At 39.5% G+C, this 288358-nt stretch overlaps 2 protein-coding genes and 1 long non-coding RNA gene across 4 annotated transcripts; all 3 read left to right on the top strand.

Moving 5' to 3' along the window:
- Window positions 1-12849: 12849 nt before the first annotated feature.
- Window positions 12850-105184, top strand: TMEFF1 (transmembrane protein with EGF like and two follistatin like domains 1). Of its 2 annotated transcripts, XM_004271486.3 has the most exons (10): window positions 12850-13432; window positions 38891-39000; window positions 55606-55735; window positions 59344-59370; window positions 61549-61645; window positions 76620-76768; window positions 78951-79016; window positions 91041-91164; window positions 101933-102091; window positions 104080-105184. In XM_004271486.3, exons 1-10 carry the CDS (start codon window positions 13237-13239, stop codon window positions 104162-104164), a joined length of 1143 nt encoding a protein of 380 aa, XP_004271534.1. In that variant the 5' UTR covers window positions 12850-13236; the 3' UTR covers window positions 104165-105184. The 2 variants fall into 2 exon arrangements, with proteins under 2 accessions (XP_004271534.1, XP_049566940.1); XM_049710983.1 differs by lacking the exons at window positions 101933-102091; window positions 104080-105184 and adding an exon at window positions 100952-101906 and having other exon boundaries at window positions 13099-13432.
- A 137-nt stretch (window positions 105185-105321) lies between these two features.
- Window positions 105322-116084, top strand: CAVIN4 (caveolae associated protein 4). Its single transcript, XM_033431205.2, has 2 exons — window positions 105322-106098; window positions 113658-116084. The coding sequence occupies exons 1-2, from the start codon at window positions 105694-105696 to the stop codon at window positions 114336-114338; spliced, it is 1086 nt and encodes a 361-aa protein (XP_033287096.1). The 5' UTR covers window positions 105322-105693; the 3' UTR covers window positions 114339-116084.
- A 9950-nt stretch (window positions 116085-126034) lies between these two features.
- Window positions 126035-140426, top strand: LOC125964657 (uncharacterized). The gene is made up of 3 exons (XR_007477892.1): window positions 126035-126847; window positions 133049-133265; window positions 139391-140426. It is a non-coding gene; the product is annotated as an uncharacterized LOC125964657 (long non-coding RNA).
- Window positions 140427-288358: the final 147932 nt, after the last annotated feature.

The following is a 288358-nucleotide window of genomic DNA, read 5'->3' on the forward strand; positions in this document are numbered from 1 at the left end:
GATTTTTGTATTTGTTTTTAAAACTTTATCAGTTGATTTCAGTAGATGGTATCTGTTGTAAACATCCAGGGCTGCCTGAAAACCTACTTCAAATGGAAGGAAGTTAGCATTTATTGAATATTTTCTATGGGTGCTAAGAACATTCATATATTATTTCATTTTATTCTTAAAATACTCTGTAGGAGTAGGTAATATTATCCATATTTTAAAGATAATGGAATGAAGCTTGGAGAGGTTAAGTGTCTTATTCAAAATCACATACCCAAAGTTTTGGAGGTGGTTGTACAACAATGTGGATAAACTTAATGTCACTGAACTTTACACTTAAAAACAGTTAGAAGGGTAAATTTTATGGTATTTCACCACAGTAAGAAAAAATCACATACCTAGCTTAACTGGATTTAGATCCCGAGTTAGTATGCTTTGATTAGTCTGCTTATGGCTGGTTATGATTACCAACATCTGCTAGGACTGATGAGAACAGTCCTAGCAGAGAGAAACAGAGAGAAGAGCTAAGTGAGGTTAAAGGTATCAGCAACGGCAAAGGTGGTACCCAATTCTGTCTGACAGCAAGCTGAGAATCAGTGACCAAGGCAAAAAAGAGAGGTCGCCCATCAGTCTTGCCATTTAGTGCTTCTCAAACGTTAACGTGGATAAGAATCACCTGGGCATCTTGTTAAAAATGCAGATTCTGATTCAGTAAGTCTGGGCTAGGGCCAAATTTTACATTCCTAACAAGCTTCCAGGTACCAGTGATATTGATGATCCATGGACCAAACATTGAGTAGCAAGGATTTTAGATCACAGGAACTTCCAGGGCTGCTCTCTAAGTGTTTCAGATCCCTTGCGTCAGAGAATCTGGGGTGCTTTCCCAAAGCAAGTTCTGCGCCCTTGCCCAGACCTGCTGAAATCAGAATCTCTGAGGGCAAGACTGGGAATCTAAACTTCTAACAAGCTTCCCTGTTGCTTGTTAGGTGTAATAAAGTTGAAGAACCACTGCTAATAGGACATCACCATAGTATGATAACAAAAATCACTTTATTTCCATTCCCATTTCCAGTTTATAAAGTCTTTTTAGATCCTGTTTCTCCTGTGCCTGTACAGCAGGATAATGAAGGCGATACAATTAGCCCCGCTTTGCTGATGAGGAAACGGACACCTCTGGTGGTTAAGTGCTAGACCCAAAGGTCTTCAACTCCCAGAAAGGTTTCTTTTTATTATTTCATGGCTCTCTCTCCTACTTTACCATATCTTCACTTATAGTCCTACACAAATTAGAAGTTCTTTTATGTCTAAAAAGCTTTGCAGAGCAATTTTCTTTCTATGACGCTTTTAAAGATTTCAATCTAATTTAGCATATTAAGAAGCACAGTTTATGCTTAGAAGCATGAAGCTATCCAAGGTCATGGCAAAAAAAATGTTTGAAGTAATGAAATAGATTGCATGGAATTTTTAAAAAATCCTTTTTTTACCCCTCACCTAGATTCACCAATTGTTAACAGTTTGCTTTTCCCTCTCTTTGAACCACTTGAAAGTTGCAGACTTTGACACTTCACCCCTAAATTCTTCAGCGTGCATGTACTAAGAATAAGAACATTTTCCTACATCCACAATCCCATTATCCCACGTTTCTCCATTATCACACTGGAGAAAATTAATATTAACTCAGTAATATCTTCTATATGTAGTCTGCATTCAAATTTATCCAGTTGTCTTAAGAATGTCTTTTATTGCTCTTTATTTTCTCAGATCCAATCAAGGTTTATTGCGTTTGGTTGTTTTGTGTCTTTAGTCTAATTTAATCTAGAAGAAATCTCTCTCCTTTGTTTTTCATGACATTAAATTTCTTTTAAAGTCCAGGCCTCATCAATGTGCCCCACATTCTGGATTTATTTGATTACTTCCTCGTGATTAGGTTCAGGTTAAACTTCTTTGGCAAGACTGTCTTATAGATAACTTCACGTACCTCTGTTTACATAGTTTCAGGAGCCACATGGTCGAAAGCTGCCCCACCATTGGTGAGGCTAAATTTGATCACCTGGAGAAGGCAGCATCTGCTAGATCTCTCCATTATAAAGTTACTTCCTTTCACTCATAGTTAATTAGTTATATGTGGGGTGATAGTTTAAGTCTCTCTGAATATCCTGTCCCCAGCCACATTTCACCCCATGGTTTTAGCATCCATCGATGATCATTACTCAAATCAATTATTTCATGGGGATTTCAATGGTGATTAAACCAATCTTGGCCATTTGCCAGCATTTATACAGAAAGAAGGTATGCCAGATTGGAGAAAATCTGAATTTAGGTCACCTCAAGTCACGCCTGGCTACTCGGAAAGCACAGGGTCCACTTTGCTCCAACTTTCATAAGAGGCCATCTTCCTTAGAACTCCCGAGCCAGAGGTGAGTAATAAGAGGTGTTGTTTTCTTTTCCCAATGCTAATAAATGCCCACCTGAAAGGAAAGGCTCCCGATTTCCTTCTAAGCACGCCTACTCCAGGGTCCCTCTCGTGTCTGCCTCTGGTGCTGTCGATCTCTCCTGAGCGCTACTGGGGAAAATCATGTGCTTTCTCTTCCTCTATCATCAATGACCACTTCACAATTTTCTCTTCCTTCTCAAATCTGACCTCAAATTGCTGTGTAGTAGGGACTTGGGGCAGTAATCCAATTGAAAGGGAGGGGTCAGGGTACTTGATCTGAAGTGGTATCTGTTGTATATATTGCATGTCAGAAGTCAGTTTAAAGAGAAAGTAACTTTTTACATAAGATTGAGAGGCTGCAACTGCTCACAGCAAAGATGGTAATGAAGATTGGGGTGGAAAGGCTAAGAGGGAGTTGATGGAGATTACAGGGGGCCAAAGCTGCCTTCAGCTACCTTTTGATGCAGCCACTCCCACACCCACTATCCCCACTCCACGCTGCCCCCCTTGCTCTTTGGAGAAAGAGACCCTGAAGCCAAGATCCAGGATGTTCCTCAGTGTCTCAATACCGTACCTACAACCCCCAACCCTACCCCCATATCAGCCTCCACTCTTCCCTCTTGTTTCAAAGAAGAAAGTGTCTTCCCTCAAAAGTCAGTCCCTCCATCCATGCTTTGAATTCCACGCCTCCTTGTCTCCTCAAGAATCTTACACATCTGATTATCCTTTTTCCTGTGTTGTGTAGTCAATTCCCCCATCCCAGGATCTTTTCCATCATTGTTTAAATATTTTACAGTCTCATCTCAAAAAGTCCCTCCTCCACCCAGTCACCTCTAGCTTTGTTTCTCTTCTTCTCTTCACAGCCAAGCTGTCCAAACGTTCTGTCTCCACTTCCTACTTCCTACTCATGTCTCGGGAGGCTCCAATCTGGATCCTGCCTCTACCACTTTACCAAATGGCTCTTGCTAAGATCAACGATGACTTCAAGTGACTCTGTCCATTGGACACTATTCAGTACTCGTCTTGATTGACCTTTTAGCAGCATTTGACCAGTTAGCCATGTCCTCCTTCTTGAAACATTTTTGTTCCTTGGTCTCTGTGACCCTGTTCTTTCCCTGGTTTTCCTCCTAATTTTCTGGCAGTTCTTTCACATTTCCCTCCATTGGAATTCCTCAGGGATTCAGGCTAGACCCTCTTCTAATTTTATAGGACAGTTGACCTTTGAACAACACGGGGGTTAGGGGGACCAACCCTCCTCACAGTTGAAAATCCGAGTATAACTTTACGGTTGGCCCTCTGAATCCACAGCTCTGCGTTGGAGGAGTCAACCAACCTCATAGGGTGTAGTACTGTAGTACCTATTTATTGAAAAAATTGAGTGGACCCTTGCAGTTCAAATCCATGTTGTTCAAGGGCCAACTGTATCTCATATACTTTTAAGTTGTCATACCCACTTCTATGACTTCAATTAATTTTTTCTCTGATGACTCCCACACTTACATGTCCATTGTAAATCTCTTATGAGCACCAGACTTATACATCCAACTGCTACTGGATGTCTTGTTACAGATGCCTCAGTGGCCCCTCAAACTCAGTGTGCCTACAACTGAGCTTCTCATCCTCTCTCCAAACTGGCTTTTTCTCCAGAGGTGGCTATTTTAGTAAACACCCTTGAACCTAGGGATAACCATGGCTTGATACGTTCTCTCCCTCAGCTCCCACATCTAGTTCGTCATCAAATTCTGTTGATTTTACCTCTTTAACCTGTCTAATTCATTTACTTATCCCCATCTTCCCTAGTTCAAGCCACCATCATCACTTACCCAGACCACTAATAGCTCTCCCATGGTTTTCTTGGGTACATTTTGGCTTTCCAATCCATTCTGCACACTACAGCCCAAGCTATTTTTCAACAGTGTCATTGAGATAAAATTAACATACCTTACAGGTCATGCATATAACAAAGTAATCTTTTTTTTAATTGAAGTATAGTTGACTTACAGTGTTTCATAACCAAGTAATCTTCTAAAAACATAAATCTGAGCAGGTTATTCCCTATTCATAATCTTTGGATCAAATCTGAATCCTTACTCTGGCTTAAAAGGCCCTGTGTGGTCTGGTCTCTAACTTCATCCTTTGTGTCATCTGACTCCTCACTCTCCAGGCTTCAACCACAGCTGCTGCCGGGGGCCTCTCACTGTTGTGGCCTCGAGCCCTGCTGCTCCGCGGCATGTGGGATCTTCCCGGACCGGGGCACAAAGCCATGTCCCCTGCATCGGCAGGCGGACTCCCAAGCACTGCGCCACCAGGGAAGCCCTTCCCTGTTTCTTAAACTTGCCCTATTCTTTATCATTCTTACATGTTGAACTTTCCTCATAGAATACTGTTCCCTCTCTACCCGCCTCTAACTCTTCACCAGTCTCCCAGGTTTGGCTTAATATCACGTCTTAGGGGAAGCTTTCCTTGATACTAGTACCCAACCCCTAGGAGGTAGGGGTCCCTGTCTGTTGCTTTTACACCTCCTTTGCAAAACCCTTCATAACTGTAATTGATTGTTTAAAGTCTGACTTCCTGTTAGACAACAGGACAGGGACTGTGTCTATCTGATTCACATCTGCATCCTCACTGCCTAACATGGTTGCCTGGCACATAATGGGCAATCTCTACATATTGTTGGATGAATGCGGCTACTGTCACTGCTCTCCCTGCCCTGCCCTGACCCCTGCTCCCATTGTTGTTGAAGTCACCACTATCAGAGCTGCCCAAAGTCTCATCACTATTGTTCTGCTTTGAGAGAAACAGCTTTAGAATGTGGTCTTGCTGTTTCACCTTTACAACTCTCTTAATTAGGAACCCAGATTAAGTGCCAGGTCTAACTATGTTGACCCTGATGCTGAGTCCCAAGGCCATCAGACTGTAGGGAATGATTTTCAACTGTTTGCCAAGGGAGAAGAGTTAGAAAACCACCGACTCAATTCAAGTTCACATGTACATGTACTGATGAGTTGCTGTATACAGTAATGTGTGCATGGATACACACATTTAAATGTGCTGCATGTACAAATACAGGGTCCAGCTGTCACACTCAAATATGCAGACATACACACTCTCCCAGAGGCAACCTCATATATACTCATTCCCTACATATGCACACAGAGAGTAAAAGGACATATGCTTGGCACTTATGCATATGTACAGAGGCAAGCTGATATACTCATTACATATATATATACACATAGGCAAATGACATATGCTCAGTACATATGTGTACATACAGAGTCAAGCTGACATACTTAAACATACACAGTGGTAAAATAGAATTATTTAGCTCCATTTGACTCACTCTAATTCCTGCGTGTACTTAACTCCTTGCTTTATCTCTCCTTCCTTATTCTTAGCCCAATGGATGCCATTCTCAAGTTCCCAGGCCCTTGCCTGTAACCTCATGTCCCTTCCCTTTGACCTACCTGGCTAACTGTCACAGCTTGCCCCTCCAGTAGCTTGGCTGCCCCTGCTAGGCACCAGGCTGCCCTCCTGCAGGTCTCTCTAGTAGCCAGCCTGGTCAGATGAGCTCCTTTGACTGCTGACTTTAACTCTTAAGGTGACCATAGGCTTTGGAGTCAGACAGACCTCGATTTGAGTCCCAGTCCTACTGCCCACTAGCTGTGTAACCTTGGACAAATAATTAAATGCTCCAAACCTCAGTTTTCTCATCTACAGAATGAGGATAATATTATCATAGCACCCTCCCCATTAGGTTTCTGGGTGCATTACATTAGATAATACAAGTGGCGCTCTTAGCCTAGTATATAAATGCAGTTAATGGCTATTGCCACTCATAACAGCTTACATTTATTTGCTTATTATGCCACTACTACCTCTAGCCAATTACTTATTGAATACTTACAATGTACTAAGCATTGTTCAAAGCACTTTACCTGTGCAAACCCATTTTATCCTTACAACAACCCTATGAAGTAAGTAAAAATTCTGTTTCCATGTTACAGATTATGAAACTGAGGTCCAGAGAATTGAAGTAACTTATCCAAGGTCATTAAACTAGCAAGTGGCAGAGTCAAGATGCAAAACCAGATGCTTTGGTTCCGAGCTTACACTCTTAATTACTAAGCTATACCTCTTACAACAATTTATGTGTGATTGTCTTTGTCAGAGAAGCTATTTCTTTGGTACAATCCTTTATGAGTTAAACCCTTGGAGAAATTTTTGAATTGCATCTGAAAATTTCCATTTGCTGAAAGATGGAGAAAATCTTCATTCTGTATTCAGCGCAATACTGAACAACTGAATGACAAGAAGACCTGCAGGCAAAACCCAGAGATACCTCTTCAGTCTCTCTACCCACTCACAGGGACTGTTTGGGTGAGAAGCCTTTCATATTGACAGAATTATAGTGCTGAAGTCTCTTCTCCTCAGGCAGAGTAAGGCTACTCTTTGAATTCCTACAGCACTTTTTTGTTCAGATGTCTGTAACCCTGGCCTCCTTGGCTTCTGCCCATCTACAGAATTGAGGACCAGTAAGGCCATGTGGGTAACAAGAACGGTGCCTTCAACTGGAGTTGTAATTACAAGCAATGTAATCACAATAATCCCTGCATGTAATCACAAGAAGCCCCAACAAAAGTCTCCTGATGCGCTGGCAGGGGGCTCAGGATGACTTGTGCACACCCCTTGGTGGGTGTACTATTAGTGGTGCCGATCTTTGCTCCATCTTGTATCGGGTGATGATGCCTCTCCACCTGCTCCTGCTTGTGATGTGGTGGGGCTTTGGAGTCAGATGGGGCCAGGTGACTCCAACTTCCTAGCTTTGTTGTTTAGGTAGGTTACTTAACCTCATGAGCCTCGGTTTCCTCATCTATAAAATGCAACTAATACCCACCAGCAGGGTAGGTGGGAAAATCAGTGACAACAAATAGGAAGTGCCTGGCAGTACCTGGGATGTAGCCAGTCTTCAGTGAATTATAGTTACTATTGTCATGGCTCAACCCAACAATTATTCTCTTCCACCAATATTATTATGGGGTCTCTCCGACTAGACTATAAGTTCTGTGAGAAGCAGAGACTTTGTTTTGTTCAGTGTTGTTTCTCAGCGTCTAGAACAGTGCCTAGGCCATAGTAGGTGCTCAGTAAGTATTTGTTGAATGAAGTTTAAAGCCGGTTGATCTTGTTCTCTGTCCCCACTATGCTGGCCAGCATTCAGACCCTCTTGTTCACAGGCCCTTTGCTCTGATGTTCCCTCTGCCTGGAACAATCCTTCTTCACCTAGTTAACTCCTACTCATCCTCCTGATCTTAGCACAAGTATCACTCTTTCAGATTTTGACCTTCCCTTTCATAGCCTCTGTCAACATTGTTGCAATTTTTTTTTTTTTTTTTTTTTTGCGGTACGCGGGCCTCTCACTGTTGTGGCCTCTCCTGTTGCGGAGCACAGGCTCCGGAAGCACAGGCTCAGTGGCCATGGCTCACGGGCCCAGCCGCTCCGCGGCATGTGGGATCCTTCCGGACCGGGGCACGAACCCGTGTCCCCTGCATCAGCAGGCAGACTCTCAACCACTACGCCACCAGGGAAGCCCCGCAATTTTCCTTTTATTCGTATAACTGTTTGATTAATATTTGACAGTAAACTTCATAAGGACAGGGACCAGATCTGTTGTACCCATCACTGTATTTTCAGGGACTAGAAGTAGACTTTCGGTATAAATTTGCTGAATGAATGAATGACTTTATCCACTCTTTCCTTTTTTTTTTTTTTTTGTTTTTTGTTTTTGGTTGTTACTGTTGTTTTTGAGGCTTGTGGGATCTCAGTTCCCCCACCAGGGACTGAACCCAGGCCACGGCAGTAAAAGCCCAAAATCCTAACCACTAGGCCACTAGGGAACTTCCCACTTTTTTCATTTTTTAAAAAGACCCCCCCCTTCTCTAGGAAGTGGGATCCAATTTCTTGAGTTGGGTCAGAGGTCAGTCCCAGGCTTGCACTGGGGCTGCACCATAAATCATTCCAGTGTTTCTGGACTGAACTCAAGTACTGTGATCCTCTCCTACCAGGGCCAATTTGTCAGTCCCAGAGTTCTCATTACTGCTTATCAGGGCTTCATTATGCAGCTAGACCCTCCAGCAGGAGATCCAGCAAGGCCAGAATTTTGGCTGGGTTGGGAGTGTGAAGTAGGATTTGCCACTTACTCCTCCTCTCCGCCCCCACTCTATGTCTGTTTAGTGTTTATCACACTGAGTTGCAATGATTAATTTTTAGATGTACGCCCTCCCCCTCCCCCAGCAAGGAAGGACTATCTCTTTCTCCCAGAGGCTATTGTGATGCCTAGCGTGCAGCTGATGCTCACAAAGATTTCCTGAAGGCATGCAATGTTTTCCATGAATGAAGCTTTACTGGGGACAAAAACCAACTCACAGGAGAGGGCACTACCTCTGGCTTTTTTTTTTTTAAACCTGAGCCAATAAATCTCTTTTAGTTTAAGTTAATTTGGGTAGTGTTTGTTTTCTATTACTTGGAACTGAAAACATGCTGATAGAGCATAACTAATGGTGTTCAAGTATGGGATCTCTGATAGATTATTGTTGAAAAATATTCATTACATAGTCACTCCTTCTTACCTCCATAAAAAGAATAGACTTCTCTACCCCTTTGTCTTTGGGCTCAGCTACGAGACTTGCTTTAGCCAGTGGGATGTTAGCAGACATGTACAAACAGGGGTGTGAAAAGTGCTTGCACAATTGGGCATGCCCCTTGTACCACTACCACCTCCATAAAAAGAGGTTCCCCCAGGTAGCTTCTGCCCTTTCAGCTGGGACCCCAAAGTGAATATTCCTGGAGAAGATCAGAACTCAACCTGTACACAGGAGCCAAGACAAGCTGAACCTGTAGTTTAGAGCAGAGCCATCCAGCCAAGCCTATAGTCAACCCCCAGCCCTATGAGCAATGAGTGTTTACTACAGTACATTGCTGACATTTTGTGGTTGTTTGTTATGGAGCAATAACTAACTAATAAGGTTAGCCCAGGGGGTTCCAAACTGGCAGTGTACGTGAATTACTTAGAGAACTTTAAAATAAATAAGGGATACTTGAGCTTCCCCCAGAATGTCTGGAGTGGTATTCAGAAATCTATATTCTTTTAAAATTCTCTGGGTGGTTTTTATGTAGTGAGTCCCCCACTCTTTTGTTATCTGACATTTTGGGGTCACCAATATTAAAGCATGTGATGGGGGTTCTATTAAACAACCACTAAGATTTTTTTAATTTGGGAGGTTGGGATTGACATATATACACTAATATGTATAAAACAGATAACTAAGAACCTGCTTATAAAAAAATAAAATAAAATTCAAATAAAAAAAGCAATAAAAAAAGAATTTTATTGAGTTATAGTTGATTTACAATATGAGTTTCAGGTGTACCACATATGGATTCAAAATTTTTATAGATTATACTCCATTTAAAGTTGTTATAAAATGTTGGCTATACTCCCTGTGCTGTACAATATATCCTTGTAGCTTATTTATTTTATACATGGTAGTTTGTACCTCTTAAGATCTTTTTTTGTCTCTGAGACTGGATGATTGAAGTCAGAGAACTCCTGTTTCTGAAGTACAATCCTTTCCAGTTTGAAAACTTTTGAGAAATCTGTGTTGAATTTTTCTTAGCTGATTTGGAGAAAGATGCAGAAGTAAATTAGCTGTGATTTATGGCCATAGGAGTTTTGTTTTTTATTTAAGGATTGTCTCCTCTTAGTATTTCTGCCTGGGCTATGGTTAGCAGTCAAATGAAAATTAAAAGCAGAAGACTGGGGCTGGGTGAGTCAAAACACATGGCAGGAAAAAAATCACTGGTGAGGTCAAGTTTAGGGGAGAAGCTGCTGAAGGAGTGGTCTGAGAGGAGCCTTCAGCTGTGGCTTAGCAATTAGGAACCTGAGATCACACCTGATGCAGAAGCCAGTTGAAGTTTAGCTGAATAATTGCCATGCCACTGCCCAGTTTAGAGGTTCGAGGCAATCTTAATAAAATGTTACAAATGTGAATTTATATAAAAAGCATGAAAAAAGTATGATTTAAAAGAAAATAGCTTTTTAAAGTTATAACAATAAAAATTTTCATTGACAAAAATTCGAAAAATATAGAAAAGTATAAAGAACAGGAATCATTTTTTTATAGTTTTTGTTTGTTTGTTTGTTTTTTAAATTTTATTTATTTATTTATTTATTTTTGGCTGTGTTGGGTCTTCATTTCTCTGCGAGGGCTTCTCTAGTTGCGGCAAGTGGGGGCCACTCTAAATCGCTGTGCGCGGGCCTCTCACTACTGCAGCCTCTCTTGTTGCGGAGCACAGGCTCCAGACGCACAGGCTCAGTAATTGTGGCTCACGGGCCTAGTTGCTCCATGGCATGTGAGATCTTCCCAAACCAGGGCTTGAACCCGTGTCCCCTGCATTGGCAGGCAGATTCTCAACCACTGCACCAGCAGGGAAGCCCCCAGAACAGGAATCTTTTATTCATAAGCCCACCTTTCAGAGATAACCACTGCTAATATATTGCTGTGTATTCTTCTGAACTTTTTTCCTATGGATGTGTACACACACATGCCTATTTCAGAAAAATAGGATTTTCTTATACATACTCATTAGTATCATTTTTTTCCATGTCAGTAAACACTAACCAGTCATCACTGTTAAAACTGCATAATACTCCATTGTACAAAGAAATACCATACTGGGACTTACCTGGTGGCACAGTGGTTAAGAATCTACCTGCCAATGCAGGGGACATGAGTTCGATCCCTGGTCCGGGAAGATCCCACATGCTGCGGAGCAACTAAGCCTGTGCGCCACAACTACTGAGCCTGCGCTCTGGAGCCCACGAGCCACAGCCATTGAGCCCGCGCGCCTAGAGCCCATGCTCTGCCACAAGAGAAGCCACCGCAATGAGAAGCCCGTGCACCGCAATGAAGAGTAGCCCTCGCGTAGCAACGAAGACCCAACGCAGCCAAAAATAAAGAAAGAAATAATTAAAAAAAAAAAAAAGAGGTACCATACTTTAGTTCCCACAGATGGATATTTAGAGTACATTTACTATTATAAAAAGGCTGTGGTGGATATCCACACAGACATTTTGTGTACTTGTCCAGTTATTTCTTTAGGCAAAATTCCAATATGCGTAATTGCTAGATTAAAGGATAAGCATTTTAAAGGTTTTGATACATAGTCGAATTGCCCTCCTCAAACATATAAATTAATAATGTTAGGTTTTGTCATTTCTTTTAACTCGTTAGTCATCAACAGGAAAAAAAAGTTTTGTAAGTTTAATCTGCCTTTTACTAGTAGTGGGTTTAAGTATCTTTTCATATACTTATTGTCTGTATTTCATGTGAATAAGACATTAGCTTCCCATTTTTCTACTGTATCAACTTTTTCCTTCTGATTTATATTAAGCATATTGTCTCCTATTTATATTGAAGACATTACCCCTAATGTGGCTTTGCTTGTAGTGGCTTTCCACACATTAAAAAATTTTATGAGTCAAATTTATCAGTTTTTCAATGAGATTTTAAAATTCCTTCTGAGGTGAGAGGCAGCATAATAGAATGAAAAAAGTAGAGGAATTTCAAACAATTCAGTCCATACTCTTACTGCCTGTGGCTGGGTCTCATTTTGCACAATGTGGTAGGAAGAGCACTGGATTGGGAGTCATCACTTTACCTCTCTGGGTCTCAACTTCCTCCTTTGTAGAATGGGGATGAGAATGAAAACTCCCTTGCAGGCTGTAAAAAAGAACTGGAGGGGATTCATGTAAAGTACGTTGCCCAGGTCTTGTATGTAGCAAATCCTATCTAAATATTAGCTATTATTAGGGGGAGAGGGCAGTATAGAATTTAAAAAACTATTTTAAATTCATTTGGTGTTTGTGGGAATAGGGTAGGGATGAGGATCCGAGTACTTTAGCCATTTATCCCCATCTCTAAGAACTACAAAGCTGGAGTCAGAACTTGAATTCCAATTCTGGGGTCCTGCCCATTTCCTCGTAGGTGACCTTGTACAAGTCACCTTCACTTCTCCGCGGCTCAGTTTCTTCACCTAGAAAATAGCTATATCATAGACCACCTGCCCTTTTGCTGGGCCAAAGAAACGCTTCAAAAATGCTCACAAAGGGCGGCAAAAACGTCTGTTAGGGTAATGCTTTCGGAGCCTCCACGGCGCCCGCCAGCCCCCCGTGGCCGGACCGAAGGGCGACAGCACCTCCCACCCCCCTCGCTCCCGCCCCGCCGCAGGAACAATAGCTCCCCCGGAGGCGGCGCCGGCCGCGGGCGGGGGCGGAGCTGCCGGCGCGAGCGCTGGGGGTGTGCGCGGGGCGGGGTCGTAGCCACCCCTGCCGCCGGCGGCTCTGTCACGCTCCCCTCACCGGGCGGGCCGGGGTCTTTGTGACGCGGCGGCGACGGCTGCGGACACAAAGGGAAGGCAAGCAGGCGAGCGAGGGGCTGGGCCTGCCCCCGCCCCGCGACCCCCGCCCCACGACCCCCTCCCGCCGCGCGCGCGCCCGCTCGTCCCCCGGCCTCGGTCTCCCCGGCGCGGGCTCGAACCCTCGCGCGCACCCGTCCCGACCCTCCGACTCCGTCCCGAGCGCGGCGGGCCAGGGCCTGGCGGGCGCTGCGGGTGGGGCGGGGATGCTGGGGGACTGCTACCGGGCGCAGCGGCGCGGCTGGTAGTTGGCGCCGAGGCAGCGGCGGGGCTCCCGGCGCGCGGCTGGATGCCCGGGGCCTGCGCTTCTCTGCGCTTCCCGCCGTCCAGGGGCGCCAGTCATGGGCGCCGCGGCCGCTGAGGCGCCGCTCCGGCTGCCGGCCGCGCCCCCGCTCGCCTTCTGCTGCTACACGTCGGTGCTTCTGCTTTTCGCTTTCTCTCTGCCCGGGAGCCGCGCGTCCAACCAGCCCCCGGGTGGCGGAGGCGGCGGCGGCGGGGACTGTCCCGGCGGCAAAGGCAAGAGCATCAACTGCTCAGGTAGGACTGGCCGGAGCGCGCCCCTGCGGCCCCTCCCTCCCTCCGCTCCCGCTGCCGCCTCCCTGCAGGTCCCCGCGACCCGGCTGGGCCGGGCCCGGGCGTGGGGGTCCCGGGAGCTGGGCCGAGGGTGAGCGAGGGCGCGGGGCAGGGCGCAAGCGCGCGGTGCGGGCTTGGGGACCGGCGTGGGGCCGGGGAGTGGCTGTGCGTGAGTCCGTGTGTGCAGGGTGGCTGGGCGCGGGCGGCCGGGAGTGTTGGGAGGAGGTGAGGCCCGGCCGGCGAAGGGGAGGCAGCGGCCGGGGCCCCCGGTGTGATCGTGGGTGTACACGCGGGAGCGCGTGTTTGTGTTGTGAAGGCTCAGGGGAGGGAGGGCGGCCCCAGGCAGGGATTTTCTGTGTGTATGTGTGACGGTGAGGGGCCAGGGGAGTGAACGTGAGCTGGGGAGATTCCTTCTTCGGGCACTCGGGTCTCAGAGGGGTCGTGTGGGTAAAGGGAACGGGTGGCCCAGAGGACGCAGATTGACCAAGTAGAGTGATAGTGGGTGTGTGTGTCTTTTGGGTTGAGAGGTGGGCGCTCGGAGCTTGTAGTGACCCCGGGTCTATGGATATGAGCAGGGAAGGTCCTGGGGCCCGGGAAGTGACCCTCTGCTTTTGTGTGTTGCGCTGGGTGAAGCCAGGAGCTCAGAGATGTGCCGGGGGTATGCACTGAAGAGGAAGGGTGCGGGTCCTGGGGTGAACCTCGTTTGTGTCGATTCAGAGGGAGGGTAGCTAGGGAATCATCCTGTGTAGGATTTGGCTAACAGAAAGAGGCAGTTAGGTCTCAGGGAGTGCCTCTGTGTAGCAAGGTGTGAGCCTGGTTAAGGTGGTGTGGAAAGAGGGAAGCGGTTCCGAGGGAGTGATCGTGTGCGTGCGTTTGTCTGCTTTGCGGGAGGGCCTGGAGGTTGGCAGCCACGGGAGCACGGGAGTGACCTCTCCCCTCTCTCCAAGGCTGTCTGCACCCCCGCAGCTGCTGGAAACAAAGAGCCTGCTGGGGACGAGACTGTGGAGGAGGGTATCCTGGCCGTGAAGTTCCCTTTTCCTTTCACAATGGGTCCCAGAGGAGCCCTGGGGCAAGGAGAGGCTTCCAGGTCTCATTTAGGGGTGGGTAGGTCCTCCTGGAGCTGGCCTGGCAGATGCTAGTGATCTTAAGCCACAGCCTTGCTAACTTGCCCTTTTATCAGTTCTCATTCTCCACTTGTCTTCTTTGAACCAAGGGTGGAAGAAGCAGCATGGGGGGTGGGGGAGAGGGGGAAAGAGAGGGGGGACAGGCCACAGGGAATCCGGGTAGTCTGCCTGCCAGACAACCTTTGTACCCAAAGGGCTCTTGAAGGGGCATTTTTTTGGGGGGAGTGAGGAGGGAGCCAGAGGGCCTCAGCACAGATGCTTATGCTACCCTGCATGAAGAAAACCTTTGGCCTGCTGTTAAGGTTTGAAGGTCTAAAATTCTTTTAATAATTTTCATAATGACATGTTTTATGATCGGGGAGGGGTTAGCATAGTAAACAACAGTGTGTCCATTAAAACTTTTCCACCCATGAAATAACTTTTACTTTATTTTTCTAATTAAAAAAAAACTTTATTTTTGGCTGTGTTGGGTCTTCGTTGCTGCGTGTGGGCTTTCTCTAGTTGGGGCGCACGGGCTTCTCTTGTTGCAGAGCACCGGCTCTAGGTGGACAGGTTTCAGTAATAGTGGCACGCGGGCTCAGTAGTTGTGGCTCGCAGGCTCTAGAGCGCAGGCTCAGTAGTTGTGGCGCACAGGCTTAGTTGCTCCACAGCATCTGGGATCTTCCCCGACCAGGGCTCGAACCCATGTCCCCTGCACTGGCAGGCAGATTCTTAACCACTGCGCCACCAGGGAAGTCCCTATTTTTCTAATGTTAAGTGGAATATGGGATAATATTTTAACCATTAATCACACTTTAATGGTTAAAAATAAAAGTCATTTGTATATTAGAGTGCCTTTTTGTAACAAATACTGGTTATCAAACTAGTAAGTGATCACACCATGTCAAAATATTTTATGGGCTAATGTGCTGTGGTTATTTGTTCTTGCTGAGATAATTTGTCCTTAGCAAAATAAAGTGTGTATTGACGGATGTTTTTGTGTATGCATTCTAACTCTTTATGGATAGTACAAGTTTTAAGAAAGGACATACAGGGCTGGAAACCCACAGGGTGTGGAAAAAAGGGACTGATTTGGGGATTTTGGCCCTTGCTAAGCAACTGTGTGATTCGGAGCAAGTTACTTAATTCTTCTTAGTTTCCTCTTTTATTAAAAGAGGGATTTGGATTTAATAATATCTGAGTCTTCTTTCAAGGGTATATTGATATTTTGATATATATAACAGTAAATTAGGCTCATCAAATAAAATGTTTCCTAATGCTAAGATATACTTGAATAACTGGGTCTAAAGCTAGAGTTTTAACTAAATGATATTTGTAGATTCTTGTCATAACTCTTTCTAGGATGAAGATCTGGGAATGATTCATATGAAAAATAAAATTTTAAAAAATAAATTTATTTATTTTTGGCTGCGTTGGGTCTTCAGTGCTGTGTGTGGGCTTTCTCTAGTTGCGGCGAGAGGGGGCTGCTCTTTTTTTTTTTCAATAAATTTATTTTATTTATTTATTTTTGGCTGCATTGGGTCTTCGTTGCTGCATGCGGGCTTTCTCTAGTTGCAGCGAGTGGGGGCTACTCTTCGTTGCGGTGAGCAGGCTTCTCATTGCAGTGGCTTCTCTTGCTGCAGAGCAGGGGCTCTAGGCACATGGGCTTCAGTAGTTGTAGCACGCGGGCTTAGTAGTTGTGGCTTGCAGGCTCTAGAGTGCAGGCTCAGTAGTTGTGGCGCACGGGCTTAGTTGCTCCATGGCATGTGGGATCTTCCTGGACCAAGGCTTGAACCCGTGTCCCCTGCATTGGCAGGCGGATTCTTAACCACTGCGCCACCAGGGAAGCCCCGGGGCTGCTCTTCATTGCGGTGTGCGGGCTTCTCATTGCAGTGGCTTCTCTTGTTGCGGAGCACGGGCTCTAGGCGCATGGGCTTCGGTAGTTGTGACATGTGGGCTCAGTAGTTGTGGCTCGCGGGTTCTAGAGCACAGGCTCAGTGGTTGTGGTGCACGGGCTTGGTTGCTCTGTGGCACGTGGGATCTTCCCGGACCAGGGCTCGAACCCGTGTTCCCTGCACTGGCAGGTGGATTATTAACCACTGTGCCACCAGGGAAGCCCCGGAAAATAAATTTTTTTAAGTTGATTAATTAGAGAGCTATAATACTCCAGTCTGAACATAGGCATCTATTAATGCAGGTTGAGATTGTGCATAGATTTTTTTAGTAGCTTTTATTACCTAGGTATTTTCCACAAAGTTTACTCCTTTACATGTTTGAGTTTTAAAATCTAAATGCTGGCCTTGACTCCCTGTTGATTTTCATTTTGGGTTTTGGACCGTCATTTCAGCCTACTCTGACCTTTCTGAAGCCTGATTCTGTCTGGCTGTGTAAGTTGGGTCACTCACAGCTTTGTGGCCCTTGTAAATGTGAAGAGCAGATCTGTGGCTTTATTAAATTAATAGAAGTTGTCTAGATTGTGGAAAAGAATGGAACTATGTGATATTTTACTGCTGACTTGCTTCTAAATCGGTTGATGTTGATACATTAATCAACCAGATGTTCAGCCAGCTATGCATCCTCCTAGTTGCATTTGACAGATTTTTGAGCTTCTGCTGTTCAACATTTTCCCGTTTTGTTCGCCAGCCTATCATTAAAAGATTCTGTCAGATTGTCTTGTTTGAATCAGTATATATATATGTCTGTATCATCCATTTTCCATTTTAGTAATCATATCAAAAAGCAAATGTCATATAGTCTGCCTTAATCAAGAGCACATGGTGGCCTTTTCTTTTTATTGTGTTCAAAAACTTATTTACCCATTCTAGAGTTTTTCAGTGGATATGTGGCAACTTCACTTATGGATTTTTTTTCTGGATTTCCATTTCTCCTTTTTTGAAAATTGAGAATGCATTCTCTCATTTCTGGTCTTCTGGCGCCTTGTCAAGACAGCTTAGATAATCAGCAGTCAGATCTTAAAGTTTTTTCAGTACCATGGAGTATGATTTGTTTGGATCAGAAAGCAAATTCTTTTGAACTAGCTCTCTATTCCATTACTGTCCACTTTCCATGCCACTTACCTTAGATGTTAGCTTTGTTTTATCAGAGTTCTACCTTTCCTAGTTTGAAGATCATGCTCTTTGGAGAAGATTACATAAACAAAGAAGAAACTGAAAGGATCTGTATTATCCCTGTTATTTCTAGATATTACAACATCTTTCCTAAGCAGTGGGCCCTTTGTTTATCTCTTCTTGTTCTAAACAAGACTTAAAAAAAAAATTGTCCTCTGTCTCAGTTCTCCACTCATTGTGGACTTTATACTTATTGTTTTGATTTTATCTTTTTATTTGTACTTATTCTTTTAAAAATCTAACTTATCAGAAAGCTCCATGTTCATCCAAAGAGAAAAAAGTCTGGAAATACAGGATTTATGTGAAGAAAAATGAACCTTGAACCCAGGAGACCAGGTAACCTTAGACATGCCCCCCCCTTTTTCATTTATAATGTGGAGATAATGATAATAGTCTTTTTTGGCTCTAGGGTGTTAGAGAAGAAAAAATGAGGCTAAACATGTGAGACATAGATGTCTTAGGGAATGGGGTTAAAGAGAAAGAAAAACATTCAGAGAGACCAACAAGCTGCACTGGTGAGAGACGTAAGGTGGAGAATTTGAAGTAGGTTTTTAAAATGTCACGGGAATTAGAAGTGGATCCTCTGGATTGCGGTGGTGGTAAGGATGATATAAATGGATGATATAAACTTCAGATTAAGAGAAGTGCCTCGTTGAGAAATTAAGGAAACACTCCCATTTACCATCACATCAAAAGGAATAAAATACCTAGGAATAAACCTACCTAAGGAGGCAAAACACCTGTATTCCAAAAACTGTAAGACGCTGATGAAAGAGATTGAAATGACACAACAGATGGAAAGATATACCGTGTTCTTGGACTGGAAGAATCAATGTTGTTAAAATGACCATACTGGGACTTCCCTGGTGGCACAGTGATTAAGAATCCGCCTGCCAATGCAGGAGACATGGGTTCGATCCCTGGTCCGGGAAGATCCCACATGCTGTGGAGCAGCTAAGCTCGTACGCCACAGCTACTGAGCCTGCACTCTAGAGCCCGTGAACCACAACTACTGAAGCCCACGTGCCTAGAGCACGTGCTCTGCAGCAAGAGAAGCCACCGCAATGAGAAGCACATGCACCACAACGAAGAGTAGCCCCCACTTGCCACAATTAGAGAAAGCCTGCACACAGCAACGAAGACCCAATGCAGCCAAAAATAAATAAATTAAAAAATAAATAAATAAAATGACCATACTGTCCAAGGCAATCTACAGATTCAGTGCAATCCCTATCAAGTTACCAATGGCATTTTTCATAGAAATAGAACAAAAAATTTTAAAATCTGTATGGAAACACAAAAGACCCTAAATAGCCAAAGCAATGTTGAGAAAGAAGAGCGGTGCTGGAGGAATTATGCTCCCTGACTTCAGGCTATACTACAAAGCTACGATAATCAAAACAGTGTGTTACTGGCACAAAAACAGACATATAGATCAATGGAACAGGATACAAAGCCCAGAAATAAACCTATGCACTTATGGTCAAATAATCTATGACAAAGGCAAGAATATACAATGGAGAAAAGACAATCTCTTCAATAAGTGGTGCTGGGAAAACTGCACAGCTATGTGTAAAAGAATGAAATTGGAGGGAATTCCCTGGTGGTCATAGTTAGGACTTGGCACTTTCACTGCCGGGGCCCAAGTTTGATACCTGGTCAGGGAACTAAGATCCTGCAAGCTGTGTGGCATGGCAAAAAATAAACAAACAAACAAACAAATAAGAGAATGAAATTAGAACATTCTCTAACCCCATGTACAAAAGTAAACTAAAAATGGATTAAAGACCTAAATGTAAGACCAGATACTATAAAACTCAAAGAGAAAAACATAGGCAGGACACTCTTTGACATAAATTTGAAGCAATATTTTTTTGGATCCATCTCCTAGAGTAATGGAAATAAAAACAAAAATAAACAAATGGGACCTAACAGAAGTGCCTTGTTAGTGGCAATTCAGGATTTTGGGGAATAAAAAGTGAATTTTTCCTAATTAGTATAAAATCTTGATCAGGACCCTTCTAGATCCCTGGTATGTAATATGTGGGTGTTTATTAACTTATTTAGTGAAACTTGATTGAATACCTGCCTAGTATAACCTAATATACTAGATATTAAGGGAATATATGAGAGGTCATCTCTGCCTTCAAGGGCCTTATGTTCCAACAGAGGTGGTTAGTTAGCCTCTTATAAATATACACAGGAAATTTCTATTTACTAGACCTGGGCTTTCTCCCTCTTCCCTCCACCCCACTCAAAAGTAAGCATTTATTGAACACTGGCAGCATTGGAATTTTTAAAAGGTGTACAGTTAAGTGATTTTTAGTATAGTCACAAAGTTGTACAATCATCACCACTATCTAATTCCAAGACATTTCACCCCAAAAAGAAATCCCACACCTATTAACAGTGATTCCATGTTCCTCTTTCCCCCCAGCCCTTAGCAACTACTAATCTTATTTCTGACATTATGGATCTGCCTATTTTGGACGTTGCATATAGATGGAATCATACAGTATGTGGCCTTTTGTGATTGGCTTCTTTCACTTAGCCTGACATTTTCAGGAGTCATCCATGTTGTAGCATGTATCAGAACTTTATTCATTTTTATGGTTGAGTAATATTCCACAGTATGGATGTATATGGCACATTTTGTTTTTCTGTCAGTTGATGGACATTTGGGTTGTTTACACTTTTTGGCTTTATGAAAAATGCTGCTGTGACCATTCATGTACAAGTCTTTGTGTGGACATATGTTTTCAATTTTCTTGTTTAACTCTAACATTTTGAGGAACTAGCAAACTTTCCTAAAGGAGCTGCAACCATTTTAGATTTTCCCCAGCACTGTATGAGGGTTCCAATTTCTCCACATCCTCTCCAACACTTGTTACTGTCTTTTTGATTATAGTCATCCTAGTTGGAGTCCTAGTTGAAGTTGTGGATCAATGTGGTTTCGATTTGCATTTCCCTAATGATGTTGAGCACATTTTTATATGCGTAACAGCCATTTATATATCTTGTTTGAAAGAATGTCTATTCAGATCCTTTGCTGGGCTTGATTTTAACTTTCTGTATTAAACATTCCCTTAGTAAACCATACTGTCCAAATCCCACAGCATACAGATGCTCCAGGGGAAGGTTAACTCTGGTTTGTCTGTGTATCATTTGATTTCGCTGCTTACCAAGAATCAGTTGTGTTTGTTCTCAGATTTACTTATACCACTGGTAGTTGTGAGTATAAATTAGTAAATATTACTCAAATAGATGAAATGTGAATGCACGAGGAATTGTTTTTATGCATTGCTTTGGAAAGACTTGATAAAGGCATGAAGCTGAAAGAATTGCCTTTCAATGAATTACATTGTGGTAAAGACAGCTGAAACAGATTGGGGAAACCTTATAAATCTCTGGAAGGACTCTGCTCCTAGCAAACTTTGCAAGTATTTTTAAGTCCCGTTCTACTGTAAAAGAGAGGAAAACGGACATTGTAGATAATGGACTATGAGTGTGGTTTATCCAAGGAAGGGGGGGGCTGCATTTGGCAGACCCGGAGGTCTTGATGGCACATGGGGAAATGAATGTACATTTATATGTTTAAAGTTAAAAATGGTTATAATATGTATGTGTCATTTTAAAAAATGATTCCTTGCTCTACCTGACTTTTATGATTAATTCATCTGTGAGAGTTTCCACTATGCAAGGTGCCCTAAGGAAGATACAGATACAGTGTTGAGGGAATGAATAATTCTGATTTCTAGGCATCAAAACAACACTTTCTCTGAATAAGTGGCACTCTAGCTGGGTTTTACAGGCAGAATGTGAGCCTGAAACACCAGCCCCACTTTTGCCTGAGGCCTTTGCTGTTGATGTTCCTTTTGCTTGGAACCTTCTTGTCCCAGTTGTTTATCCCCTCATCTCCTTCACGTCTTTAATATCACTTGCAAAATGATGCCCTAAAGTTGCACACTTTTCCACCTTCCACCCCTTCTGCCCCTCTTCCACTCTAATCCTCATTTATGTTTTCTTCCTGCTCCAAAGCACTGTTTCCTGTGTGACCTGTTATACATGTTACTTATTCTCTGACTCTTCTGTGTAGATCCATGAGGGCAGGGATTTTTGTCTGTTTCTTTCACTGCTGTGTTATCTGTGCCTAGAACTGTGTCTGGCACAAAATTAGATGCCCATCTCATACATTTTTTAAAATTAATTAATTAATTTTATTTATTTATTTTTGGCTGTGTTGGGTCTTTGCTTCTGCGCGCGGACTTTCTCTAGTTGAGGCGAGCGGGGTCTACTCTTTGTTGCAGTGCGCGGGTTTCTCATTGCGGTGGCTTCTCTTGTTGCGGAGCATGGGCTCTAGGGCGTGCAGGCTTCAGTGGTTGTGGCATGCGGGCTCAGTAGTTGTGGCTCACGGGCTCTAGAGCACAGGCTCAGTAGTTGTGGCCGCACGGGCTTAGCTGCTCTGCGGCATGTGGGATCTTCCTGGACCAGGACTCAAACCCGTGTCCCCTGCATTGGCAGGCGGATTCTAAACCACTGTGCCACCAGGGAAGCCCCCCATCTCATATTTATTTGTGGAATTAATGACTGAATGAACGTAGAAACTGAGAAGAGTTGGAAGGGGTATTCTCTGGGCCATGGGAATGCTGTTGGAAAAGGTACAAAGATGTGACAGTGAGGGGAATATTTGGGGATACTGGGATGTGGGGATTAAGGCAGGAGGTGAGTCGCACAACTGCCACCATATTAGAGGAAGGCCTTGAAGGCTGAGCTGAAGGTTTGGCACTTGTTCTGAAGACAAAGGGAAACTTAAAGGATTCGAGAGACATTGTGGTTTTAGAAAACAAAGTCTGGAATTGTTGAAGATGAAAGGGAGAAGGGAAGAGACTGGGAGCATGGTGAAAGATAACAGTAGTGGAAATGGGGAGAACTCAGAGGACTTGTTTGGCCTGCACTGTATTTTTAAAAATTGCATTGGTTGTTAACCATTAAAAATCTTGAGGTGTCACTTAAAAATCTGGATTGTGGTCTGCCCTTCTAAACTTGGAGGTATTGGTAACATTAGGCTCCTGCCACGTGGCAAAAATCCTCCAGAGTTGTCTACTGGGGCATCAGCTGTTCACTTTGTTAGTCCCTACCCAGCCATCCTTTCATTGACCTTTTTCTCCCTTAGCTTCTGGATCACCTGCCATAGCAGGCGGGATGAACTGTGATGCTCTTGATTTGGGATGGAGAGCCTGTTTGGAGGAAGGTCAAATTGGTGTGTATTCCTTCCCTCATTCCTGTTACTCACCATCACCAACTTAAATGCAAATCCTTATTTCTGCAGTTTCAAACCCTTACCATCTGAGCACCTCTCCTGCCTGTACTCCTTGCAACTTCTGCTGCACTGTTCTTTTTTTTTTTTAACATCTTTGTTGGAGTATAATTGCTTTACAATGGTGTGTTAGTTTCTGCTTTATAACAAAGTGAATCAGCTATACGTATACATACATCCCCACATCTCCTCCCTCTTGCGTCTCCCTCCCACCCTCCCTATCCCACCCCTCTAGGTGGTCACAAAGCACCAAACTGATCTCCCTGTGCTATGCGGCTGCTTCCCGCTAGCTATCTATTTTACATTTGGTAGTATATATATGTCCATGCCACTCTCACTTCGTCCCAGCTTACCCTTCCCCTTCCCCGTGTCCTCAAGTCCATTCTCTACGTCTGCGTCTTTATTCCTGTCCTGCCCCTAGGTTCTTCAGAACCATTTTTTTTTGTTAGATTCCATATATATGTTTTAGCGTATGGTATTTGTTTTTTTCTTTCTGACTTACTTCACTCTGTATGACAGACTCTGGGTCCATCCACCTCACTACAAATAGCTCAAATTTGTTTCTTTTTATGGCTGAGTAATATTCCATTGTATATATGTACCACATCTTCTTTATCCATTGATCTGTCGATGGACACTTAGGTTGCTTCCATGTCCTGGCTATTGTAAATAGTGCTGCAATGAACATTGTGGTACATACTCTTGTTGAATTATGGTTTTCTCAGGGTATATGCCCAGTAGTGGGATTGCTGGGTCATAATGGTAGTTCTATTTTTAGTTTTTTAAGGAACCTCCATACTGTTCTCCATAGTGGCTGTATCAATTTACATTTCCACCCACAGTGCTGCACTCTGTTCTTTTCCTTCTCAACCTTTGCCTTGAATCCACCTCCGACCTCTTCGTGTTTGAAAGCTACCCTGCTATCTCTGACTATACGATTTTCCTTGAAACACTCTCTAACGATATTTTTATCATATTTAGTTTTCCTTTATTAATTTTATATCTTAGTTTTAGTACTTCCTCTTTTTCAACTTTCCCTTTTTTTTCTTTCTAAATTCTTGAGGTGGAAACAGATCATTGTTTTTCTTTTCCCTTAAGACCACAGGCATTTTTGATAACATTCCTTTCATCATTGTTGTAAAATTTATGAATTTAGATATGTTACAGATAGATTGTTTTTTGGTTTTGCATTATGGTCTAAGAATGTGTCATAGAATTTCTAGGTTTTCACATTAAAACTGGCTGTGTCTCTGCGTTCTAGTATGAGAACACATTTTATGAAATATACCTCAGAAAATAAAGTGTTATTTCCTTGGCTTCTTAGTCTCCTATTATATAACTTTTTTAAAAAAATTAATTAATTTATGTAGTTATTTTTGGCTGCGTTGGGTCTTCGTTGCTGCACGTGGGCTTTCTTTTTTCTAGTTGTGGCGAGCGGGGGCCACTCTTCCCCGCAGTGCATGGGCCTCTCACTGCGGTGGCCTCTCCCGTTGTGGAGCACGGGCTCTAGGCGCCCGCGCTTCATTAGTTGTGGCACGTGGGCTCAGCAGTCGTGGCTCACGGACTCTAGAGCGCAGGCTCAGTAGTTGTGGTGCATGGGCTTAGTTGCTCCGTGGCATGTGGGATCCTCCCGGACCAGGGCTTGAACCCGTGTCCCCTGCATTGGCAGGCGGACTGTTAACCACTGCGCCACCAGGGAAGTCCTCCTATTATATAACTATTAATTTTACTTAAACTTAAAATTTTTTTTTGAATTTTAAACTTTGAGGTAAGTTGATGTAGTATACCCAGGTTTCCCAATTAAGGTTTCACCACATTTGCTCTATCATAGTCTCTTTCTGTATCTAAGTCTTACCTATCTCTATCTATATGTATGTATATCTCTATCTACCTTACATCTATATCTATATTGTATCTATATCTATGTATCTAAATCTTTCTTTTCTGAACCTGACTCTGCCAAGTTGGCTCCTACCAAGGGAAATGGTTTAATTTATGCTTTATATCAGTTCTGTACTTTTAATTCTTTGTGTAGTCGTCTATTGTTAATGAAACATTGAAGCCTCCAGTTATGATACGGGTTTATTTTTCACAATTTTTCTTATATTTTTGTTATTCTGTTAGGGACATATACATTGAATAGTTTTTGTTTCATTTTTTGTTGTACTTTTTATTTTTGTGCAAGGCAGATTTAAAGAATCTCCTGAAGTCATAATGTTGCCCATTCCTTTTTGGATTTGTGTTTGTTTTTTAGTTTTTAAGTGTTGGGATTTGTTTCCCAATGTATATGTAGACCATTCTGCTTTCATAGGTATTCAGCCCGTTTACATTAAGTGAAGTAATTATGATATTTGTGCTACCCTCCATGATCATGATTATCTTTTAAAATGTAAAATCCAGTTGTTTTTAGTATAGCCACAAGGTTGTGCAACCATCACCACAATCAATTTTGGAACTTTTTTGTCCTCCCCAAAAGAGACCTCATATTCTTTAGCAGTCACTCCCCAAACCCCACTCCCACAGCCCTAGGCAACCACTAATCTATCTTTTGCTGTAGGTTTGCCAAGTTTAGACATTGCATATAAGTGGAATCATACAATATGTGGCCTTTGGTGATTGGCTTCTTTCACTTAGCATAATGTTTTCAGGGTTCATCCATGTCATAGCATGTTTCAGAATTTCATTCCTCTTTATGACCAAATAATAGTTCATTGTATGGATAATACCACATTCTGTTTATCCATTCATCACCTGATGGACATTTGGTTTGTTTCTACTTTTGAGCTATTATGAATAATGCCGCTATGAACATTCATGCACACGTTTTTGTGTGCACATATGTTTTCAGTTTTCTTGGGTACATACCTAGGAGTAGAATTGCTGGGTCACATGGTAAGTCTATGTTTAACATTTTGAGGAACTGCCAAACTGTTTTCCTAAGTGGCTGCACCGTTTTACATTTTCACCAGCAATGTCTGAGGGTTCTAATTTCTCCATATTCTGGCCAATACTTGTTATTGTCTTTTTTATTATAACCAACCATCTTTCAAGTTCATATATGTTATGCCTCATTTCTCCTATATATGTGATTTCTCTAATGGCGTGTAAATTTTCAATTAAAAAATTAATTAATTTTTGGCTGTGTTGGGTCTTCGTTTCTGTGCAAGGGCTTTCTCTAGTTGCGGCAAGTGGGGGCCACTCTTCATCGCGGTGCATGGACTTCTCACTATCGCGGCCTCTCTTGTTGGGAGCACAGGCTTCAGACGCGCAGGATCAGTAGTTGTGGCTCACACGCCTAGTTGTTCAATGGCATGTGGGATCCTCCCAGACCAGGGCTCGAACCCGTGTCCCCTGCATTAGCAGGCAGATTCTCAACCACTGTGCCACCAGGGAAGCCCTCAATTTTGTAAAAGCTGAATTGGGAGATAATGTCAACCCATTTACCTCCTCCTTCCCTCTCCCCCCTTTTTTACATTATTAGAAACATTGTTTTAGCAGAACTATTTTCATTATTCTTACTATTAATTCCATCATTAGCTTCTCTCATGGAAGAAACGAAGCATTTAGGATTTTGCATATTTTTCTTCTCATGCACTTTGAAATTCTATGTTTAAATCTTAAAACTCCCTCAGTATTTGCTTTTAGTTTATTAGATGATTTACTGTTAATCTTTTGTTACTATTTGAATCTATTTCCTTTTTACAAGTGTCATGTATTTTTCATGGCTCAGTAGTTTCATCAGTCTTTGAATTCTAAAGTTCTTAACATATTCTTCTGCCTTCAGAAACTTTTCAGCCATGGCGCCATTTTTCTCATTTTTGTGCAAATATTCTGAGTCTTTCTTTTCCATGGTTTAAAAAAAAAAAGCAAAGAAAAGGGAAAAAAAACTCCACACCTTTTTTCTTTGTTATAAAGGCAGTATTTGTTTGATATAAGAAATTTGAGGAATATGGAAAAATGTAAAGAAGAAGTCTGTGATGATTGCCATTCTCCTCTGCAGTATCGTAATGTTTATGCTGAAACGATTTCAATTTATACCAGAAAAAGTTTGAACTTTTTCCTTGATATGGGTGTTTGCTTTGGCATATGCTGTTTAACCTGGAGCCACTATTGTTCACAGGACAGATCTTTTGGAATTTTTCAGTTTACCTTATTTTGCCTTGTCAGCTTTCGTATAATACTGTTTTACAAGTGAATCTAAACTGCTGTTATTTCTATTTCAATTCTGTTGTTTCTAGCCTTATTGTATATTTAGATCCTCTATTGTTCACAAGTCAGCTCAGTCTTTGTTTAGTGTCTTGTGTTCATTTTTTCATAGTTTTTTTCACTTTAAAGTAGTTTGAGATATTTTTTAGGTGGTGCCATTATGTTTACCATTGTTTCCTTCTCCATGTTCAGACCATAAGTGCTTCCTAATTACCATTTAATTAAACTTAGTTTTAAAAAAATTATTCACTATTTTATAACAGTTTGCCATGGTTTAAGGTTGTGGTTGTATCAGAGTTTCTGTCCCAGAGGGGAGAAGTAACCTTTACAGTTTCCAGTGGTCTTTTGTAAAGATGTCATTTAATCTTTGCAACCCTCAGAGGAGTGATTACTATACCCATTTTTACTCTAGGGAACTGGGATTTCTCAGAGAGATTTAGTGTTGGCCAAGATTATATAGTTACTTAATCAAATAATCAAAACTCTGAATCTGGAACTCTTTCTAATGCACCAGAGTTTGTGAAGTCCTTTTAAAGTTCTCTTTTAGAATAGTTAATATCAGTTTCTTCCGTGCCAACTTGCAGGTTGTTTTGTAGATTTCTGTCCTTGTGGGTGACTTCTGGTTTCTGGCTACCTCCCATTCCATTTGGTATTGCAGACACTAAGGAATAATGGTTTGAAATAGAGCCAGAGATGGGAATTCCCTGGCGGTCCAGTAGTTAGGACTCAGTACTTTCACTGCTGTGGGCCCAGGTTCGATCCCTGGTCAGGGAACTAAGATTCCACAAGCCATGTGGAGCGGCCAAAAAAAGAAAAAGGAAATAGAACCAGAGAGTGTTTTTTTGTATTTAGATTTATTTATTGATATTTTAAATTTTTTGATGGAGGAAATACACTGAATATACATGCAGAATTTTAAAATACTTATGTAAACATGTATATGTTGCAAAATATAAATTGCATTATAACTATATAGTTTCTTTATTTTTCTTTATTTTTTTGGCTGCATTGGGTCTTAGCTGTGGCATGCAGGATCTTCGTTGAAGCATGTGGGATCTTTCATTGCAGCGAGGGCTCTTCGTTGTGGTGCGTGGGCTTCCTTCTAGTTGCGGTGTGTGGGTTTTCTCTCTCTAGTTGTAGTGCGCGGGCTCCAGAGCTCACGGGCTCTGTAGTTTGCGGCGTGCAGGCTCTAGTTGAGGCGTGAGGGCTCAGCAGTTCTGGCGTGCTGGCTTAGTTGCCCTGCGGCATGTGGGATGATGTTAGTTCCCCGACCAGGGATCCAATCCGCCTCCCCTGAATTGGAAGGCGGATTCTTTACCACTGGACCACCAGGGAAGTCCCTATATAATTTTATAACCTGCTTTTTTTCACTTCATAATGGATTTTGGTCTTTCCATATCAGTGTATGTGTTTCTGCTGCATACTTTTATGGCTGCATAATATTTCATCAATAACTTATTTAATTAATTCCCAACATATGGACACTTAGGTTTTTTTCCACTTTGCTGCTATAAAAAAAAAAGCTGATGTTACCAATCTTGTACCTTCGTTTTTATATGTTTTGTCTTCTATCCCTATCATAATTTCCTAGGAATAGAATTGTGGGGTTAAGGCATAGAGACAATTAAAATTTCCATGTATACAGCCATATTATCCTGTGAGATGTTCTGCCAATTTATACTGGTATAGTTGGTTTGAGTGCTCATTTTCCACACCTTCTCCAGAGCTGGTGTTAATAAAAAAATAATAGCAAACACTTAACATAGCACTTATGACGTGTCATGCACTGCTCTCAGTGCTTTCCCTATCTTTATTTAATCCTTCATCAACATTGTGAGATGGGTACTGTTATTGTCCCTAGTGTTATTGTCAGATAACAGATTTTTTATTTTTTATTTTTATTTTTATTATCCCTCATTTTACAGATGAGGGAACGGAGGCACAGAGTGGTAAATTACTAAGGTGTCACATAGCTGATAAGTGATAGAGCCAGGATACTGATCTAGGAGGTCTGATTCTAGGGTCTGCCTCTTAAACACTGAATTATAATGCCTGTTCATTTTTTTTTTAATTTAGGTAACGTGATTATTTTTTCTGATTCTTAAACTTTTTAATTTTTTATTGAGATATAAATTCACATAACATAAAACTCACCATTTTATACAATTCAGTGTTTTTTTAATATATTCAGTTATGCAACCATCACCACTATTTACTATTTAATTACAAAGCATTTCCATTGCCCCCCAAAAGAATTTCCATACCTATTAACAGTCCCAATACTCTTCTGTCCCTGTCCCCTGGCAACCATATAGGACTTCAGTTTATATATCTGTGAGAGTGAAGCACACAGGTTTGCCAAGCTAGTGAGAAATAGTAAGGGAGAGAGTGTTGAAGTTCGAGATCTTTGAAAGGGCTAGAAAGACCCTGGGTACCATTAATACCCAGCTCAAGATCTAGGTATTTCTTTCTGATCCTGCAATAGACTGTCCTTCCCATCACCTTGCCTGAAGCATACTGACATAGAGGAATTTAGAATTGAAGTAGGCAGCAGGGAATGATTGTAGGTGTTGGGGTAGAGGATTGACATGATCAAAGTGGTGTTTAACAAAGGGTGGTTTGGCAGTAGTGTGCAGAATGGGATGAAAAGTATTGGAGTCAGATAATTATGTGGCACATGTGAATTTCCTTCGTTAAATATAGCTTAGAGAACTTTTAGTCATCTCTGCTGCGGATGCTGTTTAATATTAATGTAAACTGCTTTTGGTTTTATATCATGAAGTATGAGTGCAGTTTATTTTCCCCCTCATATCTTTATAGCAGAAAATCAGTAATGTAATATGGTTAATTTAGTAAACAAGTTGAAGAGAATTTAATTCCTAATTCATCTCATTTGCTGAGACTGAAGTCAACATTTTTTTAAAAAATAAATTTATTTATTTATGGCTGCATTGATGTTCGTTGCTGCACACGGGCTTTCTCTAGTTGTGGTGCACGGGCTTCTCTTTGCGGTGGCCTCCCCTGCTACAGAGCACAGGCTCTAAGGCTCTAGGGCACCCAGGCTTCAATAGCTGTGGCACGTGGGCTCAGTAGCTGTGACGCATGGGCCCAGTCGCTCCGTGGCATGTGGGATCTTCCCGGACCAGGGCTCGAACCCGAGTCCCCTACATTGGCAGGCGGGCTCCCAACCACTGCACCACCAGGGAAGTCCCTGAAGTCAACATTTCCTAGATAGATCTGTTGTTTGATTTTCAATGATTTGTGTCATTAAAGGTATCTCTCAAACTGGTCTGGGGAAAGAGAAGAAGTGAATCTTTGTTGTATACCTACTTGTTCTAGGTACTGTTGCTTTTTAATACATTATCTCATCTAATCATTACAATACCTAGGGAAGGTGGTATACTCTACAATGTGAAGCACCAACATGTGAACCTGGCCCGTATTGACCCCCAAACTCACACTTTGTCCATTTTATGGCAAGCTGTCTCTGGGGTTGTTTGAAATCACATTGAGTCTTTTCCCCCATTAAATATAACTGGTATAGAAACTTCTAAAGAGAAAAAATCATCCATGTTCAACTGGTGCAAACACAGCCCCTGTTAACCAACTTTTGTTTTCTCCTGGCTGGATTTTCCTATATGTGTTTTATTATTATTTTTTTTTTCTTGTACGTGGGCCTCTCACTGCTGTGGCCTCTCCCGTTGCGGAGCACAGGCTCTGGACGCGCAGGCTCAGCGGCCATGGCTCACGGGCCCAGGCACTCTGCGGCATGTGGGATCTTCTCGGACCAGGGCACGAACCCGTGTCCCCTGCATCGACAGGTGGACTCTCAACCACTGCGCCACGAGGGAAGCCCCTTATATGTGTTTTTTATACATTAGCTTGGTGTATGTGTATAGCTTTGTCTTCTGCCTTTTCACTTGACATTCATCAGCTATTTCCACATTGCTATATAATATATACAACCTTTTAAACAGCTGTTTAATGTTCCATGGCTGTGTCACACCATTTCCTGGTGATATTTTAATGTTTAAATATTTAAACATTAAATATTCTTAATATTTCCACTGTTTTCAGTGTAGAGATCATGGAACTGTCTTGTAGGCAGTTGGATATGGGGTCGTGAACAAGCTGGGGTGTTTTTGGGAGTGAAAGCATCCTACAGGGGTCCTGTAAGACTGGATTGGTATGCAGGTTTTCCCAAATACTATAAACATCTAGAGAATGAGAATAAACCCATTGACATTTTCTTAAGAACGACGTACAGAGTTTGAACATGTCCTGGAGGGGAGTCAATAAGGAATCAACTGGCGATGAACTGAAAATTTCCACGTGTTGATAAGTACTTAAAGAATACTTATTGTTAAGTATTATTTATTCATTTATAGGACTTTGCCCAACAATGCTCTGAAGGCTGGAAATAGCATTGGCAAAAGCAGATGGAAGTGGCTTAATAAGGTTGGGGAAAAGCAACTGGAGACTTGAGTGGTAGGAGTGCATGAGAATGCTGAGAGAGAAGAAGTAAAATGAGATATCACAATGGGCTGGCTGAGGGCAGAATATTTTTATATATAGTAGGAGCCGTCTTGTCTCAGTGCTTTAAGATTCTGGTAGTTGGTTAATCAAAGTTTTTTAAGTGTGGAGTGACAAAATAATTCATAAATGCATGTAGCGTTTTAACTTAAAAATATATATTTATTAAACAGTATTTTGAAAGAGGTCCCAGAATTTTTCTTTGAGAAGAGCTGGAATTTCCCCTTTCTTGAATAAACTAGATTCATAATGCATTGAGTACACATTCCAGTTCTAACGTCTTTAAAAAGGAACTTAAAGACTTGTGGATACAAAAATCTAGGTTTTTATCTTGCCTACACCTAAGGCAATAGCTATTTGTAAAAAGCAACTCATCTTAAGTCTTTCTGTAGAATTCAATTTTGCTTTCATAGAAACAATTTATTTTTACTCTTATGAAGAGTTGAAACCACAGAATTACAATAACAAATACAGTTGGCATACACAAGCTGTATAACATACATAACTGACTCTTGAAGCACAAGAGCTGCTCTCCTGGTTGGAGCTAAAGTACTCGTGAATGTTCTAGAGAGTGACCTAGTAGCCTTGAGGATTCATTGAGCCATGGGCATTGGTTTGTATGTTTTACAGAGAAAAGCACACTTTGGTTAATCTGGAGAGTTGATTAAATTGGGAATAAATTCTAAGAGTGACATGGACTGAGCAGTAGGAGAAGGGAAAAGAAGTGATTAAAAGGGAAGTGGTCAGAGAGTTGGGGGGATAATCAAGATGATTCGTTTGGAAGGGGAGGCCAGGTGTGTCAATTGCTGTAGAAAGGTCAAGAAAAGAGTTGTAAGACTAAGAAAAAAGGTATGGATCTTTAGAGTAGAGGTCATGTTGACCTTTGATAGAGTTTTGATATGAAGGGGGAAGAAGCCAGGCTTTCTAGAGGTTAAGACGTTATTAAAGGAGGGGCACCCACTCTGAGCCAGGACTTGACATAAACTTGGAGGCAGTATATTTAGGTCCTCCTATTGAAATGAAAAACAGCCGTAGTAATGTGCAGAGATCTTGCAGATTGCTGCTTATTTGACTTACTTTCTTTGTAATGATTGTGTTAGAGAATTAAATGTAAAGCCTTTCATTTTATCTTTTATAGTGGATCTAACCCGGGGGTGATTTTGTTCCCTAGGGGACGTTTTGTAATGTTGAGACATTTTTGGTTGTTACAGCTGATCCTACTGGCGTCTAGTGAGTGGAGGTCAGGGATGTTGCTGAACATCCTGCAGTGAACAGGATGGCCCCCGCCCCCAACAAAGAAGTAGCTAACCCAAAATGTCAGTAGTGCCGAGACTGAGAAGCCCTCAATTCTGTCGTAACATTTCCAAAGTGAATTCACTTTTGGCTCCTGTAATTTCTAGCTAACTCATAAGATCCTCCAACTACCTTCTGTTTAATTGGAACGGTGGTAGGAAAGTCACATCATTCTGGAGTGCTAATAGGTCTCATTTTGAACTGCAGCCTGAACCTAGTTAGTGCTGCCAAAAGTTGGGGATTCTGGCAGTTCAGGTTCACAGTAAGTAGGGTTCCTTCGCTTACTGTGTATTGTTCCCCAGCTTTGAAATGTTAATGAAAATTGAGACAAGTTTTACATTTAGAGAATTATATGTCTGGCACATTTGTAACCAGAGCAAAGTGTTTCTGTTTTGAGCCACTCTGCTGAGTGATTCCTTGTGTAAAATATTTCTATTTGGAGAACTGAGTTTTGAGGGCCTTAGAAATGGCTCATCCTTTTTGCTGAATTTCCATTTTGGGCTCAGGAAGGCAGGTATGTAATTATCATCATCACTGACAGGTAGTAGAGTGCCCTCTTGATGCCTGGTACTGAACAGAATACTTGAAAAGAAGTAACATTCAGAAGATGATCCCAATATAGAATTCCTACTATACTGAGTTTGAGCTAAGGCAGTAGTTCTCAAATTTGGGAGGGGTCAGAGCACCAGAAAGTCGTGATGCTCTTGATAATGTAATTTTATCATGTAAACTGTGATGTAGCACCAGATTATTTAAGACTTTCCTTAGAAATGTTTATCTTAAATTTACATGCAATCATTATGTCAGGATTGTCTTTAACTTACATGTATCAGTGACCTGACCAATAGTGGCTTAAATGATAAGGACTTTATGTGTTCATTTCCCGTAACAGTAAGTCTGGAGGGATGAAATCCAGGGTGGGTGTGGTGATTCCATAATTCTCTCCACACTCTTGCTCCGTCTGTCTGGTCTACCATCTTTAGCTCGTAGCTTTCACCTTCACGCATGTAAGATGGTTTCCACAACCTTAGGCAAGAGGTTTACTTTCCAAGCAGAACAAAGAATGGAATAAGGAAGGAAGAATGGACAGTGCTTATATATCAACTGTGGTACACAACAAGGGATCTGGGGAAATAGATTACTTAGCTGAGTACCTTGTTTCCCAGAACAAAATTGGGGTTCCCTTACTAAGTAAGAAGGAGAGAATAGATCCAAAGTAGGCAATTAGCCACGACGGCCACAATGACAAAACAATTTAAAGTGTATGTTTGTGAGCTTGTGACATTCATGATCTTGTGTTCTCATAAAACACTGTTGGAGGACTTCCCTGGTGGTGCAGTGGTTAAAAATCTGCCTGCCAATGCAGGGAACACGGGTTCGAGCCCTGGTGTGGGAAGATCCCACGTGCCGCGGAGCAGCTAAGCCCGTGTGCCACAACTCCTGAGCCTGTGGTCTAGATGCCGTGCTCTGCAACAAGAGAAGCCACCACAATGAGAAGCCCACGCACCGCAACAAAGGGTAACCCCCGCTCGCCGCAACTAGAGAAAGCCTGTGTGCAGCAACAAAGACCCAACGCAGCCAAAAAAAAAAAAAAGATACATTAAGAAAAATAAAACACTGTTGGAATTTTTCTATTAATATTCTTTACTTATTTGTTGAACATTGGTTTTGTTGACAGCTAGCAAGGAAGTATCTCAGATAGTGAGGGTTTAAGAAATCTAAGTGAAAAAAAAACTCACTTAAAATGAGAAAATTCTCTCCATTGAAGCTTTTCCCTTTCAAATGAGAAACTGAAATTCTACTTGATTTTAATGAAGGTACATTATAGTCTAGGACACGAGTTTTCCTAAGGAACATGGTTTGGGAACCACTGATAATTAATATTTATGCATACTATTAAATTATTTGTGTCTCTGCTTTCACTTACATTGTTCATAGATAAGAACATTCTTTTCTCTCTCTTTTAATATTACCACATGTTGTGGGCAATTAAAACAATGCCATTTCTAAATTTTGTGTAATGATACTATCTATATTAGTTTTATAATCAGAAAAAGTGTTACTAATTTTTCAAGGTCAGTGCAAGTCTTGCCATCTTTGACACTGCACCCTATACTTCAAATCTATTTTTATTTCCTACTTCTTGAAACTCCTAGAGCAAACATAGTCTGTACAACACAATTTCCCCCTTATTATAGACTATATTTATATTGAATTAATCACTTATTGGTCCATATGTTAGCAAGATCATAAGCTCCCTGTTACGTTCTTTCCAGTGTATCCCAAATTCTTAGCATAATATTAGATACATAGGAGATACATAATTGCTTCCTGATCAGCTAACTACATAATCACATTTACCACATTAACACACATGAAAATAGCATGGATTTGATAGCAAGATAGGTGTAAAATAAAACATGACAAGTAACCAGTATAATCAGAATTTCATGACTTTTCACCCTTACCTGTTAACGTAGGACCTCTAGCTCCCACAGAACGCCTCCTTGCCAAGTTTATTTTTGGAGTTACCCAGGGGTGTACCATGTAGGCTCACTAATGTATTCTGGCCGCTGCCACACAGCATGTCTTGTTTTTCTTGTGATGTTAGCTGCCCCTGAAGTTGCGCCTTGGTACCTGCCCCTAGATATCAGAGGTGCACCTTGGAGCCTGACGCCACTATCTCCTTGGCTTTGTGCTGGCCTGCCCAGGTGTGCTGCGCCAGGGATGGTGAGGTGTCCTAGCCCCTTTTCTACCCCTCTTATGTCTTGTCATGTGGGTATCGAAGTGGAGCTCTTTGTGTCTTGTTGCCTCAGAGCTTTGTTTGGTTTGTTTTTGTTTTTAACTTTTATTGAAGTATAGTTGATTTACAATGTTGTGTTAGTTTCAGGTGTACAGCAAAGTGAATCAGTTATACATGTATCCACTTTTTTTTTTTTACATTCTTTTCCCATATAGGCCCTTACGAGAGTACTGAGTAGAGTTCCCTGTGCTATATACAACAGGTTCTTATTAGTTGTCTATTTTATATATAGTAGTGTGTATATGTCAATCCCAATCTCCCAATTTATCCCTCCCCCCCATCCCCTGGTAACCATGTTTGTTTTCTACATTCGTGACTCTACTTCTTTTTTGTAAATAAGTTCATTTGTACCCTTTTGTTTTTAGATTCCACATATAAGCGATATCATATATTTGTCTTTCTGTGTCTGACTTACTTCACTCAGTGTGACAATCTCTAGGTCCACCCATGTTGCTGCAAATGGCATTATTTCTGTTCTTTTTTATGGCTGAGTAATATTCCATTGTATATATATACCACATCTTCTTTTTCCATTCCTCTGTTGATGGACATTTAGGTTGCTTCCATGTCCTGGCTATTGTAAATAGTGCTGCAGTGAACATTGGGGTGCATGTATCTTTTTGAATTATGGTTTTCTCCAGCTATGTGCCCAGGAGTGGGATTGTTTGGGTGCTTCAGAGTTTTTAGTGAAAGGCATTCTTTAGTTTCTCATTGTTAGCCTCTCTGTCTCGTCATGATGACCCTTTGGGGTAGTCTGGATGAGATACCACCCTGTGCTTGGGATCACTCCTCCTTTCCAACCAAGGCTTTGTTTATCAGGCTGAGCTTTTCTGCCTCACTTTAGTAAGGATGATTATTCTCTAAAAATGTTCCTTCGTCCCTCATGCAAACAGATGCTTGAACAACTCTCACAGAGATGTGAGAATCTTACTGGCAGGGAGGGTTTAGGCTCTAGATTGCAATCTTGTTGCGCTTTTAAAATGCAACAGGTAAAACATTGCAACTCAAAAGAATCTCAAGCCAGGATAGCAAGTCTTAATTCAGAGCATGATCTTGACCCATGGACAGAATAAAAACTTTGTTCTTGTTTGGTATGTGTGATTGTATTGGAACCCAGTGTGAACTTTAAGGCTACAAAGAAAAGAAATAAGAGAAATACACTAAATTTTATTTCTCAAATTGTGCAATTGTTTTTATTTCTATGGTCCCTTAAATTGATGAAGCCTGTGGTTGAGCAAAGATATTATGCATTCTTATCTTCTTTTCCAGAGCAGTTCTTTATTAATGTATAGTTATCTTCCTTGGGTTTTAAAATGTACATTAGACAGTAATTGGAACCCGGACCTTGTGCAGGTTCCCAGTAGGAATGTAGGCAGATTGAAAAAAGCAACACCCACACTTAAGATTGAGCTTCAGGAGCTAATGCAAGAGGTTAAGCGGGGAAGAGAAGAACAAGCAAAAAGTGGGAGTTGAGGAAAAGCAAGAACATAAAGCCTCCAGAGCCAGGATGAAAGAATAGAAAGATGGTCATTTGTGCCTTGAATAGTGAGAGAAACAGAGAGAGCAACAAAACAGCTGCATTAGTTTCCTGTAGTTTTCATTTCTACTCATCTTTTTTTTTTTTTTTAAATTTTACACATATGCTTGAACTTTAGAGCAATCCAATTTTGTGCACCTGATATCCACTTAAGGAAAAGAAGAAAAAATTTTTGTAACCAATAGTTACATAGACATATGCTTACTTTAGTGCAGTGCTTGGTGCAGAGTGGCTTCTCAAATAAGTACTGTGACTATCAACTCCTTGTGTATTTAGGTACTTGACTGCCAGCTCGTTGGAGGGTCAGCTAGGAGGAGGAGACCTGAGACACATTGCAGAGCACTGAGGACAAGTGGGGCAGAGAGAGGAAATGATGGTCAACCAGGACAGATGTCACTAGATAGAGAAGTAGAACGTCCTTGACTCAGTCCACCGAGTCCTGATTTGAAGTCTAGAAGTAGAAAACAACCAGGGAGGAAGAATTGCTGGAGAAAAGCTCGCTGAGATCTGTTTGCCAAGACCTTGTCTCCATCTAGAGCTTCATGAGATCTTGTGCTCTTTCCAGAGTCTCTCAGCTATTGAGCCACAGGGTCAGAAGCTAACTTAGGCCTCTCTGCTCCCAGACTCATGAGTTCACCTCTACACTGGGATGAATTTTTAAGCAACCATTTGTTTACTGTTTGTATAAGTGCATTTGTTGTTACAGCTCTCATTCCCAGTAGGGAGGATATGAAAATTGTCTTTGTAGTGGTTTTCACCCAATTCCATGTGATTGGCTGCTTTACTTAGCATTAACCTGGAAGCAGTTTATTACGTTTCCTAGAGAGATTATTTTGATAGTTCCAGAATAAGACTGACAGTTTTGGAACAGGCACAGAATGACCACAGAATACTAGTATTATTGATAGGCTCTGCTTCCTGTGGTAGTAAAATTAAATCAGTCATTTAAAAAATTTAAGTTGAGAAAGATTTTGAATCTTTCTTTGCATGTAAATGCTCCATATGTTCCTGTTGTATGAGATTCAAGCTTACTTCATAATTCTTTTGTAATTAAAACTGTTTATTTGTTCTAGAGTGAATAATGATCATCCAAAACTTATTTTGGGTACCAGAAGAATCAAGATTCTTTTTAGTTATTATTTTTTATCCTTAAAAGTAACTTAAACACTAGAAAAATAATCTAAAATGTTAAGACAGTAGTAAGAAGACTGTCTTAAGCTCTTGGCAGGAAAAATATAAAGATTCTTTGGATTTATCTTTGGGAATTATATGAAATCCTGAGTTTTATTTTTCTTTGCTTTTATATACTTTTAGGCATATTATTATGTAGGACTCTCTTTGCAGAATCTTGAACATTTTGTGTCCAGTAGAACTTGTTTTTTGTATGTTGTGTCTTATTGTTATACTTGTGAATGAGGTGTAAAGATTTTTTCTTTTATCTATATATGTACCTTTGGATAAAAAAGACAAATATATATGAAACAATGTTTCCTCTTTTACAGAATTAAATGTGAGGGAATCTGATATAAGAGTTTGTGATGAATCATCGTGTAAATATGGAGGAGTCTGTAAAGAAGATGGAGATGGTTTGAAATGTGCATGTCAATTTCAGGTAAGGAAATCAAATCTCTTTTCAAAATTTTACATTTGTCATGTTTTGTAATTCCACATTTTTCAAATTAAAAAGCTTATTAAAACACCTTGAACCCCATAAGAAATTTGGGTTGACAGCCCACTGATTCTTTTTTGTCAGATGAAGCGCTCTTATTTGTACCTTCCATGCTTCTTTTCTTGAATTACGGGGGCAGACTGGCTCTAATAGAATGTGAAAATGCCTTGAAAAATATATTACAGTTCTATTCAAATGTAAGGTATAATTGTCACTGAAAGGAAATAAAGTACAGATTGCAGTAGTCACTTATTTAAAATGTTGGCCTTTTTTTCCCATTTCCTTCTCTTTCTAGTCTATCTCCCTTCCATTCTTATTTGTTGCTGTCTTATCTTTTTAGGCCAAAGAACATGACTGATTTGGTACCTCAGGGTAGATCAGGGTTAGTGATGGACTAGAAAGGGGAACCTCAAACCAAGTGTGAATATCTTTGCTTTTCAAATGCTGTTTTAGTTGTGATTTTGTTGTTTAAAAACACAAAAGGAATGGAAATGAAATGTGTTACATTCAATTCTTCTTCTTCTTTTTTTTTTTTTGGCTGCACCACCTGGCTTAAGGGATCTTAGTTCCCTGACCAGGGATTGAACCTGCACCCTAGGCAGTGAAAGCGCACAGTCCTAACCACTGGACCACCAGGGAATTCCCTCAAATTTTTTTTTTGTTTATTTTCCGTGATTAAGTTATAATCTGGCTTCAGAATATTGTTCACAAGATGGTCCCTTATTAAGGATTTGAGATGAGACAAAGAAGGAACTAGAATTTTTTAAACTCATAATCTTATTCTAACTGTACCCACCATTTTGGATTTTAAAGGTAGGAAAGGGAACAGATCAGGAATAAAAGCATAGGATAGTCAGTTACTTCTAGTAACCCTATAACTTCAGGCATGTTTTTGTATGATCCATCTGAAAAGAGAAGGCGTATTTCCCACCCTTTCTTATGATATTGTAATGAGAATTAAAATCAGAAAGGGAGCTTGAATATGAAGCCTTTTTGAAAACTATTAACTATCATGTTTATTTTCATTAAAAGAAGTAGAAAGTTTAAGTAAAGGAGGAAGTGTTGGGGAGTGTACTGTTGACCAGCCAAAAAGGTTGTTCTTGGTCAAAAGGGACTTTACAATCCACTATTTATTCACACTAGCCACCTTTGAAGTCGCTTAGCTAATAACCTTGTGCCCACCCCTCCATGGTTGCTCATGTAACAATAGTCAGGCCAGTGTAACTACTATATATAAAATAGATAATCAACATGGACCTACTGTATAGCACAGGGAACTCTATTCGATAATAACCTACATGGGAGAAGAATCTGAAAAAGAATGGATATATGTATACGTATAACTGAATCACTTTGCTGTACACCTGAAACTGACACAAAATTGTACATCAACTATATTCTAATATAAAATAAAAATTAAGTTAAAAAATAGGTGGTGATGTGTCTGACTGCCCTCCTTCTCCCTAAACCTTCTTAAAAATGATAGTAACTAATGTGGGCTTCTTTCCTTAAAAGAAGGTGTTGGTGTACATGGTGTATACCAAGCCCTCGTGAACTTCTACTTCTTCCTATTCTTCACGTTATACAGGTTTTATTGACCTATCTCAAGGGTCACTAATCCTTTCTTCTGTCATCTCCATTCTGCCCATCCAGTGAGTCTTTAATTTCAGATATTTTATTAAGAATTTATAGTTTCTATTTATCTGAGATTTCCTGTCTTTTCATTCATTACAAGAATATTTTCCTTGAGCATAGATATTGCTGCTTTAAAAATCTTTGCCAATTTCAATGTCTAGGACATCTTAGGGATCATCTCTGTTGATTGCCTTTTCATTTGAGAATGCATTATATTTTCTTGTGTTTTTTTCATATTTATTTTGAATATATCCTACACATTGTGAATGATATGTTTTTGAGTGTTTGAATTATGTTCCTCTGAGTATTGTCATTTTTGAAACAGTTAAATTGGCTGAACTTACACTGCAGACTCTGTTTTTCCCGTTGCAGGTAGAAACACAAATATCATTTCTTTTAGTCTTAGCTGGGCTACTTGGAGTGTGCCTCATGAGTGCTTGGTTCAGAGGTCAGCCACAGAATCTGGGACTCTGTGCTCCCTCTCTCCTTTCTGGGATTTTCTCTCTCACTTTCCAGTGGCTTTGGTTCTTCATGCCACAAAGATTGCAGGTTTTTGTTGGTGTTTCAGGCATCCTGTCTGGGGAAAACTGGGGCTGTTCCCTTCTTCCAACTGTCTTATATTTCCTTAGGTTAAATTCTTTGACATGGAATTGTTGGGCCAATGAGATGTTCATGTACAGATTAACATTCTCACTAAGAGCAGTGTATCAGGCTGCTTGTCTCCTTTCAACCTCTTGGTAGTGGATTTTGTCAGTCCTTTAAAATTATATAAATCTGAAAGGGAAAAAGCTTTTTTATTTGCATTTGATTACTAGGGAAATTGGAAATGTGCCATAAACTTATTGACCATTTTTTGTGAATTAATATTTCATATTCTTTGTTCATTTTTAGTATTTTCTTTTTCCCTTGTGTTGATTTGGGAAGACATGTGTATATACTATATATAATATACTATTTGTGTACTTAAAATATTGCTTACTGTGCTGAGCATTTTATATCCATTGACTATTCTAAATATTTTATATATATATATATATATATATATATAAAAGTTTACATAACTCATAAACTCTCATGAGAACCTGTGATGTAGGTACCATTTTGATACATTTTTTAGAAGAGTGATATATGCCCATAGTAAGCAACTGAAACATTTTATAAGATATATAATATAATGAAAAAATGTCTTCCTTCCATTCTAGAATACCAGTTGCAACATCTGTTAATTCTTAAACTTCCTTCTAGAAATATTCTGTTATACAAACGCATAGGTGTTTTAATTTCTCTTTTAAGTACTAAATCACTTAATAGTATTTACCTTAGAGATGGTTACTTTTAGTTTATACAGATTAATAAAAAGAGTTCTGTATTTTAAAAAAGTTATCCTAGTGTCATTTTAATTTTCATTTTGTTTATATTTTCTGATATAAAGAAGTTTAAAATTTTCATTTCATATTTATATTTGTCTTTATGATTCTGCTGTTCATTCTTTGAAAGTCTTTCTCTGCAACTCTAAGATTATGAAGCCTTTTTGACCTTTTGACCAGCTAGAGAATCTTCTCATGATCTGTCTGGAATCCCTTGTATTCTTACCTTGCGGCAAAGCAAGAAAGGAAAATAAAAGTTAGGAGTTTAGATCGGTAGACATTTATCCAGTGCTTACTTTGTGCTAGGCACTAGGCTAGGTGCTAGGGATATAAGGATGTTTAAAGACAAGTTGCTTGCCTTGTAGGAGCAAACTGCCTAAGGGCTTATAGTGTGATTTGATCCTGCTGCTGAGCGAACCTTCCTTTGACTCCTCTGCCTTCTTACAAGCTTATAAATCTGTTCAAGTTAGACTTAGATTTGTGCCAGTTTAAGAACAATGACCTCACATGCCCATTAAACACTACTCTGCTGAATGCTTTAGCAGTATCTTTCGATTCATTTAAAAACCTTGCTTATGAGGAGATTGGTTCAAGATGTCGGAGTAGAAGGACGTGTGCTCACTCCCTCCTGCGAGAACACATGAATCACAGCTAACTGCTGGACAGTCATCGACAGGAAGACACTGGAACTCACCAAAAAAGATACCCCATGTCCAAAGACAAAGGAGAAGCCACAATGAGATGGTAGGAGGGGCACAATCACAATAAAATCAAATCCCATAACTGCTGGGTGGGTGACTCACAAACTGGAGAACAGTTATACCACAGAAGTCCACCCACTGGAGTGAAGGTTCTGAGCCCCACGTCAGGCTTCCCAACCTGGGGGTCTAGCAACGGGAGGAGGAATTCCCAGAGAATCAGACTTTGAAGACTAGTGGGATTTGATTGCAGGACTTCTACAGGACTGGGAGAAACAGACTCCACTCTTGGAGGGCACACACAAAGTAGTGTGTGTATCAGGACCCAGGGAGAAGGAGCAGTTACCCACAGGAGACTGAACCAGACCTACATGCTAGTGTTGGAACGTCTCCTGCAGAGGCGGGGGGTGGCTGTGGCTCACTGTGAGGACAAGGACACTGGCAGCAGAAGTTCTGGGAAGTACTCCTTGGCATGAGCCCTCCCAAAGTCTGCCATTTGCCCCACCAAAGAGCCTGTAGCCTCCAGTGCTGGGTCACCTCAGGCCAAACAACCAACAGGGAGGGAACTCAGCCCCGCCCATCAGCAGACAATCAGATTAAAGTTTTACTGAGCTTTGCCCACCAGAGCAACACCCAGCTCTACCCACCACCAGTCCCTCCCATCAGGAAGCTTGCACAAGCCTCTTAGATAGCCTCATCCACCAGAGGGCAGACAGCAGAAGCAAGAACTACAATCCTGCCTGTGGATGAAAACCACATTCACAGAAAGACAGACAAAATGAAAGGCAGAGGACTATGTACCAGATGAAGGAACAAGATAAAACCCCAGAAAAACAACTAAATGAACTGGAGCTAGGCAACCTTCCAGAAAAAGAATTCAGAATAATGATAGTGAAGATGATCCAGGACCTCGGAAAAAGAATAGAGGCAAAGATCGAGAAGATGCAATAAATGTTTAACAAAGAGCTAGAAGAATTAAAGAACAAACACCTAGAAGAATTAAAGAACAAACAAACAAACGAGATGAACAATACAATAACTGAAATGAAAAATAAAATAGAAGGAATCAGTGGCAGAATAACTGAAGCAGAAGAATGGATAAATGACCTGGAAGACAGAATGGTGGAATTCAATGCCATGGAACAGAATAAAGAGAAAAGAATGAAAAGAAATGAATACAGCCTAAGAGATCTCTGGGACAACATGAAATGCACCAACATTCACATTATAGTGGTCTCAGAAGGAGAAGAGAGAGAGAAAGGACCTGAGAAAATATTTGAAGAGATTACAGTGGAAAACTTCCCTAACACGGAAATAGCCACCCAAGTCCAGGAAACGCAGAGAGTCCCAGGCAGGATAAACCCAAGGAGAAACATGCCGAGACACATAGTAATCAAACTGACAAAAATTAAAGACAAAGAAAAATTATTAAAAGCAACAAGGGAAAAATGACAAATAACACACAAGCGGACTCCCATAAGGTTAACAGGTGATTTCTTAGCAGAAACTCTACAAGCCAGAAGGGAGTGGCACAATATATTTAATGTGTTGAAAGGGAAGAATCTACAACCAAGATTACTCTACCTAGCAAGGATCTCATTCAGATTTGATGGAGAAATCAAAAGCTTTACAGACAAGCAAAAGCTAAGAGAATTCAGCACCACCAAACCAGCTCTACACCAAATGCTAAAGGAACTTCTCTAAGTGGGAAACACAAGAGAAGAGAAGGACCTACAAAAACAAACCCATAACAATTAAGAAAATAGTAATAGGAACATACGTATCGATAATTACCTTAAACACAAATGGATTAAATGCTCCAACCAAAAGACACAGGCTTGCTGAATGGCTACCAAAACAAGAGCCATATATATGCTGTCTACAAGAGACCCACTTCAGACCTAGGGACATATACAGACTGAAAGTGAGGGGATGGAAAAAGATGTTCCATGCAAATGGAAATCAAAAGAAAGCTGGAGTAGCAATATTCATATCAGATAAAATAGACTTTAAAATAAAGAATTTTATAAGAGACAAGGAAGGACACTACATAATTGTAGTAGGGGTCAATCCAAGAAGAAGATATAACAGTTATAAATCTCAGTACATAAGGCAACTGCTAACAGCTATAAAAGAGGAAATCGACAGTAACACAGTCATAGTGGGGGAGTTTAACACCTCACTTACACCACTGGACAGATCATCCAGACAGAGAACTAATAAGGAAACACAAGCTTTAAATGACACAATAGACCAGATAGATTTAATTGATATTTATAGGCCATTCCATCCAAAAACAGCAGATTACACTTTCTTCTCAAGTGCACACTGAACATTCTCTAGGATAGATCACATCTTGGGTCACAGATCAAGCCTCGGTAAATTTAAGAAAATTGAAATCATATTGAGCATATTTTAGGACCACAATGCTTTGAGATTAGAAATCAGTTACAGGGAAAAAAGCATAAAAATACAAACACATAGTGGCTAAACAATACATTACTAAATAACCAAGAAATCACTGAAGAAATCAAAGAGGAAATAAAAACATACCTAAAGAAAAATGACAACAAAAATACGACGATCCAAAACCTATGGGATGCAGCAAAAGCAGTTCTAAGCGGGAAGTTTATAGCAATACAATCCTACCTCAAGAAACAAGAAAAATCTCAAATAAACGATCTAACCTTACACCTAAAGGAACTAGAGAAAGAACAAACAAAACCCAAAGTTAGTAGAAGAAAGAAATCATAAAGACCAGAGCAGAAATAAATGAAACAGAAACAAAGAAAACAATAGCAAAGATCAATAAAACTAAAAGTTGGTTCTTTGAGAAGATAAACAAATTTGATGAACCTTTAGCCAGACTCATCAAGAAAAAGAGGGAGAGGACTCAAATCAATAAAATTAGAAATGAAAAAGGAGAAGTTACAACGGACACCGCAGAAATACAAAGCATCATAAGAGACTACTACAGGCAACTCTATGCCAATAAAATGGACAACCTGGAAGAAATGGGCAAATTCTTAGAAAGGTATAACCTTCCAAGACTGAACCAGCAAGAAATAGAAAACATGAACAGACCAATCACAAGTAATGAAATTGAAACTGTGATTAAAAATCTTCCAACAAACAAAAGTCCAGGACCAGAAGGCTTCACAGGTGAATTCTATCCAACATTTAGAGAAGAGCTAACACCCATCCTTCTCAAACTCTTCCAAAAAATTTCAGAGGAAGGAACACTCCCAAACCCATTCTATGAGGCCATGATCACCCTGATACCAAAACCAGACAAAGATACTACAAGAAAAGAAAATTACAGACCACTATCACTGATGAATATAGATGCAAAAATCCTCAACAAAATAATAGCAAACAGAATCCAACAACACATTAAAAGGATCATACACCATAAGATTGCAGGATGCAAAATTAATGCACAGAAATCTCTGGCATTCCTATACACCAACAATGAAAAATCAGAAAGAGAAATTAAGGAAACACTCCCATTTACCGTTGCAACAAAAGGAATAAAATACCTAGGAATAAACCTGTCTAAAGCGGTGGAAGACTTGTACTTAGAAAACTATAAAACACTAATGAAAGAAATTAAAGATGACATAAACAGTTGGTGAAATATACCATGTTCTTGGATTGGAAGAATCAATATTGTGAAAATGACTATATTACTCAAAGCAATCTACAGATTCAGTGCAATCCCTATCAAACTACCAGTGGCATGCTTCACAGAATTAGAACAAAAAACCTTACAGTTCGTATGCAAACACAAAAGACCCCGAATAGCCAAAGCAATCTTGAGAAAGAAAAATGGAGGTGGAGGAATCAGGCTCCCTGACTTCAAACTATACTACAAAGCTACAGTAATTAAGACAGTATGGTACCGGCACAAAAACAGAAATATAGATCAATGGTACAGGATAGAATGCCCAGAGATAAACCCATGCACCTGTGGTCAACTAATCCATGACAAAGGAGGCAAGGATATACAATGGAGAAAAGGTAGTCTCTTCAATAAGTGGTGTTCTGGGGAAACTGGACAGCTACATGTAAAAGAATGAAATTAGAACACTCCCTAACACCATGCAGAAAAATAAACTGAAAATGGATTAAAGACTGAAATGTAAGATGAGTACTTTAAAACTTTTAGAGGAAAACATAGGAAAAGCACTCTTTGACATAAACCACAGCAAGATCTTTTTTGACCCACCTCCTAGAGTAATGGAAATAAAAACAAAATAAACAAATGGGACCAAATGAAACTTAAAAGCTTTTGCACAGCAAAGGAAGCTATAAACAAAATGAAAAGACAACCATCAGAATGGGAGAAAATATTTGCAAATGAAACAACAGACAAAGGATTAATGAAACAACAGACAAAGGAGGTCAATATCAAAAAAAAAAATCAACAATCCAGCAAAAAAATGGGCGGAAGACCTAAATAGACATTTCACCAAGGAAGACATACAGATGGCCAAGAGGCACATGAAAAGATGCACAACATCACTAATTAATAGAGACATGCAAATCAAAACTATGATGAGGTATCACCTCACGCCAGTTAGAATGGCCAGTATCAAAAAGCTAGAAATAATAAATGCTGGAAAGGGTGTGGTGAAAAGGGGACCCTCCTACATTATTGGTGGGAATGTAAATTGATACAACCACTATGGAAAACAGTATGGAGGTTCCTTAAAAATCTAAAAATAGAGCTACCATACGACCCAGCAATCCCACTACTGGGCATATACCCTGAGAAAATCTTAATTCAAAAAGAGACATGTACCCCAATGTTCATTGCAGCACTATTTCTAATAGCCAGGGCATGGAACCAACCTAAATGTCCATCAGCAGATGAATGGATAAAGAAGATGTGGCACATATATACAATGGAATATTACTCAGCCATATAAACAAATGAAATTGAGTTATTTGTAGTGAGGTGGATAGACCTAGAATCTGTCATACAGAATGAAGTAAGTCAGAAAGAGAAAAACAAATACCATATGCAAACATATATATATGGAATCTAAAAAAAAAAAAAGGTACTGGTGAACCTAGTTGCAGGGCAGGAATAAAGAGGTAGACATAGAGAATGAATTTGATGACATGGGGTGGGAGGGTGAAGCTGGGGTGAAGTGAGAGTAGCATCGACATATATACCCTACTGAATGTAAAATAGACAGCTAGTGGGAAGCAGCAGCACAGCACAGGGCGATCATCTGGGTGCTTTGCGATGACCTAGAGGGGTGGGATAGGGAGGATGGGAGGGAGGCTCAAGAGGGAGGGGATATGGGGACATGTGTATGTATATGGCTGATTTGCTTTGCTGTGCAACAGAAACTAACATGGTACTGTGAAGCAATTATACTCCAATAAAGATCTATTTTTAAAAAAAAGGATCATACGCCCTGATCAAGTGGGATTGATCCCAGGGATGCAAGGATTCTTCAATGTATGCAAATTAATCAATGTGATACACCATATTAACAAATTGAAAAATAAAAACCATATGATCATCTCAATAAATGCAGGAAAAGCTTTTGACAAAATTCAACATCCATTTATGATAAAAACTCTCCAGAATGTGGGCATAGAGGGAATCTACATCAACATAATAAAGGCTGGGCTTCCCTGGTGGCTCATTGTTTAAGAATCTGCCTGCCAATGCAGGGGACATGGGTTTGAGCCGTGCTCTGGGAAGGTCCCACATGCCGTGGAGCAACTAAGCCCATGTATCACAACTACTGAGCCTGCGCTCTAGAGCCCGTGAGCCACAACTACTGAGCCTGAGTGCCACAACTACTGAAGCCCGCACGCCTAGAGCCTGTGCTCTGTGAGAAGAGAATCCACCCGATGAGAAGCCTGGGCACCTCAATGAAGAATAGCTCCTGCTCGTCGCTTAGCCTGTGCGCAGCAACAAAGACCCAACGCGGCCAAAAATTAAAATAAATAAATAAAATTAAAAACAAAACAAGACAGAAAAACATAATAAAGCCCATATACAACAAATCCACAGCCAACATCATTCTCAATGGTGAAAAGCTGAAAGCATTTCCTTTAAGATCAGGAACAAGACAAGGATGTCCACTCTCGCCACTATTATTCAACATAGTTTTGGAAGTCCTAGCCAGGGCAATCAGAGAAGAAAAAGAAATAAAAGGAATACAAATGGAAAAGAAGAAGTAAAACTGTCATTGTTTGCAGATGACGTGATTCTATACGTAGATAATCCTAAAAATGCCACCAAAAAAACTACTAGAGCTAATCAATGCATTTGGTAAAGTTGCAGGATACAAAATTAATGCACAGAAATCTCTTGAATTCCTATACACTAACAATGAAAGATCAGAAAGAGAAATTAGGGAAGCAGTCATATTCACCATTGCAACAAAAAGAATAAAATCCCTAGGAATAAACCTACCTAGGGAGACAAAAGACCTGTATGTAGAAAACTATAAGACACTGATGAAAGAAATGAAAGATGATACAAACAGATGGAGAGATATACCATGTTCTTAGATGGGAAGAATCAACATTGTGAAAATGACTATACTACCCAAAGTAATCTACAGATTCAGTGCAATCCCTATCAAATTAACAATGGCATTTTTTATAGAACTAGAACAAAAAAATCTTAAAATTTATATGGAGACACAAAAGACCCCTAATAGCCAGAGCAATCTTGAGGGACAAAAATGGAGCTGGAGGAATCAGACTCCATGACTTCAGACTACAGAGCTACGGTAATCAAGACAATATGGTACTGGTATAACAACAGAAATATAGATCAATGGAACAGGATAGAAAGCCCAGAGATAAACCCATGCACCTGTGGTCAACTAATCTATGGCAAAGGAGGCAAGGATATACAATGGAGAAAAGGTAGTCTCTTCAATAAGTGGTGCTGGGAAAACTGGACAGCTACATGTAAAAGAATGAAATTAGAACATTCCCTAATACCATACACAAAAATCAAATCAAAGTGGATTAAAAACCTAAATGTAAGACCAGACACTATAAAACTCTTAGAGGAAAACATAGGAAGAACACTCTTTGACATAAATTGTGGCAAGATATTTTTTGACCCACCTCCCAGAGTAATGGAAATAAAAACAAAAATAAACAGATGGGACCTAATGAAACTTAGAAGCTTTTGCGCAGCAAAGGAAAGTATAAACAAGACAAAAAGACAACCCTCAGAATGGGAGAAAATATTTGCAAACGAATCAATGGACAAAGGATTAATCTCCAAAATATATAAACAGCTCATACAGCTCAATATTGAAAAAACAAACAACACAATCAAAAAATGGGCAGAAGACCTAAATAGACATTTCTCCAAAGAAGACATACAGATGGCCAAGAGAAATATGAAAAGCTGCTCAACATCAGTAATTATTAGAGAAATGCAAATCAAAACTACAATGAGGTATCACCTCATACCAGTTAGAATGGGCCTCATCAGAAAATCTACAAACAACAAATGCTGAGGAAGGTGTGGAGAAAAGAGAAACCTTTTGTACTGTTGGTGGGAATGTAAATTGATCCAGCCACTATGGAGAACGGTATGGAGGTTCCTTAAAAAACTAAAAATAGAATTACCATATGATCCAGCAATCCCACTACTGGGCATATACCCAGAGAAAACCGTAATTCAAAAAGACACATGCACTCCAATGTTCATTGCAGCACTATTTACAGTAGCCAGGTCATGGAAACAACCTAAATGCCCATCAACAGACGAATGGATAAAGAAGATGTATATATACCGTGGAATATTACTCAGCCATAAAAGGGAATGAAATTGTGCCATTTGCAGATATGTGGATGGACCTAGAGACTGTCATACAGAATGAAGTAAGTCAGAAAGAGAAAATCAAATATTGTATATTAACTCATGTGTGTGGAATCTAGAAAAATGGTACAGATGAACCAGTTTGCAAGGCAGAAATAGAGACACAGATGTAGAGAACAAAAGTATGGACAGCAAGGGGGGAAAGTGGGGGGAGGGTGGTGGTGGTGGTATGAATTGGGAGATTGGGGTTGATATGTATACAGTAATACATATAAAAGAGATATTAATAAGAATCTGCTGTATAAAATATAAAATTCAAAAAAAAAAACCCTTATGATTCCTCATGCTTTCAGTGTTAATATAAGCTTTCTGGGACATAATTTAAACACATTTTAACAGATAATAACAGGATTTAAAATTCTAAAATCGTTTTGTTCAGCCTGTTGATAAGAGCTATTGTATCTTGCCACATATATAAACAAAGCTGCTTTTATTAATGTTGAACAAAGAAAAATGATCAGTATTGCATCTTTTCATTAAAACCTGGGTAATATACAAAGAGGAGTGCATATGACTTTTTCCCTGTTTTCTTTCTTCTTTCTTTCTCTTTGTTCTTCTGACTGGAGTTCTTGGGCCTATGTCTTTTTTCCTGAGTTTTTTAGTGTCTGCTCTTGCTAGGTACTGTGTCCACTTATTAGACCTTTGTATTAGTCAGAGTTCTCCAGAGAAACAGAACCAACAGGATATATAGAGGGAGAGAGAGAGGAGAGAAAGAGATTATAAGGAATTGGCTCACTCAATTATGGACACTGAGAAGTTCCACAATCTGCAGTCAGCAAGCTGGAGGCCCAGAAAGGCTGGTGGTGTGGTTCCAATCTAAGGCTGAAGGCCTGAGAATCAGGGGAGCTGATATATAAGTCCCCATCTGAGTCCAAAGGCCTGAGAACCAGGAGAAGACCAAGGTCCCAGCTCACCAGTAAGGCAGAGAGTTAATTCTCCCTTCGTTCACCTCTTGGTCTATTTAGACCCTCAGTGGATTGGATGATGCCACCCACATTGGAGAGGGCATTTATTCAGTCCACTGATTTAATGCTAATGTCATCCAGAGACACCCTCACAGATACATCCAGAAATAATATTTAATCTAGGCACCCTGGGGCCCAGTCAAGTTGACACATAAAATTAATCCATCACAACTTTGTTAATATTATTTATTGTATTCAGCACAGTTCCTGACACACAGTAGGTATACAATAAATGCTTGAATGGATGTGGCTGCAGAGTTGTACACTGCTGCACCTTTGTAAACTACCTCAAATCACTCTTGCAGCTAAAGAGAAGGTGTAGGGGAGAGTTCTTTCCCCCAGCAAGAGTGGCAGTATAGAGGAGGCAGACCCTAGGTTAGAGTCAGTGCCCAAGTCAGAAGTTGTATGTTGTTAAAATTGCCGAAATCCCTTAATTTTTCCATAGCATAATGAGAGGCTTTTAAAAGAGACTTCTGGAAACAGGCTGGCCTAAGAACCGTAGGTCTGCTTTTCCCATCTCATGCTCACTCCTTGGTATGTGCTCGTTAGGTTGCATTTCAGGGACATTGCCTACACTGTTTTAAGCCCCCTACTCGCTACCACCAAGTGACATATAGTGAGATCCTGCTGAAAAACTGGTGTGTAGTGGTTAGAGAACATCACTTGTCAGGAGTTGTGGGTCTTCCATTTGTTAGCTGTGACCTTGGGCAAGACTTAAGACTCAGAAATGATAATAGCAGTAGCAGAACCAGCTGATGTTTGTTGAGAATTTACTATGGCTAGATGTAAATGCTAAAGATGGATTTCTCTTATTTAATCCTCACAACAATTTTATTAGGTAGATACTATTATAATTACCATTTTATAGATAGGGGAAATGGCACTGGTGCTAGCCCATAGTCATACGGATGGTCGACCCAGGATTTGAAATCAGCATTTTGCTTCAGAGCCCCAGCTCTAAGCACTAAGTCATGTGCTTTGCAGGATTGTTATATTTAAGTTAGTTTAGGACATTTAAAGTTGTAGCCAGTGTTTACTAGATAGAAACTCCTCAATAAATCTTAGCTATTACCATATAGATTCTCAGCCCTATCAGACTTAATAACCCTTTTTATAACCAATAATTTATATTCCATTTCTTTTCTATTCTTAAATGAAATTTGTATATAATGTAGCCTACATAAACACATAATTAAAGAAATCACTATAATATACACTTGCAATATAAAGGAGAAATGAAAGTAATTTATAGTAAAATAAGTATTTCAAAATGTAAATGTTTGGGCATGATTACACTAGAAGACAATATAGTAGATGCTTATATTTACTTATAATGAACATTTGGATTTTTAAAAAGATCAGCAGCAGCAATTTCATACTAGTAGTATTTGAAAACAAAAAAGTAGAGGTATGGTGGATGCTAGAATAAAAGCTATTAGGAGAAGCTAGAACAGTCTTATTTGTATATGGCCTTACCATAGTTCCTACATGAATGGCTAGAGATGCATTCAGAAATTGTATGGTATGTATGTTGTGTGGAACTATCCTTTCCTTTGCAGTACATCGAGCACCATTGGAATCCATCTGCTAAATGACAGTAATGTCCCTTTCTCATTATGACAACCAAAAATGCCTCCATAGGGGCACCCACCCCTAGGGGGCGATATTAGCACCTTTGCAAGCACTACGTTAGAAAGTTATTAAATGTTTGTTGAGTGAAGAGTTGGCTTGAGAAGTCCATAGACTTAGCATTTGACATCTTGGAGCTTATGGTCTTTTTTGCTAATTATACATTGTATAATTACAGAGTAACATTGATTCCTGCAGACATCATACAAGTTATTGTGTACATTTTAGGGGAGAGAATAAAGCAAGGGATCCTTGAAGAATTAGAGGAGTATAGGAAGGCATCCTAAAGTAAAATTTTAATTTTAACTAAAGTTGATGTAGGAGTCTGCTGATATTGTATAGCAAATCAACTTGGTTACAAAATATTTTATTAGAAATTGTTTTTACCAGTGTTTGACCTGGGGTAGCATGCCATATTTATGATTCATAAAGTAAGTTGACCACTTTTTAAAAAGTAAATAAATGATAAAAATAAGCCTTGTTCATTGCAGAAAAATTGAGAAATACAGAAACTATATACATGGAAATAAAAAACTCTGGTGACAAGTAATGTGAAAAATTTATTGGTGTTTTCTTCCAGGATTTACTCTATGAATATTTATTTTTTCTAAATAATTGAGATATATATGTGTATATATATGTAATTTATTTTCTTGCTATATTTTTATTTTATATTATCGAATTATTTAAGAAATTTGCATTCAGTTTTGTGGACTAGATAATACATTTAAAAATGGCAGGGACTTCCCAGGTGGCACAGTGGTTAAGAATCCGCCTGCCAATGCAGGGGATACGGCTTCAATCCCTGGTCTGGGAAGATCCCACATGCCGCGGAGCAACTAAGCCCGTGCGCCACAACTACTGAGCCTGCGCTCTAGAGCGTGTGAGCCACAACTACTGAGCCTGCGCTCTAGAGCATGTGAGCCACAACTACTGAGCCTGTGCTCTAGATCCCATGCTCCGCAACAAGAGAAGCCACCAAAGTGAGAAGCCTGTGCACTGCAATGAAGAGTACCCCCCCTGCTCGCTGCAACTAGAGAAAGCCCGCACGCAGCAACAAAGACCCAACGCATCCAAAAAAAGAAAAAGGGCACAAAATTCTCAGAAGTTACGTATATGGTATTATCACCTACTTTTCACCTAACGTTATCTTTTTCTGTCACACAGTATTCTTATAAAGGGTAATGCTCAGTGACTCCTTGAACAGATATAGCATGGTTTAAATAAATATTGCCTTGTTGGATATTTAGGTTGTTTTTATGTTTTAGATATGAATACATTTCTATTTGAAATGACTGTAATAAATTTTCATCTACAATAGTTTCCTTCAGATATATCCTTAAATGTGTAATTCTAGATAAAAAAATCACATTTCTTTTTTAGAACTCTTGAAACGTATTGTTAAATTATGTTCTCAAAAGATTGAGCCAGTTTAAATTAGCACAACAGGTATATTGGTATGTCCACCAAATTGAATTTTTTGTTTGTCTAATGACCAGCTTTATAAGCTAAAAACAGCATCACGTTTTCATGTACCACTCTGATTGCTAGTGAAACTCAGCATTTTTTATATATTAATTGACCATTTGTTATTTTTTGTAAATTTATCTTTTGTATTAATTTGTACTGTCTCTCTTTTAGTAATAAGTTATGTCATATTATACTATTTTCCCCAGATTTTAAAACTTTAGTTCTTTATGATATTTTTGACATTTAGAAGTGTTAAAGTTTTTTAAACATACCAATTCAGTGTCATTTCTCAAACATGAATCATCTTTTTTCTTTTCATCTACTAATCCTTCAAGGCCCAGTTCACATTTCACTTTCTCTGAGGAGGCTTTTCTTGAATACTTCAGTTTACAGTAATAGGTATTAGATATTACACTTATTGTCTACACTTTTGATTTAGTACATGATCATATATATGTATTTCCTATTTATATGGTTCGCTAACAAGATCGTAAGGTCTCTGAGAACAGAGTTCATTTTTCTTCTATAGCATTTACCTTGAGACTTTGTGTCCTAGACGTATTGAATAAGTGAATTTTGATAATAATGAAATGACATTACATCATTAGTGCTCATGACAAACATTGACAAGCATTTCCTTTTATATTATCTCCCTGGATCACAAGCAAATGATATAGATAGGATAGGGATTTTCATTCTCATTTTTATGGATAGTTGATAGTTTTCATTATGAATGTGAAAAAAGGTATGAGAAAGAAGCATAACTCTTCTTTTTAAAAACCAAATAAAAGAACAAACTCTTTTGTAGTAGAAGTATGTCATAATACTATGGTATTGCATTCATGAATATGAAATGAACTATTAATATTCATGCCTACTCTGAGAATTTATTTTTGTTTCTTTTGCAGTGCCATACAAATTATATTCCTGTCTGTGGATCAAATGGGGACACGTACCAAAATGAATGCTTCCTCAGAAGGGCTGCTTGTAAGCACCAGAAAGAGATAACAGTAGTAGCAAGGGGACCATGCTACTCTGGTATGTGTGATATTCTTCTGACAAAATGTTAGAAATGGTTCTCCCATACTTTTAAGAGGAAGTTTCCAGTCAGAGCTTTATTCCCAAAACTGCTGTATGGATTTGGTGATGATTATGTGGGGAATGGGGGAGCTCTTTTTTGCCTCCATTTCACGTTGCTTTTTTTTTTGGGGGGGGGTACGCGGGCCTCTCCCTGTTGTGGCCTCTCCCGTTGCGGAGCACAGGCTCCGGACGCGCAGGATCAGCGGCCATGGCTCACGGGCCCAGCTGCTCCGCGGCACGTGGGATCTTTCCAGACCAGGGCACGAACCCGTGTCCCCTGCATCGGCGGGTGGACTCTCAACCACTGCGCCACCAGGGAAGCCCTCACGTTGCTTTTTAACCCCTGGTAGTCTTGTACTGACTGTTACTTCTCAGGACGTTTTTAATGCTTAATGCTTTTTTTTGGTGGGGACTTTGCATATCTTTTGCCTTATGGTTTGAATATAAGACAGGATAAGATTTGGGGTGGGAAATGCTATGGGATCCATTTTGTTGATTTTTATCTTGGGGGATGGGGAAGGAGTGGGGAGTATCCATAGGAAGTCATTAGTGGCATCCCAGGATGTGTCTCTGTCCAATCTCTTTTCTTTTTATATCTTCTCATTTCTGTTTGCTAGCCCTAGTCCTCCACCTCCCCCAATTGTTTGTATTTACTTCCTTGTCTTTTCCTTCCTGAATTGGTAATGGTTAATTTTGGAAGACATTAATATTAGTATCTTACTTGCGTTTGGGGGCAGGGATGCAGAGTGAGGTATTGTAATAGAATTATTGTAGGAAGGTTAGCAGTAAAGGTGGAGACTATTCTTACACGATTACTCCATTTCCTTTCTCTCCTTGTATATTACAGTGCCTATGTTTTTATTGGGGCTCCATTACATAAGTGTAATTGATTGATGGTCCATGTGGTTGATCTCAAACTCTGGGTACACTAATACCACATGACTCAAAGCCCCCACTCTGAACTGTGTGGTTGGTATTTCTGGTGTGGCCAGCCCCTGCCCTAAGAGTACTGAGTGTGGCTTGTCCCACCCTAAGGTCTGATGTGGTCAACTCCCTTCTTAAACATCGATTGCCTTCCAGAAGCTGAGGGCGAAGGCCAAAACTCTCTTTGGGCAAGGCCAAATTCTTTTCCATACACTAAATAATTAGATGCTCTTAGGCCAATAGACTATCATTTGATATGGTTCTTATACACTTCTCTAAGTGCATTATGTTTCACAGACTTAATTTAGTAATTAAAAAGGAATATGGAGTTCTTTATAATCCCCAATTAATTATGCATCCTTTATGAGAAGTTTAAGACACCAACTGCTTTGATAAGCAGTGAATATTAAGCATTGGGAGGCAGAGTGGAAAGAGCTGGAAAGAGCACTGCACTAGGGTTACAAGACTTGGCTTTAAAGTAACTCCAGCTCTTGTTTACTGTATGACCTTACACAAGTCACTTAGCTGCTTTGAGCCCCAGTTACATACCTAAATTGTGATGGATGTCATCTCCTGGGGTTAAGTGAGAATTGAATGAGCTAAGCTATAAGGTGCTGTATTGATTTTGTTATCTTCTGGCTGGGGCCAGAGTTGTTCATGTCATTTGGTCTGGTGTTGGTCCTATTCCCTGTGCTAGGAACAACATTCTCCTTTGTTTATTTGAGAACTTTTTTATGCTTTAAGATTGAGCTTAAGCCTTTTCTACTCTGTGAAATCTTTCTTCTCTGGTATCTCCTGGCAGAGTTTATTCACACTTTGTGCATATCTCTATGTAAATATCGTACTGTTTTTCATTTATCCAACACATCTGCCTTTGGCCAGATCCTGTTTCTCAACAGGAAAGTACTATATCCTGCCTAGGGAGGTATATCATAATGCCAGGGTTGGGGCAGGGGAAGGCGTGTGTCCAGTGAAAATATGATTGACAAGAAGAACTCAACCTCATTATCAGAATAGTCACAGTATATTTAATTTATTTCAGAATTTTAAATGACCCTTAAGGAAGGTGTGAGATATTATATTTATTAAAATTGGACATTAGTTGGAAAAAAGATTGGGAGTAAGTATGTCATGCACTGGAACTGTCTTATTTATCAGTTTATATCTACCTTTTACTTATTATGTGTATGTTGTCTAACACATAATAAGTACCCAGTCAATGTATATGGAATAGAAAGGAAAAAGAGAGTTTTCCTAAGCAAAGTTTGGTAATAAAAATACTTTTGAGTTCCCTTTTTCCTTGTCTTTTTTTCTACTCTTTTACTCTTTCTTTTCCTCTTTACTTTCTCAGAGAAGATATAATTATTTTATGGTTGATCAATCAAAATGAATACAATGTAAGACTTTGTATAAAATCCCATGAAGAGTTGAAGTGGATGCTACATAAAATATGTATTTTTTCCCCAGTTCTTCCTGTTTCTACCACGTTTGGGACTTTTATTATAGTCTGCAGGAGATTGAAGGGAAGGGGGGAAGGGAGCGATATTGTTGAGGGTGTCTCCCACTCTAGAGAACTATTTGAAGAACTGGAATGGATTCTCTAGGAAATCCTCCTCCCTAGAAAGTGCTGGGTAAAGTGTTAAGTTCATCACTTGCCATCTCTGTTCCACACTTATGATACCACACCATTGCCCTCTTTTCAGCATGCTCTGCGCCATATGTTGGTTCTTTTAGGATTATAAAACACATATTTTAAATTAATTACATTTTACTCTGGCTTCTTGCTGGTAACTTTGAGGGAGGCTCTTTAATTTGACTAGTAACAAGTTTCTCACCTACACCTTGGTGAGATTCCTTCTGGTGAGGTTTCCTAGAGGAAGTTAATTTCATCAGTAATATGAAAACCTCAACCTTGAGCTTCTTTCCTTCTAAACCTTGGGGCTTTTCATATCTTTTGGCTTTTGGCTGTTATCCACAGATTTAATGAAGAAGATTTTTGGAGCAAGACCCAAAGCTCTTCTCCTCCCTTTCTAATAAAAGCAGTTTATTCTTTATTCCTTTCAAGCTTCAACAAAATTAAAAATTTCTTCTACCTTTTAAGTGAGTTATTTAAATTTATTTCTATTTAGCCATTTACTTTATAATATTTATTGGTTTTTACTCTGTACAAGGCACCTGGGTATTTCCTGAATGGGCTACAAAGATGTGTGAGGTATGGATTATGTGTCCAAGTAATTTATATTTGAAGAAAGGTACAAAATAAGTATATAAGAATAAACTGTTAGATATCCAGAAAAAAATGAGAAAAGGGGCTACATGAGAATGGATATCACAGTTTGATTTTATTTATTTATTTTTGCGGTACGCGGACCTCTCACTGTTGTGGCCTCTCCCGTTGCGGAGCACAGGCTCCGGACGCGCAGGCTCAGCAGCCATGGCTCACGGGCCTAGCCACTCCACGGCATATGGGATCTTCCTGGACCAGGGCACGAACCCGTGTCCCCTGCATCGGCAGGCGGACTCTCAACCACTGCGCCACCAGGGAAGCCCCACAGTTTGATTTTTGATAAGAAATTTTACTACTTGATAATATGAGATTTCCAGTAAAAGTATTCATATTCATTCTTTATTTTTCTTCTCAGATAATGGTTCTGGATCTGGAGAGGGAGGTAAGTTTCAAATACCCCTTAAAAAAGTATTTTTTTTCTTTCACTTTTTAAAAACAGCCCTATTGAGATGAAATTCACATACCATGCAGTTTGCCCATTGAAAGTATATAATTCAGTGGCTTTTAGTATATTCACAGAATTGTACATTCATCACCACAGCCAACTTTAGAACATTTTCATTACCCCGGAAAGAAACCCTGTACCCCTCAGCTATCACCCCCAATCCCTCTATCCCCCTTAGCCCTTAGCATTCTTTTTTTCCTGCATTTATTTTTCATTATAGGTTTGTTGTCAGACAAAGGGGAAATGTTGCTCCTGTTAAACTGAAGTTACACCAAGGTGCCCTCCCCTTAGGATCATCCCCAGATGATTTTAGCTTGGACCAGAGTATATGTAACACTCTCCCATCCCTTGCTTACAAATTTTTCTCATAAGGAATTTTCAAGGTACAATATTTAAAAACAGTTTGAAAAACTAATATTTGGTAATTCAGTTTACTCTGAATTATTAGAATGGAGAATGACTGATCTATTTCATGGTCTAATGAGGCTGTAATTCTTAATGAGTATCCACTGTCTGCAAAGTAAGTTTGAGGTGCTCTGGGGATGCACTAAAAGAAAAAACATACTCTGGTAAAATTCACCCTTATGCAAATGAAAACTACAGTTGTGATCGTTTCAGTACTATCTGAAACCTTACTCCACCCTTCTACATTTCATAGAATCCTAACATTTTAGAGTTGGAAGGGACTTTGAAGGTCACCTAGAGAGTAGAAGAACTGTTCTGAGAAAGAATTTCAAGGATGACAATTTGACCTTAAAAAAAAAAAAGATTTAAACTGACCAACAATAGAATTTAATTTAAATGGACATGTTCAAGCAGAAACTTCATGATTACGCGTGAAGGATGAGATCATAAATTCTGGATCTTAGAGCTGGAAAGGACTTTAAAGGGTCATGTGGTCCAGCCCCTGTGGTCAGATATTCAGTTAGGAAACTGTCATTGTTACTATGTTAAAGAAGTGGAAGTTGATCTCCAGATTTGCTTATATGGTACAAATACTGGATATCTTGCCCTGAGGATGTTGGTTGTTGGCAATTTTTTTTTAGGGAGTATGAGTTAGAAAGGCTAAGTGGTTTGCTCAGATTAATATACAAACTTCAGTGAGCTCATGATGGCTGTATGATTTCTAGATCTCATTATGTTTCTGAGGCCTTAGAAATACTTAGGATTATGCTCCCTGGAATTGTTCTGGGAGTATTCATTAGAATTTGGGGAGGATTTCTACTTAAAGTGTAGGCAGACACACAAAATGGCGAGTTTGATAATAGTACCAAACAGGCACTTAGGTTTGTGTGTGCTTTCCTTACAACATCTTCTCTGCTGATTGACACCCCCTCAGTAAGGTGTGCTTTCCCGAACCAGACTGGGAAATCCCTTGAGTAAACTGTAATCCCTAATTTGGCTTCAGAACTGATCTCCCTGCCCAGTTTGAGGTTATCAGGATAGGATCCACTCTAGTTAAGACCCAGGAGTATAGGGTTCCCTAAATGTGGGATATGAGCTGAGTTGGGGGCTGGTGGTATGCACTGTTGTTTTGTGCTGGGTCATAGGAGACGCATACCCTTCTGTATTCTGGGTGTTGCTGGCTGTGCTAGGTGGTAAAGTAGAAAAGGGCAAGTCCTTTGTAAATAGACCCCTTTCCTTTTCAAAATTTGGAGATAATTTTTAAGGCAGGTGTGAAACTGATGTGAGGAAAAGCTATTGGTTAGACTCTGCTTTGTTTAATCACTTATTTGCTAACCTGGATTGCACAGGCTATTTCAATAGGGTAATCACTGGACTAAATTTATTGGCTCATGTTTTTTTTTCCTCTCTCTTATTTAATGTTATGGTAATTCTTTTAAAGAATCAACCAAATCTAGCATACTGTTCCGTTGTACATAGGTTAAGGGATTATTTTTCTAGCCCCAATACTTTTTTTTTTCACAGCATATGTTGTACTCTTGTACTGACAACATTTTTGGACTCAAGCATTGATAGATTTTTGGAACTGATTTTTTTCAAGAGCTTGGGTACATTTTCCCCAGAAATAGGATAATGGCTGCTGAAAACATGAAGCATATCTGGAAAGGATCCCAACTTTTGGTTGAAAATTTAATTTTTCTTTTTAAACAGAAGAGGAAGGGTCAGGGGCAGAAGTTCACAGAAAACATTCCAAGTGTGGACCTTGCAAATATAAAGCTGAGTGTGATGAAGATGCAGAAAATGTTGGGTGAGTTGATTGAGGGAAGGGGATACACTTACTTGGAGGTTAATTATCAGCATTATTATATTATAGAAAGGTATCATCTAATTTGCTTCTGTGTATTTTGTGTGTGCCGTCTGTGTTTTTTTTGTTTAATGCTAGTCTACTGGCTTTTAAATTGATATAATACTATAGCTATTTAATAAATTAATATTTAATACTATAGCTATATAGAATGGAAATCCATTTATAATTTTTTTCATTTTACCACTGCCTTTTTTTCACTGATAGTTTTACATATTTTATACCAAGTGCTAATTTATTCATCAGAATTGCTCTTATTTGGAATTATCTTACTATTATATTTTTAACTAGTATCAATGATAAACAGTTTTTCTTAACTTGCATTTTTATACATAAACTTTTCATGTATTTCAGTGTATTAAGAAAAATTCAAAACATTCAAAATTTTAGAGGTAGTAAGTAAATATTCTATAATAAGTAAAAATTATTTCTGGAAATCTCAGCTGCACTGATTGATTGACATTTTGTTTTATTTTCTCACTCATGTTCAGCCTTCACTAAGGTGGGTTTTGTAGCTGGACAGCATTGTCTGTCCAATTTCCTGTGCACTCCCTGTGAGAAGGGTGTTGTTTGGTGGAGGAGTAACAATATAGACCTCATCAACACAGTTATGTTTGTTTCCTCCTTTCATCAGGTTCCTGTTTGTTTATTCCCAGTCTCAACCTTCTTTCAGTTCTCTGTGGTGCTTGCTTTTTGCATAGGTGATTCTAAAAGCTTTAATGCTGCCTTTAGGACCTTATGTAACACAAATGGATCTTCTTCACTTCCTCAATTTTCCCTTAGTGCATATTTTACAGCACTTATTTTATAGAGATTTGCATGTGCTTTCTTACTTATATGTATTTTCACTGTGAATTTCCAGACTCATGTTTTATTCAGCCCTTAAGTGCCTATTTGAGCCTTTTACTGATCAATGGTAGTATGGTTTAATTAGCATTTATGCCCAGAATGAGATTTACAAATCAGGATAACCACATTTTCAGTATTTTGGTACAGAATCACCTATTTGTCTGGCACTTGGTGAAATTAAATGTCTGATAATTTACTTGATATATGTTTGAAAGTAGGTGAGAATTGGCAAAAGACACGGTCAATAAAAAGTGAATTCAGCAAACCCTGAGTTTGCTCTGTTTCTGCATATTGGTCACTTGGATTGACATGTCCCTCTGTTTCAATCAGAGTGGATTGATTTGTAAGAACATGTGTTCCAAAGTAGATTTTGGCCTGTAGAACATGAGAGAAATGATAGCAATGGGGACTTGCAGAGAGAACAGGTAATAGGTATTATGTTCTCTTCTTCTCTCTTTGTACTGATGATATGCATGATGAAACACCAGCATTTGTGTGTGTGTGTGTGTATGTGTATTTTTGTAGATATTTGGTTCTTTTCAGTACTTTTCCTCAGGACTGTTCTATAATAGTGTTCAGATTCAGAAGAGCTGTCAGTGATTGATTGGCTTGATCAGTTGATCTGTTGTTATTCCTTTGACAGTACCTCTCTTCAGTCCTATTTTTTACATTTCTCTGCTTTCATTTTCCATCCCTTAATTGAAAGAGATAGAGAGCTTTTGCTGGGAAGTAGAATGGATTCTGTGTAGTTTCAGAGGTGGCCCCAAGTATGACATCTATATGATAAAATACACATCTTTCTGTGTACCCCTTTTCTTGATGGAATATGTAGCCTATGCCCAGTCAGAGCAACTCTGTTGTATATACTAAATTCATTTTGTGTGTGTCTATTTGAGAACTTGTAACTGCAGTTCTTGCAGGTACAGGCTCTAAGCATAAGAAAGTGCGCATAGACCAGGGAAGGGCTTACCAATAGTAAGGAGCATGCAGGCTGAGGAGCTTCCTAAGGAGCACGTGGATAGATTGGGACAGGCAGCCAAGACCAGGCCAGGAAATTGATGCAATAATAGGAGAACATTAAGGAAGCAAACTGTACCTTTACCTAGAAAATAAGTACATATATACATAGTAATAATAAAAAGTAAAACAAAATTCTATAAAATAATACTTAACCTTTACTAAAAATAATGTATTCTAATATTTTCCATACTGATTATGACCTACAGTTAAAAAAAATTGCTCTGTAATGTAACTATAATAGATATTTTATTTCATGTTACATTTTTAGGTATGGATATTCATTTTCATTTAAAAAAATATTTTATCTTTTCTCATTTTGAAATGTCTTTCATATCAAAAGAAATGCTATATATAACCTATCTGGTTTCCAAAGGGCAGCTAATCTTTTTTTTTCCTTTTGTAGTTGATTAATTTATTATTATTTTTTAAAATTTCTTTTTTTATTAAAGTATGGTTGATGTACAATGTTGTGTTAGTTTCAGGTGTACGGCAAAGTGATTCAGTTATACGTATATATATAATCTATCCTTTTTCAGATGCTAAAATCTTTCTCTTGCTTTACAACTCTTTCTTTTCTTCTTGCTAATAGTAGGAAAAAAACCTGACTATTTGGGGGAGGGGATAAATGGTACCATGTAAGTTAATTTTCTGCTATTAAGAGAAGTGTAGTTTTTTATTTAGCCATTTAAATAGAAATTGATTTAAATGTATTGTCTGAAACAGTATACAAAACATATTCTAACATATTCTTAGAGTCATATATTGTATAGTTTGTTACATTTTTCAAATGCTGTTATATAGATTATTTTTTCAGCTCTTTATGGCAGTCTGTCCAGTGGGTAGGGCAAGGAAGTATTATCCTGATTTTACTGGGGGAGCTGAGCTCAGAAGAAGCTGAATGGCTGTGATCAAGCAGCAGAACCAGAACACAGGTCTCATGACAAGAGATTTATCCATTCTGTTGTGCACACACGTGTGTAATAGGATGATCTTCTCAGAGGCCACTGATGTTTTTAGTGGTAGCTGTTTCACGCCTACTAAAGGCTCCATTCTGCTTTGTGTTTTGGGTTCTACATTGTTTTATAAAATTGATTTTTCTTCTCCCATGTCAGGCTCTTCGCTGTTGCATCTGAGTGCTGTCAGTATGCCTTGTCAGTGATTCTGACTGTAGATGACTCCAACTTATTAATTGCCTCTCTGCTTCCCTGAAATAGGAAACAGTATGCTTATAGAAACTATATCTAATGTAGGAATAAATTCTAAATGTAAAATCAGAGTAAATAGGTTCTTCGCGGAGTGTATGAACGTCAGATATTGCATGAATTTTGTCTCTCTTGTCTGCTCAGTGGCTATTTTATTTATAATTTAAATTATTTTTGCTTGTGAGAGGCTTTTTTCCTCTTTCCGAAGCACACTGTGTCTCTCTAATGGCATCGTGGGGCTTTGCATGGGTTTGTGATGGCTATCTTCATTGATGCTTACCTTTTGAATTTATACCTAGAGCGAGGTAGTTGAGGTTCCAAGAAATTTGACTCCCACATGGGTGAGGTTTCAGTATTCCACTGCGACCGTTGTGACATACAGTGGCTAGACTTTCTGCTTAGTCTTTTTTTTTTTTTCTGCTTAGTCTTAAAACTTGGAAACAATACCTGCTTTACAGAAAATTGTATTTCTTAAACTACATAATCGTAGCAACCACACCCCCTCTTTATCTAAACAATATTTCTAACCTGTCCAAGGCTGAGGTTATTGCTGCAAGATAGCCCTCAGCTGTTTGTCTGGACAGTGGGACCAGATAATCATAGAACTCCTTCAGCCAGGTAGACCTTTTATATACCTGACCTAAATCCCTGCCATGAACGATTTGAATAGTCTGTAAAATCATCTGGCATGATGTCAGTACAGGCGAGTTATAAAAAACCTCCAATTATTCCTTTGAACTTCGTCTGCCATGTGCTTTATGGAAATTGTCCCTGCTCTTCTACCTCTTTGATGTCAGTCATTTTGGAGATGCTGTTTCCCTTTTCCCCTGAGTGATGTAAGCTGTCAGAGTTGCTCAGAGAAAGAATCATGTAGGTGTGCAGTATGACAGACAACGTTGAGAACCAGTTAATTCACCTGTTGGACATCTTTGTCATTTATGGTACCATTTTCTGCTTGGACACAGTTGCTGGCCACTATCACAGTCTGATGAGTCTCTCCCTCAGAACGTGGAATGAAATTTTGTTGTTGTTGTTTAAACAGAGAGAGTAATGCTGTACATCTGTCGTCTCCATTAACGTCCTCCTTTCTGGAAGTTGCATATACTTTTTAAAAAAAAGAACAACCAAAGGAGTACTTTTCTACCGTTATCTACTCTGCGCTTCTGCTTTCCTCCTAATCAGAGATGACAATAATTTTCATCATTTAACATTGCCTGACTCTGGATATTTGAAATCTAGACTTTTAAAACTATTTAGGTTTAATAAATTTCTACCAAGGCCCCTTAGATTATAATGGGAAAATAATTGTATGTTGTCCATTAGGCTCTGATAACAGGAAATAAACACTATTAAACGTTATTTTATACCAAGTATAACCCAGATGTTAATAATGACAGGCTCATTTGTCCAGAAATGCAGAACACAGTATCCCCATGGCCTCCTGCAGTTTGCTGGATGCTCTGTTACTCTTTGATGATTTGCCTCTGTTATTCTGTCTGCCTGAAGTCCCACCCCTGTATACCTACTTGTTTAATTCCTACTCTTCCTTCCAGCTTGGATGAAGTATGACTTCAGCACCTCTTCCTAGCAGCCTCCCTTGCTGTTTTTGCAGTCCCTATGAGTTAGGTGACTAACTCTGTGTTCCTCCCTTGGTCTTGAGAAAAACAACCTCCACATAGCACTTATACTGTTGGGATCACTAACAGATTGTGGGCTCCCTGAGTACAGGGACTTTGTCTTGCTGGTTTCTATGTTGGATGAACTTGCCATAAGGTTGGGTATCTTAGGGTCCCTCTATAGGTCTTGTTGAACTCGTGGCAGTTCACACAGGGCTTTCCTGTTCACTTAGAGCCACACAAAGGTTCGTTGTGAGGGTTTAACATGTGTGAAAAGGACTAGTAGTATTGTGAGGAATTTGTAGCAGGTGAACTTGTTGCAGTCTTCGTTAGGTGTTTATGAAATCTAAATAACTTCACATGAATTAGTTGAAGCCAGTGTTTTCCTAACTGCTAAATAAAACTTACCATATGGAGAAGGAATGACACTTTCTATGCACAGTAAGGGGAAAGGAAGAGACAGGATAGATATTTTTCAATAATAATACCTTTCAGATATACATAGTATTTAATTATTTCAAAGGGCTTTTTACAAAAGCTTATTTGATTCTGTCACCAGTGTTTGAGGTATTATCACTATTATTAAAGACTCAGAGTTGTGATTTGCCAAAATCCTAGAGCTAAATCAGAGAAGTCATTGAATTTATTCATGTATGTATGTATGCATTCATGCCTTTGAAATTCATAGTGTTAGAAATTCAAAAGCTTTGAAAGGCTTTACAGTAAAAGGTCTGTTTCCCACCCCACCCCTGATCCTCAGCTACCCAATTGTCTTCACTAGAGGCAGTCACTGTGATCTGTTTCTTAATCTCCCAGAGGTATTTTTTGCATGTACAAGCATGTATGTACACGAATTCTCTTTCTTTCCTTTTTTTAAACTAATGGCAGTGCACTATACATACTGCTCTACTCTTTATTTAAAACTTTTTTTGTAAAATGTACATTTTGCATACAGATGTGTTTAAAACATACACATGCAATTTAGAGAATACTACATCTATATACCTCACATCTAGGGTACAAAATAGAATATTGCCAAATTCACAGTACCGAGTGTTGACTTAGCTGGCACTGTTAGATGAAGGCTTACGGAAAAAGACACATTGAACAGTCTGTGTCAGAGTCTGACTTTTGGCTTCCTGGTTTACAAGATTCCCTTCTGGGGAAGTGGGTGGGCAAGACCCTGAGTGTTAAGGGGAATGTCATAGGGCTCATAGTTGAGGCATCTGGTAGGATTCTCATGTCACCAGGTACGGATGATTGGCAGAAATGTGGTCAGAGAGTGGACTGCTCTGTGTTTTCTACTTCCAGTCTCACTGTAGCTGACCTCCAGCTCTCAGGAGCACGTCAGTTAAATGAGTGTGCTCGTTTGGTTCAGGTAGTTGACATGAAGGGGAGAGCAGGAACTTCATCAAGGCAAGTACAATTAAGAATCTGAGCTAGGCTTACCTGGGCATTCTCTTCTCTGGCTAAAAAGAGGGCAGTAGGCATCTTGGTAATGGCATCTAGCAATACAACTGTCCACTGAGTGAAATTATCAATATTTCAGTGTGGGGAACTCCCTGGTGGCTCAGTGGTTAAGCATCTGCCTGCCAATGCAGAGGACACGGGTTTGATCTCTGGTCTGGGAAGATCCCACATGCCATGGAGCAACTAAGCCCGTGCGCCACAACTACTGAACCTGCGCTCTAGTGCCCGCGTGCCGCAACTACTGAAGCCCGCGTGCCTAGAGCCCTGTGCTCTGCAACAAGAGAAGCCACTGCAATGAGAAGCCCGCGCACTGCAATGAAGAGTAGCCCCCACTCGCCGCAACTAGAGAAAGCCCGTGCGCAGCAGTGAAGACCCAACGCAGCCAAAAATTAAAACAAAACAAAAAAATTCAATGTGGACTGGTTGCCCTCTTAATATAGCTGTCATCTTGGAATCTTCCTTCAATGTTGTGTCTTTTCCAACAACAATCAGTTCTCCATTTCTCCTTCACCAACTGGGTGTCCTACAATTCATTTCTTTTATGCACTTCTTGGAGTCAGCACAGACCCCACAGGGTAAGGGCTTAGACCCACAAATTGCCCCTGTTTCAGACACCAGCTGCAAATGAGGTTCCCTGCACTTCTGCCCAGGATACTATGAATCTGGAGGTTCCTAAGACCTCCCTTAAGGTTCTAGAATTTGCTAAAATGACTTAGAATTAAGGAAAGAGCTGAGTCATCTCATTAGCATACAAAAGACTCTTTTGTCAAAGTTCCAAGGGTTTTAGGAGCTCTGCCAGGAGCAGGGGACAAAGACTAAACATATTTTTTGTTATAGCACAAGCATCATCCTAGAAATTCCTTTACCTCTCTCCTACATAGGATATCCTGTTTCTTGCTTTTTTTACCTTTAACTTTTTTGTTTTACTCTTCCATTTTAGTATATCTTTCAGTAGGTTCTTGAGAAAGGGTACAAGGTGAGACCTTATATTTAAGGTGTTTTTATCCTACACCTAATACTTGACTTATGACTTGGTGAGTGCATAATTCTAGGTGGCAGATAATTTTCCCTCAGAATTGTGAAAGCATTGCTCTGTTGGCTTCTAGCTTCCAGTTGAAGTCTGAAACCACTCTGATTCATGGTCCTTTGTATATGACTTGTTTTCTCTCTATTGAAGCATGTAGAATCTCCTTTTGGTCCTCAGTATAACGAAATTTCACAGTTCCTAGAATCTCACTGACTTCTGATTTGAGAAATTTTCTTCAGTTAGTTCTTTGATGACTTCCTTTCCTCTCTTTTCTATTTCTGGTATTTCTGTTATTTGGATGCTGGACATTCTGGACTAGTCCTTTAATTTTCTTTTCTCTCCTATTTTCTATTTAGAAAAATTTTTGCTGTTTTTTTTGAATTTGTCATTTCTCCTGTACTTTTCAATTTCTAAGAGCTCGTTTTTGTTCTCATGGTGCTCTTTTTTCATAGCATCCTATTTTTGTTTTATGATTGCAGTATGTTTTTGTGGCTTGCATTATTGGTATTCTATCTGCTGTAAGTATGAGGTTTTCTTTTATTCATTTTTATTCAGTGAGTTTTAATCTGTTACTTTAACTTGTTTTGGGGGTCATATGGCCTTATAAAATGAATTAGTAAGTGTTCTTTCTATTCTCTGGATGATTTTGTGTAAGAATAGAAATGTCTATTTATTGAATGACTGGAATGAATGTGTTCATGAACTCTTTTTAAAAAAACACCTGGATCTGATGCCGTCTTTGAGGGACATTGTTTAAACTGATTTCTTTAATGATTTTAGTACCATTCAGTTTCTATTTCTTTTTTGGTCAAATTTAATAGTTAATATTTTTTAAAGGCTATTCATTTCACCAAAGTTTTCAAATTTGCTGGCATAAAGTTGTTTACAATAAACTTTTATTATCTTTTAAACCATAATCTGTAGTCTTTTTAAGTCCAGATACTGTTTTTTCTCTCATCCTGCTTTGTTGATTTGAAAGTCTTTTCAAAGGACCAGCTTTTGGCTTTATTGATCTTCTCTGTTGTAACTTTGTTTTCTATTTCTGTTTAGATGTATCTATAAATCTGTATCCATATCTGTGTCATCTATATTTTTCCCCTTCTTTTTTTGTTTTCACTGGATTTATTCCATTGCTCTTTTTCTAATTTCTTAAATGGATGCTTAGTGATTTAACTTTTGGCTGTTCATTTAATATTTTGAGATAAAACTTGAAAAAGGTGAGGGATCAAACCGAGTGGATGTTTGAGGGAAAAGTGTTCCAGGAAGAGGAGAAGCCCTGAGGCAGGAGTGTTCCTGGTGTGTTTGAGAGAAAAGCAAGACCAATTTAGTGAAAAGATTTTTCATGATATAAGTGTGGAAAATAACTACTTATCTCCTTTCATCTGTCACTTTCCTTGCTGAGATGTCTGTTTTATGTGACAACTGTGATGAGCAGGGAGAACACCATCTCAGTCACTCATTAGATTTGTGATCTAAGGGTTTTTAATGTCTTTCATATTCAGCTTCCCTGTTCTTAATTTGTTGTCATGATTAAAGAGGCAAATGTGACTATCCCTGCACAGTAGGTGCAGAGTAAATGGTTGTTAAATGTTTTGAATTTGACGTGTTTGCTGAAGCGATTTCTTTCCATTTTAGTGCACACTCCTGTGCTTGAGCATCCTGCCCTCTGCTGCCGTTGCCAGTCTGCAGACACGGGGAACCGCTGTAGTCAGTAGTGTCAGCAGCCTCTAGGGTCTAATACTGTCCTCCTCTCCTCACTGTTTCACTGAGCTGGACGTTCCTTGAGATGGTGGTTTCATTTTCTTTTGTCACGTGCTATTGAAAACATTAGCAATGGTTGTTCTCACAGCTCTTGGTCTTACGTGGACCTTTTCTACACGTGATCAAGGAGGTTCCTGTTGAGCTGTAGTGCCCTCTTCTGAGTCACTCGTTTCTCCTTACTAGATTGGTTCGGGATCTTGCCTTTGTTGCTCAGCCTTTTCTCATCCCTGAAACTGTTCTGTAATACTTTCTTCCATTGGCCACCATTTATTCCTTAAACCTGGAGTCGGCAAAATTTTTCTATAAAGGACCAGATGGTAAATATTTTACATTTTGGGGGCCACATATGGTCTCTGTCACATATTCTCCCTCCCCACCCCTTTAAAAATGTAAAAGCCATTTTTGACTTGTTAGTAAATATTCTTATGAATTTAAAGTTTTTTTATGGTGCCTTAATTTTTAAATTGTGAAACAGAGCATATATTGAAAAGTTTATGAAAAACTTACACATTTAGTTTAATGTGCAAAAATGAAACAAATTGTGACTCCTGCCTTCCAAGCCAAGAAATATAGGGTATTGTCAATACTTTAGAGCTGCCCCCAGCCCTGTGACCCTCCCCAACTGCATCTTTCTTTGATCCACCCACTCTATTGCATTTTGGGGAAATCATTCCTTTGCTTTCCTTATAGTTTTATCACATGATAACCCTCCTAATAATATATTACTTGGCTTTTGTTTGATTTTGAGTTTTATATAAGTGGAATCATACTATGTGTATCTTCTTTTGCTCAGCATTATGTTTTTAAGATTTATTCATGTTAATGCTCATAGTTGCTTAGTTGAATTCAGTTGCTTAACGTTTCCACATCCTTTCATAGTCCATTTTAATGTTGATGGACATTTGGATTGTTTCCAGTCTTCTGTTCTCATGAATAATGCTCTGTGAACATATGCATGTCTTCTGGTGCACATGTGTAAGAGATTTTCAAGGGCCTTACTCAGGAGTGGAATTATTGGGCATGTGCATGTCTAGCTTTTCCTGGTAATGCCTGTTTTCCAAAGTGGTTGTACCAGTAAGTTCTCCCTTCAGCAGAGGATAAGAATTCCCTTTGCTCCTCATTCTTGTAAACACTTGGTATTGTTCTCTTAATTTTTGCTGTTTAGTGAATGTGATGGTATCTCATTGTGGTTTAAATTTACATTTTTTTGATTATTGAGCAGATTGAACACCTTTTTACATATATTGTTTTTATATGCTTCCAAGTTCTATGTCATTTTTTAAATTAATTTTTTTTTTTTTTTTTTTTTTGCGGTACGTGGGCCTCTCACTGTTGTGGCCTCTCCCATTGCGGAGCACAGGCTCCAGACGCGCAGGCTCAGCGGCCATGGCTCATGGGCCCAGCCGCTCTGCAGCATGTGGGATCTTCCCGGACCGGGGCACGAACCTGTGTCCTCTGCATCGGCAGGCAGACTCTCAACCACCGTGCCACCAGGGAAGCCCTAAATTAATTTTTATATGTATTCTGGATACTGATTATTTGCTGGTTACATGGGCTGTAGTTTTTTTGTTTGTTTGCAGATTGTCGTTTTTATTCTCTTTGTGAGGTGTTCTTTATTTCAAAGTTAAATTTATTGGTCTCTTATGTTTGATCTTCTAAGTCTTTTGTAGTTTTGCCTTTCACATTTAGGTCTTTAATTCACCAGGAATTAACGAAATCTTCAAACATGTAGAAGAGGAGAAAAAAATAAAGTGGACCCCTCCCCATATACCCATCACTCAGTTTCAGTTAGTGTAAAAAATCCAATTTTGTTTTATCTCCTTTTCCCTCCACCTTTTTTTTCCCCTTTTTTTGCGGTATGCGGGCCTCTCACTGTTGTGGCCTCTCCCGTTGTGGAGCACAGGCTCTGGACGCGCAGGCTCAGCGGCCATGGCTCACGGGCCCAGCCGCTCCACGGCATTTGGGATCCTCCCGGACCGGGGCACGAACCCGTGTGCCCTGCATCGGCAGGCGGACTCTCAACCGCTGCGCCACCAGGGAAGCCCTCCCTCCACCTTTTTTGGGGGAAGTATTTTAAAGAAAATCCCAGCATTATGTCCTTTCATCTCTAGTTATTTCAGTTTTACTGATATTTTATCTGCTTGATATATGAGTTACAGAGAGATGCACGTTCAAATCTACTGTGGTAGATTTGGCTGTTTCTCATTGATTTTATCAGTTTTTGCTTTATAGATTTTGAGGCTGTTTAAAAATATTTAGAATTATATCTTCCTGGTGAATAAAATTTTTTATTATGAGGGATCTTCTTTCTCATAAATCTTTGCTGCCCTGAAGTCTCTTATGTTTGACATATATATAGATATATAGCCAAGATATATAGCCATACTAGGTTTCTTCCATTCCAGGTATGATATATCTCTCACAATTCTTTTATTTTGGTACAATACACATAATAAAATTAACCATCTTAACTATTTTTAAGTGTGCTGTCCAGTGGTATTAAATATATTCATAATGTTGTGCTATCATCACCACCATCCATCTCCAAAACTCTTTTAATCTTGTAAAACTGAAACTATATCTATTAAACAGTAACCCCCCCATTCCCCCCTCCCCCAGCCCCTGGCAACTACCCATATCATTACAGTTGAATATGTACCTTTCAAGCAGCATATAGCTGGCTTTTGTATTTTTATCCAGCCTAACTATCTTTGTATTTTAACTAGAAAGTTTAGTTCACTTAAATATATTATAGGGAATTCCCTGGTGGTCCAGTGGTTAGAACTTGGCGCTTTCACTGCCTTGGGCCTAGGTTCAATCACTGGTTGGGGAACTAAGATTCCACAAGCCCTGTGGCGTGGCCAAAATAAATAAATAAATAAAGGGTAAGAATTAAAATATATATATATATATAAAATAAATACTGATGTACTTTGATTTTTAAAAAATCTTATTTTGTACTTTTGTCTTGCTTTCTGTTCGTTTCTCCTTTCTTGCATTCTTTTGAATTTTTTTTCTCTATTAGTTTCAGTGTTATACATACTCCTTTTGGTGGTAACCTTAGCATTAACATGGTTATTCAACTTATCGCAGTCCAAAATTCATCAATATCTTTGCTCTTCTTAAAATACTGTAATTTCAGTCCCTCCCAATTTGTATGCTATCAATATTTTAATTTACTGTTTTTAAAAAAATTTAGCAGCACCTAGCATTGTTGTCATTATTTTATATTGTCAGTATTTTGTTAATATTACCTATATATTTACACTTTTGTTCTTCATTTATGTTTGCATCTCAGATCTTACTTGTAGGATCATTTTTCTACTGCCTTTATAATTTCCCTTATTGACAGTTGGCAGGTGACAAACTCTAAATTTTTACTTCTTCCAAATTATTTTTATTTTACACTTAACCATGAAAGATAGATCTTTTACATAGAATTCTATTTTATCCCAGCACATTGCAGGTATTATTTCACTGTCTTTTGGCTATAAATAAACAATTTGGCTTCAGTATTGCTTTTGAAGACACCTGTCTCTCTTGTTGCTTCTTTGAATGTAATCTTTCTCTTCTTTCTGGCTGCTTTTAAAATATTATTTTGTTGCTGTTGTTACAGAAATTCCACTGTGATATTTCACTGTCTGGATTCCTTTTTAATAATCCTGTTTAGAACTTATTAAGCTTCTTGGTTATTTAGATTAGTATCTTTCTTTAGTTTTAGAAAGTTTGAGAAATTGCTGAGAATATTGCCCCCACCTTATTCTTTTAACTCATCTGGAACTCCAATCAGATTTTTATTAGCTCTTGTGACTCTGTCTTCCATGTCTCTTAATTTTTTTTCCATATGTTCTGTCTCTTTGACTCTGCCATGGTCTGAGTAGTTTCCTCTGACCTGTCTTCCAGTTCACGGAGTCACCTTTAGTTTATCTAATCTCCTGTTAAATCTGCCCATGAATTTTTTATTTCTAACAGTGCATTCTTTATTTATTAGAAGTTCTCTTTGTTTCTTTTTCATATCAGCTTGCTCTGCCCATGGTGTTTTATTTCCTTGTCTCTTGTGTGTATGAGAGTGAGTGAGCATGTGTGTGATATACTTGTTTTGCTCAGAATTGTATCTTGGAAATGTTTGAGGTCTAGGATAATAAAGTTGGGTTTCTACAGAGAGGATTGCATTTACTTTTGTCGGTTGTCTAGGGCCCCTTCCAGTCTTTGACTCTTAAAATAAATGCTGGACTTGAGGTTTTTCAGAACACCCAAGTAGTATTTTAAGTCGTAATTACTCATGTGAGGGCTGGCTTATACTTTTGAATTCTTGGGGAGATGTTTTTTCCCCCTCTCTTCAATGCTGTGTAAACCACAGCAGAATATTTTTTTCCTTTAAAACAGTCCCCTTGGAATATGGCATCTCATTTATACTCTACCCTCATGCTTTTCTCTAGAGTCTTTAGACTCTCTACCTTAGGTAGGTCAGTATTATTCATCTTCTGTTTTCAGAGGCCTACAAAACCAAAAAATTGATAATTGAATTTACCTAGTTTGGTAAATGCCTTCAAGGTGAAAATCAGCTTTAGTAAACTTAACTGACCTTTCTCTATTCCTGTCTTCATATAACTTTTGTCTTAAAATTCCTTGCTTTCTTGACAACTTATGAATGCATTTGAGGACGTTTTGAAATATTTCGTCCAGTATTTTTTGTTGTTTTCATTAGGAGGATTAGTACAGGTTCTGAGTTCACCATGTTGCTGGAAGCAGGAGAGTCTCTGTGTTTTTTATTTTTATATTCCCAGTTAGATTTTACTGTCCTTGAGAGGAGTGACGATACCTTGGACTTTCTTGGCCTTCTCTATAATGCAGTCTCAGTGTTAAGTGGACAGTCAGTTTTACAGGTGGATGTGCAGCTAGGAAACAATTTTGAGGGTCTTCTATTTTACATGTTTTATATCTATTATGTTTTTTAATTTTCCCAATTATTTGGTAAGGTTACATATATTATTACCTCTGTTTTACAGATTAGTAAACTAAGACTTAGAAGGAGAATATGGACACAAATCTGGTTATTAGTTGGGCTAGGATTTAGATTCATGACTTTTTAAATAAATTTATTTACTTATTTTTATTTTTGGCTGCATTGTGTCTTTGTTGCTGTGCGCAGGCTTTCTCTAGTTGTGGAGAGCGGGGGCTACTCTTGGTTGCTGTGCACGGGCTTCTCATTGCAGTGGCTTCTCTTGTTGCGGAGCACGGGCCCTAGGTGCGCAGGCTTCAGTAGTTGTGACTCGTGGGCTCTAGAATGCAGGCTCAGTAGTTGTAGCACACAGGCTTAGTTGCTCCGTGGCATGTGGGATCTTCCGAGACCAGGGCTTGAACCCATGTCCCCTGCATTGGCAGGTGGATTCTTAACCACTGCGCCACCAAGGAAGCCTGATTCATGACATTTGACTTATAATTCTGTGTCCTTTCTGCTATACCATGTTGCTTTCTAACTAATGTTGTTGACATTTGACCTTCCTTGATTATTATCTTTAGATATGAAAATTTTAGAGAAACCACTGGATTAATAATATCTGGATGAAATTATCTCTAAATTCTCACCTGAAAGAAATTGTTAGCTGAGCAGTCACTTTGCTTAAACTTTTATCAGTGACTTAAAACAATGTATTGACTTCTGTTACAGAAAGCAGAAAAAGAGAATTGCTTACAAACTACTGTGTATAAGATAAATAAGCTACAAGGTTATATTGTACAGCACCGGGAATATAGCCAATATTGTATAATAACTTTAAATGGAGAATAATCTCTAAAAATATTGAATCACTGTGTTGTACACCTGAAATTAATGTAATACTGTAAACCAACTATACCTCAATAAAAAAGTTAAAAAGTAAAAAAAAAAAAGAATTGCTCATTTTTGCTGTTACAGCATTGTGAAATACTTTTGTTGTAAAATATAGGTAATTTTTGTTTTTTTCCAACAGGTGTGTATGTAATATAGATTGCAGTGGATACAGTTTTAATCCTGTGTGTGCTTCTGATGGGAGTTCCTATAACAATCCCTGTTTTGTTCGAGAAGCATCTTGTATAAAACAAGAACAAATTGATATAAGGCATCTTGGTCATTGCACAGGTAAAATTCATTCTACTTATCTGTCTACTTACCTGTCTTTAATATTGGATATCACATGTCTGCAGTCTTATTTGTACATTTTGGTAGTGTTCCAAATTTGGAAAATGAGAAATCTTTGATGCTTTATTTTTTTATTACTATATATTTTAGAATTTCTTTGTTCTGTTACTAACTTAGCTTTTTTTTCCCACTTATTTTCATTATCTCAAGATACAAACAATGGTCTTGGTTTACTTATTTAGTTACTAAGCTGATCCTAACATGGACTTGTAGATATATTTATAGTTCTTGCAAGTTGTCTCAAATTTGTAATGATTTTAGTTGCTTAAAAATTAGCTTATTTTAATTATAGTAAAACTATAAGTATTACCATATTTTTTTCTTTGGCTGCGCCATGTGTCATGTGGGATCTTAGTTCCTGGACTAGGGATCAAACCCGTGCTCCTTGCAGTGGCAGCACAGGGTCATAACTACTGGCCCGCCAGGAAAGTCCCAACCATATTTTTTTTCATCTTTTTTTCTAGAGAATAATAGTTTACTTTGTTTTCACATTTTCTCTGTAGTTTTTGCTCCTACATATTATATACTGTTAGAGATTTTGGCGTGAATTTATAGAGTGTAAGGAAAAATTATTACCTTCAGTTTAAAATTCTTTTTCTCTTCTTGCCATCATTTAGAAGCCATGATACCAACTAAGAATGAATTTAGGTTTCTTTTCCTACTAGAAGTATCCAGTCACTAAAGGCACAGTTTTTCAACCTTCTTCCTCAGTAATACACACATGAGCTGAAATAATATATCATTTCCTAGTAACAAACAAGGGCCCCACACATTCTCATGGCCTAGGATTGTGCATCTTTCCTGCTTACGAGGTCTAACCCACCCTCCCTCTAAGCCCCGTCCCTTTTTTGGACTTATTAAAGGGATATGTTTTTATCTGAGCTAAGGGAAGAAAGTTGCAAGCCAAAGTTTGCTATTTATACTGATAGCAAGCTATTTGTGAAATACTGAACAACTGATTGCAATATCTGTGGTCTAAGCTACCGAAGAATGCCCAAGAAGCTCATCATAGGATTGCCACGTGGGGGTCAGGTGTGCACATGGTACAGGAAACTGCTGATAGGGACCCCTTATAGGTGGAAGAAGTAGAATGGTTTGCTTTTCTTTCATGGGGTGGCATTTAGAGTGTAGGTAGGTTAAAGAGTAGCTTAGAGAGAGAATATCTTTTCTGAGGAACTGGTATGTGATTGAATGGTACTGTCTGGAATTTCAAATTCAGAACAGTTGGTCGTTTGAGGATTTTGTTAATTGAAACTCATGCCGATTTAGAAGTGAGTTTGGAGTAGCTGGTCCTTAATTTTTTTTTTTTTTTTTTTTGCGGTACGCGGGCCTCTCACTGTTGTGGCCTCTCCCATTGCGGAGCACAGGCTCCGGAGGTGCAGGCTCAGCGGCCATGGCTCATGGGCCCAGCTGCTCCGCGGCATGTGGGATCTTCCCGGACCGGGGCACGAACCCGTGTCCCCTGCATTGGCAGGCGGACTCTCAACCACTGCGCCACCAGGGAAGCTCACTGGTCCTTAATTTTTGTCTTGGTACCCATTTACACCTGAGTATTCCTCCCCCCACCCCACCCCCCACCCGCTAGTACTGGGAAGCTGAAGCTTGTGCTTCTCAACAGGTGTTTATGGTTCATGTACAGTCTTCCTGTCCTACTACAATTAATCAGTCAGCGGTCATTTTTATAGTAAATTTTGTCTGATAACACAGTTGAGGTTCCACGTTTATCTTAATCTGATATTTTTCCAGGGAAACTGGTGGGAGAAGGTAAATCTTGAGACCATTGTCCCTTGGAGAAAGGACTAATCCTTTCTCTTCAGGGTATGTGTTATTTCAGTTAGCACAGGGAAGACTTTTTTTTTTTTCAGGGAAGACTTTTTAAGGAGATGATGTTTGAGCTGAAGTCTGAGTGAAGTTAGACTGTTCATCACGCAGAGTGCGTTTATATCTGGGATGCCTTGAGGCTGAGATAGAAGTGGCACAATAGATCAAGAGAGTGGTAGAAAATGTGAGCAGGATAAGTGGAGAGAGTTGGGAAGGACCTGGAGCATTTGGAATGTTTAGGAGTTTCGTGGTGTGACTTAAACATCATATGTATCTTAATTTGAAAACTTTTCTCTTACAGACACAGATGACACTAGTTTGTTGGGAAAGAAAGATGATGGACTACAATATCGACCAGATGTGAAAGGTACTGAATCACAATTTCCCAAATTTTGGCCAACTACTGAAATATGGTCACTAGCTGTCCTTAGTAGTTCTATTTCCATTATAAGGACCTTTCTAACTTTGCTCTCTGTAGCAATATACAGTTGAATATTAGTAATAATACTGAAATAGTTAAGGTACCTTTCAGTTTACAGAGTACTTTCACATATGCTTTTTTTTAATTGAAATTTTTGTTTTTGTTTTTGTTTTGTTTTTTGCGGTACGCGGGCCTCTTACTGTTGTGGCCTCTCCCGTTGCGGAGCACAGGCTCCGGACGCGCAGGCTCAGCGGCCATGGCTCATGGGCCCAGCCGCTCCACGGCATTTGGGATCTTCCCGGACCGGGCCACGAACCCATGTCCCCTGCATCGGCAGGCGGACTCTCAACCACTGTGCCACCAGGGAAGTCCTAAATTGAAATTTTTATTGAGATAATTATAGATTCACATGCAGTTGTAAGAAATTATACAGAAAGTTCTCTCATATTTGCTTGTAAAATCCTCTTTACCTCTCTAGAATCTACTGTTAACACTTACCCTCTGTGCATGGGTCTTTGAACCTTGTTCCTTCTGCCTGGAACTCTTCTTTGCCTAATATTCATCTTTCCAGTCTCACCGTAGAAGTCATTTCCTTTTGGGAACTATCCCTTGACCCTTAAATCTAGATTAGGTGCCTCTCCTGCATACTCCCCTCTCCAACCCCTTAACCTACTCTAAGTATAACTGTCTGTTCTACTCATCTGTGTCCCCCTCTAGGCTATGAGTTCTGTGAGGACAGGAGACTGTATCTATCATGTTCACTTTGGGATTCCTAACACTTAGCAGAATGTCTGGTACTTACATGGATGCTCCACACTTGTCAAAAGAATGGATGCAGCTCAAAGAAGCTGTAGGATTTATTTGTACAAAGTCTTACATATAGTAAAGGTCAGATTCTTAGGTCCTTTGACTGCAGGTCCAGTGCTCTTTCACTCCTCATTTTCATATTCATTATTTCATTTGATTCTTACAACTACTCTGAGGGGTAAGGACCAGTGGGAACATTGAGGCTCAGTGAGGTTATATCTAGTGAACCAAAGCAGGTCTCCATCTTGGGATCCTAGACCAAGGCTTCTGTATAATTGCTTTTGCACATGTGCATCTTCTACACATTTGGTTATACTAATGGACAATTTTTTAAAGATATGTGATCTACCTTTTACGCCTAATTTCTAAAAAATATATAAAATGAGGATAACAGGCCCTATTTCATGGAGTGTCATAAAAGTTAAATGAGATAATGCGTGTCAAGTGCTTTGAATAGTATCTGACATACTCATAAGTGTGCAAGAAATGGTAGCTGTTATTATCTTTGAATAATTTGTTATTTCTGTCACTTGAATCAGTTATATCCCATGAGCCCCTGACATATCAGTTTCCTCTGTTGATACAAAGTGCTATATTTAAAATAAGAAGTCTCTGTATTCTCATAGGAGACATAATAGATCGGTGCTAGTTTTATTCTTTATACTGATAGTACATGACCAGAATAGGAAGGCTCTTTTTCAGTAGGTAGAAGCTCCTACTTAAGGCAATTTGGGGAATTGTGTATACCCAAAATACTTGTCTGCCTTTGATAAAATTACAGGGATAATTTAGTGCCTAAGCCATTTTTGAGATACTGAACATTCTTTGCACATAAGAATTTGTCTATAATGCAAATGAAATTATCATACTCAGCAGATATAATTTACTAAGTGCCTACTTTATACTGGTTATTTTACTAGGAATTATTGGTGGATAGAAAGATATCTAATACATGACATCCATCTTTAAAGAGCTTGTGATACAATAAGAAATGAATATAACCTAATTCTAACAAAGTAGAAATGGGTTATTGTCATAAATGTAGTGCTGTTGAAAAGTGCAGTGAGAACTCAGAAAAGAAGAGATTACTATTTGGTGGGGGTTGGTGAAGATCTGAGAAACTCATGAAAGAGGCGGAATTTGAGCTGAACCTTGAAGGATGGTTAGGATTTGAACAGAGGTCAAAAGGGTATTTAAGGAGGATGGAAGAGCATGAGTAGTGGTATGGATGCAGACAAACATTGTGATAGAGAATGTATTGGAGAATGATAAGGAATCCGTTTTTGGCTGGAGAGTAGGGGGCTTAAGAGGCAGAAGTGGGAGGCAAGACTGGAAAAGTAGCTTGGGGCCAGATTGTGTACAGTCTTTTTTTTTTTTTTTTTTTGGCTGAGTCCTAACCCCTGGACTGCCAGGGAATTCCCACGTGTAAAGTCTTGAATGCTGTGTTATCCTAGGGCGTTTAAACTTCATTTGTGGGCAGTGGCAAAATCATTATATATTTGAAAAAGGCAAGACGACAAAGTTAACCAGTTGAATGCATTATATCTGGCAGAAATTGTGCTTATTATGTACTTTGGACTAGAGGCAGGGAGATCAGTTAAGTAAACTCAGAAGGAATAGATTCCTGCTTAGATATGGGGGATAAAGAGTTCAAGCTCAGATGACTTAGTTGATGGATTCTATTTATAGAACTAAGAATGTTGGGAGGGGAAAGGTGTTTAGGGTAAGGTAAGGGAGGAGTTGACGATGGAGGTGATTTATTTTGTAGTTTGAGTTGCTTGTGGAACTCACCCAGGTGACTTTGCTTATTAGCATAAATTTGTGAGTCAGTCGAGGTGATAACCGAAGTCATGAGAACAAGTGAGAGAGATTATAGAGCTGTATTGTCTAGTAGGGTAGCCACTGGGCACATGGCTATTTAAATTTATTAAAATAAAATAAAATTAAAGGTTTTGTTTCTCATTTATACTAGCCATATTTCAAATGTTCAGTAGCTCCATGTGACCCGTGGCTACCATATTGGACAGCATAGAAATAGAACATATCAAGAGTTGCAGAAAGTTCTGTTGGACAGCATTGTTATTTAGAAAGGAGAGGAGGCTAGGGACTTCCCTGATGGTCCAGTGGGTAAGACTCCATGCTTCCAATGCAGGGGACCTGGGTGTGATCCCTGGTTAGGGAACTAGATCCTGCATGCATGCTGCAACTAAGAGTTTGCATGCAGCAACTGAGAAGTCCGCATGCTGCAACTAAGAAGTCCACATGCCGCAACTAAAGATCTCACATGCCACAACGAAGATCCCGCATGCCACAACTAAGACCCAGAGCAGCCAAAAATAAAAATAAATAAATAAATAAATAGTAAAAAAAAAAAGAAGGAAAGAAAAAAGAAAGGAGAGGAGGCCAGGATGAAGCAGAAAGAGATTCCAGAGGAAAAAATTCAAGAGTGCAGTGGCACAGAAGTCAAACAGAAAGGTTGGCTAGTCGTTTAAAATGCTGCGTAAAGGACTTAGATGACAAGCATCGAATTTGAAGACAAGGGGATCATTGGTAATCTTGGACCAGGGAGTTTCTATAGAGTTGTGAAGATGAAATCCAGATTGTAAGAGTTAACACATGTGCTAGTAGTAAGGAATAAAGGTCAGAGGTAACTATTTTGTATGTTTACCCCATTTGCTTTTGTTTTTTTTTGTTGTTGTTCTCACAAGCATTTATAGGAGCCCCTTAGTAAATATTCGTGTCCCCAGTACACAACCAAGACTAGGTAAGCAGGATCTAGGAATGGAGGCTACAAAGTGAAAAGCAGGGACACAGCATCAGAAAGAAAAATCGGAAGCTAGTGCTCAGTAAGAATGTTGTAAAGCTGAGCTCTTAGAGAAGGGTACTCCCAGAATGGAGTATTTGAATGTCCAGCATGGTGGCTGAATCAGTGCCTTTCTTGGGCTGTTCGAAAACCTGTGGTAAATATTGAAATTGCAGTGTTAGAAGCTTGGTTGCAGATGTTGAAGTCATAAAGGGATATGATGGCAGAGCATGAGGTGTGTGGGAGCTGGGTATGTGACATTTTAAAAACTTGATTGTAGAAAATTTCAAACATGAACGAACAGGATAGTATGATGAAACCTCATGTACCCAACCACCATCAATGGTTAAGAGCATTCTGTCTTTCTTGTTTTGCCTATATATCTCTACCCAGTGGATTATCATTATTCTTATTTTACAGGTTTTTCTTTTTTTTTTTGCGGTACGTGGGCCTCTCAGTGTTGTGGCCTCTCCCGTTGCGGAGCACAGGCTCCGGACGTGCAGGCTCAGTGGCCGTGGCTCACGGGCCCAGCCGCTCCGCGGCATGTGGGATCCTCCTGGACCAGGGCACAAACCCGCGTCCCCTGCATCGGCAGGGCGGACTCTCAACCACTGCACCACCAGGGAAGCCCTACAGGTTTTTTTTTTAGGTGTAATGTACATACACTGAAATGCACAAATGTTAGCTATCAGTTTTGACAAATGGATATACCCCATCTGCATTACACCTTATCGTAGTCTATAACGTTTCCATCCACCCAGAAAGTTCCTTTGTGGCAAATGACATTTTAATGTGGCCATTTTTATCCAAAGATGTTTTCATACAGCCTAAAATCTAACCATATTAATACAGCTTGTTTGATATGCCCTTTTAAAAATGGTCTTGATAAATTTGCCTCATCAAAAGGTAAGCCTGAGCCAGTTGCTAAAATCACTGAAGGAAGGTGAGAGTGTGTGTTGTGGAGCGTGGTGGAGAGTCATGATGAGGATGGTTAGAAGGCTGCGTAGGTGGATGGTACAGACCCCCACGGGAGGGCCTTCGTTGGGAGATGAGAGTGGGATGCTGATCTGGAGGTAACAGGTGGTGAGCACAGCAGGGGAAGATGAAAGGAAGGGGGATGGAGGAGTAATGTGATTTTGGTATATCAGGGAGATGAAAGGAGTACTTCCTAAGCAAACAGCTGCGGAGATGGATGAGTTTATGTGCATTAGAAAAGGTGTTTCACTGGGCAGAGTAGAAAGACTAGGAAAGAAAGAGTTAGGGTTGATAAGGAAAAGAGTGGGATTTAGACATGAGAGAATAGGGGGTGTTGGAGGGTAGGTAAGAGTTTCTACCTAGGTAAATAATTCTCTGTTGGGGTCCAAAGAGACTCGGGTTAGGGAAGGATGTGTTAGTGATGAAGCTTGGGGTGCAGGGTGGTATAGGGGAAGCAAGAAAGAGTATACTGAATTTCTTAACTGTAGGGATTTGTGGAAATAATGAGCCCTAGAGTTACCTTGGCAGCATTGTTGTTGTTTCCGCCTCAGCAGCATCTTCTAGGTGCATGTCTTGGTTGTTAATGGCAACTCCTGATGCTTTATTTGAGTGCGGCATGGATGGACCAGGACAGGTTGCCAGTGAAACATGGCTTTGCAGATAAGCCATCTGGAGCTGGGCTTTCTTACAATATAATCACTTAGAACCATACTCCCCTTTGTATTTGAAAACATTGCCGCTGGTGGCAGATTTGTTTCTGCATGCCTCTGTGGGTGGAAGGAGCCGATGGGTGACCAAGCACACTTTTTATAATTGTTCAGAGACTAACAGTTGCAGCTGTTGTTCATGGAGCCTGTCACCACTTGCCCGAGGGCATTGTTTGTTCAGGACTGTGCCCAGTTCTTGCCGTGTGAGGCTCCATCTCTGCTGTGGTTTCTGAAACTGTGCTTCATTACATCTTTAATGCCTTTTAATCTTTCCTTTTTGAAGTTATCTAATTTACTTGGCCTAGAGAACAGGTGCTTGGACATTCCACTTATGTCCATTCCTTACCCATCTCCCAGCGTAGCTTGGTGAAGTAATAGTGTGATGGTTAAGAGCTTGTGCTCTGAAGTCAGACTTGGTCTACACTTTAAAGGCTGTGTGGCCTGATTTCTCTGAGCCTCAGTGATCACTTCTCTAAAATGGGGGCAGTGATATCTACTACCTAGGATTACTTTCAGTATTAAATGCTGTGTGACTGAATTCCTTATCAATGTTATTATGGTGATTGTAAATATTTTTGTTTTCTAATTTCATTGTTAGAAGCCTGGCTGTGTTAAAAGTTCTCGCCATTGGTGAGTCTACCTGTCTATAGCATGTTTCATGTGGTTCATGAGTGACAGTAGGGTGTTCATCCACTCAACAATTCTTAATCAGCACCGCCCTACTGTGTGCCAGGTGCTTACGCATATTTAATCCTCATCACAGCCATATTATTGTCATTTTGCAGATGAAGAAGCTGAAACTGTGAGAGTTTGTGGCTCATGTAGAATGGCAGAGCAAAGATCAGAATTTAGACTTTCTGACCCTAAGCCCTGGTGCTCTTTCTCTTGTATCACAACTGTTCCAGAATTCTGCACATTAGAAAAGGTATTTCACTGGGCAGAGTAGAAAGACCAGGAAAGAAAGAGTTAGGGTTGATAAGGAAAAGAGTGGGATTTAGACACGAGAGCATAGGGGGTGTTGGAGGGTAGGTAAGAGTTTCTACCTAGGTAAATAATTCTCTGATGGGGTCCAAGGAGACTCGGGTTAGGGAAGGATGTGTTAGTGATGAAGCTTGGGGTGCAGGGTGGTATAGGGGAAGCAAGAAAGAGTATATTGAATTTCTTAACTGTAGGGATTTGTGGAAAAAATGCCTGCTTTCTCTTGCCTACTTTCTCTAATTTTCTTCAGAATATTTAATCTGCCCTCAGCTATCACCTTGGCGAACACTTGTTCTCTAGCTTTAATCTTTCTCTAAGAACTAGTTTCATACGTTCAGCTGCCTAGTGGGTCTTTGCACTTACGTTTTGTTTGAACTGCCATTGCCTGAACCTCCAGGAACTACCATCTTGCCTGGAACATGATAGGTGCTTAATAAATACCTTCCGGAGGACTGGAGGTCTAAATTTGAACTCAGTTTACTACATTCTCTCTCCTGTCGTTAGGCTCACATTAGAGTCATTTGTGCAATTTTTTTATTGTGGTGAAATATATACAGCAACTCGTACCATCTTAATCACTTTTAAGTGTTTAGTTCAGTTGTACTAAATAAACTTATGCTGTGGTGCCGCCATCACCACCATCCATCTCTAGAAGCCTTTTCATCTTGTGAAACTGGAACTATAGCCATTAAACAGCAACTCTTCATTTCCCCCCTCCCCTCAGCCCTTGTAACCACCATTCTGCTTTTTGTTTCTATGATTTTGACTACTCTGTGTACCTCACATAAGTAGAAATCATACAGTGTTTGTCTTTTTGTCACTGGCTTGTTTCAGTTAACATAATGTCCTCAGGGTTCATCCATGTTATAACATGTCAGAATTCCCTTCCTTTTTAAGGCCGGAATAATGTTCCATTGCATGAATATACCACATTTTGTTTATCCACTCATCCATTGATGGACACTTGCGTTGCTTCCTGTTTTAGCTATTGTGAATAATGCTACCATGAATATGGGTATATAGCTATCTCTTTCAGACCATGCATTCAGTTCTTTTCGGTATATATCCAGAAGTGGAATTGTTGGATCATAAGGTACTTCTACTTTCAGTTTTTCGGGGAAGCACCATACTGTTTTCCCTGGTGGCTGTACTGCTATATATTTTCACCAACAGTGCTCAAGGGTTACGATTTCTCTACATCCTTGCCAATACTTGTTATTTTCTGGTTTTGGGGTAGTAGTCATCCTAATGGGTGTTAAGGTGCTATCTTGTAGTTTTGACTTCCATTTGCCTAATGATTAGTGATGTTGAGCATCTTTTTGTATGTTTATTGACCAATTGTTTATCCTCTCTGAAGCAAAGTTGTCTTACACAACTCTATATTAGGAGCATCTTCAATAAGGAGGACAGTTCTGTTTTACTAAGCACTTAAATGTTAGTGAGTTGGTTGTTGCAGACTATATAAAGGGTGGAACTGGGGAAGTTTGACCTTAAGAAAAAAAATTGGTAGGCAGTGGGTTAGGTGGTGAGCAGACATGGGAAAATCCACACAAAGTTAATGAGAGAGAGATTTCACTTAACATGAGGAGAATTTGATAGTATTGGAATTAACTGTATTATGTTGAGTTCCTTATCTCTGGAAGTGTTTAAGTAGAAATGGGATGTCGAGGCTATAACTAAAGAAATTCCTTCATCAGACCAAATGGCCTCCAAGGACCCTTTCAGATCTGAGTTTCTGAGCTCATTTACTTTCCAAAGCATCTTCCAGCCATATTTATTTTTTTCTGTGTTTCTAATATCTATTCCAACTTCTGAGCTCAAGCTTTTCAGTGCCACAGTTTGGATTATGTAGTAACCTCCTAATTGGTCACCTGGTTTTACCTTTATCTTCCAATTAATTCTTAACAGCTTTTTGAGATATAATTTACATACTATTAAGTTCACCTGTTTAGAGAGTGCAATGCAGTGTTTTTTTTTTTAGTATATTTGCAGAGTTGTACTAGCATCACATCATAATCTAATTTTAGATCATTTCTCATCACCCTCAAAAGAAACCTCACACCCATTAGTCACTCCTCATTGCCTCCGAACCACCAGCCCTAGGTAACCACTCTCAGTTAACTTCTTTTGTAAAACGTGGCTTTCATTGTGTTGCTTTCCAGCTAGGAGGAGTTCAGGGTCCTCCCTGTCCATATGATTAAGGAAACATTTCTCACCTGAGGTTCAGATTTTTCCGTACTCTGATTTCAGCTTATTTTTCCAACTTTGACTTACACCTTTCTCCAGTCTGAATGTACAGCTCTTGCTAGGTCCATTTAACTCTCGTTCTTGAGAGTGAGAACAGGTGCGTTATACCTGTCTTTCAGTTTCCACCATTCCTCTATCTAAATCTGTCTATGCTTTGAGACCTAACTTGAGTCCTACCTTTTCTATGAATCCTTCCCTGGGTTATCTTGCCTAAAATGAGTTCTCCTTTGCATGTGAACTTCCATAGCACCTAGTATTATAAAACCTTCTTTTGGTATTTTGCTGTACACTCTCATGTGGGACCCCTTCCCTTTTGTTGTTCAGCTTTTTGTGTGATTCCCTAAATTGATTATAAGCTTCATAAGGGTAGGGACTGTGACCACTTTTTCTTTATACCTTCTGTAGCTTAGCTGAGCATATGGATGTGCACAGAAATAGTATGTAAGTAGAAAGGAATGAATAGTGCCGGCCCTGAGCAGGATGCTGAATTTGGACTCTGGAATAGACACAGATTTCAGAGTCTTAATAGACGTGTCCATGTTTTATATGGCTTTGCTTTATCTAGAGCTTGATACCACATTCTTTATTAATTCATTCAGTAAATGCTATTGGTGTCATACTTTGTCTATTAATTTCTCAAAACCCATTATTAATTTAGTTAACTTTTTCTTATTGCTATCGTGCATATGAATTCTCTGATCGCTTTCAGCTCAGCATTATTCTTGAAATTTCCTGCTGTTTCTAGGACTCTCTTATGGTAGATTAGTACATTACCACAGCCTCTATAGACCAATATGGTCTTTTTGTTATACACTTTATAGGACTTTGTTATTATAGGTTAGTACATAACCTCAGTCTCTATAATCCCATTATTATATACTTCCTGGTGTATCATACCATGAAAATATCATGTTCTGAGAAGTTGCAGGGTGGTGATAAGCACTATGGGAGACAGTTGCATTTCTCGAGTCACTTAATGGCTTGATTGCGAAGGTAGAATAGTACTTTTGGCTTGATACCATAGCAAGAAAGTACTACATGCTAGGTGTCAGGAGTTATACAGAAATGAGTAATACAAGCATCTAGATTCTCAAGGAGCTCACAGTCTTATGGTAGAGACTGATTTAAAAAAGCTAAATAGTTATAAGACAATATCGTGAGTATTGTAGTACAGAAGTGGGTGCTAGAGTTATAGCAGCCCAAAGGAGGGATTGATTTCTTTTGCCACAGCAGAATTACAGTTTGGGAGCTGGAGGAGACCCTATATGCCCTTTGAGGACAGGATATATCTTAACCGTTTTTCTATCCCTGGCACCTGGCAGAGTCCCTGACATATGGAAGGTGATGAATGATGATAAATGAGTAAGTCATCTATTCTGTGCTGTCCAATACGGTAGCTACTAGCCACATGTGACACTATTGAGTATTTGAAATGTGGCTAGTCGGAATTGAGATGTGCTGTGAGTGTGGAGTGCTCATCAGATTTTGAAGACCTATTTGAGAAAAAAGAATGTAAACTATCAGAATTTTATGTGTTGATTATATATGTTGAAATGCTATTTATTTGATATATTAGGTTAAATAAAATATATGATTAAAATTAATTTATCTATTTCTTTTTACTTTTTAAAAATATGACTACTAGAAAATAAAAAATTATGTACATGTCTTGTATTATACTTCTGATAGACTTTGCTGATCTCATTCAACTCTCTTAGAAATGATTTGACTAAGGTTACAAAATAGCAGAGATACCCTTAAAATTGAGACTTTACGTGTTGGATTTCTCCTAGTTTAGTGCTCTTCCTAGGCATAAATTAGTATAATGTAAATATATAAAATTTGAGGTAAAGTGACGTAAGTTTGGTCTTGTTAAGGATGACGTGATACTCTCTGCTGTAGTTATCATATCTTTGAGCTTAATAGTCATTAAATTTTTTTCCTTTTGTATGTAAATTTTGATCTCCAGAAAAATCTGCATGTTCAGTTCTCAGTTTTTTCACACTTGGTACTTCTATTCCCATTTCTCCCTTGCTTTTCCTCTCCCCACACTTGTATAAACAGATATACACATAGCCTCCTATTTATTCCTTCTTAATTTGTCTCCATTAACTTTCTTCAGATTATATTAACACTTTTTGTATTTTGGGGAGATAAGCCTTTGCTGTTGCATGATCTGGTACATGGAGAGCTGGTTGGGTTAGTGGTCTTGTACGTACATTAATTATCTCACATAATCCTCTCAAAACTGCATTAAGTATAGTCCTGTTGTGGTCCTGACTTTACAGTTGTGAAATCTCAGGCTTAGAGAGGGTGGTATGTTCAACGTCACACAGCTAATTATGCACAGAATCTGTAAGCTGGAACTGTACGAAATGGCAGGAAGCCTGGGAATTTTTGCTACACACAGACAGGCCTGTAAACATTGGGGAACTCTGGGTCCATAGAGCTGAGGACTAAAGTATTAAGTATGTGCCAGAAAAAAAAGTAAAAAAAAAAAATCGATTCCAGATTGTGTATGTGAATGAGTACGTGCGTATGTAACTATATGAGAGAAAGAGACAAACAAGGATAGAGAGAGAAATGAATGAATGAATGAATATCATTGATTTAGAAGACTGGGTCTCCATGCCTTCATCTTTCCTGCCCTTTTCTATCTTTCCTTCCTGACTCTCTTCCCATTTCTGGTAGTGGAATTACTCACCACCCTTCTTATTTTCTTCAGTTCAACACAGTTCAGTTCAAATCAGTATGCCTAAGTCCAAACAGATGTTCATTAACACGTTTACAATGGTTCTCTTTGGTTAGAGGGATTTCAGGTGATTTTAAATTTCTTTTTTATTTGTTCTCTGTATTATTTGAATTTTTTTTATAGTAACATATACGAAGAAAAACTATATAAAAAGAACAGCAAAACTATTTTCATTTGGGAAAAAATCAGTATGCTGGATAGTTTTCATACCAAAATAAACCTTTTATCCTAAAATTTCAGAATCTCATACTTGTTCTCTGCCATACCAGTGTTCTTTGGCCTCAGTTTCATAGCCTCAAGGTGAATGGTTACAGTAAGTCAGCTTTCCAAAAGCCAATGCTGTATACACCATCCCTTTGTCACAGAAGTGAGATTTCTTTTAGAAGTAACATTTATTTTTATAGCAAAGATGTTGAAGGTTTGTTGGTTCTTTTTTTTTTTGGCAGATTGTTTTTAAACAGCAGTAGCTCACAGTGGTCACATCCTGCAAATACTTTTAAATGCTTTGAGTCTGAACAGCCTACCTGCTGTGTTTGTGGCATAATGAGACCTTGGTTCTTGTCCAGCCTCCTATCTGATACATTTCCTTTCCAAATTACCCAGCAAGGGGTGAATTTATTTGTTGCCTTAGAACCTTTGAAAAGTCCATATTTTTCAGTTTGCTTTTCACTGTTTATTGACCTGTTTTATGTTCTTGTAAGATGCTAGTGATCAAAGGGAAGATGTTTATATTGGAAACCACATGCCTTGCCCTGAAAACCTCAATGGTTACTGCATCCATGGAAAATGTGAATTCATTTATTCTACTCAGAAGGCTTCTTGTAGGTAAGTCAGAGTACCTCCAGATCAGAGGTGAGACATTTTTTCCATCATTGGTCACTGCTCTATAGAAGGCAATGAAATGTGGATTAAAAATATTACTAAAAGGTAGTATTTATTTACAATTGAGTTAAAAAATAAATTAGCAGCATCATTTGGAAAAAACTGGCAAGTAATATGCAAAAACAAAAACAGATGTTCTCTTAGGGTTTTGAGATGGACTTAACATTTTTAATATTATGCTATGTATTTTTTAATATAAAAATATGCCATAAACCAACATTATTCTGGTTTTTAAGCAGTCTATCACAGAGTGGTTTGAGGGACTAGAGAATGTGTTAAGAACCGAGGACATGTAACTCAAATAAAATTTATAGTAAAATAGATTTCTAAAAATGAGGGAATGTGGATGTAGAATCAGGTGTGATATGAGAGATGGAAACAGAAAGGGTGTGAATCTTTAACTGTGTGATTCCAGAGAGGTTATGCGACTTGTTGAAACTCAGCAGCAAGTTAGAAATAGAGCTGAGACAAAACTAGGTCTCAAGTTTCCTGATACTCAACCTGATGATCTTTGTGCTTTTTGCTCTTCTGTGTCTGTACTGATAACACTTCTTGCCGCTGCTTCTGGGAGCTTGTCCTCCACCTCAGGATGGTCTAGTGGGCCAGGCAATGTTTCCAGACTGGGGGAGATTGCTCTCATTCTGCTCACTCCTGCCCCCCTGCAGTTTGGCCAGAGAATCTTTCTCTCAAGAAGTAAAAGAAAGCTGTGTGAAACCAGGTCTCCTGGTTCCTCTATTCCTTTAGCTCCATTCTCCTGACTCTTTACCCCCCTGCCCCACTCTCCTCCTACTTAAAAAATAAAACAAAACACTATAAACTGTTTTAATGGTTACTAAGAATTCTTTGTTAAGCTTTCTGCTTCTTCCTGATTGAAAGGTTTTCTTGTCTTTGAAGGAGCTAGCACCAGCCCCCCCCACCTTTTCCTGAACATTGAAAAAAATACAGCCATGCTGTGGTACATATATGCAATGGAATATTACTCAGCCATAAAAAGAAATGAAATTGAGTTATTTGTAGTGAGGTGGATGGACCTAGAGTCTGTCATACAGAGTGAAGTAAGTCAGAAAGAGAAAAACAAATACTGTGTGCTAGCACATATATATGGAATCTAAGGGGGAAAAAAATGGTTCTGATGAACCTAGGGGCAGGACAGGAATAAAGATGCAGACATAGAGAATGGACTTGAGGACACGGGGAGGGGGAAGGGTAAGCTGGGACGAAGTGAGAGAGTAGTATTGACATATACACACTACCAAACGTAAAATAGCTAGCTAGTGGGAAGCAGCCGCATAGCACAGGGAGATCAGCTCGGTGATTTGTGACCACCTAGAGGGGTGGGATAGGGAGGGTGGGAGGGAGGGAGACACAAGAGGGAAGAGATACGGGAACATATGTAATAACTGATTCACTTTGTTATAAAGCAGAAACTAACACACCATTGTAAAGCAATTATACTCCGATAAAGATGTTAAAAAAAAATACAGCCATGCAAGGGAGAACAGGCCAGTTTTAAAATAAAATCATACAGTGGATTCCTCATACTTGTCTCACAGTGACATACATACCTTGAAAGAAGATCAGATCGTGTTGTCCTCTTAGGATAGATTGTCTTTTAAGATACCTAACATTGAGGGATGAGAGAGGATGATGTCCTGATAATGAAATGATACCAGGTCACTTTGTAGTATTTTACTCATTGACAGTAAGAAGACTGAATGGGGGTTTCCCTGGTGGTGCAGTGGTTGGGGATCCGCCTGCCAATGCAGGGGACATGGGTTCGAGCCCTGGTCCGGGAGTATCCTACATGCCGCAGAACAACTAAGCCCGTGCACCACAACTACTGAAGCCTGCACGCCTATAGCCCGTGCTCTGCAGCAAGAGAAGCCACCGCAGTGAGAAGCCCGTGCACCGCGGCGAAGAGTGGTCCCCGCTTGCCGCAACTAGAGGAAGTCCCGTGCGCAGCAACGAAGACCCAACGCAGCCAAAAATAAAAATAAATAAATAAATAAAATAAAATAAAAAAACAAAAACAGAAAAGAGAACTGAAGAATAGACCAAATTTGTTTAAAAAAAACAAAAGAAGACTGAATGGTTTAGTAGTTAAAGGCTTTGGAATCAGATATATCGGATTGGCCAGTTTTTGGCTATGCCCTTTGGAAGTTACTTAAAATTTCTAAGCCTCATTTTCCTTATTTGTAAAAAAAAAAATAATGGTACTTGTTTCCTAGTGTCGTTAAAATTAAATGAGCTAGTGTATGCAAAGTGCTGAGCACAATGCCTCTTATACAATGTGTGTTTAAGAAATAGCAATTGATGTTATTAGGCTGTACACACCATTAGGTTTGGGACTCTGCTCTGCCAACCACTCTCTCCCTAGTGCCTAGTAGCATAAGGCCACTTCCACTAGCTACTCAGTAAATAGTTTTTGAATGACGTGTGATGATGGCCAACTTTTCCCTCTTCTTCAGACCAGAGGTGTTTCTTAAATGCTACAGAATCTCTTTTCTGCATTCTTGTAACTCCAAAAAGCAGGTGATCTTTTTTTTTTTTGTCTAAGCATTTATAGTGTCCACAAGAACCAGGCCATAGTATCACGTGCATTTCCACTGGTAGGTGTATGTGTTTGAGTAGCAGGAAACAGGCAGGGATGAACACCCTTTAGGCACAGTCCTATTATTAGGTTAAAATCTTTTAGCATTGTCCCATCATTAGTTTGTTTATTTATTGCCTATTTGGTACCAAATCTTACCTGGCACTGGGGTCTCAAATTCAAATATGACATGGATCTAGCTTTCAAAAAAACACACAGTCTGATGGCAGCGACTGACAAATAATACACAATTAAAATATATGAAAAATGCTATCATACATAGATATGCATGAGGTGATTTGGGACTTCAAAAAAGCACTTCAACCTGAAGGGGGCATGGAGGACATTGCAGGAGGAGGGACAAGTCTTACAGGGACATTTGTGCCAACCCAGGAGGTTGTCCTCTGTCTTAAAGGCAGTGAGAAGCCATTTAAGGATTTAAATAAGAACGATGTGGTCAGATCTGAAAGCCACCCTGGTGGCTTGGTGAAAAATGGATTAGAAGACTGAATGTTAGGAGACTGTGTATGAGTGAACAGTGAGAGCCTGAACCAAGTAAAGAAGTTGTAGTGGGAATGAGATGAGGAGATAAGTTGCAGAGGGAAAACAGGTGGCTGAATCCATAGGTTTTGGTGACCAGTTGGGTATGAAGATGGGAATGTGGGAGTTGGTGGAGGGTCATGGGAAGGAAGAATCAAGAGTCTCCCTGGTTTCTGGCTGATGCAGAATTGAGTGGGGAAGGAGAATGGGGGCAGGAGGTTTGCGGGGACATGATGTACTGAGCTTAGTAATGCTTGTTCTCAGGTGCCTGTGGGCTATCCTCTTACCTAGTAGGCTACTGGGTATCTGTGGTTTTGGAACTCATGAGACAGATGCACATTGAAGGTGTGTTTGGGAATCATTCCATCTCTAGCGTATCCCTTCTAATTCCTACTCAGCAGTCCTTCCACCCCACTGGGCCTCCAAGTAATTGATCTCTCACCCTGCATGTCCTCATCGCCTCCTTACTCAGCTTAACGCGTGGTCAATCCTTGCAGTCCGTCTCTTGCTTCATCATATACTCACTTGACAAAACTATAATCCAGGTTCATTCCAGCTTCCCGCCTGCTGTATACCTACACTCACCAGACTGACTGGTCTCACTGACCTTTATACTCAGTGGGCCCTGTATACTGCCTGCAGTCACTCTATAACTGCGGTCCATTCATCCTCCTGTCCTAGATAAGGTGACTGCTTTATACCGTCACCCCTCTCTTCAGATTCACTCCTCTCTCATCCTCACTCTCAGCTGATGATCTTGTTTCCAAGTTCACTGAGAAAACTGAAGCAATATGAGGAGAATGCCCACAGACTTTTTACTATCACTGCCAGCAGTGCTCCCCCCTTTTCTTCTTATCATATATTCTTGTGTACATATATTTTTTAATATATTTGTAAATATATTTTTATTTCTTTTACCTTGAAAGACCTCTACCAGCTACTGTCCCATTTCTGTCCTTTCCTTTGTAGAAGAACTCAAAACAGTTGTCTATAATCTGTCTTCAGTTTCTCACTTCCCATCTCTCATGAATCCATCCCAATAGGCTTTTGCCACCCAGCACTTCACTGAGACTGTTCTTGTTACTAAATTCATTAGTCAATTCTCAGTCTTAAATTACTTTTGAACGATCAGTGGCGTTTGACCTCCTGTGTGATAGACATTCTTCACCTGGCTTCCAGGACGACACTCTCTTGGTTTTCTCCTACCTCACTGGCCATTCCTTTCAGCCTTCTTGCCTGGGTCCTCTTTGGAGAGGTCCTCTTTGGAGAGACCCGCTTCGTGGTCTCTCAGTGTTGGTGTACCACCAGGATCCAGCCCTGGTCCTTTTCCTTAGTGATTCCATCCAGCCTCAGGGCTTTACATGTCATATGCTAATGACCCCCATCCCAGACCTCTCTCCTCAGTGTGGGACTCACAGATCTCTCTCCCTCACTGCCATTTTCACATGGTTGTCTGACACCCCAAGCTAACAGGACCTAAGCTGATCTCCTGATCTGTCTACCCTCCCGTAAACCTGTTCCATCTATAACTTCTCCATCTCAGTTGATGCCAACTCCATCTTTTCATTGGTTTAGACAAAACACTTCTGATACATCTTTGACTTCTGTCTCTGTCATACTCCATATTTAGTCAGTTGAAGAGTCCTGTTCGCTCTATTTCAGAATATATCCAGAATTTGATTACTTCTCATCATTGTCACTGCCATTCCTAGTCTAGGCACCATTTTTCCCCTCTGGCATTATGCAGTAGCCTTCCTGATTGTATCCTAAATAGTCCATATTCAACACAGCAGCCAGAGTGAGACTTTTAAAATAAAAGTCAGTTCATGTCCTTCTTCTGCTAACGCCCTTCCAGCAACTCCTCCATCTTCTGAATGAGGAGAACTTCACAGGTGGGCCCCTTTACCTCTCTGTCTTGGTCCCCTTCTTCCCTTCGGCTGGCCCACTCCAGCCATACTTGCTATTTCTTGGACACACCGTGCACTTATGCTCCCACCTCAGGGCCTTTGTGCTGACTCTTCCTTTGCCTGTTATGCTGTCCTCCCACTTGTCCACATGGCAAACTCCCTGACCTCTTTCACATCCTTACTCACATGTCTCTTACTGAAGCCTACCTTGACCACCTTACTTAAAGCTGCAGTCCTCCCTTCCTGGCCCATACCTGGCATTCATGTTATCCCTTAGTTCTCTCTCTCCTCTCTCTTGTGTAGTACATGTCACCTTCTAACATAACCATTTAATTTGCTTAGCGTGTTTCTTGACCCTCCCTCCCTGACTAGAGGGTAAACAGGCCAGAGATCTTTGTTCACTGATGTAACCTAAATGCCCATTATAGTACTTGGCACATGTCAGGTTCTCAATAAATGTGTTAAATGGATGAGTGAATGAGTCAGCCCATGAGGCCATGGGAGTGAATGAGATTACTATGGAGGGTATGGGGATGAAAGAATAGGCAGTAGAGGACCAAATGTCTGGATCTGCCAGAAAAAGTAGTGCTAACCTAGAAGTTAATACTCTGGGTATTTGGAGAGTATAACCCTAAAGTCAAGTGCAGAAAATAATGTCCAGGGAGGATTGCCTGAATCATATATGGCCTATACATTTTTTTTGATATTCTGATTTTTTTTTTTTTTTTTTTTTTTTTTTTGGTGGTACGCGGGCCTCTCACTGTTGTGGCCTCTCCTGTTGCAGAGCACAGGCTCCGGACACGCAGGCTCAGTGGCCATGGCTCACGGGTCCAGCCGCTCCGCGGCATGTGGGACCTTCCTGGACCGGGGCACGAACCGGTGTCTTCTGCATTGGCAGGCGGACTCTCAACCACTGCACCACCAGGGAAGCCCGATATTCTGATTTTTAATCTTTGGGTTAAGCTAAAGTGTCAGAGCTGAATAACTAGGACATTGTTATAGCTCCCTATGGAACTATTTTTATTTCACTGAGCTTTGAGTTTTAGCTGTTAGCCTACCATGAAAGGCATTATTTTAAATAATCCTATGAGACTTCATTATTGAATTTATTGCAGCTGTATTATTGAGGGAAGTTCCCTGTATGAGAAAGTACCCTCCTTTTTTTTTTTTTGGTCACACCACAAGTCTTGTGGTGATCTTAGTTCCCCGACCAGGGATTGAACCTGTGCCCTTGGCACTGAAAGCACCTAGTCCTAACTACTGGACCGCCAGGGAATTACCAGAAAATACCCTCTTTAAGTGAGGACTAATGAGATAAAGTTCCCTTAAATTTATTAAAAATAGTAACTATGATTCTTTATTTTTTTAAATTGAAGTATAATTGATTTACAATATTATATTAGTTTCAAGTATACAGCATAGTGATTCAGTATTTTTATACATTATACTCCATTAAAAGTTATTACAAAATAATGGCTATAATTCCCCGTGCTGTACAATATATCCTTGTTGCTTATCTATTTTAAACATAGTAGTTTGTATCTCTTAATGCCATACCCCTATCTTGCACCTCCTCCCTTCCACCTCCCCTCTGGTAACCACTAGTTTGTTTCCTATATCTGTGAGTCTGTTTCTTTTTTGCTATCTACATTCATTTGTTTTATTTTTTTAGATTCCACAAATAAGTGATACCATACAGTATTTGTCTTTCTCTGACTTATTTCACTAAGCATAATATTCTCTATGTCCTTCCATGTTGCTACAGATGGCAGAATTTCATTCATTTTTATGGCTGAGGAGTGTTCCATTGTGTATATATATATAGCACATCATCTTTATCCATTTGTCTGTTGATGCACACTTGGATTGCTTCCGTATCTTGGCTGTTGTAAATAGTGCTGCTATGACCATTGGGATGTATGTATCTTTTCAAGTTAGTGTTTTTGTTTTTTTCTGGATATATGTCCAGGAGTGGAATTTCTGTGTCATAAGGTAGGTCTATTTTAGTTTTTTGAGGAATCTCCATACTGTTTTCCATAGTGGCTGCACAATTTACATTCCCACCAACAGTGTAGGAGGGTTCCCTTTTCTCCACATCATTGCCAACATTTGTTATTTGTGGACTTTTTGATGATTGCCATTCTGACAGATGTGAGGTGATATCTCATTTTTTTTTGTTTTACATTTTGTTAATAAATAGAGATGTTGAGCATCTTTTCATGTGTAAGCCATCTGTGTGTCTTCTTTGGAAAAATGTCTATTCAGGTCTTCTGCCCATTTTTTTTTTTTAACTTTTAAAATTTATTTTTATTTTTGGTTGCACTGGGTCTTAGTTTCGGCACGCAGGATCTTCATTGAGGCATGCGGGATCTTAAGTTGTGGCGCGAGGGCTCCTCGTTGCAGTGCGTGGGCTTCTCTATAGCTGTGGCGTGTGGGTATTCTCTCTCTAGTTGTGGCACGCAGGCTTCAGGGCACGTGGGCTCTGTAGTTTGTGGCATGCAGTCTCTCTAGTTGAGGCGCGTGAGCTCAGTAGTTGTGGCATGTGGGTTTAGTTGTCCCATGGCATGTGGGATCTTAGTTCCCTGAGCAGGGATCGAACCTGCGTCCCCTGCATTGTAAGGCGGATTCTTTACCACTGGACCACCAGGGAAGTACCTTCTGCCCATTTTTTGATTGGTTTGTTTTTTTGATATTGAGTTGTATGAGCTGATTATATATTTTGGGTATTAACTCCTTATAAGTCGTATTATTTGCAAATATTTTCTGCCATTCAGTAGGTGGTCTTTTTGTTTTGTCTGTGGTTTCCTTTGCTGTGCAAAAGCTTTTAAGTTTCATTTGGTCCCATTTGTTCAGTTTTGCTTTTATTTCTTTTGCCTTGGGAGCTATATCCAAAAAAATACCGCTATGATTTATGTCAGAGTGTTCTGCCTATGTTCTCTTCTAGGTGTTTCATGGTTTTCAGGTCTTATGTTTAGGTTTAATCCATTTTGAGTTTATTTTTGCATATGGTGTGAGGAAATGTTCTAATCTCATTCTTTTACATGTAGTTGTCCAGTTACTGTGATTCTTTTGAACAACTGGCTTGATTTCATTTTGTGGAGATTGTATTTTGTATTAGTGATTTTATCTCTTTTCCTTTTCCTCTTCCTTTTTCATTTCCTTTTCCTTCTCCCCTCCCCTTTCCTTCTCCCCTCCCCTTTCCTTCTCCCCTCCCCTTTTCCTTCTCCCCTCCCCTTTTCCTTCTCCCCTCCCCTTTTCCTTCTCCCCTCCCCCTTTCCTTCTCCCCTCCCCTCCCCTTTCCCTCCCCTCCCCACCCCTCCCCTTTCCCTCCCCTCCCCACCCCTCCCCTTTCCCTCCCCTCGCCTTTCCCTCCCTTCCCCTCCTCTCCTCTCCTCTCCTCTCCCCTCCCCTTCTTTCCTTCATCCAATGGTTTTTAGTGTATTCACAGAGTTGTGCAGTCACCACAGTCAGTTTTACATTTCATTACCCCAAGAGGAAACTCTATACCCTTTAGCTATTACTCCCAAATCTCCCCATCCTCCTCAGCCTTAGACAACTAATAATCTACTTTGTCTCTATAGATTTATCTATTCAGGTCATTTCATTTAAGTGGATTATATTCATATAATATGTGGTCTTCTGTGTATTTCACTTAGCATACTCTCCAAGGTTTATCCATGTTGTGGCATATATCTGTATGTTGTTCCTTTTTGTGGCTGAATAATATTTCATTGGATGGGTAATACCACATTTTTTAATCCACTTACCAGTTGATGAATAGTTGGACTGTTTCCACTTTTTGGCTATTATGAATAATGCTGCCTTGAATAATTTTGTGCAAGTTTTTGTGTGGACATATGTTTTAATTTCACTTGGGTAATTGCCTAGGAGTGGAATTGCTGGGCTAAATGCTAACTCTATGTTTAACTTTTTGAGGAACTGCCGGACTATTATCAAAAGTGGCTGCATCATTTTATGTTCTTTACAGTAACCTTGCCATCACTTGTTATTATCTGACTTTTTGATTTCTAATGGGTATATTAGATACCTCATCATACTGTGGTTTTGATTTGTATTTCCATGATGACTAATGATGTTAGTGCTTATTTGTCATTTACCTATCTTGTTTGGAGAAATGTCTATTCAGATATTTTGCCTATTTTGTATTTTTTGGTCTTTTTGTTAATGAATTGTAATAGTAGTTTTATATATTCTAGATACAGTCTCTTATCAGATATATAGTTTGCAAAAATTTTCTCCTGTGGGTTATCTTTTCACTTTCTTGATAGTGTCCTTATGTACAAAAGATTTAATTTTGATTTAGCCCAATTTAACTTTTTTGTTGTTGTTTTTGTTGTCATATGAAGAAATCATTGCCTCATCTAAGGTCATGAATATTTACTTTCCTTTTTTCCCCCCAAGAGTTTTGTAGTTTTAGCTCTTACATTTAGATCTGTGATCCATTTGACTTAATTTGTGTATGTTGTGAGAAAGAGGTCCAGCTTCATTCTTTTGTATGTGGATGCCCAGTTGTCCCAGCACCATTTGTTGAAGAGACTGTTCTTTTCCCATCAAGTTGCCTTAGCACCCTTGTCGAAAATCAGTTGACCATAGATGTATGGGTGTATTTATGGGCTCTCAATTATGTTTTCTGATCTGTATATCTACTGTACTACTATTTTCTGTCTGCTAGGAAGCTTAGAACCCAGTGTGCAACCTTCTGGCAGGCGGCTAGGAACCTCAAGGGTAGGAATTGTGGACTCACATCACCCCTGGCTTCCCCTGTTTACTTCCAGGTTTCTTTCTTGCTATGTGTGTTTTATTAAAAATTATTTTTTTGTAATGAAGTGTGGGTCATTAATAAATACCCTTATATGTCAGATGTTTTATTAATCAGTTCTAACCGAAGGCTGGCTAATTTACACATTTTGCTTCTGTCAACTAAAAAATGGGAATTTTCTATTAAGTATCTTAAATGTTTCCCCCTGTCAAGTTACTGTCATCACCTGATGTTGCCTTTTTATTTACTCTTAATTGGAATTCAGATAATTTCTAAGATTCACACCTATTTGACTGCTTGGCTGTGTTTCTGTCATTAATAACTTATTTTCATCTCCCCCCCTGCATTTTAAGTGATTGTATTATGTGTACTGAAAAGTATCTTGAATATAATTTGGTGTTACGTTCAGAGAACTGTAAATGTTTATATCTATTTATTCAATAATCCCACTTCCAAGTATCTAGCCTAAGGGATAACACTAAATATAGAAAAGTGCACATTCATCATAATATCCACCACACCTAATCCATAATTCTGAAAAATGGAAAATAACTGATACGTCTAAGAGCAAGGAATAGATAAGTTAGCTGTATTATAGCCACCGAATGGGATATTGTGAATCCATTTTTAAATGGCAGTAATAAAGTAGTATAAAGACTACTTAGCAGCTTTAAAATTAATGTGATATAATGATAAGTGGAAGAAGCACTTTATACAATAGTCATATTAGAAAGAGTAGAAGGAAATACAATGATGGCAATGTTTTTTTTTTAGATGGTGGGAGAGTGCCTGATTTGCTGTTTTTGTTTAAGTTTGTCATTCTTTTGTATGTTTTAATTTTAAAACCTGGAATTATTGAAATTTATAGGAATCCTTTTTTTTTCCCTTTTTCAGATGTGAATCTGGTTACACTGGACAGCACTGTGAAAAGACAGATTTTAGTATTCTCTATGTAGTGCCAAGTAGGCAAAAGCTCACTCATGTTCTTATTGCAGCAATTATTGGAGCTGTACAGATTGCCATTATAGTAGCAATTGTCATGTGCATAACAAGGTAGGTAATGGCCTAAGAAACACCAACTTTCAATTAGAGGTGGGTAGCTGTGTTCAAGAACCTTGAAACACTCAAAATGATAGGGACTTTACGTCCACCAGCCTATTAGGAAGAAATCCTAGGATCAGTTCTCTAAGGTTTCCACGTAGGTCTGACCTCTCAGTGTCTTGCTGCTTTCGAATTTGGTCAAGAACTCACTCCCAGGGTTACAGGCTGCAAGCAGAGGAAGCGTGAGGATATTCAGTGGCATAAAGGAATTTCGAGATCTTAGAACTATGTGTGTGCTTCAAGCACTGAATTTAGGGACAGCGATGGTAGCAGAATGGTCTGCACATGCATGTAAGAGCCATGCAGAAACTTTTTAAGTCCTGCAGAACTGACTAGGTCTTATGCCCTAAGAATATACTTTATCCATAGTAAATATAATAAGGGAAGAAATCAGAGGTTAAAGAAAACTGCTTTTTTATATGTTGTCTTAACATTACTTCATTTTCTGGAATACAATCATAAATATTAAACTTCAAAATTCTCTATCATAACTAAAACTGTTGGAGTTTATCATAACTAGCCCCCAAACTAAAGGACGTATTTGGAGTGCAATTAGCCTAAAAATGGGTGTTTTCCAGGCTGAGTGGAAATATGTAAGTCAGAACTGAACTGGACCTGGGAGAAGTAAAAGCAAATTAAGTTCATCTTGTCTTTATGCTTCCCAGTCTCATGTCTTTTCTTCTTGCTTGCTTTGTCCTACCTCCTTTAAGCCTTGGTTCAGAGTCCGATAAACATCATCTCTATAGTTTTCTATATTATTCTGGGCAGAGGGTTGGAATTTATCAAGTGCAGATATTGGCAGGCCATAATGGATTTATGGCTCTTCTATCCAAAGACAGGATAGAAGCAGATCTTCAGTGGTCTCAGCCATCTGGAGCTAAAGTGATAAATCTAGAAATGATAAAAAATATTCTCTGAGAAGCAGATATTTTTCATAAAATTTAAGCACTAAAGCCAGTGGACTTTTATTCTGTAGAACAGATGATCTGCCCTTAGGCAAGACTACTGAGTATAAAATTTGACAGTAGATTAAAGTAGAGACATAATATTATAAAAAATAATGACAGCACAAAGAGAAAATAGAAAAAAAAAAACTACCATGTAACAGCAGGGCTGCCTGTGGCTATTTAACATAGGCTCAGAGGTTGAGTAATTTGTCTATGGTCATCCAGCTAGCAAGTGGAAGTGTCTGGATTTGGATTTGGTGCTGCCCCATTTCCTAAATCATTCCTCTTTCCACTGAACCACCAAGAGGAAGAGGGTCTGTGTTGAGTCATCTTGGGAAATATATTTGCCAAGTATGACCATTGCATGGGAGCAAGGTTCAAACTTGATTTTGTAGTGGTTCAGGGTTTTTGAACGGGGGAGGGACTTGGTATGAACCCTTTTTCCAGAGCATTAATCCGAGTGTCATCTGAAAAATTCACCAGAGGAGAGAAAATGTGAGGTTGGGGGAGACCATTTAGGGCATTATTATTATTCTGATCTGAGGTTAATAAGCACATTTCTTCCTGATTTCTCCTTCATTTAAGCTGTCCTTGTCATTTTTTGGGGGGTGTCATCATGCTCAGGGAAAGTACATAAGCCAGGAGCCTTTCTACTGTCACGAGTTTATATGTTAGCAGTCACTGTGTCTTGGGAGCTGCCAGGCCAGAAGAAGGGTGGGGATTCCTCTCGGGGATGCACATGCACCAGGGGAGACTCCAGGAGTGAGTTCCATTTGTATTCATACCTGCATGATATATCAAACCCTCTTACCTCCCAGCTTTGTAGAGAAGATGGCAGTCTGACATGTTGGTCTCTCATCAAATAGCATCTGTTTCCCTTTCATGTGGTCACATGCAGTATGGCTTTACATGTGAAGTGTGTGTTACTCTGGAAACATTTGAAATATCCTAAACAAAATGACATTTTTCTTTTTTTTTTTCTTAATTCAACAGAAAATGCCCTAAAAACAATAGAGGACGACGACAGAAGCAAAACCTAGGTCATTTTACTTCAGATACATCATCCAGAATGGTTTAAACTGATGACTTTTATATGTACACTGACCATGTGATGTACATTTGTCTTTTTTTAAAGAATGGAAATATTTATTTCAGAGGCCTTATTTTTGGACATTTTTAGTGTAGTACTGTTAGCTCGTATTTAGAATATTCAGCTACAACAGTTTTGGACTGTTTAGTAGTCTTTGTTTTATGTTTTTAAATACAGAAATTGATTTCACAAATTTGTACCACATGGTAATTCTAAGACTTGTTCTTTACCCATGGAATGTAATATTTTTGCAAAGATGGACCACTTCACAAATGGTTATAAAGTCAGACCCACTTCTTCCACAATGACCACAGCAAATGACCAAGCATGAACTGAAGGTAAAGATGTTTACAGATTACTTTTCTTACAAAAGAAAATCTAGAAGACTCTGTGTTTAGACATTTCAATGTTTTTGAGATTTATTAACCGATTTTTTAGACACTACCTATCGCATGAATTGTAAAGCTGTGTGTGTTAGATGTAAAATATTTATAAGGTGTATGGACTGGAATTTGATCCTTTCTCTCCTTGAAAAAATAATTCTGAATTTTTAAAAGTATATGGTAGCAATGATGGAATGGATCACTGAAAAGTAGATTTAGATGTTGTGAAAATTGTCTGTTTAACAAACAGATTGGAATAAAGCCTACACTATCATTTAAACTACTTCTATACACATTCATTTTTAAAGAAATATTTGTTTTAACATAAATAAACCAATTGTATCAGTGTTTGTGAATAAATGCAAAAATGATTGTTAACGATTGGTGCTCTTCACATGAGCTTAAAAATCATCTAAGACCTCTCTCCAAATTTGTCCTGTAGTAATAGCTATACTAATAGATTGTTGGTGTTTAAAGATCTGAAGTGTGAATAGAATGTATTCAGCTGTTTAACATGTAGTTTAGGTATTCAGAAGTATGCATGTAGAATTTAAGAATATGTTCAAAATATTAATTTTAATATTTGGTTTGGAAAAGCATGTTATAATATAATGTTTTCACTATACGGCCTCTGTTTTGGTGTGTTTATTTACTGCATTCTTTGATACTGACATATCAGTATGTTTAATATGTGAAATTAATAGAAAAAGCAGATTTCAGTTCAAAATTCCCATTTGCTTTTACAAATACTGCTTGAAATTGTCTAAAGGTAGAAGCTTCACCCAGCGCTTGGAGTTTGCTTTTTTGGTTATTTGGCTTCGAGGCTTAATATTAGTAACATGGTGGCCTTAGGGAACTTTTTTTTTAAAAAGCTTTCCTCTTCTACCCACACAGTCTTATTTGAGTCCCTTAGTCATCAGTAAGCATGTTTGGAACAGCACCCAGTGCTTTTGCAAGGGTTCATATTGCAGAACAGTCACGTATGGATATTTGTAGTTACAAATACTTGACCAGTCTCCAGGGGTGGGGTTTCCAACCCTTTAAACAACCCTGTTCCCTGTTATCAGGCTAACTTTTTGCTCTCAGTGCCAGAATTGATTGCGCTAAGACATCTTTCACTGAGAAATAAATAAAATGGAACATAATGGGTCTGCTTCAAATGCTGATAAAATCCACCAGAATCGCCTGTCGAGTGTGACAGATGAAGACCAAGACGCTGCTCTTACCATCGTGACTGTGCTGGACAAAGTAGCTGCCATCGTGGACAGCGTGCAGGCCAGCCAGAAGAGGATAGAGGAGAGACACAGGGCGATGGAAAATGCCATGAAGACCGTCCAGATTGACCTGCTGAAGTTTTCGCAGTCACACAGCAACACAGGTTATGTCATTAACAAGCTGATGGAGAAAACACGAAAGATCAGTGCTCACATTAAAGAAGTGAGGGCCCGAGTGGAGAAGCAACAAACTCACGTCAAAAAAGTTGAATCCAAGCAAGAGGAAATAATGAAGAAGAACAAATTCCGTGTGGTAATATTCCAGGTAAGCTGGCACCTGTGTTTAGCTCGATTACTGCTGTCTGTTGCGTCCTTTAATGGCCAACAGGTCTTGTCAGACCTGTCACATGGTAACTATTGTGTATATGCGTGTGGTGGAGTTCTGTATCATCAGAGATCTCAGGATAAAACCATTTCTATGTTAACTGGTATACTATCATGTCAGTGTTTTGAGCTTCTCAGCCGTTTCATGTAATATGAACTGTGGATCATAGCTGAGTCTATTTCTTGCCTTTGAAACTTAATATTGGTAAGCTGCTTTTGGCATATTAGCCGTATTAGCATGATGCCCTCTCAAAGCCTTTGAGAAGGTTAGGACTAGAAGATATCTAAGAAGCCTCCAGTTTAAAACACCTCTTTGTTATAGAAAAAAAGAAACTGAGGACCTGTAGCTCTGCAAAGTGGTTCTTTCCCTTATTATGGAGAGCCCAGAAAGCCTTAAACAGTAAAATGTAAACTTTTCAGAATATAATTTGTCTATTGGAATTTTTACCTATAATAATGTATAAGTCACAATAATAAGACAACGGTCTATTTCTTAATGAACAATCAGACAGTTGTTCTTTTTCTTATAGTTATATAAATGTAGGAGTCACATAAGTAATTCCTTATATTTGATTACCAAGTCTTTACTTAGCTGAATTCTTTTAGCTGCACTGCACAGCTTGTGGGATCTTAGTTCCCTGATCAGGGATCGAACCTGTGCCCTCTGCAGAGGAAGCACAGAGTCCTAACCACTGACTGCCTGGGAAGTCCCTACTTAGCTGATTTTACATGATAGTTTTTGTGTGGCGTTGTGTGTTGAGATAATAAGTTCCTATCTTACTCTGCACTTGATACTCATATTTTTTGAAATAGGAACACATCCATGGCAAATGCCTAATATCTATAATATATTTTAAAACTCTTACAAATTAAAAGGGAAAAAGTTGAACTTTCATGGTAGAAAAATTGGAAAGTCATTATCAGTCGGTTCACAAAAGACAAAGTAAATGAGCAAAATTCCATTTTCACCTATGTAAATATTTGCAGTTACTGAAACATTCGCAGAGTTTAAGAGTAGGAAATAATAAGCACTTTCATATTCTGCTGGTAGAATATTAAATGGTACATTTCTGGAGGGCAGTTTTGGTATTAGGTGTTAAGAACCTTAAAAATTCGCAAACCTTTTGGCCCCAAAATTTAATGTCAAAGAATTTGTTGTAAGCATAAAATCAGGAATGTGTGCGGGCATGTTCACTGGTACATATATGCAGTGTTATCACACTGTATTTTTAAAATGAATGTATGCCCATATGCATAGACAAAAGGCCTAGAAGAATAAAAACAAATTGAAATAGGAACACAGTTGGTAGGTAGTTGAAAGATACCAGGGATGTGGGCCATAACTCCCGGGGCATTCTTTACACTTCAGTCAATTCTCCATAGCCCACTGTTGGCTGATAAGGTTACACGGGGATGGCAGAGTGGTATTTTGGATCTGTATTTAAGAGCCTGTTGGTTATTTAGGAGGAAGAATGGGAGGAGAGAGAGGGTTGCTTACTTCAAAGGTAGTCAAGTTCGACTATGCCATCTGAAGGCCTTTACCATTTCCCTCTCCTCCCAGGTCCCTGGAAGTCCTTCTCCAGACTTAAATTTTTGAAAAAAAAAAATCAGTCATCTTACTCTCAGAAGCCAGTTGTAGTATATGTAATGGGGATCTAAATTTAGTACTGGAGAATGTAGTATCCATTCTTGAATTCACTTTTCCACGGGCGTTAACAGTTCATTGCAGCTCTATTTACAATAGCCAGGACATGGAAGCAACCTAAGTGTCCATCAACAGATGAATGGATAAAGAAGATGTGGCAAATATATACAATGGAATATTACTCAGCCATAAAAAGAAATGAAATTGAGTTATTTGTAGTGAGGTGGTTGGACCTAGAGTCTGTCATACAGAGTGAAGTAAGTCAGAAAGACCATATGCTAACACATATATGTGGAATCTAAGAAAAAAAAAATGGTTCTGATGAACCTAGGGGCAGGACAGGAATAAAGATGCAGACGTAGAGAATGGACTTGAGGACACGGGGAGGGGGAAGGATAAGCTGGGACGAAGTGAGAGAGTAGTATTGACATATACACACTACCAAACGTAAAATAGATAGCTAGTGGGAAGCAGCCACATAGCACAGGGAGATCAGCTCAGTGCTTTGTGACCATCTAGAAGGGTGGGATAGGGAGGGTGGGAGGGAGGGAGACACAAGAGGGAAGAGATATGGGAACATATGTATATGTATAACTGATTCACTTTGTTATAAAGCAGAAACTAACACACCATTGTAAAGCAATTATACTCCAATAAAGATGTTTAAAAAAAAAAAACAAACAGTAATGGGTATAACTCACCCTCCACTTGCATGGGGCATGCCAGGAAACATTGTTGGTATCCAGCATTTCTCCTGAGAACCTTTGTGTGAAGAGTAGACCAGGTTAACAATCAAGATTTACAAAGGCTAAAGAAAGCAGAGGAGTTTCTGAGAAGTTCTAATTGACCCTTGTTTGTCTATTGACATAATTCTTTTTTTTAAAAGTTGTTTCTATGTTCACCTGTTTATTCCCTGAAAGTTGCTATTTTTTTTCTTTGAGCACCTACAGTTACTTGAATGAATAGAAGATGGTATGAAAAAGGAAGCGAGAGGCACTAGTGAGAGACATAATGCTATGAAGAGTCTGTGAAGTTAAGTTGTTCAGAGTAAGCAGCACTTTATCTATAAGCAGTGGCTATCTCTTGTAATGGGAGAGCATGTAAAGAAAAGATAAATACCAATGGATTCATTGATTCATTAGATATTAGAACACTATATACAGCATTCATATGGGTTTGTTTAACAGTTAGAAGTCATATGCTTAACAGTTAAAAGTCATATATATATATATGTGTGTGTGTATATATGTATATATATATATAATTTTTTTTTTGGCCAAACTGCGCACCTTGCAGGATCTCAGTTCCCCAACCAAGGATTGAACCCAGGCCACGGCAGTGAAAGCTCCAAATCCTAACCACTAGACCACCAGGGAACTCCCAAAATTCTTATAATTCATTCTTACAGTTAATATGTTTAAGTGGCTATATTGAGATTGCTCCTTCCACTAAAATTAACTTGAAGCTGAGTAATTCAGCTCTAGTATACTTTCATTTCGATTTGGGTTTTTCCTCAAAAAGATTTCCCTAGATATATCTTTTGGTGGCAAGTCTTTATTGCTATTTTATCTCCCACCGTTGTGTACGGCAGAGCTTTCACCTAATTGTGGACATTGGCATTGAAAAAAATGATCTGCTCTTTATCATACAATTATGATTTCTCCTTGAACATGCTTTCACCTTAGCAACCTCCTCACCATGAAAGAAAGCCAGGAGGCTTCCCATATCTTCTAACAATTTTGCTTACTAACCACATGCCCGTGCCTCCCAAATGAGGTATTTGGCCATTCCCTAATGATAAGTCCCGGACTTCTAAATATTCGAAATTCTCTTAGCAGTATTACTTTGATAATCAAGGCCATTATCCTCTGACTCATAATACTCATTTTGTTACAAAAATCATCTTTTTACCTAGAATTTTACATGAAAAAATGTATAATAATTGTATTTGGAAATAACTGTAATTCAGCCCTATAATTTTCAATTACTGTTACAGTGTATTCACCACTAACTCGTGGTATCTTTGACTCAGAGGAGTTGCAACAAATAGATTTACATAGCAGGTGCTTTCTCTGTTTCTACCCCTGTTTTGTTTTGTTTTTAAGCCTGAGTTTGTTGTGCAGTTGAAGAAGGGTTTGTGATTCTTGAGTTAAGCCATAACTGATTTCTTCACAGCAGGATTGTGAGGGTTTTTCCATATGAAACAGTAATTATTGTTTGGCTCCTTTTCTAATTATACCTACTCAGTCCATACCCACCCACTCAGTGCTGCTGAAGCTACTCCCTGTAGTAGGTGTCAGGAAAGGAGAGGAATAATGTTGCTGCTTCTGATTCATCAGAGAGCTATGAGATACCCACTCTACCTTTTTTTTTTTTTTTTAAGTTCCTAGACTCTCCAATCCTGTAGCCAAAGAAGTTAATTTTAAATAAGTATCCAGAGAAGTAAAGTTCTGGGGATACGTTCTTGACTATCAGGATGATAGGTTTTGGAATACGTATAAATGTATTTCTTACACAGTAAATTTTTTGGTTGAACAGATTTAATCTGGATCTCAAGTAGCAGCACAGTTTCTTTTAGAAATTTCAACTCGTGGATTCAATTAAAAATCCCATGATCTTTAAAGTTTTTCCTGTTTAGTTTTAGAAATAACCCCGAAATAGAAAGTTGGGGTCCTTTAGCAGCCATGTTTCTGGCCTGGTTCTCAAGGTTACCAGTGTCTGCCATGTTCCCAAATCCAATTTGATGAGTCCTTTTACCTTTTTGACATATTTGTCATAGTTGGTCCCTCCCTCTCTTCTTGAAACTTTTTTCCCCTTGGCTTCTGGGGGTGCCTCTCGCTCTTGGATTTCCTCCTGCCTCACTGGCTGACATTTATCCTTTTTGGTTCTTTCTCATCTCTTCCTTCCTCTTCTTCTTTTTTTTTTTTTGAATTATTTATTTATTTATTTGGCTGTGCTGGGTCTTAGTTGCGGCACGTGGAATCTTAGTTGCCCCGTGCGAGATCTTTGTCGCAGCATGAGGGATCTTTAGTTGCAGCATGCAGGGTCTTTAGTTGTGGCATGTGAACTTTTAGTTGTAGCTTGTGGGATCTAGTTCCCTGACCAGGAATTGAACCCGGGCCCTCCTGCATTGGGAGTGTGGAGTCTTAGCCACTGTATCACCAGGGAAGTCCCTCATCTCTTCCTTCTTATCTTCAGGTCCAAAATCCATTTATGTATCAATAACACCAAAATTCAAAAATCTGTAAAAATAAAATTTTTATCGTAACTTATTTGGCAGCAAGACCTAGCTTTACCTGAACTCAGTGGATGCCAAAACCCAACCTCAAGTAGCATGAGGCTGTTTATACTCTTTGTCCCACCTTAGAGTGAATATTTGTATTTTTTTGCCACAAAAAGGTTTTTTCCCAAGATCTCACTGGGAATGTTATGTAATATATTATTTTCCCCAAATCTGAAATATTCTGATTTCTGAAAGGTAGCTTTGTTCCAAGGAGTTTTGAATAATGGGGTGTAGACCCATTCATTCAATCTCTTGGTGATCTCTTTCATCTGGTCTCATGATTTTTAGTTTCATCTTTATGTTAATGATGCCTAAATTTATCTCTAGTCCAGATCTCTCTCCTGAATCCCAGACTTATGTACTCAGCTGTCCACTCAACATCTCTGCTTGGATGTACAGTGGGCATCTCAAAGTCAGCATGTTCAGATCCCATCCTTCCCCATCTCAGTGAATGGCTAATCTGTCCTTCAGCTGCTCAGGACCTGGACTAGAGAATCATCCTTGACACTCTCCACATCTCAATCTAGCAGCAGCAGATCCTGTTGGCTCCTACCTTCAAAGTGGATCTGGAATCAGGCCACTTCTCACCACCACCTCTGTCCACACCCTGATCCATCTCCTACCTGATTGAGCTCAGTGGTCTCTAACTGCTGTCCCTGCTTCTCATCTTGCCCTCGATAGCCTCGTTTCAGCAGGGTGACCCTTTTACAACATAGGTCAAGTCATGTCACTATCCTCCTCAAAACTTTTTAGAAGGCTTCCTATCGCACTCGGAGTAAGAGCCACGGTCCTTATGATCACATACAGAGCCCTACGTGAGCTGGCCCTCCCACTGCCTCTCTTATCCTCTCTCCTCCTCTTGCCCCTTGGTCACTCTGCTTCAGCCACACTGCCTGCCTTGCTGTTTCTCGTTTCCTCCCAGTTATATGCATTACCTTCAGGTCTAGGCTTGGATGTCACCTTATTAGTGAGGCCTTTCCGAGCGTCCTCCCCAGTCACTGTGTATCCCCCTGCCCTGCTCTATTTTTCACCTTAGCACTTATCACCATCCAACATACTATGTAAGTAACTTGTTTATTTCTCTCTTCAAGAATACAAGTTCTTTTACTCTGTTTTTTTTTTTTCTTTTGCGGTACACGGGCCTCTCACTGCCGTGGCCTCTCCTGTTGCGGAGCACAGGCTCCGGATGTGCAGGCTCAGCGGCCATGGCTCATGGGCCCAGCCGCTCCGCGGCATGTGGGATCTTCCCGGACCAGGGCACGAACCCGCATCCCCTGCATCGGCAGGCGGACTGCCAACCACTGAGCCACCAGAGAAGCCCTTTTACTCTGTTTTATTCAAAGAGGGAGGTTCTCAGTTCCTAGACTAGTGACTGGTGCATGGTAGGTGCTTAGTAACAATTTGTTGAATGAAGGCGTATGCTTCTTATTTGTTCCAACCGTCATTTGTTGAGTATACCTACTATGTACAAGGCACTCTGATAGATGCCAGGCATAAGACATAAATAAGATACGTCTCTGCTTTCCTGGAAGCTATTATTTAGTGAAGGCCTCAGGGAGACATATATAAATGAGTAGAGTTCTGATTCAATTCAGACTCTGATAAATGTTATAAGTAGAGGAATGCATGTGTCATTTTGGTATAGATTGGAGACAGGTTTGACCTCTGGGGGAAGTTGGGGATATTTGAATTGACTCGAAGAAAGATTTTATTCACAAAGCTGGAAAGAGGTGAAAGGTAGCAAAAACCACGTTTATAAAGGCATGCAGGGATGAAAACAGTATGTGTTTAAGGAACTCAGAGGGGTTGTGTTGCTGGACTGGAGGAGTGGGAAAGTAGGTTTTGCTCAAACTGAAGAGCCTTCTAATTATACTGAAGAATTTGAACTCTATCCTTTGAGTATTGGTGAGCTCCCCAATGTTTTAAAGTAGAGAAAGCATGTGATCAGAGCTATGTTTTAGAAACATTTCTCAGGAAGTACTTTGGTGATGTTTTAGAGGTATAAGTATTGCACGAGTTCAGGCCTGAGATGACAGGGCCTGAACTAAGACGTTGGTAGAGGCAAGGAGGAAGGAGGCGGGAACAGAAGAGTTAGTAGTTATTAAGCAATATTATCGACAGCGCTTAGTGACCAGTTGGATATGGGATGAAGAGAGGGAATATTTGGGACCATGCTTCTGAGGTTTTTCTGGGTGGCACCTGGAGGTATTGGTGCTGAGAGGTCCAGGAAAGGATGATGGCTGGGCCTTGATTTTTGGATATGTGAAGTTAGAGGTTCCTGTGTTACATCTAGGTGGAGAAGTCTTTCTGACATGTAGAAATGGGTTTTCATCTTAGGGGAAGAGGAGAGATGAAGGTAAAAGATTTGTGAGTCTGCTTGCCTGGATGTGAAGGTAGAGCAGTGGATAAGTTTGCTCGGGGTGAGCTTGGGAGATGAAGAAAAAGAAACCCTGAGAAATGCCAGCATTTAGGGAGTGGGGGGAGGATAAGCAGCCCGTGGAGGAGATTGAAAAGGCGTGGCCGGAAGGTTAAAGAACCCATCGCTAACACGCTTGCTTTCTCTCTCCTTCAGGAGGATATTCAGTGTCCAACGTCCCTGTCTATCATGAAAGACAGAAGCTTGACTGCTGAGGGTCCAGAGGAGGAGGACGATATCTTCGATCCCCCAGTTGATCTGTCTTCGGATGAAGAATATTATGTTGAAGAGAGCAGATCTGCCAGGCTTAAAAAGTCAGGCAGGAAGCGCATTGATAATATCAAAAAGGCCTTTTCCAAAGAAAACATGCAGAAGACACGGCAGAATTTTGACAAGAAAGTGAACAGAATTAGGACTAGAATAGTGACACCAGAGAGGAGAGAGCGGCTAAGGCAGTCAGGGGAGAGGTTAAGGCAGTCGGGGGAGAGGCTGAAGCAGTCAGGGGAAAGGTTTAAGAAATCTATTTCTAATGCAGCTCCTTCAAAGGAAGCTTTTAAGATGCATAGCCTTCGGAAAACTAAAGACCGTGCTGCGGCCGAAGGTCCCGAAGAGGTCAGGGAGATAGGGGTGGACATCATTGCCAGGAGCGAGTCTCTGGGCCCCATCAGTGAGCTGTACACCGAGGTGCTCAGTGAAACAGACCCCAAGGAGGCCAGAGCCTCACATCCTCCCCGAGAAGGTGGGGAAATCTCGACCCCCGAGCCTTTAAAAGTTACTTTTAAACCCCAGGTGAAAGTAGAGGATGACGAATCTCTTTTGCTAGATTTAAAGCAGTAATTATAAAGAGGAATTAAGTATATTATAATTGTAAGTCTCCTTAATCACACAGTTTTAGTTTAATTAGCATAGTCATTTACATGTATATGCCATATAGGAAAACATAAGTGGTATGGCTGTCTCATTTCTTAGGTTTAAAATTTTAAAGGTAATACAATTATTAATATATATTTGCTTGATTAATATACACTTCCTGGGGAATTCTTTTTTTTTTTTCCCCTCCCCCAGGACTTACATGATTCTATCAGCTTCCTCTCTTAGGTCACCTCTCATGGCAGCTGTGGATTTTTAAGTTCCTTTCTCTTGCCCATCAGAAAAATAGTTTCCTAGTGAGGCCCAGTTAGGTGTTCGGTAGTCTACAATAAATGAAGGCCAAATTTATGGCCGTCATTTATTTGCAAGTGAACTCTCGATTTTGGTCTAGATTAATATTGTGGCCAAGCTCAAAGGGGAATAAGTCACATGTGGATTTTATCTATATGTTCACATCAATAGATTTTTTAGTAAATTAGCAGTCACACCCCTTTTTGATGCCTTTGCGTAAAAACGTTGAAGTGCTGGACTTGAGCGTTTAGTTCTGGCATCACAGCTTTGCTTACAGGGAGCCACTTGGCAAGTCGTCTAATGGTCTGGTCAGTACAACGGAGAGGGTTCGCCTGTCCTACCCTTCTCAGAGGACTGTTGTGAAGATAAGGAAATGTTATACATTCTGGGGGAACAAGAGCTATTTCCAGAGAAAACAAACCCCACTGGTTCCTCAAAAGCAGAATCGAAATAATTCCATCTTCTGAAAAAGTCCTGAGCTCCAAGCAGTGAGGACCTAGGTCGGACAGACACTAAAGTTGGTCTTCAGAAGCGTTTTCACAGAATCAGGAATCAAAAGTCAATGTTTGGATGACATCTTTTTTGTCAAAGACTAAAACCAGACCTTGGGTTTGAGTTGGGTCTTGAAACGTTTCCTGGAAAATTCTTTTCTGATTTTCTTCTGATTCAGATCTCTGGTGGACTGGAGCAGCATTGTTTCGAGCAGCATGAAGCCTGCAACTGTGGCTGTGTCTTCCAGAGGCCTTTCTAAAGTCAGCCCTTGTGCAGTGCTTGGAAATGACCTCAGATGCTTCTGATTTCCAGAGTGAACCCCTCAGGGCCCATCCGTCCAAAACAGTATTCGTAGGTGTTCATCATAACTGCTTTGGGAGGAAGCCAGATTCCACTTATTTGTTAGCTGTAGATCTAGCCAATCTAGAAGTAGATATTATTGCTAAAGAAAGAGAAATGGTCATACCGGTCCTGCACTTGTGTATGTTTAAATCTTCTGGTTTGTAAAAGGGAAGAAATGATGGAATTGTGGAATTTGAAGAGTTTGGACAGCAGTCAGCTTTCAGTCAGTTTTGGATGCTCAAGTAGTAATTAAAAATTGTACACACACACACCCACCCACACACACACACACACACACACACACACACACACACACACACACAGAATCAGCTTTGAAATATTTAACTCAGTTACCCAGCTGTTTGGGTTTGGGAGTTTGATTCAGCATCATTTCCTCTTCACTCTGCGTGAATACATAAAATCATGAATTGTTAATCTCATTATCTTTTTTTATTGAAAACTAAAGTGTATACAGCTTTGAACAATACTTTAAAAGGAATAATTTTTAAAATGTTAGAGTTTAGAAAGAGCTTGGATGCCTAATCACACATTTCCTTAAAGCCATAATAAATTTGAATTTAAAAAAGACATTATTACAAAGTTTGATGTCAGTGTCCTTTTTGTAAATACTTTTACTAATAATGAATGCAAACAGTATGGCATGTATTTGATATAGTAACCCTACTCATAATAGATATGTTTCTAGGTTAAGCAGAATGTAAAGAAGTTATATGCTTTTTTTTTTCTGGCCCTACACAGTCCTACAATTGAGCAAAATATCACTGTCAAGGAATTTTTGTAAAGTCCATTTGCTTACTGACCCATTATATAAGCAGACTTGATATGTTATGGAACATTTCCCACATAGGTACGTTTGAATTTTGATTTAGAAGGCATTATAGCCTGGCCAGCTCTTCATCATGGTAGACTCTGAACAATTTCATGTTCCCAGAGGTTCATTGTAACTTACACTGCTTTCTTGGTACTAGGATTTTCCCCTCCGTGTCACTTCTGTCTCTCAACATTTCCCCCCATGTTTAGAGCGTTCCTCAATTCCACATTCATGATTTTTTTCTCCTTTCACCCCATTCTCTTGACGTAAAGAATGTCTTTATTATAGGCTGCAGAATCATACATCTTCATTTAATGCAAGGAATATAGTCAACATTCTCTATTTTTAAAGTTTCAGACAACACAGATTTTCTCCTCATTTTACTCTTCTGTGTTTTTGAAATTATATGTTAGATTTTAAACAGTTTATTGAAATAAAACCATTAGCAGGATTTCTCCCCTTTTCTTTCTGTGAGGCAGAACAATGCGACATCCATAGACACCCAGGGCATGGAGCCCACTCTCAGGCTCTACTATAGAATAGACAGACGAGAAGAGGAAAGTGCAACTCTGTCTCCTGCACATGATGGATCCAGAGGCTTTCCTCTCAGGGTCTATGGTGGCCTGGTTCTGGGCCATAGGTTAGAGAAAAGGGCCCAATGTGAATAGTGATAAGAGGAGCATGAAAATTCAGCTTGTTGAGAGCGTATTTGTGGTGTGTGTAAACTCCCTTGAACAGGTTTTCATAAATTAAAAATACAAACCAAACTACAGTATTTCATTTTGACTTTATTGTTTACCTTCCATGTACGTATAAGGGTTTGGTTCAGAACAGTCTGAAGTTCACTGTGATTCTATCAGCTTGAGAGCATGGGTCATGTTATGTAAAATATTTCACAGAATCACTGTTAACTCTACAGTCCCCAAACATGAAATTATTGGCCCTGTTTTTCTTCTGAGACATGTTTTCTATAGCTTTTATTGAACCCTACTAAAAATATTATAGGTTACAATCCCCAAATAATTGCTGTGGCGTATCTGAGTCAAGACTAGGGAGAATGACCACTGTGGTCTCATCCTCAGTTCTGTTGGAATTTGGGGCATGCTAGTATCTGGTCTGTAGTGAATGAAAAATGAATAAGCCTTAGTGCTGAGTTTTGTGTGTCATTCTTGTGACCACTTCTGAGTTATGTGATTTCTGAGGATTTATAGCTGTCCTTAGCAAGTCAGAATCCTTCAGTGTATTTCTTGGGTGGATAGGAGATCTAGGATAACTAGCTCTTCACTGTGAGTCTCTTAGGACATCCAAGGATCCCCAAGAGAATAGCTTGGAGTGGCAGAACATCCTCAGGCTTTGAATTTACTCTGGGCATCTTCCTAAACTCAGCTGTGCTTGTCAGGGGCTGTCCTAGACTGCTCTGCCACTTGATGCCTTTGCTCATGCCGTTGGGTCTCTCGTGTGGTTTGGGAGATGAGTTTCAAGTTCAGTGATAATGTCCATTTCCTTCTTTTATCTTTCCTTGGTTACCTCCCACCCCTTAGGAAGGGTGTGATTAATTCCATATAGTCAATATACGTAGCACCTTTGATCTGCCAGATTCTGTGTGAGGCACTGAGAATTCAAAGATGAATAGAACATGGTCCTTGTTTCTTCCCCTTCCCCCTCTCCCCTTTTCTTCCTTTCCCCTTCCCAGCCCTGATCTCAGACTCACTGTTTCTAGGAGTCCGTCAAGCCAAAATTCAGCAACGTGACTAGTGATGTGTATAATATGATGGAACTGTAGAGATGGAAGATGTTGATATAGAATTTAGATTATATGTCAGTCATACCACTTATCATTACATTTTAGTTCATTTGTGTGATTGTCTTCTAGACTAGACTGTGCTGCTCAGGGGCAGGAACTCTTATTCTATTCATCTTTGGGTCCCCAGCACTTGGGAGCCTCCCAAGTGCTAGGCATCATTAGGTATCATGATATGAAAAATATGAAAAATATGGACCCTGCACTTAAGGAGCTTTTCCTCTGGTGGAGAAGACAGACATGTAATCCAACATCACTGCATAATGTGATTGGAGCCTCATGTCTAAGAAAGGATGATGGGAGCATAGAGGAAGAGCGTCTAACAAGCTGGGGAGGGGGTGTCAGGGAAAGCTAGAGAAAATGGTGCTTCACTTGGCATTTGAAGACCAATCAAGTGTCAGCTAAGTAACAGAATTCAAGGCAGGATGCAGCTGGAGAGGTTGTATGAAGATGTTTTGGGTTTTATGTCAAAGGCCATAGAGAGCCATTGAGATCGAAAGCTGTGGAGTGCCCTGACTGATGTTTGTGGAAGGATGTTCTGTTAGCAGCAGGGGCAGTGAGACCAGTTACTAGGCCCCTTACATTTTTCCAGCTGAGAATAGCACCTGACCTCAAGCATTAACAGAGCTCTGCACGGGATAAACTTAGATGTGGCTTGTGACAGGGATCAAATGATAGCCAGGTTTCTGACTTGGGTGAGTGGTCCTGCTGTTCACTGAGACAGGAAATGTGGTATCCTGTCTGGGGACTCTTACACGGTACTCTCCTGCTGCCCCTCTCACTCTCTGCTCTGACAGCCTCTGTTGCCGGTCCCTTGCATAACCTGAGAAACAAAGGGGAGCCATGCATACACTCCAGAAGCTCCCACACTAGAGGTCTGCCTAGTCTAGCCATTGTGGCTCTCACCCATGCTTGAAGAAAGCCTCATTTGGAGTGATCCTTTCCTGGTTCTAGCAAGTGCCTTGCCCTCTCCACCAGGACTCCAAAGTTCTTGGGAAGCAGCATTGCCTTTCAGATGTAAGGCCATTGTGAGAGCTTCTCTCCCATCAGTATCTTTGTTCAAGGCCAGATTTTTGCTTGCTCATTGTATGGTCCAAAGAAAAGCTGCCCTTGATCTTAGAATGGATGCTTTTGATTTGTTTATTTCTCTTTTTATAATCTCAGCGGTTGTTTGGCTCCCAAGGGTTCTAGCCAAAGCTGTGCTTGGTATTGCAGCTGACACTACAGTAAAAGCTGCTGTAACCTGGTACCTTGGCCAAGGCCAGTCACCCAGGTTCATGTAGCTACTCAGCTGCTGGGGCTACAGTAAGAGCCTCGATCTCATCATGGGTGCTTTGGTTTCAAACCTCATCCCTTGGTGTCTGTCACATGAGATCTGAGTCATGGCATCACAGATGTATTAGGGGTTCAAGATGGGCTTTGATGCAACCCATTTTTCTTCTTTTCCAAGGTTCTGGCTGATGGAAGAGTTCGTTTAAGGATCACCAGCAAAATGGAGACCAAGGTGTCATCTTATTACTGGCTGGGCAAATGTCTAATACTTCCCCCAAATGCAGAGCATCTGGTGGATTCTGTTGGAGAATGTGGCTTAGACCTAAGACGAGAGAGAGAGAGAGAGAGAGAGAGAGAGAGAGAGAGAGAGAGAGAGAGAGAGAGACCCTGCTGTGTCCCTGGGGACCTGCATACTTTGTGTGGCAGTAGAGAGAGCAAGGTTTGTGGAGCAGAAGCAGGGTCCATTTTATCAGCTAGCAATGAAGCCCACAGGCCAGCCTCACATACTCAGCCAGGGGGAGCAGGGGATATGGAGGGACCCCCTCCGCCCCCTGGCTCAGGTGGGCAGGTAGTAAGGAGATGGGAGGCAGGGAGGCTGGGGCTCCTGACCCAGAAAACCCACCATCCCAGAACGAAGGGTCTGATTTGAAGCCATAGCCTGGCTTGTGCTGTCGCCTCATGTGCAGAGTTAAACCTAGCCCACGGAAGGTAGCCACTACCACTGAGGCCTATTTTGGACACACTAAATTGAGGACCACGAGGAGGGCAGGCAAGTAGATACTACAGGTCCCAGACCGAAGGAGAGGGCTGGAGAAACACTTGTTAGACGAAGCACAGGTAAGTGAAATTGTGGGTTTTCATGAGAAAGTTCTGGCAGTTTGACTTTGAAAGAAACAGTGGATAAAGATCTTTCAAGAAAGGAATGGGTAAAGAAGTTGGCTAACTTGTAAATTCAGCTTTTCTTCTGAACAATTCTTCGTGGGCTCTTATTTCAAGAACTTTCTCCTGGTCAGTCTATTAACTGACCTTAGGCAGTCTATTATCTTCGTAAGGGCAAGAATTCTCTGTTAAACACTGTCTGGTTTCCAGACCTCCCTGATACAATTCACTTTAGGATAAGAGAAGGACTAAATATTCTAACCTTAAATTTAGAACTACAATGAGCACCACAGTCTGGAGGGTTTCGTTCAGTCTCTTGCTGTTAGTCCATTAAGGTATTACTTAATGGCTAAAGTTTGCCTACAGCATAATATTACAAAGCAGCCAAGTTACCCGTATAATCTCATGGGCTAATATTCACAACTTATCAGTCTCATTAGGCCTTTTATCTGAATAAGTTTCAAATTCTCAGACTGTGGTTATGTAGATATGTTGTTTTAGGGTAAAATAAAATCCATTGAAATGAGTCTTTCACTTTAATTGTATTAGTACCTTTCAAGTGGCCACATTTATTTGGAAAGTTTCTGTAAGGAGAAGAAATAAATTAGCAGAATTATGCACGGGATGTGCTTGGCTCTGGTTCGAAGCAACGGAGAAGATTTCAGAGGGAAACATTCGTATGCTTGTCAACTGTTAAGAAATAGGACTAAATTTTCTTCAAGAGGAGAGAAAATATCCTATTAAACCATAGGTTGTGGATGCATGAGGAGAGTGCACCCAAATGTTCTCTACCTGAAACTCATACATCTGTCTCACATAAAAAATCACCAACGTTACAGGCAAACCTGTGTTGGAGAGTAAAATCACTTAAGATTTACTAGTTATTCTCCCATATTCTTAAATAATCATCTTCCAGTGATAATCTACTTCAACATCTCTCTCCTTGTTTTTCGTCTCCAGAATGACAGCATCTGTGAGGGTAGAGGGGCCGGAGAGAGACTAAATCATTGGTTATAGGGACCAAAGGGGCCTGAATTTACTCCTATGGTTTGATGGAGGCCACATATACATATGGTGGATTATGTTTCTTGACTTTCTCTCAAAATTTTGTGCCGAAAAGGCAATGATTATTACATTTTTTTCCCCAGGGGCAGACGATATAGGAATGCAGAGAATGGACATGGAAATCATGAAACTTAGTCGTGAGTCTTCTGGGCAAAAAAACAACTCTCTCAGCTACAAATTAAAGATCAAAGCCAGGAACACCTTGAAATAGTACACGCTGAGGAATAAAGGTAAATGGGTGGTCTCCATTGTCCTTGAGGACAAAGCAAAATAAATGGGTTTCAAATGCAGGGGATTTCCGCAAAGAAAGGCCCCTACTGTGCAGAAACATTTTCAAAGGGTTTAAGAATTGAACCCTCTTCTGTTTTGAGGTAGGGTAGTGAATGAAGTGCCTAGAGATGAATGCATGCATCACATTTTTGTTGTTCCGTAGTTTCTTACAATGTGCAGCCATGATTGTCATATTCATATTATTCTTTTTGTAAAGCCTCTTAAAACATTGTTCGTGCCTGCTTACTGGGATTTTATGAGTTAAGAGCAAGAGACTATTTCCCACCAATAAGATAATATCTTATCTTGTACCTCCCATAATTCAGTGCTTTCTTTATATTAGGTATTTACTAAGTAGTTACTGAATGAAAACAAATGATTCTTTGAAGTATGACATCTTTTCTTAATATTTTTGAATTAAGGTCATTTATTTATTTGGTATTTATTGAGCATCTCCTATAAGCCTGGCACTTTTCTAGGCTCTGGGGAAAAAAAGCAGTGAACAAGACAAAAAGTTCCTGCTTTCAAAGAGAGCTAAACTAACATTCCAGAGGGAGACTAATGATAAGTAAGTAAATGTAATATGTTAGGCGGTGAAAAGTGTTAGGAAAAAATAAGTCAGGGTAAGGAGGTGGGACATTATGGGTGGGGTGGTGCCCGATGGGTGCTGTTTTACAAAGCGTGTCCAGGAAAGCCTCTCTTGAGAAGGTGGCCACAGTCAGTGTCCTGAATCTAATGCAAGAATTTCTGGGAAAAGAATTTCAGGTGTGTTCAGAGGACAGTGTGGCTGAAGTGGGTGAGGATGGAAGAGTGAGACCAGTGGGGTGTTACATAGGCTGTGGTAAGGAGTGTGATTTTTACTCTGAAGGAGAAGGGGGCATATTAAGCTTGTTGAGCAGAGTGACAAGATGTAATTTATTGATCTGTTTATACTTGTTGAAAAGTCAAACCATTGTGTTCATACAAAAAGCTAACTAGGGACTTCCCTGGTGGTGGTGCAGTGGTTAAGATCCGCCTGCCAATGCAGGGGACACGGGTTCGAGCACTGGTCCGGGAAGATCCCACATGCCGCGGAGCAACTAAGCCCGTGCACCACAACTACCGAGCCTGCGCTCTAGAGCCCGCGAGCCACAATTACTGAGCCCACGTGCCACGTGCCTAAAGCACGTGCTCCACAAGAGAAGCCACCGCAATAAGCCTGTGCACCGTAATGAAGAGTAGCCCCTGCCCGCCACAACTAGAGAAAAGCCTGCGTGCAGCAACGAAGACCCAATGCAGCCAAAAATAAAAAACAAAAAAAGCTAACTAGAGTTCCTGTCTTAGTTCACAGTGCAAAGGAAAAATCATCCAAACTCCAAACACTTTCCGTTCTATGCTCTCCTTAATAGTTTAGTCCTTTGCCACATCCCAGGAACCCCATTGCAGCTCAAGGCTGACATCTAGTGGATATTTTCACAATTGTTTATAAGCCTGCAAATTGGAACATTCCAGCTCTTGATTAGAAATAGAAGGTGAGCTTTAATGTAAAAATCACAAACAGGATGATAAAACAATCATAATAATCTTAGGAGAAGATTACAGTAGACTTGCCTCCTTGTTTTTCTTTGGATCATATTCTGGTGAGTTTGCATTCCTCTAACAAGTATTTGTTAAAACTGGTAGGTTTAGCTGCCAGAAGATTGTGGTAGGAAAATCATGGGCTGGTAAAGGGAGAATAAGTCAGCACTGGGTGGAATCACGGGGAGAAAGTGCTCTGGTTCTACGAGTGCCCTTCTAGCCTGTGGTTTGTTGTGTGGTATCTAAGGGTGTGTGTGTTCCAAACCTGACCGGGAGTCAGGTTGACACTGATTTACAAAAGGGGTCTGAGGTCACGAGCAGGGCATGATGGGAGGAGTTGAGGGCAGTGGGGAAATACTCAAAGTCAGGTGCAGTTAGGTGGTTCCCAACGCTTAAATGGGGTATTGAGTGCAGCAGTCAAGAGCTTTAGCTTTATAGCTGGACATCGGGCTTCATGTCTTACGCTGCCATTTACATACTGACTGTAAGAACTTGGGCGAATTGCACTCTCCGTATCTCAGTTTCTAAATTGTACCCACTTTGTAAAGGTGTTTTATTAAGTCAGGTAATTTATGCAAAGCACTTAACATGCTGGCACTTAGTACGCAGTCAGTAGCAGCTAGGTGTTATTTTTCAGAGGAACCATGAGTAGCCATCAGAGGTAGAGAAGCAGGCTATTGTGGTAATAATAGTACCGCACTAAAAAACTTTTTTTTTTTTTTGCCCCCAGCACTGAAGATTAGCAGAATTGGGCTTCCCTGGTGGCACAGTGGTTAAGAATCTGCCTGCCAACGCAGGGGAACATGGGTTCGAACCCCGGTCTGGGAAGATCCCACAGGCCGCAGAGCGACTAAGCCCATGTGCCACAACTACTGAGCCTGCGCTCTAGAGCCCACGAGCCACAACTACTGAAGCCCGTGAGCCACAACTCCTGAGCCCGTGTGCCACAACTACTGAAGCCCGTGCGCCTAGAGCCTGTGCTCTGCAACAAGAGAAGCCGCCACAATGAGAAGCCCGTGCACCACAACGAAGATTAGCCCCCGCTCGCCGCAACTAGAGAAAGCCTGCGTGCAGCAACGAAGACCCAACGCAGCCAAAACTAAATATATAAATTAAAATTTTTAAAAAGATTAGCAGAATTTAGGTTTTAACTATTTCGTATATCTATATGATCCATTTTATCTGCATTGATTGAGGGTAGTTGAATATTCTGCCTAAGGTATATCATTATACTACATAAATATTAAAATTGTTCAGTGGCTTTCATTACTTTTAGGGAAAAAGATCCAAATATTTAGCTCTGTGGGACCTGGCTCCTGCCTGCCTCTTCAGATGATCTCTTACTACTACTCCCCCTCAGTTTCTGCATACCAGACATGCTGAGATGTGCTGGCATTTTTGTGGGTCCTCCAACACCTTGTTCCACCTGTCTCAGGACCTTTGCACAGGCAGTCTCCTTAGCCAGTCCACATCTCTCCCACCCTACCCACCCCAACAACCAAGTACACACCTGCTAATTAATGCCCACTCATCTTTCCGATTCCAGCTCAAATGACACTTCTTCAGGGAAGCTTTCCCAGACTCCACCCCACTCCCAGGCTGGGCAAGCCTCCCTTGTTATAAGATATCATAGCATTCTGCACTTTTAGTTTTTCTTCAGAACACTTACAGTTTTAAAGTATATATTTATTTGCTTCCCAACTAGACCTTAAGCATCTTAAAAGCTGGAATGGTGTCTGCTTGACCCGTCGTTCTGTCCTTGCCAGAGTGCCTGATACATTTAGACTCTCAGATATTTTTTTGAATAGTAAAGAGAGTAGTGTGAAGGAGGTGGGATCTGATTTGAATATTAAAGTGCAGAAATAGGTAAAACGGTTGATGACTAACTCGAGTGTGAGGGGTCTAGTGGGTACTGTGGTGTGATGCCCAGGTTCCCTCTTTAAGACGGGGCATTCATTCCTCCAGGGTGCTGGGAGTTTTGATGGCTGATGGCAGTCAGCCTAATCCCTCCACAGGAATTACCCTCAGCAAGGAGACCACCTCACCTAAGGTCACACTCCCTCCTGAGAGCAGCCCACCACATCCAGTGACAGATTGATTGGGGGATATGTGTTCCACCCCTTGCCTAAGTCTGGAACAGTTTTGAAGGGCCATTCCAGGTCCAGAGCTCACCACAGGATTGGCTGAGGCTACCGTGAACAGTTCAACTCCCTCCTCGGATCCTCCCTCCTTCAGCCCTCACAGGTGCTGTTTCTGAAGGCACTCCTATACCCCCAAACCACTTGCACATATGTCTCAGCGTCTGTTTCCTAAGGAAACTGATCCACAACTGGGCGTGGAGGAGAGGGAGGAGTCTAGGTAGCGCCTCGATTCCCGGCTTGAGGCAGCAGATGATGCCATCCACCGAGAAGAGGAACACAGGAAAAGATGTGAAGTTGAAGCAGGTTTTCTGGAAAAGATACGTTTTGGAGGTGCTAAGTCAGAAGTTCCTTTGGGATAGCCAGGAGTCTGAAGCTCAGAAGAAAGATGTGGGCTAGAGGTATGGATTTGGGAGTCATTGGCACAGCAAAACAATGACATGAGACAGCTCACCCATGGGAGTGTGGAAAGTGACACAGAGGACTAGTGTGACCTGGGAAGCAGCAGAGGGAGGCAGGGCAAGGAAGACAAACCCGTGGCAGATAAAGAGTGATCAGAGGGGCAGAAAAACCTCTCAGGAGTGTGAGAGCTATGGATAGCAGAGGGAGCAGCAAAGGGGTTTACAGCGAATACAGGCAGATGTGTCAGGTGCTGTAGGGAACGCAGCACGGAAATGTCCCTTGGATTTAATGATATGGCCACTGAAGACCTTGCTGAGGACAGTTTTAGTGGAGTGAGTAGAAGCAGCCAGATTCCAGTGAAGTAGATGGGCTTGGAGGGACGAAGAAGGGACCGACGGGGTAACTTTGGTTTTCAATAGACAGGAAGAGCGACAAAGGAGAGGTAGATACAGCAGTGAGGAGCTAAGAGAACAGGATATTTGTGTATAAATGATGGGAAAACGGGCTGAAGGAGAAGGTCCAGTTGGAAAACTATAAAGTGAAGGCCACAGGAGTGACAGCTGGTTAGAAGTTCTTGAGAAGGTGAAAGATGATCGAGCGCGCAAGAGGAATCTTGGGAGAGGTGGAAATAAACTACTACTGACGCTGGAAGGAAAATGAGTAGCCATGGAGGTAGTAACAACAGCTACAACTTATTTATGCTCTATAAGCGTCAGGAACTTTTAGTACTTCCTTTAACGCTCACAAAGCTTTCAGTACAATACCACGCCCCCGTCCCAACAGGTGCTGCGAAAGGGGCGGGGCCTCGACTCTGATAGGGTTCCTCCCTCCCCGGGGCCCCGCCCGGTCCCCCAGATTGGATGGTGAGCGCACGCTTCCATTAGGGCAGGACGTAGGGGGCGTGCTCTCCAGGACTGGGCGGTTTCAGAAGCCACCCCTAACCGTCTGGAAACGGGATCCTCTAGGAAGCAGGAGGAGTGAAAGCTGAATTTCTGGAAGAAGGCCTACGGGAGCCGGGAAGATGGATGTAAAAAAGCACTGCCTGGGTGATACATGCGCGCGGCAAGCGCGACAGTGAAGGGTCGGCTCCAGTGCGCAAGCGCCGAGGCCTGCTGGGCATGGCGTTTCCCTTCTGGTGCGTTAGAATCCCAGCTCTGCGCCTGCCTGGAGTCCCACGTGACTCGGCATTTTGTTTTCCAGGAATTGCGTTAATAAAATAAGTTGGTAGCAATCGAACCGTCTAACAAATAGGGAATTGGTTAATTAAAATATAGTTATGTACATAGGGTGGAATATTTTGTAGCCCCACCCATGCAAGCCAGAAATCTAAATTGTGTGTGTGTGTGTGTGTGTGTGTTTTGGTCTCTTTGCAGTCGGAGTACCAATATTCTCTCGTTGAATTGTTATTAATGGCTGGTGTCCAAGCTGTTAATTCAGAGCTTTGAGGGTGAGACAAGTGCACTTTCTTTCCCTGGGTGGAATTAGATTATGAACACGTTGTTATAATGAGAGAAGGGCAATGATGAGTGAGTTTTCTCTGCGCCATGTGGGTCTGTGGTAGGGAGCTGGCGCGGAGGTCACTTGGAAAAGAACTCTCCTTAAGGGCATTGCTCAGAGGTGAGGAGACCTCAGCAGAGGGCCTAGAGCTGTACGATTAGATGCGGAAGTTGCGGAGGGTGGTGGGGTGTAGTCAGGGATTTGCTGGAGGAGAGGCATTGCAGGAGGAACCTCTGAAAGACCACAAGAAAAAGAACCAGCCACCTGTGGAAGGCACCAGTGCTCTCCAGATTTCCCAGGTGGGAGTAGACAGCGATCCACTGGGACTCCTGAAGTGTAAGCTCTTTGGGTGGTCTTGCAGAGGTCCCCTTGCTAAGCTTGAAGTTAGAAAGGCAGGGCTCTCACACCCACCACCTCTGGTTGGAGGATCAGCAAGGCTCTCTGAAGAAATCCTCCAATTCCCTTCCAAACTTTACTCTTGCCCTTTTATATTTTCTTTATGGGCAGGATGATGGATTCAAGAAGTTTTTAGCTGAGTCCTTCTTTGCAAATGCACCAGGATGGTCTGTTTCATGACTGATTCATGCTTCAAAATATTTTGATATATTGATTCACGCCTCCGAAACAGGAAGAGTTTTGGTTTGATGCTGCAGCATTATCAAAATTGAACTGCAAGAAGCAAGCAAAACTTTCCTGGAATAAAAGACCTTGCTGATCTCTATCTCAGGAACCAAGGCTACCCCTAAATTCAGACGTGTCCAAATCCTAGTTCCACTGAACAAGCAGAGCTTTATTCTACATAATTCTTTCTCAACGCTAGGGGTGCAGTTGTGTTGAGAGCTGGAATCAAAGGGGAGCCAGCAGAGGGAAACTGTTCTTTCCCCACTGATTAGCTCAGGCGTATCCTATAACTTCTTTAGCCACTCTCAGATAAGAAGTCCTCTGGTCACTTTCAGACTCAAGAGTAATCTTTGAGTAATTACAATTCCAGTCCAATGTCATAATCTAACAACTTTCTCTTATCCACTGGAAAGCTTCTCTCCACTTTCCTCTCACGCCTGGTTAAAAAAATATCAAACCACGTAGAAGGGTTTATTTCAAAATCACTGCCCCACTCCCCTCCCCATCCTCAGTCTCACCGCCCAGAGGGATCCATTATACACAGTTGTTTATCTTTGTGTTTAGTAAACTTTAGCTGTTGAGAAATTTACCTCAACCTTCGCTTCCCAGTGGGTACTCAAGTTCTACTACTTGGCGATGTTAATGGTTTGGAAAAATGAGGGGGTGACTCCTTACAGACAAGCTGCGGCACTTTACCCCCCTCCCCTGGTCCCTGCCCCCCTGATGATCTTCATACAGTGGGTAGATTCAAGATCTGTATGAAAGACCAGAAAGTCAGGCTTGCTGGCTGTTAAAAAAGACCACTCATTTAAAAGCTTTTTTAAAATGGGAGCGGATGGTTTGTCACAAGTCATGCTCACTCTTCTCTAGTAACTTATGAGACCCGAAAGGCCTGCTCTTGCAAGCCCGGCTGTGGTAGTATTTACATGGATTGGGTGCAGCTTTGATTGTTTGTTAAGCCTGGCAAGTCTGTCTCTTGGGAACAATACTACTCCTGTGCCTTTTGTATAGAAAGAGTTGCCTCAGTATGGCTGCTGCTGCCCATGTCTTGTCCTGGGACCCCTGCCAGCTGACCCTCCTCGTTCTCTTAGCCATGATTTCTGAGGCAGCACTTCTGCAAGCCCATTGAGCACAAGGACATAAACTGTGCTTTTTTGGTGTCTTTCCTGTAGCCCATGGGGGACTTGCAAGTGTATTTTGTCCAGCACCTTATAGATTATTACCACTTTCTCTTCTCTCTCCTGGACTGCTTAAGTACCTCCTAACTGGTCTGGTTGCTCCTCTTTTAGAAGGCTCACCACATGTTCTGGTTATCAATTTATAGCCTCTCAGCTTCAAATCCACTTGCATTGCCTGCTCTGCTGGGTCCTTTAAATATTTTTCCTTTGCGGGCTGGCGTGATGCTAAACTTTGTCAGTAGAGGGCACTAGAGAGACACTGTAGGAGGAAGGAGTTTTTTTTCCTCCTTGGGATGTCCTGCACTCTGCAGGTTCCGCGGTGTGCACGGCTTCTCCAGCCCCAGGATCCTGGGCCCAGCTCCTGTAGTGCACAGTGTCCAGGAGCACCCAGCAGCCAGAAACTTCTCGTGGTGCCCCCGTTGGGTGGCTTCATAGCAGTGTGCCTCCAGAGAGTTCCTGCCCTTTGAACGGCTTCCCTTGGCACCCTAGAGGGGGATGGTGACGGGTTTCCAGCTCTGCAGCTTCTCTGCCATCCAGGGAGCCACAGAGGTTCCCTCTCCAACAAGGTCTGGGTCTCAGCCCTGGGAGTGGGAGGCCCTCCCTTGGGGTGTGGCTCTTCCTTGTAGCTGCTACACCTGTATTTTTTAGAATTCTCTTCCTGTCTTACAGCCCAGTCCCTCATTTCTCTGACCTCCTGTTAAATAGTTAATAATTCCTGATATTAAACTTTCCCTCTTCAAATTACTGTGTAGTTTCTGTTTCCTGATTGGACCCTGACTGATAACACAGTGTAATCGTTGTGAAACGTAAATCTGATTTTGTCATGCCTCCTTGTTTAAAACCATTTTATGGTTTCACTCTGCTTATAAGATAAAAAACTCCCCCCCCTCATTTTCATGGTTTCTGAGGGCCTGCATAAGCTGGCCCCTCTTTACCTCCCTGGCCTTATCTCAGACCAGAGTCCCCCCTGCTTTCCTCCTGCTACAGAGCTTTTACAGACACTGTTCCCTTTCTCTGAAGTCATCTTCCCTCACTTTTTTGCCTGGTAAATCCCTACTCACTTTGAGTTAATCATCCCATCCTCAGGGAAGCTTCTCCACCTTCCCTGCCTCGGTCGAATCCCTTTTATTTACTTTCAGAGCACCTGTGTAAGGCTCCTTCAGACCATTTTTCTTGGTTGTAATTTTACATATGTTTGTGCAATTTAAAAATTAGTATTTATCTGCTGTCTTACAGACCGTAAGCTCCTTGAGGACAAGAGACTGTGGCTCTTTTGGTTCCCTGTATAGCCGCATGTCTAGCACATGTTACAGAGTGGCTGTTATGAAGCAGGCATGTCACCTCGTTGCCCCTGTCTTTTTTGTTTTTAATTGAAGTATAGTTGATTTACAATGTTGTGTTAGTTTCTAGTGTACAGCACAGGAGTGATTTAGTTATATGTATGTATATATATATTTATATGTATTCCTTTTCGGATTCTTTTCCAGAAACTGAGCTAAAGGGAACTGTTTTCAATATCTTGTTGCCCTTGTCTTGGTCCAAGGATTTCCCTTTGGAAATACTCCAATTCGCCACAAGATGGCAGGCTAAGACACTCTGGTACTTAATTTCCTTTGAGAAAGAAGTGGTGTTTCAGGTTAGAAGGAAGGCCTTTCTCTGAGCCAGAAGAGGATCCCTTTGAAGTGAGATTGAGTCACATATTACAGAAGATTTCTCTGAAAATGTTCTCTGCATCTCCACTTCTTCACTGACTCGGAAGAACAATCTGGGTTACTAATAAGCAAGACAAAGGAGAGATTCTCCGCTGCTTGCCTGAGGGGCTACTGTGCTATTTAGAGAACAGTTCTAGGGAGACACAAGGACCCTGAGCTCTGATTCATCTGGGAAAATAGGGACCTGACAGTGCGTGCGGAGGCGACAGGAATATTTATGCCCCTCTCCTCAGTCTTTGTTTTGCACTAACTGTGAGTTCGAGAGGAAAGGTCTAGAGCAAGGGGGTCAACACACTGTGTCCCTAGGGCCAAGTCTGGCTCTCTGCCTGTTTTGGTAAATAAATTTAATTGGAACCCAGCCATACCCATTTGTTGATATACTGTCAGTATTTTGTACAACTATGAATACTCTGACAGAGACCCTGTGGTCTGCAAAGTCAAAAATATTTACTGTCTGGTCCTTTAAGACAAAATTAGGGGACATTTGGTCTAGAGGCATGTAAACTTTTTAGAAGCCTTGATATCTGGTTAGCATTTAGCTGACATTCCATAAAAAGTAGTGATTTGACCTTGTGGGGGAAAGACTTGTCTTTCTTTACAAGAAGTAAACATTCTGGGTGGAAATGATATGGATTCCTTGAGGTTACTTATAGTGGTACCCATATAAGTCGGAAATTATTAATTCATTTCAAGAGTTGCACATTTAAGTGTGCTACATCTTTTCTTTTTTAAGTGGAAATATGGGCGTACATGATATGGGCGTACATGTTGGAAATGCTTACCATGCTTTCCAACAGCAGGATTAGTAAGTCACTGCTATGCTAATTACCTGTACTTCATTTTTCATGGTACCAGCCAAAGGTCTTGTAGCTATTTACCTTTCATTCAAGAAATATTCTTGGCATGGTTGTTGTGGCTTATTTATGAATTTGTTAGTGCTCAGACAACGCTGAGTCAAAATCACATTAATTCATTTTGCAAGTTTTAAACAGTAAAATACATTTGCTACAAACCCAGAGCTGTATTTATTTATGATTTAAATTTAAGGAATTTCAGTGTTAAACTTCTTTGCTCTTCTAGAGTTCCTTTAAAAATTTTTTTTGTTATTTATTTTGGCTGTGTTGGGTCTTTGTTGCTGCGTGTGGGCTTTCTCTAGTTGCGGCGAGCAGGGGCTTCTCTTGTTGTGGAGCTCAGGCTCTAGGCGCACAGGCTTCAGTAGTTGTGGCACGTGGGCTCAGTAGTTGTGGCTCATGGGCTTAGTTGCTCTGTGGCATGTGGGATCTTCCTGGACCAGAGATCGAACCCGTGTCCCCTACGTTGGCAGGCAGATTGTCAACCACTGCATCACCAGAGAAGTCCCTCTTCTAGAGTTCTTAATGTTGATTTATGCTTCAGTATGCTGATTTCTTCAAGCACTTTTAATAATGAAAGTATGTGTGTTACATGTTTTTTATATGTGTCTGTACCTTTACATGTGTGAGAATATCCTTGTGTTGTTTAGAAAAAGTGGGCATAAACATTTGACATAAAAACCCATTTTGACAATGGTTTTTCTTTTTTAAAAAAGACTACTAATTATAGTGTTGAAGGTACTTCAAAAAAAAGTGGAATCATGATTCTGTACAAATATAAAATGAAATGTGTATCAAGATTTTATTTAGCTCATTAGTTAATAAGAGAACCAGTAAGATATTACAGTTGGTTCAAAGGAAAATTCAAAGAACCACATATTATATAGGCAAATAAGGAATGCTGGAATGAATCTACAAAGAGATTCAAAAAAGGTCTATTGGGGACTTCCCGGTGGCTCAGTGGTTAAGAATCCACCTGCCAATGCAGGGAACACGGTTCGATCCCTGGTCTGGGAGGATCCCACATGCTGCAGAGCAACGAAGCCCATGGGCCACAACTACTGAGCCCACGTGCCACAACTACTGAAGCCTGCACGCCTAGAGAGTCTTTGCCAATTTTTCCTTACAATAATAACAATTAATAGTATTTAGTATGTCTGGTGTAGTTATAAATATATTATATACACTAACTCAGTAAATGCTCACAAAATTAACTTCATTTTACAGGTGAGGAAACCGAGGCATTGAAGTTTTAATTTGCTTGTGGTAAAATGGAAGACCCAGAAGTGAAAAAAATAACATGCATACTATTCCAGCTATATAAAAGTATACATATATATATGCACAAAAATATTAGAATGAAGAAATTTGACCTTTATCACTGGCTGATATGTCCATGCTTTGTGTTAAGAGAAAAAGGGAAGGTGTAGAGTAATGTGTATAGAATTATTTTCTTTCTTTTTTTTTTTTTTTTTAGTATTTATTTATTTGGCTGTGCCAGGTCTTAGTTGCAGCACACAGAATCTTTGTTGCGACATTCGAGATCTAGTTCCCTGACCAGGGATCGGACCTGGACCATCTGCGTTGGGAGTGTGGAGTCTTAACTGCTGGACCACCAGGGAGGTCCCACACACATTGATTTAGACCACCCACTTCTGCCATCTTTGCACTGCAGCCAAAGTGATCTTTATAAGGTAAATAATCACCTCTCGTTAGTTTTCCCATTGCACTCGGAATAAAACGAACATTTTTTTTTTAGCTTGGCTTCTAAGGCCTTGGATGGTTCACCCCCTGCCTCTCTCTTTAGCTTTATTTTGGAACATTTTTCTTTTCTTTCTTTTGCTTCAGGCATAATGTTCTCTCAGTTTCTACAGAATGTCACGATCCCTCCTGCTACAGACCTTTGCCCAGGCCATGTTTTCTGACTGGAATATTCTCTCCATCACCTTCCATCTAAGTTGGGTGTCTTTTCTGTAAGCGAACCATGTTCTTACTGATCCAAGTTTGTGGCCATTAATTTATTAATGTGATTATTTGGTTACATCTGTATTCCGCAGTCAGGTTGTGCACTATACAACATATATGAGTGGTGGCCCTCCCTTTCTAGAACACAAACTTCCAGAAAGTCAGGACAATATCTTTCTGTACCACTTTGTGCCCAGCACATAGAAGAACTCAGTATACATTCATTGATTGAATAAATAAATGGCTACCAGAGATGTCTCTCTCTTTTTTAAAATAATTAATTAATTAATTAATTAATTAATTAATTTTTGGCTGCATTGGGTCTTCGTCGCGGTGTGCAGGCTTTCATTGTGGTGGCTTCTCCTGTTGTGGAGCAGGGCTCTAGGCACGCGGGGTTCAGTAGTTGTGGTGCACAGGCTTAGTTGCTTCATGGCATGTGGGATCTTCCCAGACCAGGACTTGACCCTGTGTCCCCCGCATTGGCAGGCAGATTCTTGACCACCACACACCAGGAAAGTCCCCAGAGATGTCCCTTATTCAGGCTAGTTTCTCTAGCTTAAAAGAAATTAAAGTTCCTAAAGTTTCTTTGACTCATTTATGTATATCATCCATTCTTGTATCTTCTATAAGTTTGCCTCAAACACTGAATTAGTGAATACTGCATAATTGCTCCTAAGGGAAGTACAGGGTTAGGTTCCTGAGAGCCTTTGGTCACAACATTTTTGTTAACTGGTCAATATATAACCAGTTGTTTTATGTGTGTTTCTATTTAAAGACACTTTATTTTATTTTATTTTATTTATTTTTTTGCGGTACGCGGGCCTTTCACCGTTGTGGCCTCTCCCGTCGCGGAGCACAGGCTCCGGACGCGCAGGCTCAGAGGCCATGGCTCACGGGCCCAGCCGCTCCGCGGCATGTGGGATCTTCCCGGACCGGGGCATGAACACGTGTCCCCTGCATCGGCAGGTGGACTCTCAACCATTGCGCCACCAGGGAAGCCCTAAAGACATTTTATTTAATATCATTATTGATTTATTAATATTGAACTCATAGCTAGCAGCACTATAACTCATGCCTGAACGAAGCTTATCTAACACACGTATTTTCTCTGTCAGCCACATCAGAGCCTTCTTGCACTTAGGAAACTGGACGGCACTTCAGTGCTATGCTTGGGGCTCGTGTAGGACCACCAACTAAAAGCATAAAAATGTGAGAAATGTGGCACTAAATAAACCATGAAAAGGACATTTGTTTAAGTAGGAGAGCTGAAACAAGAAGGTAGAATGTTGCCTTGTTCAACTTCAGCTGAGAAAGAGGGCATTGGGCAACTCAAAATTTTCCCTGCTTTTCAAATGTCAATGAATGAGACTGCAAGGGTGCCATGAGGATTGATTTTGGGGTTACAAATAAATTTTGGCAAATAGACAGAATTGCAAACATGAAATCCAAGAATAATGAAGATCAACTGTATATATAATAAAATCTATACTATATAAGTGCATTTTACATATCTTTATATTTCCTATATAAATAAGAAATATATAAAATACATAATAACACAATTGTTACTATCTTATATATAGTGTCACACTACTTGGCAATATATTGTATGCATGTCAGTAAGCATATTTACAAAGAGATTCCAAATCGTTTCCCAGACTAGCGTTAAATGTGTCTTGGGTTATAAGGATTCTATGAGAGATCAGTTTGCCAAATGCTGATATCAAGAAATCCTCTAAGTGTGTGGCATTTGAAAAAGGTCCAGGACTTCCCTGGTGGCGCAGTGGTTAAGAATCCACATGCCAATGCAGGGGACACGGGCTTGATCTCTGGTCCACGAAAATCCCACATGCCACGGAGCAACCAAGCCCGTGCACCACAACTACTGAACCCGTGCGCCTAGAGCCCGAGCTCTGCAACAAGAGAAGCCACTGCAATGAGAAGCCTGTGCACGGCAACAAAGAGTAGCCCCTGCTCGCCACAACTAGAGAAAGCCCGTGTGTAGCAACGAACACCCAATGCAGCCAAATTAATAAGTAAATAAATTTATAAAAAAAAAAAAAGAGAGCGCCTGTGCCCCAGATTCTTATAATTATGCTTTGACAGGAACAGGGGCACATGTGCCAAAATAGAGGCTAAAGTCAGTTTCCCTTTTACAGTTGTATATTTTACCCATCTTTTGTTACTTTGCTTTTCCAAGCTCTCATAGCCCATTATACTGTATCTTATTGGATAGGGCCTTGTTCTGGGCTTCCTCATGTCCTATGTCTCTAGGCATCTAACAGGAGCTTAATTTAACAAGAAGCCGTGGCTGTCCTCAATTGAAATAATTTCAAAGTCTCTCATCAGATGGCTCTTTTGGAAATGTCAACAGTTTTTAAACTGTCAGTGCTACAATATAAACAATGCTACATACACTGTTAATCATGGAAGTGATTTCTGGTTTCAGTAAAACAGACCCCAGGGAAGTTTGCTGTGGTGACATATTTTTCACTTGAGATTGCTAAAGACTCAACTACAGCTGGTGTCTGTCCACAGCCTGGCATTGAATTGTCTCACTTCCTGAGACCTAAGCATTATAGATTACATCTGGTATGTTAAAACATTATTTGATAATGGGTGCGATATCATTTCAACTACATACAACTTCTGCCAGTGAATATGTATAATTTTTGCTTTTAGAATTTATATTTTCTCCCTGCTCCTGTATTTTTTTTTTAACCTTTGAATTGGGAAGAAGCCCAACCACTCTAATTGAGAATATCCTCATAGTATGGTTTTTATGTGCTTTGTTTAATATCCTATTATTATTAAAGAATCAAAACCTCACAGATAATGTGAATGGTAATTGTGCTGTCCTGATTTTGTTTTTTCTTATATTTATGTACTAAATCCAGACACTATGAAAAACAAATTGCAGATGCAAAAATTGAGAAGATAATGTTGATGAGAAAACTCCCTGTAAGAACCGTAGGATATGAGCGAAACTGCAGTCAGAGACAAATTCATAGCCTTAATACTTTCACTGTTAAATGAGAATGAAAGTAAATAAAACCTAAGCAGAATTAAAAGGTAAACCACAAACTCTATAAAGAGCTTTTATAAATCAATATGAAAAAATACAATATCCCAGAAGGAAAATGGAGGAAAGAAGGGCCATCAAGAAGAAGGCCCATGGGCAAACAAGTTTTGGGTCCCCAGGAAGGGAAGACTAGCTAAACAATTTTCAGGTCATATTATTTGGAGAAGGTAATAGAGAGGACGTGACCGCTGGTTGACTTGTGAGCTATACCTGGGCAGTCAGAGGCTCCTCCTCCCTCCCCTGTCCTTGGAATGTATGTTCCGCCCTCCGTTCCCATGTGGGAGCGTTTTCAAGGCTGTAGGCTTGGGAGAGCAATGTGTTGCTGAGACCATCTGGATGGTGTACGCGATCGAACCCCAGGAATTCCATATAAACTTTCTGGCGGGCAGTACAGAGGTCTACTAGTTATGCGGCCGCCCAAGAGAACTCTCATGAGTAAGTCCCCTTGCTGTATAAACCTGCCCCCACCACTCTGGAATGCTGTGCCTCTTCAGTCTCTGCTCGCCCTCTGCATGCTGGGGCCAGTTTGCAAACCAATGTGTATTTGCCTTGGGGCCCTTGACCACCAGGACTTTGTGATTTGCCAGTTTTCCTCCCTCTCTTCTGCTCTGGTGAAAGACAGGAAAAGGCAGTTTATGAAAGCCAAATTACATGTTTAATAGTAAATAAAATGCAAAATACATATAATACTGAACTGCCACTTTGTCCTGCCAAATTGGCAAAACTATAAAAGGAAAATATCAAAGTGGACAAGAGTGTAGGGAAATGAGCATTTTTATACTGTTTTTGGAAGTGTAAGCTGATTTAGGTTTTCTGGACAATGGGCCCTGTGCATCATGAATCTCTTTTGGTCCATCAATTTCACTTCCAGGATTTTATCCTGAAGTAATTAGGGATACGTATAAAGATAAGCAGGATTTTCTTATAGTGTTTATAAGAGGGGACAATAGGCTACTATGCAGTCATTAAAACATACTCATTGCTATCCTTATCAACATTTCTTAGATCCACAGATTGTACTAAGTAAATGAAATATCCCATCGCTGGGGTGAGTATTTTAAAAAAATTGTGGCATAAAAAGGTTGTAATAATTTATTAAAGGTCACATGGTTAAGAATTAATAAAGCTTAAATGAAACCCCAATCTTAACTAACTGCTATAAATAATGTCCTCTATAACTGAACAAGTGACATAAGGAAATGTTTATATAATATATTGCTCTATGAAAAAAAGCAGGCTATATTCAATTTCTCTAATGGATATAGGCCTATGCAGATTTCTGATGCTTTTGCTAAGTTATGTTTTTCTAAGGACTATTTATCACTTCAAATTTATCAGCATAAAGTTAGTAATATCCACTTATATTTTAATGTCTGTAGACACTGTAGTTGATGTCCTTTGTAACTCTTCCTTTTTTGCCATTTTTCTTGATCTTGGCAGGGGTTTGTTAATTTTATTAGGGCTTTCAAGGAACCAACTTTTTGCTTCCTTGACTCTCTCATATGGATGTTTTTTTATTTAATTCATTTCTGATCTTATCTTTACTTTTTCCTCTCTTCAGTTTTCTTTGGCTTTAACTTGATATCCTTTTCTCTTTCTGTCTTCTTAAGGTGAGTGTTGAGATAATTGATTTTTAGTCTTTCTTGTTTAAAATATGCACATTTAAGACCATAAATGTTCTTCTAAGTGTGGCTCTAGTTCTTCATCTGCAAAAATGCATATGTAGTTTAAAAAAAATTATTGTCATTCACTTCAAATATTCTCATATTCATTATCTTATTTAACCCACGAACTATTTAGAAGAGTACTGGTTAATTTCTAAACATATGGGGATTTTTTAGTTATCTTTTTGATATTAATTATTACTTAATTCCACTGTGGTTTGCTAGGACATAAACTATATTATATAAATCTTTTGAAATTTGTTTGGTTTTTGACTCAGATTTTGGACAGTTTGGTAAATGTTCTGTGTGGCATTTGAACAGAATGTATATTTGACACTAGGAGTGCACTGTTCTATATTTGTCCATTAGGGTCATTTGTACATCTTGTTCAAATCTATATCCTTACTGATGGTATATTTGCCTTTTCTGTTAGTTACTGAGAAGGATGTGTTAAAGTCTCTAAGCATGATGGGAATTTTTCTATTTCTTCTTTTATTTCTGCCAGTTTTTTGTTTTATATATATTTTAAGGTAATGTTCTGAGATTCATACATATTTAGACCTCGTGTATTTTCCCTTTAGATCTACTCTTTTATCATCATAAAATGTCCCTCTTTATGTCTGTCTAGTAATGCTTCCTGCCTTAAAGTCTGCTTTGTCTTATAGTAGTCAAGGCATACCACTTTCAATTGGTCAGTGTTTGCATGGCATTTATAATTTTTCTATCCTTTTATTCTCAACCTCATGTTCTTTGGGATTAAGTTGCTCATTTTTAATCTGACAGTCTGACAACCTTTTCTTTTATCTATGTATTTGATCTATTCACGTTCGATGTATTATTGATATATTTGGTTTTAAACTTATCTTAATATTTATTTGTCCTACCAGTTTCTGTTCTTTTTTTCTCCTTTCTTGACTTCTTTTCTTTGTATTTAATTATATAAACTATTATTCAGTATACATAATTTTTTTCATATGCTTCTTTTATTCAACAATAGATTTATATCTAAAATACTTATAAAATACTACATAATATTCCAAAGTACAAATATGTCAATTTAGCAGTTACCTTCTTAAAAATTTTTTTTGTTTTTGTTTTATTTCTTCAGTAAAAATCCTGTTTCAGGGGCTTCCCTGGTGGCGCAGTGGTTGAGAGTCTGCCTGCCGATGCAGGGGACACGGGTTTGTGCCCCGGTCAGGAAGATCCCACATGCCGCGGAGCGGCTGGGCCCGTGAGCCATGGTCGCTGAGCCTGTGCGTCCGGAGCCTGTGCTCCGCAACGGGAGAGGCCACAACAGTGAGAGGCCCGCGTACAGCAAAAAAAAGAAAAGAAAAAAATCCTGTTTCACATCTTGTAAAAGTGCGTTAATACTTTTCTAAGGAAGGTGCTTCAAAGAATTACTGGATCATGTGGCATTTGTACTTTGTATTTTTTTTTTTTTTTTTTGGCCGTGCTGTGCAACTTGAGGGATCTTAGTTCCCCGACCAGGGATTGAACCAGAGGCCACGGCAGTGTGAAAGCGCTGAGTCCTAATCACTGGAGCCCCAGGGAATTCCCTGCCCTTTGTATTTTGATAGCAGCTCCACATTGCCATTTAATTTCCCTGTGCCAATTTCCCCTCACAGCAGTGTGTAGGAGTTTCAATTTCCCAGCAAACTCACCAAGACTTGATATTACCAAACATTTGAATGTCTGCATTCTGTTATGTGAAAAATGGTATCGTTTAATCTGATTTGTCTGATTGCTAGTAACTTAGAAAATCTTATTAAATGTAGTATTACAGCTTTTTTCTTTTTTTGCCTTCCTTTTGATTAATCAAATAATTATCTAAGTATTATATGTCTTAATACTTTTAGTAGTTCTGAATAGTGTAAAAATGGTAGACCAGCCCCTTCCTACCTTATGTGCTATGAATGTCAAGGGTATTAGTGATATATTTTAAACTCTATATGACATGGTTACTATTATTTTATAGTCAATTTTACTTAGAATAACTGACATATTTACCCTTTTTATTGTTATACATTCTATTCTGTATCTTGGTGGTTCTTTCGGGGATTATTTTCCTTTCTCTTGAATTGTATTTCCTTGAGTACATTTGTGCTAATCACAAATCTTCTCAGTTTTTGTATTAAGTGTATTTTGCCTTAAACTTTGAAGTATATTTTTGGTGGATACAGAAGACTGTGTTGGGAGTTATTTTCTTTTAGCATTTTGAAGGTATCATTCCGTTATCTCCTTGCTTCTTTTTCTTTTCCTGTTGAGAAATCAGCTGATGGTTTGTGTTGTTCTTTCAAAGGTAATATATCTCTTTACCTCTGGGCGACTTTAAGGTCTTCTCTTCGTTTTTCAGTAGTTTGACCATAATGTGCTTAGGGCTGGTTTTATTTATATTTATTCTTCTTGGAGTTCGTCGTACTTCTTGGTGTTTTGGTCATTTTTGGGAAAATTTTTGACAGTACTGTTTCTTCAAAAATTGCTTCTGCTTTAATCTCCTCTCTAATTCTTGGACTTTTCACCATGTCCCATGTGTCCTTTATGTTCATTTCTGTATTTTTTCCTCTTGATTTTCCATGTTCCAGCGTATATGTTTTTTAAAAATTTTTTTTGAATTTTATTTTTATTTATTTTTTTATACAGCAGGTTCTTATTAGTCATCCATTATATACATATCAGTGTATACATGTCAATCCCACTTTCCCAATTCATCACACCCTCCCCCACTCCCGCCGCTTTCCCCCCTTGGTGTCCATACGTTTGTTTTCTACATCTGTGTCTCTATTTCTGCCCTGCAAACCGGTTCATTTGTACCATTTTTCTAGGTTCCACATATATGCGTTAATATACATATTTGTTTTTCTCTTTCTGACTTACTTCACTCTGTATGACAGTCTCTAGATCCATCCACATCTCTACAAATGACCCAATTTTGTTCCTTTTTATGGCTGAGTAATATCCCATTGTATATATGTACCACATCTTCTTTATCCATTTGTCTGTCAATGGGCATTTAGGTTGCTTCCATGACCTGGCTATTGTAAATAGTGCTGCAATGAGCATTGGGGTGCACGTGTCTTTTTGAATTACGGCTTGCTCTGAGTATATGCCCAGTAGTGGGATTGCTGGGTCATATGGTAATTCTATTTTTAGTTTTTTAAGGAACCTCCATACCGTTCTCCATAGTGGCTGGATCAATTTACATTCCCACCAACAGTGCTAGAGGGTTCCCTTTTCTCCACACCCTCTCCAGCATTTGTTGTTTGTATATTTTCTGATGATGCCCATTCTGACTGGTGTGAGGTGATACCTCATTGTAGTTTTGATTTGCATTTCTCTAATAATTAGTGATGTTGAGCAGCTTTTCATGTGCTTCTTGGCCGTCTGTATGTCTTCTTTGGAGAAATGTCTACTTAGGTCTTCTGCCCATTTTTGGATTGGGTTGTTGGTTTTTTTAACATTGAGCTGCATGAGCTGCTTATATACTTTGGAGATTAATCCTCTGTCCGTTGATTCGTTTGCAAATATTTTCTCCCATTCTGAGGGTTGTCTTTTCATCTTGTTTGTAGTTTGCTTTGCAAAAGCTTTTAAGTTTCATTATGTCCCACTTGTTTATTTTTGTTTTTATTTCCATTACTCTAGGAGGTGGATCTTGCTGTGATTTATATCAAAGAGTGTTCTTCCTATGTTTTCCTCTAAGAGTTTTATAATGTCTGGTCTTACATTTAGGTCTCTAATCCATTTAGAGTTTATTTTTGTGTATGCTGTTAGGAGGTGATCTAATTTCATTCTTTTACATGTAGCTGTCCAGTTTTCCCAGCACCACTTATTGAGGAGGCTGTCTTTTCTCCATTGTATATCCTTGCCTCCTTTGTCATAGATTAGTTGACCATAGGTGTGTGGGTTTATCTCTGGGCTTTCTATCCTGTTCCATTGATCTGTATTTCTGTTTTTGTGCCAGTACCATATTGTCTTGATTACTGTAGTTTTGTAGTATAGTCTGAAGTCAGGGAATGTGATTCCTCCAGCTCTGTTTTTTTGCCTCAGGACTGCTTTGGCTATTCAGGGCCTTTTGTGTCTCCATACAAATTTTAAGAATTTTTGTTCTAGTTCTGTAAAAATAGTCCTTGGTAATTTGATAGGGATTGCATTGAATCTGTAGATTGCTTTGGGTAGTATAATCATTTTCACAATATTGATTGTTCCAATCCAAGAACATGGTATATCTCTCCATCTGTTTGTATCATCTTTAATTTCTTTCATCAGTGTCTTATAGTTTTCTGCATACAGGTCTTTTGTCTCCATAGGTAGGTTTATTCCTAGGTATTTTATTCTTTTTACTGTAGTGGTAAATGGGTGTGTTTCCTTAATTTCTCTTTCAGATTTTTCATCATTAGCGCATAGGAATGCAAGAGATTTCTGTGCATTAATTTTGTTTCCTGAAACTTTACCAAATTCATTGATTAGCTCTAGTAGTTTTCTTGTGGCATCTTTAGGATTCTCTATATATAGTATCATGTCATCTGCAAACAGTGACAGTTTTACTTCTTCTTTACAAATTTGTATTCCTTTTATTTCTTTTTCTTCTCTGATTGCCGTTGCTAGGACTTCCAAAACTATGTTGAATAATAGTGGCGAGAGTGGATATCCTTGTCTTGTTCCTGATCTTAGAGGAAATGCTTTCAGTTTTTCACCATTGAGAATGATGTTGGCTGTGGGTTTGTTGTATATGGCCTTTATTATGTTGAGGTAGGTTCCCTCTATGCCCACTTTCTGGAGAGGTTTTATCATAAATGGGTGTTGAATTTTGTCAAAAGCTTTTTCTGTATCTATTGAGGTGATCATATGGTTTTTATTCTTCCATTTGTTAATATGGTGTATCACATTGATTGATTTGCATATATTGAAGAATCCTTGCATCCCTGGGATAAATCCCACTTGATCATGGTGTATGATCCTTTTAATGTGTTGTTGGATTCTGTTTGCTATTATTTTGTTGAGGATTTTTGCATCTATATTCATCAGTGATAGTGGTCTGTAGTTTTCTTTGTTTGTAGTATCTTTTTCTGGTTTTGGTATCAGGGTGATCATGGCCTCATAGAATGGGTTTGGGAGTGTTCATTCTTCTGCAATTTTTTGGAAGAGTTTGAGAAGGATGGGTGTTAGCTCTTCTCTAAAATGTTTGATAGAATTCACCTGTGAAGCATCTGGTCCTGGACTTTTGTTTGTTGGAAGATTTTTAATCACAGTTTCAATTTCATTACTTGTGATTGATCTGTTCATATTTTCTATTTCTTCCTGGTTCAGTCTTGGAAGGTTATACCTTTCTAAGAATTTGTCCATTTCTTCCAGGTTGTCCATTTTATTGGCATTGAGCTGCTTGTAGTAGTCTCTTATGATGCTTTGTATTTCTGCAGTGTCCGTTATAACTTCTGCTCTTCCATTTCTAATTTTATTGATTTGAGTCCTCTCGCTCTTTTTCTTGATGAGTCTGGCTAAAGGTTCATCAATTTTGTTTATCTTCTCAAAGAACCAACTTTTAGTTTTATTGATCTTTGCTATTGTTTTCTTTGTTTCTATTTCATTTATTTGTGATCTGATCTTTATGATTTCTTTCCTTCTACTAACTTTGGGTTTTGTTTGTTCTTCTTTCTCTAGTTCCTTTAGGTGTAAGGTTAGATTGTTTATTTGAGATTTTTCTTGTTTCTTGAGGTAGGCTTGTATTGCTATAAACTTCCCTTTTACAACTGCTTTTGCTGCATCCCATAGGTTTTGATCATCATGTTTTCGTTGTCATTTGTCTTTAGGTATTTTTTGATTTCCTCTTTGATTTCTTTGGTGATCTCTTGGTTATTTAGTAATGTATTGTTTAGCCTCCACGTGTTTGTGTTTTTTTACAGATTTTCCCCTGTAATTGATTTCTAATTCCATAGCGTTGTGGTCAGAAGAGATGCTTGATGTGATTTCAATTTTCTTAAATTTACTGAGGCTTAATTTATGACCCAAGATGTGATCTATCCTGGAGAATATTCAGTGTGCACTTGAGAAGAAAGTGTAGTCTGCTATTTTCTGATGGAATGGCCTATAAATATCAATTAAATCTATCTGGTCTATTGTGTCATTTAAAGCTTGTGTGTCCTTATTAATTTTCTGTTTGGATGATCTGTCTGTTGGTGTAAGTGAGGTGTTAAAGTCCCCCACTGTTATTGTGATACTGTCAATTTCTTCTTTTATAGCTGTTAGCAGTTGCCTTATGTATTGAGGTGCTCCTATGTTGGGTGCATATATATTTATAATTGTTATATCTTCTCCTTGGATTGATCTCTTGATCATTATGTAGTGTCCTTCCTTGTCTCTTGTAACATTCTTTATTTTAAAGTCTATTTTATCTGATATGAGTATTGCTACTCCTGCTTTCTTTTGATTTCCATTTGCATGGAATATCTTTTTCCATCCCCTCACTTTCAGTCTGTATGTGTCCGTAGGTCTGAATTGAGTCTCTTATAGACAGCGTATATATGGGTGTTGTTTTTGTATCCATTCAGCAAGCCTGTGTCTTTTGGTTGGAGCATTTAATCCATTCATGTTTAAGGTAATTATCGATATGTATGTTCCTATGACCATTTTCTTAATTTTTATGTGTCTGTATTTGTAGGTCCTTTTCTTCTCTCATGTTTCCCACTTAGAGAAGTTCCTTTAGCATTTGTCGTAGAGCTGGTTTGGTGGTGCTGAATTCTGTTAGCTTTTGCTTGTCTGTAAAGCTCTTGATTTCTCCATTGAATCTGAATGAGATCCTTGCTGGGTAGAGTAATCTTGGTTGTAGGTTCTTCCCTTTCATCACTTTAAATATATCATGCCACTCCCTTCTGAATTGTAGAGTTTCTGCTGAGAAATCAGCTGTAAACCTTATGGGAGTTCCCTTGTATGTTATTTATCATTTTTCCCTTGTTGCTTTCAATAATTTTTCTTTGTCTTTAATTTTTGTCAATTTGATTACTATTTGTCTTGGCATGTTTCTCCATGGTTTTATTCTGCCTAGGACTCTCTGCACTTCCTGGACTTGGGTCGTTATTTCCTTTCCCATGTTAGGGAAGTTTTCGACTATAATGTCTTCAAATATTTCCTCGGGTCCTTTCTCTCTCTCTTCTCCTTCTGGGACCCCTATAATGCGAATGTTGTTGTGTTTAATGTTTTCCCAGAGGTCTCTTAGGCTGTCTTCATTTCTTTTCATTCTTTTTTCTCTATTCTGTTCCGCAGCAGTGAATTCCACCATTCTGTCTTCCAGGTCACTTATCCATTCTTCTGCCTCAGTTATTCTGCTATTGATTCCTTCTAGTGTATTTTTCATTTTAGTTATTGTATTGTTCATCTCTGTTTGTTTATTCTTTAATTCTTCTAGGTGTTTGTTCTTTAATTCTTCTAGGTGTTTGTTAAACACGTCCTGTATCTTCTTGATCTTTGCTTCCATTCTTTTTCTGAGGTCCTGGATCATCTTCACTATCATTATTCTGAATTCTTTTTCTGGAAGGTTTCCTATCTCCACTTCATTTAGTTGTTTTTCTGGGGTTTTATCTTGTTCCTTCATCTGGTACAAAGTCCTCTGCCTTTTCGTCTTGTCTATCTTTCTGTGAATGTGGTTTTTGTTCCACAGGCTGCAAGATTGTAGTTCTTCTTTCTTCTGCTCTCTGCCCTCTGGTGGATGAGGCTATCTAAGAGACTTGTGGAAGTTTCTTGCTGGGAGGGACTGGTGGTGGGTAGAGCTGCGTGTTGCTGTGGTTGGCAGAGCTCAGTAAAACTTTAATCCGCTTGACTGCTGATGGGTGGGGCTGGGTGCCCTCCCTGTTGGTTGTTTGGCCTGAGGTGGCCCAACACTGGAGCCTACCTGGCTCTTTGGTGGGGCTAATGGCAGAGTCTGGGAGGGCTCATGCCAAGGAGTACTTCCCAGAACTTCTGCTGCCATTGTCTTTGTCCTCATGGTGAGACACAGCCACCCCCCACCTCTGAAGGAGACCCTCCAACACTAGCAGGTAGGTCTGGTTCAGTCTCCTGTGGGGTCACTGCTCTTTCCCCTGGGTCCCAATGTGCACACTACTTTGTGTGTGCCCTCCAAGAGTGGAGTCTCCATTTCCCCCAGTCGTGTCGAAGTCCTGCAATCAAATCCCGCTAGGCTTCAAAGTCTGATTCTCTAGGAATTCCCCCTCCTGTTGCTGGACCCCCAGGTGAGAAGCCTGACGTGGGGCTCAGGACCTTCACTCCAGTGGGTGGGCTTCTGTGGTATAAGTGTTCTCCATTTTGTGAGTCACCCACCCAGTAGTTATGGGATTTGATTTTATTGTGATTGCGCCCCTCCTACTGTCTCATTGTGGCTTCTCCTTTGTCTTTGGATGTGGGGTATCTTTTTTGGTGAGTTCCAGTGTCTTCCTGTCGATGATTGTTCAGCAGTTAGTTGTGATTCTGGTGCTCTCGCAAGAGGGAGTGAGCACACGTGCTTCTACTCCGCCATCTTGAACCAATCTCTGCCATCTTGAACCAATCTCCGCCATCCTGAACAAATCTCCCAGCTTATATCTTTTCCTCCGATGTTTTACCTTCCTAATTGTCTCTTCAGTTGCATGTAATCTCTTATTCAGTCCATCTCTTGTCAATTTACATTGTTTTGTTTTTCAGTCCTAGACTTTCATTTTGATTTATTTTCTGCTTTCCAGTTCTTTGCTGAAATTCTCCATAGGACATTAAAATTAGTGTATGTAATAAGATACTAGTAGCAGCATTAATTTAAAATTGTTTAAAAATGTTATTGTAACAATAATAAAAGATATATAAACCAAAACATCACAGATAATTCCCTCACTAAACTTACCTCCTTTATTTTCCACTCTGTGCCATTATTTCATATGCAGATAAAACAGTGCACATGTTAAGTGAGTGTTCAAACATTGAGTTTTAATGATATACTTTGTTAAAAAATAACCTCTGTATATTTTTTCAAATACCACATTTCTAATTGTGGTCTAACATCTTATCATTCTTTGCCCAGAATTATAAAGATTGGCAATTTAAAGATTTCTTGTTCTGTCCATTAGGTATATAGTTAAGATGTCAAATAAAATGGTTAAAAAGGTTAACATCACCAGAAGATGTATATGTTATCTTTCTACAGATATTTTTCTTTTCAAATCAGAGGAGACATAGGAGAATTTTGCTTCAGAATATTACATTTGACTTTGCCTACCTTTAAAAGCTTTCTTTCAACCTGGATAGATTAGTTTCCATTCTTCTTTATTTAAAATCCATTTATCAAACTCCAGATGTATTTCCCTTCCCAGAACAATGCCTTTGTGTCATTAATGGTGACGGTATTGATCTTTAATAATGCTAGACTCTGAAGACTTGAAATCTTTTGATGATATCTCTATTATCACATATAAACTTTAAAAAAACCAAATTATTAATAGATTCACATTAATATTTGTACATTTATAGGCATCTTAAATGAAATTCATGACAGTGTAAGAGGAAGCTAAACTTTAGTTGAAGATTGCCCTTAAAAATGGAAGAATTCCAAGAAATTTGGTAGTTAGATAATATTAAGTAGGTAAAAATAGGAAATAAAAATGGGCTTTTTCTCTGAAATAAAAAAAATTTAAACACTAGTGAACTGAAAGACAGTCTTCTCTGAAAATGGTACTAATAATTCTAGGTTCATTTAAAATATCAGTCATATTATGAAAAAACATAGGGATTAATCTAGCCCAGATCTATTCCCTTGAAAACACGGTGACTATAAGCTATGTATTGAATCTTATTTTTATGAAAGGCTCCAGTAAGGAATTCATACAGAATGCCAGCTTTGGAAACTTACTTAGAGGCCATAGAACCTTAGCCTCTCATTTTCTAGATGAGCCTAAAGGAGTTGTTTCAGACATCAGATTGGTGGGTAATTTCATGAAAATTCCTAGAACAGTTGGAGTTTGGCCTAGAGCATATGTTCTATAAATATTTTCTTTTTTTTCTTTTTTTCCTAGAACACAGAAACCTAGTTTCCCTGTTCTTGGGATCATTATGATTTGTGTGTTGCATTAATCATCTAACCTGTGATAAGAAGCAACCCCCAAATCTCAGTCAAAGTTTTTCTTTGTCTCATTGCATGTCCTCTGTGGATGGGCTTAAGAGCTCCCCTTTTTGCTATAGGTTGCCTGCGGTTGCAGCTGTGGCAGGGGCTCTGTTCCATATGGCTCTTTTCCATGAGTCTTCATTTTGGAATCCAGGCTAATGGAGCATCCCATCTACGATAAGCTGTTCGTCAGTTAGAGATGAAAAAGCAAGAGCAGGCCTCTTCAAGAAGCTCCTGCTTGGAGCGAGCACACTGTCATTTCTGCTGACATTCATTGACTAGTCAAGTCCAAGGCCAAGTCTGACAATATGCAGTAAGATGTGCTCCTCTGGCAGGAGTCATGGCAAACAACAAAGATGTTGCAGGGTAGGGAGGAAGTAGTTGTCAACATTAATATGAGCTACCCCACGATTGATGATTATTTTAACGTGGTACCTTTATTGGGTCTACTATTCCTTCTCAATTCCATCTTGGGAGAAACGCAAGATACTGGCTCTTGCTACATTTGCTATGGCTGAGCTGCGTTCTAATTTTTTCACATTAGACTCACAATGCAGGTCACTTTTTGGTTACTCAGGAAGAATATTTTCAAAGCTGCCACAGAATTTGAGGACCAATTGATTTTCCTTTGAATCAAATTGTTCTTACTAAACTTGAGGATGTTTATTTTATATTAAAAAAATGCTTGATGGAAGGGGGACATTGTGTGCAAGAGGCTGTGTCATTTATATTCTGAAAGAAGGCTTGCAAAGCCTTCAACTTAATCCTTAGAGAAAGTTTAAACTTTAGGTGGTTTAGTATTGCTGGTGTTACTCATATAAAGATAAAAAGCCATGGGAAGGAAGGGTATGTTTTCATGAAGTCGTTTAAAAATATTTTGAAGCTCAATTTAACAATCAGTAGGGTCTTAACCATCCCTTAAGAGCCTTCTTCAAAATTTATTTTTAAGAAGAGGAAGGCTCTGTGTAAAGGAATGGGGAAGAGAAGGGAATGAGCTATTTAGATTTTATTGTATATTTCTCTTACACTTCAACAATGTACTTGAACTTCACAACAGTCCTTTAATGGATGGACAGGTGAAGACAGGAGTTGAGAGTGAGAGGTGGGAGAAGGGTCACCTTCCTCCTGCCAGACTTGGATGATTTCTTCAGATTCTTACCATTACAATCTGTCCATCTATCAGGTATCTGTCTATTGAGTGTGAGAACATTCACTTGTAGATTCTTTCCTGAGAGAGGAGACAATAGAACCTCAAAAGATGTAAAAGGGACTATAAGAAGAAGTCTTCTTGACTATAAGGAGGAGTCCGCCAGCCACCCATTTCCCTTCCAGGGAGGCAATCTGTGTTGTCTGTTTCTAGAGTATTTTAGGCATTTACAAGTAAATACGTTTAACTAGATATTTCTCCCTTTTGTGTACAAAATGTATCTGTTCTACACTTAGCTTTCACTTAATATAATTTGGAGATCATTTCATATATACGAGTCCCCTCCCCATACCCTTACGTCCTGTTTTTGTTTAAAGGCAGCTTAGGTGTTAACTTTGTAAATTATACCATAAGCTACTAAATGGTAGTGTGTTTCTTCTTTCTGGAAATATATGTTAAGTCTTCTCTGTCCCCAGAACACTGCCACCCAGAGGACACTCACTAGGGGACCTCAGGAGTCTTATCAGTTTGTACCTTACGTTTATTTTTTTTTACTATGGATAACTCCTGCTTCTTTTCCCAGAGTGATGAACAGCAAGACCCTCAAGAACGCTCCTTGGACTTCCTTTGCGAGATCATACCCAAGGGAAGGGGAGGGACCCAGGAAACAGAGTCCTGTACTGCAGCACAAGGGGAGAGGTTCCCTGAGGAGGGCTCCAGGTGATAGTAGCTCTAAAATGGGAAGGAGAGCAGGCGAAGCCCTGACATGGAGGTGAAAGGGGCTCGTAGGGGTGGAGAGGGCAGAGTGATGATAGGACAAGCAGCTGAGGCCAGAGGTCCTTGTGGTTCCCTAGTACGCTCCCCTTTACTGCATACATTATCATTATGATTCATCCTTCAGAAGAGCCATTCTGGTGGAAAGAGAATGTACTGTGATCTTGAATGTAAATGGGAAATGTGCGTCTGTTCAGAGTGCTGTTAAAAGGAGAATCACATCAAATTACGGTATGAAATGGTAACTCATTTGAGGGAATTACCTGTTAAATGTCAGCCATGACCTATTAATACGTTTTTCTTCATGTGTAAGGCAATGGCACTCCTCTGCTATCAGTAGGGCTATTTCCTCTCTCTATCATACTTTGTCCCCCTTGCCACCAGCTGGGGTGAGGCGCCAGCTGGAAGTCATGAAACCCAGTGACCCTGAACAGCCTTCCTAAGGACTGACCCTTGGCCATAGCTTCATTAGTACCTTGTCTGGTGTTCTCCTGCACTTAATCAGCCTCAGACAGTAATCCGATAGTTCAATAATTACATAATGCTTATTTCAGTAATACTCAAGAGCACAGGTTATGAAACAATGTATACAATTTTTTCTCCTAATTGTTCTAGGACGAACTTTTATAGATGGCAAATAGTAATATAAACAGTTAAAATGAGATTTTTCAAGGCTGAATAACATTCAATTCAGATGAAAGAATTTTACTATATCCCATTTAGTCTGAGTTTTTGAAAATACCTTTTCTTTAGAAGAGGTTGCATCTGCTAGTAAGTGGTCACAAGCATCCTTGATGTTTGTGGGCACTGACCATCTATCTACTTAACAACTTAAAAAGTACCACTCAGGAGCTTATTCCCCAAACTAGCCTTAGCTTATCATGCTTTCAGCTCAGAAGATCTTCTGAACTTGTCTTCTATGTAAAATCCAGAAAATATAAATTTTATAGAGCTGTGTCCTCCACACCTATGTAGTGGCATTTTTCAAATACCACGGCACGCTGTGAAAATCCTGATTTCATCATCCTAATGAAAATTGTGCACTAGATGGGGGGCTTCAGTGTATCAGCGAACTTTGTGTAACCATACTGGCTTCTGAGCTTCCCTGGCGGCTCCTATTGAAACCGCACAACTTAGATGGGACTCGAACCCAGCCAAAACCCAGACTGGGACTTGAAGCCACTGCCTGTTAATTGTGATCGCACACCTGGCCTCAGGACTTGCTGAAGTTCAGGTTCTTTTTGTCTCAGCACAGAAGGAATTCAGCGACAGGCAAAGTGATAGGTAAGAAGCTGATTTACTGAGAGAGATACATATTCCACAGACAGAGTGTGGGTCATCTCAGAAGGCAAGAGGCCTTGGGAGATACATTCCATAGACAGAGTGTGGGCTATCTCAGAAGGCGACAGGTCCCGAAATATGGGGGTGGTTAGTTTTTATGGGCTGGGTAACTTCCTAGGCTAATGAGTGGGAGGATTATTCCAACTATTTGGGGAAGCTGGCGGGGATTTCCAGGATCTGGGCCACCGCCCACTTTTTGGCCTTTTGTGGTGGGTCTCGGAACTGTCATGGTGCCTGTGGGCGTGTCAGTTAAATATACTAATATATTACAATGAGCACATAATGAGGCTCAAGGTCTGCTGGGAGTTTAATGTTCTGCCATCTTGGACCTAATCGGTTGTAACCAGTTTTTGTTGTATCCTCAAAGGCTGTGTCATTCTTTTATTATTATTTATTTATTTATTTATGTTTTTTTTGCCGTACGCGGGCCTCTCACTGTTGTGGCCTCTCCCGTTGCGGAACACAGGTTCCGGATGCGCAGGCTCAGCGGCCATGGCTCACGGGCCCAGCCGCTCCGTGGCATGTGGGATCTTCCCAGACCGGGGCACGAAGCCGTGTCCCCTGCATCGGCAGGCGGACTCTCAGCCACTGCGCCAACAGGGAAGCCCGTATGTCATTCTTTTAAAAGTTGTGCCCTGCCCCCTTCCCTCCGGTTTCACTACCACAGATTCTCTGACTTTATTTTCTCCCTCAACGCTCTACAGCTGGGCTCTTGAAAGCCCAGGATTGTTCCAGTGCCCGAGCCTATTCCAGTGGCGGTATGGGACCAGCCGCCCCAGCTTATCTATTTTGTGAAACTTGGAATTAAACCTTGCTTCAGAACAGACCTTGGATGTGTCCTCCCCGAGGTGGGTTTCTGCAGCGGCTTATCTACTCTCAGCCTGTATTTTATGTTCAAGTGAATAAGAAACTTCAGGATCTCAGTCAAGTCTCTCTCCTTGTTGGTCTTGTGTTGTTATTTTTGCTTCATGCCTGAGCCTGGGTGTTTTGAAATTTATGTATCCTAGTGGATAAGAGTTTGGGTGCTGGAGTCAGGATTGCATGATTTTAAATTCCAGTTCTACAGAGTTTGCTAGCAGAGTGACCATGGGAAAGTTACCAATCTCTGTACAAGCATCAGCGTTTCTCATCTATAAAATGGGGATAATAGTAGTACCTCCCTTTGGGGGGTGTTGAAGATTAAGTGAAGTAATGCGTGTCAAACGCTTGGTACCCAGTGATTGTTCAGTAAGTGTTAGCTATTATCATTCTGACTAGGATGTTGACTATTGTCTCCAACCAGCACTGGTGGATGTGATTCTAAAGCTTCTTGAGGGTAGAGACTATGAGAGGGCCACCTGGCATATTAGTTTGTGTTTGTTAAATGAGTAAAATCATGGGAATGTTCTTGTTATTTAGTTAGTTAGCTCGGAAATTATAGACGCCACTAAACGTGAGCTTGTAATCTAAAAGTACAAAACACGCATGGAAACAATTCACCTGGAGTAAGAGTCACCAGAACAATAATTAGCAGATTTAGAACTTCAAGAATTTGAATGATATAGTTATTGGGTACAAAATTAAAAATAAGATGCTTTTTTTAAAAAAGGATGGAATAGAGACCATGAGAACGAAACAAGATGTGATCATAGTATAGTAATTTTCTACAACCTCCTTCTTCCCCCCTTAAAATCTCCTGAGAATCATTTTTCCTCCTAAGAGAGTGCATGGCCAGGACGTGGTCAGCTTATCACTTCAGCATCATATATACAAGAGAAAGGGGAGAGAAAGTGCACTCATATGCTGACCCTTTTATGCATGGTGGCTTCACCCACTAGCAGATGTGGTCTGATCTGTATCTTGGACTATGACTTAGAATTTCCCCTCTTTGGAGAGAATGGGGTGTGAGGAGGGTACAGGAGGTAAGAGAGATACCTAAAAAAGTATGTCTTCTCATAAAAGACCACAATATCAGAGAATGTGTTTAGGGAAAATAATGATTTCATTGAATTGTTTAATTTTAATGAATTTATTCTTGCTGTTTATATTGTAATCATGTTAATTAAAAAACAGTTTCAAAGTGTGTTTCAGTAATGAAGACTCTGACTTGTTTATGTGATGATTAAAAATCAAATTATCTATAATCCCCATTTGCAGAAGTCCTCAGGAGTGCTCAGTTTGAGAACTGATAATAATGAATGTTTCCCAGCTTGTGGCAATGTGAGGAAACTCCATGTTTGAGCGTTATACAGCATTGACTGCTGTGTGTTCCTTCCAATCTAGGGTTTCTGTTCATCCTCTCTTGTGTTGCTGACTTGGTTTTTTTTTTTTTTTTTTTTGCTTGTTTCTTTTAGCTTTTTATTTTAATATAACTTTTGATTTACAGTCAAGTTGTAAGGAATTCCCATATATGCTTCACCCAGATTCCCTGTATGTTAAGGATGTACCACATTTACTTTATCTTTTTCTCTCTTGACATATTTCTCTTAACATAAGTTTAACAATAATTTCTTAATATTTATACTAATAACATTATACATTAAGATATACAATACTAACAGTAAATATAATCTAATACAGCATAGTAAGCTTAGTACATCAAATAGCCTTTCATATTTCCTGTCCATATTTCTCTGGTCATCTTGAAAAATTTTTCAACATAACATAACAGACCATACTTTGCAACTTGCTGATGTTCCCCTAAGACTTCTAAAATCTAGATCCTCATCCTGGCTCTCTCTCTCTTTTCCCCTTACAATTTAGTTGAGTGAACTGGTCATTTGTCCTGTAGCATGCCCACAGTCTCTGCTTACTGTTTGCATCCTCGTGGTGCTGTGCAACCCATTCCTCTGCCTCTCTTTATTCCCTGAAGACTGGTTGTTCAATGTAGAGGCTTGATCAGATTCAAGTTTGATTTTCTTGGTGAGAATATTTCATATTGTTGGATTCTAATTCTATCATACTTTCTTTAGTAGCTGGAATACTTCCATAAGGAGAATATCCATCAACTATTTGGTCATATTGTCTAGATTTTTTTTTTTTTTTTTTTCCGGTACGCGGGCCTCTCACTGCTGTGGCCTCTCCCGTTGCGGAGCACAGGCTCCGGACGCGCAGGCTCAGCGGCCATGGCTCACGGGCCCAGCCGCTCCGCGGCATGTGGGATCTTCCCGGACCGGGGCATGAACCCGTGTCCCCTGCATCGGCAGGCGGACTGTCAACCACTGCGCCACCAGGGAAGCCCTGTCTAGATTGTTTTTAACTTTTGCAGAAAGGAGTCAATGAATTCTGGTACCTAGCTCAATAATTAAAAGTCATTTGGGCTTTTTATAGCTTATGAAGAACAACATCCGAATACCAAGCAGGAGTTCATTGGAAAATCAGATTTACTGGAAGTGAATCACAAATATCATGACTAAACTATTATTATCTCCTTTACTTAGCTGTGCATCATGACTTCTCCTATTTAACTAAATCCAGTTCATGGTTCTTGACAAACTTTAATGTATTCATTTAAAATGAGTAATGAAATAATTTAACAGTGAATCACCTTGACTTATTTATTTTTATATTGAATAGCAGGAAACCAACAGAAATTTGTCACTTTTGTTTGAGAACGCAGTTAAATTTATTATTTGACTCTTTCACCCTGGTTGATTAACCAGCTGTGTTTAATTTGAAAGCTTATAAAATTAAGTTTCTTATCAGCATAGAACAAGGCCTTTTATAATACAGCATCTGAATTTAAAAGTGCTGACTTGGTTTTTGATCCCTCAGAAGAGAAAAGGCACTGCTTCGTTGCCGTGGGCATTTCTATTCTGCATGGAGGTTTAGGAAAGCTCCCTCATCCCTTAGGAATTCATAAGTATGCTGGTTTCTTCCTGCCGAGGTCTTTCTTCCCACTCCAGGTGACTCTCTTGGACAATATCTAAGAAGACCTATGTTAGCTCCTGTGCATGGTCCCATCTGGTCCACAGGAAATAGTCACATATCCTTTGTTCCACAGACTCTGGGAACATAGGCTGCCCCATGCAGCCATTTCACACTTGCTTTTCTGTCAAAGCCTCTAGCCAGCTGGGTCTCACCCTTTAGATATTTCAGGTGGGAGTCAGTCTGTATATTCCCATCCCTAGAGGCCCAATATCAAACTCTCTAAGTGTTCTCCTTAAAGCCCCTCTATTTTGATTTGCAGGGATGTGGGAAACACCCCTTAGTTTACTACCATGGGAGCAGGGTTGGATCTCTTGGTACACCAACAGCTTTCTCCAAAATCTCCTAATCTCTGACTTCTGACCCTTTTGTATCTTGATATAGCTGAGGGGGTAGGAGACATGTAACTCTTTTAAAATTAAATTTTAAATTTGACACAGTTATAAATTTACATGCAGTTGTAAGAAATAATCCAGAGAGATCCCATGTACCCTTTACCCAGTTTCCCCCAATGATAGCATCTTCCCAAACTGTAGTATAATATCACAACCAGGATTCTGACCTCAGTACAGTTAAGAGGCATTAAAGTTCCATCCTTACAAGGTCCTTTGGCTAGAGAGAAAAGGCTCTTGGGGAACTTTTTAGTCTGTGCCCTGGGTTTCTGGGTGGCTGGCTTCTTCAGCCCCTACTCTGGGATTTATGAGGCAAAAAGAAAAGCCAGGAAACTCACCACTGTGTTATTCCCTAGCTTGTCTATCTTCTTTTCTCCAACTTTCAGCATCTTCTTTCATTCGTTTTATATGTAATGTCCAGGGTGTTTGGTTGTACTTAGTGGGGAAGACAGGGAAAAGGATGTCACCTCCACCCTCCCAGAAGTGGAAGTCTATGTAACTGTGTTTTGATCACCTCTTCTGCAATTTCTCAGCATAGCTTTGCACTTCACTTGGAATTTGAGATTGTCTTGGTGCCTCAGCTAAAATTTCCTATTAGCATTTAGTCATATACATGTGAAGAAGAAAGGGTTACAAAAATACATTCTCAACCATCATGATTATAAAAAGTACCTGGGTTTTCATTGTTTTAGTAACAACATGTAAACATGTTCCTAGATGATTCTTCTGGCTTCAGGGAGATCATTCTGGAAAAGTAGGTCTTGGGAAAACTATTAAAGAAATGACTAAATTCCATTGTTGAAAAGATGAATATTGTTACTATGCATTCTCTTTCACTTGTTATAACTAACTGGGGAGCTATTTATTGCTTCTGGTAATGGGGCAGCCAGAGTATAGTATATATAGTGGTGGGCTGGAGTCAGTTTGTACTGACTTGTGAGAGGTGATTGTTTTCAGGAATTCTGCAAGGTAATAAACATAGCTGTTGTTAAAAATTAAATTGTATAAAATTTCAGTAAATTGTATTAAAAACAAAGGTAACAAATACTCAGTATTTACCACTTTCTAGTTAGTTTACTATTATCTACGTTCTTGAGATTATTTATGTCTATTGTATGTGTGGTGGAAATACTGTGTAATGGCTTCCTACTGTAGATCTCTCTCCAACTCTATGTTCAGTGATATCACATTGGTAGCTTGAAATCAGTCATGGTAGGAATATTTACACCATAGAAACTGGAAAATTCTATAAATCAGGGCTTTCCCCTGGAGAGCCTGTTGTTAAACATTTTCCAGAATACCACTGAGTATAAGCCATTTTCCCAGATTCTCTCTATCCCTGAAGATAATTGTTCTTATTCTCCAATAAGAACAGTCTCCTATCTCAGGAGCTTTTGAATTTCCAGACCTACATTACTTGCATTTTATATAATGCAGTGGCAAGATAAGAGCAAGTATTTCTTCATCCCTCACAATCCATAGTGGGAAGCAGATATGTTTCCTATTATTCTGCCTTTTGAGAAGCCTTGACGATGGTGCTGATGCTATGTTGAGATTAACTACGTGAGCAGAAGAAGTGTGGGAAGGGAGAAGACAAACGACTTGTTTTTTCAACACAGCTGCCCTAGGTATTGTCTTTAATTACACTCCTGCTTGACTGATAAGGGAACTGGCTTCTGACAGCTGTGAGGAGCTGCAACGCCACAAAGCCTAATATTTCTTTTGGGGCGTAAGTGATGTCTTGTGCACTAAGCAACATAGACATGAATTATTTTTGAGGATCGTGATTGGCATGTTTCTACTATGTTTAGGGCCTTAGTTTTCTTAAAGCTACATGGCCCACATTTGGAAGTTTTCATATTGCATTTAGTGAGGCAGGAGCTTTTAGCAGTTAAAACATAGATGCGTTTTTTCAAGATTTTCAGCATATTCCTTATTCATATGCCTTTTTACTCCATATTTAAACAATAGGCTGATATCTGCTTGAAGGCATGATTGATAACTATCCTGATACCTTTTAAGTTTGGCCAGAATTCACCCAGGCTGTTCTGAATGTCCCTATACTGTGAACCCAAAGCAAAGATATATGATGTAGAGACCATGTGACATTTAATTTTTTGGGGGGAGGCAGGGGAGGAAAAAAAAGTAGCAGAACTACTTTTCAATCTTTTACCTGGTTGTCCTCACCTCCTTTGTGGTAAATGGCCAAATGCCGAAGCAAAAAGCAGTATAGAAAAGACACGTGTTACTGTGTGACCCAAGTGCCAAGAGAGTATGAACAGGAGAGAAGATGCAACTGGTGCTCTTGTTGTGAGCTGCAGGGTGGAAATTCTAAAGCAGTGAAGGTAACTGATGATTTCATTTATTAAAGTGTTTTCAATTTAGAATCTATTAAATGTGATTAAAAAGCCCTGCTCCCTATTATAGTATTCTAGAATAATCTATACAAAATTGGGCGTGAAGTAATTGAACATTTTACGTGGGGTCTTAAATGATGTTTCTGTCCAATGAGGGCATCATTTTAACTTTCCACTTCAAGGAGAGATATACTCTTCATGACAAAGGCCTTTGAAGTATGCTAATTCAGTTGCTGGAACTCAGCTATGGGGTAGGGAACACCCATACCAAGAGAGTCAGCTGCATGGTACACAGTGTGGAGGGACAGGGAGCTCCAGCACCAAGCACAGCAATACCTAGAATCTGTGGGAGCACCGAGCTGATCTCCCTGTGCTATGCAGCTGCTTCCCACAGGCTATCTATTTTACGTTTGGTAGTGTATATATGTCCATGCCACTCTCTCACTTTGTCCCAGCTTACCCTTCCCCCTCCCCGTGTCCTCAAGTCCATTCTCTATGTCTGTGTCTTTATTCCTGTCCTGTCCCTAAGTTCTTCAGAACCATTTTTTTTTTAGATTCCATATATATGTGTTAGCATATGGTATTTGTTTTTCTCCTTCTGACTTACTTCACTCTGTATGACAGACTCTAGGTTCATCCACCTCACTACAAATAACTCAATTTCGTTTCTTTTTATGGCTGAGTAATATTCCATTGTATATATGTGCCACATCTTCTTTATCCATTCATCTGTTGATGGACACTTAGGTTGCTTCCATGTCCTGCCTATTGTAAACAGAGCTGCAGTGAACATTGTGGTACATGACTCTTTTTGAATTATGGTTTTCTCAGGGTATATGCCCAGTAGTGGGATTGCTGGGTTGTGTGGTAGTTTTGCCAGACAATTTTTAAAGATCAGGGCCCATAGCAGTGAAAAAGACAAGGTCCCTGCTCTCATAACTTTTATATTATCCTTGGGGGAAACAGGATACATGCTAAAAGAAAAAATATCAGATAGGAATATATACTGTGCAAAAAATTGAAATAGGGAGATGATTTGAGGGAATAGTTGGATGGCTATTTTATATAGGGTAGTCAGGAAAGACTCATTGAGGAGGTAACATCTGAGATGAGACTTAAAGTTTGAGAAAGAAGATTAGGGGGAAAGCATTTTAGTTAGAAAAGCCAGTAGAAATGTCCTAATGCAAAATGGAGATTGGTATGTTCAAAAGAAGGCCAGCATGGCTGGCACATGGCAAGCCAGGTAGGGAAAAGGATGGAGAGCTAGGAAGAGGCAAGAAAGTCTCTGAAAGCCAGCAAAGGAGATTGACTCTCATTCTAAGTGCGAAGAGATGTCACTGATGGGCTTTAAGGAGGGGAGTGACATGGACTAATTTACATCATAAAATGCACTTCTGGTTGCTGTGTGGAGAATAAATGATTGGAGGTGGTTGCGATATTCTATGTGAGAGATGGTGGTGGTTTGGATTGCAGAAGAAGCAGTAGATGGGGAGATAGAAATGCATTTGGGTGTGTTTTTAAGATAGAGTTGATAGGATTTGCTTATAGGCTGGATGTGTGGAGTGAGGAGAAGAGGAATGCATGCAAGGTAAGCTCTTAGGTTTTTGGCATGAGCAACTGATGATGGTGCAGTTGACTGGGATGAAGAAGCCTGGGAAAGGAGAGCAGCATGGTTTATTTTTTGGGGGGGAGGGGCAGATGTTGGTGTGTGGGATGAAGTGGAGGATATTAGGGGGCCCCAAATGGCAGTGTGGTGTTTGAGATATCCTACAAGATGGAACATGCCTTATCCACTTGTGGGACTGACATAACAACTGGCACATTGTAAGCTGGGTCAGTAATGATATTTGGATGAAAGAATGAATGAGTGAAGTGGATGGTATCCTGCTCGGTCACATCCTCACTATCATCAGATGCTGCCTCATCACACACAGGGAGCACAGAAAGTTACAGACTAATTCAACAGGTAACACATTCAGGCAAAAATAGGCTTGATAAGCCTGCATTTTGTAAAAGGGCTGCTACTTGTTTCTTCTCCCTACAAGTAGTAATTTGGATGTACTAATCTGGAATCCTGGGGAGAGGTCAGATTTGCTGAGAAAGATTTGGTAGTCTTGGAATATAGATGTTTTTTAAAGCCACAGGATGCCTTGGGGTTCCTTTGGAAGAGCATATAGATAAAGGAATGGGGCCTGGATTAGTGTCTTATTGTGACTGTAACAAATTACTACACACTTAGTAGTTTAAAACAACACAGATTTATTATTTTATGGTTCTGGAGGTCAGAAGTCAAAACTGGGTTTTACTGGACCCAAATCAAGGTTTTGGTTGAACGCTCTCTGTAGGCTCTAGGACAGAATTCGTTTTTCTCCCTTTTCTAGCTTCTCAAAGCAACCTGCTTGCATTTGCTTGTGGCCCCTTCCTCATATTCAAAGTGCAGCCAACCTCTGTTTCCATTGTCACACCTTTTTCTTTCTTTCTTTAATTAATTTTATTGAAGTATAGTTGATTTACAATGTTGTGTTAATTTCTGCTGTATAGCAAATGACTCAGTTATACATATGTATTCTTTTCCATTATGGTTTATTACAGGATGTTGAATATAGTTCCCGGTGCAGTACAGTAGGACCTTGTGTTTATCCATCCTATATATAATAGTCTGCATCTACTAGTCCCAAACTCCCAATCCTTCCCTCCTCCATTCCTCCCCGCTTCCTTGGCAACCACAAGTCTGTTCTCTATGTCTGTGAGGCTGTTTCTGTTTCATAGATATGTTTATTTGTGTCGTATTTTAGATTCACATATAAGTGATATCATATGATGTCTGTCTCTTTCTGACTTACTTTGCTTAGTATAGTAATCTATAGGTCCATCCATGTTGCTGCAAATGGCATTATTTCATTCTTTTTAATGGCTGAACAATATTCCATTGTATATGTATACCACATCTTCTTTATCCGTTCATCTGTTGATGGACATTTAGGTTGCCTCCATGTCTTGGCTATTGTAAATAGTGCTTCTATGAACATTTGGGTGCATGTATCTTTTTGAATTATAGTTTTGTCTGGGTATGTGCCCAGGAGTGGGATTGCTGGATCATACAGCAACTCTATTTTTAATTTTTTGAGAAACCTGTATACTGTTTTCCAGAGTGGCTGCACCAATTTACATTCCCCCCAATAGTGCAGGAGGGTTCCCTTTTCTCCACACCCTCTCCAGCATTTATTATTTGTAGACTTTTTTCAAAAAAATTTATTTATTATTTATTTATTTTTGACTGCGTTGGGTCTTTGTTGCTGCCCGCAGCCTTTCTCTAGTTGCAGTGAGCGGGGCTACTCTTCGTTGTGGTGTGTGGGCTTCTCATTGTGGTGGCTTTTCTTGTTGCGGAGCATAGGCTCTAGGTGCACAGGCTTCAGTAGTTGTGGCGCGTGGGCTCTAGAGCGCAGGCTCAGTAGTTGTGGCACACGGGCTTAGTTGCTCTGCGGCATGTGGGAGCTCCCTGGACCTGGGATCGAACCCGTATCCCCTGCATTGGCAGGCGGGTTCTTAACCACTGTGCCACCAGGGAAGTCCCTGTAGACTTTTTAATGATGGCTATTCTGACTGGTGTGAGGTGGTACCTCACTGTAGTTTTGCTTTGCATTTCTCTAATAATGAGCAACGATGAGCATCTTTTCATATGCCTATTGGCCTTTTGTACATTGTCACAACTTTTTCTGTCTCCTGCTTCCCTTTTTCCTTTATAAGGATTCTTGCGATTTTATCGGGCCCATCTGGATACTCCAGGATAATCTCCCATCTCAAGATCCTTAATCATATCTGCAAAGTCCCTTTTGTCATCTAAGGTAAAATATTCACATTCTGGGGATTAGGATATGAACAACTTTACAGGTATTATTTTGCTACTGCAGGGGCTAAGACTGATCCTTGGAGTATTCCTAGGAGGCTGAACAGAGAAGATCCAGAAAAGGAGAAGAAAAGGAAGGTCCAGTAAGAAAGGAGGAAAACCAGGAGAATGTGTCACAGAAGCCAAAAGTAGACAGTTTTACCAAAGAGGGAGTATAATTGTATCAGTTAGCTTTGAGTTTGGCTGTAAGTAATGGAAAACCCTATTACAGTGGTTTACCCAAAGAATGGGTTTATTTTGGTCCTATAACAGTAAGTCTAGAAGAGGCCACCCATGGCTGGAGTACTAGCACAAGGTGCCTCTGTTGTCCTCCTCTGCTGTGTTTAGTGTGTGGCTTCACATTTGCAAGATGATGATGTATCTCTAGGCTTTGAGTTTGCCTTTCAGTCAGAAGATGCGAAAGGGTAAAGAGCAAAGGTCAAAGGGTAAAAGGTCAGCTGAGTGTGGTTACTTTTTTTTTTTTTTTGGCTATTTTGGGTCTTTGTTGCTGTGTGCGGGCTTTCTCTAGTTGTGGCGAGCAGGGGCTACTCTTTGTTGTGGTGTGCAGGCTTCTCAATGTGGTGGCTTCTCTTGTTGCAGAGCACAGGCTCTAGGTGCATGAGCTTCAGTAGTTGCAGCATGTGGGCTCAGTAGTTGCAGCACATGGGCTCAGTGGTTGCAGCACGTGGGCCCTAGGGCACATGGGCTTCAGTAGTTGTGGCTTGTGGGCTCTAGAGTGCAGGCTCAGTAGTTGTGGTGCACGGGCTTATTTGCTCCGCAGCATGTGGGACCTTCCTGGACCAGGGCTCGAACCTGTGTCCCCTGCATTGGCAGGCAGATTCTTAACCACTGCACCACCAGGGAAGTCCCGAGTGTGGTTACTTTTTGAGAAACTTTCTCAGAAACACCTTCCGGTCACTTTGGCCTACATCTCATTGGCCAGGTTATATGGCCATCTCTAGTGGCATGAGAGGAGTCTGTTGGCCAGAAAGGGGAAGAATGAATATCAGGTAGGCAGTTTACAGAGTCTGCTGCTGTAATATTTGTTAATCATAGAATTTTTGTGAAGAAAAAGGCATCAAGAGGTCTTTCATTCACGATCACTTCTTCCAAGGGGGTTGCGGCTTTAAAAATAGACTTAACTCCTTTTTAAAGGACTTTGATGATTGCTGTTCTATAACCTTCACAGAAATTCTTGTAACGTTTGATTCATACACATGAAGCTTTTTCCTTCTGTCTCAGAATTTCCTCTCAGAAGTGATTTAATCCCATTTCTTTTTGTTCACTCTTCTGGAGAGATGGCGTAATACCAGTCAGCATCAATCAATTGTCTGGACCCTTGAAATAGTTTGAACTAGCAGTCCTCCAATGAATTAGTGGGAAAAGGCATTGGGGTGAAATACAGGTGTAATTCTGTTAGAGCTTTTGAGGAAATTAGTGACATACAAAGTGAGGGAAAGTACACTCTGTTTTTACTGGGAAAGAACTGGTTGAGTGAATTTTCATACAAATTGGAGGGGGAGTGTTATATATGGTCTTTATTGATGAGGATGGAAATTTGGATACTTAAAAATGGAAATGTAATAAGTACTTTAAAAGACTGCAGAGAGCTGATTGCAAGGCCAGAGAGAATTGTTGGCTGTGCTGAAGTGTCACCCCCAGGAGAAGGGAGAGAAGAGAACATGGTGCTTTGGTGAAGGCGCTTCTGTGCCTGAATTAACTCAAGTTGCCGTGTGTGAGTCTCTTTTGACATTTGGTGTTTTTCTGGTTTGGTGGGTTTTATCTCCTGTGTGTGCTCATTGGCAGGATGAAGGCTAGTATTGAGCAACCATTAGAAAGGAGAAACATTTTAAAATGTCATCTTTTGGTGAATTTTCCTATTATGCCTTAAAAGGTGGAAACAAATGTGCTTTGAAGTTCGTTTTTTTCCTTCACATGCTATTCTTGGCCAACCTTCCAGGCTAGAAAATTGCTACTCTCTCCCCTCACCACCAGTGATCCAAGCTTCAATTCTGGAACTTTTAAAAAATGTTATCAGTGGTTCCACAATCCCAGAAATTTCTTCTCTTCAGTATGTGTTATTCTCCCTCATTCCCCAATACACACATGCACACACACATGCTGAGTGCTGGTTACATTAATCTTGAATCGAAACCCCATGTCTCTCTCTCTCTCTCTCTCTCTCTCTCTCTCTCTCTCTCTCTCTCACACACACACACACACACACACACACACACACACACACACAGTTCTGTGTTAGGATGGAGTTGAGTGAATCTCTCTGCCAGGTAAAGGGCTGTCTCTTGTTAATGAGACTTGCTCACTGTATATCCTAATCAGAAGGCCAGTGAGTAACTGATGCTTTGATTTTTGATTGATTTGATAGCAGAAACTAAAATGCCTGAGTATTTGAAAATATAAAAGGGCTTTAATCTTTAGTATTCAGCACACGTGATTTTCATCATTGATTGTAACTTCATGGCCCAGAGAAGGTGGTATTTGAGTTGGTGTTGAAGGATTTTGATAAGAGGAAAGGGAAAAAGCATTTCAAGCTAAGGGCACAGTGTGAGAATGGGCAGAAAAGCAAGACACGGCATTGTGTACACAGCAAGTGGCAAATAATCTGGCGAGGCTTGTGCATGTAGTTTGGGTAATATTGTGATGGGACATGAAGTTGGAGATATACTTCAGAACCATGTTTTGAAGGCCTTGAATGCCAGACTCTGGGGTTGAGTTTTATCCGTCAGATTTTTTTCTTTTTTTTTGGCAAGGAGACTTTTTGAATGGGGAAATGATCTGATCTGTGCCTTAGGAATATAACTTATAACATAATAAAAGTAATTTTAGGGTACAGAATTCTCATCGGTATACAGAGTTCTGAAGTTTACATAGCTTTTCCATCTAACATGTGATCCTGTAGAATGAAGCACATGAAGAAAGCTGTACGTGGGGTTGGGAATTCACGTCATATGATGTCTGTTTGAAATCAGTGGAATGGACCCTCACTGTTTGAAGGGTTCTATATATAAAGGGTATAGATTTGTTCTGTATTGTCTCCATAGGAAAGGTGTAAACCTAAGATTATTTCAACTTCTCCACAAAGTCTTTATTTATTTATTTTTAACATCTTTATTGGAGTATAATTGCTTTACAATGGTGTGTTAGTTTCTGCTTTATAACAGAGTGAATCAGCTATACATATACATATATCCCCATATCCCCTCCCTCTTGCGGCTCCCTCCCACCCTCCCTATCCCACCTCTCTAGGTGGTCACAAAGCACCAAGCTGATCTCCCTGTGCTATGCGGCTGCTTCCCACTAGCTATCTATTTTACATTTGGTAGTATATATATATATATATATATATATATATATATGTCCATGCCACTCTCTCACTTTGTCCCAGCTTACTCTTCCCCCTCCCCGTGTCCTCAAGTCCATTCTCTATGGCTGAATCTTTATTCCTGTCCTGCCGCTAGGTTCTTCAGAATTATTTTTTTTTAAGATTCCATATGTATGTGTTAGCATATGGTATTTGTTTTTCTCTTTCTGACTTACTTCACTCTGTATGACAGTCTCTAGGTCCATCCACCTCACTACAAATAACTCAATTTTGTTTCTTTTTATGGCTGGGTAATATTCCATTGTATATATGTACCACATCTTCTTTATCCATTCATCTGTCGATGGACACTTAGGCTGCTTCCACGTCCTGCCTATTGTAAATAGAGCTGCAATGAACATTTTGGTACATGACTCTTTTTGAATTATGGTTTTCTCAGGGTATATGCCCAGTAATGGGATTGCTGGGTCATATGGTAGTTCTATTTTTAGTTTTTTGAGGAACCTCCATACTATTCTCCATAGTGGCTGTATCAATTTACATTCCCACCAACAGTGCAGGAGGGTCCCCTTTTCTCCACACCCTCTCCAGCATTTATTGTTTGTAGATTTTTTGATGATGGCCATTCTGACTGGTGTGAGGTGATACCTCGTTGTAGTTTTGATTTGCATTTCTCTAATGATTAGTGATGTTGAACATCCTTTCATGTGTTTGTTGGCAATCTGCATATCTTCTTTGGAGCAATGTCTATTTAGGTCTTCTGCCCATTTTTGGATTGGGTTGTTTGTTTTTTTGATATTGAGCTGCATGAGCTGCTTGTATATTTTGGAGATTAATCCTTTGTCAATTGCATCATTTGCAAATATTTTCTCCCATTCTGAGGGTTGTCTTTTCATCTTGTTTATGGGTTCCTTTGCTATGCAAAAAAGCTTTTAAGTTTCATTAGGTCCCATTTGTTTATTTTCTCCACAAAGTCTTTAAAAGTTAATAAGATGGAAAATGCAATTAAGCATAACTTAGAAAACACGAAAAGTTATCTCTCAAAAACAGCCATTCTTAAAAATTTAATGCATTACTTTCCATTGTTTTTAGTACACATATTCGTTTGTCCCTCTGTTCACCTACTTACACACAACAGATATTTATAGATATTATGGTAGATTATGTAGATATAAGGTAGATAAGACAAACATGATTGCTGTAGATACATATTTTACCTTGTTGTTACCACGTATTTTTTCCTACTCTTAGACATTTAGATGGCTTTCACTGTTTTTGCTATTATAAACAACTTTGCAATAAACAATATACCTTATTTTTTCCTACATCTTAGATTATTTCCTTAGAAAAGATTCCTATAAGAACTGTAGAGCCAGAGGGAGTAAACGTTGATAAGGCTTTTGATAGTGGTTATTGCTTAACAGAAAGTGTATACATTTATTCTCTATTCAGCAGTATAAGTCTATTTCATAGCAACCCCGCTACATAGGTCATTACTATGAAAAAATTAATTTGACTTGAGAAAAGGATGCCAATATCCTTACTCTTCATTAGAAAAGACATTTAGATGATTCCAGTTGTCAGAAAATGCAAGGGCACATCTTTTGCTGCTGTGAACTCCTGTGACTGAAGGTGTGCAAGTTCAGACTATATAGTCCTGTGATTATCAGTCTAGAATCACTCTAAATTATTCCTTCTCTCTTATCGATCCTCTTCTATGGCAATGGTCCAAAGTGATCATTAATGAAAATGTGCTATTTTACTGATGATAGAGAGATGGTCATTTGATACACATGGAATATGTGTGAAAAAAAGAAACTTTAAATAATCTCAATAGGCTATAATTAAAAACAGTAAGGAGGCTTATAAGAATTGGTAAAGAGAAGCACCACAAAGAGAAACAGAAGCAACCACAAAAGCAGAAAGGATGGAAACCAAGAGACAGAACAGGTCACTGGGGCTTCTGATACAGATATGCCACAGTATTAATTGCTTTATTAGAAGAGGAACGGCCTAAAAATATGTGAAGGAGGCTGGGCCCTAGAGGTACCAATGACAGTGGAAACCGTTGCCATGACAAAGGCAAGGAAAAGTCAACCAAAGGAATTACTAATACATCTGAGTGTAAATGTGTCTGACACTGAATAATGTGAGCTGATTCCTTGGCAGATTCCAACACTATTTTTGAACCTGAAAAAAAAACGTTTCAGCATTTGTCACATGCAGGTTTAATTTTATGGATTTCACAGTAAGGAGTAACTAACTTTCTCATAAGAGGTGGGCTTTGATTTTAAAATAACTTTTATTATAAGAATATCATAGGAACATTAAAAGGTATTTTCCAAAGAAAAAAAAAAAGAAATTGCTTATCATCCTCCCTGTCAATACAACAGCTTGCCTTTTCCTTCTCTACATCCAGTTGCATGTTTACATATCTGTAATCTTAGTGTTCTGACAGTTTTGTATTCCACGTTTATTATTTAACCTCATGTCTAAAGCATTTTCCATATTTTAAAATCATCTTTATAGTTAACCATGAAAATTTCTGTGCAATAATTTATTAATTGCATTGTATCATTTACTCAACCATTCACCTGTTGGAAGGAATTTATGTTTTATTCACAAGTTGTGTTATAGGCAATGTAGAGGAAATAGGTAAAGTTCAGATTAATATTACTAAAACACTGGCTTTCAACATTACATTGAGTTGAGTTTGTGTTTGGGCCATGGTGCATTACAATACACAAATAACTGCTAGCTGGAGGGCGGGAGGGGTCAGTAATTCTTGATTATCAGGTAGTGACAACAATTAATAGGATAGGGAAGAATGCTTTTCTCATTATGACACATATTGCTTTATAATGCACACCTGCTCCCATACCCTGGGCTCTGCTGCAATCCCCCAGTGTTTTTCTGAAAGACCATTTCTTACCCCAAATGAATCTGTCAATAATAATTATTATGGTAAAAGTGAAAAACCCGGATAACATGATTGAAACATTTCCTGGTAGTCTGCAGTGAAGAAAAGTAACTCTGTATCACAGGATGACAGTTGTCTCCTGCATTCATGGTAAATCAGGTGTCTTTTTCATCCTGTATTGAAAGGGATTCTGCTTGGCCTCATATACTATACCATTCATCTTGTTCTGTGTACATAATGGTGCTACTGGCTCGGAATGACTGTGCCAGTGTTTCAGGTTGTTAACAGAGCTGCTTGCTTCTGTGAGGATGCCTTCTGAATGTTATGTCTATTCTACTGTCAGCCTGCATGGTTAGCAAATCAAAGGGCAGCCCCATAAGTCACTATGTAGAGGTGCTTGAGCTTGGGAAATTCAGTGCAAGCTTAATGCCCCAATGATGGATTAATGGCAGATTGAAAGTGGAAACAGTTGTTATCCAAACTACTGTTTTGATGACCATTCAACTACTGAAGAGTTGCGCTAATTTAAATTGATTAAAGGACATTGGTTTTGTGTAATTGTCATTAAAAATACATGCTGAAGAGTTGTAAATCAGCATTTTGTGTTCCAGTAAGTTATCTGGCTGGAAGGAAGAATAGAAGGGTTTGAGGAGGTAAAGGAATAAGTAAGAAGGGGTTGGGAGAATGGAATAAACACAGGAAAACCAATAAACAAACAGGTTGAGGTGAGTGATCCCAATCACCAGACACTCTCACTTAGGAAATTTTGTGGATACTTAGTTATTAGCAAACCACCTGGTCAGAGGACTGTTCTGGGCTTTCTTCTATGTTCAGAATTGCCAGGGGCAGCATTTGAGAGTCAGACTAAATTTCTGGCACTTAACTTAAAACACTTTGAAGTGAATAAGTTCTAGGTTTCTTTTTCCCAAGTCAGAAAGGGCCATTGAAGAAGAGTTTATTTTCTTGTGATGAGTATATGCCTAATGTCTCTGCCAGGAAGCTAAAATCCCAAGGAAAGGGGCATTCCGCTTGTCATTGCAAGAGGAACAAAAAGGGTGGAAAGGGACCTCAGAGATCTCAGAGGACAGGGTGCGAGGAAGGAGGGGTTAGTGCAGTGACTTTCAAACTTCAGCCCCAACTGACTGTAAGAAACATATTTTACATGGTGACCTAGTGTGGGTGTACATAAGCATACAACACCAGACAAGCTTTTTATAAAACGATGCTTATACTTACTGTGCAACACTGACATCTTTTCATCAAAAGCATCACCACCACCAGCCTACTGATAAGACAACACACATTAATTCATCTAATTTAGTCCTCACATTAACACTAAGCAGGTACTCTTGTTACTGTTTTCTAGATGAGGAAACAGGACTTTGAGAGCTGAAATCACTGGCTACGTTCATGACAGTTAAGTGGAGGAGCTGGGACATGGGCATGTATCTGAGTGATCAGAGCTGAGCCGTTCTCCTCTGTGCTAAATGGCCTTTCCCCAGGAAGCACTGAAAGGTGGTCCTGACTTCCTTAGCAACTAAAGAAAGGAGAGAAAGATGATCAGTGAAAAGAACTGTAATATCCCAAGAAGTGCTCAGAAACCTAGGCTTTCAGAGTCAATATGGCGTCAGCAGAGCCCTGTGAGTCAAAGCATGGGCTCCGTGGGTCAGGCAGCCCAGTCTGACTATTGCTTCCCGACACTGACCAGCTGTTGCACTTGGGCAAGTTAAAACTCTCTAAACATCACTTTCCTCATTTATAAAGTGCTAATGTTAATAGCGGCCTCCTTGTAGGTTTGCTATAAAGAGTAAAAGAGAGGACCCATAGAAGGATTTAACATGGTATTGAGAACAGATTTGGCATTCCATAAATGTAGTTGTTACCATGGACATAGAGAAGGTACATGAGTGTGTTAGAAACCCCTTCATTCAAAGTCAGGCTACTTCAGCTATAAATCCATAACTTTCTTTTTTGTTTGCGGCAATCCAAATCCTACTGAGAAGCCAAATGTGTTATTTGAGCCAATTAGGGCTAGATGGAAATTTGTAATAAACATTTGCTAATCACGCAAAGACCCCTAAGCAGTTCCTGAGATGATGGGGACAGAATTGCCTCTAGGTCATTACTTTCATTATAGCTCCTATAATTCTCACTAAAAACAATCATGAGTTCTCTTGTTGATAGCCCCATTTATATGAATTAGTGGCTTCAGTTCAGTTTCCATTACCTACGTCTCTCAATCACCAAATTATAGATTCCAAAATTTGAAACTTATATTCTAAAATGAATGGAGTAAACTTAGAAAGCTTGGAAGAAACTTAGAATCTCCACCATGACAAATTGCTACAAGAATTTGTTTGTAAGATATGCTGTTAGAACAGCAGAGGGGTGATGTTCTTTTTTTTTTTAAATTAAATTTATTTTATTTATTTATTTTTGGCTGTGTTGGGTCTTTGTTGCTGCGTGCAGGCTTTCTCTAGTTGCGGTGAGCGGGGGCTACTCTTTGTTGCAGTGCGCGGGCTTCTCATTGTGGTGGCTTCTTTTGTTGCAGAGCACGGGCTCTGGGTGCACGGGCTTCAGTAGTTGTGGCTCAAGGGCTCTAGAGCACAGGCTCAGTAGTTGTGGCTCATGGGCTTAGTTGCTCCGTGGCATGTGGGATCTTCCTGGACCAGGGCTCAAACCCGTGTCCCCTGGACTGACAGGCAGATTCTTAACCACTGCACCACTAGGGAAGCCAGGGTGAGGTTCTTTGATTTGGATTGTGCCATAAATACCTTGTCAAGCTAGGCATGTGTACCAAGCATTAGAGGAACTTGGACAGAATGCAGAAGTGAGAACAGTATCCTTCTGTCTTGTTGAAGCACCCCCAGTTTTGTCAGCTAGTGACAATCCAGTCCACAAGGTATGGGAATTATCATCAAAAACTGATAAATAATACTATCATTGTTCAAAAGGAAACCTAGCTATTGAGATAATGCTGTGCATGAAGTTTCATTTTGTGAGCTAGATCTTATCAGATAATATTCCCACCCGTGCCCCCATCTTGGGTAAGTTGTATAAAACTTGGCGAAATCTCTGCTCATGATCTTCTCAAATTCTTGGAACAAGTTATTTGGGACTTGGGTACCTTCACCAATGAGGACCTCTAATGGATCTACTATTTGGAATGAATTGCAGGGGGACAAGTGCAAAGACTGAATCCATATGAGTGGTTTGAATCTTGTTATGCTCTCATGATTTCCAGAACATGTTATGTCCCATGTAGATGCTTTTTCTCCAAATACATACTGTGTGGCATTGATAGGCTCTTAAAATATCAAGAATTTATATTGGTGATAATAGTGGTTACGTATTTTTGAGTGCTTACTGTGTGGCAAGCTATGCTAAGTACTCTACATTCAAAATTTCATTTCCTATTCACTGCAATTTTGTAAGGTAGGTCCTACTACTATCCCCATTTTACAAATGAGAAAACCAAGGCACAGGGAAGTTACTCATTGCCCGTGGGCTTGCAGCCAGCTCTGTCTCATGTTGACAAGCTATCAACAGTGCTATACCTCCTATTTCTCATCTTTGATTGACCCTTAATACATCTTCTGAAAAATAACAACACATTGCAGTGGTTCCTAGTCACCAAAAAGTCTTCCAAAATATATTTTATCTTTGCTTTTTTACTGTCACATGGATATTGCTAACAATTGTTTGTGGATGAAAGCCATAGCCTGAAGAAGCCATTGGTGCCAGGGCTCCTGTTCCACCAGCTTCAGTATTTGTTGACATGATCTTCTGCCCCTGCAAAAGCATCTCTGATTCTAGAACCCAGAGGCCACTGATCCTACAACAATAGATAAGCCTATGTGCACAGAAGTGCCTCAGTGACCTCTGTACCCACCAAGGTCGTACCTGGAGTGGCTTTCATCTCCTTTCTTTTAAGACCCAGGCAAGGAACTCTGCCTCTGTGAAACCTTCCCTCACCTCTCCACATCTTCCCCGGCTGAGGTGGCAGCGTGCACCTCAATAGGCAAGTTCAGGGCAGCTGTCTGGTATACCTGGATCCTAGGGCACTTGGTGGGGGTATCAACAGAAGGGGAGGAGACTTATTGATTAGGGAGGGCCTTGAATGCTGTTCTAGGAAATTGGGATTTCATCCAGAGGGCAAGAGGGAACCACCGACAGGTTTTAAGCAGGGGAATTGACAGAAGCGTATTTGCATTTAGGAAGATCATTAAGGGAAGGTGCACTGACAGGGAAGGAGGCAAGACGGGAGACAGGGAGATAAGCTAGGATGCTATTGCAATAAAGTAGTAGTTCTCAGACTGGAAGCCATCAGAACGTCCAAGAGAGCTACCCCAGAGTCTGGGTGGGGCCTGAGAATTTGCATTTCCAAACAGTTCTCAGGTGATGCTGATGTTACTGGTCTGGGAGCCCCACTTTGAGAACCACGAGAACTAATGATTTGAATCAAGGCTGTGACAGGTTAGGGATGAGGGGATGAAATAATGATTTGAATTCAGACTGTGACAGGTTAGGGATGAGGGGCTGCATTTAGGAAGTATTTTAAGAGGTAGAACTTGATTGTGTTGGTGATGAAGTGGAGGGAGGTGAAGAAGAGGAGGGTTTTGAGCTGGGTGACTGGGTGGGCAGGGCTGCCACCAGTGCGCTGGGGCCTCAGGAGAAGCAGAATCCTCATGAGTGCAATCCTCTCAGGGTTAACGCTTTTTGCCTTATCTCACATTGAGGGCTTCCTTTTAAGGATGACTCCATTTTTCCACTTCAGCGACTTCTACATTTCTGAGCATTACGGAAATATTTTATGAGGGCCTTTCAATAAATTTAGGGGCTTCTGTGGATGGTTTTATGTTACAAAGTAGGAATGTGTAAGGGAGAGGAATTCCAGGATCTATTAACTGGGCTGTCAGAGGGGATGTATATGTTTGGGGCTACAGCACGTTCTTTCCTCCTCGTCCCCTGCAGTGCTGTGATTACAGCGGCAGTAGGAAATACCCACAAACAGATTCTCCTGATCAGCAACAGTGATGAATATTATCACTCAGCAACCATGAAAGTTGTTCACCATTTTAAAAATTACTAACCATAATTTATTTTTCAAGTATGGTGCAATGGAAATAGTGCTTGAAAGGGGAATCATTAAATGGGAATCGAAGTCAGCAGCAGCAGGATTTCCCTATGTTTGCAACCAAGCAGGAAGGAAAGAAAACCCTGTTCATCTTGGCTTTGAGAAGAGAACATAAATACACTGCCTGGTAAACTCTCAGGCAGAGGCTTGGTCAGCAGACATAGGAGCTCTTTTCACCCAGTCATTTCCACTGGAGGTGCCACCGTGACTACAAATGAGAAAGGATATGCTCATGGAAAGATGTGTGTCAGCCAAGCTGGCCATAATTCCTGCTCCAGCGATGCTATGCCTGAAGCAAGGGGAATGAAACATTTATGAAAATGGCTCTTCCCAGCCGCACATCATGTTTGTCAAAGGGAAGAAGGCAAAAATGCAGGAATCGTCTCCCAAGAAAGATCATGCTGGTTTTGATCTGTTTGTATCTTTAGGACTAGACTGTATGTCTGAGGTTTTGACTGTGAACCACTGAGTGGTTCATATCCTTGACTTTACTGTTTCACCACATCTCAAAACATCCTCCTGAACTACCCGTGAGGGCAAAGAGAGTGAACTTCATCTCCAGAGGGTGGAGGTGTAGCCTGAAGCATCCACAGCAGAAGTGAGAAATTTCTTTGCGATGTCACTTGACCCTAAAAAGCATGCATATTTTCCGTTCTATCCCACGCTAACCCCACGTTTGTTGTAACAGTAACAATCATCTTGCTCGCCCACTGGAAACATAAAATTGAAGACACTCTCCCCAGGTGACACTAAGGCAATAACATTCTGCAGTTCTTCCTGCCACTCATTGAGCAATTAGAGGCGTTTTTCCGAGACTCATGGTAATTTTATCCAAGGAGAAGGCACAGTAGTTCACTGTAAGGAGTAGAATCCAACTCTGGTCAGAAAATAACGAGGTCTGTTGTGAATAAGAACAGTGGTTTAATCAGCATCGGCCCTGTGCTCACACAGTTTTGCTGACCCTTTTTTCCCTCAAGTAATTTTAACAATGCTCAAGTTTTCAGGTATTATCTGAGAATGTGTGGAAAGAGCACTGGGTTGGCAAATGAAGTGCTGTCATGAATGAGCCTTGTGCCCTCTGAAAGCCACTTCACCTTGGTCTTCTCTCCCATAAAATGAGAAGCTTAAACTCAGCGATCTCTGAAATCAACCCCAGCTACCAAATCCCTGTTTTCAGAATAGAGAACAATGTTAACTGTCCACAGGCACTGACTGTACAAATACTTGGTGAAAACAGTTACAGGAAAAAAAGCAGGTTCAAGTGTTGGAATTTGAGCTGTATTTTCTTATCTGTTGAATGATGAGGCACAAGTATAGGGCTTGAATAATACTTATTTTTCAAATTTTTAAAATTGAAGTATAGTTGATTTACAATGTTGTGTTAGTTTCTGGTGTACAGCAAAGTGATTCAGTTATACACACACATATATTGTTTTTCAGATTCTTTTCCATTATAGGTTATTACAAGATATTGAATATAGTTCCCTGTGCTATACAGTAGGACCTTGTTGTTTATTTTATATATAGTAGTGTGTATCTATTCAACCCAAGCTCCTAATTTATCCCTCCCCACCGCTTTCCCCTTTGGTAACTATAAGTTTGTTCTCCAAGTCTGTGAGTCTGTTTCTGTTTTGTAAAGAAGTTCATTTGTATCATTTCAAAAAATATTTTTAAACAAATATTTAGTTAGTGCCAGGTGCTCTTTGAAGTTCTTCACAAGTACTGCCTCATTGAGTTCTTATGTTCTTGCTATGGTAGGGGCTGTTATTGACAGATGAGGAAACTGAAGCATGGAGAGGTTAATTAACTTGTCGAAAGTACAACAGAGTGCTCGGAGTGTAGTAAGTGTAGTAAGCAAGTAAGTGGATCCAAAGCTCAGGGATTTCCACCTGAGTTGAGTATTGCCTAGAAGGGAGAGTTAACACATTTGTATTATTTAAACATTCTACATTAAACATGTATTTCTTTTATAAAACCAAAAATAAAGCTATGCTATTTTAAGGCACAATTGTTCACTTTTTATTTTTATTTATTTATTTTTTGTTCAGTTTTTAAAACGTCAACTTTTCCCTGTTCTTTTAGAGAAATCAAAGCTATATTAAGTACATGGCTTTCTTAAAACATGAGATTTGAAATAAAATTCAAGTCCTCCTCTCATTGCCTGTATGGCCCTGTCTTTTCTGGGCTTCAGTTTACTTTCCTATAAATTGGAGATGGTCATAACTACTCTGCTAGCCTGATGGAAAAAATAAATGAGTCAATGAACATAAAATATAAAATAACTACCACAGCTTGACACAGAGGAGATCAATAAATATTATTTCCCATCCCCTCGCCTTTGTAAAATAGTTTCCCCACATATGTTGGGTCAAATCTTGGATCATTTACTTAAGAGGTTGAAGAGTGCAGAAAGCACGGCTTCATGACCACAGATGAACTTGTCCTAAGCCACTCAGCTCCTGTGGTATCAGCAGGTACATGAGCTGCAGGTATCTCAGGTAGACTCTAATTAGCCTTCTCAGCTTGGTATAGCTCCAGGAGAAGTCCTGACATACAGCCAAGAGCACTTCTTCCAATATGTGGGGGGCTCTCCTGAGCCCCATGCAAAGCAGTGACATAGGAGAAACATAAGGGCGCAGTAGCAGTAGTACCTGCTCCGTTAGATGCCTGTGCACATCTCTCAACTCTCTCCCTCACAGCAACCCAGGAATGCCCCAGGGTTCTGTGCTTACTGAGTCAAATTCTGTTGTCTTTTCACAAGACTGCGCTGCAAAAAGATGCATTTGATTTCCTGTTTGTAATTATCCACCTATTTTCTTTACAGTTATTTTGCAGTATGCTCTTAAAGATTGATATGGTCCAGGCCACCCTCAGGGGGACTGCTCTATAGCCTCCTCCGGCAGTCCTTCTCTTCCCCGTGAGCAGCTCTCCACCCTGAAGCCTGAGTGATCTTTAAGAAAGCCTCACCCTGCTTAAAGCACTCCAGTGGATGCCCATGCACTAGAAGAAAAGCTGAACACTCCACCCTGCCTTACAGAGCTCTTCCCGAGTTCCTTTAGCATTATCATTTGAGAAGTTGGAGCAGGACAGTGGTTGATATTTTTTACCCTGTACAATGATAAAATACAAAAGTTGTTTTTCTCCCAGAGTAAAGATGGTTTTTTGAAGTGACACGTTTCTCTTGAAGAGTCTACTGTTAGGTTGGACAAGCAGAAGGAAGCTCTAGACATAGAAAGAAAAACACATACACACATTTCTTTGACATAAAATTACTCATGAGGTCCTGTTAGGATGACCTTATAGAAGATCGACATTTAGAATATATCACCAAAGAGCGGGTTGTGACTGCAGTAAGATGTGTGTTTATGAAACCAGATGTAGAGAGCTGTATAGATTGCCCAAAGAACTGCCAATAACAAAATACTGCTTTGTGCTTTAGCTGATACGTTGTGAAGTGTGTGATCTTTGAACTGTGAAGCATTCACTGAGTTCTTACTTTATATGACATAGGGAAATTGATCCTATGGGGCAGTGGAAGGGAATGTGTCCGGAAGATGGAACAGGTGCTTTCCTGAAGGTATTTATAATTAAGGAGAGATAAAATATAGGTGCACCGTAAGCAGCTGGAGAACAACCATAAAGAAGGGAGACGAGAAATTTCAGGGCGACGAGCACAGACCTAGTGTGTATGTGTTGAGGGGTGAAGATAGGTGGGGAGGGATGGCTGGCTGCTGGGAAAAGGGTCTCACAAGAGGTGAATTTTGAACTGGGACTTAAATGATTCAGATTGTTGTAAATGATTGTTCAGGAGGTCATCTGAGAAGGCGGTAATGGCTTGAGCAAAGATAGTGAGAAGGATCTTAGGGAGATTCACATAGGAGAAAGCTCAGAAAGACAGAAGCTGGGGGGAGGGCTATGTTGGCAAAGAAAGTTGTGCTTTCATAAACAACTGTCCAATATCTAGATAAAGATGAGCATTAGGGAGACAAATAGAAAGGTACAAGAAATATACCTGTACTTAAAAACAAACGAATGACTTTGGGCTTTGAGTATTTTGCAATATAATTCCTGGGAAAGAGATTCTGAGTTGCTTTGCTGAATCATTCATTGCTCCAGCATCTGCTGGGTACTATGTTCCAAGCCTCAGGTTAGGTGCTCCATCCTAAAATATCACATAAATACAAACCTGCTTTTGGAACAAGGAACGGAGCAAAAGACAAACGAATACTCACACACCCTACCATTGGTAGTAACGCATTCATTTCCAGAGTAAAGTGCCTGTGTGAATAAGGAAGCAATATATTTTTAGAGAGCTTCCTTTCCTCTTCTGGAATATGGGGACAACACCTGCCAAATCTGGCACAGCACGATCATTGCTCCCCAGCAGACGTGCACTGAACAACTGACTCAGCCGTTCGGGGCTGTTTCAACACCGACAGCAATTTCTGGGCATAGGATTTTGGCTCCAAGAGCCTGTGGTAACCCTGTGCTAATTCCTTCAATATTTTTAGTAACTTGTAGTTGCAAGTACAAAACTGTTAGTAGCAGGAGCATAAAGGACAGGTTTTATGACCCCTGGAAACGGAACAGTGCACTTCAGTTACTGAAGAATCAAGTCAAAAATTTTTTTAGAGAATATTCTTTCACAGGCTACACTTAATTAAGCTGTAACATTTCACCAAATGACTTGGAAGAAGTAAAATGCATTTTTTGGCCCATTGTATTTAGTTCATTAATGAATGATTCTCATCATTTACTAGTATGAGCTGTTAATTTATAACCCAGATCACATTCTGCTCTCTCAGCATTCCTTTTTATTGAATTGATATTTTCAGGAAGAAAATTGTAAAAAGCCCATATAAATAAAGATAATTATACCAGCAACCATGGAAGGAACTGAGTGACACTAGGTCTTCTCTGTCACCTTGAATTATAGGCTCTGAATGATCTTTCCTTCGGGTTAGAGGAAGTGTTTGTCCTTATGACAAAACTCATCCTTCGAATTAACCTCAAATTAATGCATTTTAAAACTGTGGCTGTTTGTAGCAATTTATCCCCATTTGACCTCTGTGAGTTCGCAGGTTAGTGTGTCTATAACCTTTGCGGAAGAGGCTCAGGGGTAGGAGAGGGGTGGGAAGGTCAGTGTGCACCATATATTTCACTGGCTTTCACAGACCCTGTAATTGGCCTAATGATAGAAAACTGTAATGTTTGAAATGGTATTAGGTTATCAGTGTCTGACATGGCTTTTCCCAACTTTGCATGAAAATGTCTATGAGGGCACAAAAAAATCCTAAAACTGTATTATCCCACCTAAATATTAAAGGGAAAAAAACTTGTTAACTGAGGGTGAACTAAGAAATACCTCATCTTCCTGTACTGGCACACTCATGCCTAACCTTATGAAACAGACCCTATTTGGAGAAAGGGTAAAAAAGAGAAAAATTCTGTGATTCCTTCTAGTTACCATCTTCCTTGTCTTAGGGACCCAGTGTTTGTTCTTCTTTTCTTCAATAAATGATTTTTTAGATGACAGAAGTATAAAATTTTCTAATTTTTCTACAGTAAGAATGGTGCTTGGTGGTTTGTAAGAGGACCGGATGTACATGTGATGACTGAGAGGCAGAGCATGGAGGTTAAGGGGATTTTGGTGCCCGATGACCTCTGTTCCAATCCTGGAATACTTCCTGTGTGACACTGGACAATTTAACCTAACCACTATGTGCCTCAGTTACCTGATCTTTATAATGAGGATAGAACCTACCCTAAAGTTGTAAGGATTAAATGTGTTAATATATATGCATGGCTTTTAGAATAATGCCTGCTCTATAGTGAGCACTCTAAGTGATAGCTTTTATTTTCTAAGACCTTCCTGGTTTCAACATGATGCAATTCTATGGAGGACTAGAGAGTGAATGGGAGCTAGGAGCAAACTACTCCTTTCCCAGTAGAATAACTGACTTCAGAAGAGGGCAACAGATTGTAACAAATTGTGCTTTTAGCTCAAGGTATAAGAGAAGCCTGTAGTTCTAGGCATTGGTCAAATGTGGCCAGCTGTTAGAGCTAAAATTACATTACCGACAAAAGAGGAAACAGAACAAGAGATCAGTATCTTCCTTTTATTATCTGCATAAGCAAACCAAATATATAAAATGACAGCATGAATTGTATGGAGGTGGGAGGGAGCAGGTGAGGAGACAGGTTCTCTTTGTTCTCACACATGGACAGTAAATGCAATTCCAGTTTCCCCTAATTTTCTTCTCTACGTGAAAGCTGAAATTCTGGATATACCTGCTGCAAACGACTCCTTTTCTCAACTTAGTTTGACTCTGTGGCAGTGTTGATGAGCTGCTTCATTTTTTCTCCATGGTTGCCCATATGACACACACCTACCAGAGCTGTGATGAAAATAATAGATGGGCTGAGGAGAGGGCCAGTAATTGTAAATGCGCCATGTCACATGATATCTGCACCAGGGAAAAGAGAAATAGCAATTAACTGAAATACAGCTGTTTTGAAGTTGATTGAGAAGAAACATGACCAAAATACATACTGGGTTTAGAGGCTCCCCCTTTTTTTCTTTTAAAATTATTGTGTTCTTTTCTTAGTACAAAAGCAACATATGATAATTGTAGAGAAAGAAAGGAAATACAGACAAGAAAAATATCATTACCTATAATCCCAACTCCCAATCTTGTAGAGGATTAAAGAATGAATGGGTACAAAGAGCAAACTGCTCTTTTAAGAGTAGAATATTTTGGTGTATATCCCTCTGATCTTTTACTTCATCTTTTTACAAAAATATAGTCAAAAGATATTTGGTGTTTTATACTTCTTTTTCACTTAATATATTACAAATATAAAACAATAGAATTGTAAAACATTTATGAGCCAAATTTTAATAGCCACATAAAATTCTGTTATAAAATCTATTATAGGGCTTCCCTGGTGGCGCAGTGGTTGAGAGTCTGCCTGCCGATGCAGGGGACACGGGTTCGTGCCCCGGTCCGGGAAGATCCCACATGCCGCGGAGCGGCTGGGCCCGTGAGCCATGGTCGCTGAGCCTGTGCATCCGGAGCCTGTGCTCCGCAATGGGAGAGGCCACATCAGTGAGAGGCCTGCGTACCGCAAAAAAAAAAAAAAAAACTATTATAAATATCATAATTTATTTTACCTATTTCCTGATTTTGACATTTAGATTACCTCTGTCCTGTGACTATTGTTGTAGAGAAATCTTTGGGGACCCGAGTTGTTTCCTTACCATAAATTCTTAGAAATTAATTTGCTAGTTTAAAGTTTGTATATATTTCAAGGAACTTGATCCTTTGTCAAACTGCTCTGAAGAAGGTACTGTCAATATCAATTCTTATATAAGAATGCCTAATTCTCCTTATCTTTGACAATTCTAGGTATTGCAATTATTTTTTATGTTTCCATTCTGACTGGACTAGTCTTGCCCACACAAAGATTTCTAGTGGTTCTGGGAGAACCGATTAAACACATGGAAAAAAATGAACATCAAGGTCTACTTCACACTATAAACAAAGCTTAATTAAGAATAAATCATTGACATATTTAAATGGTAAATTATAAAGTTTCTAGAAGAAAACATGGAATATCTTTGTAAACTCAGAGAAGACACAGATTTCTTATGAAAATCACTAACTATAAATAAAAAATTGATGAGTTAGACTTTATTAAAATTAAATATGCCTTCTTATTAAAAGACATTGTGAAGAAAATGAAAAGAAAAGCCTGAGGTGGGAAAGTGTATTCACAATACATATATCTGTATGTATTGTATATGTATTTGTACATATACAAAAGGGCTGTATCTAGAACATATAAAGAACTTCTATGACTCAACAATGAAAGACAAGCAACCCAATTTAAATGGTATTAAGGACATGAAAAGAGGTTCAGCATCATTAGTTATTGGGAAAATGCAAATTTATATCACAGTGAGAAACCATTTCAAACCTACTGATGTAGCTAAAATTACAAAGACTACACCAGATGTTGGCAAGGGTGTAAGGCAACAGGAACTTTCATATTTTGCTTGTGGGCGTAGAAAATGGTATAGTCATCCTGGAGAAAGTTTTGGCAGTTTCTTAAAAAGTTTGAATCTTCACCTACCCTGAGATGTGTCATTTCTACTCCTAGGTATTTCCCTTGGGAGAAATGAAAGCATCTATCCTATTTGTCCAAAAAAAGATGTGCATGTGAACGTTCATGGAAGCTTTATTAGTAAGATCTCCAAATTGGAAACAACCCAAATGTCCCTCAACAGGAGAATGTGTAAACAAACTCTTATATGTTTATACAATGAAATACAGCTTAGCAATAACATGGAAAAAAATCTCAGAAACATTCTATTGAGTGAAATAAAATAGACACAAAAGAGTTCATGTTGTATGAGTCCATTAATAGGAAGTTCAGTGATGGGCAAAAGTGACATGTGATAGAAATCAGAACAGTGGTTGTCAGTGAGATCCACTAATTGATGGCAAGAGCCACATGAAAACTCATTGCAGTGATGGAAATGTTCTGTATCTCAACAGGTTTTTGTTTGTTTGTTAAATTTATTTAATTAATTTATTTTTGGCTGCATTGGGTCTTTGTTGCTGCACGTGGGCTTTCTTTTTTCTAGTTGCAGCGAGCAGGGGCTACTCTTCCTTGCAGCGCACAGGCCTCTCATGGCGGTGGCTTCTCTTGTTGCGGAGCATGGGCTCTAGGCGCGCGGGCTTCATTAGTTGTGGCACGTGGGCTCAGTAGTTGTGGCTCACGGGCTCTAGAGCACAGGCTCAGTAGTTGTGGTGCACAGGCTTAGTTGCTCCGCGGCATGTGGGATCTTCCCGGACCAGGGCTCGAACCCCTGTCCCCTGCATTGGCAGGCGGACTCCCAACCACTGCATCACCAGGGAAGCCCCGGGTTTTTGTTTATATGGATGTATACATTTGTCAAAGCTCCTAGAATTGTACTCTTAAGATCTGTGTTTTTCTCTGTGTGTGTATTTTTACCTCAATAAAAATGCATTTCTGATATATTAAAGATTTCAATGTAGAAATATGAAATAAAGAAATTTAGAAGCATATTTTCATAACCTTGGGTAGGGTAAACTTCCTAAGCAAGACAAGAAACCCAGTTGCAATAAGAGACTAATATATTAAACTTTGAAAAACTTAAAAATGTTTATGTTTAAATGTAACATAAATGAAAGCAAAAGATACAAGATGAAAGGGAAACAAATATTTCAGCATCTGTGATGGGCAAAATTTAACAGCCCTAATAAACAGTGACTTCCTATAAATGGATAAGAATTAGACAAATGACTTAATAGAAAAAAATTGGTAAAGTATATGCACAGAAAATTCACATAAAGAAGGATGCAAATAAAGGCAGAAATTGAGACACAGATGTAGAGAACAAACATATGGACACCAAGGTGGGAAAGCGGGAGGGGTGGGGGGGGGTGGTGGTGGGATGAATTGGGAGATTGGGATTGACATATATACACTAATATGTATAAAATGGATAACTAATAAGAACCTGCTGTATAAAAAATAAAATTAAATTAAAAAAAGAAGAATGCGAATAGCCAGTAAATACATGAAAAGATGCTGTTTTACTAGCACTCAGGGAAATAAAAATTGAACCATTAGTGAAGTAAAGACAGGATATTTTGGAAACACTAAGTGTTGGTAAAAATGGAAAATGGGTAGTCATACATTGCTGGTTGGAATTTGAATTGCTGGAACTTTTTGGGAAAGCATCTGGCAATATCTGTCAAGACAAAATACATCATATCATTTGATCTTGTACTCCCTTTTTGATAATCTCTACTATGGAGCAAATGCACAAGTACTTAAGGATATATGAATAAGGATGTTTATTTAATGTTGTTTGTAGTGGTAAATAAACAAGCTGGGAACAATCTGAACGAACGTTAATAGGAGACTGGTAGAATAAATTATAATAATCTTTACTACAAAACTGTTATACCAAAATTAAAAAGACTGAATCAGATTGACATATATTGACCTAGAGGGATTCCAATGATATATTATTATGTGAAAAAAGCAATTTGGAGACCAAAGTCGAGCATATTATCCCATTCCAGATTAAAAAAAAAAGCAATGCAAATACAAATATGCACCTTATTGGAGCATAAACATGTAATGCTTCTGTTTTCTACAATAATTGTCACTTTCATATCTTTTTCAAATTCCTCCCTGCAGAGTAACAGAAATGTTTAGCAATAATATTCAGCCAAATTCCATAACTTTTCAGTTTTTAAAGTCTCATTTTGGTTCTCAAGACTCAACCAAAGATATATCTGAGCTGTGCATTTTACCCCAATTCCAACAATCGGATAAGACGCTCCTCCTCTCTTCCAGAAGATCAAGAAGGAAGCATGGTTGATGGAAATTTCTCAAGAGGGTGGATGTGTTGGTGAAAGTTCCTATTTTATGAATTGACACAGGACTTCAAGGGAAGAAAAGACTGGCTCACCCTGCACTGATTCTCATCTCTTGTTGAAAAAGAATTGCTAGATTGCTGCTAGTGGTCATTCCACTTGCTTTTTCACTACATCAATTAAATTAGTTCCTCGTTAAATTGAGATTATCTATAGTAGTAAAGATAAATATCTTCCTGGAAAGATAGTCCCCATGGGTGCGTGATATGAAAAAGACTATTTGGTAAAAAGAACATCTAGTGAAGTAAGTTAATAAAATGTCTACCTTTGTAAACCTGCATAGAAATTATGACTCCTAGCTTCCAAAGTCTGTCCAGTAATAGGGGCACATTTGTCCCCTGGGGGCTCCCAAAGACTCACAATTGATCTTATTATTATAAATGTATTCATCTTTCTCAGGGTATTTGGACTACTTTTAAGTGAGTTAGGCCTGATATATAGATGCAGGAAGTCAATTACATATGCTTCTTTTCCATCTCATCTACTTTCCTTGGTTCATATGAGTGTCCCTATTCCTTACCCTACTGTATGTAGCAGTTGTCCTTCTCCACTGGACCTATATTCTCAGACCAATGCTGGGATATCTTTGTTGACTTCTCTTGGGTCTCTTCTGTTCTTCTTTAGTCCCAGGATAAAGCCTTCTCTATCCCAGGTCTTTGCTTTTATTTCCTTTGTCCATAGTTAAGATTAGTTACTCTCCATCTCCTCACATGGCTCAATGTCACTATTCAAAGTAGCTGAGAGCTTGGCACAGTAGCCTGGCCACCTGATACTGGCCCTGGCCATAATTCTGATTTCTGATGGTGGTCCATAAAGCTGGCAGGCTACATGGTGCTGAGGATTTGCTGCACATAAAAAAATCACACACAGGACATCTCCGTATGAGCAGTTGCCTTCACTCGCGGCCTGATCCCATTAGCACAATACCCACTGCTGCTGCCAAAGAGAAAAATATTTGAAATGTTTATAAAAAGTCATGATTTGTAAAATGCAAATTATAAAGAAAAGACCTTTAGAGCTGGAAGGGACAGAAGCCAAGCCCTCTCGTTTTATAGTCAAGGAAGGACAAGCTCAAGTGACTTGTCTGAGGTCACACAGCTAGAACTAGGAGTCACATCTTGGAACTTGCTGTTGGTGAGCTATTTACTTGTGAAACTGAAAACAGAAACAGTATAGGAAAGCAAATCCTGATAGCCCATGTTTTTTTCTGCTCACTTAATACCTCCCCAAACAACCTGAAAGTTGAAAATTGTACTTAGTCACACTATCTGTTCCATCAATTTGAGAGCCATAAGAAGAAATCCCTTTGTAAAATACTTAGGTCTTTTGTGTGTTAAGGTGCTCCAGGTCTTTCAAAGATATTGGAAATTAGCTCGTTAACATTTCTGTCTTGCTAACACCTTGCCCTTTTCATTTAGGGAACAGTAGGTAATTCTGTAATACGCAGATACCGGGTTGCACATTAGAATTATTTGGGGGCTTTTTAGAAAATATAAATGTGGCCAGGCCCCACCCTTAGAGATTGTGATTTGATGGGTCTGGAGGGAGGGCCAGGAATGAGTATTTTTTTTTAATTTAAATTTTTTTTATATTGGAGTATAGTTGATTTACAATGTTGTATTAGTTTCAGGTATACAGCAAAGTGATTCAGTTTTACATGTACATATATCCATTCTTTTTCAGATTCTCCATATAGGTCATTACAGAATATTGAGTAGAGTTCCCTGTGCTATACAGTAGGTCCTTGTTGATTATCTGTTTTATATATAGTAGTGTGTATATGTTAATCCCAAACTCCTAATTTATCCCTCCCCCCGACCTTTCTCCTTTGGTAACCATAAGTTTGTTTTTGAAATTTGTGAGTCTTTTTCTGTTTCATAAATAAGTTCACTTGTATTATCTTTTTAGTTTCAACATATAAGTGATATCGTATGATATTCATCTTTCTCTTTCTGACTTACTTCACTTAGTATGTTAATCTCTAGGTCCATCCATGTTGCTGCAAATGGGATTATTTAATTCTTTTTTATGGCTGAGTAATATTCCATTGTATGTATGTACCATATCTTCTTTATCCTGGACTGAGTATTTTTAAAAAGACCCCTAAATAATTCCAATGTACAGCCAGATTTGAAAACTCTGATTCTAGAATAGTGGTTCCCAAAGTGTGGTCTCTGCTCCAGCAGCTTTCCTATCACCTGGAAACTTGTTTGAAAAGTATAAATCCCCAGACCCATTCCTAAACTTTCTGAATCAGAAACTTTGAGGGTGGGGACCAGCAAGCAGTGTTTTAACAGGCTCCCTAAGTGAAGCTGATGAACGTTAACATCTGAAAAAAAAAATGCTGGTCTAACCCAGGATGGGCAAACTATGTAGCCTGTTTTTGTAAATAAAATTTTACAGGAACATGGCCACACTCGTTCACTTATATATAATACAATGACACAGTTCAGTAGTAGTGAGGAAGACTGTATGACCCACAAAGCCTGAAATATTTACTATCTGGCTTTTTAAAGAAAAAGTTTGCTGACCCCTGAACTGTGCTTTTCAAATTTTACTGTACAGATGACTCACCTGGGGATCTTGTTAAATTGCAAACTCTAATTCAGTGGGTCTGCGATGAGGCCTGAGATTCTGCTTTCTGCTACCAGGTGAGCCTCAAGTTACTGGTCTGTGGACAACACGGTGGATAACAAGAGCCTAAAGCAATGCTGCCCAGCAGAAATACCGTGCGAGCCACAAATGCGAGCTGTGTATATAATTTAAAATTTTCTGGTAACCATGTTAAAAGATTTTTTAAAAAATGAAGCTAATTTTAATAATATATTTTATATAACCCAATGCACCCAAACTATTACCATTGAAACATCTACTTAATGTGCAGACTATCGAGATATTTTACATTCTTTTCTTGGTATTAAGTCTGAAATTCAAGTGCTCGATTATTACATGTGACTAGTGGCTACCAAATTAGATAGTGTAATGTACAGTTCAACTGGTAGTTGGGGTGGTGGGGGATTTTAGACTTAGGTGAGTAGGAGGGCAATAGCGAGACAAGACTAAGGAAAAGGATGCCAAGTACGACTTAACTCCCTGCAGTATTTTGCCTATGTCTGAGCATGTTAACCTCTTCCTCTTTACTCTTTGCCCTGGAATACAGGGGCATTCTATGCTTACTCATATTATAGGCAAGTGATGTGTTTTAAATGGACTGAGCTGGTACACTGTTATGTATAATATTATTACAGAAAAATGTGATATGAATTTGAATCCCCAAGTAATTCTGTTAGGAAGGAGGATATATTCCAACAATGCACTTCATTTTCATGCTCTTTAAGTATTTGAATTCCTTTATAGTTGAGCTGAGAAGGGTCCAGAGCAGTGGAATAAGGGCAGTTTCCATGAAATGGGGAGAAGTTCTAGGTCTGGACCAAGGGGAGTTTTAGTTGTGAGTTACCAGTCCATGGAGACACCATAGCAGGAATGAGCATGCTAGATGGAGTTTAGAAAACTAAGCCAGAGGGTCAAGAGCTAAGAGGCCAAACTGGTGAGTGAGTTGGGCTGTGGGAGGGGAGATGGAGAATGAAAATGGGGTTGGCAAAAAGGAGAGAGTTGGAAATGGGATAGCCAGAGGCAGGATGAGGTACTGATAGATTAGAGGGAAGTTGAAGTTTATTTTAATAATCTACCCTGATTATCCTGCTACCTCTTTCACTTTGAGTGAGAACGCAGAGTACATCGAAGAGTATCAGATATAACAATAAGATGGAGGGATAGGAGTCTGTTCCAAAATGTGGATGCCTTGCTTGCTCTGCCTTGACCCTCCATTCGTCATAGAACTGAAGTCAAGGTTTTAAGTGAAAACACAGTTTTTGGTTTAAAGAGCCTGGTTACATAACTTTAGGCAGGGATGTGGCTGGTTGGAAAGAGAGAGGAGAATTTGGGCAGAGGGAGAATATGTGTTACTGAGGAGATTGGAAGGTATATTAGTTTCTTATTGCTGCTGTAACAAATCACCACCAACTGAGTGGCTTAAAACACCCCCCATTTATTATCTTACAGTTCTGGAGGTCAGTGTCTGAAATGAATCATATGGGGCTAAAATTGAAGTGTCAGTAGGGCTGTGTTCCTTCTGGAGGCTCTGGAGGAGAATCTGTTTTCTTGCCTTTTCTACCAGCAGTTAGATGCCAGCTGCATTCCTTGGCTCATGGCGCCTTCCTCCATCTTCAACCACTGCACTGTCTTCACATCTCCTTCTTTTGATTCTGATCCTCTTGCCTTCATCTGATAAGGGCCCTTGTGATTACACTGAGCCCACACAGATAATCTAGGCTAATCTCCCCTTCTCGAGATCTTTAACTTAATCAAAACTGTAAATCCCTTTAACCACGTGAGGCAACAGTCACAGGTTTTGGGGATTAGAATGTGGACATCTTTGGGAGCCAGTAGTCAGCCTGCCACAGGAAGTCAGTACTGAATCTGTTTCAGTTATCAGTCCTCTGGTCAGTGTTGTGGACATGTGTCTGGATCTCAAGGAGAGAGCCTACAACAGGGGGCTTAAACTCAGAAGCCTGTAGGAGTCAGGCAGGTAATGAAAACGTGAGACACAGAGGGTAAGACAATAGGGAGTGGTGAGAACTGTGCATGAACTGGAGACTGTGTGCCTGTCTAAAGGGGACAAGACATTACTTCAGCTCCAGCCAACTCCAGTTATTGGGTGGCTGTATAGGTACAATATTACCAGATTTGACTTTTCAAGAGAAGCCTGAAAATGAGTATATTTTAAAATGTTGTGCTGGTGTTTAACAACAAAAAGTGTGTGAGTGTATAAGTATATATATATACATATACATACACACATACAAATAAATATACATATATGATACATATTGTAAATTTTACTGATATAAAGAATATCTAGTAGCATGCAACTTGCAAATACCCATAAAATTTAACATACTCTGTGTGACTTGCTATTTTTTAATACCACATCCACTCTCAGTTTTTATAATTTTATCACCAACAATAGGGTAAAAAATAAGACTATGAATGCAAGCTTGATTATGAGCTTAATTCTGACATATATCTATGTTTCAGTTTTGTCTGACTTGGTATGGTAAATGAAAATATCAACCAACACTCGTAAGTACACTTGTTCATCAGTGATGTGAGTGACTTCTGAATTGGATAACAGTTTTCAAATACTGGAAGAACATTTCCTCAATTTTTGGTGCTATTTACAATGTAAAGACTACAGGCACAACACACTTTAAAGTTTTATCTGCATTATTGACATTTTTTCCCCATTATATTCTTAAGTCTAGACAATCAACAAACAATGGACCAAGGCTTGAGTTGAAATATTTGCCTATTTCTACTGTGTTATAATTTCATCATGGCTTATTTCAAGGGATGTTACAGAATGTGGAGATGGGAAGAGATGAGCATTCTATTAGATGACATTTCCACCCCACAGAGGCAATAGATGTAAATAACTTCAAGAGCATAGATCATAGTAAGTTGTAATAATATAATTAAGAAGTAATGACTTTTGAGTATTTATTACCTTTAAAAATTTTCTTTTCTTTCTTTTTTTTTTTTTTGGCTGCACCGTGTGCCATGCGGGATCTTAGCTACCCGACCAGGGATTGAACTCATGCCCCCTGCAGTGGAAAGCACGGAGTCCTAGCCACTGGACTGCCAGGGAATTCCAAATATTTTATTTTTTAATGGCGTTATGGAGGTAAAATCTACATACCATAAAATTCACCCTTCGTATGTTTTGTGTCCATTTAAGTTTAATGAATTTTTGTATGTTTTCTGAACTGTACAACCATCAACGCAATCTAATTATTGCCTTTGTTTTTAATAGAATTTATTTACGTGTATGTTAATATAATTTAAGTTTTAATAATAGCTGTGTTTAACAATTGCTCACAAAATTGTTGAAAATTTAACATTCGGTTCTTACAAGCGGTTCTTTTACAACAGGGATTTTCAGTGAAATCTCCTAATTTTATTTTTTTCATTACTGACTTTATTGATTTGGGCACTCTTTTTCTCTAGGAGTCAAAATCTCCTCATTTTAAATTGTTGCCCAACATGAAAAAAACAAAAAACCTGGTGAAAGAAGCACACCTGTAACCTAGGTTGGCTGACAGGCCGTCATTTTGTGGTGTCTGTAACAGGGGCATGAGCAGTAAGAGGAGGTGTTATGCGAGAGAGACCTCTGGGAGTTGCTGCGAGCCTGGCCTCACGCTGCTCCCCAGCCTTCTGTGAGTGTGGCACCGGCAGGTGTGTGGGATCCTCTGCCTCCACGATGCAGAATCGGGGGCAGTTTGGGTTGCTGCTGTGCCAGGGCCACTGTGGCGTCACCCACTGGCAGCCCCTTCGGTGGTGGGAGGTGCAGGCGCTGGGGCGAGGGGTCTTCTCTCAGCTTCTTACTGTGAAGAGAGACCCTGGGGGAGGCAGCGCAGGAGAGGAGGAAAAATGGAAACTGCTGTGTGCAGGCTGAGACACTTATGAGACAGTCCAGTCGGGAATCTTAAAATAGCATGGGGAGACTTTTGTGGGGAGGAATCTACAAGTCCTGAAATCTTTGGTGAGGGTGTGTTAAAGTCACGTTAGATCTGGAGGGGACTTTATAAAGGGAGACCGTGTATTTTATATCCCAAACTGGGACACTTTTGAGAGTGAAAGGGAATGTTATTAATAAAATAGAACACAGGTGTAAGTTGAGACTGTCCAGGACAAACTGGGTGTGTGTTCACTCTGCTTATAAAGGATCTAATCCAGTAGTCATTGGAGAGGGTGTGCTACAGCCTGTGAGAAATTTTTTTCCCAGATGAACGTGCAGTTGGGAATGGGGGAAGAGTGGGGTGGAGAGAGCAGTTGTTTACCAGAATTCAGTGACAGGAAGGGTGTGTGGTTTACAACAGCTCTCCAGGTGACTGTCTTGTCCCCTCCACCCTGAAACCCACACTGAGGATCACAGAGGTATTCGGGTCACAAGGTGGCAAAGGAAGGACTGGAACCCAGAGCTAGCACTGCTCTTGGCACAAATAAGGTTATGATTGTGCATTGACCGACTGACAGAACTCACGTGTCTTGGTTTCTAGTTCGGGCAATTTCGGGAGCAAAGCAGCTTTTGTGTGCGCGTGCGCGTGCGTGTGCGCTTGCGCAGACTCCAGGGAGGGAAGCGGCGCTCCCAGCTTCCTCGAGGCAGTTCCCTCCTCAAGCTGTGCCCTTGCCTTCCTGGGAGTCACCTGTGTAAGTTCCTGAGAGGGACACAACCCCAACCCCACAGGACCAGGCAGCCTTTGTTAGAAATTGCTTTGCTCGCGGAGACTCTGAGGACAAACCTGTTCGTAAGCTTGTCCTGGTAGCCCCATGACTGTGGTGCTGGGGGGAAAGCCTGCGTGAGAGCGAGGGTGGTGGGAGTGAAGGACCGGAAAACAGCACCTTCCAGCCACAGCCTAACGACCCATGTGGTGCCGGGCAGCCTGCGCCATACAGGGGCCATATTTTCTGGGTCTAGTCTGTCAGTAAATAATATGGCACAGATGTTGCTGAATATTTTATGGTTAACTTGCCCCAGGGGTCTCTGAATGTTTTATAATTTCTGGGTAAAGAAAGCAAGCATCCACGGCTGTGTGCTCTTAGCAGCTGGTTCAGCGTTGTTATAATGTCTCAGATAGGAGACGTTCCTTCTTCCCCCAGTCACACTTTGACAAGACAATAGTTTTTCAAGGTTAAAGCTTCAGTTCAATGTGAGCAGTGCGAACACAGGAAATTAACACTGAACCGGAGGGGTGGAGACTATTTGCAGGACATTGCAGTGATTCTGTGGCTTGATTTTGGACAAAATTTTGAAAACTGAGATTGATGTTTCTTGCTTGTTTGGGTTGAAGCCTTTTGGGATTGACCTATGGAGCAGGAGTGTTTTCTTTATGGTGGGGAGGTACAGTTGTTTGTTTAAAAAGGACAAATTCGTCTCAAGTTTAGGTCAGCTCTGTATAAGGAGGCCCTCTGAAGTTTCACGGTCCTCTGTTCCTAACCCACTTCGGCATCATGAGCAGCAGAGGGCGCCCTACTGACAGCAGTCTGAGAGATCGCCCAAGTGAGGAGCAGGTGATCTGAGGTTGTGTGCCTGTGTCTACTCTTAATTGACTTCTTCACGTACCTTCAGTGAACTCCAGGTGGACTCCTGCTCCACAGGTCAAGGTGGGGAGTGTGGGGGTGTGGGAGGGAGACAAGATCTAATTAGAGAGTGGGGATGAATGGCGGTACGGTGTAGGGAGATGGTGAAGCTCACGACCTTAGGAGACAGAACTTCAGATTCTGGTGCTGCTTGTTACTAGCTGTGTCGTTGAGCAGTTATGTTTCCTCTCTGCAGTTTACTCATTAATAAAAAGGTGATAAATTCTAATTTATTTGAAATAAGTCTTTGGCAAAATGCCTGGCTCGTAGGACATGCTCAATAAATAATAGCTTTAAAAAGAAGCAAGCAAGCAAGCAAACAGACGTTCTCAGGTTCAGGTAGGGGAAAAGAGAGGTAGACAATGAGTAGGGAGCCTGCTCATCTACCCTGCTGGAATAACACATTTTGGAACGTATAACAAAGACTAAGGTTTTATATATACATGCCTATTAACTGATTGATTAAAAACAATCCTTAATGAGGTGTGGATAAGTTTTGCCTATTATTCCATATTGGCTTTCTGTTTATTTGGGAGGTGCTGGTTTTCTTTCACATATAAATGATTTGACAGTGTGAAATTCTAAAATAGATGTTTGCAGTTGTTCTCTAAAATAATCCTATAGGGCTTCCCTGGTGGCACAGTTGTTGAGAATCTGCCTGCCAATGCAGGGGACACGGGTTCAAGCCCTGGTCCGGGAAGATCCCACATGCCGCAGAGCAACTAAGCCCGTGCGCCACGACTACTGAAGCTTGTGCGCCTAGAGCCCGTGCTCTGCAACAAGAGAAGCCACCGCAATGAGAAGCCCGTGTGCCACGACAAAGAGTAGCCCCCGCTCGCCACAACTAGAGAAAGCCGGGGCACAGCAACAAAGACCCAACACAGCCAAAAATAAATAAATAAAATAAATAAAATAAATAAATTTATATAAAAAAATCTATCCACTAAGAAATTTTAAAAAATATAATCCTATGTTGTTTTAGGGAGAAACTCAATATGCCCAAGAATAAAACCAAGTTGAAGAATGATATGAACTGTTTAGAGGTGCTTTCCAAACCTCGTTCCGGATTTGGGGTCTGAAGATGCAAAGGAAATGGCTTTTACCACATTTCACTTCAGATAGTAGGAACCTTCTTTGACACAGTTGATAGAATTTCAGAACCAGAAGCATCCTTGAGGTTATCATACTTTAAAAAATACCTTACCTGCCTCCCTCCCCCAACCCAATTAAATAATCTCTTAGCAGTGAGGCTAGGTTAGCAGCACTTTTACAAGTGTCTCAGGTGATTCTAATATGCAACCAGCATTGTGAACCCTTGATCTACACCAGCTGATTTTACTGATGGGGAAAGTACTTTTTGCTGGTGGGGAAAGTATTGATACTTGTCCATCTTCCCTGCGGCCTCCAAAATATAGAGGCTTAAAATAGAAATTCAATGAGTTAAAAACCTTCAACGACTCCCCCCCCCCCCCGCCCCACCCTTTCTGCCATTTCCCTTCAGTTTTCAGGACAAAGTTCAGGATCTTCAGCTTAGCTCACAACTCTTTTCAATATTTGCCTCATGCTACACATCTCACCTCAATTTTTCTATTCCCCTACTTCTCCCCCTACACCCTTTGTCTAGTCATGCCCAACTGCTTGTATTTTTAGAATGTGGCATGGTGCTTCACAGTGCCACACTTTTAACACATGTGTTTCTTCCTCCTGCTGGGCTGCCTTTATCTGTTGCCTTAGTTTCAAAATGAAGTTCAAGCTGAGATTCTCAAGTAGAGAGGCAACAGGGGAGCATTAGCTGTGGCTGCCTGGGTCAAAACACTGTAGATTCTTTTAAAGACTGGGAAAGGCTCTTTAAGAGTCTTTAATTTCAAGCTCGAATGCTTTCAGGGCTGGATTGGTATCACAGATATATGAAGAGGACCAGGTATGAGACAAAAAAAAGATGACAGGGCCCTGGCTGCCTGGAGAACATGTACACCATTTAAAGATGACTAAATTCCACTTTTTGCAAAACACAGAGCAGTCAGCACAGGGGTTGCCAATTCACAACTCTTGCAATCACCTTGTTTTATAGATGCGATCGAGGCTGGATGTTTCCTCTGCCCTGTTAGCTACTGTACTGGCTGAGTTCTGCAAGCTTCCTTGCTAGGAGAAAGGTAAGGCTTTATTCTGACACATGAACACCCTGGGCCCATTTGCCTGCTTCAGGGGTCATTGTCCAACCTAAGGTATGGAGAGTACCTGCGTCTGCTTTGGCTGTTCTAGATCTCTCCTAACTCTGGGTTTCTATCCGTCTCAAGGGACAACTAAAAAAATAGCTTTGTTTGCTGCTTTGCCAAGAGACTCACTGTTGGAGATAGAGGTAAGTCTTAAATATCATGCCATCAACAGGGATGGGAAAGAGCAGAAATAATAAGCTGTGAAAGGTATGGTGTGTAGGATAAAATCATGCCTCTTAATGGATCAGGAGATGGCATAGGTTTGGAGAGGAGAGGCTGGGAGTTTGGGATGTCCATTGTTTGTCAAGATGACAACCCTTTGCCCCCTACGTTAAAAGCATCTCACAATAGATGGGAGGTTTCCTTCTTAGTTCCTGGACACTTGCCATTTCTCTGTCTTGCTCTTGTGTTGTTGTGACCCATAGTGGTTTATGAGATGCAGGCAACTTCCTGGGCTAGTTTTGCTGAGTGGCCAAGTGTGTCTTCATTCATGCTGTGGTCACAGAAGTGATAACTCTTCTTCCAAAGCAGGAAAGTCTGTATTTAAGGCAAACTTTCCTCAGTTAATACACGTTCTCACCTTAAAAGTCTTGGTTGAAGAAAGATAAATTTTTACAATAAAAGGAAAAATATAAATGTAAAATAAAAATAAAACAATAGGAACTGAGGAACAGTAAATTATTTATCACTTAATAAAAGAGAAGGGCCAAGTCATAGGTTTATTTTATTTATTTTTAAAAATAGATTTATTTATTTATTTTTGGCTGCATTGGGTCTTTGTTGCTGCATGTGGGCTTTCTCTAGTTGCGGCGAGCAGGGGCTACTCTTTGTTGTGGTGCGCAGGCTTCTCATTGCGGTGGCTTCTCTTGTTGCCGAGCATGGGCTCTAGGCACATGGGCTCAGTGGTTGTGGCTTGTGGGCTCTAGAGCGCAGGCTCAGTAGTTGTGGCGCAGGGGCTTAGTTGCTCTGTGGCATGTGGGATCTTCCCAGACCAGGGCTCGAACCTGTGTCCCTTGCATTGGCGGCAGATTCTTAACCACTGCTCCACCAGGGAAGTCCCCACAGGTTTATTTTAAATAGCAAGATCTCCAATAAGTTTTAAACATTTCCCTTTATATACAACTTTTAAAAACTAATGTTATTTTATTTGTATTTTATTTACACTCTTCTCACTGTTCATTTTAAATACAAAGCAGATATTGAGATATATAGAAACCTAAGCCATCTTTAAAGATGAGAAAATTCATATTTATAAAGGGCTTTCTATTCTGATTTTATGATTTTCATAATTATAACTAAACGGATATGTTACATGCCATGGTTACAAGTTTCAGACTTGTATCCATAACTTGATAAATTTGTACTTAGACATCGTAGTTATGCAGTCTAGTCCCTGTGTTGCAATGTCCTTACTTATCTGATACTGTGGCAATGACGTTTTCTGGATTTACTGCTGGAGATACCTGTCCTCACAGTCCAGTTCTTAGAAAATTTTTAATATTCAAAAGGAGCTAACGAATGGGAGGCATCATGTTTGTTCTTTAAAAGATTTTAAATAAGAAATTAATCCATTAAACAATCTGCAAGGAAAGCTATCTCTCTTGGTGGTTTCCATGTTCGTAAAATTCCCCAAATGTGCAGTTTTTCTTTGGTAATTTAATTTCTGCTGCAGATGACTATCCAATTTATTTGTGATTTATCATAGATTTTAATTTATAGTGAAAGTGCTGGGCCAGATTTGCAGAGATAATTTTTTTCCTAACCTCATTCTAGTTTTAATGAATAATTCATTTTCTCCATTATTATTAATTTATCTTTGGATGTTAATGCTTTTGGACAATGACTAGCTTCACAAAGTTCTTCTCCAGCTGTTATGTTGCAGACCTAACACACCTGGAACCTTCTCTTGCCAAAGTATTTTTATCTTAATGGAAAAATTTTTCTAGCCTTAAGACTTTGAGTCTCTCTACGTTAAGAATGAAGTTATAGAATCAAAGGTTTGAAAAGAATCTTAGAGGCAAATAAAGCATGTAATTTATTTGATTCATAAGTGTTACCTGTATTGTACCTGGAATGTGATCACCTAAGCTCACTCTGATCTTCAGAGATAAGGAACTTACTCCTCGTTGCAGACACCACCATTCAGTCTTAATATTCCCAAAATAGAACTTGTGAGTCCTTGAGCAGGTTGCTTACCCTTACATGAGTTACAGTATTCTCATGTATATAGTGAAAACGTAATGCTTGCCCAGCCTACTTTAGAAAAAACTGCAGAGATCTTCGTCTTAACAGTAAGATCCAGCTCCACCCAATGGCCAGAAAGCTCCAGTGCGTGACGCCCCATGTCAGACAACTAGCAAGACAGGGACACAACCCCACCCATGAGCAGAGAAGCTGCCTAAAATCATACTAAGTTCACAGACACCCAAAAACACACCACTGGACATGGCCCTGACCACCAGAAAGACAAGATTCAGCCCCACTGACCAGAACACAGGCACCAGTCCCCTCCACCAGGAAGCCTACACAACCCACTGAACCAACCTCACCCACTGCAGGCAGACACCAGAAACAATGGGAATTACGAACCTGCAGCCTGTGAAAAGGAGACCCCAGACACAGTAAGTTAAATAAAATGAGAAGACAGAGAAAAATGCAGCAGATGAAGGAGCAAGGTAAAATCCCACCAGATCAAACAAATAAAGAGGAACTAGGCAGTCTACCTGTAAAAGAATTCAGAATAATGATAGTAGAGATGATTCAAAATCTTGGAAATAGAATGGAGAAAATACAAGAAACGTTTAACAAGGATCTAGAAGAACTAAAGAGCAAACAAACAATGATGAACAACACAATAAATGAAATTAAAAATTCTCTAGAAGGAATCAATAGCAGAATAACTGAGGCAGAAGAACGGATAAGTGACCTGGAAGATAAAATAGTGGAAATAACTGCTGCAGAACAGAATAAAGAATGAAAATAATTGAGGACAGTCTCAGAGACCTCTGGGACAACATTAAGTGCACCAGCATTCGAAATATGGGGGTCCCAGAAGAAGAAGAGAAAAAGGAAGGGACTGAGAAAATATTTGGAGAGATTATAGTTGAAAACTTCCCTAACATGGGAAAGGAAATAATCAAGTCCAAGAAGCACAGAGAGTCCCATACATGATAAATCCAAGGAGAAACATGCCAAGACACATATTAATCAAACTATCAAAAATTAAATACAAAGAAAAAATATTAAAAGCAGCAAGGGAAAAGCAACAAATCACATAAAAGGGAATCCCCATAAGGTGAATAGCTGATCTTTCAGCAGAAACTCTGCAAGCCAGAAGGGAGTGGTAGTCCATAAAGTGATGAAAGGGAAAACCTACAACCAAGATTACTCAACCCAGCAAGAATCTCTTTCAGGTATGATGGAGAAATTAAAACATTTACAGACAAGCAAAAGTTAAGAGAATTCAGCACCACCAAATCAGCTTTATAACAAATTGTAAAGGAACTTCTCTAGGCAGGAAACACAAGAGAAGGAAAAGACCTACAAAAACAAATCAAAACAATTAAGAAAATGGTAATAGGAACATACATATGGATAATTACCTTAAATGTAAATGGATTAAATGCTCCAAACATAGACATAGACTGGATGAATGGATACAAAAATAAGACCCGTATATATGCTGTCTACAAGAGACCCACTTCAGATCTAGGGACACATACAGATGGAAAGTGAGGGGATGGAAAAAGATATTCCATGCAAATGGAAATCAAAAGAAAGCTGGAATAGCAGTTCTCATGTCAGACACAATGGACTTTAAAATAAAGACTATTACAAAAGACAAAGAAGGACACTACATAATGATCAAGGGATCAATCCAAGAAAAGAATAACAATTGTGAATATTTATGCATCCAACATAGGAGCACCTCAATACATAAGGCAAATGCTAAAAGCCATAAAAGGGGAAATTGACATTAACACAATAATAGTAGGGGTCTTTAATACCCCACTTTCACCAATGGACAGATTATCAAAAATGAAAATAAATAAGGAAACACAATCTTTAAATGACACATTAGACAAGATGGACTTAATTGATATTTATAGGACATTCCATTCAAAAACGAGAATACACTTTCTTCTCAAGTGCTCATGGAACATTCTGCAGGATAGATTATATCTTGGGTCACAGATCAAGCCTTGGTAATTTAAGAAAATTGAATTTGTATCAAGTATCTTTTTTTTTTTTTTTTTTGCGGTACATGGGCCTTTGACTGTTGTGGCCTCTCCCGTTGCAGAGCACAGGCTCTGGACCTACAGGCTCAGTGGCCATGGCTCACGGGCCCAGCCGCTGTGCGGCATGTGGAATCCTCCCGGACCGGGACACAAACCCACGTCCCCTGCATCGGCAGGCTGACTCTCAACCACTGTGCCACCAGGGAAGCCCAGTATCAAGTATCTTTTCCGACCACAATGCTCTGAGACTAGATATCAATTACAGGAAAAAATCTGTAAAAAATACAAACACATGGAGACTAAACAATACACTACTAAATAACCAAGAGATCACGGAAGAAATCAAAGAGGAAATCAAAAAGTACCTAGAAACAAATGACAATGAAAACACGACAACCCGAAACCTATGGGATGCAGCAAAAGCAGTTCTAAGGTTTATAGCAATCCAATCCTACCTCAAGACACAAGAAACTTCTCAAACAACCTAACCCTACACCTAAAGCAATTAGAGAAAGAAGAACAAAAATCCCCCAAAGTTAGTAGAAGGAAGGAAATCATAAAGACCAGATCAGGAATAAATGAAAGAAATGAAGGAAACGATAGCAAAGATCAATAAAACTAAAAGCAGGTTCTTTGAGAAGATAAACAAATTTGATAAACCATTAGGCAGACTCATCATGATAAAAAATGAGAGGACTCAAATCAATAGAATTAGAAATGTAAAAGGTGAAGTAATAACTGACACTGCAGAAATACAAAGGATCATGAGAGATTACTACAAGCAACTACAGGCCAATAAAATGGACAACCTGGAAGAAATGGACAAATTCTTAGAAAAGCACAACCTTCCGAGACTGAACCAGGAAGAAACAGAAAATGTAAACAGACCAATCACAAGCACTGCAATTGAGACTGTGATTAGAAATCTTCCAACAAACAAAAGCCCAGGACCAGATGGCTTCACAGGTGAATTATATCAAACATTTAGAAAAGAGCTAACACCCATTCTTCTCAAACTCTTCCAAAATATAGCAGAGGGAGGAACACTCCCAAACTTATTCTATGAGGCCACCATCACCCTGATACCAAAACCAGACAAGGATGTCACAAAGAAAGAAAACTACATGCCAGTATCACTGATGAACATAGATGCAGAAATCTTCAACAAAATGCTAACAAACAGAATCCAGCAGCACATTAAAAGGATCATACACCATGGTCAAGTGGGGTTTATCCCAGGAATGCAAGGATTCTTCAATATACGGAAATCAATCAATTTGTTACACCATATTAACAAATTGAAGGATAAAATCCATATGATCATCTCAATAGATGCAGAAAAAGCTTTTGACAAAATTCAACACCAATTCATGATAAAAACTCTCCCAAAAGTAGGCATAGAGGAACTTACCTCAACATAATAAAGGCCATATATGACAGACCCACAGCCAACATCATTCTCAATGGTGAAAAAGTGAAACCATTTCCTCTAAGATCAGGAACAAGACAAGGTTGCCCACTCTCACCACTGTTATTTAATATAGTTTTGGAAGTTTTAGCCAAGGCAATCAGAGAAGAAAAAGAAATAAAAGGAATCCAATTCAGAAAAGAAAAAGTAAAACTGTCACTGTTTGCAGATGACGTGATAATATACATAGAGAATCCTAAAGATGCTACCAGAAAACTAGAGCCAATCAATGCATCTGCTAAAGTAGCAGGATACAAAATTAATGCACAGAAATCTCTTGCATTCTTATACACTAATGATAAAAAATCTGAAAGAGAAGTTAAGGAAACACTTCAATTTACCATTGCAATCAAAAGAACAAAATAGGTATAAAGCTACCTAAGGAGACAAAAGACCTGTACACAGAAAACTATAAGATACTGATGAAAGAAATTAAAGACAATACAAACAGATGGAGAGATATACCATTTTCCTGGATTGGAAGAGTCAACATTGTGAAAATGACTATACTACCGAAAGCAATCTACAGATTCAGTGCAATTCCTGTTAAGCCACCAATGGCATTTTTCACAGAACTAGAACAAAAATTTTCACAATTTGTATGGAAACACAAAAGACCCCAAATAGCCAAAGCAATCTTGAGAAAGAAAAACAGAGGAGGAATGAGGCTCCCAGACTTCAGACTATACTACAAAGCTACAGTATCAAGACAGTATTGTACTGGCACAAAAACAGAAATATAGATCAATGGAACGGGATAGAAAGCCCAGAGATAAACCCATGCACCTATGGTCACCGTATCTTTGATAAAGGATGCAAGAATATACAATGGAGAAAAGATAGCCTTTTAAATAAATGGTGCTGGGAAAACTGGACAGCTACATGTAAAAGAATGAAATTAGAGCACTTCCTAACACTGTATAGAAAAATAAGCTCCAAATGGATTAAAGGCCTAAATGTAAGGCCAGAAACTATCAAACTTTTAGAGGAAAACATAGGCAGAACACTCTATGACACAAATCACAGCAAGATCCTTTTTGACCCACCTCCTAGAGAAATGGAAATAAAAACAAAAATAAACAAATGGGACCTGATGAAACTTAAAAGCTTTTGCACAGCAAAGGAAACCATAAACAAGACAAAAAGACAACCCTCAGAATGGGAGAAAATATTTGCTAACCAATTAAGTGACAAAGGATTAATCTCCCAAATGTACAAGCAGCTCATGCAGCCCATATCAAAAAAACAAAAAACCCAATCCAAAAATGGGCAGAAGCCCTAAATAGACATTTCTCCAAAGATGATATACAGATTGCCAACAAACAATGGAAGGATGCTCAACATCACTAATCGTTAGAGAAATGCAAATCAAAATTGCAATGAGGTATCACCTCATACTGGTCAGAATGACCATCATCAATAAATCTGCAAACAATAAATGCTGGAGAGGGTGCGGAGAAAAGGGAACCCTCTTGCACTGTTGGTGGGAATGTAAGTTGATTCAGCCACTATGGAGAACCGTATGGAGGTTCCTTAAAAAGCTAAAAATAGAACTACCATATGACCCAGCAATCCCACTACTGGGTATATACCCTGAGAAAACCATGATTCAAAAAGAGACATGTACCACAATATTCATTGCAGCACTGTTTACAATAGCCAGGGCATGGAAACAACCTAAGTGTCCATCAACAGATGAATGGATGAAGAAGTTGTGGCACATATATACAGTGGAATATTACTCAGCCTTAAAAAATGAAATTGATTTATTTGTAGTGAGGTGGATGGACCTAGAGTCTGTTATACAGCGTTAAGTAAGTCAGAAAGAGAAAAACAAATACCATATGCTAACACATATATATGGAATCTAAAAAAAATAAAAGAGGTTCTGAGGAACCTAGGGACAGGACAGGAATAGAGACGCAGACGTAGAGAATGGACTTGAGGATACGGGGAGGGGGAAGGGTAAGCTGGGACAAAGAGAGTGGCATGGACATATATACACTACCAAATGTAAGATAGCTAGCTAGTGGGAAGCAGCCGCATAGCACAGGGAGATCAGCTCGGTGCTTTGTGACCACCTAGAGGGGAAGGGTAGAGAGGGTGGGAGGGAGGTGCAGGAGGGAGGGCTATGGGGATATATGTATACATATAGCTTACTCATTTTGTTATACAGCAGAAACTAACACAACATTGTAAAGCAATTATACCCTAATAAAGATGTTTTTTTAAAAAAAAGTACATGTACTTTTCACTATAGCATGTCTTCAGTGGGAGTGTAACAGTAATTGTGAGTCAGACAGATTTATACCTTGTCCTGGATCTGCCACTCAAAACCCCTGTGTTCTCAGGGAACTTGTTTTACTACTCGAGCCTAGGTTTCTTCATCTGTAAAAGAGCAATAGGTACCCCACAGGAATGTTGTATGTATTAAATTAGAAAGCATATAGTAAGTGACAGTAAATAATAGCTGTCCATATTTTGTCTTCTGGTGCATTCCATCTCCCAAGGGGGTGCTGCAGAGCTGTTCCTCCCTTTCCAGGCCAGCAGGGAGCAGTAGAGACCATAAAGGATAGGACCAAACCAGGGCTCTAGCCTTAAACAGGCCCCAACTGGTGTCCACTTGGCAGTCTAGGCAACCCTGTGTCAGATCAAGTTAGTGGTCTTCGATTCTGGCCCTTACAGGGAAAAAGAAGGAACAAAGCCCCGTTGTTATACACAATAAATAGGCAAAACCACCACAGCAATCATAATCCCTAGCATTTGCATAGGACTCAGAATAGATGGTTTTATATTCTACATGAAGCCATTCACAGTTGGCCTGTGTTAGCAGTTTCATTAACCTCATGAAGACATTAATATCATTAGGAAAACAGAAGGAGAATACCTCCAACTCCTCCATTTGACCCAATTAGCAGAGCACTGCAGCACAAAGGGGGTCCACGCCATGCCTGTCTGTGCTCGTGCCCACAGCCGTTGTGTTCCCCGGTAGATTACCACTCATTGGAGTCATTAAATTAGCCTCATTTGTGATATGGAGGCATCCTTCCCAAAATAGGTCGCTTTCAAGAAAAGAATATTGGTAAATGAAAATGATGATAAATTAACACAAGATGATACAGTAAATGCAAGACAGATTGGACCAAACATTGATAGATGGAGTGGGGGTGCTGTATCTCAGTTGCTTTGAAATGTTATTTATTCTTTCTTCATTTCTTATGACAACCCCATGAGATCCTTATTATTTTTATTTTTACTCTGGCTTCTCTGGCTTGCTCCCACTTGCTGTCAGGAGCCCCTGCAAAGTCCTCTATGTTTTTCTGGTAGTTCTCCAAGGTGGTAGTGGGGTGGGGTGTCCCACGTGCTCTGTGAACAATTACAGCTGGTTTCCACATGGCATGTGCAGTGTTATTCCCCTTTCTTCTGCTCTCATATCCCCATATGCCAGGGTGAGTTACTCCCACTGGCCACAGTTCCCTCTGCTCTGTGACATGGCTCCTTGCTGCTGGTTATTACTGTGGGTGCTCTCCAGCTCTGGAGGTGCCATACTGTGGTGTTTATGTTCAAGTGTGTATGTGAAAGTGGTACCTCATTCTTTTTTTAAAAAATCACATCCTATTACACATTGTCAACATGGTACCAAGAGGCCCCTGGATTCTTTATGAAAACAGACATCTTTTGGTCCATCCTGCCAATTTCTTATCCTTCCAGATTGAGCTTAGGTGGCCTGTTTTCCAGGAAGTCTTCCCCAAATCCCAGGTTGCTCTGTGAGCATCCCCCACCTCTCTGATCCCAAAGCACCTTGCTTACCACTGTCTCAGCACTATACATCCACCAAAGCCTAGCGGCACAGATGACATATGACTCCTTATTCACTTTTGTGTCCCCAGCACCTGGAACAGTGCCTGGTCCATGCTTATGGAGTGAACCTAATCTCTTTGGTTTTGCTCCTGGTCTTGTTCCCACCACCCTTTTAACTTTCTCTAATCAGCTCTCTTGCCTCCCTTCTTTGGCATCATATCTTGAGAGCCTCTTTTTCCCTAGGCTTCTGGATTAGTGGTCTGATTTTCAATGGTCCAGTGGGTTTTTATTTATTTATCTTTCTGTCTATCTATTTATTTATTTATGGCTGCGTTGGTTCTTCATTGCTGCATGTGGACTTTCTCTAGTTGTAGCAAGTAGGGGCTACTCTTCGTTGCGGTGTGCGGGCTTCTCATTGTGGTGGTTTCTCTTGTTGCAGAGCACGGGCTCTAGGCTCTCAGGCTTCAGTAGTTGCGGCGTGTGGGCTCAGTAGTTGTGGCACACGGACTTAGTTGTTCCATGGCATATGGGATCTTCCCGGACCAGGGCTTGAACCGTGTACCCTGCATTGGCAGGTGGATTCTTAACCACTGTGCCGCCAGGGAAGTCCTGGTCTACCAGGTTATGAACCAATACTTTCTTTTCTTTTCTTTTTTTTTTTTTGTGGTACGCAGGCCTCTCACTGTTGTGGCCTCTCCCTTTGCGGAGCACAGGCTCCGGACGCGCAGGCTCAGCGGCCATGGCTCACGGGCCCAGCCGCTCCGCGGCATGTGGGATCTTCCCGGACTGGGGCACGAACCCGTGTCCCCTGCATCAGCAGGCGGACTCTCAACCACTGCACCACCAGGGAAGCCCCCAATACTTTCTTTTGATGTTGCATTAGTTCCCTGAGGCTGCTGTAACAAAGCACAACAAACTCAGTGGCTGAAACACCAGAAATTTATTATCTCACAGTCTGGAGGCTAGAAGTCAGAAATCAAAGTTCAGTAGGGTAGGTTCCTTCTGAGGGAGAATGCGTTCCATGCCACTCTCCTAGCTTCCAGCCTCAGGCATTCCATAGTTTGTAGATGGTGTTTTCTCTGTCTTCACATCATCTTCCGTCTGTAAATGTTAGTCTCTGTGTCCAAATATCCCCTTTTTAGAAGGACACCCGTCATATTGTATTAGCCCCTTCCTTCCCTCAATGACTTTGTCTTAACTTGATCATCTGCAACTATTCAATACTTTCCACGAGGTCACATTCACAGGTACTGGAGGTTAGGACTTCAATGTCATTTTTGGAGACACAATTCACCCATAATGGATGCCTCATCTGCTAACACCTCAAGAGTAGATAGCACCATAGCTACCCTAGGTTTGGCCAAAGCTTCCCATAGCAGCTTCTCTTTTCCAGGAGGCAGTTCACACAGTGTCTCATAGTTGCTAGCTCGCTTTCCTTTTCTACCTTCTCAAGGAGAGCACAGCGCTCAGACTAGCACCTGTTTCTTATTTTTCACTCTTAAAGTGAACTGGGCATTTATTTTGGGAGGTGAAAAAAATTGCCCATGCTAATCAGCATTGGCACCCAGCCAATTAAACTTAGTAATATTTTGTGCTGTTCAGGGTGTCTGCCCTTATAGCCCATTTGTGGGACGACAGTGTATTATTAACTGTAATGTTACAGCAGCCAAATATTCCAAAGTTTATATAGTTTGCTACCTCTGAATGGATTGGGAATCCTCTGAATAATCCCACTGAGGCAGGGTAATCTTAGGAACTATTTTAGCAGCAGTGAATCCATCAGAAAAAGCTTGTTTGGCACAATCCACGAGGATCACCTCTAGAGAGACAACAAAATCAAAAACAGCAGAAAGAACTGAGTGGGGGAAATGAAACCAGCGGAGGATCTAGCCAATTTCCATTTTAAGTTTGAATTCCTGGGTTAATCTTGGTTATTGTTCTTAAAGTTGCCTGCATTGCTTTCCTTTCATTGTGATGTTCAGTTTATGAACCATCCTTCCATTTCCTGTTCATTCTCTCTCTGGCCTTTACTCCCTGGAATGATGATCACTAGAAAAGTTACAGCAGAGGTAGGAGCCTCTTCATAGTTGATGCAGATGCATCCAAGTTTGGGGTCCCTTCCTAAAAGTTGTGACTTTGCACTAGGGGCTCACAATCCTGGCTGCGTTCCCATAGATTCTGCTGCAGTTTGTCTGGGTGGCCTGGGTGTCAGCGCTTTCAAATAACTGATCAGGTGATTCCATTGTGTAGCCAGTGTTGAGAACCACTGACTTACACCTTTCTGGTTTGTTTGATTTGAAAGACAGAAGGGCAAAGTTAGGGGACTATTTGGAGTGTAATGTCTGCCTGAATCCCTTGAGGCCACATCTTCCCCTGGGCAGCTCCTATCCACAGTTAGGTACCTTGAGGCACAATCCCACCCCAGCCCCTGATGGCGGCCATGGCCATGAGAAACCATGCAGCTCCATGAGAGTTGCTTAGTGCCCACAGCTCTGAATCCATCTGGTAGTTTGATTCCCTAGACACTGGGTTTTCAGTTCCTGGTGAAATTGCCTTCTACTTCATGTCCTTTTGGCTGCCTTGGTAAGTCACGTGACCACTTTAAGCCTTTTTCCTTATCTGGAAAGCAGAAACAATTGGCCTCTTCCCTTGTATTGTTGTAAAATGAGTACAAATATCCTTGCAGAAATTGCTTGAAACTGTCATCGTCCATTCCCATCAACAGACCTCTGTGGGCCTGGTTTTTCTGCTATGAAAATATAGAAACAGTTTAGGTATACATACCCCCTTGATTATTGTCAGTCCAGTCTAGACTAGATAACAAGGAAGCCAGTTCATTTGTTTCAATAAAATGTTTGAATGTTGACGTACACTGAGTTGGCCTAAAGGTTGCAAGTAGGATTTTAATAAGGAGAATCTCTATTTCATGAGGATTAATGAGATGATGCATGTGACTGTACCAAGCACAGTGTCTGATGTTGAATAGGTGCTTGTTGCATGTGTGTTATTTGTTTATTAACTTCTGGACCAAGAGTCTTGGTGGGTATGGCTTCCACACAACATGCTGGGATCCTTGAATATGTCAGTGAGGGAGTATGACCCATTTCACTGATAGTGGGTAACAGTATGTTCTCATCTTTTATTTTCCTGGTAACTGCTTAAGAATGCATATGCTCTATTAGCAGGAAGTACAAAGTTTCTACTGATCTTTATTATTTAAACATATTTTTCTATTTATGAACAAGTGTTAAAAAGTATCCACTTCCATTAATGGATGAATGGATAAAAAAGTGGTACATATATAATGGAATATTATTCAGCCTGAAAAAGGAAGGAAATTCTAGCATATGCTGTAACATGGATGAACACTGAAAACATTATGCTAAGGACAAATATTGTGTAAGTCCACTTACATGAGGTATTTAGAGGAGACAGAAGGTAGAATAGTGGTTACTAGGAGTTGAGGGGAGTGGGGAAGGGAGGTTACTGTGTAGTGTGTACAGAGTTGCTATTTGGGATAATGGAAAAGTTGTGGAGATGGATGATGGTGATGATGGTTGCATAACATTGTAAATGTACTTAATGCCACTGAATTGCATGCTTAAAAATGGTTAAAATGGTAAATTTTATGTTGTGTACGATTTACCACAATAAAAAAAAAAAGCACCTTGCTGACTATATCCTGTGGGATAGTAGTGACTCTCTGAAAAATAAAAGTTATTTGTAGCATTCACTGATTTCTGTGGTATGAATGCTCCCCCCCATGGCTGACTTCAGGCTACTAATATGACTTTGAACTTGGAGTTGGTGAGAGAGGAGCAACATTCTGAGCCTTTTCCTGCCTGTGGAAAATGAGGAACTCAGTATGCCTTTACTTCTTCCCTTTTCTCCCCATTTGCTGCTCTTTATTGTAAATTGTTGTAAATTCAGATTGTTAGACAATTACTATTTTTATGTTGGGCAATATATAGCCTCTAAATGATAATTTGACATATGCATTAATTTTGTGTGTGTATATGTTAACTGTTTAGAGTATATTTCATGAACCATTTTCTTTCATAATCTCAATTTTCCCTTTCTTGAATTTTTGGTATCTTTTAGTGGTATATACTCTAGACATTTTTTTTCATGAAGAGATCATGTGTGTTTTAATTTCAGAATATTTAAGTGTCTGAAATTTCTTTTTTGCCTTTAAAGATAACTACTTGAGTAGATACGATAAACTTTTTTCCCTCAAAGTTCAGTTGATAAAGACTGTGACCAATCTGATATTTGTTCCTTGCACATCACTTTCACTTCTGATTGTATTCTTGCATATTTTCCCACTAATCTTTTTTTTTTTTTTTGCGGTACACGGGCCTCTCACTGTCGCGGCCCCTCCTGCTGCAGAGCACAGGCTCTGGACGCAAGGGCTCAGCGGCCCTGGCTCACGGGCCCAGCCGCTCCGCGGCTTGTGGGATCCTCCCAGACCAGGGCACGAACCCGCGTCCCCTGCATCGGCAGGCGGACTCTCAACCACTGCGCCATCAGGGAAGCCCTTTCCCACTAATCTTGAAGTTCAAAATTTTATCTAGATTATGTCTAAATAATTTTGCCTGGTACTCCTTCAGGCTTTGGGATTTGCAAAATCAATTCTTCATCTTAAAGACATTTGCTTCTAATTTTAAAGAGTTCTTTCTTTCTCTCTCTCTTTGTTTTTACATCTGACATTACTTCTGTAGATACAGTCCTAATTTCCCCATGTATCTTATCTTTTCTTTCATTAAATTAGCCTGTTAGTCAATTTCTTTTCTATTTGTGGGAGAATATTTTGAGCTTGACGTCTGTATAATCCCGATGACATTTTTAGAAGGGTCCAATCAGCTGTTCACTGTATCCATGGTAGTGTTTTCACTACCATGTTGTTTTTTTCTGATGCCAGGCTACTGTGACTTCTTGATAGTCTGTTGTGGTTTCATCTATGTGTGCTTTTTTTCTCTACTCTTCTTTTGAGATCATGTATTGGTAAATGTCTAAAATCCTCTCCTGTTCGTTGTGGTCACATATTTCAAAGGGGTGCTCTTGTTCTGATTCCCCAGCTTGTTCCTTTTCATTTGATTTGCTTTATTGCATTACATGTTTGGTGATATTTTTTTCCCCCTGGTTTCTATATCTTACAGAGGAATGTCAATACCTGTCTTCTACTGATAGTTGAAATGGATCTGATGGATCATGGATCCATGTTTGAATATTTCAGGCACAGATAAAGAAGAAAGAAGAAAGGAACAGGTTAGGTGGTCTGAAGCTTTGAGCTGCCAGCTAGTGTAGAGATCTAGCATTCCTAGTAGGGAGATAGTGGGAGCTAGAACCAGCGTTTATTTCCATGTTGGTTGTGGCAGTCAGATTTCCACAAGGGCAGTGTCACTTTTCCTGGTGTGTCAGTGTTGCTCTCAAAATGAGCTCACTATGGCAGTCCCCCTGTTTGTGGTCAAGCATGGCAGTCTTCCCTAGATGGGAGCTAGGAGTAAGCCCCTCCTGAGGTCCTTGCCTGATGTGGTCTCTAGCATCCATGCTTTTTCCAAGGGCTCAAGTGGGAATTCATTATGACACGTGATGGCCCACAACCATCTTTGCCTCCCTCAATTGCTTTTCCCTTTAAATGGGTTCTACTGAGTTCTCTTCCACTTACTTCTTAAGTAAATTTGTCCAACACATGGGAGAAGTCATGGGAGTGGTCAGCCCTTCCTTCCATCTAGTTCTCTCAGCAGAGTAGTTTGAAATATCTCAGTGTTTTTTGTGTGATGATGTCACACACTTTTCCCTATTAAATATTTTTTTTTATAATCTAAATTGGCACCAGGAATGAGACATGCCCAGATTTTCACCTTATCTGGAAATCTAACATAGAAGATAATAAATTAAATGTCCGGGATCAGAAGGTAGGTGCTCTGTGTGTTGAGAGATGCATGTTTCCCGCCAGCGCAGCTTCTTCAATAGGCTAACGTTGCCCCTTCTTCAAGCTGGGCTGTGTGGATCCTGCCTTTGCATCAGCATAACCAGTATAACTTACTTTTTAATTCAGGGTACAAATATGGTCATATCATCCTAATTTTGTTAAGTTTATTGGATAAGGCTTCAGGTATTCTAGTAGGAGGATGTCCAGTGTTTGCCTTGAGGGCTATACTCCCATGTAAAAGTTTATGAGAACTCTGAAGGTTTACTTTGTCCAGATTGGAGAAAGGATTATTTCTCCTTCTAATGCCAGAATCAGAGGGAAGTGGGAAGTCTGATATTCATTTGATATTAACTCGTGGCACTGCTGTTGAAGCTGGGTCCTATAGTGTCCCATGGATGCCGATGTTTCCCTTTGCAATATAATCATGTTCCAGGTACCGGTATAAAACACTATGGTCGTTCCTGACTGGGCTCCAAGATCACTGTTACCTTAGTCTACACTCAGAGGTCTTCTAAACACAGCATTGCACAAGGATGCCTGGGTCCTCAGAGACTTCCGTTATCAGTGTACATTGTGCCATTACCAGGCCTCCTGGCTTACAGATTTCAGGCCTATCAAGCCTAGATCGCTAGCCTAGACTACACCTTCCCACAGGTAATTTCATTCCAGAGGGCTTGTCTTTCTTTCCTGTGGGCCTTATTCTGGACTACCCTGGTCTGCCCTCATGGGTCTTCCTGACTTTGAGTCAGGGAGCAGGGTTTGGGGGATTAGACCATCCTCTCTTGGAATATGCAATATGCAAATTGGTCCACCTTTCCACCCAGAAACCAACCCTAGTTGCCAACAGATATTTTGAGGGGTCTGACTTGGTAAAACACAAATGTTTATGTTATATTCTTCTGCCAGAGCAAAGGTGCAGGCTCATCATAAGAGAGACTACTCAAATGATTCTTTGAAGAACAGATGTCTAGTTCAAGGTGCCATACTGCTTCTGCCTGACTTGCAGTGACAGTGCTTCAATGCAGTGACTATGAATATGAAAGCAAATGCAATCCCTGTTTCTCTTGGTATTATTCCGTAATTCTGTTTATTTGGTAAGATAGCATGACTAATGAGGATATAAAGAGTCACAGAATCAGAAAAGGCAAACAGGTAAGTGGTAGAGCCAGAATTTGATTCCATCTCCTTGACTGTAAAGCCAGTGTCTGGTCAGTCAATCAACAGTCATTATTGGGCATCTGCCATGTACCAGACATGTGCTTGGTAGGTGCTGGGGATACAAGGATAAGTAAGGCATGGTCCTGGTGAGGGACTTAAACAACAAGAAAGGTTTAAGTGCAACCTTAGAGATATGAACAGGGTGTTGTAGGAGCATGTGAGAAAGGGCACTGGAGGGATTGTTTCCTGGAGAAGGAGACGTCTAAGCTGACTCTGGCAGGAAGAACTGGGGAAGGCAGGTAGAGGGAGAGAAAATAGGTTCCTTTGGTTAGCTGAAGCAGTAAATGGTGACTACAGAGCTTTCTAGTGACCAGATACACTTCTTCATATTTGGGGTAGAGAGTACCTGCTATGGTAAAGGCTTTCTCAGGGATCCTATTTTTTTCTTCCTTCTTTTCTTAAAAACAGCTTTACTGAGGTATAATTGTTGTACCCAAAACTGTATGATTTGATGAGTTTGAACCTATGTATCCACTCTGAAACCATCACCACAAGCAAGGTAATAAACATTCCATTACCTCCAAAAGTTTCCTTGTGTCCACACCTCAGCATTTTTTTGGTAGTTAGAATACTTAATATGTTATCTTCCCTCGTAACAAATTTGTAAAAATTGAAGTATAATTGATTTACAATGTTGTGTTAGTTTCTGGTGTACAGCAAAGTGATTCAGATATATGTGTGTGTGTATAATTTTTCATATTTGTTTCCATTGTGGTTTATAACAAAATATTGAATACAGTCCCATGTGCTATATAGTAGGTCCTTGTTGTTTATTTTATATATAGTAGTTCGTATCTGTTAATCCCAAGCTCCTGATTTATCGCTCTCCTAGCTTTCCCCTTTGGTAACCGTAAGTTTTCTTTCTATGTCTGAGTCTGTTTCTGTTCTTTAAATAAGTTCATTTAGGGCTTCACTGGTGGCGCAGTGGTTGAGAGTCCGCCTGCCGATGCAGGGGACACGGGTTTGTGCCCCGGTCTGGGAAGATCCCACATGCCGCGGAGCGGCTGGGCCCGTGGGCCATGGCCGCTGAGCCTGCGCATCCGGAGCCTGTGCTCTGCAACGGGAGAGGCCACGACAGTGAGAGGCCCGCGTACCGCAAAAAAAAAAAAAAGTTCATTTAAATAATATTTTAGATTCCACATATAAGTGATATCATATATTTGTCTGACTTACTTCACTTAGTATGATGATCTCTAGGTGCATCCACGTTACTGCAAATGGCATTATTTCATTCTTTTTATGGCTGAGTAGTATTCCATTGTATATATGTACCACATCTTCTTTATCCATTCATCTGTTGATGGACATTTAGGTTGCTTCCATGTCTTGGCTATTGTAAATAGTGGTTCTATGAACATTGGGGTGCTTGTATCTTTTCAAATTAGAGTTTTCGTCTTTTCCAGATATAGGCCCAGGAGTGGGGTTGCTGGGTCATATGGCAGCTCTGTTTTTAGTTTTTTGAGGAACCTCCATACTGTTTTCCATAGTGGTTGCACCAGTTTGCATTCCCACCAACAGTGCAGGAGGGTTCCCTTTCTCCACACCCTCTCCAGCATTTGTTATTTGCGGTTAGCAGATTTTTCAAGTGCACAACACAGTGTTATTAACTGTTGGCACTATGTTGTCCAGCAGAGCTCTAGAACTTTTTCGTCTTGCATAACTGAAACTTTATACCCTTTGAACATTAACTTCCCACTTCCCCCTCCACCCAACACCTGGCAACCACCATTCTACTCTCTACTTCAATGAGTTTGATTATTTTTAGATACTTCATATAAGTGCAGTGTTTCTTTATAAGGACAAAGTTGTACTTAATGGGAATTAATTTATTGTAACAAATTACCATTTGAACTTATGGGGTAGCCTAATCTGGGTAAGACTAAAACCCAACAATTCTGAACCCATCATTGTCTGGTTTTCATTCCCATTCTTTAAGTCCCATATGATCAAAGTTGGGATGATATATTAATAGTTGTTTTAACATATTTTTGAGCAGTGTTCATAAATGAACTAATGCTGGTTGAGTACATGCCATGTATTAGATTTTTATATCAGTGTTCTTATGAGGTATTATTATCTTTGTTTATAGTTAGAGAAACCAAGTCTCAGAGAGATTAAATAATGTGCCAAAGGTCACTCAACCATCAAATATATAAGCTGGGACATAAACCCAGACCTGGCTCACTCCAAGGGAATAACCAGAGCTCTTACCACCAAACTCTCAGTTGCCAAAAGTTTGAGTTACTGGCAAAGAACACAATTAATTACACATGCATGAAAATAGACTGGGGACATTAGGTAGGTGTGACTATAAAAACTGCTCAGTTTCAGTGGATTTCATTGTTTCCCAATATTGGCTTGAGTTGGTTGTGAGCACACTGATAGAAGGTAATCAAAGAGCTGAATGAACTGGCTGTTGTAAACAGAAGCACCAGGTCCCCATCGGGCCAGCAGAGAAGTGAACGAGTCCATTGTTTTTAATAGGCCAAATGCTTCTCTCTTGTTCCCTAGGAGGCAATTGGAAGAGACATGCTGATAGCTCCCCTTGGGACATTAACCGGAATCAGATTAGTGAAGTGAAGCTTAAGTTGGTCATTTTATTCCCACTTCACACAAACAGGAAGTGAATGGTAGTGGGAGCAAAGACACATTTTCTAACTCATCAAAGATTGCAGATTGTATTAGTATGATATTTTCATTATAGTAATTACTTTGTGGGCATAGTAGTAGAAAAGTATCACTTCAGATAAATTCCCATTTTTCTGCTTGGTTTCCCATGGTTCTTTTAAGGCGTATCTTTTCTACTGTAATGATAATCTTAATAGCCAACACAGACATTATACCCTTGCTTAGGTTACTGATTCCCATGATCTACATTCAGTTTGTGCCATATAGGTGATAAGCAACACTGCCCTGTCTGCAGGACATGGATAGCCTTTATGAGAGCGAAGTGTGTATACCCTCATCAACTTTGGGCCCATATGTGTTGAGTGCCTTATGGTCATGACTTAATTTTCAAGACATCATTTGAAGAGTCAAAGAAGAAAAGTCAACTTATCCCATTTGTTCCTTTAATATTATTTTTCTCAAGATAAAGGCAGAGAAGTTGAAATATCATAAATCAGAAAAGAAGTTCATGGGCAATGGGAAGCAGTTTGGGGATATTTGCATTTTGGGCATTTAGAAATGTTTGATGTGCATGTGTTTGGGACATCAAGTTGCAACCAGTAGCAAACCTCTAAGAATCCATGTAAACAGAGGCCTGAGAAGAGAAACAAGACAGGCTTTTAGTGCCTCAGTGCACTGTGTATTTTTCATCATCCACTAAATTATGAATTTAATGAAGTTACTCAGATACCTATGAAGTCAAATGAGAGTTCAGTGTATTTTTCAATTGAATTATCCAGCTTGACTATTGGCATGTACCATATTTAATTTAATTTATTGCTGCTTATATAGTTATGGACACTCAGTATAAATGAAAACAATAAATTTGGTTGCATTTTCAAAGCCATAGCCTCACTTGGGAATATGAACAATAAATAAATGTGGCAGCTCTCAAAGGAAAGAAACTTTTTTTCATGGATATTCCAATTCATGTCATAACAGTATTTATATAACTATTTAGTTGAACAACCATTCATTTTTAGAGCTATTAGCACATTCCTGGCCTTGTGCTAGGTAGAGTCTGAGGTCCCCAAAATGAGTAAGATAGTCCCTTGCTCTCAAAAAACCTTATAGTTCTTTATTTAAAGACTGAATTATTTATCTTTAGTAAATTGAAATGTCTTAAACCTGTTAACATGGCAATGAATTAAGGTTCCGAGTGATAACTTATTTTGTAAATAAAGGATTATTTTTGTAAAAAGAAGAGTTATTATACATTGATCTTTTAATATCCTATCTCTTAATGTGGGGGCCTATCTCTTAATGTGGGGGCCTATCTCTAATGTAGTGGCCTCTAAACAGGTGTTTCAAGTGATGAGATGGGGGAACTTCAGACTTGCTGAGCTTTCAGTCTTCTGGCCACTTATCTTCCCACTTTCACCGGGACCCTCCACTTCAGGGGCTGCTTCCTTTATTGGTTCTCACACAGCTCTTTCTCGTCTTCCTTGATAATTTGCTCAATATGTTCCCTTCCTCCAGGATTTCTTTTCTTTGACAATACAAATCTTTCATTGGTTTTAATGTTTAGTTCATTTCCTCTTCCTCCTTAAAGCTTTCCCTACCCTTATCCAGAACTCTTTATTTTATTCATTGAATTTTGGGAGCTATCAATACGTCAGACTGATTTAGCACTTGGTCAATATCTAGTGTTTTAATAATATTAATGAGGACAAAAACAAGAACAACTTACTAAGTGTTTACTGGGTACCAGTGTTACAACCACCTAACATGTAGGTACTATTATTATCTTCATTTTTATAGATGGGAACATTGAAGCCCAGAGGACTTTACTAATGTAATCAAGGTCACCCAGCTGGGAAGGGGTGGAGCTGGGAATCAAACCTAGACTGTTTAACTCCCAAGTCTGAGCTCTTATCCACTGGCATTTCTCAGTGTGTGGTCTCCTAACCATGGGCATTGATTAGAAACATCTATGTGGGTGCTGTTAAAAATGCAGATTACTAAACTCACCCCAGATCTTAGAATCCATGGGTCTAGGTGTGGAGCCTGGGAATGTGAATGGTTAACAAGCTTTCTGAGTGATTCTTACAAACTGTACTTTGAGAATCACTGCACACTTTGCTGGGTTATCATTTTTGTATTTACCTCTATAATCAGACTGTAAACTTTTTGAGATCAGAGATTATGTTAACTACTACCTTCTGAATCCCAAAGTCTACAGTAGACATCTAGACACTTATTATGTGCTTTCTCAATACTTGCATTTTTGATGTAGGCAGCAAAATTAAATGTATGTGTATAACATTCAATATGATAGAACTTCCCATTAAAGCATCTGGTAATAATTGAAGGCCCCACAGAATTAGGACCCAATCTCATGAATACTTCTCTAGGTTCTGACACTGACTCACTGCATCTTTATTTCCTGCTTCAGTTTGCCTGCCTTTAAAATTGAGGCAATTTTAATAACAAACGACAGAGATATTGGTGGGAGTTAATGATTGTAATTAGAATATAGAATTTTTTTATTTTTTAACATCTTTATTGGAGTATAATTGCTTTACAATTGTGTGTTAGTTTCTGCTTTATAACAAAGTGAACCAGCTATACATATACATACATCCCCATATCTCCTCCCTCTTGCATCTCCTGCCCACCCTCCCTATCCAACCCCTCTAGGTGGTCACAAAGCACCGAGCTGATCTTCCTGTGCTATGCAGCTGCTTCCCATTAGCTATCGATTTTACATTTGGTAGTATATGTAAGTCCATGCCACTCTCTGACTTTGTCCCAACTTACCCTTCTGCTTCCGCGTCCTCAAGTCCATTCTGTACGTCTGTGTCTTTATTCCTGTCCTGCCCCTAGGTTCTACAGAACCTTTTTTTTTTTTAGATTCCATATATATGTGTTAGCATATGGCATTTATTTTTCTCTTTCTGACTTACTTCACTCTGTATGACAGTCTCTATGTCCATCCACCTCACTACAAATAACTCAATTTCGTTTCTTTTTATGGCTGAGTAATATTCCATTGTATATATGTACCACATCTTTATCCATTCGTCTGTTGATGGGCATTTAGGTTGCTTCCATGATCTGGCTATTGTAAATAGAGCTGCCATGAACATTGTGGTACATGACTCTTTTTGGATTATGGTTTTCTCAGGGTATATGCCCAGTGGTGAGATTGCTGGGTCGTATGGTAGTTCTATTTTTAGTTTTTTGAGGAACCTCCATACTGTTCTCTTTAGTGGCTGTATCAATTTACATTCCCACCAACAGTGTATGAGGGTTCCCTTTTCTCCACACCCTCTCCAGCATTTATTGTTTGTAGATTTTTTGATGATGGCCATTCTGACCGGTGTAAGGTGATACCTCATTGTAGTTTTGATTTGCATTTCTCTAATGATTAGTGATGTTGAGCATCCTTCCATGTGTTTGTTGGCAATCTGTATATATTCTTTGGAGAAATGTCTATTTAGGACTTCTGCTCATTTTTGGATTGGGTTGTTTTTTTGATATTGAGCTGCTTGTAAATTTTGGAGATTAATCCTTTGTCAGTAGCTTTGTTTGCAAATATTTTGTCCCATTCTGAGGACTGTCTTTTCATCTTGTTTACGGTTTCCTTTGCTGTGCAAAAGCTTTGAAGTTTCATTAGGTCCCATTTGTTTATTTTTATTTCCATTTCTCTAGGAGGTGGATCAAAAGAATCTTGCTATGATTTATATCATAGAGTGTTCTGCCTATGTTTTCCTCTAAAAGTTTGATAGTGTCTGGCCTTACATTTAGGTCTTCAATCCATTTCTGAGTTTATTTTTGTGTATGGTGTTAGGGAGTGTCCTAATTTCATTCTTTTATATGTAGCTGTCCAGTTTTCCCAGCACCACTTATCGAACAGGCTGTCTTTTCTCCATTGTATATTCTTGCCTCCTTTATCAAAAATAAGGTGACCATATGTGCGTGGGTTTATCTCTGGGCTTCCTATCCTGTTCCATTGATCTATATTTCTGTTTTTGTGCCAGTACCATATTGTCTCGATTACTGTAGCTTTGTAATATAGTGTGAAGTCTGGGAGCCTGATTCCTCCAGCTCCGTTTTTCTTTCTCAAGATTGCTTTGGCTATTCGGGGTCTTTTGTGTTTTCATACAAATTGTGAAGTTTTTTGTTCTAGTTCTGTGAAAAACGCCATGGTAGTGTGATAGGGATTGCATTGAATCTGTAGATTGCTTTGGGTAGTGTAGTCATTTTCACAGTGTTGATTCTTCCAATCCAGGAACATGGTATATCTCTCCATCTGTTGGTATCATCTTTAATTTCTTTCATCAGTGTCTTATAGTTTTCTGCATACAGGTCTTTTGTCTCCTTAGGTAGGTTTATTCCTAGGTATTTTATTCTTTTTGTTGCAGTGGTAAATGGGATTGTTTCCTTAATTTCCCTTTCAGATTTTTCATCATTAGTGTATAGGAATGCAAGAGATTTCTGTGCATTAATTTTGTATCCTGCAACTTTACCAAATTCATTGATTAGCTCTAGCAGTTTTCTGGTGGCATCTTTAGGATTCTCTGTGTATAGTATCATGTCATCTGCAAACAGTGACAGCTTTACTTCTTCTTTTCCGATTTGGATTCCTTTTATTTCTTTTTTTTCTCTGATTTTTCTGTCTGAAATTTCCAAAACTACATTGAATAATAGTGGTGAGAGTGGGCAACCTTGTCTTCTTCCTGATTTTAGAGGAAATGGTTTCATTTTTTCACCATTGAGAACGATGTTGGCTGTGGGTTTGTCATATATGGTCTTTATTATGATGAGGTAAGTTTCCTCTATGCCTACTTTCTGGAGGGTTTTTATCATAAATGGATGTTGAATTTTGTTGAAAACTTTTTCTGCATCTATTGAGATGATCATATGGTTTTTCTCTTTAGTTTGTTGATATGGTTTATCACATTGATTGATTTGCGTATATTGAAGAATCCTTGCATTCCTGGGATAAACCCCACTTGATCATGGTGTATGATCCTTTTATTGTGCTGTTGGATTCTGTTTGCTAGTATTTTGTTGAGGATTTCTGCATCTATGTTCACCAGTGATATTGGCCTGTAGTTTCCTTTCTTTGTGACATCTTTGTCTGGTTTTGGTCTCAGGGTGATGGTGGCCTCGTAGAATGAATTTGGGAGTGTTCCTCCCTCTGCTATACTTTGGAAGAGTTTGAGAAGGATAGGTGTTAGCTCTTCTCTGAATGTTTGATAGAAGTCACCTGTGAAGCCACCTGGTCCTGGGCTTTTGTTTGTTGGAAGATTCTTAATCATAGTCTCAATTTCAGTGCTTGTGATTGGTCTGTTTATATTTTCTATTTATTCCTGGTTCAGTCTTGGAGGTTGTGCTTTTGTAAGAATTTGTCCATTTCTTCCAGGTTGTCCATTTTATTGGCATAGAGTTGCTTGTAGTAGTCTCAAGCAAATCCTTTGTATTTCTGCAGTGTCAGTTGTTACTTCTCCTTTTTCCTTTCTAATTCTGTGGATTTGAGTCTTCTCCATTTTTTTCTTGATGAGTTTGGCTGATGGTTTATCAATTTTGTTTATCTTCTCAAAGAATCAGCTTTTAGTTTTATTGATCTTTGCTATTGTTTCCTTCATTTCTTTTTCATTTATTTCTGATGTGATCTTTATGATATCTTTCCTTGCTTTAGGTGTAAGGTTGGGTTGTTTATTTGAGATGTTTCTTGTTTCTTGAGGAAGGATTGTATACTATAAACTTCCCTATTATAACTGCTTTTGCTGCATCCCATAGGTTTGGGGTCGTCGTGTTTTCATTGTCATTTGTTTCTAGGTATTTTTTTGATTTCCTCTTTGATTTCTTCAGTGATCTTGGTTATTTAGTAGTGTATTGTTTAGTCTCCATGTGTTTGTATTTTTTACAGATTTTTTTTCCTGTAATTGATATCTAGTCTCATAGGATTGTGGTCGGAAAAGACACTTGATACAATCTCAATTTTCTTAAATTTACCAAGGCTTGATTTGTGACCCAAGATATGATCTATCCTGGAGAATGTTCCATAAACAATTGAGAAGAAAGTGTATTCTGTTGGTTTTGGATGGAATCCTATATATATCAATTAAGTCCATCTTGTTTAATGTATCATTTAAAGCTTGTGTTTCCTTATATGTTTTCATTTTGGATGATCTCTCCATTGGTGAAAGTGGGGTGTTAAAGTCCCCTACTATGATTGTGTTACTGTCCATTTCCCCTTCTATGGCTGTTAGCATTTGCTTTATGTATTGAGGTGCTCCTATGTTGGGGGCATAAATATTTACAATTGTTGTATTTTCTTCTTGGATTGATCCCTTGATCATTATGTAGTGTCCTTCCTTGTCTCTTGTAATTGTCTTTATTTTAAAGTCTATTTTGTCTGATATGAGAATTGCTATTCCATATTTCTTTTCATTTTCATTTGCCTGGAGTATCTTTTTGCATCCCCTCACTTTCAGTCTGAATGTGTCTCTAGGTCTAAAGTGGGTCTCTTGTAAACAGCATATATATGGGTCTTGTTTTTGTATCCATTCAGCCAGTTTACGTCTTCTGGTTGGAGCATTTAATCCATTTATGGTAATTTAAGGTAATTATCGATATGTGTGTTCCTTTTACCATTTTCTTAATTGTTTTGTATTTGTTGTAGATCTTTTCCATCTCTTGTGTTTCCTGCCTAGAGACATTCCTTTAGCATTTGTTGTAAAGCTGGTTTGGTGGTGCTGAATTCTCTTAATTTTTGCTTGTCTGTAAAGGTTTTAGTTTCTCTGTTGAATCTGAATGAGATCCTTGCTGGGTAGAGTAATCTTGGTTTTAGATTCTTCCCTTTCATCATTTAAAATATGTCCTGCCACTCCCTTCTGGCTTGCAGAGTTTCTGCTGAAAGATCAGCTGTTAACCTTATGGAGATTCCCTTGTATGTTATTTGTTGTTTTTCCCTTGCTGCTTTTAATATTTTTTCTTTGTATTTAATTTTTGAAAGTTTGATTAATATGTGTCTTGGTGTGTTTCTCCTTTTATTTATCCTGTATGGGACCCTCTGCACTTCCTGGCCTAGACTGACTATTTTCTTTCCCACGTTAGGGCAGTTTTCAACTATAACCTCTTCAAATATTTTCCCAGTCCCTTTCTTTCTCTCTTCTTCTTCTGGGACCCCTATCATTCGAATGTTGGTGCATTTAATGTTGTCCCAGAGGTCTCTGGGACTGTCCTCAATTCTTTTCATTCTGTTTTCTTTATTCTGCTCTGCAGTAGTTATTTCCACTATTTTATCTTCCAGGTCACTTATTTGTTCTTCTCAGTTATTCTGCTATTGATTCCTTCTAGAGAATTTTTAATTTCATTTATTATGTTGTTCTTCATTGTTTGTTTGCTCTTTAGTTCTTCTAGGTCCTTGTTAAACGTTTCTTGTATTTTCTCCATTCTATTTCCAAGATTTTAGATCATCTTTACTAACATTATTCTGAATTCTTGTACAGGTAGACTGCCTATTTCCCCTTCATTTGTTTGGTCTGGTGGGTTTTTACCTTGCTCCTTCATCTGCTGTGTGTTTCTCTGTCTTTTCTCATTTCACTTAACTTACTGTGTTTGGGGTCTCCTTTTCACAGGCTGCAGGTTCGTAGTTCCCATTGTTTTTGTTGTCTGCCCCCAGTGGCTAAGTTTGGTTCAGTGGGTTGCGTAGGTTTCCTGGTGTAGGGGACTGGTGCCTGTGTTCTAGTGGATGAGGCTGAATCTTGTCTTTCTTGTGGGCAGGACCGCGTCCAGTGGTGTGTTTTGGTTTGTGTGTGACCTTATTATGATTTTAGGCAGCCTCTCTGCTAATGGGTGTGGTTGTGTTCCTGTCTTGCTAGTTGTTTGGCATAGGGTTGCAGCACTGTCGCTTGCTCGTTGTTGAGTGGAGCTGGGTCTTAGCGTTGAGATTGAGATCTCTGCGAGAGCTTTTGCCATTTGATATTACATGGAACCGGGAGGTCTCTGGTGGACCAAAGTCCTAATCTCGGCCTCCCACCTCAGAGGCACAGGCCTGACATCCGGCTGGAGCACCAAGACCTTGTCAGCCACACAGCTCAGAAGAAAAGGGAGAAAAAGGAAAGAAAATAATGAAAAAGAAATAAAGTTATTAAGATAAAAAAAATCATTAAAAATAAAGAAGTTTAAAAGTAATAAAAAAAGAAGAAAGAAAGAAAGAGCAACCAAACCAAAAAACACATCCACCAATGGTAATAAGGGCTAAAAACTATACTAAAAAAAACCCCAAAATGGACAGACAGAACCCTAGGACAAATGGTAAAAGCAAAGCTATACAGACAAAATCACACAAAGAAGCATACACATACACAGTCACAAAAAGTGAAAACGGAAAAAAGAAATATATATATATTAAAAAAAAGGAAGAGAGCAACCAAATCAATTAAAAAATCTACCAATGTTAATCAACTCTAAATACTAAACTAAGATAAACAAAACCAGAAACCAGCCAGTTGTATACAGCAAACCCCAAGTCTACAGTTGCTCCCAAAGTCCACCACCTCAATTTTGGGATAATTTGTTGTCTATTCAGGTATTCCAGAGATGCAGGGTACATCAAGTTGACTGTGGAGATTTAATCCGCTGCTCCTGAGGCTGGTGGGAGAGATTTCCCTTTCTCTTCTTTGTTCGCACAGCTCCCGGGGTTCAGTTTTGGATTTGGCCCCTCCTCTGTGTGTAGGTCGCCTGAGGGCATCTGTTCTTCTCTTAGGACGGGGTTAAAGGAGAAGCTGATTCGTGGGCTCTGGTTCACTCAGGCCGGGGAGAGGGAGGGGTACGGTGTTCGGGGAGAGCCTGCAGTGGCAGAGGCCGGCGTGACATTGCACCAGCCTGAGGCGCCGTGTGTTCCCCCGGGAAAGTTGTCCCTGGATCCCGGGACCCTGGCAGTGGCGGGCTGCACAGTCTCCCCGGAGGGGAGGTGTGGAGAGTGACCTGTGCTCGCACACAGGCTTCTTGGTGGCTGCAGGAGCAGCCTTCCATCTCATGCCCGTCTCTGGGGTCCGCACTGATAGCCGCGGCTCGCGCCCGTCTCTGGAGCTTGTGTGGGCGGTGCTCTGAATCCCTTCTCCTCGCGCACCCTGAAACAGTGATCTCTTGCCTCTTAGGCAGTTCCAGACGTTTTCCTGGACTCCCTCCCGGCTAGCCTGGCGCACTAGCCCCCTTCAGGCTGTGTTCACGCAGCCAGCCCCAGTCCTCTCCCTGGGATCCGACCTCCGAAGCTGGAGCCTCAGCTACCAGCCCCTACCCGTCGAAGCGGGTGAGCAGACAAGCCTCTCGGGCTGGTGAGTGCTGGTTGGCACCGATCCTCTGTGCGGGAATCTCTCCGCTTTGTCCTCTGCACCCCTGTTGCTGCGCTCTCCTCCATGGCTCCGAAGCTTCCCCCCTCCGCCATCCCCCATCTCTGCCTGCGAAGGGGCTTCCTAGTGTGTGGAAACCTTCCCTCCTTCACAGTTCCCTCCCATTGGTGCAGGTCCCATCCCTATTCTTTTGTCTCTGTGTTTTCTTTTTTTCTTTTGCCCTACCCAGGTACATGGGGAGTTTCTTGCCTTTTGAAATCTGAGGTCTTCTGCCAGTGTTCAGTAGGTGTTCTGTAGGAGTTGTTCCATATGTAGACGTATTACTGATTTATTTGTGGGGAGGAAGGTGATCTCCACATCTTACTCCTTCGCCATCTTGAAGGTCTCCCCCAGAATATAGAATTTTAAAAGTGGTAAGACTAACATACCATTTAGAAATTCAAGGCAATAAATGAAATTAGCTTATTATTGGAGTGAGAACATATGGGGGCCAGGAAAACCCTCTTCTAATCCATTGTGGTAAAACTTCCACATCAGTTCAATTAGATAGATATTGGGGGCCACACAGAAGCTTTCCACACCCTCTGACAGTCGTTGGGCAAGACACTAGAGGCTTCTTGATTCTGTGTGGTGACAGGCGCTCTCCTTGCCCACACCGTTCAGTCCACCGTCTTAGGTATCATCCAATCCAGCCTCCTTGTTGTTTTTTTTTTTTTTTGGTACGCGGGCCCCTCACTGCTGTGGCCTCTCCCGTTGTGGAGCACAGGCTCTGGACACGCAGGTCCAGCGGCCATGGCTCACAGGCCCAGCTGCTCCGCGGCACGTGGGATCCTCCCAGACAGGGGCACGAACCCATGTCCCCTTCATCGGCAGGCGGACTCTCAACCACTGTGCCACCAGGGAAGCCCCAGCCGCCTTGTTTTAGAGATGAACTATGTAATTTCCCAAGGTCAAAAATTTTAACCTAGGCCTTCATATTCCATATTCAGTGTTCTCCTACTACATGCTGCCTCCTTTGCAATACATGTTACTGAATATGTGAATCAAAGAGTAGCTTAGGTAAGATCCAAATAAGATCAGTACCACAGACAAGAGAAGACTTACTTTGTTCCCCATTTGTTTTTGTCAACCAGTCTCTCACGTGGCATCAGCTCCTGAAGGATTGTTGAGAGTGTATTAACCATTTAAATCTTATGCACTTACACTCAGACTTACGACAATTCAAAACTTTATTTTTAATCTAAATGCTAATTATTATCACTAGGTACTTGTTCCCATTAAACCTTAGCAACAGGCTAATGTCCAATTAATAATTTAAACCTATGGAACTTTGTGGATTACTGTCCTGCCACTTAGGATACAACACTTAGTGTTGCTAATTTTTATCAAAATCTTGTTTAAGGAATAGTTTTTGAAATAACAAGTGAAAAATATGAACATCACCTTCCATACTCTATTGAGGATGGAAAACATCTACTATTTATTTAGAGATCCAATGGACTGGGGATAGATTGTCAGCAGTTAGCCTCTACATATGTGCCCTTTTTCTTTCTGGTATTCATTTGTTAAGTTTTTGCCATGATGTCTCTGTCTGCCACCTGCCTGTAAATATGTTTTCACATTGACTTCAAAGAAGCAGTTTAAACATAATAAAAATATGTAATTAAATAATTTCTTAAGCAAATACTCCAAAAAGCTGCTGTTCTCCTTAGAGACATCTCAGGATGAGTTAGCCAGTGTGAATGCTTTGTTGAAGCCCATCCAAATGAAAGATGAAATTGGCAGCCTTGTTCCTTTAATGGCCTCCTGCCCACAATAAGACTGGCCAGCAAGCAATATTTATCTTAGCAATGCTGCCATTTTGTATCACAAAGTGACCATGTAGTCTCATAAACATAGTCTAAAAGTGCTGACTTTTAAAGGCAGTTGATTTTTTAACTTGCTACTGTTTTATAGCTTTGTATAAAATGCTAATGCCATGACATTTGTGGAACTATTAAATCATTTTAATGAAAAAGTAACAGTTATACACTAATTTGTTTGAGTGCATTTCCCTTGCAGAATCCTTTAGTAGTTGATTGTAAAAGGAAGGGACATTTTTAGCTCCATAATTTTGTTCTCCCGTGGAACCAAATCCCGTTATTTTGGTGTGCTTTGTACCCAAGTCTAATGGAGACAAATCCATCGACAGAATTTGTTGTCCCAAATCTGGGCTCATTTGCTTCCTGGCCCCCAATTAATTTGATCTAGTGTTTGCGCAAGCCAAGTGTGTTTTCTTGAGAAATAGGGCTTTCTGTTTCCCTTTTAAGTGTCTAAGGGTCAATGTATAGTCATGTATTTTCAGCTACTGAAAAATGATCTCAATTGCCATAACGCCAAATCAAGGAAAATATTTGGGCTTTAAAAATTATCTTGTGATACATCAGAAGACAGCTGGGATTGATTCTAGTCCTGGGCCCACATTTCCTTGTTAGTGGCCATCTCACTCAGCATATGCTGTCATACTGGGGCCTCTGTGGAAGGAAATGGCTGGAAATTCCTTGAGACATGAAGCACTATGAGTGGTAGAATTAGACCTCCACTGCCCAGTAGATCACCACTGTCTGAACCTGCAGCTTCTTCTAGAGTGACAGTGATTCTTGTTTCCCTCTCTGTCTTTTCAAAGCCCTCATTTGTAGAGAATTCTTATTTCTTTTTTTTTTTTTTTTTGTGGTACGCGGGCCTCTCACTGTTGTGGCGTCTCCCGTTGCGGAGCACAGGCTCTGGATCCGCAGGCTCAGCGACCACGGCCCACAGGCCCAGCCGCTCCGCGGCATGTGGGACCCTCCCGGACCGGGGCACGAACCCGTGTCCCCTACATCAGCAGGCGGACTCTCAACCACTGCGCCACCAGGGAAGCCCTGAGAATTCTTATTTCTTGAACGTAAATTTTCTTTCAGGAAACTGCATTCCCTGGCACCCTCAAACGCTTGGGAGATACAGAGAATTGACTTCACTGTCAACATATTTTTTGCCCTTTATGAACGTGCATATTCTCGTGAAATGTGGGATCCTGCATTTACTTTGCTTACCCTGACTATAAATTTTTGTTTACTTTTTGTAGTTCTGATTTTCTTCTGAACTAACTAATCTCATTATCATTCTACTATGAGTTAAAGAGTTTTACTGTTAAAATGTTCAACCATTTGGTCATATCTTTTTCTTCACCTTAGGTTTATCTTGAGCACAGATGTAAAATATTGCATAGAGAGATGTGGGAACTAGAATGTATTCCCTCATGATGAACTGATTCTTTATTCAACCTAGTATCTGGAACAACCATGCTCTTCTGCATTTTTATCTAGCTTTGATTAATCATTCTGGGACAGAATTTTCTTCTAAAATAATGCCCATTCAATACCATTCCAAGAATATAACAATGAAATTGATGTCTTTTTGATTTTCTGATGTTCAGTAGTTTTACCATTCAGAGTGTTATTGATTAGATGAAACACATCTGTTAAGGCTCTCATTGGTAACCTAGTTTACTGTATTCCATTATTTACAGTGAGTTGCTGTTTGTATTTATGTAGGTGCTGAATTGAACGTGAACAATTTTATGAATATTTTTCAGCTAGCTCATCAGGATACAAATTTTGTTTGTTAAAATGTCACATTTCTTTGGGTTAATGTCATAATCATTTACCATTTTTTATTAATTGTAGTAAAAATGAAATGAAATTGCCATTTATTCCTATATATCATGAACTATACATTAAACTCTAGAGGTCTGATACTACTAATAACAACTAACAGTTATATAGCAATTGAAAGTTTATAAAACACTTCCACAAATATTTGACCCTCACAATAACCCTGTAAGGTACATTTATAATCCCAGCTTTACTATTGAGAATACTGAGGTTTCTAAGCATGTAATCAACTGGATGTTTTCCTGTTTCTTTTTCCAGTTTTATTGAGGTATAACTGACAAATAAAATTGAATATATTTAAAGTGTACAATCTCATGCTTTGATATATGTGTCCTTTGTGAAATGATTATCACAATCATATTAATTAACGTGGATGTTGGTTCCTGATCAGTGTAATAGAAGAGGTCATTTACTATATGTTGCTGAATGACCTAAAAAGTTACATTTAAATTGTTACCAGAATTAAGGATGAATATAAAGACAATTTGCAAGGGGGTATTTTGGCCACAGGAGGACTAGTAGTGTGTTTCCAAATAGTTGTCATCCAGGTCTGCAGCATAATATCAATGGTCAGCTTGGTTGCTACGAACTCAGATGCACCTTAGGTAGCGACTGACATTGCCAATCTAGCACCAGCCCATGGAAAGGACAGGATTCTTTAAACAAGATATAACTTATCTTGTTAACTTATAACAAGTTAACAGGTACTTCCGAGAGGAGAGCGTTATAGGACTATAGATTCAAAGACTAGAAAACACCCCACAGACCACTATCACTTTCTCATTCTTTCAAGAAGACTTAAGGAGTGTAGCTGGCAGTCAATGTGGGTATGTTTGAGTGCAGAGGACTTTTACTACTTTTCAGTACTTCTTCCTTAAGCATGATCTGTCCCTCTCACCCTCACCTATTCAAATATACAAATCACTCTCTTGGATATTATGCATTCGGCTGAAAGGTCTGCATAGTTACTTTCCTAGTCATGACACCTCTTTTCATGTTAGATAAATGTACTCTTCTGCAGGTCTGTCTCTTCCTCCTCACCACCCCCCTACCCCCAGACATTTTCCCTGGGTGATTTTGTGAATTCCCAAGTATTCAAATATTACTAATATAGTTGATTTAAAATTCTGTAGCACAACCTCATTCTGATGTTCCAGGTTTTTTGTTTTTTCATTTAAATGTTTTTCATTTAAATCCAATTCATAATCTTGTCCCCCAAATCTTCTCTCTTTTTAAAAAAAATTTCATATAATTTTTAATTTCATATAAATGGAGACATACATAAGGTATTCTTTTGCGTATGGCTTTTATCACTCAGCACTTGTTTAATGTATCCACTTTGTTGCATGTATAACTGGTTTATACTTTTCTTTTTTAAAAAATTTTTAAATTAAATTAAATTTATTTTTTTATACAGCAGGTTCTTATTCGTCATCAGTTTTATACACATTAGTGTATACATGTCAATCCCAATCTCCCAATTCATCACACCCCCACCCCCACCCCCCTGCCGCTTTCCCCCCTTGGTGTCCATACGTTTGTTCTCTACATCTGTGTCTCAATTTCTGCCCTGCACACCAGTTCATCTGTACCATATTTCTAGGTTTCACATATATGCGTTAATATACGATATTTGTTTTTCTCTTTCTGACTTACTTCTCTCTGTATGACAGTCTCCAGATCCATCCACGTCTCAACAAATGACCCAATTTCGTTCCTTTTATGGCTGAGTAATATTCCGTTGTATATATGTACCACATCTTCTTTATCCATTCGTCTGTCAATGGGCATTTAGGTTGCTTCCATGACTTGGCTATTGTAAATAGTGCTGCAGTGAACATTGGGGTGCGTGTGTCTTTTTCAATTATGGTTTTCTCTGGGTATATGCCCAGTAATGGGATTGCTGGATCATATGGTTATTCTATTTTTAGTTTTTTAAGGAACCTCCATACAGTTCTCCATAGTGGCTGGATCAATTTAAATTCCCACCAACAGTGCAAGAGGGTTCCCTTTTCTCCACACCCTCTCCAGCATTGGTTGTTCGCAGATTTTCTGATGATGCCCATTCTAACTGGTGTGAGGTGATAACCTCATTGTAGTTTTGATTTGCATTCCTCTAATAATTAGTGATGCTGAGCAGCTTTTCATGTGCTTCTTGGCCATCTGTATGTCTTCTTTTCAGAAATGTCTATTTAGGTCTTCTGCCTATTTTTGGATTGGGTTGTTTGATTTTTCTAATATTGAGCTGCATGAGCTGTTTACATATTTAGGAGATTAATCCTTTGTCAGTTGCCTCATTTGAAAATATTGTCTCCCATTCTGAGGGTTGTCATTTCGTCTCGTTTATGGTTTCCTTTGCTGTGCAAAAGCTTTTAAGTTTCTTTAGGTCCCATTTTTTACTTTTGTTTTTTTTTTAATATTTTTGCGGTACGTGGGCCTCTCACTGTTGTGGCCTCTCCCGTTGCGGAGCACAGGCTCCAGACGTGCAGGCTCAGTGGCCATGGCTCACGGGCCTAGCCACTCCGCGGCATGTGAGATCTTCCCGGACTGGGGCACGAACCCGTGTCCCCTGCATTGGCAGGTGGACTCTCAACCACTGCGCCACCAGGGAAGCCCCCATTTGTTTATTATTATTTTTATTTCCATTACTCTAGGAGGTGGATCAAAAAAGATCTTGCTGTGATTTATGTCAAAGAGTCTTCTGCCTATGTTTTCCTCTAAGAATTTTATAGTGTCCGGCCTTACATTTAGGTCTCTAATCCATTTTGAGTTTATTTTTGTGTATGGTGTTAGGGAGTGTTTTAATTTCATTCTTTTACATGTAGCTATCCAATTTTCCCAGAACCACTTATTGAAAAGACTGTCTTTTCTCCATTGTATATCCTTGTATATCAGATTAGCTGACCATAGGTGCATGGGTTTATCTCTGGGCTTTCTATCTTGTTCCGTTAATCTATATTTATGTTTTTGTGCCAGTACCGTATTGTCTTGATTACTGTAGCTTTGTAGTATGGTCTGAAGTCAGGGAGTCTGATTCCTCCAGCTCCGCTTTTTTCCCTCAAGACTGCTTTGGCTATTCATGGTCATTTGTGTCTCCGTACAATTTTTAAGATTTTTTGTTCTACTTATGTAAAAAATGCCATTGGTAATTTGATAGGGATTACATTGAATCTGTAGATTGCTTTGGGTAGTATAGTCATTTTCACAATATTGATTCTTCCAATCCAAGAACATGATATATCTTCCATCTGTTGGTATCATCTTTAATTTCATTCATCAGTGTCTTATAGTTTTTTGCATACAGGTCTTTGTCTCCTTAGGTAGGTTTTTTTTTTTTCCCCTAGGTAGGTTTATCCTAGGTATTTTATTCTTTTGTTGCAGTGGTAAATGGGAGTGTTTCCTTAATTTCTCTTTCAGATTTTTCATCATTAGTATATAGGAATGCAAGAGATTTATGTGCATTAATTTTGTATCCTGCAACTTTACCAAATTCATTGATTAGCTCTAGTAGTTTTCTGGTAGCATCTTTAGGATTCTCTATGTATAGTATCATGTCATCTGCAAACAGTGACAGTTTTACTTCTTCTTCTCTAATTTGTATTCCTTTTATTTCTTTTTCTTCTCCGATTGCAGTGGCTAGGACTTCCAAAACTATGTTGAATGATAGTGGTGAGAGTGGACATCCTTGTCTTGTTCCTGATCTTAGAGGAAATGCTTTCAGTTTTTCACCATTGAGAATGATGTTGGCTGTGGGTTTGTCATATATGGCCTTTATTATGTTGAGGTAGGTTCCCTCTATGCCTACTTTCTGGAGAGTTTTTATCATAAATGGGTGTTGAATTTTGTCAGAAGCTTTTTCTGTAACTATTGAGATGATCATATGGTTTTTCTTTTTCAGCATGTTAATATGGTATATCACTTGATTGATTTGCATATATTGAAGAATCCTTGTATCCCTGGGATAAATCCTGCTTGATCATGGTGTATGATCCTTTTAATGTGTTGTTGGATTCTGTTTCCTATTATTTTCTTGAGGATTTTTGCATCTATATTCATCAGTGATATTGGTCTGTAATTTTCTTTTTTTTGTAGCATCTTTGTCTGTTTTTGGTATCAGCGTGGTGGTGGCCTCATAGAATGAGTTTGGGAGTGTTCCTTCCTCTGGAATTTTTTGGAAGAGTTTGAGAAGGATGGGTGTTAGCTCTTCTCTAAATGTTTGATAGAATTCGCCTGTGAAGCCATCTGGTCCTGGGCTTTTGTTTGTTGGAAGATTTTTAGTGACAGTTTCAATTTCATTATTTGTGATTGGTCTGTTGATATTTTCTATTTCTTCTTGGTTCAGTCTTGGAAGGTTATACCTTTCTGAAATTTGGCCATTTCTTCCAGGTTGTCCATTTTATTGGCATAGAGTTGCTTGTAGTAGTCTCTTAGGATGCTTTGTATTTCTGCAGTGTCTGTTGTAACTTCTCTTTTTTCATTTCTAATTTTATTGATTTGAGTCCTCTCCCTCTTTTTCTTGATGAGTCTGGCTTATGGTTTATCAATTTTCTTTATCTTGTCAAAGAACCAGCTTTTAGTTTTATTGTCTTTGCTATTGTTTTCTTTGTTTCTATTTCATTTATTTGTGCTCTGATCTTTATGATTTCTTTCCTTCTACTAACTTTGGGTTTTGTTCTTCTTTCTCTAGTTTCTTTAGGTGTAAGGTTAGATTTTTTTATTTGAGAGTTTTCTTGTTTCTTGAGGTAGGCTTGTATAGCTATAAACTTCCCTCTTAGAACTGCTTTTGCTGCATCCTGTAGGTTTTGGATCATTGTGTTTTCATTGTCATTTATCTCTAGGTATTTTTTGATTTCCTCTTTGATTTCTTCAGTGATCTCTTGGTTACTTAGTAATGTATTGTTTAGCCTCCATGTGTTTGTGTTTTTTACGTTTTCTTCCCTGTAATTCATTTCTAATCTCACAGTGTTGTGGTCAGAAAAGATGCTTGATATGATTTCAATTTTCTTAAATTTACCGTGGCTTGATTTGTGACCCAAGATGTGATCTATCCAGGAGAATGTTCCATGCGCACTTGAGAAGAAAGTGTAATCTGCTGTTTTTGGATGGAAGGTCCTATAAATATCAATTAAAACTATCAGGTCTATTGTGTCATATAAAGCTTCTGTTTCCTTATTTATTTTCATTTTGGATGATCTGTCCACTGGTGTAAGTGAGGTGTTAACGTCCCCAACTATTATTTTCTTACTGTTGATTTCCTCTTTTATAGCTGTTAGCAGTTGCCTTATGTATTGAGGTGCTCCTATGTTGGGTGCATATATAATTGTCATATCTTCTTCTTTGGTTGATCCCTTGATCATTATTTAGTGTCTTTCCTTGTCTCTTGTAACATTCTTTATTTTAAAGTGTATTTTATCTGATATGTGTATTGCTATTCCAGCTTTCTTTTGATTTCCATTTGCATGGAATATCTTTTTCCACCCCCTCACTTTCAGTCTGTATGTGTTCCTAGGTCTGAAGTGGGTCTCTTGTAGACAGCATATATATGGGTCTTGTTTTTGTATCCATTCAGCAAGCCTCTGTCTTTTGGTTGGAGCATTTAATCCATTCATGTTTAAGGTAATTATCGATATGTATGTTCCTATTACCATTTTCTTAATTGTTTTGGGTTTGTTTTTGCAGGTCCTTTTCTTCTCTTGTGTTTCCTGCTTAGAGACGTTCCTTTAGCATTTGTTGTAAAGCTGATTTTGGTGGTGCTGAATTCTCTTAGCTTTTGCTTGTCTGTAAAGCTTTTGATTTCTCCATTGAATCTGAATGAGATCCTTGCTGGGTAGAGTAATCTTGGTTGTAGTTTCTTCCCTTTCATCACTTTAAGTATATCATGCCACTCCCTTCTGGTTTGTAGAGTTTCTGCTGAGAAATCAGCTGTTAACCTTATGAGAGTTCCCTTGTATGTTGTTTGTTGTTTTTCCCTTATTGCTTTCAATAATTTTTGTTTGTGTTTAATTTTTGCCAATTTGATTATTATGTGTCTTGGAGTATTTCTCCTTGGGTTTATCCTGTATGGGACTCTCTGTGATTCCTGGACTTGGGTGGCTATTTCCTTTCCCATATTAGGGAAGTTTTTGACTGTAATCTCTTCAAATATTTCCTCGGGTTCTTTCTCTCTCTCTTCTCCTTCTGGGACACCTATAATGCGAATGTTGTTGTGTTTAATGTTTTCCCAGAGGCCTCTTAGGCTGTCTTCATTTCTTTTCATTCCTTTTTCTTTATTCTGTTCCGCAGCAGTGAATTCCACCATTCTGTCTTCCAGATCACTTATCCATTCTTCTGTCTCAGTTATTATGCTGTTGATTCCTTCTAGTGTATTTTTCATTTCAGTTATTATATTGTTCATCTCTGTTTGTTTGTTCTTTAATTCTTCTAGGTTTTTGTTAAACATTTCTTGCATCTTCTTGATCTTTGCCTCCATTGTTTTTCCGAAGTGCTGGATCATCTTCACTATCATTATTCTGAGGTCTTTTTCTGGAAGATTGCCTATCTCCATTTAATTTAGTTGTTTTTCTGGGGTTTTATCTTGTTTCTTCATCTGGGACGTAGCCCTCTGCCTTTTCATCTTGTCTATCTTCTGTGAATGTGGTTTTTGTTCCACAGGCTGCAGGATTGTAGTTCTTCTTGCTTCTGCTGTCTGCCCTCTGGTGGATGAGGCTATCTAAGAGGCTTGTGCAAGTTTCCTGCTGGGTGGGACTGGAGCTGGCTGTTACTCTGGTGGGCAGAGCTCAGTAAAACTTTAATCTGCTTGTCTGCTGATGGGTGGAGCTGGGTTCCCTCCATTTTGATTGTTTGGCCTGAGGTGACCCAACACTGGAGCCTGCAGGCTCTTTGGTGGGGCTATTGGCGGAGTCTTGGAGGGCTTACACCGAGGAGTGCTTCCCAGAACTTCTGCTGCCAGTGTCCTTGTCCTCATGGTGAGCCACAGCTGCTCCCCGCCTCTGCAGGAGACCCTCCAACACTAGCAGATAGGTCTGGTTCAGTCTCCCCTCAGGTCACTGCTCCTTCCCCTGGGTCCAAATGCGCACACTACTTTGTGTGTGCCCTCCAAGAGTGGAGTCTCTGTTTCCCCCAGTCCTGTCAGAGTCCTGCAATCAAATCCTGCTAGCCTTCAAAGTCTGATTCTCTAGGAATTCCTCCTCCCATTGCCGGACCCCTAAATTTGGAAGCCTGACGTGGGGCTGAGAACCTTCACTCCAGTGGGTGGACTTCTGTGGTATAAGTGTTCTCCAGTTTGTGAGTCACCCACCCAGCAGTTATGGGATTTGATTTTATTGTGGTTGTGCCCCTCCTACCATCTCCTTGTGGCTTCTCCTTTGTCTTTGCATGTGGGGTATCTTTTTTGGTGAGTTCCAGTGTCTTCCTGTCGATGATTGTTCAGCAGTTAGTTGTGATTCTGTTGTTCTCGCAAGAAGGAGAGAGAGCATGTCCTTCTACTTCGCCATCTTGGTTCAGGCTCACCCAAATCTTCTCTTATTTCTTTGTCTTCATCTCACTTATCCACTACCATCTCATTTATCCTCAGCTGCTTAAGTTAGGAACCTCAGTGTTTCTCTTCCTCATGTAAAATAGGTTATTAAGTTGTGTTGATTCTGCCCCTCAGAGACTCCTGAAGCTGTCTTTTCCTCTCCCTCCCCATAACCACTGCCCTGCTTTAGCCACTCATCATCTGCATGGATTGTCATAACTGACCTTTGATGAACCTGGTCTCTGTGCTGTGGTTCTCTCCTTCCAATCCATCCTTTGCATTCTTTTTTTTATGTTTTAGTATTTCTTTCTTTATTTGGCTGCGTCGGGTCTTAGTTGCGGCATGTGGGATCTTCGTTGCAGCATTCAGCCTCTTCGTTGTGGTGCATGGGCTTCTCTCTCTAGTTGTGGCATGTGGGCTACAGAGCGCGTGGACTGCAGAGTGTGCAGGCTCAGTAGTTGTGGCGTGCAGGCTTAGTTGCCTTGCCGCATGTGGGATCTTAGTTCCCTGACCAGGGATCAAACTCACGTCCCCTGCATTGGAAGGCGGACTTCCAACCACTGGACCACCAGGGAAGTCCCCATCCTTTGCATTCTTATCACTGATTTTACAAAACTGATTGTGCCTCTCTGCTTGATTAAAATCTTTAAATGGGTTTCCTTAAGGTCAAGTTCAGTTCCCTAAGGGTTATAGTCAAAGACCTTCACAATCTAAAGTTTAACAACAACTGTATATGTGTATGAGTGTGAGTGTGTGTGTGTATGTGTGTATTGCTATTTCCTACCATGTTGCCTATATGCTAATCACACTGGACAACCCACAAGTCCTAAAGTACAATGTATATTTTTAAGCCTCCTTGCCTTTGTTTTGCTGTAACCCCTGCTTGGAATGCCTTTCTTCCTATATGGTCAGTAATCAAGCTCAAATGTCATCTCTTTTCTGTTGACTTTTCCTTCTCAATTCCTGTGCAGCCTTCTGCTCCCAGGTGGAACTAATCTCTGAGCATACCCCTCCCCCATATAATGGACTTGAGTGTTGCATCTAGAATGGATTTGGTCATAGCAGTCCTCCCTATACGATAAATATGCCCTCTCCCAAAGGAGGGGAATAATCGAGCTTTGTTCATGAACTTGGTCAGTGGTCTTCTTAACCTTAGCCCCTCAGATGCTGTCCAGTTACTCCTTCTTTGAATGTCACATCCCTTTCATTCTCAGACTCATGTGGTTAACCACACCTGGACAAAACTGTGCCAACTTTGGCGAGGGACATTGTTCAGCAATCCAGGCCCTTCAGGTAAAATTATTCAGTTTTTAATTAATTCCTTATTTCTCAGACTTAATATTACTTGTTTTCTGACCCTGTGCCTGACCTAACTTAAAATAGCTGAGCCTGTGCCATAAGCCACCTGCCTGGTTATTTTCTCCTGCCAGTTAACTGCCATCTGAATCCCTAGGTACTGGACTGCTGCCATCTGTACCTGCCATACCTTTTGGCCATCTGCCAAGCTGTCCAACCTTCTGTGCTTTTGAGGTCATCTGAAATCCTTTATCCTAACTCTCCTTGTTCTGACCAGTGACCTCTAGCTTCCAATCTTGGGAGCCAAAATGATAATTGTTACCTTTGAAGGGAGATATGCTAAGGCACTTATAATTAGACTATTTTGTGGATTATTTTTTTGTTGGAAATAAAAAATATGAGAAAATGAGAACCTGGACAGATAATTTTGATAGGGACAAAAATGAGAATGGGAAAGGTCTGGAGTTTAGGGGTTTCTGTATGGGCATGTCTGGGTGATACATGACAGTAATAGGGTATCTAGAGAGAGGTACCACAGAAGAAGTGAAGAGATATCAAAGACAACTGCAACTATTTCAGGATTTGGCGAATGCCTGGATGAGTTCCAGCTGTATATGCCCTCATTATGCAATGCAAAACAGAACTCTCTTACAGCTGTGGTAGATATAAATTTACTAGACAATTTATTCAAACTTTTGAAATTGGGACTAGGTCTAATTATTTAAATACATAATAAAAGTTCCATGTATATCCTTGCACATACCATCACACCTTCCAGAATCTTGTACTTGAAAACCATTAAAAATAATAGTCTCATTGGAATTTTTAATTTCATAGAAAAAATTCAAATCTAATTGTATACATTAATATTATGCAATTTATTATTAAGGAGTTGTTTAAGGTGGGACAGTGTTCTTCCTTTTCATTGGTACGATTAAGCATTCAAAGATTTACAGTGAAATAACATGACTCAAGTAGGCATGGTTTGGGTATACTAGGTATTCAGAAATACTGGGCTGTCAGGGAGGGAGTGGGATCTGTTCCCCAGGATACAAGATAGGGGCTGGAGAAGTTGTCCAGTGATAGAGGTGTGGCCTGGAGCAAACACCTGGGCTGCTCAAACATGATAGTCTCAAGTTCATTCTGGAAGGAAAAGCTGGGCATAGCTCCAGGTAATCCAAAATCAATGCAGAGTATCCACTACCATGTGTTTTGGGAAATCTTCCCATATCCATATGAAGAAATTGGAGATAAATTCAGACTCTAGGGGAAGGGACTGGAAAGAACTAGAATCCAGGAGGCAGTATGGTGCAATGCAAGGGTATCACCTTCTTACTAGTAGTGTGAACTTGAGTACATTTCTTCAGCTCCCTAAGCCTCAGTTTTGTTATCTATAAGATGATGATAATAGCACCTCATCTGTGGTGTTGCTAAGTTAATGGAATAATATGACATATGTATTAAATATATGAAGAGCTTAGCATAGTACCTTACTAATAGTAGATTCTCTCAGTAAATCATTCACTATCCATACCACCTAACCATCCTCAAGTCTTTTTATTGAGCCTGGAAATCAAAGTCACCTTCATTTAATAGGACTCTAGCCAAAAATAATGGAAATATGGGCAGAGCTCCAGTCCTAGAAGCAGGTGTGCACCATGGAAAGGGTAATAGGTCGGAATTAATGGGACAAAGGTGGGTGGCCCATAGCTGCCTGAGGCTTTCATAATGTGCTGGTTTCTGTTTCCGGCTAGCAAAATGAAGGAATCAGAAAATAGTTGATCATAAAAAGATAATTCATATGATTTATGGATGCCAAATGTGCATAGGAGATGATCTTTTTTTTTGGAATGGAAATTTTTAATACTTATCTAGACATTTTTATCCCCAAGTCCCCTTGAGATTTCTTTTTAAAAAATAGAATAATAATAATAATGACGATGACGTTGTTGAAATGTTTCCTTCGAGAATTTACCATGGTGAGGTGAGGCTGTGGAAAACGCTAGAAAGAAGGGGTTGAGAATCAGATGGTCTTGCCTTGGAAACTGGCTTGGTCACTTAACTGTGGAAGGATCTTAGTTTCTTCTTCTATACCGTGGGAATAATAGTAAGTACTGACTTCCTAGGAGTGTCATGGCATGAAATGAGATAACGTGTGCAGAGCATGTAGCACAGTGGCGGCTTCACAGTATCTACAGTAATGGAGATGGCTTTCTTACTACCATCCAACTTTTGAGATGGAAGAGCAAGCTGATGTAAATCTCCCTAGTGGTGGTGATGGTGGTGGCCCTGTGTGATGGTTCTGACCCAAGTGTGGGGGAAGGAGCATGTCTGCCACCCTTGGAGACAAGCAGAGCACCCATCTTGCTTTCTCCGAGGAACTGCACCTCACCCAAGAGCCTGGGGCAGGAGAGGCACAAGGCTGGCTGAGCTGTTTTCTGCTCATTTCCCATTAGCACACCTGGGATAGCTGCCTCCCCATGCCTAGAGATATTTCCACCTCACTGTAAAAAAAAGTTGAGAAATGCATATGAAGCCAGAAATCTGCAAGTACATACTGAGATTGAGGCAGCAACAGAGGAAGGGGGAGAAGTGCTTTCTCTTGGGCAGGAGATTCTTAGAACATGAGAGCAGCGAAAGGGACCTTTGACGTCAGTGTTATCAACTCCCTCCCTTAAGGAACAAGGAAACTGAGGCCAAGAGAGACGAGGTGGCTTCCCCCAAACCACACAGCAGGTTAGGCACCATGCTTTCCTATCAACCACACTGCTTCCATAGGAGATGATCTTAATAAAGACAATAATTGTCAAAAATGGCCACATCATTCTTTGGAGTTACATTTCTGAGCCTTAGAATGAAAAGAACCATCATTTTTTACACTCTCTATATAATGTTGTCTTGTTCTTTTTGCCAGGAATGATAAAACAATTTTTTCTATTTAATGCTATTATTATTACTATTATTAGCATTCTCGTGTCCCATTAACTTCTTTATGAAAGAGGACACTGTGTACATCTCTAGTGGCCAGACTAAACTCAGGGAAGACACTAGAGATGTCTAAAATTAGGTCAAAGAATGCCTTCCTTTATTACCCTGCCAGAGTGCTTATGTGACAGGAGAAGAACAGCCATGATGGGGTGATCTCTGGGGGAAGATAACAGGGATGAGCACAGAAATAAGTGGGGTGCTCCCCTGTGTTGTAGATGCAGTGTCCATGGGGATTATCAGTTTCACTGGAAATGTGATTTCAGATCATAATGCATTCATGGTAATGCTGCCTATTGTTACGAAGAAGGCTGATTTTCCCCATATAAAGGAAAGCAGGGGTTAAGAAATTTAGAATCACTTATTTTTAAAGCAGTGCACATTGGAGATTCTGTTGAACACTTTGTTAGAAAGAACTACTCATGAAACATTAGTGAGGTTTTGAAAGTTTCTATTTGCTTATCCTGTAAGATGGACTTAATCTGGTGACTGAAGCATGCAGGGTAAAACAACAGGTTTCATTTACTAATGGCTTGTGGGCCAAATCTGGCTTGCTGCTTGTTTTTGTATGACCCAAGGGCTAAGAATGGCTTTTACATTTTTATACGGTTGAGAAAAAAATCAGAAGAATATTTTGTGACATCTGAAAATTATATGATATGCAAGTTTCAGTGTCCATAAAGTTTTATTGCAACACAGTCACATTAATTAATTTTCACCTCATCTATGGCTATGTTTGTGCCACGATGGCAGAGCTGAGCAGTTGCAGCAGAGACCTTATAGCCTGTAAAACCTAAAATACTTGCTTTCTGGCCCTCTACAGAACAGGTTTGCTGATCCCTGATATAGATTTCAGTATAGCTAAAATAACATAACAAATCATAACTGTTTTACTGTCTCCCAGGTATAAAAAATATAGATCCCTAGAGTTTGAAGTACATTGGATGACAATGATTGACAAGTATCTGCACTTATCAGTTGAAAATGGGAAATGACAGTATGTGACACATAGTGGGTCTTTTAACTATTATTATTGAATGAATGAAATGACCATGACTTTTGAGGCAGATAACATGCTTATGCTAAATACTAAAGTATGGTTTTGGTAATAGGAACGGGAATGGAACCTGGATCGTGATATATATATTCTTATGCTGTTTATCTGGGGAGATGATATTATGCTAATATTTCTTCCTTGGAATGGTGATGGAAACCAAGACAATGTGTAATAGCCCTGTTAAAAAATGGTGGTGTTCTTAATATTAAGAAATGACCTGGGACTTCCCTGGTGGTCCAGTGGTAAGACTCCGTGCTCCCAGTGCAGAGGGCCCGGGTTTGATCCCTGGTCAGGGAACTGGATCTCACATGCATGCCGCAACTAAGAAGTCCATATGCTGCAACTAAAAAGATCCTACGTGCCTCAACTAAGACTCAGCACAGCCAAAATAAATAAATTAATTTAAAAAATATTTAAAAAAAGAAACAATTAAGAATTACTTCCAGGGACTTCCCTGGTGGTGCAGTGGTTAAGAATCTACCTGCCAATACAGGGGATACGTGTTCGAGCCCTGGAACGGGAAGATCCCACATGCCGCGGAGCAACTAAGCCTGTGCGCCTCAACTACTGAGCCTGCGCTCTAGAGCCCACAAGCCACACTACTGAAGCCTGTGCCCCACAAATACTGAAGTCTGTGTGCCACAACTACCGAAGCCCACACGTGTCTAGAGCCCGTGCTCCGCAACAAGAGAAGCCCCAGCCATGAGAAGCCCGTGCGCAGCAGCGAAGACCCAACACAACCAAAAATAAATAAATAAATTTATAAAAAAAAGAATTAATTTCATTTGTTTTGCAAGTGATGCATACACTCGCAAACCAAAAGGCAGCTAATCCTTTCCCCCAGACCTACTGTATCAATAAGGAATATGTTCTGCTGCAACTACTGACAGCCTGGGTAACAGAGGCTTAAACAATAGGTGTTTATTAGTTTGTTTATTTATCTTTTTTGACTCAACTATGTTATTAGGGACCTCAGCCTTTTCTATCTTTTCCCCCTTTGTTCTTGGTATGTTGACTGGTAATTTCATGGTTGCACTATAGCTATCGAAGGTTCAGACATAATATGTGTGTTCAGGAATGGAAGAAAGTGCTATGGGGTGTGTTGGGATGGGTTTGGGATAAGTCCTGGGGAATGTATAAATCTCATCAGAATAAGCAAAAGTTCCCAGAAGCCACTGTCTGACTTCTTTTTATGTCCCAGTGGCTAGAATTGTGTCATGTGGCCACTTCTAGCTTCAAGAATAAGCTGGGAATGTACTGAAACTTAAATGAAGGCAGGCAGGTGGAAGAGGAATGGCAGGTAAGAATGGCTGTTGGGCTTATCTGCTACACCCACCCATAAATGTAAGAAACATTTTTTTGAGAAAAATTGCTCCATTTTTTGTTTTGTATAAATACACTTGAAAAAGATACAAATATTCTTAAAGGCCAAAGCCAAAAGGGGAAATAGGCACAGCAAGATTCCACAAGCATCTGCTGACTTAGATACCAGTGGTAGCTATTTCAGAGAATATTGTCCATGTTCGTTTCCAGATTATCCAAAAACACCATGTTTTCTATATTGTACAAGCATAGTTAATAGTTGTATACATTTGGAGAGGAAAGAGGCATTGAATCATCTTCATGACTTCTGCAAGGCAATTAAACATTTTTGTGCAGAAACATTTCACAGGAAACTGGGACTGGGTGTGAAAAATGTTCATCTGTTTCCATTTTAATTCTCATTCTACAATAAAAATGTAAATCATAGAATGTTGGAGCAAGTGGGCGGGCCTTCACTGATTGTGAAAGCCCTCATTTGTGATTCAAAATGGGCCCCCTTGTGCCAGCCCTATGGGAAGATGTCTGTATCTTACCCAGGACAACAGGACAGAGATGCCTGCTCTTTTACTGTTGCCTTAATGACTTCCCTGAGTTGATACACAATATACAGATCAGTACTTTTCCTTTCCTGGGAACCTTCTAATGTACAGCAGCTGGAAACCTATGGAATACCAAATATTTCTTTCTTCTGTTTTTGCTTCTCTGTATCCGTTTGAATTGTGCCCAGGTGCAAGCCCTACTGCTGCTCTGGAATCACTTTTGAGGTGAGGAAACTTTTTTTGTTACCTCTAATCTGATTCACAGGAAATCATAGATGCTAAAGAAATTTAAGAGATTATCCAGTAAACCTCCTTATTTTGGGGGATGAAAAAAGAGAGTCCAAGTTTCGAGTAACAGATATTTTAGTACCAAATATCTAAGGGTGACACAGATATTTAGTACCAGAATACAAATTTCTGGTTTCTGACCCAGTGCTCTTCTCATTGTACCATGTTAGAGCAAAGACTGTATTATTTGAGGATGTACATAGAAGCAAAGGCAAAACCAAACATAATGAAAAGGGATCTTGAGATATAAGACCAAGATGAAAATCTGTGCTTTTGTCTCAGCCGCCCTTTTAGAAACAGCTTTACTGAGGTATCACTCACGTACAATAAACAGCACATATTTCAGGTATACAGTTTGATAAGCTTTGAGTTGCGTGCCCAACCACACCACCACACCTAGCCATGTATATATAATACCGTGTGAGGTGATAGCTTGAAGCAAGACAGTGAACATACCTATAGCCCTCAAGAGTTGCCTAGTGCACCTTTGTAAATCTCTCTCTTTTAAATATAATATGTCTTTTTTTTACTGACTACTCTTAAACTTTGTCTTTTTCACTTTTTTTGCAATTTGATTCTGATGTACTTTGGTATAATTTTGTTCTCATTTCTTTTATCTGGAGTTCATTGAGTTTCTTGGATGTTTGAGTTGATAGTTGTTTTTTTAAATCAAACTTGGAAAAATTTCAGCTACAAGTTTTTCAAACATTTTTTATCCTCTTTTTATTCTCCCTCTTTTTCAGGGCCCCTAGAAACACATATATTAAGGACACTCAAATTCGTCCTTCAGTTCACTGATGCTATGTTATTTAAAAAATTCTTCTTTTCTCTGTTTTTCTTTTTGGATATTGGTATGTCTTCAAGTTCACTAATCTTTTATTCTGTAATTTCTTTTCTTCCATTAATCCCATCAGTGTATTTTCATTTTATGCATTGTAGTTATAATCTTTAGAAATTCAGTTTGGGTTTTAAAAAATATCTTCTATGTTTCTACTTAACTTTTTAAATTTATGGATTACAGTTGTAACTCTTTTAATGTCCTTGTCTACTAATGCTAACATTTGTGTCAACTCTGATAGATTTTTCTCCTCAGTTTAGATCATAGTTTCCTGTTTTTTGTAGGCTTGGTAAACTTTGATTGGATTCTAGAACTTTTGAATTTTATTTCGTGGGTTCTGGGTATGCAGTATGTAATTTGTGGAGGTATACTGGCTAAAGAATCAGTGAAACCATCAAAACTTAAATATCATTTACATGCAGGATTTAATAACATTTGCATTCATCAAGAATATGTGTAATTTGCACATGATGGTGATAAGAAGGAAAAATTAGCATATTTTTTCAGCTTAGTTGCCATCAAACATAGTGAACTCTAAAATGTACAAAACTGTGGATCATTACACTGTCAAAAATATGGTTTGGAGTTAAAGTTTTTCATAGGAGTATCTTCTGATGGTTCAACTACAATGACAAAAATATTCTGCAGTTGTTACTCAGATTGTATGAATTTATATATTATATGTATATTTATTTATTTTTCAGATAAACATGTTGACATCACACTGTACCTATAGTTTTTTAGTCTTTTTTTCCCACTACCAAGATAGTAGTAATTTACCAGTATTATATTGGCATCTTTCTTTGTCATCAGAATTTATTGTTGGAGGAGGTTATTGAGAGGATGTGACCACTAATTGACCCTCGAGCTAAATCTGGGCAATTGGAGGCTCCTTACCTCTTTCCTTGTCCTTGGAATGTACATCCCATCCACCATTCCCATAGCCAGAGCTGTTTCAAGGAGGTAACCTTGAGAGAATAAGGTGTCTTTGAGACCATCCACTGAACCCAGCTAAGGACTCTGTATAGACTTTTAAGATTCTGGTGGGCAGGTATTGAGATTACTGTCTTGCAGCTGCTCAAGGTAAGCCTCATAAGTTCCCTTGCTTATTAAAACTAACACCAGCCAATCTGGAATGGTCTGCCTCTTTCTTCAGTCTCTCCTTGCCCTTCATGTATGGAGGCCAGTTTATGAATCAGCATTTATAAAGGTTGTGTAGTAGTCCACTGTAGGTTTTCTCTTATTTATTTAAGCAGTCTTGCATTCCCAAACAAGTTTTGCCCTTTAAATTGTTTTTACTCTTTTAAACAGCCCTATAATGAACATCCTTATACATGTCGTTATATTCTTATCCAATTTATTAGGCTAAATTCCCATAAGTTGGGGAATGAAGCCAAACGATAGGATATATATTGCCAAGTGTGCCTGAACACTCTCTTAGACAATGGGAATTATTTAGTTTAAACTTAACCCACATCACAAGAAAAATCGATAGCTCATAATTGTTGTAATATTGGTGGCCTTCATTAATTAGGATGTTGCTTGCTTTGCATGGTTATTAAGCATTTGTTTTCACTCTTTTGTGAGATGTCAGATCTTATGCTTTGCTCATTTAAAAAATGGAGTCATTGTCCTTTTAATTTTGATTTGTGTGAGTTCTTAAATTATCTCCTGATCATTTATATTGCAAATATGTTTTACGTGTGTTATTTTACACTACCTTTCTTACATCTTTGCCAGTTTTTGATTAGCACTAAACCAGTATTTTCCTTTGTGATTTCTGACTTTGCCATCATGTTAGAAATATCTTTGCTATCAAAAATTGTCAAAATTTTGCATACATTTAGACAATTTTGTCAGTTTAGTTTTATATTTAAGTTTTAATAAATCTGGAATTCAAAAAATGTAAAATGTAAGATCTGCTTATTTATTTTTAATTAGTGTCTGGCCAGTTTTCCTGATATCATTTATTGAATAATACATCATTTCTCCTCATAATTTGAAATGACATTTAATATATTCTCAACTAGGTTTTACAGTAAATGTGTGTTTAAGTATAACCATATACTTCCTAATATATTTTCTCAACATTTCTTCTCAGACTTTCTACCTGGGATTGTCTTCTTTATGATGAAGTACATCTTTTAGAGTTTTAAAAAACTTTCAGTCTTTGAAGGTAGTCTACTTATTTTGTTATATGTAGAACTTTGTTTTAGAAAGATAGTTCCACTGGTTTTATATTACTTGAATTTGGCAGTTGTTTTCTCTTAGCATGTTGTAATTATGTTCTGTAACCCATTGTTGTTATTGAAAAGTCAGTTGTCAATCTGATTATCGTTCCTTTGTTGGTGCATTGTCCTTTCTTTCTGGCTGTATTTAATTTATTTTCCCTCTTCATGCTCTGTAGTTTCACTGTGATGTATCTGGGAGTGTATTATTCTGGGAGTGTATGTGAACATGGAGTACACTAAGCTTTTTGGATCTGAGAAGTGGAGTCTTATTTGGAAAAATATTAGCCATTTCCAGTCCAAAATGGAACTTGCTTGGACATGTATTAGACCCTCCCACTGTATACTCCATGACTCAAGCTTTTAAAATTTTTATTTTCTTGGAAAAATTCCTTTGTTATATTTTTCATAACTTTATGAGATATTATATAATTGACATATAACATTGGGTATGTTTAAGATGTACAATGTGATGATTTCACATACATATATATTGCAAAATGATTACCACAATAAAGTTAGTTAACACATCTATCACCTCACATAGTTACCTTCTTTTTATTTTTTTGTGGAAAGAACTTTGAAGATTTACTCTCTTAGTAATTTCAAGTATACAATACAGTATTGTTAAGTATAGTCATCATGTTGTACATTAGCTCTCCAAAACTTATTCATCTTATAACTGGAAGTTTGTATTCTCTGACTACCTTCACCCATTTCACCAACCCCCTTGTCACTGGCAACTACCAATCTACTCTCTGTTTCTGTGAATTCAGATTTTTGGACTCCACATATTCAGTATTTCTTTCTCTGGTTTATTTCACTCTGCATAATGCCCTCAGGGTTCATCTGTGTTGTCCCAAATGGCAGGATTTCCTTCTTTTTAATGGCTGAATAATATTCCATTGTATATGTGTTCATTTTCTTAATCCATTATCAATTGACAGATGCTTAGTTTATTTCCATGTCTTGGTTATTGTAATAATGGTGCAATAAACATGGGAGTGAAGATAATCTCTTAGAGATAGTGATTTCATTCCTTTGGATATATACCCAGAAGTGGAATTGCTGGATCAAATGGTAGTTCTGTTTTTAATTTTTTGAGGGACTTCCATACTGTTTTCCATAGCAGCTGTACTGGTTTACATTCCCACCAACAGTGAACTAGGGTTCCCTTTTCTTCACATACTTGCCAATACTTATCTCTTATCTTTTTGATAATGTGATAGTTATCCTAAGAGGTGTGAGGTGATATCTCATTGTGGTTTTGATTTTCATTCCCTGATGATTAGTGATGTTGAGCACCTTTTTATGTACCTGTTGGCCATTTGTGTATCTTCTTTGGAAGAATATCTATGCAGGTCCTTTGCCCATTTTTAATTAGATTATTATTATTTTTAAATTTTTTTGCTATTGAGTTCTGTGAGTTCCTTATATATTTTGGATAATAACCCCATTTCAGATATATGGTTTGCTAATATTTTCTCCCATTCCATAGGTTGTCTTTTCATTTTGTTGATGATTTCCTTTGCTGTGTAGAAGCTTTTTAGTTAGATGCAGTCTCACTTGTTTATTTTTGCTTTTGTCGCATGAGCATTTGGGTTAATTTCCAAAAAATCATTGCTAAGACTAACTTCAAGGAGCTCTTTCTGTATGTTTTCTCTAGGAGCTCTATGGTTTCAAGTCTTGTATTTAAGTCTTTCATCCATTTTGAGTAAGTTATTTTGAGTATTATAAGATAGGGACCCAGTTTCATTCTTTTGCATATGGCTATCCAGTTTTCCTAACACCATTTATTGAAAATATCTTTTTTCCATTGAGTATTCTTGGCTCTCTTGTCAAATATCAATATTAGTTGACTGTATATGCAGTGGTTTATTTCTGGGTTCCCAATTCTGTTCCACTGATCTGTGTGTGTGTTTTCATTCCATTGCCACATTGTTTTGGCTACTATAACTTTATAATACAGTTTAAAATCAGGAATTGTGGTGCCTACAGATTTGTTCTTCTTTCTCAAGTTTTCTTTAGACATTTTGAGGCTTTTCAGCTTCCATAAGAATTTTAGGATTGTTTTTCTATTTCTGTGAAAAATGCCATTGGAATTTTGTTAGGGGTTGCATTGAATCTATAGATGGCTTTAGATAGTATAGACACTTAAGCAATATGAATTCTTCCAATTCATGAGCATGGGATATCTTTCCATTTTTCTGGTGCTTTCTTCAGTTTCTTCCATTCATGTCTTACAGTTTTCAGTGTAGAGATCTTTCATCTCCTTGGTTAAATTTATTCCTAAGTAATTTATCGTTTTGGTGCTATTGTAAATTGGATTGTTTATTTTTTTCAGGTAATTCATTGCTAGTGTACAAAACACAGCTGATTTTTGTATGTTGATATTGATTCCTGCAACTCTACCAAATTCATTTATTAGTTCTAATAGTTTTTTGGTGGAGTCTTTAGGGTTTTCTATATGTAAGATCATATTATCTGAGGACAGAGATAATTTTACATCTTTCTTTGTGATTTGGTTGCCTTTTATTTATTTTTCTCTCCTGGTTACTCTGGCTAGAACTTTGAGTATTATGTTGAATAGGAGTGGTGAGAGTGGGCACCCTTGTCTTGTTCCTGACCTTAGAGGAAAAGCTTTCAGCTTTCCACCATTTAGTATGATATTAGCTGTGGGCTTGTCATATATCTCCTTTATATAGGTACATCCTTCTGTACCCAATTTGTTGAGAGTTTTATCGTGAAAGGATGTTGAATTGCATTAAATGCTCTTTCTGCATCTATTGAAATAATCATTTGATTTTTATCTTTCATTCTGTTAATGTGATGTAACACGTTTATTGATTTGTGTGTATTGAATCCTTGTGTCCCAAGGGTGAGTCCCACTTGATCATATTGTACGATCTTTTTAATGCGCTGTTGAATTCAGTTTGCTAGTATTTTCATGGGAATTTTTGTATTTGTATTCATCAGGGGTAGTAGTTTGGCCTGTAGTTTTCTTTTCTTGTAGTGTCCTTATCTGGCTTTGCGTTCAGGGTAATGCTGGCCTCGTAAAATGAATTTGACTGTATTCCCCACTTTATAGTTTTGAAAGAGTTTGAGAAGAATATTGGTATCTACTCTTCTTCAAATGTTTGGTGGAATTCATTAATGAAACGTCCTAGTCCGAGGCTTGTTGTTGTTGGGAGGTTTTTGATTACTGATTCAGCTCCTTACTCATTATTGGTCTGTTCAGATTTCCTGTTTCTTCATGATTGAGTCTTTGTATGATTGAGTAGGTTGTATGTTTCTAGGAAGTTTTCCGTTTCTTCTAGGTTGTCCAGTTTATTGGCATATAATTGTTCATAGTAGTGTCTTTGATTTTTTGTATTTTTGTAGTGTCAGATCTGAGCACTGGTTGCTATAAACCCTGTCTTCTTCCATGTCTCTATCTGATCCCCAGTGCTTGGGTCCAGCAGGTTCCCCCTGCTTTGTGAGACCTGAGTGGGCCTCCTGGAAAGTGTCCTGCAAAGCTGGGGAAGTCACATATCCACTTTGGGATCTCTTTTAACAACTGAAGAAAATGTAGGCCCTCTTAGTGTGATGCTGTGCCAGCCTGAGGGAGGGGCAATGTGTTCAAAGTGAAACCTCTCCTCTTACCCTTCTAAGGTGGTCTTTCTTGGTCTCTGTGGTCCAGGGGTGTGTTTCAGCCTTACCCTCAGGGTTCTGGGTTTTTCACAATGGCAAGCTATCTATGGATAGATGCTAGATGGTCTTCTTGCGTCAGGGACTGAGGTTAAGAACAACCTATGTCACCATCTTGATGATGTCATTAACCTGGTTTTCATTATTTTCATCTCTTATCTCTCTAGATTTCATTTTAGGTCATTTTAAGTATCTATTTTGTTGTCCACTAATTCTCTTTTTAGCTGTGTTTTATTTTATCCCTTCATTGAAGTTTTAATTTCATTTATTTTAATGTTTATTTCTAGAATTCTACTTGGTTCCAATTCTGTGTGCCTAATTACTCTTTCTGGGCTCTTGTTTCTCATAGTTTCAAGCCTCTCTTTTATTTATTTAAATTATATTCAATATGGTTATTTTATTTTTGGTACTTGAGAATACCATTTGCAGATCTTTTTTGGGTCTGTTATATGTTTCTCACTCATAATGCGTTATTTTCCTTGTGTGTTTAGTAACTTTTCTTTCTACTGTGGTCTCTTCGTTTTCTTTGGAATTTTATCTCTGGGAAATAGATGAGCTCTGGATTGACACTGGGTTCCTCTAGGAAGGATTAGCATTGGTTTCTGCCAGTTGCTTAGTGGAACTACCAAATTGGGACCACCTTGAGTTAAATTCTCTGCTTGAGGATTTTTGTTCTCAAAGGTGGTGTGAATTCGGACTGTATATAAACTCATGTGCAAACTAGCTTGTTATTATCAGGGGATTTTTTTTACCCCCTCTATCTAGTAATAAAGCAAAAACAGGCAAGATTTGGCCATCCCTTTTTGTGCGGTGGGGCTCATTTTGCTGAGACTGAGGTGTTCCAGCTTTATGTGTAGTTTTATTTGTTTACTCATTTTTAATAAGTTATAATTTATTTACAACGGAATGGGCATTGATTGCAGATCAATTGGGAAAACACGGTGTTTTCAATAAATGGTTGCTGCAACAATAGGTTTTCCATACGTTACGTTCCATAATGTAATGAGATCTTATATCACAGCATAAACAGTAGACCCTAGGAATGAGCTTCTTTCCATTGATATCTATGTGGTCATCAAAGCAGATGCTTAAGGTCCCTACGGTTCAGCAGAAACCTCAAGATAAAAGCCAGTTTCTTTTTTAACGTCTTTATTGGAGTATAATTGCCTTACAATGGTGTGTTAGTTTCTGCTTTATAACAAAGTGAATCAGCTATACATATACATATAGCCCCCATATCTCCTCTCTCTTGCCAATCAAAATCCCAATAGAGAGTCTCATGAAATACCACAAGCTGATCTTAAAATTCTCACAGAAGAGCCAAAGATTAAGAAGAGTTATGGGGGTGAAATATACAGCATAAGAGATATGGTCAACGACATTGTAATAACTTTGTATGGGAACAGATTGTTACTATACTTATAGTGGTGATCATTTTGTAATGCATTTAAATGTTGAATCACTATGTTGTACACCTGAAACTAACATAATATTGTATGTCAACTATTATTTCAATAAAAGAAAAAGAAGAGCTAAGATAAGTTTGAAATACAAAAAAAAAAAGCCAGTTTTGGTGTCTGCTTATCTGCCTAAGCCTCTTTTCACTGCATTTTTGGGCTTTGTATCTTACTTTCTTACCTTCTCAGTTTTACATTGAATTGCATTTAAAAAATATTTCATAATTTTATCCAACACATTACTGTTTCAACCCTGAGAGGGCTGTTCATCCACTCTCATCCACCGTAGTGCCATAAATGGAAATTCTAGTTATCTTTATTTACTCTTTAATCTTTTCCCTGTATTTTTGACATTCACTTTGATAATAAGAAACTTCAATGCAACTATAAAGTGAGACTTTCTGGTGTTTAAATGCTAAATGGGAATATTTGAAACTTATGGAAATAAATTTATTTTTGAACCATGATAATATTTTAAAAATAGATGAGTTTCCAGCCCCTAGCTCTCTTGGTAAACTTAACATTGACTTCTAAATATTCATTTATTTCCATGTTGACTTTCCATTTCTTTCTTTTTTAGTATTAATAAATGATTTTTTTTAAGTTTATCTATTTTATTTATTTATTTTTGGCAGCATTGGGTCTTCGTTGCTGCGTGCGGGCTTTCTCTAGTTGCAGTGAGCAGGGGCTACTCTTCGTTGTGGTGCGTGGGCTTCTCATTGCGGTGCGTGGGCTTCTCACTGCGGTGGCTTCTCTTGTTGCGGAGCAGGGGCTCTAGGCGTGCGGGCTTCAGTAGTTGTGGCATGTGGGCTCTAGAGCACAGGCTCAGTAGTTGTGGCGCACGGGATTAGTTGGTCCGCAGCATGTGGGATCTTCCTGGACCAGGGCTTGAACCCATGTTCCCTGCATTGGGAGGTGGATTCTTAACCACTGTGCCACCAGGGAAGTCCCAACAAATGATTTTTAATTAAAGATAGAGAGCATCCATCTTCCACTAGCTCAATCCTTGATGAACTTTTGTTTTCCCTGCCACACAGTCATACTTTAATGCTAACGATTTTTATTATTTAGGCAGGAGCGTTAAAATCATCAGTTCCCTTCAAAAGACCTCATTTAATCAACTGCATTAGTAACCTACTTAATGCAATCATAGGCTAATTGAGTGAAAAAAAGAAAACCAATACATTATGCTGGTTAAGCTATTAAAATCTGTAGGGTTTGATGGGAAAACAGAATTAAATTATAAATTCTTTGTTATATACTCTACTTCAGTTCTTTCTTCCTCAGTGGGAGAGAATCTGTATTATAGCATTATTAGTATGTAAAATACTTAATGGTGCCTGTAAGTGTGCACACCTACATTTACAGTATTTTTATTCATGCTATACTTTGGCGTAAAGAACTATCTACATTTAAAAACATATTAAGGATAGTTTAAGACAGGAGATTAGAAAGACAGTAAGCTGATGAGATTCTTTTCCTCAAGAATTGTTTTTCAGGTCACACTGAGAGAAGGTATATTTGATCTTTTCCTCCAAACTATCAGGTTATTTTAAGATTAGGTTAGCTAATTTTTCATATGAGTACATCTTTCTTAGGTGGTCAAAAGCATTGTTATATCACCAAGCACATTACTATAAAGTGAAGAGCATATTAAAGTTTGGGTATCTTACTGTTCTGATATATTGAGCTAGTTTAGCACAAACTTCCAGATAGATATGAAAGGCCAGAGGAGGGTTTTCTCTACCTGCCTATGGTTTTCACCCAAAGGTCTTCAACATTGGCTTTGGTATTGCTTGAGAAGGTATTTCAAATGCTACCCTTGCCTTGGAGAGCCATCTGAAATATTTGCAGAGTGGTCCTTTTGTTCTGCATGTAATCTAGTCCGGACGTGGTGCCCCAGCTGGGTTAGGTGATCTTTTGTGCTCTGTAGCTTCCTATAGGAAGCACGGGTCATGTAGTCCTGATTTCTAAGTGTCTCTCCCACTAGATTACAAGGTCCTTTGCTCTGCAAGGTTTCATGCACATAATAGGCATGCAATAAATGCCTATTAAGTAACTGAATATATGAATGCTTAGACTTTTTTGGGGAATGGGTTTCCTGTAGTCTTTCTTTTGTCTCTCTCTTGTCCTTATCTCAGAATGACCCCTAAAGAAAACTAAATCTAGAGAAATGCTTTATCATTTTCAGTATGGATTTGCTGGCCAAAAGAGGGTTTCAAACTCAGATTTGTGCCTATTTCTTGGAAACTGGCATTTGACTCTGCATTAATACTCAGTTTTGGCTTTTGCAACATGTAAAACTAAAACCACATGCCAATCCTTCACTTACTTGGTGAAAAAGAAGCTGTGCTGTCATATTATTAAGGCCCTTTACAGTTAGGTTTTATAAGTTTGTTTTATGTGATGAATCTTGACTCTTGCTTTAACGTTTTTTAACTCGCACTTCGATTCTACACATATTTTGTCATGCATGGAACACTGAATATTCCATGTGAGACATGAAGAGGTAAGAATTAGACTCTCCTTATTCATATTTTAGAACTAATGGATGAGGAGGTGGTTGAAGTTTGAGCCAAGGTAGAGATGCTCTCTGGAAATGAAGGCATGTGTTTGTCATTAACCTGTTATAATTAAAGCACTAGGGAGGAGCCGGTACTCTTTCTCCACCTGTGAACACCTTTATCCCAGAAGGCAGGGCTAGGAATTTCCTAGGTTGTTTAGGTTTCTTTGTTCCCCTATTCAACAAATATTAATTGAACGTCTGGCACATGCTAGGACTGTGCTTGGGGCTTGGAATCGGTACTTCTGCAGTTGTTTTCTCACTGCTGGGCAAGGGCAGACATTGTTACCACAGTGTCTGGCATATGGTAGAAACTCCATACATATTAGTTTTTGTGATTGTTATTATTCAAGTAGTCCCACATTGTGCACAGCCCAACAATGTCAGTTATACTGTGATTCCATCTCAGAGGCTTGGACAGGGGGTAACCAGATTTCAAGAAGAAAATGTGGGAACTCCACTGTATTTATTTATTTCAAATTATTTATTTCAAAGAGAACCCCTGCCCCAGGAAGAACAACCCACATTTGCTGAGTCATTGCAGCAACTTCAGGGGAAGTCCAGTAAAATTGGGGGCCCCTTGGGGGCCACAGCAGGAAGTGTAGTAAGGATCTTTGTAGACAGTATCATCCAGCCCTCCTCACTGCTGCTCAGCTGTGCAGGGCCCCTCGTCCATTCATTGCAGGCAATAGCAGTAGGTACCCTGGCTCTCTGTCCATTTCCCTGCTCCATGCTGCCTACGTCTCATAGTAGCCCACACTTCATCCAGGTGGTCTAATATGCTTTAGTATCTTTTAGTATCTTTGTTTTGTTATTACTCATTTCTCTTTTAGGAGGTGCTCTTACTTACTTCTTTTGGGAGATCTTTTCTTTTCTTTTATACCTTGATGGCAAATTGGAATTCCAAGACCTAATTCAAATTGTGATACTGGTGCCTTAATTTATGATGCTCCCACGTTAATAGGAGCATTTGGATTCTGTATGGGGTTACCGTCTTAATATGAATATTTTGGTTCTGAGATTCTGCCCTGAAAATCATACCAGTGTGCTAAACTGTTAGTGATGTTTTAGGCATGCTAATCTTGGTTTATGAATTGATGTCACAGGAAAGGAGTGAGACAGATTCCAGTCACGACTTTTTCATGTCTATAGTACCTCCTATGTAGTGTTCCCCCACACATGACTTTTCATTGTGAACTTTCAGAATAAAGTCGTGTTCTGCTTTTTTTTTCTATTTGAAATAAACAACCAATTTAGCAGCAGGGAAAAAACTTTATTAATGAAATGACAACATATTTTTTAGAAGGCTCAAATTAAGGAAAACTATTGGATACACACCAACCATAGTGATGTTCTATCAAAAAACAGAGTGAATTAAAATTATGATCATATTTTTAGCGCATTATCAGATATGTCACCTGTAGGGATTCCCATGTGCAGTGGTGATATTGGCCAATAAAATATGTCACTTTAATATGTTTTATATTGTTTTAAGTAAAAACTTGTTTAAAAGAGAACATGCATGTAATCTCAGCATTTTCCTGCACATTTTTAAGATTATCAAATTTTCAAGTCACTCCACCTGTCTTTATTTTCAGTATTAAATGCCCTTGTTCAATTTAATTCAATCAAACATTGATTACACATTTACTATGTGTCAGTTATATCTTTCTCCCTTTTCTAAGCTCCAATACAACGTGCTGTCTGATCCACTTATATGGCACTGATTGATGTATTTTGGTTTTTTGAGTGTAAGTCTTATCTGCTCGACTACATTTCAAGATCTTGAAGGTTAGGGATTATATATTTTTTATTCCCTTTATAGTGTCTAATACTTATGTACACAGTAGGCAGTCAGTAAATATTAGGTGATTGGATTAAATGAGTTAATCTATGTAACAGCACTTAGAACAATTCCTGGGACGTGATAAACAATGTTTGTGACTGGTTAGTAAAATATGAAATTATTAACTAAATAAAAAATACTTCTAAGGTTGGTATATTTTGGGAAGTGTAGTTAGGGTCTGACATGATGTTGGGCACACAGAATGGACAATAAATTTTTGCTAAATTATTCAATTGAAGATTCATATAAATCTATATAGTAGTAAGTTCACTGAGAAATTAGATCTGTTAGGAGATCTGTTTGGAGTCAACCAGACAGGACTTCAGTCACTTGGTAGAAACATTTGGGCCAAGGAAAAAGCATAGTGGGGATTAATCAGAAGGTGATAGGAAAAAGGATAATTTATCCTTGGCTTTGATAAGAGTAAGGGATGTTGGAATGAACTAGAGAGGAGGACTGGGTTTCCTTCCTGGTTAGGACAGGTGGGTGGGTGGGTGGAGAATCAAGTGCTGGGAGGTAGTCAGTTCTACCTACCAATGTTCAATCTTAGATTCTATCCAGTAATGCCTCTCAGCTGGCATTGTGGAGGAGGGGGTAAGGAATCTAATGCAGAGCAGAGCAGGACCAGGTGCCCGAGGATACCCCAAAATATAATCTCAGTTGCAAGGGTAGAGTCAGATCTGGATGGGGTCATTGTTGTTGGCATCTGCTGGGGAAGTTGGTCCCTGTGCTCACACCATCATCTTTTTTGGAAGAGCTCAGTTCTTATTATTTATCATAAGTTAACGTGTCCTGAGGCCTGAAGGCATCAATTGATGGACACCGCAAACTGAATCAGACTTTCATATTCAGAGTAGTTGGTTACCAGCAAAAACAGAATCTGATACAAATTTTAACGTCTAACAAAATTCTTTTCCATTTCCTTGGTGTTAATAGATGTGGATATATTGGAGGCTAATATGATTCTCTCTCTCTTTCTCTCTCTCTCTCTCTCTCTCACACACACACACACGTGTGTGTGTGTACATGCACATCCAACAAATTTAATTTTTTTTTTTTTTTTGCGGTACGTGGGCCTCTCACTGTTGTGGCCTCTCCCGTTGTGGAGCACAGGCTCCGGACGTGCAGGCTCAGCGGCCATGGCTCACGGGCCTAGCCGCTCCGCGGCATGTGGGGTCCTCCCGGGCTGGGGCACGAACCTGTGTCCCCTGCATCGGCAGGCAGACTCTCAACCACTGCGCCACCAGGGAAGCCCCAACAAATTTAATTTTTGTTGAGCTTTTTTGTTAGAGCTTCAGCTGCAGCACATTTGTCTTTGAAATTGAATGCACTGCTTTTTGGTTTTTTTTAATCCAAACTAAAATTAAAATTTCCTTTTATACTTTTAACTGGTTATGTGCCTCATCTGTTTGTGAGAACACATTTGCATGAATATCCTATATCCTATATTCAAAGTCTTTATTACTTCTACTCTGGCTTCCAGCAATAAATACAGTCTTCACCAGGTTCTTTGGAAACCCAGATGCTAAATCCCGTACTAAAAAATCTGTCCTCTTGTCAAGCCATCTGGCTTTGGAGTTTTGGCCTCTCTGTTGCTCTGTACATAAGCCTTTGCTCACTCTGCTTTAGGTCACCGTAAGATTCCTGACTGGCAGCTTTTGTTTTACTTCTTTGCATGAGTATGGGCACAAGCCTTTCCTGGAGTATGTCGCTGTGAGACGGCTGAGGCCAGACCACAACACTGACAAAACTAATGATGTTTCAAAAACAGTGGAAGGGAAGTTTTCAACATGAAGTGTAACCTAAACAACTTCTAGATGAGGATTCTCTTATCTCCTGTAGGCCTGGCAGAGTGGTGGGTCCCTGATGGTGTCCTCAAGGCTGGTGACACTTTGAAGGCCAGATCTAACTTCCAGATAGATAAAGGATTTTATCTTTGCCTCACTTCTCAACCCTCATTTTCTGCCCCAGGATCTGCTCTTTCTGTGAACAATTGGCAGCTAAAATATTTACTCCTTTTAAGGAAATCCCAAAGGCAAGTGATCTTGACCAGTGGCTCTCACCAGGATAATTATACCAAATTACAATAGTCCAGCATCACCACACATAGGGGTTTTCAGGTTTAAGTAACATGGCATATCAGAGGAAGGTGTCCAGATTGAGCCGTGCTGAGTTCAGTTTAATTTGCTTTTAAAGCAGTTGAATATCATGCCTGCTGCCTTTCTGCTGTTGTGGGAGTCTCATATCCTTATCTACATGAGCAATTCTCAGTACACCTGCCTTTTCCTATCCCTGAACCCAGCCATTTCCCTGGGAAAAACAATGATATTATTTAAATCCATGTATAGGAAAGAAATAGTACTCTAAAAATAAATAGTAAAGCCTTAGACACATAATCCTGGCAAAGCCATTTTTACAATTAATCCATATCACCAATAGAAATTGTATCTTCTCAAACTAAATATCTACATTTGTGTTATTTCCCCCAAGCATTATGTGTGAGAGCATTTATTTAACCAAAGAGCTCATCTGAGATAATTTTTCCTTAAAAAAGATAGAATCAATCACAAAGGTGAATTCAAGTCATCTTTAGAGAGACCAAGATGACCTGCAGCTACTTGACCAGCTCTTCTGTTTTCCTTCCTCCTTTTCGCTTCTTTCTGCGTTCGCTTTGTCCACTTTCCCCCTGTGAACTTCCTGTCCATCCATGGATTATGTTAATGGGGACTAAACTAAGGGACCAACTTGCCACAGCAATTCTCTCTCTCTTTTGGATCTTTTTATTATGGAATATTTCAGACATCCATCATCGAATAGTAAAATGCACCTTCATGTACTCATTAACCTTTGCTCATCTTATTTCATCTGTTCTCCCCACATCTTTAATTTTTGGTAGCATATTTAAAGCAAATCCATATTATTTCACCCATAAATACACCAGTATGTTTACAATAGATAAGGACTTAAAAACACTGCTACACAGTAGCAAAATTTTATATTATCTGAAACAATACCTCTGAAAAATTTCATATTTGTCTCCAAAGTGCCTTTTTACAGTTATTTTATTTGAATTAGGATCCAAACAAGGTTCATAAGTTACATTTGTTTGCCATCTTTCTGAAGTCTCTTGATCTCTAAAAGCTGCTACTCCACTTTTTCACGCTGTTTATTTCTTAAAGAAACCAGGACTTTTTTTTTTTTAACATCTTTATTGGGGTATAATTGCTTTACAATGGTGTGTTAGTTTCTGCTTTATAACAAAGTGAATCAGTTATACATATACATATGTTCCCATATGTCTTCCCTCTTGCGTCTCCCTCCCTCCCACCCTCCCTATCCCACCCCTCCAGGCTGTCTCAAAGCACCGAGCCAATATCCCTGTGCCATGTGGCTGCTTCCCACTAGCTATCTACCTTACTACGTTTGTTAGTGTGTATATGTCCATGACTCTCTCTCTCCCTGTCACAGCTCACCCTTCCCCCTCCCCATATCCTCAAGTCCGTTCTCCAGTAGGTCTGCGTCTTTATTCCTGTCTTACCCCTAGGTTCTTCATGACTTTTTTTTTCTTAAATTCCATATATATGTGTTAGCATACGGTATTTGTCTTTTTCTTTCTGACTTACTTCACTCTGTATGACAGACTCTAGGTCTATCCACCTCATTACAAATAGCTCAATTTCGTTTCTTTTTATGGCTGAGTAATATTCCATTGTATATATGTGCCACATCTTCTTTATCCATTCATCCAATGATGGGCACTTAGGTTGTTTCCATCTCTGGGCTATTGTAAATAGAGCTGCAATGAACATTTTGGTACATGACTCTTTTTGAATTTTGGTTTTCTCAGGGTATATGCCCAGTAGTGGGATTGCTGGGTCATATGGTAGTTCTATTTGTAGTTTTTTAAGGAACCTCTATACTGTTCTCCATAGTGGCTGAACCAATTCACATTCCCACCAATAGTGCAAGAGTGTTCCCTTTTCTCCACACCCTAGAAACCAGGACATTTTTACTGGGACATTTTTCCTGTACAGTTTTTCTTATTTTGAAGTTGGCTGATTGCATCCTCATGCCGTCATTTAACATCATCCTCAATCTTGTTTTTTGTAGACTGGTAACTTGATCTAGAGGCAACTAGATTTAGATTCAATTATTGGGCAAGAATAATTCACAGATGGTGAAGCACAGAATGACTGTTTTTTCTACTTTTCATAGTATTTTAAGGTTGGTTACTGGGTTCAGGTGATTTAAACCAGAGTGTGTATTGTAAAGTTCACCATCAACCTGTCACTTAATGGTCTTAGCTTCCATTGGTAATTGAGGTTCAGACCCTTTATTCATTATTATTTACATAAAGGGTGATTTTTCTAGTTCTGTTATTTCTTTTGCATTATTAGCAGGTATTCTTCTGTGATGAAGAACTTTCCTTCATCATCTCTTTGGTTTATAAAAACATTTACTGATCTAGATGGAGCATATAATGCCTTTGCTATTGGCAGGCTGCCTCTCCCAGAATCTTCTCTGAAGGCCCTTCCCAGCTCAATGAGCCTGATGGAACACACCGGCTGCTACCTCACATCTCACCACTGATCAGTGGCTTCCCTCCTACCACCATATTCTATTCCTTGGCAGTCTATTTTTATAACCAACTGGTGCTCAGAGGGAAGCACAGACCCTTTTGACAGAAGAGGCTTTCCTAGCCAAAACTATAGGGTGGGACTTCTCAAAACACTCTCACACCTGTGAAGATTGCCTGCATTCGTTTCGTTGCCTGCACGTTCTTGACACGTGTGTTGCAGTCCCCAGCATTGGGTGTTTTGTGAATTTTCAGGGAGTTGCTGGAGTAGACAGGCATGACATGAACTTTGCATCATTGTTTAATACTGTCTGGAAAGCTCCCTGCTCAGGAACCCGGAGCCGAGCCTGTCAGCCTTCTGCTTTGTGATTTCTCTATGTGGGAGGACTCCATTTGCTGTGGGCTTATAAAAGGTACCTCGATCTGCAGCTAAAGAGAAAATTCATTGCTCTATTAACAAGTAAATGTGACTCATAAACTCATATTCTGTATTGGTGCAAGTAAAAAAGAGGACAAAAATCTGTATCTTCAAATTCAGCTGCTATTTCATAAAGTCCTTAAGAATATTTTTTTTCCCTCCAGAATGGAGCAATTAACAAGGAACTCTCTGAAAAACAACTGTTAAGTTTTTATCCAGATTCTTCCCCAGTACACTGAAAAGCCACAGCATATTTCATTACAATTCCAGATATTCTGACATTAAACTCCTCTCTTCAGATTCTCCCTTTGAAAGAGTGGTTGAAAGACTTGCTGTACAGAGATGAAATCCTCTCTCGTATCCCTGAATCAGTTTTATAGAGTTTGCTCCATGTGCAAATTGAGTTCCACCTTTTTATGCTCTAGGATCGCTTTTAAAACACGAGCCCCAGGGTTTTCAGTGCACTTATCCATTGCTATATTTGAATGAAATTGAAAAAAAATTCCAAGAATTTTGATTTCTATGTGTTTTTAAATATTTTTCTATGAATTTCTTTAGGTTAACACTTAGTATGAGTTGAGAAGGATTGATGGCTCTGCCATTGCTTGACCAATAATTATATATGTTGAAAGCCTTTGAGCAAGGTAAATGTCTTCTTTTCCAGTTGCCTTTTTCCCAGAGTCTCCCCATCTGAGACAGTTGGAAAAGGCATGAAAAATGAATGTGACAGGAAGTGGCTTAGCTCCCTGACATGCCGGTATTCTGGAACTGCTTGGGATTTATTGAAGCAGAATCAGTGGCAAGAAGTATCCAGTACTGCCAACATGTCCAGTGGGCTAAGGTCCTATAAATCTATGGAATAAATAGCTGCATAGTGGTATTTTTTCACCTATTTATTAACTGGTAGATAAGTCTCTTTGTTGCCATGGCAACATGAGAGTGGAGAAAGGAAATAGTTGGCAGGTTGTTACAAAGTATCAAACTTCTTTTACTCCTTCCTACATTCAATTTTTTTCGGTTTTGTGGGCCTGGGGATCTACTGGCAATAGTGTATTTTTGAAAAAGGCATTATTTAGGAATTCTCAGTGTCACCTATGGCATCTGAGGGGCTCTACAGAATGCCCCTAAATACTGAAGCTCTTACCCTATAGGAGCTCACATTAAGAACTGTGAGAATTGACATCTCACAAGACAGAGAGGGACCTGGGAGGATTACTTAGGGATAAAAGAAATTTTCCTTTGGAAATTGTCCTTTGATTAAGAAAAGAGAAATGGATTTTCTGTAGCAGAGTCTTAATACCTAAAATTGGATTTTCCTAAATACAGTAGTATTAGGACTCTAATTTATAATAAGAGTGTTCATGTATCCTTCTCAAAGAACTTTCCCATCCTCTTCCATACTAAGCTTTTCTAAATCCACTATGATAAAGGTAAGCCTTATCTCTACGTTTCAGACAGAGATGCTGAAGCAGTAAGTGTAGATGAGTAGATACAGAGCTACAAGCATGATTAGTGTTTTCTGTATCTTAAACCTGGGCCCAGTCTGTTAGGATTTTCTTGTTCCCTTCTTCCCAACCAGGATACACTGAGTATAACTATTCATTGGTGATGCTGAATAAATTTTGAATGGTTTACACAGGGTGTAACTTTCGGTTATGTTTCAATATCCAGTCACACTCTATGTTCAGTTTCCTCTGACTCACTGTAAGAGATTGGATGCACTTGTAACCTCATAATTTTTTGTTTGGTTTGTTTAAATCAAGGTTCAACAATTCAGATGCTTACAAGGGCTGAGGCTGTGTAATTGAGTGTAATAGAGTGGTTGTGTGGCTTGTGGCTAATTGGCATCTCTACTTAGTATTCAAATTAAAAAAAAATTAGAGCAAGGTTCAACCCTTTGTCTGGGTTGAATTCAACCAGCAGTTTCAAGACTGGCATCTCCAGAAACATTTAAATGCTTGAAAAATGATTTGCTTAACAAAAAAATATGACTCAACTATTTATATTACTTTCTTAAACATTGATAATTATACTTGAATTGAAATTATTGGAATATTTGAAATATATAATTTACTTAAATCTTGAGAGCACACAATTAATTATGCACTTTAAAAGTCACACATTTCTTGCAAATCAAAACTACAATGCGATATCATCCCACACCGGTCAGAATGGCCATCATCAAAAAATCTACAAACAATAAATGCTGGAGAGGGTGTGGAGAAAAGGGAACCCTCATACACTGTTGGTGGGAATGTAAATGGTTACAGCCACTGTGGAGAACAGTATGGAGGTTCCTTAAAATACTAAAAATAGAACTACCATATGACCCAGCAATCCCACTACTGGGCATATACCCTGAGAAAACCAAAATTCAAAAAGAGTCATGTACCAAAATGTTCATTGCACCTCTATTTACAATACCCAGGATGTGGAAGCAACCTAAGTGTCCATCGACAGATGAATGGATAAAGAAGATGTGGCACATATATACAATGGAATATTACTCAGCCATAAAAAGAAATGAAATTGAGTTATTTGTATTGAGGTGGATGGACCTAGAGACTGTCATACAGAGTGAAGTAAGTCAGAAAGAGAAAAATACCATATGCTAACACATATATATGGAATCTAAAAAAAAAAAAATGGTCATGAAGAACCTAGGGGCAAGACAGGAATAAAGATGCAGACCTACCAGAGAATGGACTTGAGGATACGGGGAGGGGGAAGGGTAAGCTGGGACAAAGTGAGAGAGTGGTAGTGTATATATGGACATATATACACTACCAAATGTAAAATAGATAGCTGGTGGGAAGCAGTCGCATATCACAGGGAGATCAGCTTGGTGCTTTGTGACCAGCTAGAAGGGTGGGATAGGGAGGGTGGGAGGGAGGGAGACGCATGAGGGAAGAGATATGGGGATATATGTATATGTATAACTGATTCACTTTGTTATAAAGCAGAAACTAACACACCATTGTAAAGCAATTATACTCTAATAAAAATGTTAAAAAAAAGAAAGTCACACATTTCAGAGGGAAATACATGACATGCCTCAGTATTGGGTATAATAAGGCCAAGTGCCTCAGTCTTTAAAATTATCCTAAGAAAATTACTTAAGAAAATACTGGTTATTATTGCCTTGAATTTCCAAAATTTTCCTAGTCTTATACTCCTCTGTCCCTCCTTCCCTTCTTTTCTTTTTTCCTTCTCTCTCCCCTCCTTTTTCTCTGTCTTTCCTTCCCTTTTCCTTTCCTTTTCCCTCCCCTCCCCTCCCCTCCCCTTCCTTCCTTCCTCTCTCCCTCCCTCCCTTCCTGTAGTAAAACTACTTTTAGTACTATTTTTCATAAACACACATCAGATATTCTAAGATGTCTTTGCTGGAGCAATCCATATAACTTGGAGACCCCAGTAATCTTGCAGTAAGCTTTAGGCAGTAGACAAATGTCATCCTGGGACATTTCCTTGTTGCTCTCATGTTGGAGTCCTTATATTCTGTATCCTGTGTTTTCCTATTTTGGGGCTAACTTCCTTGTTTTGCTGGAATACATTTTCCAGTAACTTCCTGAGAAAAAGTGTGTAGAAGGTAACTTTATATTTTTGCTTATATTCTATCATCACACTTAACTGGTAATTTGGCTAGTATAGAATTTACATTTGGAAATAATTTTCCCTCAGAATTTGGAAGGCACTGTTTCGTTAACATCTAGTTTACAGTATTGGTCTGGAGAACAAATCTGATTTCTGAGGTTTTGCATGTGACCTGTTTTTTCTCTATTCAGTGTTCTAAACTTTTGGAATGGTGTGCCTTGGTGTGGTTCTCTTTCATTTACTGTGTTGAGAACTTGGGTGGGCTCATTCACTATTAGAAATATTCTTATTTATTCGATAACTTCCTCTCCTTAATTTTCTGTTTTTATTTTCCTGGAAAAACGTTAGAGGTTGTACTTCCTAGAAAAATCCTTTTCTTAATTATTCTTTTGTGTTACCTGCCCACCCATCCCTCCTACCCCCCACTCTCTGGGAGAGCTCATTGACTCCATCTTCCAAATTTTCCATTGCATTTTTCACTTCTGCTTCCTATTTTAAAGTTTTTAGAATTCTTTCTTGTTCTCTGCTTGTTCCTTTTCTTGGGTTACATCTCCTCTTTATTCATGGATGTAATAATTTAACCTTTCTAATATATTTGAGGATATTAGTTATACTTTTTTCCCAAAGTTTTTCTGATGCATGACATTTTTCTCTTGCTTCCATGCTCCTTTTATCTGTTTGTTTATGATCTTCCTTTTGTGTTAGAACAGCATTTTTCAATTTTGTTTTCTCTGAAAAAATCCTTGAAATAATTTTCAGGTCTCAGGGAACTTCTGCATAAAATTATTAAATCTTCAGCTCAAGATATATAACATGACCACTAAATTTTGGATATAATAATTCAATAATAATTTCCAATGCTCTTTTGAGTAGAGGATAATATTTTTCCTGCAAATTTGCTTATTTTGTTCAATATATTAGCTAATTCTTTTTGTGTAGTGCCCTTTCCCATATAGGATGTCGACTTTATGTAAGTCAGTAACATAGATAGTGGTAACTTCAGATTTTTTTCTTTAAACATTTCCTACTAGATTTTTAAAACTTTATCCAAGTAGCCTAAAGTCTTATTCAAATTTCTGCTATATAAAATCCTAATGAGTTATGATATGTGGTATAACATGTATGGAAGAATAGTTTTCCTCCTATTTTAAACTAAAAATGGCTATTTATCCAATATTTTTTTGAAACAACTAGGTAGTAAAGATGAGCTTATCTTTCTTGAAATTAATATTTTTCTCTTTTTAAAATAAATTAAAAAATTGCATGAAGCAGATATAAATTCTATTCAATAACTGGTTTAAGCCAATGTGGGATTTGATTTTTCTAAATATGGGTTTGTAGGTTTAAGAAGAGGTTATGTATATGTATAGCTGCTTCACTCTCTTATACAGCAGAAACTAACACACCATTGTAAAGCAATTATACCCCAATAAAGATGTTTAAAAAAAAAAAAGAAGAGGTTATGAATTGATTTTAAATAATGGTATTTACAACATGAAAATTTATTGACAATGTTGAATACTGATGCTATTACAACCGTAAGCAAAAGCAATATGAATGAAATGCATTGTAAGAAACAACTGTATATAAGACTTCGAAAAAATATTTTCATATTGCATTCATGACCAGGATTAATTTTAATTTTAGCAATTACAAATTATTATAAATATGTGTTGGTTTCTGTTTCTCTCTTATGGAGTATATAGGCATAAAAGAGTATTATTTTTGAAACTGAAAATAAAGAATAAAATTTACCTAATTACTTTGAAGCCTGTGCTTCTTTCTTCCCACACAAATACTGAAGTCTGGGTCAAATTTAAGATAAGCACACATGTATTTCATTTTCACTCAAAATGAAATGATCTCTTGGTGATAGCTAAATAAGAAAAGTTTGCTCAGACATGTTGAAAGTTGAAAAGTAGAGCAACATATTCATTGTCTTTCTCTGAGTGACTGGCCTTTTTATCAATCACCTATTGCACCATTGCAGTGAAATGAATCTTGAGATTATAATTCTTTATCCCTAATTTATTGGAATTGCCCATTGACAGGTTAAAATTCTTCTTTTCTAAATCATACCTCATCTTCAAAAATAACCATTTTGAGTCATCAGATATGTTTGTTAAATATAATGCTAATAAAGTATAGGATAAAGACAACAAATAACTATACAAAGTATCACGAAAAATGGAAGCTTCACAGTACAATTTATTTCTAACCTCTACAACCCATGTTTTGCATGTTTAAAATAATAGCAAAATGACAGGGAGGCAATTGAATCACAGTACATAAAAATTTGTTCTTTAGAATGAAAATTTTTCTATAATTATTTTATTCACAAGCAGAACTTATTTATTCACATAAGCAGCCCATAAATAAAGATGGTTGAAGTAATTTGATGTCATCAGCCTACCATAGTCACCTCCATGCAGTGTAGTACTTACCAGTTATCAACAGCCTTCTCTATTTCATGTCAAATACTGAGAATGGGCTTAAAGCAATAAACATGATCCTATACTGCACTGCTGAAAGATCTCTTACTAAATTGCTAATGGAGCTGTTGGGTCACTGTCCATCATTTTTTCATAAGGCATGTGAAGTTCAAAACTGCTGTTTATTATTACTTTTTGAATCATGATCTTTCACAGAGCCCCTAGAGACACTTTGTAGAACCCTACGGTTCCTTGAGAAACACTATGTTGGAGATATTTATCTTCTCTTTGAGGTTAATTCACATAAACTTTCTGTGAAGTATTATTGGTTGGGACCTTTCTTTTGTTGGGGATCCCCATGTGTCAGTACCTATGTCTTTTCTTGGGGCTATTCAGGACCTCAACATTTCTGCCTGGAGATTAGTGGTTATATGCTTGGCTTCCAGTACTCTTGGATCTCAGCCATGCAAGGAGGCTGGATGAGAACCTCACTATTCAGAATGTAGACTTTGCACGTACTACCCTTGTTTTTAGCATGGTACCTCTTCCCTACCTTCCACTGTATCTAGTGTATAGATTTGGAGAATCTCTTGTTTAATTTCTTCACAGATTTAATTCCCAGTCTGACCACTCCTTGTGTAGATGTTCAGCCAATGCTATTTTCAGTCCCAAACTTCGTCTGCAATTTTGTATACTTGGTGCCACCAATCCCTAAGTTTTTATGGGGCTTATGGTAGGAATTGGTTTATTTCTCTTCTCCTTATCACCCTCCATTGCAGGTTTTTTTGTTTTTTGAGGTCTTTTTTGTATTCAGCTTTCTCAGCTATGATAAATCCTCCATTCATTTTCCATCTGCCAAAGGTTTGTTGGCACCTGTCATCTGTGTTGTCTCCTTTCCTGTTGTCTTTATTAATGTGTTTTTCTCTACTGTTCTCTTAGTCCTTATGGGATTCTACCTCTTTATTTCTTTATTCTCATCAGTGGAGTTCCAGGAAGGAATAGAGGTAAGAACATGTATTCAATATTGCCTTGATTAACCAGATGTCCTTCATTGAAAGTCTTAATCCCTTTCTTGAGGAGGAACAATTCAGCAAGGCAAAGGATGCTCATGAAAAGTTTTGGAACTCAAGTGAAAGAAGTTCAGGCTTAGGCTCAACCCAGAAAACCGTCAGCCTGCAGGTCCAGAACAGTCCCCAGATGTCTTTTGTTTAAATATACAAAGTTTGTTCTTTATTTGATTAGTACTATTTTTTAAATGGGGGAGAGTTCACATTATAACCAAGAATTCAGACATCTTTGAAACAAATCAGAAGATCTGGTTGTACATTATTGCGTGGTAACAATTGACTAGGTGTGAGGAGTAAATGCATTCACTCACTGGCTTGCTACATTTTACCCAAGTCGGCTCCAGTCATAACTCTTAAGTGCTTGATTTTGACCTGCCCCCACTGCAGAAGAGTATTTCTTGGATTTAGGAAATTCACCACAGGTTATACATTTGTGTGTTATCTTCTATCTACTGAAAAACGTCATCAGTAACCCTTTTCTCTGAAAATATATCATTTCCTCCCTCATTTTTTCCCCCAATATAATATCTTTTCTTTTCCTTTTTTAATTAATTTTTTATTGGAGTATAGTTGATTTACAATGTTGTTAGTTTCTGCTATACAGTAAAATAAATTAGTTATACATATATTCACTCTTTTTTAGATTCTTTTCCCATATCACCCTCATTCACTTATTTTTTTAATTTAAAAAAATTTTAACATCTTTATTGGAGTATAATTGCTTTACAATGGTGTGTTAGTTTTTGCTGTATAACAAAGTGAATCAGCTATACGAATACATATATCCCCATATGCCCTCCCTCTTGCGTCTCCCTCCCACCCTCCCTATCCCACCCCTCTAGGTGGTCAAAAAGCACCTAGCTGATCTCCCTGTGATATGTGGCTGTTTCCCACTAGCTATCGATTTTGCATTTCATAGTGTATATATGTCCATGCCACTGTCTCACTTTGTCCCAGCTTACCCTTCCCCCTCCGCGTGTCCTCAAGTCCATTCTCTACGGCTGAATCTTTATTCTTGTACTGCCCCTAGGTTCTTCAGAACCATTTTTTTTTTACATTCCATATATATACGCATACAGTATTTGTTTTTCTCTTTCTGATTTACTTCACTCTGTATGACAGAATCTAGGTCCATTCACCTCACTACAAATAATTCAATTCTGTTTCCTTTTATGGCTGAGTAATATTCCATTGTATATATGTGCCACATCTTCTTTATCCATTCATCTGTCAGTGGACATTTAGGTTGCTTCCATGTCCTGACTATTGTAAATAGAGCTACAATGAACATTGTGGTACATGACTCTTTTTGAGTTACGGTTTTCTCAGGGTATATGCACAGTAGTGGGATTGCTAGGTCGTATGGTAGTTCTATTTTAAGTTTGTTAAGGAACCTCCATATTGTTCTCCATAGTGGCTGTTTCAATTTACATTCCCACCAACAGTGCAAGAGGGTTCCCTTTTCTCCACACCCTCTCCAGCATTTATTGTTTGTAGATTTTTTGATGATGGCCATTCTGACCGATGTGAGGTAATACCTCATTGTAGTTTTGATTTGCATTTCTCTAATGATTAGTGAGGTTGAGCATCCTTTCATGTGTTTATTGGCAATCTGTTTATCTTCTTTGGAGAAGGGCTCCTGCCCATTTTTGGATTGGGTTGTTTGTTTCTTTGATATTGAGCTGCATGAGCTGCTTGTATATATTGGAGATTAATCCTTTGTCAGTTGCTTCATATGAAAATATTTTCTCCCATTCTGAAGGTTGTCTTTCTGTCTTGTTTATGGTTTCCTTTGCTGTGCAAAAGCTTTGAAGTTTCATTAGGTCCCATTTGTTTATTTTTGTTTTTATTTCCATTTCCATTTCTTTTTTGAGGTGGGTCAAAAAGGATCTTGCGGGCTTCCCTGGTGGTGCAGTGGTTGCGAGTCCGCCTGCCGATGCAGGAGACATGGGTTCGTGCCCCGGTCCGGGAGGATCCCACATGCCGCGGAGCGGCTGGGCCCGTGAGCCATGGCCGCTGAGCCTGCGCGTCCGGAGCCTGTGTCCCGCAAGGGGAGAGGACACAACAGTGAGAGGCCCGCGAACCGCAAAAAAAAAAAAAAAAAAAAAAAAGGATCTTGCTGTGATTTATGTCATAGAGTGTTCTGCCCATATTTTCCTCTAAGAGTTTTATGGTGTCTGGCTTTACATTTTGGTCTTTAATCCATTTTGAGTTTATTTTTGTGTATGGTATTAGGGAGTGTTTTAATTTCATTCTTTTACATGTAGCTGTCCAGTTTTCCCAGCACCACTTATTGATGAGGCTGTCTTTTCTCCACTGTATATTCTTGCCTCTTTTATCCAAAATAAGGTGCCCATATGTGCGTGGGTTTCTCTCTGTGCTTTCTATCCTGTTCCATTGATCTGTATTTCTGTTTTTGTGTCAGTACCATACTGTCTTGATTACTGTAGCTTTGTAGTATAGTCTGAAGTCTGGGAGCCTGATTCCTCCAGCTCCGTTTTTCTTTCTCAAGATTGCTTTGGCTATTCTGGGTCTTTTGTGTTTCCATACAAATTTTTTGTTCTAGTTCTGTGAAAAATGCCATTGATGGCTTAATAGAGATTGCATTGAATCTGTAGATTGCTTTGGGTAGTATCGTCATTTTCACAATGTTCACTCTTCCAATTTAAGAACATGGTATATCTCTCCATCTGTTGGTATCATCTTTAATTTCTTTCATCAGTATCTTATAGTTTTCTGCATACAGATCTTTTGTCTCTTTAGGTAGGTTTATTCCTAGGTACTTTATTCTTTTTGTTGCAGTGGTAAATGTGATTGTTTCCTTAATTTCTCTTTCTGATCTTTCATTGTTAGTGTATAGGAATGCAAGAGATTTCTGTGCATTAACTTTGCATCCTGCTACTTTACCAAATACATTGATTAGCTCTAGTAGTTTTCTGGTAGCATCTTTAGGATTCTCTATGTATAGTATCATGTCATCTGCAAACAGTGACATTTTTACTTGTTTTCCAATTTGTATTCTTTTTATTTCTTTTCTTCTCTGATTGCTGTGGCCAGTACTTCCAAAACTATGTTGACTAATAGTGGTGAGAGTGGACATCCTTCTCTTGTTCCTGACCTTAGAGGAAACGCTTTCAGTTTTTCACCATTGAGAATGATGTCTGCTGTGGGTTTGTTGTATGAGGCCTTTATTATGTTGAGGTAGGTTCCCTCTATGCCCACTTTCTGGAGAGGTTTTATCATAAATGGATGTTGAATTTTGGCAAAAGCTTTTTCTGCATCTATTAAAATGATCATACGGTTTTTATTCTTCAATTTGTTAATATGGTTTATCACATTGATTGATTTGCATATATTGAAGGATCCTTGCATCCCTGGGATAAATCCCACTTGATCATGGTGTATGATCCTTTTAATGTGTTGTTGGATTCTGTTTGCTATTATTTTCTTGAGGATTTTTGCATCTGTATTGATCAGTGATATTAGTCAGTAAGTTTCTTTTTTTTGTAGTATCTTCATCTGGTTTTGGTATCAGGGTGACGGTGGCCTCATAGAATGAGTTTGGGAGTGTCCCTTCCTCTGCAATTTTTTGGAACAGTTTGAGAAGGATAGGTGTTAGCTCTTCTCTAAATGTTTGATAGAATTCACCTGTGAAGCCATCTGGACCAGGACTTTTGTTTGTTGGAAGATTTTTAATCACAGTTTCAATTTCATTACTTGTGATTGGTCTGTTCATATTTTCTATTTCTTCCTGGTTCAGTTTTGGACCGTTATACCTTTCTAAGTATTTGTCCATTTCTTCTAGGTTTTCCATTTATTGGCATAGGGTTGCTTGTAGTAGTCTCTTAGGATGCTTTGTATTTCTGCGGTGTCTCTTCTCCTTTTTCATTTCTAATTTTATTGATTTGAGTCCTCTCCCTCTTTTTCTTGATGAGTCTGGCTAATGGTTTATCAATTTTGTTTATCTTCTCAAAGGACCAGCTTTTAGTTTTATTGATCTTTGCTATTGTTTTCTTTTTTCTCTTTCATTCATTTCTGATCTGATCTTTATGATTTCTTTCCTTCTACTAACTTTGGGTTTTGTTCTTCTTTCTCTAATTCCTTTAGGTGTAAGGTTAGATTGTTTATTTGAGATTTTTCTTGTTTCTTGAGGTAGGCTTGTATTGCTATAAACCTCCTCCTTAGAACTGCTTTTGCTGCATCCCGTAGGTTTTGGATCATTGTGTTTTTTTGTCATTTGTCTCTAGGTATTTTTTGATTTTCTCTTTGATTTCTTCAGTTATCTCTTGGTTATTTCATAACATATTGTTTAGCCTCCATGTGTTTGTGTTTTTTACGTTTTTTTCCCCTGTAATTCATTTCTAATCTCATAGAGTTGTGGTCAGAAAAGATGCTTGATATGATTTCAGTTTTCTTAAATTTGCCTGATTTGTGACCCAAGATGTGATCTATCCTGAAGAATGTTCTGTGCGCACTTGAGAAGAAAGTGTAATCTGCTGTTTTTGGATGGAATATCCTATAAATATCAATTAAAACTATCTGGTCTATTGTGTCATTTAAAGCTTCTGTTTCCTTATTTATTTTCATTTTGGATGATGTGTCCATTGGTGTAAGTGGGGTGTTAAAGCCCCCCACTATTACTGTGTTACTGTCGATTTCCTCTTTTATAACAGTTAGCAGTTACCTTATGTATTGAGGTGTTCCTATGTTGGTTGCATATATATTTATAATTGTTATATCTTCTTCTTGGAATGATCCCTTGATCATTATGTAGCGTCCTTCCTTGTCTCTTGTAACACTCTTTATTTTAAAGTCTATTTTCTTTGATATGAGTATTGCTACTCCAGCTTTCTTTTGATTTCCATTTGCATGGAATATCTTTTTCCATCCCTTCACTTTCAGTCCGTCTGGGTCCCTAGGTCTATGTGGGTCTCTTGTAGACAACGTATATATGGTTCTTGTTTTTGTATCCATTCAGTGAGTCTGTTTCTTTTGGTTGGAGCATTTAATCCATTCACGTTTAAGGCAATTATTGATATGTATGTTCCTATTAGTATTTTCTTAATTGTTATGGGTTTGTTTTTATATTATGTTTTCTTGTATTTCCCACTTAGAGAAGTTCCTTTAGCATTTGTTTAGAGCTAGTTTGGTGGTGCTGAATTCTCTTAGCTTTTGCTTGTCTGTGAAGCATTTGATTTCTCCATTGAATCTGAATGAGATCCTTGCTGGGTAGTATAATCTTGTTTGTAGGTTCTTCCCTTTCATCACTTTAAATATATCTTGCCACTCCCTTCTGGTTTGTAGAGTTTCTGCTGAGAAATCAGCTATTAACCTTATGGGAGTTCCCTTGTATGTTATTTGTCATTTTTCCCTTGTTGCTTTCAATAATTTTTCTTTGTGTTTAATTTTTGTTAGTTTGATTACTATGTGTTTTGGCATGTTTCTCCTTGGGTTTATCCTGCCTGGGACTCTTTGTGCTCCCTGGACTTGGATCTCTATTTCCTTTCCCATGTTAGAGAAGTTTTCGAGTATAATATCTTCAAATATTTTCTCGGGTCCTTTCTCTTTCTCTTTCTCTTCTCCTTTTGGGACCCCTATAATGTGAATGTTGTTTCGTTTAATGTTGTCCCAGAAGTCTCTTAGGCTGTGTTCATTTCTTTTCATTCTTTGTTCTTTATTCTGTTCCATGACAGCGAATTCCACCATTTTGTCATCCAGGTCACTTATCCATTCTTCTGCCTCAGTCATTCTGATATTGATTCCTTATAGTGTATTTTTCATTTCAGTTATTGTATTGCTCATCTCTGTTTGTTTGTTCTTTACTTCTTCTAGGTGTTTGTTCTTCAGTTCTTCTTGGTCTTTGTTAAACATTTCTTGGATCTTCTCGATCTTTGCCTCCATTCTTTTTCCGAGGTCCTGGATCATCTTCACACTCATTATTCTGATTGTTTTTGTGGATGGTTGCCTATCCCTACTTCATTTAGGTTTTTTTCTGGGGTTTTATCTTGTTCCTTCATCTGGTACATAGCCCTCTGCCTTTTCATCTTGTCTGTCTTTCTGTGAATGTGGTTTTTGTTTGGCAGGCTGCAGGATTGTTGTTCTTGCTTCTGCTGTCTGCCCTTTGGTGGATGAGGCTGTCTCATAACATGTTTTTTTTTTTTTTTTTGCGGTACGTGGGCCTCTCACTGTTGTGGCCTCTCCCGTTGCAGAGCAACAGGCTCTGTATGCACAGGCTCAGTGGCCATGGCTCATGGGCACAGGCGCTCCGCAGCATGTGGGATCTTCCCAGGCTGGGGCATGAACCCGTGTCCCCTGCATTGGCAGGCAGACTCTCAACCACTGCGCCACCAGGAAAGCCCTCATAACATGTATTTTTAAAGAGTTTGTAAGTTATGTGCATGAAGGTAATTTTTAAAGTTAACTATAATAGCAAGAGGGAAAGAAAAGGAGGGGAGAGTATTTAAACACCTAATGAAAGAGAATGATTAGGTACCCTGTGATGTAGTAATACAAAGGGAATATTATGGGTTTATTTAAAAATATAACCAAAATCTCTGTTTTATGGTAGAAAGATTATAACACTGTGCTTGATGAAAAAAACCAGAGTATTCAATTGTATATTTATATATTTTACAAATTATGCAAATTAAAAGCATACAGGTCAAGAGCAGAAAGTTATTATTTTTTTAATATAGTATAAAGTAAGTAGAAAAAGTTACTATTTATTTCTGATTTTAAATGTGATATATTTATTTATAAAAGTTGTGAAATAAAGTGAAGTATATAGAATAAGATAAAAACCAGTCTTAATTCTACCACCCCAAAATAACCACTGTCAACACTTTGATACATATGTTTATATATATTCTGTTACTGTTTTATTGAGGTATAATTCATATAATAATGTGTACATATTTTTAACATCTTTATTGGAGTATAATTGCTTTACAGTGGTGTTAGTTTCTGCTGTATAACAAAGTGAATTAGCTATACATATACATATATTCCCATATCTCCTGCCTCTTGCATCTCCCTCCCAACCTCCCTATCCTATTCCTCTAGGTGGTCACAAAGCACCAAGCTGTTCTCCCTGTGCTCTGAGGCTGCTTCCCACTAGCTATCTATTTTATGTTTGGTAGTATATATAAGTCCATTTACATATTTTTAAAGTGTATAGTCTCATAAATTTTGATTTTTTTATATCATGATGTATATGCATATATATCCACAAATGATATGTATATCAACACAATCAAGATAACATATCCATCACTCCCAAAACTTTCCTTGTCCCTCTATTATTCTTTTCTCCTGTCTCATCTTTTAAAGGCAGTAATTGATTTCTGTCTCAATAGATTGGTTTGAATTTTATAGAATTTTATATAAGTGAAATCAAACATGAAGCCTCTTTTTGGTCTGGCTTATTTCAACCAACATGAATATTTTGGGGTTCATCCATGTTGTGGCCTATATCAATTGTTCATTCCTTTTAATTGCCGAATAGTATTCCATTGTATAGATTTACCACTATTTATCCATTTACCTGTTGATGGACATTTGGATTACTTGCAGTCTGGGTATTACAAATAAAGGTGCTGTCAACATTTGTGCAGAAGTCTTTGTGTGAACATATACTTTTACTTTCTTGACTAAATATCTAGGAAAGAAATGGCTGGATCATGTAGTAGGTGTATGTTTAACTTTTTAAGAAATTGCCAAAATATTTTGCAAAGTGGTTGTATCGTTTACATTCCTACCAGCAGTGTTTCAGTGTTCTAAATCCTCCACATCTTTTCCAAAACGAAATATGTTGTTTTAAAAATTTTAGTCATTCAGAAAGGTATGTAGTACTTATTTCATTGTGGTTTTAATTTGCATTTCCCACATGACGAATGATGTTGAACATCTTTTCATGAAGATGTGTCTGCTCAAATCTTTTGCTGATTTATTGTTGTTGTTTTCCTAAGTTTTGAGTTCTTTATATACTCTAGAAACAAGTCCTTTATTAGCTATGTGACTTATAATTATTTTCTCCCAGCCTGTGGCTTGTCTTTTCATTCTCTTTACAGTGTCTTTTGAAGAGCCAAAGCCTTAACTTTGATGAAGTTCAATTTATCAGTTTTTTCTTGTATGGGTCATGCTTTTGGCACTGTATCAGAATTATTTTTACTTAACCTAAAGCTTTTGTTGTACAAATTTTACAGTGTTAGGTTTTACATTTATGTCTGTTTTGAGTTAGTTTTTGTATGTGGTTTAGTTACGGATTGAAGGAAGGTCCTTTTTTTCATATATTCTTTTCAGGATTGCATTTGCATCTTTGTCAAAAATCTACTAACCATATATGTGTGCATTTATTACTGGACTCTGTTCTTTTTTACCTATATGTTTCTCTTCATGCCCACACCACACTGTCTTGATCACTGTAGTTTTATAATAAGTCTCGGAGTCAGGTAGTGTTAGTCTTCTTTGTTCTTTTTAAAAAGTTGTTTTGGCTATTCTAGGCCATATGCATTTCCATATAAATTACATGATTTGGCTTTTCAAGTATTGATATTACAAAAGAGTCCTGGAATTTTGATTTGGATTGCCTTAAATCTGTGGATCAATTTGGATAGAATTAACATTTTAACAATGTTGATTCTTCTGATCCATAGACACAGCATATCTGTCTATTTACTTATGTCTTTTTACGTTTCCAGTAACAGTGTTTTGTAGTTTTCAGTATCCAAGTATTCATTACCTATCTTTGATCAGATTTATCATTTCATATATATACAAATACAGTTAGTTTTTGTATTGATCTTGATAAATTCACTTAGTAGTACCTCCCTCTTCTTCCCTCGCTCCCTCTTCCTCTCTCCCTCCCTCCTCCTTTCCTTCCCTCCCTCCCTCCTCCTTTCCATCCCTCCTTCTTTCTCTCTCTCCTTTCTTTCAATGCATTATGATTTCCTACATAGACAATCATGTTATCTTTGGATGAAGACAGTTTTACTTTAGTTAGAACCTCTAGTACAATATTAATAGATGGGGGTGAGAGCAGACATCCTCATTTTATTCCTGGTTTTAAGAAGAAAGTAATGATGTTTCCTTTGTCATGGAATTTACAAAAGTTGCTTATTTTGGAGAACTTCCTGGAATTCCTGGACGTAAAACCCGTGAAAATGTGGTGGCTTTTCTAAGATTGGGCCCCAAGGGTGTTTAACACTAAAGTTAGTCCACATTTGGCCTCCAGCAGTTCACCAGCATTATCATTCGTGTGTGTTCCTACCAGTTACAGGCTCCAGAGGTGTCTGTTCCAGTCTTTTGTGGAGTCCTCTCCTACGCTGACTCTTGAAAATCCTCTTGGGCTATTGGGAGCTCTTCTTCCACCATATGAAGAAGACTTGCTAGCTTGTTGAAGACATGGGAATCAACCCAGAGCCAACAGCAACCAGCAGACACAAAATAAAATTAAGAGAGGGCAGACAGCAGAAGCAAGAGGAACTACAATCCTGCAGCCTGTTGAACAAAAACCACATTCACAGAAAGATAGACAAGATGAAAATGCAGAGGGCTATGTACCAGATGAAGGAACAAGATAAAACCCAAGAAAAACAACTAAATGAAGTGGAGATAGGCAACCTTCCAGAAAAAGAATTAAGAATAAAGATAGTGAAGATGATCCAGAACCTCGGAAAAAGAATGGAGGTAAAGATCGACAAGATGCAAGAAATATTTAACAAAGATCTAGAAGAATTAAAGAACAAACAAACAGAGATGAACAATACAATAACTAAAATGAAAACTACACTAGAAAGAATCAATAGCAGAATAACTGAGGGAAAAGAACGGATAAGTGACCTGGAAGACAGAATCGTGGAAGTCACTGCTGCAGAAAAGAAAAAAGAATGAAAAGAAATGAAGACAGCCTAAGATCCTCTGGGACAACATTAAGCGCAACAACATTCGCATTATATGGGTCCCAGAAGGAGAAGAGAGAGAGAAAGGACCTGAGAAAATATTTGAAGAGATTATAGTTGAAAACTTCCCTAACATGGGAAAGGAAATAGCCACCCAAATCCAGGAAGCTCAGAGAGTCCCATAGAAGATAAACCCAAGGAGAAACACAAAGAGACACATAGTAATCAAATTGGCAAAAATTAAAGACAAAGAAAACTTATTGAAAGCAGCAAGGGAAAAACGCAAATAACATACAAGGGAACTCTCATAAGGTTAACAGCTGATTTCTCAGCAGAAACTCTACAAGCCAGAAGGTTGTGGCATGATATACTTAAAGTGATGAAAGGGAAGAACGTACAACCAAGATTACTCTACCCGAAAAGGATCTCATTCAGATTCGATGGAGAAATGAAAAGCTTTACAGACAAGCAAAAGCTAAGAGAATTCAGGACCATCAAACCAGCTCTACAATGAATGCTAAAGGAACTTCTCTAAGTGGGAAACACAAGAGAAGAAAAGGACCTACAAAACAAACCCAAAACAATTAAGAAAATGGTCATAGGAACATACATATCAATAATTACCTTAAACGTGAATGGATTAAATGCTCCAACCAAAAGACACAGGCTTGCTGAATGGATACAAAAACAAGACCCATATATATGCTGTCTACAAGAGACCCACTTCAGACCTAGGGACACATACAGACTGAAAGTGAGGAGATGGAAAAGCATATTCCATGCAGATGGAAATCAAAAGAGGCTGGAATACAAATACTCATATCAGATAAAATAGACTTAAAAATAAAGAATGTTACAAGAGACAAGGAAGGACACTACATAATGATCAAGGGATCATTCCAAGAAGAAGATATAATAATTATAAATATATATGCACCCAACATAGGAACACCTCAATACATAAGGTAACTGCTAACTGCTATAAAAGAGGAAATCGACAGTAACAGAGTAATAGTGGGGGGCTTTAACACCTCACTTACACCAGTGGACACATCATCCAAAATGAAAATAAATAAGGAAACAGAAGCTTTAAATGACACAATAGACCTGATAGTTTTAATTGATATTTATAGGATATTCCATCCAAAAACAGCAGATTACACTTTCTTCTCAAGTGCGCACAGAACATTCTCCAGGAGAGATCACATCTTGGGTCACAAATCAAGCCACAGTAAATTTAAGAAAATTGAAATCATATCAAGCATCTTTTCTGACCACAACTCTATGAGATTAGAAATGAATTACAGGGGAAAAAACTGTAAAAAACACAAACACATGGAGGCTAAACAATATGTTATGAAATAACCAAGAGATAACTGAAGAAATCAAAGAGAAAATCAAAAAATACCTAGAGACAAATGACAACAAAAACACGATGATCCAAAACCTACGGGATGCAGCAAAAGCAGTTCTAAGGGGGACGTTTATAGCAATACAAGCCTACCTCAAGAAACAAGAAAAATCTCAAATAAACAATCTAACCTTACACCTAAAGGAACTAGAGAAAGAAGAACAAAACCCAAAGTTAGTAGAAGGAAAGAAATCATAAAGATCAGATCAGAAATGAATGAAAGAGAAAAAAGAAAACAATAGCAAAGATCAATAAAACTAAAAGCTGGTCCTTTGAGAAGATAAACAAAATTGTTAAACCATTAGCCAGACTCATCAAGAAAAAGAGGGAGAGGACTCAAATCAATAAAATTAGAAATGAAAAAGGAGAAGAGACACCGCAGAAATACAAAGCATCCTAAGAGACTACTACAAGCAACCCTATGCCAATAAATGGAAAACCTAGAAGAAATGGACAAATACTTAGAAAGGTGTAACGGTCCAAAACTGAACCAGGAAGAAATAGAAAATATGAACAGACCAATCACAAGTAATGAAATTGAAACTGTGATTAAAAATCTTCCAACAAACAAAAGTCCTGGTCCAGATGGCTTCACAGGTGAATTCTATCAAACATTTAGAGAAGAGCTAACACCTATCCTTCTCAAACTGTTCCAAAAAATTGCAGAGGAAGGGACACTCCCAAACTCATTCTATGAGGCCACCATCACCCTGATACCAAAACCAGATGAAGATACTACAAAAAAAGAAAATTACAGACCAATATCACTGATGAATACAGATGCAAAAATCCTCAAGAAAATAATAGCAAACAGAATCCAACAACACATTAAAAGGATCATACACCATGATCAAGTGGGATTTATTCCAGGGATGCTAGGATTCTTCAGTATACTCAAATCAATCAATGTGATACACCATATTAACAAATTGAGCAATAAAAACCATATGATCATCTCAATAGATGCAGAAAAAGCTTTTGCCAAAATTCAACACCCATTTATGATAAAACCTCTCCAGTAAGTGGGCATAGAGGGAACCTACCTCAACATAATAAAGGCCATATATGACAAACCCACAGCACTTATCATTCTCAATGGTGAAAACTGAAAGCGTTTCCTCTAAGGTCAGGAACAAGAGAAGGATGTCCCCTCTCACCACTATTATTCAACACAGTTTTGGAAGTTGTAGCCACATCAATCAGAGAAGAAAAGAAATAAAAAGAATACAAATTGGAAAAGAAGAAGTAAAGCTGTCACTGTTTGCAGATGACATGATACTATACATAGAGAATCCTAAAGATGCCACCAGAAAACTACTAGAGCTAATCAATGAATTTGGTAAAGTAGGAGGATACAAAATTAATGTACAGAAATCCCTTGCATTCCTTTCAACTAATGATGAAAAATGTGAAAGAGAAATTAAGGAAACACTCCCATTTACCATTGCAACAAAAAGAAGAAAATACCTAGGAATAAACCTACCTATGGAGACAAAAGACCTGTATGCAGAAAACTATGACACTGATGAAAGAAATTAAAGATGATACAAACAGATGGAGAGATATACCACATTCCTGGATTGGAAGAATCAATATTGTGAAAATGACTGTACTATCCAAAGCAATCTACAGATTCATTGCAATCCCTATCAAATTACCAATGGCATTTTTTACAGAAGTAGAACAAAAAATCTTAAAATTTGTATGGAGACACAAAAGACCCTGAATAGCCAAAGCAGTCTTGAGGGAAAAAAAGGAGCTGGAGGAATCAGACTCCCTGACTTCAGACTATACTACAAAACTACAGTAATCAAGACAATATGGCACTGACACAAAAACAGACATATAGATCAATGGAACAAGATAGAAAGCCCAGAGATAAATCCACACATCTGTGGTCAACTAATCTATGACAAAGGAGGCAAGGATATACAATGGAGAAAAGACAGTCTCTTCAATAAGTGGTGCTGGGAAAACTGGACAGCTACATGGAAAAGAATGAAATTAGAACACTCCCTAACACCATACACAAAAATAAACCCTAAATGGATTAGAGACCTAAATGTAAGGCCGGACACTCTAAAACTCTTAGAGGAAAACATAGGAAGAACACTCTTTGACACAAATCACAGCAAGATTTTTTTTGATCCACCTCCTAGAGTAATGGAAATAAAAACAAAAATAAACAAATGGGACCTAATGAAACTTCAAATCTTTTGCACAGCAAAGGAAACCATAAACAAGACGAAAAGACAACCCTCAAAATGGGAGAAAATATTTGCAAACTAATCAATGGACAAAGGATTAATCTACCAAATATATAAACAGCTCATGCAGCTCAATATTAAAAAAACAAACAACCCAATCCAAAAATGGGCAGAAGACCTATATAGACATTTCTCCAAAGAAGACATACAGATGGCCAAGAATCACATGAAAAGCTCCTCAGCATCACTAATTATTAGAGAAATGCAAATCAAAACTACAATGAAGTATCACGTCACACCAGTTAGAATGGGCAACATCAGAAAATCTACAAACAACAAATGTTGGAGAGGGTGTGGAGAAAAGGGAACCCTCTTGCACTGTCAGTGGGAATGTAAGTTGATACAGCCACTATGGAGAACAGTATGGAGGTTCCCTAAAAAATTAAAAATAGGCTTCCCTGGTGGCGCAGTGGTTGAGAGTCTGCCTGCCGATGCAGGGGACACGGGTTCGTGCCGTGGTCCAGGAAGATCCCGCATGCCGCGGAGCGGCTAGGCCCGTGAGCCATGGTTGCTGAGCCTGCGTGTCCGGAGCCTCTGCTCCGCAACGGGAGAGGCCACAACAGTGAGAGGCCCGCATACCGCAAAAAAACCCCCCCAAAACAAAAACCAGAAATAGAATTACCTTATGATCCAGCAATCCCACTACTGGGCATATACCCAGAGAAAACCATAATTCAAAAAGACACACACGCACCCCAATGTTCATTGCAGCACTATTTACAATAGCCAGGTCATGGAAGCAAACTAAATGCCCATCAACAGACAAATAGATAAAGAAGATGTGGTACATATATACAATGGAATATTACTCTGCCATAAAAAGGAACGAAATTGGGTCATTTGTTGAGACGTGGATGGATCTAGAGACTGTCCTACAGAGTGAAGTACATCAGAAAGAGAAAAACAAATATTGTATATTAATGCATATATGTGGAACCTAGAAAAATGGTACAGATGAACCGGTTTGCAGGGCAGAAGTTGCGACACAGATGTAGAGAACAAATGTGTGGACACTAAGGGGGGAAAGCCACGGGTGTTGGTGTTGGTGGTGTGCTGAATTTGGCGATTGGGATTGACATGTATACACTGATGTGTATAAAATTGATGACTAATAAGAACATGCTGTATATAAAAAAAAGTTGCTTATTTCTAGAGATCAATAATTAGGTCACACTTTAAGCAACAAATATATTGTTTAATAAAAAATTGCTTTCAAACCAATTTTACTATAATTTATATGAGTGTATGTTGGAGTTTCTTCCCTTTCAGGATCTAACAGAATACATGTAAATATTTAAGATTAGGAAGGTGTCATAGTAACTACTTTCCAGTAATAAACATGTCTTTCCTATTTAAAATTTAAACAATGTTTGAAGGGACCAGTAGCAACTTCTTAATAAAGTGGTGTTTGTAGTAGCTGAGGAACAGCTAGAGTTGGATAAGCAGTGCTGGTTCTTAGGAGATTAGCAGAAAGTTTTGCTTTGTAACATTCAGGCTGTACTGGACAAAAGATAGTAAGATTTCCAAATCTTTAAAGCCGTTCTTTTCTATGCTACATACTTCAAACGCTGACCATGGTAGCAGAGCCTGATTTGAGCCTAAAAAAAACTTAGTTAATCATGAGCCTTGATGGGAAAAGCCTACAATCATAAAATTCATCTTTGTCCTTGGGATTTTGCTGTCAGACTCAGCAGAGTTCAAACATTTACTGAAGACCAAGAGAGTCTTCATCCTTGGTAACCATGGGGGTTGTCGTCTAACAAGTAGAATTGCTTGAGCAGCCCTTGAAAGGGGTTTCAGTCCCAGAGGATAAAGAGGCTCTTAAAAACACTCTGCCCAGAATTCATCATATTTACTTGAAACTTCTGTTAGTTCCAAGGATTATTTAGAGTGCTGTCAGAGATCTCCAAGGAGCTATAAAACACCTTGTGTAATATAGTATCTGTACCAGCTAAAATGGTTACAACTCTTAGAAGCTCACCTGTTGGGTCTGAGAATGTTAGTTGAAGGTGTGGCTGTCTTTTATGCCAGAAACAAATAAAACGAGCCATGCTGTTTCCTCTCCCCATCCCACCCTATACTTTGCCTTTCAACTCTTACTCATCCTTCAGGTCTCTCTGCACCCTGCTCCTCACCCTGGGTTAGATGTCCCTACTTTCTGTTCTGTTAGCACTGTGTACTTCCCTTAGCACACATTTATTGACTGTGTTGTGATTGCTTCTCAACTTGTTTTAATGTTCCACTAGGTTATAACCTCTGAGAGGGCCCCTACTGTATCCAGCTTATTCATTATTATGTCACCCGCAGCAGTGCTTAGCCCATAGTTGGGACTCCTAGACATTTGTTTGATGAATGTATGAATGAATAAATGCATAGAGCAGACCCTGAGTGGGTAGGAGTATTTCAGTGCCCAAGTAAAAATAATAAGACAAAGGTTTCCTTGTTAATGAATTGAATTGATGAAAGACCAGGGTTTGAAAAGTAAATGAAGGAATAAACCCAGAGTTTTAGGAAGAGAGGAAGACAACCATTGCTATATAGATTAGAGGAGCCTAACATAGGAACCTGTGAAGGTCTGGTAGTGAGGTTACCCGCTTGTGACTAGGGGTCTGGAGCATGATGTAGGCATGGTGTCTATGAATTTGATGTTTAGATAGAAGCGTGCTCTTATAAACAGCTTGATGCATGGATGTGGGTCACGATGGTAAAGACTCAATCTGTTATGAAAATTTAGAATACTCTGACAAAGGGGAAGGGGATGCTGCTTGCTCTTACTTGTATGTGACCATTTGTATTGATCCTTGAAATGTTTCTCACTTTTTCTGAACGCTGCCATTGTAGTGGGGAGTCATAAGATAGATAACTGGTGCTCTTTTGATATCTTTATGTTTCCTGAAATGTTTATGTGTCTAGTTTTCTTTTACCCTCGTTTTCCTTTAGGTTTTCTCAACATGATTGGGTTCTAGCTGGGGAGAAAATGGATATAACTGGCATATACAAAATTTATCATTTAATATATATATTGTTTTTAAAATAGGTGTATTACTGAACTCTCCTTTTAATTCCAATATTTATTTCAATTGATTGTCTTGGATTTTTTTTCAGGTAGATATATTGTTATGTGCAAATAAGGATAATGTTTCCTTCTCTTTCCTAATATTTTACTTCTTTTTAATTCTAGTGTTTTTGGTTTTGTTTTTTTTTTTGCAGTACGTGGGCCTCTCACTGCTGTGGCCTCTCCCGTTGTGGAGCACAGGCTCCAGACGCGCAGGCTCAGCGGCCATGGCTCATGGGCCCAGCCGCTCCGCGGCATGTGGGATCTTCCCGGACCAGGGCACGAACCCGTGTCCCCTGCATCCGCAGGCGTACTCTCAACCACTGTGCCACCAGGGAAGCCCTCTAGTGGTCTTATTCAATTGCTTAGGACTACCAGAAGGATGTTCAAATACTAGTTGCGATGGTGAGCATTTTTGTCTCGCTTTTTATATTAATACAAATGTCCATAGTGTTTTTCTTTTAAGTATTACATTGCCAATTTATCTGACTACAGATATTCCATATCACATGAAAGAATACCCTTCTATTTCTAGGTCATAGATTTAAAAGTTTATCACTTGCTTTATAAGAAACATCTATTGAGGTACTCAGGTGGCTTTTCTCCTTTGACCTATTAATATGATGAATTATAGATTTCCTAATATTGGCCATAATTGCATTCATTCCTGGAATAAATCCTACTTTATCATGGTGTATTATTCTTTTAATATCCTGACAGATTTGATTTTCTAATGTTTTATTAATGATAAATGTATTTATAGTTAACAGTTGAGATTGCCTAGGAGACTGTGAATTTGCCTCACAGTTACTACTCCCTGGCCAACTCTTGCTTCCAACCCCTGCAGTTCTGAGCTGGGGTGGGGAGGCTGTTTATGACATTTCCCTTGGGTTCTGGTCACTTTCTTCTCAGCTAGATTATGTTCTTATCCTTCCTTTATTTTGTCTTTGTCTATTGTCTTTGTAGTAGAATTTTCTTGAATCTTCTCTCCTGATTTCCTCTAATTTAGATTGCTTCTCTTTTTCCTTTCTTTTCTGTTTTCCTCTGGATTTTATTCATCAGACACTGCGAAAGTGAGGGGTAGGCAAAACACATTTTATTAATCCAAAAGCCCCGATCTTGTGCTTCAAATCTCAGAGCAATATGCAAAACAGAATTACACAGTATTTTCATTCAATTCACATTTGAGACTGTAGCATTTCTAAAAATCTGGTATTAGCTTTCAAAATTTCGTAATAGTAAAGTGTCTGCCTCAGGGAGGGGACAGTATCACTCAACTACTTCCCTAGGATTTGCGAGTGTCTCAGTGGTTGGCTCAAGATTGAAGCTGAGGATGTTGGCGTTATAAATCTTGTACGCTAAGCCTTATGCCTTGAGGAGTATCTTTAATTGTGAAGGCTTTTGTGTAGGTGCAATAGAACATTTGGTTAACTCTGGTAATTGGAATAAGATGCATACTTTTGCTTAAGACCAATAGACTTCTTTTTGCTTTAATTGTGCTTTGGGAGACACATTCTGAATCTTGTGTATATTTGCTCTTAAGCCCTGAGATATCTGGAAGAACATATAAGCACAGTCCTCAAAAAACCACTCTCACACCAGCAGCCAATTGCAAACACCAAGGGTGTACAGATGTTGTGCTAAACAGCACTTTACCCATCTGTGTGGTTCACCTGGGGGATGGTCCATACAGTGGATGCTGCACCCGAGAGTCCCTTCTCAGCAGGGTCTTTCTCCCTTTTCCTTTTCTTTCTCCAAATCCTCCCCTGGGGTCATACTTTCTTCAGCTGGTGCTCCTTGTAGTCAAGGTCAGAAACTCTAATTCTAAATTCCATCCTGGGAAAAGATTGAGGCTCTTCCTGGCTCAGGAATTTGAGGTTCTGTGGGGTAGACCATACTTTTGACAAACAGACCCTTCTCTGGTCAAGACTGATTCTTTTTCAGTAATGCAGATCTGCTGTTTAGCCAAAAAAAGATCCCCTCTCCACCAGAAGTGAATATCTGGAGAGGTGAAGGATACAGAGGCCCTTCCTGTTACATGTTTTAAGTAGTATGGGCCATTTTGACAGCAGTTTTACAGAGCGTGGCTAGGCTGACTAAATGGATGTTTCACCCATGGGTCTTTGAGCCCAGGGTGTTGAATGTGTTTTTGCAGATCCAGTAGTGGGTAAGCAGTCTGGGCAAGAGTTCCAGGGCTATGGTCTCTCCAAGCCTCTGTGTCCCTGAATGACCTTAGGCAAATGCATTAACTTCTCCCTCTGTAAAAGAAAGGTGATTGTGCTGTCTCCTCCATTCTAGAGCTGATGGGAAGAAGAATGTGAATGTGACAGTAAAAACCTCTGAGCTTCCCTGAGAAGGGTGCCACGTAATCACAAGGTGTTACTATCACCATTTCTGTTAGGTGAGTTGAGATTGTATGGCTGGAACTAAATCAGTTGCACTTGCCTATCTTTATCTGCAGCTTTAATGCTTCTGGTCTCCCACACAGCCTATAAGCACATAAATATTATTTTCCTAGTCAGGCTGCCTTCCAAGGAGCCAGGGCTGACTCTCGCCTTATACCCTCGAGCCTGGTCTCTTTGGTTGGGTATATAGTGAAGTGGATTCTTTTCTTGGCCAAATAGCCCCTGTCTCACTGCTGTTGAGCAGGGTGACCTTGGACCTTTACTAAACCTCTCTAAGGCTCTGTGTCTTCACCAGTAAAATTGGGTTACTTAAAACTATTTTATGGATTAAATGAGATTAGTTCTCTAAAACTCCTGGCAAACAGAAGATGCTCAATAAACGTAAATGTTTTGAAATTTTATTTTCTTTTATTCTCTCCCATTTTGGCCCTGACATTAATGTGACATGTGCATTGCCATCCCAGCATCTTGTTTTGGGTAGCAGTAGATAACTTTGTGTGCTTTGCGATATGACATCATTATTTCTGAAAGACTTCATTTTGAACCATGTGTCTTCATTCTCAATGTCTTCAAAGCAATTTAAACAAACCCAATGTATAAAAGCATTTACTTTGTGACATTTATTTTCTATAGCTTGTGAGCCCTGACATGCTCTTAATAGAAAGTGAAAGCTGCAAAAGCTGTTCTGGCTGTTAGGAGGTGCTATTTAAAGCCTTAGTGGGCCAGAAACGACCATTTTGAAATTGACTCTGGAGTGTGACGATGCCAAGTACTAGCAGACGCTCAGGAAACCTGTCACATTTGCCATGTGTTACCAGAAATCTCAAGAGTCTACAGAGGTTTTAGAAGAATTTTTGTCCTACGAAGCTTTTGCCATCTTAATCTCTAGATTTCCCTTTTGCTGTGGATGGAACATGCTGCAGCAAAGGAATCTCAGGCTGCAAACCGGGGTCTGTGGATAGGGAGGGTGTCCCCCATGCAGAGATATTTGTAGGCTTCCAGCTGAGCTTAGCTACATGACAGCTTTATGCCTGGGAATTAGTGATTTCATTGAAAAGTGGCTATTTCTGCTGCACCCAGTTGTTTTAAAGTGGTTTAAAGGTCTGCTCTGCCTCTGACTGGCTAGGTGACCTTGTAGGGTTATTCAGCCCAGGAGTCTCAATTTCACTGTCTATAAAATTGTGATAGTGGTACCAACCTTGTGGTATTTTTATACAAATTTGTTGTATATAAAGCTTCTACGTTGGTATTTGACATTATAGAAGGAGCATCAATATATTTTAGCTATTATTTTTAATAAAACCAATGAAAAATAATCATTGTGGTAGGCTGAATAATGACCTTACAAAGATATCCTCATCCTCGGAACCTGTGAATATGTTACCTTTCATGGCAAAAAGGACTTTGCAAATATGATTAAGGACCTTGAGATGAGGAGGTTATCCTGGGTCATCTGGGTGGGTCTAATCTAATCACTTGAACCCTTAAAAGGAAGCTTTTCCTTTTGTGGTCAGAGAAAAAGACGTGGCAGCATAAGCAGGGTCAGCAGCATGCTGCATTGCTGGATTTGAAGATGAAGAAAGGGGGCCACAAGCCAAGGAATGTAAGCAGCCTCTAGAAGCTAGAAAAGGCAAGGAAACAGATTCTCCCCTAGAGACTCTAGAAGGAACCAGCCCTCCCAACACCTAGCTTCAGTCCAGTGAGACCCATGTCAGACTTCTGATCTATAGAACTGTGAGAGAATAAGTTTGTGTAGCTTTCAGCCACTAAGTTTGTGATAATTTCTTATATAGCAACGATGGAACACTAACACATAATTGAAGAGAATGTCAAGGACTTGTGCAACTATAGAAAGGATGAGGCCCATGATGCTCTGTATTTGGATAAGCTATTAGGGTATATGTGCTAAATTCTAGTCTCCTTGAAATCCTACCAACTTCTCTTCTGGGCAGGAGACATGGCTTGCTTCGCAAGAATTGAAGTGTTTTGTTATACCCCAAAAGATCTGAATCTAGTCTGAAAAAGTTGCATTAATTATATTTGAATTTTGGAACTACTGTAATTGCACAAATGCCTTGTTCCTCTGAATAAACAGCAAAAGAGTTTTGCTATACCTTATTCTGTGGAGGTAAGAACTTAGAAGTCAAAGTCAGAAGATATGGGTCTGAGTCCCGCTATCCTGGAAAAACAAATCATGTAACCTCCAAAATGGATCTGTAGAATGGAGATGATAATACTTGGTTTATTTACATGTCGTGTGGGTCAAGGAGATAATGTGAGTAAAGAGGCATTGAGAACTGGCCCAGTATACAAATTTCAGGTGTAAGTATCATTATATTTGTTGTTGTTATCATCATGTGACAGAATCATGGAATGTTAGATCAAGAAAAGGCACTAGAGATCATTTAGTCCACTAGCCTTGGAACTTGGGTCAGAAGAGGCTAACTAACTTGAAAATGTTCTCTTGGCTCCCTAATGTCCAGCCGCTGACATGGCCCGGATAATCACAGGTAGATGGTAATGAACTTTATCTCATTTGAATGGTACAGGATAATCACAGGTAGATGGTAATGAACTTTATCTCATTTGAATGGTACAGGCCAGAGTGGGAAAGGATACAGCTGTAAGAATCGAGAGGCAGAGGGATCTGGTCATAAGAACTGGTGATGAATTGGGAGGGATTGGCAATGGGAGAGGATATCCAGGTGGGCCCTGGGAATTTGGGGAAGTAACAGGGTGGCGTGGGGTGAAGTGGCACCATGCTGAGCTGGTGGTCAGAGATGGCCTTATAGTTAATG

Source organism: Orcinus orca, chromosome 6 (assembly GCF_937001465.1).
Source record: "Orcinus orca chromosome 6, mOrcOrc1.1, whole genome shotgun sequence".
In the NCBI taxonomy this organism is placed as follows: Eukaryota; Metazoa; Chordata; class Mammalia; order Artiodactyla; family Delphinidae; genus Orcinus; species Orcinus orca.

Excerpts from the sequence above, each read along its gene's own strand:
- CAVIN4 (XM_033431205.2), top strand. The coding sequence starts at position 105,694 with ATGGAACATAATGGGTCTGCTTCAAATGCTGATAAAATCCACCAGAAT. Across the intron at positions 106,099-113,657 it reads TCCGTGTGGTAATATTCCAG|GAGGATATTCAGTGTCCAAC; the intron begins GTAAGCTGGCAC and ends TCTCTCCTTCAG.
- TMEFF1 (XM_004271486.3), top strand. The coding sequence starts at position 13,237 with ATGGGCGCCGCGGCCGCTGAGGCGCCGCTCCGGCTGCCGGCCGCGCCC. Across the intron at positions 39,001-55,605 it reads AATGTGCATGTCAATTTCAG|TGCCATACAAATTATATTCC; the intron begins GTAAGGAAATCA and ends TTTCTTTTGCAG. Across the intron at positions 79,017-91,040 it reads ATATCGACCAGATGTGAAAG|ATGCTAGTGATCAAAGGGAA; the intron begins GTACTGAATCAC and ends TGTTCTTGTAAG.